General features: G+C 39.4%; 8 protein-coding genes and 3 pseudogenes across 11 annotated transcripts; 4 read left to right on the top strand and 7 right to left on the bottom strand.

Annotated features, from left to right (window-relative positions):
- The first annotated feature begins 5,355 nt into the window (after positions 1 to 5,355).
- Positions 5,356 to 68,483, top strand: bmp1a (bone morphogenetic protein 1a). Its single transcript, XM_088336450.1, has 21 exons — positions 5,356 to 5,460; positions 5,612 to 5,763; positions 30,043 to 30,156; positions 32,516 to 32,632; positions 32,834 to 32,951; positions 36,388 to 36,566; positions 37,585 to 37,690; positions 50,309 to 50,433; positions 55,833 to 55,948; positions 56,082 to 56,184; positions 58,007 to 58,123; positions 58,428 to 58,573; positions 58,645 to 58,840; positions 60,265 to 60,390; positions 60,984 to 61,144; positions 61,279 to 61,459; positions 63,007 to 63,132; positions 63,218 to 63,345; positions 63,413 to 63,626; positions 64,634 to 64,884; positions 67,513 to 68,483. Exons 2-21 carry the CDS (start codon positions 5,619 to 5,621, stop codon positions 67,645 to 67,647), a joined length of 2,904 nt encoding a protein of 967 aa, XP_088192576.1. The 5' UTR covers positions 5,356 to 5,460; positions 5,612 to 5,618; the 3' UTR covers positions 67,648 to 68,483.
- On the top strand, positions 8,486 to 8,572 carry LOC148366040 (U2 spliceosomal RNA; annotated as a pseudogene).
- Positions 68,484 to 76,794: 8,311 nt separating the features above from the next.
- Positions 76,795 to 105,115, bottom strand: disp3 (dispatched RND transporter family member 3). The gene is made up of 21 exons (XM_088334990.1): positions 104,850 to 105,115; positions 102,355 to 103,066; positions 99,611 to 99,830; positions 99,409 to 99,545; positions 97,221 to 97,355; positions 95,308 to 95,468; positions 95,097 to 95,236; positions 93,927 to 94,003; positions 93,683 to 93,844; positions 91,580 to 91,741; positions 91,386 to 91,511; positions 91,064 to 91,200; positions 89,391 to 89,560; positions 89,194 to 89,324; positions 87,642 to 87,826; positions 87,433 to 87,559; positions 83,660 to 83,805; positions 81,602 to 81,761; positions 79,931 to 80,044; positions 79,694 to 79,866; positions 76,795 to 77,465 (listed from the first exon to the last, which is right to left on the bottom strand). The coding sequence occupies exons 2-21, from the start codon at positions 103,055 to 103,057 to the stop codon at positions 77,112 to 77,114; spliced, it is 3,720 nt and encodes a 1,239-aa protein (XP_088191116.1). The 5' UTR covers positions 103,058 to 103,066; positions 104,850 to 105,115; the 3' UTR covers positions 76,795 to 77,111.
- LOC148366038 (5.8S ribosomal RNA) lies at positions 85,729 to 85,875 on the bottom strand (annotated as a pseudogene).
- Positions 105,116 to 108,241: 3,126 nt separating the features above from the next.
- LOC148366036 (dynamin-1-like protein) lies at positions 108,242 to 130,108 on the bottom strand. Of its 3 annotated transcripts, none has more exons than XM_088336447.1 (18): positions 129,955 to 130,108; positions 129,480 to 129,606; positions 128,443 to 128,584; positions 128,258 to 128,296; positions 127,055 to 127,101; positions 126,909 to 126,980; positions 126,434 to 126,520; positions 125,208 to 125,370; positions 124,747 to 124,867; positions 123,139 to 123,477; positions 119,675 to 119,795; positions 119,440 to 119,595; positions 117,410 to 117,499; positions 117,238 to 117,336; positions 115,590 to 115,706; positions 114,407 to 114,516; positions 112,864 to 113,023; positions 108,242 to 112,781 (listed from the first exon to the last, which is right to left on the bottom strand). In XM_088336447.1, exons 2-18 carry the CDS (start codon positions 129,579 to 129,581, stop codon positions 112,725 to 112,727), a joined length of 2,022 nt encoding a protein of 673 aa, XP_088192573.1. In that variant the 5' UTR covers positions 129,582 to 129,606; positions 129,955 to 130,108; the 3' UTR covers positions 108,242 to 112,724. The 3 variants fall into 3 exon arrangements, with proteins under 3 accessions (XP_088192573.1, XP_088192574.1, XP_088192575.1); XM_088336448.1 differs by lacking the exon at positions 129,955 to 130,108 and adding an exon at positions 129,772 to 129,916; XM_088336449.1 differs by lacking the exon at positions 128,258 to 128,296.
- Positions 130,109 to 130,689: 581 nt separating this feature from the next.
- On the bottom strand, positions 130,690 to 135,901 carry ubl4a (ubiquitin like 4A). The gene is made up of 4 exons (XM_088335150.1): positions 135,724 to 135,901; positions 133,596 to 133,701; positions 132,693 to 132,907; positions 130,690 to 131,181 (listed from the first exon to the last, which is right to left on the bottom strand). Exons 1-4 carry the CDS (start codon positions 135,769 to 135,771, stop codon positions 131,071 to 131,073), a joined length of 480 nt encoding a protein of 159 aa, XP_088191276.1. The 5' UTR covers positions 135,772 to 135,901; the 3' UTR covers positions 130,690 to 131,070.
- Positions 135,902 to 139,801: 3,900 nt separating this feature from the next.
- prkg1l (protein kinase cGMP-dependent 1, like) lies at positions 139,802 to 170,316 on the top strand. The gene is made up of 20 exons (XM_088336446.1): positions 139,802 to 139,951; positions 141,203 to 141,398; positions 141,466 to 141,577; positions 143,593 to 143,759; positions 144,441 to 144,554; positions 150,944 to 151,049; positions 152,981 to 153,044; positions 153,208 to 153,285; positions 153,398 to 153,489; positions 156,722 to 156,787; positions 156,869 to 156,946; positions 161,578 to 161,677; positions 161,743 to 161,882; positions 163,389 to 163,478; positions 163,559 to 163,700; positions 163,973 to 164,136; positions 167,029 to 167,151; positions 167,239 to 167,301; positions 170,029 to 170,095; positions 170,187 to 170,316. Exons 2-20 carry the CDS (start codon positions 141,209 to 141,211, stop codon positions 170,271 to 170,273), a joined length of 2,043 nt encoding a protein of 680 aa, XP_088192572.1. The 5' UTR covers positions 139,802 to 139,951; positions 141,203 to 141,208; the 3' UTR covers positions 170,274 to 170,316.
- On the bottom strand, positions 147,396 to 147,485 carry LOC148366034 (U2 spliceosomal RNA; annotated as a pseudogene).
- Positions 170,317 to 171,729: 1,413 nt separating the features above from the next.
- acsl2 (acyl-CoA synthetase long chain family member 2) lies at positions 171,730 to 196,296 on the top strand. The gene is made up of 20 exons (XM_088335149.1): positions 171,730 to 171,836; positions 180,357 to 180,586; positions 180,649 to 180,763; positions 181,645 to 181,709; positions 181,789 to 181,890; positions 181,988 to 182,087; positions 182,187 to 182,365; positions 182,446 to 182,478; positions 182,857 to 182,908; positions 182,969 to 183,042; positions 183,263 to 183,340; positions 185,107 to 185,241; positions 185,319 to 185,456; positions 187,683 to 187,851; positions 189,083 to 189,171; positions 190,416 to 190,532; positions 190,608 to 190,751; positions 193,519 to 193,620; positions 195,865 to 195,936; positions 196,007 to 196,296. The coding sequence occupies exons 2-20, from the start codon at positions 180,359 to 180,361 to the stop codon at positions 196,145 to 196,147; spliced, it is 2,133 nt and encodes a 710-aa protein (XP_088191275.1). The 5' UTR covers positions 171,730 to 171,836; positions 180,357 to 180,358; the 3' UTR covers positions 196,148 to 196,296.
- Positions 196,297 to 197,597: 1,301 nt separating this feature from the next.
- On the bottom strand, positions 197,598 to 259,194 carry bin3 (bridging integrator 3). Its single transcript, XM_088336445.1, has 9 exons — positions 259,094 to 259,194; positions 245,717 to 245,765; positions 245,419 to 245,459; positions 239,581 to 239,642; positions 234,658 to 234,794; positions 228,012 to 228,052; positions 211,241 to 211,382; positions 202,503 to 202,637; positions 197,598 to 200,285 (listed from the first exon to the last, which is right to left on the bottom strand). The coding sequence occupies exons 1-9, from the start codon at positions 259,099 to 259,101 to the stop codon at positions 200,139 to 200,141; spliced, it is 762 nt and encodes a 253-aa protein (XP_088192571.1). The 5' UTR covers positions 259,102 to 259,194; the 3' UTR covers positions 197,598 to 200,138.
- A 3,644-nt stretch (positions 259,195 to 262,838) lies between these two features.
- Positions 262,839 to 275,653, bottom strand: egr3 (early growth response 3). 2 transcript variants are annotated; one of them, XM_088336443.1, is made up of 3 exons: positions 275,230 to 275,653; positions 274,779 to 275,159; positions 262,839 to 272,564 (listed from the first exon to the last, which is right to left on the bottom strand). In XM_088336443.1, exons 2-3 carry the CDS (start codon positions 274,930 to 274,932, stop codon positions 271,486 to 271,488), a joined length of 1,233 nt encoding a protein of 410 aa, XP_088192569.1. In that variant the 5' UTR covers positions 274,933 to 275,159; positions 275,230 to 275,653; the 3' UTR covers positions 262,839 to 271,485. The 2 variants fall into 2 exon arrangements, with proteins under 2 accessions (XP_088192569.1, XP_088192570.1); XM_088336444.1 differs by having other exon boundaries at positions 262,839 to 272,546; positions 274,779 to 275,653.
- Between the last annotated feature and the right edge of the window lie 7,726 nt (positions 275,654 to 283,379).

Below are 283,379 nucleotides of genomic sequence, written 5' to 3'. Positions count from 1 at the left end.
TCATTTTGGGTTGTCCTAAAAATCACCCCGAGTGGTGAGTAAGAAATACCCAATTTAAGGGGCAGGGGTGTAATTTTGAACAAATATACATCTTTTTACCAAATTCTCCTGAACCAAAAAACTGAAAACATGAAGCAATTTTGTGTTGTTGGGTAAAGTCAACCAAAGTACTGGGTTGGTCCATTTTTGACTCTAACTTGTATTATTTTTTATCCAAATGTATTTAGAAAGTGGATTATTTTGTCCAGAACAACCAAAACAATTTGTTTGGTGTAAAACTGTCGAATCGACCCAAGCGTTGGGTTGGTCCTATTATTGACCCAAGGGAATTTAAGTCATGTTTATTTGTGACACCCTTAATCACAAGGAATCTCAAAGGACTGCACAGATCACAGATTATTACAAACTACAGACTATTATTACACCATCCCCTGATTTAGTGCAGACCATCAAGCAATTTGGGTGAGGTTTAAAAATGTATACTATTTCCAGAATTGTTTGGTGAAAATAATTTAACAAAATATTACAAATGTATTTCTGCAAAACAAAGTTTGTTGGGATTAAATCAACCCGAGTTGGTCCATTTTTCACCCAAACTTGGATTGATTTTGACCCAAACTTTTTAAGAGTGTAAAACTCCTTAAATGTCGCCCTGAAGGCCCAATTGAACACTCAAAAGGCGTGTTTACAGCAGCAGCGTAAATACAGCACTCTCATCTTGAGCAGACATCCTGTCTTAAATTGTGCACACAGATAAGGCGAGGAAGATTGTCCGCCTCTCCTCCGTACATAAGGAACGCTTTGTTTGTCTCTGCTGGCAAACTTGCAGGCGCTTGGGTCCGATTCCTCTTTTTAATTCAAAGCATCTTTGTTTTCTCTTGTAGTTAATCCTATGGAGGCCTAAATGCTACAGTGTGTACTGTGCTGAGCTTTTACAAAGCAAACAGTGTTCTTTAAAAACAGATAAGCTGATGTATAGATGGGTTCCAATCTAGCTTTTAAAAGGGGATATAGTTAGATGAAAAGGAACCTATCAATTACCCACATTCAATTTTTATAAATAGATAGAAAAGGAACACATCTAGTTATTACCAATTAAAAAAATATAGATAAGTGTCACGGGGCGGGGTGGCGTGGAAGGTGACCGGACCAGAACGGAGGCAGGAGGCATGAAGGGAGAACTCAAATGCTTTGACGATCCATAAGTTTTATTTAATAAAATAAAAGTCGCCCAATACTCCGGGGCAAAACAGAACAATACAGAGTTCCTCCGGCACGAACTCAACAGGACATGGCATAACAGACTAAAACATGACAAGGCATAACAGACTAAAACAGGATAAGCATAACAGACTAAAACAGGATAAGCATAACAGACCGGGATTGTGTATAAGAGTAATGAACCCGCAGCCGCAGAGCCCACAATGCAGCCTTAAATAGCAGATACACAATTAGTGGATCTGCTTCAGCTGTTGCCCAGAGGGCGGGGCAGACTGGTCACCAAGGCGACCGTGACAGAGCCCCCCTCTTAAGGGACAGCTCCCGAGGTCCCAAAAAGAAAAAATTACAACCTCACGCCCCGGAATGTTTACGCTCGCGATTGGGGCAACCCTGCTCCCTCCTCCGAACACGCAGGAACGGGGAGAGGCAGGCGCCATCTGCGTCGGGCGGATCGGAATCGGCGCTCGGCAGGGAGGGGGTTCAGGCATGAGAGAGTCAAAATCAGAACCGGCAAAACAGGAGCAGCGGAGTCGGACTGGCACGCAGGCAGCGGAGTCAGACTGGCACGCAGCGGAGTCGGACTGGCACGCAGCGGAGTCGGACTGGCACGCAGCGGAGTCGGACTGGCAGGCAGCGGAGTCGGACTGGCAGGCAGCGGAGTCGGACTGGCACGCAGGCAGCGGAGTCGGACTGGCACGCAGGCAGCGGAGTCGGACTGGCAGGCAGGCAGCGGAGTCGGACTGGCAGGCAGCGGAGTCGGACTGGCAGGCAGCGGAGTCGGACTGGCACGCAGGGGAGACTGAGTAGCAGGCAGTCGGCACGGGAGTCGGGCAGGCAGGCATCAGAGTCGGCCCGACGGGCAGCGGAGTCGGAGTCGGCCCGACGGGCAGCGGAGTCGGAGTCGGCCTGACGGGCAGCGGAGTCGGAGTCGGACTTGCACGCAGGGGAGAGGGAATAGCAGGCAATCGGCACGGGAGTCGGGCAGGCAGGCGTCAATTCTTCCTGGGACCCCATTCGAGGCACAGCAAGGGCCACGACGGGCGGGGCCGTGGTTCGAACGGGCAGGGAAGGCCAACTCAGTAGGCGCCTGCCAAACTGCGCTCTCCAGCTCTCCCCAAGTCGCGCTGGGATCGTTCGCTGAGTTCAATTGTTGGCGGGTTCATTCTGTCACGGGGCGGGGTGGCGTGGAAGGTGACCGGACCAGAACGGAGGCAGGAGGCATGAAGGGAGAACTCAAATGCGTTGACGATCCATAAGTTTTATTTAATAAAATAAAAGTCGCCCAATACTCCGGGGCAAAACAGAACAATACAGAGTTCCTCCGGCACGAACTCAACAGGACATGGCATAACAGACTAAAACATGACAAGGCATAACAGACTAAAACAGGACAAGCATAACAGACCGGGATTGTGTATAAGAGTAATGAACCCGCAGCCGCAGAGCCCACAATGCAGCCTTAAATAGCAGATACACAATTAGTGGATCTGCTTCAGCTGTTGCCCAGAGGGCGGGGCAGACTGGTCACCAAGGCGACCGTGACAGATAAGTTCCTTTTTATCCTAAATATCCTCAAAATGGGTGAAGGTAGATCCATAGTTTATGTATTTTTTTATCTCATCTTTCTGGGGTCTAATTAGTACCTGCCGATAATAATATTTAAATAAAAATGTTTTTCCTGTGAGGGCAGTATACAAAAAAGGGTATTGAGCCTACTTTGATTTTTGTTTTACTTCACAACAACAGAAAGTCAAGTCATGTTTATTTGTGTAGCCCTTAATCACAAGGGGTCTCAATGGGCTGCACAGACTATTGCAAACCACAGACTATTATTACACCATCCCCTGATCTAAAACCTACATGAGGGCCAGGAAAAATTCAAAAACCTCAACATGAGGAAAATGAAGAAACCTTGAGAAGGGACCGCACATGAGGTAACCCCCCTTCCAGGATGACCAGGCTGCAATGGAGGTTGTAATAACAATTAATACACAGATATCGTCAACAGGAAATACAGGTCATTCATAAGGTATAGAATAGAAGTGAGGTTGAAGATCGAATCTCAGGGGGCAGAGAATTCCACAAGAGAACGCTCTTGAACCTGCGGATTTCTTCTTGGCTCTTGGGATCAATAGTAGACATTCATTTTCAGAGTGAAGGTTCTGGACAAGAACATGGGGGGAATAAATTTGAAAGATATGAGGGAGCAAGTCCATGCATGATTTTGTATAATACCAACAGACCCTTTTTAAAGAAGACCATAAAGTCACGGGCTAAATTTATACTCTCTGGAATGATCTTTTGCCTCATTAGCAATGCTACATTTACAAAGAGGATTTTGGGGTTATTCTTTGAAAAATTGGTTGGGGGAAAAAAATTGTCTTCTTCTCTAGATACCCTAATAGCTGTCTTTGTTGTTGGTTTAGAATTTTACAAAATTGATTGATTTATGGAACAAAATCTTATAACGTCGGACATTGCAACTAGTTAATTAGGTTCTTTGGATTTTTTTTGAAAAGCTGTATAGTGTATTTTTTAGGATCAAATATTATGTGGCTGGATAGGTGGATGGAAGTAATACCTGAAAAATAAATAACAACCAACAAAAATTAAATACAAGAAGTTTCTCCTCAGTTTTGTTCTTTACATATTGATCACTGCTCTTTTAACCCTCTTGACATGCGGTTATTTGTGATGCAATGCATGTCAGTGTGCATAATTGGGACATGAACCTTAAGAATGATAACTTGTTTATTAATGTTTTTGACTTGCAACCACCCAAAATATTCAGTGGCATTAGATCTTTCCATGCACATATAGTTTTTCATTTATTTGAACAACTACGTTTTCAACACCAGGGGAATCTAAGCTCCCAAAGTGTTTACTTTTTAATGTTCTCTCTTTGATTGAAAACATACAAAAAAGCTGATAGTGTTTATAGTTTGTTCCTGCATGCCACGATGGTGAAATAAATTTAATTGAATACCATACTCGTCAACCTGTACCTTTTTGCCGTACAAAGTATGTTTATTATGCATTTTAAGACATGTACGATGTACAAGAAAATCTGTACGGAAAAACGCAAATTTGTCAATGATGGGTACCATCCGGTATACACCGGCTATCACGAATCGGCAAATCAATCAAGTCAAACGAGTTCGCCACGGTATCGTTTTTTTTCTTTGCAAACTAAGCGAGCGTTTGATGCTACTGTATGCATGCGTCTGCCGCTGTAGTGCCTAATTTTTACTCCCCTGCAAAATCCCCCCCCCCCCCAATACGATTGCTATTGTCGGAAGCGCAGCAGAATGCGCGTTCACGCGAGGGGGCAGGATTTTGCAGGGGAGTCGAAATTAGGCACTACACATCAATGGTTGATATTGACGTTTGGTTTACAAAATAGAAATGCCAAGTAATTTTTTTCTCCAAAAATATCTTTATTTACACATTTAAATTTAAAGTGTTATTAATGGATATTTTAGTTACGCTGATTACAATTGTTCTTGATTTGAAAAAGAATTAAAAAAAAATATTAAGAATATGTACAGAATGATATACCGAAACACATGTAAGATATAACATGTTAAACTACATAAATAAACACGTTTGGGGGAAAAAAAATATGGTGTAAGATTTACTTGTATTTTGTAAGGGAAAATACGACAATTTGTAAGGGTATGGAGCCCAGTATTTGAAAAGGTCATTTATGTACATCGCCACCAGGTGGCGGTAAAGGAACTCATTGAAACCTTTCGTTGTTGTACGCTTGCGTGCGTGCGCGCCATCGTTCCACGTTAATTTATTTCCTCTTGAAAATGACTAAAAGAAGTAAAAGTATGTTCGTATATTTGTGTTTCTACTGGCTTAACTTTGAACATAAACAAATTTTAGCTTGTTATGTTGTTTAACCTTAACACTGTTTTGAGCTTTTTATATTGATATTAGCTATGGCTAATTGTTCTGACTGCTCAGCTAGCTAGCTAAGAAACAACAATGTCAGCTGGTGGTCACTCATTCGTTGAATTATTTCCCCTTATGTGCGATAGTAGGGACAATGGAGCGTTTAGGTGCCGTAAAAATGCACCCAGGGTGAAAAGCAGAATTAAAAGGGGGAGGGGGCGTACTTTGGCTACAGCCATATCATCAAAGTTTCCCGAAGCAGTTGATGGCAATCGCCCGGAGCTCCAGTTGAAGGGGAGCACTCACTCCCTCCACCCCCCAAGAAGACACCGGAGAGAGGTTGGAATTAAACCCGCCCTCCGGAGGGATCTCATCCCCCTCCACCTCCAATCCTCCCATTTCTCACTCTCTCTTTCTCTCTTGCCTCTTTCTGCCCCCCTCTCTCCCTTTCACCTTTATCGCTCGCATTTGGCCGCGTGTCCCCCCCAAGCACGATCATGGATCTCGCGGCGAGATGTTTGCTTCTCTTCCCCTTCCTCGGTGCGATCCTGGCCATCGATTTGGAAGCGATCGACCCCAGCTACTTTGTGGATCCCGTTGCCACATCAGATCCAATCGACTACAAAGATCCCTGCAAAGCTGGTGAGTTGAGATTTCCACGCGATCTCTCCTTTTTGTTTCTTGTTTGTTTTGGGGAAGCTGAGATTTGCCTGGTTTGCGTGGCGTGCCACGATTGTGTTTGTCGGGAGAGAGATCGGAGATGACAGTAATCGAAGACTCCAAGGGACATCTTGTGCATTTGTTTTGATTCGTGGGAAAGAGTTTGAAATGTGTTAAGTTGTGAAGTTGTTTTTTTTTAACCAGAAAGTTTCTGCGGGTTGAAAAGTTGCAGACGATGTCTGCGCGCACTCCCTCCCTTTACCTGTGAATGGGAGCTGTTTATTTTGGATGATGGTTAAAAAATATTTAAAGGGACAGTGTATTAGCGCTTCCCAATGGTAAATATAGATAGAAAAATAATATTGATGTCAAATGATAAGAACAAATACATGAACCATTACATAAAGGTGCATTTTTACAACCCGTAGTTTGGAAAAGTTCAATTTTTTTGACATAACATGAGCCTCACCTATAGAGAGAGCTGACAGGATTGCTGCTTCGGGTACCCGCAAAGTCCTGACTAAATTTTTTTGGTGCAGTTTGGTCACTTTGAGTTTCTGTAGTTTATAGTCTTCTTTGTGCTTTTAATCACTTGTTTTCAGTTGCACTACGCAATACAGGGATATCTATTGGTCAAATAATACATTCTCTCCGTTTAACTGTACCTAGCATTTCGTCTAAAATACGTTTTAATTCACTGATCTTGGTCTATCACACACTTAAAACTTAATGCTTTTTAGTCATCTAAATTTCATACCTGACAAATTGTACGGTTTTGCAGTACAAAGTACGTTTTTTATGCATTTTATGCACAATTACCTAGCACTGGGTAGCTATTTTCAGAAAAGGACACCTCCGGCACCTCAGCTGATCATTGCGGGCATTGCATCAGAGACCCCTGTTCTAGACCCAAACCTTTATGTAAAATTGACACACAACAAAATGTACTGAGCATGTTTTTTTTAAATCTACAAGACGTCCAATAGATGGCACTGAGACGTTTACGCTACAATTAGTCAACCACAACAAATGAAATAATTTTGAACGTAAAATTGACGTGCATAATAATGACACATCTAATCTTGCACAATGAAAGGTTTTTTGAAGTCTACAAAATGGATTTTTAGTTCAATTTCATTTTGGACGGTTGGAAACTAGATTATTTCGCTCCAGTTGGCCTATAGCTTCATTTAAAATGTCTAACCCTCAAACCAGCTAACAATGTTGTTGCTGCTATTCCCAAAAGATCGATACTTTGATTTTTTGTTTTGTTTTTTGCATGAATAGAAAATTTACAACAAGTGCAAGAAGCTAAAAATATAACATGCTCATAAATGGAGATACATTTTTTGGATATCAGCACCGATATATGCAACCATTTACCTAAATGAAGTAAATTTAACTTTTTAAAGTGTAATTCAACATTGGCTGAAAAATAGTCTGTGTAATATAGTGTAATAATCTGTGAAGCCCTTTGAGACTCTTCCTGATTTAGGGCTATACAAATAAAGATGACTTGACTTGACTTGACTAAAGTTAATCATCTAAGACTCAGTGGAGTAGAAAAAATATTTTTTGTTGGACTGTTCTTCATTCTGTTTCACCTCAGAAATATGGCTGAGGTGCATGCACGAGTTGTCATGATAATCTTTTTCCTGCACTCTTGATTCCCACGTGTTGCAAAAATCCCTCTTAGGGATTGTATTTTTTTCTTTTTTTCCATCTGCTGGAAAGTATTATTGTCACACCGACCCCTGACGTCCTCAATGCGTGCGCTTTTTACGCTCATGACCTTTTCCGATGTGGCATCTGGCTCGAATGTTCAGCTTTTTTCAGCCCATCAATCTTACGTCTTCATTTTTGACCCAGTGGCCCCCACACAAGCCACGAAAAGGCTGCGTTGTAGCTTTGTATAAACACAAACGGTATAGGCTGCAGTTGTTCACAGCTGGTTGGGAGGCAACTTCCTCTTGCTTCACTCTTTGTTACTGTTTTTCTTTTGAAGTGTGGATATGTACAAATATTGATTTGCAGGACATCATGTCCTGTTCTGAGTTAAGTGATGCTGTGATTGACGTATTTGTGTCAGACTAGTGTGTGGATTTTATTTTGATTGACGGCATCTCTTTGGAATGCCTCTAGAGCAGTGGTCTGATAGCTCCCTAAGAACACCTAAGAAACTGTGAACTGGTTCTGAAAATAGCTCACTCGTGATTGGTCATAGTGATTTTCATAGGAATTTGATTTCTCACCGGCATGATGTTTTAGTGCTGCTTTACCCAAACCACAGTGTAAATAAAGATGACGAATAAAAGGCATTTGGTTTTATTATCTCTCTGTCTTTAGTCAGTTCCAGAGACAATTTATGTTGTGCATTGAACATGTTACAATGTCAATACATTTGTCACTTAGTATCCTTGGAATAAACTACAATGCTAAGAATAGAATAATATATATATCTTTTTTTGTTATTGCAACATGTGAATCGCACAACGAACATTTGTTTCTGATACCATGACTAAAAATAGTGTGATATTGAGATAAAATACACTGCCTTATTGCAAATCCTCCATACTACTGGCGTTCCAGAGCCGTGACAACTAAGCTGAGCCGATCATAAGTTACTAAGAGTATCGGCATGTGTTGGACAATCTGAATTATTTGAAGAATTAGAGCGTCGGCATGTGATGGTCAATTGTGGCTCTATTTTTGCTATCGGGAGATGGAAAAAGAGCTTGCTCTGTCCACTCCACGCATCGGCCCGGTATTGCAGTACCTCCGGGAACGGTGCATTCGCTCTGATCGCTGCATGGCTCTGTGGCTAGGACCTTGACTCGGCCTCTTGGCTGAGAGCAAGTGTCTCGGCCCCTTCGCTTTGTAGCGTATTATGATTTGACCGATAATGGATAATTGATAAAGAATATAGAACAATAAACCTTACAAAATCCATCCCCCGATCTTGGATCTGTTAAGAATGTGCACAGCACAACAGAAGGTCTATGTTCCATGAACTTTTTTTGTGAATAATGCTCAGTTTTATTTGGTCATTATTATTACATAATACGTCTTGTTATTTATTTTGTGTGAATAATCCAGAAGGAATATTTGATTGTGTCTTTCTGGAAAAGGATACTTTATTACTTTTAGGCACTCCTGCAATTGTCACACTTTTTATGTTACAAACTGACCTCGGACAAGTTATGTTGCCCTCACAAGAAAAAGACCCCTGTTTTAGTGGTTGACCTAGCCTATTTCAACCACGTCAAGTCACATTAATTTGTATAGCCCTTGATTACAAAATATCTCAAAGGACTGCAGAGGTTACAATTTCATCATCCCATGATTTGAAACCAACATACAGGCAAGGAAAAACTCAAAAACCTTAGCATGAGGAAAATAAAAAACCTTGAGAAGGGGGCTCACAATTGGTAATCCCCCTTCCAGGACGATCAGGGTTCAATAGATATAGCATTGGGTAACAGTACACAAAACATAGTGAACATCAATAAAAACAAAAACAAAGGTAATATGTAGAAATTTGTCCAGAAAGTGCATGGCAGCAATGAAACCTTGAGCCTGTAAATTCTTTCCCCAAAATGTCCTTGACAGAAACCAAACTCTTCTTTCAATAATTGTAAACTGGTAATAACATGCTGCCGGTAACTACATAGTAATAACATGATAAGTTGTTATTTCAGAACTGCATATCTTTTTGAAGATGATGGCGGCGTGCACGGACGGAGCGGCTCACAGCTCTTCAGATAATGTTGTATTTATTACCGTTCTCTTGTCTTTTTTGCTTTCTTTTCTGGACACATGCGTGGCCAATAATACCTACAGTCGGGAGGATCTTATACAATTGGGTCTGCGTCTAAATTTCGACGTTTTGGGCACTTTTTATACCACCTTTGATATCCCGCAAAAGATACAAAGGGATGCGGCATCTCCGTGAGTGGCCAACTTACTTACAAAAAGCCCTTTGAGACTCTTTGTGATTAAGGGCTATACAAATAAACATGACTTGACTTGACATATCGAATCGGTATCGTGTTAATTTGTAACAAAAAAGTAGCTTTCAGCTTCAAATAGTTTAATGATCCCTCAGATACAGATATAAATGGGCCATGTCTTTCACCTGCTGTCTCCATTTCCCTGTGAAAAACAACAGAGGAAATCTGGGGTTTAATTTTTACCTTTGTGTGATGTTTTATTGTCTTATAAAATATTTGATATTGTCTGATTTCTCAGATAATTATTGTGATCCATACATATATGTTAATCTAATTGATGAGGCATCAATCGATGAAGTGTTGTGTTTCTTCATAAACCTGATACATTAGTCAATCACACATTGCTTGTGATTTCTTTTCATTGCTTTTCAATACCCCCCTTTTTTCCTACTTTAGTATTTCTGTAGTGATGCACGAATCAAAAAAAAATTACACCTTTAGAAGAATTATTTTCTTTTTTCAAGTGTTTTTATTCTGATTTAAAGATAATTTTCCTTATTCTTTTGCCAGAAAATAAGAAAATGTAGAAAATGTATGCTTGAGATGAGCAAAATTGTCTCATCCCATTTTGATATTTATTGTCTCCAAACTCTTTCAAGCTGTCTGTTACATTTTGTTATTTATTAGCGCAAATGGCTCACAGTTCGATATGCATTTCTAAAATAACTTATGATATTACTCTGTTGTTACGATGTTATTACCTGGTTAAATTATTGGAAGTAGGATTAAATAGACTCAGTCTAGCACTAAAACAAATAATTTCCTTGAAAATCACAATGATTCAGCACTGGTGAGCTATTTTCAGAACACTTTTCTAGCTACCACTTCTGTCCGTGGGGGGCATTCTGGTACCCGAGGGAACCACCTTGGAGACCTCAAGTCCAAACTAGGTAGAAATATTTCTTTTAAATGAACAAGTGTATCTACTATTTATTAGTTAAGATGATTTTGGTCAATGATTTTGCCGAATTAGCTAAACTATCTGTTATTAAGATTCTTCTGCTAATTTTAAGGATGTCTTTTTTATTCTATAAAATAAACAAGAATAAGAAAACTTTTTAAATCTTATTTTAAGTTTTTTTTAACTATTTATAAAATATTCTTTGAAATGAGTAAATATATCTAATATTGGTTAAGATAAGATATCTACTATTAATTGAAATAAATTTGTTTATGTTAAGGATTTTTTTAAATGAACTTATTCAATAATCAAGAAAAAAATATTAAAATAAGCCAAAACATTTTTTAAGCAAGCAAACTTTTCCTATCTTAAAGTATTTCATTTTTTTGGCCTAGGTAGAAAATATTTCCTAAAATAATTTAACGTCTATTAGATAATTTTGCTCATTTTGGGAATGATTTTACTGATTTGGTTTGCAAAAACCTTTTTAAAATAATGCAATATTCGGCCAATGGGGGTAAGAATTTATTTTTAGGAGTGTGCCCAGTGTGCATTTGAAAAATAATTGATCAAACACTAGCAACGTGGGGGGTTTTGGGGTTTTTAAGGGTTATTGATCTATCTTCGTTATTCATTATCCATTATCCGTTATCGGTCAGTTCATAATACGCTACAAAGCCTAGGAGCCGGGACACTTACTCTCAGCCAAAAGGCCAAGCTAAGGTCCTAGCCCTAAAGCCTTGCTGCGATCATTGCGAATGCACCGTTCCTGCAATACCGGGCCGATGCGTGGAGTGGACAGAGCAAGCTCATATTCCATCTCCGAAATGCAAAAATCAAAGATAGTGACTTCATAGAAAGTACACAAAAGGCCAAGCTAAGGACCTAGCATCAAAGCCTTGCTACCTCGTCGTTCGCCTCTTCTTCAAAGCCAAGATAAGGTCCTGGCTAGAGTGGGCACACCTGCCCAACCTCATTTTGGCTTGAGCAAATTTTTGTGCAACAAAATATATCCTTTTCCTTAAGTAGTTACTCCTACTTATTGTACTGACATCATGTCTTCTTAACTCTGGGAAGCACTTTGTGACTATGTGTCTATGAATAGCGCTATTCAAATAAGCTTACTTACTCATTTACTAAACCGCATTTCCTTTAAAAAAAGTCCTGAAGTTTCCTTTGGTTTGGCATAACTTCAGTGCCACCGTTGCCTTCTCGGTTTCTAAAAGGTCAAGGCGTTCAAGACGGAGCTACAGTGCCGTTTCTTTTCTATTGAAATAGTAATCTTTGATTCCCTGTTTAAAAAACTATATATATATATATACATACATACATACATACATACATACATACACTAACTCCAAAAAATACAGCATTGTTTTTTTTTCTGATTTGGGAAAGATAAGGTGAAATTGTCATTTGGCAACAAGATATGAATTAAATAATCCGTCTAGGTCATTAAGCGATAATTATTGGAGAATCCAAGTTTACACTCTGGAAAATGTAGAACATGTTTTCCCAGAGTTGCATTTTATATTCAGCGTCACTACAAACCTAAAGCTCGGATTTGAGTAAACTTTATATTCACAATCCATTCGAGTGCAACTCTTGTAGACATAAAGGACGAGATGACATGACACTGACTAAAATTGATTGGCCCACCGCGGCGCAATAACAACAACGTAACATCATCCCTTTGGGAAGCCGATGTGCGGAAGTCCCACTTGGCAGGATCCCAAAGAGACATGTGAGACTGTGAAGAGGTTATTGTGAGCTTCTTCTCTAAATGAAAAATAGATGAGAGGCTGTCGTGTTCTGCCCACTGATAATTTGAATGGACATGACAGATAACTTGTAAGAATGTCAAAGTCACATGCAAAAAAAATGAGGAAAAATGCTGTCATAATGCTATGAAATAATAAGGTGATCCAAAAAAATGGGAGAACTATAAAAGGATGCAATAATAAAGCACTCATGTTTTAATGTGACTCTGAATAAAATATATATTTCTATATTTCATTACTTTTAATTGTTAAATGCCCATTTAAAAAAATAAGTAAAATATATAACCTTTCAAGGTAGATTTTATTGTTGCACTAGCAGATTATTTAAAATATTTGTATTATTATCTCACAATCTATTTACCGGTAATATGATTTTAGCCAAATGGAACATAATTCATTTGCACCATTTGTAAGACTATTATTTAATTTATTCCATGTAATGTCTTACTTTGGTGAAATGAAAACATACTTTAAAGCCCCAGTGTTTAATATTTGACCAGTAGATGGCTTTGCATTGTCTAATGCAGGGGTGTCAAACTCATTTTAACTCCGGGGCCACACAGTAAAACAAACATTCTCTCGGGGGCAAACTAGTAGATTAAAGAGAATGAAAAAAAAGAAATAAAGAAATAAGAGAAAGAGAGGGAGAGAAAAGTAGAGAGGGTGGGACAAAGAAAGGGAGAAAAAGAGAGGGAGTGTGTGAGAAACAAAAGAGATTAAATGGTGAGAGAGGGGGAAATAAAGAACAAAATCCGAAAGACAAATAGAAAGAGAGAAGGGGAGGAAGAGAGAAGGGTAAAGCAAGTGAGAGAGAGAGAGAGAGAGAGAGAGAGAAAGGGAAAAGAGAGAAGGGTAAAGCAAGCGAGAGAGAGAGAAAACAGAGAAAGGGAAAAAAGGAAGAGAGCAAGAAAAGGCAAAAAGACAGTAAGAAAAAGAAAAAGACAATGACAGTGAAAGAGAGAGAGATAGAGAGTGAGAGAGTGAGAGAGTGAGAGAGTGAGAGAGAGAGAGAGAGAAATACAAGTACAGCATTAGTGAGAGGCACCTGGCTTTGGCAACATCAAGTGGATATATTTCAACCTGCAGATTGTTTTTCTCATGCGCTTCTCTCAGCGTTGTCTCGCGGGCAGGATTCAATCCCTCAGCGGGCCTGATCCGGCCTGCGGGCCGCCTGTTTGACACCCCAGGTCTAATGCAAACCGAAACCTGTGCCACAGAGACAAACATGGCGGAAACCTTAGCTCGGGATTCCATTAAGTAAAAGAAATACACATTTCTCAACCTATGATTTTTTTTAAATAAAAATTAAAATCAATAATGCTCTTCAATGTTTTTTCTTTTTTCCTGAAAGTTTTTTTGTACCACTTGGAGGCACTAATTATGACACACTTCCCCTTACACCAATTTATTTTCCTATTCTTTGATAGATATAATTTTATATATATATAATATATGTTGTTGTATGTTAAAGTGTTCTTAAAGTAAGAAAATAACGGGCACAGTTTAAATAATAAATTGATATTATTAATAATTTGAGCAATATTAACTTGTAACTCACCTTCAAACTGCAAAATGCCCAGTCAGGAAAAATGCAGTAAAACAAACTAAATGTTTATTTTTTTTTTTTTGTGTGTGTCACTTGCAGATTATTACAAATGTTATCAGCCCTATCTTACAATTGATTTTACAGTATTTTTAGTGAAACAGAAAAAGTACAAGTGAAATTTTTATTTTTGCAAATTTTTAATATTTTCTTCAAGATTATTTGTGATTCAATGAAAACATTGGATTAATGAATGAATATCTTGTATGTGCATTATGTTAATAGATTAAGCAAAATCATCTTGCATCTGGCCTTTTTTGTTTTTTAAAAAATTAGCCCGTTAAATTTTTTTTCTATTTTATTTTGGTTAGCCATCCATCCATCCATCCATCTATTATCTGCACTGCTTATCCTCAGTAGGGTCGCGGGGGTGCTGGAGCTAATCCCAGCTACCTTCAGGCAGTGGGCAGGGGACACCTTGAACTGGTTGCCAGACAGTCACAGGGCACACAGAGACTCACTCGCTCAATTCGGACCAGCCAATCAACCTGACATGCATGTTTTTGGATTGTGAGAGGAAACTGGAGTGCCCAGAGGAATCCCACGGAAGCACAGGGTGAACATGCAAACTCCACACAGGAGGTTCAATCTCATGACATCAGAACTGTGTTGCACATGTGCTAACTTGTGCGCCGCCGTGCTGCTCTGTTTTGGTTATTTTACCTAGAAAAACGTTAAAACATAAGAACCACTACATTAAATAAATTGATCAAATTAACTCACCATCTTCCTTATTGGACATTTGGGTTAAGAGTTTTTTTTTGTTTTGTTTTTCTTATTTTACCTGAAATGGTAAAATACATACGCAAAATAAAATAATTAAAAACTTGCTTGTTGTTTTATATTATAACAATATAGAAATACTACTTATTAGACTTAACATATTTTTTCCCTATTTGACACTGATGCCAATACAGAAATACAAAGACCGATTTTCAACTGGTCCAGTTGTTATGTCTTTTAAATTTAACTTTACACTGGCATTACAGAGGTCATTTATTAATTATGAATAAAATACTATTCCTTCTTTCTTTCCTTCCCCTTTACAACTTGCATGCAGCCCAAGTCTTTCCTGGACCAAAGCATTTATACTATTTTCTTTGTGTTTATGTGTTGCTTTTGGCTTCTGCAGGCTTTTAACCTTGACTGCAGACATTTTGCCCCTGCAACCCCCCTCCTCTTTTTCCTCATTTTCTGATACGCGGTTTTCTGGCCTCTCGTAGTCCCCTCGCACTCGCCTTTTCCTCCCCTTCCTCTCGTTCACTGACTGCTGGTCATTCACCTTGTGCCAAGGGAAAGCAGGGCTGCAAGGTGGAGGCCAGACAAACAACAACTTATGTCATTCCTCTTGTGGTCAGCGCACGACCTGCTTTGGTCTGTTGAAATACAACAGCTGCATTTTTCTACGTTTGGGGTGTATTTGAAGAAATAACGGCTGTCGTGAGTCACTATGTTTAATGTCACCTATTAAAAACTTCCTTTTTTGTGACCCCATCCATTTTTGTCGGTTATTTAATCACATCTGGCAGAATGACATCATGGACCGATTGGACCTTTTGAGCTTAATGCTGGCGTAAATTTGCTCAATAAACCTCCAAGCCCCAGAAAGAATTAAACGCAATGAATTAGTATTAGAAATAGCGTGCAGCCTTTAATTTTGCAATGCTTCTGGCTTCTCAGAAAAGCTTTTCTAGTGACATTTTGAGTGGCCAGCAATGATTTTTTTTTCACTACTATAATAAAAATGTTTCTACAGGAGCCTTCCTATATGTACTGCTTCTCTGAGCATATAGAAAGCAGGAAAATATTATTAGCCTTAGCCAGGTGCAGACACCTCTTTCATCCATAATGACTAACTACAGTATTACGCTACCACATGTAGAGAACAAAGCCATGTGCAAAGATGCTCCATTTTATCTATTTATCTTTCCTGATGTATAGTATCTCAGGTAAGCATTGTGAGTTAAATCAATTATTTCACTACCAGCTTAGTATTTTTGATGTAGAAAATATTCCCTAGATTGTCACGGTAAATCTGTTTCATAACCCCCTGTATTAACTGCAGGAATCATATAGATCTATCATAGAATTTCACAATTTATCGGTTTACTTGTGCGCATTAGTGCACATATGTAGTTTCCCTCATCTGAGATACTATTATGCCGCACAGCACTTTGGACTTGTCATACAGAGATGGTAAAAATATACTGTATTTGTTGCAGATGACTCCTTTTCTTAACGTTGCTCTTGTAACACGATCAGCCCTTCAAATGTGATGCCTTCAAGCAGATTCTTTTTCTTTTATCATGGAACACAGACCCCACAGAGGGTGTTGTTTTTTTTTTACCCCACAGGACCCCTGCCACTTCTTTCTCAGCAGGGTTCACGTGATTAGGGGCCTCTTCTATTGGCACGGTCCCAATGGCGTTAGTTTGAACAATATGTTTGTCGTCAGAGCCAAGTAATAACCAACCTCGCATTACATTAGTCGTGAGTTTCCGTGCGGAGCCAGAGCGGCCACGAATGCATTGGATTGTTTGCCGTAGGGGGTTTGTTTAAGTGGCTCAATAGCTGCGTAATTAGCTTACTCTAATGATGAGCTTAAGAGTCTTTTCTTCATTATTCACTGTTGAGTTCATTCGAGGTATTTACTGTGGGGCGATAAGAACAGATGAGAGCCGTCAAATTGATTCATCTTAAAATGATTAAAAGTCTGTTGAGGTTCTAAATAGCAAAAATGCAGCTGAGAAGTCATTAAAGGGGGTTGTTCAGGCAATGAGTTGTAACAGTTGTCAAAGTCCGATCTGCTAATAAGCTCGATGTCGTGTAAAACCTTAAAGATATTCCCAATTGTTTTAAACATTGAAAATCTGAGAAAAAAAGTACAGACGCTGCCCTACTTACGAACAAGACCGGATTATCGTTCGTAAGTCGAATTTTTTCGTAAGTTGCTTCCGTGCTATATTTTGTATGGAATGTATGTTTGAGGTTTATACAAGTATGTTTAGAGCTTGTATAAGTAACCTGTATTGTTTTGTATTCAAAATAAACATTTCATAAAATAATATTCTCTATAAAGAATAATCAAGTTAACTTTAACTTACTTTTGGAAGATGTGCTTCAAGGGGTCCTCCTCTGTAGTAAAAAGTGGCAGAAAAGAAGCGTTCCGACCATTTTCTCAACTGCATCAAGCTTATTCCACTTTCACTTACTTTTGGAAGATGAACTTCAACACTACTTAGGTGACTTTCTCTTCCGTGCTAAAAAGTGGCTGAAAAAAACTTCCATATTCTACTTTTATTTTAAATGAAGTGGCTCGCCGCTTCTTTAAACTTTACACCAACCATATTGAATAGATGGACGAGATATTAAACAATAAAATGTCAAAGTTCTTAGTGCTCTGAAGATACAATATGGAATATTTACGAACTAGGAAGAAGAAGCCGGATTTCTTCGGATGGATGCTGGGTGAGCTCTCACAGCGCCACACGCCGGAATGAAGCACTACAGCAGTGGTGTCAAACTCATTTTGACTCTGGGGCCACATGACAGAACAAATATTCTGTCAGGGGGCCGGACTAGTAGATTCAAGAGAAAGAAAAAGAGAGACAAAGAAATAAGAGAAAAAGGGAGGGAAAAGGAGAGAGGGCGGGACAAAGAAAGAGAGAGAGGGAGAGAGAGAGCGTGAGAAACAAAAGAGATAAAAAGAGAAGTTATGAGAGAGGGGGAAAGAAAATGAGAGGAAGAAGGAAATCCAAAGAGAAATAGAAAGACAGAAGGAGAGAAAAGAGAAAAGAAAATGCGAAGAGAGAAAGAGAAAAGAGAGAAAAGGAAATTAGAGCAAAAGAGGTAAAAGACACAGAGAGAAAATGAGACAAAGAGCAACAAAGAGAAAAAGAGAGACACAGAGAGTGAAGAGACAGAGTGGGAGAAAAGGGGTGGAAAAGAAAGAGAGAGAGAGAGACAGAAAGAGAAATAAATACAAGTACAGTGTCTTTGTTCGAGGCACCTGGCTTTGGAAACATCAAGTTGACCTATTTCAACCTGCAGCTTGTTTTTCTCCTGCGCTTCTCTGAGTGTTGTCTCGCGGGCCGGATTCAATCCCATAGCGGGCCTGATGTGGCCCGCGGGCCGCCTGTTTGACACCTGTGCACTACAGTAATGAAATGAAATGAATGAAATGATTTGCATTTATATAGCGCTTTACAAGTGAATGACTTCCCAAAGCGCTTTACAGTGTGCTTCACATTTCCCAATAGCGGCCTTGTATTGCAGCCATGTAAGACGCTAACCTGCTTATTGGGGGTATTAGGGGTTCAGTGTCTTACCCAAGGACACTTCGACATGTAACACGGACAAGCCAGGATTCGAACTGGGATCCCTAGATCCCAAGACGAGCGCTCTACCTCCTGAGCTACTGCTCCCCCAGTGCTGTCCTGTACTCGGAAAAAGATGCAGAATCTAACTTACAGCAATGTCCGGATATTTTTCGACATCCCGAAAAAAAATATCGTATCTACAGTTTTTCATAAGTCAAATGGTCGTAAGTAGGGGAGCGTACGTACATGTTTTTTGCATAAAAGATCTAATATGTATATATATATATATATATATATATATATATATATATATATATAAATATATATATACAGTATATATATATAATCTCTATATTCTAATAATTTTCCTAGGTAAAGCAATTTGAAGACAGCATCTTTTGTCTTTGTCAACCGTAGCTATGGCGTCATTGTAGGAACACCAACACCCTAGCGAGCCAACAAGTGTTTTAAGACACGTTTTGGTCGTTTTTGTGTCATAGGTAAATGCAGTAATAGTACGACAAACTGCGAGCAGCCAAAAAGAAGCTAACAGGTAAAAAATAAACACACAGAGAGCAGTCAACAGGCAGTTAACCGATCATCGGAAGGCAACCAAAGCCTCAGCGGATAAACGCAAAGCTGACCAACCCAAAAACACATGGTGAGCAGTCAGGCTAACCGTGAACGAACAAAAAAAAAACTGCAACAAAAGCAAGGCCAGCCAGAAATAAACCAAGGGAAACAACAAAACCGACGCTAACGCCAGGCTAGCCTGTCAAACCACACACGGTGGGCATCCATCAAGCCCCAACTGGGAGCAAACAAAACAGGAAAACCCTCTGCAGCCCCGAAGCTAACGCGGACCGAACCGGACAAAATCATGACAGCCGTGACACACGCTGCAAAAACCTCAAAGGAAAAGTCTCAATTGAGTGGGTCCAAGCAGAAATGAGCAGTATGCAATCTCTGTTTGCTACAAATGCTGTTCGTTTTGGGCCTGGCCTCACATCTTGTGTTAATGGGATTCTCCATGTTGAAAGCGTTGAGTTCCTTCAATAATTCGCAGCTCTACAGCAAACAAGCCAGTCAACTTTGAGACTAAATGTCTCAAATCCCCTGGTTTGTGATTTATTTTGCAACATATTTGCATAATTCTGGTGAGGAATACTACATGTTCTGTGGCTAGTTGAAAAGAAAAAGCAATCCTGTTTAGAAATACCTTTAAAGGAGTTTGCTCGGCCAATGAGGTGTTTCAGTAGTCAAAGTCCGATTCGCTAATGAGCTTGAGCTAGCGTGAACCGTTAAAGTGGTTGCTCGTCAATCGCCCTTCGCAGCTTCAGTCCATCAAACGAAAACAGCCTTCATCTGTTCAGCCGTGGCGAACGAAGACTGCAGGTATTTGCAAAAGATAATGACTCCAATCTCCAGCTGTGGCGGATGAGACTCCAGTCAGAGCCTTTTTCCCTAATTATACCTTGTGTACTTTTCGCAAATGAGCAGATAAGCAAATTGGCTTGCTTCTCCCACCTGGCGCTCCAAAATTGCCTTGTTAGGGAACGTCAAGCAGAGAAGTTGCAGAGGAAATCACAGCTGTTGGTTTTACAAAGTGGGAAGACACATTTGCATGATTGTCAACTCGGCTGTATTTATAGAGTAACCCTGACTGAAGCAAAAGCGATGTATAAAATGAAAAACACGTGATGAGATGTAGAAACAAAAGATATAGTTAAGGCTTTTAATGTACTCAGATTTTATTTTATCAGATTCTGATTCGAGTTATGTTTGCGGCCAGATAAAGTCTGGTCCATTTTAGACATGATTTACTACAAAAATTTACATCTAAAAAGGGTTGACTTTAGCCCAAAATTTAGTCCAAAAATAGGAGTGTGTGTGTGTTTACCTTCTCTAACGTTGTCCAACTTGAACCCTCAGTAAGTCACCTTTTCAAAACCTCGGAAAAGCCGTTTTTTTCCCCAACTTTCACTTCCAAACCAAATGTTTATTTTCATCATCTCGGCATCATAGAGCTAAGTGGTTAACCGGTCAGGCTGTAATGGAAACAAAAAAAACTAATTAAGGTATCAGACCGAATTTAGAACCAATAGTTTTGAATTAGTTAAAAACATTTTTTGCATTTCTTCTGAACTTTTGAAAAGTCCCACAGCACCTTTAGAAGTAGATTGTCATTTTATCACAAGGCAAGATGAGAGAAAAGAGCAAAACATATATCTATAAATGATCTTAAACGTTCACTAGCAGCCAGAAGAGAGAGGACAGAATTACATTTATGTGCTCCAGCCAAGAGGCATGTTACTTTGTGCCAGCAGGAAATGTTTGAGGTCAGAATGTTGACTCTTGAATCTACTGCAATCCATTTGAGAATATTACATTTTTTTGAAAAAGTTAGGGTCCTTCAAGATAGTTCAACTCCTGCGCAATTAATTTAAATTTCAAAACCATCTTAGGTCAAGCCAAGTCATGTTTATTTGTGTAGCCCTTAATCACAAGGGGTCTCAAAGGGCTGCACAGACCACAGATTATTGAAAACCACAGACTACTATTACACCATCTCCTGATCTAATACAGTAGACCCCCAGGATACGACAAATCAATTTTGAAGTGGGGATTGTAAAGAGAAATTGTAAGTGGTAAATGGTCTGCATTTATATAGCGCTTTTCAAGTCAATGAAGGCCTCCCAAGAAAGTGAGGGAGAAAGACCTCAAGAGAGGAAGAAAGGGAGAGAGGGAAGAGAGAGGCAATTTAAAATTATATTTCCTGCGCTTTATGTCTGAAATAGTACCAGTGATATATGTGAATAATCTAAATATCATCAAAACTATGTTTGATCATTATCACACATGTGGTTTCTCTTTGAATGACCACTCAGATTTCTTCTTGTAGTAAGTTCGTGAGCTCTAAATCACCAGCAGGTTGCTTCCACTTGCAGCACCTGCTACAAAATAGTAGCTAAAAAGCGATCCTTACACTGTCATCAAATGGTAATCACCTTAATGCAATACACAGCTGGCTTCCATTGGGATTCAAACACAGCGTTTGTTACCAAACACTGTCTGTGAAAGGCGGTGGCAAGGCATTGTGATGTATTCTTGCCTTAAATACAGTTCTGGTCTTCTCCATCAGTCTTGTGCAGCGAAAGATTACGAAGAGTCACGGAGCACTTTTCGTCAAATATAATCTGCAGCTCGTGTCTGCATCTGTTTAGAATCTTATGTTTGTGGCAGATGTCACGGTCTGGTATTCCAGCGAAGGGATTCATTTGGAACCCTGGTGTGTTTGACACCGCTGAGGTCGAGGCCTGGGCATTGCATCAATCAATGGGATTAATTTGATTGAGATCTGCAATGCAATCTGACTGGATATGATGAAAACTGAGAGGAAGAAGAGAAATGTGAGATGATAGTCATTATTAAAAGAAAAAAATGGTGAAATATGTATTGTTTCTTTACAATTTAATAACGACTCCCTTTTGATTAACAGACTATTCACCTAATTTTCCAAAACTTTATGATTATTTGTTTAGATAGCTTTTAAAGACACTTAGCAAATCCTAAAGAAAATTTGTTTTAAAATTTTAAATAGTCTCCAAATTGCACTTCAACTGTCATCCAACTGGAAATATTTGTGTTTGGACTAAAAAACACTATTGAGCATTCTCCTTAGCTTGAATGGTGAATGGTGTATTTCAGTTTTCTTTATTTCACTTTTTAAAAGAAAGGACGGGTAAACTTACCTCACGCAGCTTTTCATGATCAAAGCACGCAACTCGGACAAAACAATCAGAAGTCCCCCAGGAGTCTCAAAGGGCTGCACAGACCATATACTATTGCAAACTACAGAATATTATTAAACCATCCCCTGATCTAAAACCTACATGAGGGCAAGGGAAAACTCAAAAACCTCAACATGAAGAAAATGAAGAAACCTTGAGAAGGGACCAGACATGAGACAATCCCCCTTCCAGGATGACCAGGTTGTAATGGATGTTGCAACAACAAACCATAGACAGTTATTGTCAACATGAAATATAGGTCTTTCATAAACTGTAGGCAGGGCACCTGTATGATGCGGCAGGGGTAAACCAGTGAAAGATGTCGGGCCCTGCTGTTAAACAGAAGAGTGTGTTGTGTCACCCTGACCCGAGTGACACGACCGCTTTCTTGTGTCCTGTTTCATCTGGAGGGACGAAAGCATGGCCAACTTGGGTGCCGAGGTGCTTAACTTGTTTGGGCATTTCGGTTGGCCATGGTCCAAAAATTTGTGTGTGTGTTTTTTTGCTACTTTTTCCCTTTTTTATTTTCTTTGTGTTTGTCCTACTGTCGGTCACCCCTCTCGAGGAATATGACCAGGGTAGATAGATAGATAGATAGATAGATAGATAGATAGATAGATAGATAGATAAACTATAGAATATACGTGTGTTTAAAGCCTAAATTTAAACATTTCTACTGAGGTTGCAGATCGAATCTCAGGGGGAAGAGCATTCCACAGCACCGGGACCTGAATGAGGAACGCTCTCAAACCTACGGATTTCTTCTTGGCTCTTGGGATCACTTGTAGACCAGCATTTTCAGAGTAAAGGCTCTGGATTGAATATAGGGGGAAATTAAATCTGAAAGATATGAGGGAGCATATGTCTGCGTTTACTCATAATTACAATACGCTTTACTAATTTGGATCATACGCCATTTACATTGGGTCTCAAGCTAATATCCTGTCTAATCATCTCTCCAAGAAACTTCCTACAATCACTGTCTGTTTTCAATGGGACCATTGTTATGAGTCTTTGTTTTTATTTGGTGACATCACAGAGGATATTTGGCAAATATGTCAACATTACTAATACATTTCTAAAGTCCCCCGGCACGTTGAACATTTTGCAAGGTATCTGCATGATTGTAAGGAAAAATACTACATGGGCTCTACCTTATTGGAAAATAGGTATTTCATTATCCCTTTAAATGGTTCTGGAGACATTCGAAAATTGACTTTGGAAGTCCTTAAAAAGTGCTTGAAATTGGTCATGAAAAGGGTGTACGAACCCTGTACACAGAATCACAAAAACATTTTCCTAAATTGGAGTGCCATCCTGTTTGGTCATAACTTAAGTTTGTTACTATTTGATGATGCAAAGGAGGTTTAATGGGATGCAGGTTCCCTATTTGGACACACTGGTGTTTGTTCATCAGAGTTTTGCATCATTATCGCTATCGGCCAATCATGTTGCTGTTCTTTGATTTTTCACACCCTTTGGGGCTGATCTGTTTTTTGTAAACTTGAAGATTTTATATAAGGGGAGAGCTTTAGGAAGGATGGGTTTATTCTTATCCTGATATTCTTTTTTCTTATTTTTCTCTTTTAAATCTTTATTACACGTTTTATCCCAAAGTGCCAACTCTAATCGGGCTGTAAAATACTATGTTGTCATAAATGACAATGAAGACCATTCTAATTCTACTTCTATGACAGTTGATTTGTCACAAGTCCAGTGAAACGATCACGTTAACGTCCACTTATTTACCCCGCAATGAATATCAGACATTTTCATGAATCCATAGAACCTCCTGGATGGGATGTTTAAAATTGGACATAGCGACGCAAACTAGGACATCTGTTCACCGTAAAATAACCTGCAAGAATCCCGCCAATCTGTACTGATATCGGTATTATCACCATACAGCTGTTGTCATTTAAGTAATGAGTAATGTGAGGGACGCCATCTGTGCCCAGCTCTAATCTACAGCAGCACACACGACTATTCCACCATGTTTACATTCGGCATCACCGGGTGGCTTTGTGTCGCTACGGCTTTATCACCTTGCCCCGTCATTTGTCCTCAATCCCAGGTCCGTGTTGTGTACAAAAGATGCCTAAAATCTATCTGTGGATAATTAAAACCGTGAGACAAGGGGATTAATTTCAAATCCCTTCCTATAAACCTGCAACTGCGTCTCCAGTACGACTGCCATGCCCGGGGGGAGATGAGCTCTAACTCGGTTCTTTTGCTCACTTCAGTCCTCACTGTTGTCTGAGAACAATGCAACAACGGATTAGGGAGCTCGTCCCCCAGCTGTGCCGGATTTTTGGTCCTCGGCCATGTCGGATCGTGCACAGCATGTCTGGCATGGTGCAAATTGACCTTACCCATAACAGGATATGTCCTTTTTTGCAGTGCAATTATAAAACGTCAGCAGATGGTTCTGTTTTGTTCTTCTGTTGAAAGTAAGAAACACTCTTTTCAACTCATTCAATGCCAGTCATTTCTCTCGAATCGGAAGTGCCCGCCAATTTTTGCCATTTTGACTCATTCTTGAACGCCTCCAGAAGCCTATAGACGTAGGACATATTAAAAGGAAGGAAGGAAGGATGTTAGGTAAATTACAGTTGAACATTGTTAAGTTTCTTGAAAATACTCCCCAAAAAATTCTGATAAAACTGCTTTTTGGGAAAGGATGCATTTCAAGCAAAACTTTCACTTAGGTGCTTTTTTTGCTTTTGTAATACCTCCAATATCTAAACAATGCTTTCCATAAACACAAGGGAGCTTTGCAAAAGAATATTTGATTGCAAGAACACTGAACTTATGCATGAACCATGCATGCACTTTACAATGTTTTCGGTGACTTGATTACACGATTCCGGTCACCATGTCAATCGTGTTCCTGTAGATGTGCATAGGACGTCATCCCTCCCTGCCCCGAAGATGACAAAGGAAGAATGCTTGAAGAATTAACTCTCTGTATTTGTCTATATCTTCGCTACTCTGACCACACTGCCTTACTACGCCTATACTCGCCATACGGGGCCGCCTATACATCTCAATCACTGAATACAGGAAGCAAGACTGGGAAGTGGGGGCTTCCTCGATCTGTGGACAAAGACCTGATAAAAGCCACATCTACTACTTCCTTTTCATATTGAAATAATTCCCAGAGGCTTGATACTTACTGATAAGCTGCGCAAAACCCTTTATAATAGTTTATTTTTTATTTTTTTATTTTTATTCAAGTAAAATAAACAAAAAACGTATTTCTGCGTTTTGGCACTCAGGGGCAACGATTGCACTGAACATCTATATTTTACAACAGTAAATATATTAATTCGTCGGTCTTAAGTATGGCCTGATCCTAACAGTGTGCACTTCATAACGGAAAATTGCAAAATTACCTCTGAAATAGCCTAAACGCAACCTTCCAATTAGTGTTGAGGAATTGATCACTCCTCTCCTTTTCATCGAAAATGTCCTAATCACTTGCCTCAACTACTGGTTCCATGTGTTACGGCTGTATATCTAATTCTCTGGCACGATTACTATTATTTTCTCTAGACATGTCTACCAAGGACTTTCTATCATCATAATCAGCCATATAATCTGTGTCTTAAAAACGGTTCACTACCACCGCAGTCTGTTTGGGAGCTGGCTTAACGTGATGTGTTAATGGGTTTGGCCATTTCTAAATTGTGTTCTTTCAATGACGTCACTGCGCAACAGCAAACAGGCCAAATAGGTCAACTTTGAGTCCCCCCAGCACGAGGAATAATTTGTGACATATTTTCCAAATTGTGGGGAATAACACCTCACGTTCTGCACCTAGCTGAAAAAAATATATGTCTGGGAATACCTTTTAACAGCTGTACGAATCGACTTACTCATGTGAAATATGGTATTATGACCTCTGGAATTCAAACTTGCCCTACACATGCCCTGTCTTGTCATCAGCCTCTACGCCTCTGCTTATTGCTGTCGTTAACTCTCATTCCAAACGTTGTCATCCAGCCACGTGCATCCTCAATCATTTGTATTTACTCCTAAGTGTCAAAGCATGTAAGCACTACACCCTTAGGCCATCGTTTTTTTTGTTTTTCCGCCTCCCGATTGTTCTGCAAGGGAAGAAAAACATAATTATTTTTTTAACGAGGAGAAAACTTAACAAGTCTTTTGTGAGCCTGGTTTGTGCTCATTTGCACATTGTTGTGTTTTGGAGTTATCTTCTGCATTAAAAATAAGTTTAAAGGAGAAATAATCAGCTGAATCAACTTTTTAGTTGTTCCAAATCATGGAAACGGCTTGGTTGATTTTATATGTACAATCCTAAAACCCATCACTGAGATTTTGTGTTTGTAGCCATGCTCACAGGATAGTGATATGATTATGGTTAATCGTGTAAAGCTCATTTGAACGTACGTGATTTCAATATTGTACCTATACGTCGACCATTTATACCAAAACCAGAAAAAAGAAACACTGACAATAGAGTTTTTTTTTTTAATATTTGAAAGTTCCAACTGCATGTCTGGTCTTTGAACGCATGACAAGTCTAGCCTCTTGCGAGTGGCCTGGTTTTTGTGAACAAAGTGCATGAGAATCATCGTTGTTAACCTATTCAGTGCCATAGACCGGGAAAGACCTTTGCATGTCATCTGTCTTTGGTGCCAAGGACCTGAAAAGACACAGTAAAACACTTAGCCCAGTACTTCAGGGTGTCTAGCCAATTGCACAGCAAGTTGGCTTACTAACAGGCAGAGTAGACAAAACGTAAGCAGTATAGGGACGGTCCAAGGATTTACCTACTTAGCAGTACTAGCAGAAAATGTCCCAAAATCTTTAAATCAATATAAAAATGAATGCATCACTGCATCATTATCATTCAAGCTAAGGAGAATGCTCAATGAACAACTATAGTTTATTGCGAAAGGGCTTGAAATCACAAAATATGTGTTCTATGCTACTAAAACAAGCAACAATCCTAATGATACTACCTTGAGTACTTTTAAACCGGCGTAGTTACTTCACATAACACATGATAATCAATGGTAACAAAATGAGCTGGCCATAATTATTTGTATTCATACCGACGTCTTGATGTTTGAAGTTAGATGGTGGACCCAGAAAATCTGTTTTCAGCATATGATCAGAAACATTGTGATCAAAAAAGAAACAAAACAAGAATTATTTAACTTCAAGTTAAAACAAACAATTCCTTTTATTAAACACAGGATGGATCAAATTGCCTGAAACAAAACACAAAAAGAGCGCCACTTCCACCTACTGTAGAGGATATTATATATGTTTATTGTAATGCAACAATAGAGAAAAGTAAAATGCGTACCTGCATTTTCTAAAACCGGAAGTGTCAAGCTTTTACCAAAACATAAATCTAATGCGATTGTCTAAGCAGTTTATTTATGCAAGATAAAGCAGCCACAGACTAAGATACAAGTCTAGAGTCAAAAAGTTTTTTTTGTTGTCCAAATTTGGAAAAACACAAAACGGGATATTTTTATTACGGATCTGTAGGTGTTTTTAAGGGGAAGGAAAGTGGTAGTCTCACTCATATAACTAGTGTTGGTACGTATGGAATCGATGTAGCAACCTCTTTTTGTTATTAATAGCAAGTATTAAGCAAATGTTCTCCTGTTTTGTTTTTTCTTTCAACCATGTTTCTTTCCATGCTGTAAAGAACCCTCTCTCATCTGACATTTCTGGCTTACATCTCGTGATATATATAGTTCTATTTATCAGTGATGACACATCTAAGTTAAAAATAAAACCCACGATAAATAACCGGTTGTCTATTTAATGGCTCTTTGGTCCACTTCAAGAGCTTGGAAGCGCTCGTAAGTAGGGCTGTCATTTTCTTTTTCACCCCACATCTGCCCATTCTATTCACAGTGCGGGTACCATGCCATCTTTCTCTCCTTCCTCTCTCTCTAATACTTATCTCCGGTTCAGTGGCGGACCTCAGAGGAAAGACGTTGCCTTCTCAAACACGCCACCTTCCCCCCTCTGGGTCCTGCTTACAAGTCGGGCCGTAAATTGTGAAAACGTGCCGGTGTTAAAAGCTAGTTAAAGCAAGCGCCTTGTCTCAGCGGAGAGAACCCTGAGCCCTTCCTGCATAGAAATGGGGCATTTAGTAAGGAATCCCATGAAGCACATTCCTCATAAAGTGGGACCGTTTGATTATTTTTCCTCTCTCCTTGGCCTCATTAAAAGGTAATACGTGTTCAAGGTGCCCTATATTACTTCATGGAGGCAGTGTCAATGTGTCATATCGTATTTGATGGCTCTCATTAAGTGCGTAGTCGCATAGTACATCTGGTCTGCACTCCTTGGCGTTAATTTTGTGGGCAGCCAGGTTTCTGAGTTCATACTTTATTTTCATTCCATGAAGTCGTACCAGTTGGCCCTCACACCCCTCATAGTCCGCAATCTCTTGCTTACATTTCTATGCTATAATTTGGGGCCCAGACAAGCCGGGCTTCCTGCAAAACAAACACCCACATTTCAATTTTTGTGTCGCTAACTACGTTTACATGCAGGCAATAATCTGATTTATAACGGAACATTGGATTCTTAGAGCAATCTAAATGAATCGTTTACATGCCCAGGGACAAACAAATAACCTCGTAAAGATGGGGTTTGTGAAGGGCAAAGTGGGAGTGGTCATTAGACATTGTTACTGAATTTAACTTTTGACATTAAACGAAGGACAATTGCTTGTTTGCTATAAAAGTGAGCTTAATTGTCTGTTACAAGATCTGTTCGTAGGTAGCTTGCCAAAAGCATTGACTCACACTATATCAAGATGGACACAACTGTGACATCCACTATATATATAAATATATATATATATATGGATACACTTGTAGGATTTTTACCATGGGAGCAGATAGGTCTGTCGCGAGGATAAAATATTGGTCTAATTGCAAATATATTTCGCATTTGCAAAGATATTTTTCATATTAGGAATACAGTCTTTTTTCTCTCCACCCGCTTTTGTGATCACCATTGACTGAAATGAATAAACACACACACTGAAGCAGACACCTCGGCACACTGTCCGTGGTCATCATGGCAGATCAATTTTTAAAACCACGCACCAATTCAGTATTTCGTATACATTTTGGGTTTACACCAAGCGACAGTTGTAAGCCCAAATATACCAAGCGGTGTGTTGTTTTAATAATAGGAGCAGAATGCTAAGTTATTAATGATTTCTTGATTATTTTTTTACTTGATTTCTTGACCATTGAATTGCCCTTTTCTATTAAGGAGTATAGGATATAATATTAAGCTTATATTATCATAGTTGCATATAATGAGACAGATTTTTTTTTACAATACATTAGTCAATTGTGATTATTTATATGATAACTGACCGTCTTCAAAAATTCCTAATCCTGACAGCCCTAGGGCCAGAAAATAGAATGGAAATGTTCTACAGAACTCAACCTGATGCACATGAGGCTTTTTTAGCCTCATGCAGGATTTTGTGTGGATTATTTATCTCTGTAGTACGTGTTCCACAGTAGTTTTCAGCCTAAGATGAAGGAAACTGTGCTGGCGCAGTAATGCTGCCTACTCGAATGCTTATACATGCAGAGGTAATCGGAAAATGAAAGGGTTAAACCAAATATTGCCATCAAAATATTTGTGGTCGGACTAAGACCTTAAACAGATTATTGTGACCGTTTACATGGCTTTACGTAATTGGTAGACTGGCATTAGTCTATAACCAATCGGATTATTGCCTGCATGTAAACATACCCAATGATTTTTTATTCATTCTGGTCTGTTGACATTTATCAACGCAGTTGCCGACCTGTGCTGTTTTTCTTTCATTTCAGCTGCCTTTCTGGGAGACATCGCCCTTGACGAGGAAGACCTACGATCCTTTAAAGTGGATCGCATAATAGATTTGGCCAGCAGAACAGTTCGGTCTGTTAATCGCACAAACACAGGTAAAAAAAAAATAGAAACAGGCATTCAGTTTCTGTGTGACTTCTCCTGCATGACAGTTCTCGTTATTGGCGTATACATTCAAGTAAAAAAGGTAAAACACCGCCAGTGGACGTACTGGTCTTTAACAAAAACTGTCAATGGAGGCTCTACATTTTCAAGCTTATAAACATCACAAATAAACAGGCATGTTCAGCAGTAAATAATTGGGCTTGTTTGGTAAATAGTATTCCTTAATGGATGACGTGTTTAAACAACAAGCGGGGGATTTTATAAACAGCTGTGGCGAGTGTCCCAACAAGTACATTCATGTAAAGGGAGCCACTAAGGTATTTTAAAAAATGCTGATGTACACGAAGGATTAGTAATACAGTTCAAAAAGCATGAAGAGACTTGATTTCAATTTTGTTTTGGTTTTAACAGATAGCTTATGAATGCTATGACATTTTCAAGTGTACCATTCAAAATAAGGTTGCACAATGAGAGTGGGATAATTCAAATTGGTGTTATTTCATAATTTTTGTGTCTCTAGTGTCCAACTTTTTATTTGAGTTACTCAGAACACACAAAAAAAGTGAAGGTTTTGCCCCCGCGGCTAAAGTTCCTCAACATTTAATTGTTTTAGAATACTTTAGAATCATCTGTTCCAACCTAGCAAAAATGTGTTCAAAAACATTTTGAAATGCCACGATTCTACCCATAAGACATTATTCATTCTACCCATAAGACATTATTCTTTTGTTAAAAAAGTGAAGTGGGAAAACCCACACGTTGAAAAGGCTGCTTTTTCTATCTAGACCATTTTATATGAAGTGTACACGCACACATTGGGGAAAAAACACTAAAAAGGATGGCAAGACGTCTAAAATATGTCTTTATTTGGTAGAGAAGTGTAAGATGAAAACAACGTCTTTTTCAAGACGTTAAAAAGATGGCCTTGTTGGGGGATGAATTTGGACCTTTTTAAACAATGTGAACACAAACACAAGTATTTTGGGGAAAGATTTGTCCCAGGTATATCGGCCCAATATTTAAACATTCAATTTTGGATCAAATCATGTCTAAAACGGTCCAGACAAGTTTTGGCCCAATATCTACCTACAAAAGACGACCTAGGGGGATGGCTTTAGCATTCAAATCAGATGACACCATACCTTTATTTTTACTCATATGAGATCTAAAATGAAGAAAATACAAAATTAAATGAAATAAAGTAAACCATTGCTGTAACATCTTTTATTTTTCCCTGTTCTTTTACTTCAATGATTTGCATAGTCCCCGCGACCCTACTGAGGATAAGCGGTGCAGCTAATGAGATGAGATGAGATTTGCATAGTGTTGTGGATTCTGATTGGCCAAACAGTCTTTCTGCTTCTTCTCTGTGCAGAAATAACATTGTGGTTTAACATGTACACATTACGTAAAACTGCATTTGAATTTATGCTACGTACGTGTATGCCCCACTCACAATTGACGGTGCGACAGTGGATAAGGTGAGCAATACCAAGTTTCTTGGTTTTCATATCAGCAAGGACCTGTCCCGGAGCCATAACATCACATGCCTGTCAAAAAAAGCTCATCAATGCCTATACTGTCCGCGAAATCAGGAGAGCAAGTGCCCCGACCCCCATCAGGCTCTCACTCTACAGAGGCACCATGTATCCTTACCCGCTGCATCACCATGTGTTCCTCCACTGTGTCCTGCCGAAAGACCTTGCAGCGCATTGTGAGAACAGCGGGAAATGTTATTGGTGTCCCCCTCACTCCCCTTCTGGACATCTACAACTCCCGCCTCGACCGCAAAGCCACAAGGATTGCAGGTGACCTGACCCACCCATCTCACAGCCTCTTCAACCAGCTGCCATCATGGGAAAAGATCCCTCAGAGCAAGAACCAGCAGGCTCAAGGACAGCTTCTTCCATCAGGACTCTGAATTCTCCCCGTGCCTTTTCCCCTCCCACTTCTATGCCTTCTGCCAAATAAATACAAAACTGTCCTATTTAGATTCTAGCGATACTTTGCACATTTATCTATTCAAAACCTGTATTTTTCAAATGGATCCTTTTTCTTTTTCTTTTTTACAGAAAAGATGAAATAACACTACTACTATTAGTTCTTGCTGCTTTTGTTTATATGTATTGTGCCTTATTATCAAATGTTTGCATGTGAAGTAATTTCATCTGTGCTGTGTATTTGTCAATAAAGTTTCTGCACAAAAGCATTTAATTTAAAATAAAGTTTGTACTTTATGGATTTCGCCTACCACAGATCTTTTGGGAATGTAACCCCCGTGATAAATTAAATAGCATTTCTACGTTTAACTTTTTGCGATCTTTCTTTCAATCCTATATACTTTTTCAGGATCGAGTAATCGAAACAGACTAGGCTCTCGCCGCGGAAAGCGTGCTGCCACCTCCAGACCCGAGCGTGTATGGCCTGAAGGTGTTATCCCATATGTCATCAGCGGTAATTTCAGTGGTAAGATTTTCCTTCCTACAAAAATAATCACGCATGCGTTCAATTATCTGCAGACATTTGTATATGGGCAGTTGTAATTTCATTTCACATTGATTAAAGGGAACGATATGCACCAAAACGTTTAATTCTCCTCAAACTCCACAACCCAGCAACGTGTGTGTCCGACTCCCATGATCTCACGCTGTTTTTCGTCCCATTCAGGAAGTCAGCGAGCTATATTCCGCCAAGCCATGCGGCACTGGGAGAAGCACACCTGTGTGACCTTTATTGAAAGGACGCAGGAGGAGAGCTACATTGTCTTCACCTACCGACCATGTGGGTGAGTCAGTAGAATCCCTCCATCCGCAAATTCCTGCTGACCCTTCCTAATGATTTACCGCTTTCTTTCGCCCCTGCTCGGCAGCCTTTTTACCGTTGTCCCGATGTTCCCCGTCTTTGTGTAAGCTGTTATTTTAGAGTTCTACGAGCCCTCGGAGAAATGGCCCATTCAGTGCTTAGGAATGTTTCCTGTATGTCTTTATCACAGGGCATCCGTCACAGAGCTGTGGTGTCTTAACACCATTGCACCCGGCAGGGAGACTTCCGCAGCCTCCCCTCGCCTCTGTTTGCTTCATTTAATCGACCTTCACACTCTCCACACAGCGTTTTCCTTTTCGACAGAATGAGAAAAAGTTAGTCATTGAAAGGGGGGTTTCTTTTTTTTTTTTTTTCTTTGCTAATTTTCCTGTTACAATTCTATTTCAGGGAAAATAAAAAGTAATCAAATAGGGTTGAACAATTTTGACAAATTATCTACTCCAGGAGTGAATCAACCATTTCGAATCTCAGAGCTGGTAGCTTTTCTAAAATAAGAACTTAACATGTTATTACTCTGCTATTACTATGCTATCATGTTATAAACTATCTATCTATCTACCCTGGTCTTATCCCTCGAGAGGGGTGACCGACAGCAAGACAAACACAAACAAAAACGGAAAGTAAAAAAAGGGAAAAGTAGCAAAAAACACACACAAAATATTTTGGACCATGGCCAACCCAAATGCCCAAACACCCTAACAAGTTAACCACCTCGGCACCCAAGTTGGTCCTGCTTTCGTCCCTCCAAAAGAATCGGGACACAAGAAAGCATAATAATCTTCTGTTCAACAGCAGGGCCCGACAGCTTTTACTGGTTTACCCCTGCCGCATCATACAGGTGCCCTGCCCATCCCTTAGAACATGGCTAAACATCCCACTATCTTTTTACAACACCTCTCCACTCATTCCTATCACCAACAAGAGGTCTGGCTTCTACTATATTTAGACCTCTGTTATAACCAAGTCAAGTCAAGTCAAATTTATTTATATAGCCCTTAATCACAAAAATGTCTCAAAGGACTGCACAGGATTACAGTTACAAAATTACACAATTACCTGATCTTAAACCAGGTTGCAATTATTAGAAGTTTGGTTTAAATAGGCTCGGTCAACCTTGTATAAGGGCGCTTGGCGAATAACATATGTAGATATAAGGCAATTTTGTTATAATTTTCTGGATGAATTGATCACGTATTGAAAGACGCTGATATTGTATAGAAATCCTTCCTCTTAGGTGGCCCCCTGATCTATTGTAGTACCAATAGTTGCGATATCCGTTATTATTTTGAACGAGGAATTACACATTCGAATAATAATTCTATGCAAGAAAAATAATATTACAAGTATAAGTCTTTGCAATTTTCTGTGCAGGTGGAGGTGGTTCTTGGTTTTATATCCTAGCGCAAATTGAGCATACAAAAATAGTAATATAGCTGAGATATGTATGTATGTATGGAAGCTTTGGTGTCACGCGAGGTGCATTTCTATGGAATCTTCTCTTGTCAACATAGGTAGTCCAAATGACTAGTAGTTGTCTGTAGTTACAGTTGTAACTGTTTTACCAAATCTAAATAACTTGAGCTGGATATGGAAGGGCTTTTATTAGATAACAATTATGATGCAAACAAATCTTTGGGCCCACCTTTAAAGGAGACCGGACACATTTTTATCAGACAGAATATGCTTCCTGTCAACTGTGGCTTGAAATTTTTAGCTTGGTAGCCAACCCCGGGCGTTACCGGGATGGCATTATCCACGCGGGCGGTGACGGTTAGCTACGGGAATTCCTGATGCTTGATGCATATTAAGCAGGCCCCCTCATGTCTTTGGCAAAGTTCAAGGTGTGTCTCAGGAGAGCTTGGTCGGCCTTGTGGTAATTAGAGAGCAGTGTCTGGCTCGCAGGGGCCACCATGTGTGCAAAAGTACAGCCTGACCAAACGTTCCAATTCCCATTGAAATGAATAAATGTTGATGCACTATTCAATTATTTCCTGTCATGCTCCCCCTTGGAAGAAGAAAACATCTCTCCCCTCTCCCAAATACCTCCCAACAAACTCTCCCACCACGCGACTAAATAATATACTTTATCTATAAAATTGTTATAATTACACCTATGCATAACACTATATCCTTTTTATTTACATATATGTATATAGGAGATTAAAAAAGAAATATGGACCAATTTATAACAAATGATTGTTTTATTAACTGTTATTGCAAATATTTTAAGTGATTTTGAAATTCAAAAATACAATTTAATCCTTAAACTGTAAACATTTTTGACTAACCATAAACTCACCAAAATTAAATCAGGAGCACAATATTAAACAATACTTAATTTATATGTCTAGCAACCGTGTCATTGGACAAAGGGACAGTTTTTATTTTTGCTGACCAGCGGCCTTGTCTAATACTGCAGGCAATATTAGCTTCTCTGCTATGGTGAGGTAGTTTTTGGACTGAGCAATTTGGTATGCCCCTTTATATGATGCCAACAACACACACTGGTTTACTGACGTAGCGTTTACAATGCAGCAAGATTGTTGGAAATATTCGCTGTAAAAATCCAACCGGCTTATAGCGTCATTGAGGCCGGCAGTAGCTCAGGAGGTAGAGCGATCGTTTTAGGATTAAGGGATCCCAGTTCGAATCCCGGCTTGTCCGTGTTACTTGTCGAAGTGTCCTTGGGTAAGACACTAAACCCCCCAATAAGCAGGTTAGCGCCTTACATGGCTGCACAGATCACGGCCGCTATTGGGAAATGTGAAGCACAATGTAAAGCGCTTTGGGAAGTCATTGACTTGAAAAGCGCTATATAAATGCAAATCATTTCATTTCATTTCATTTCATTGGGGTTTCCAACATTTTGGTGGTGCCTTGGCTTCATACTGTCCACTACCAACATTTCTAAACACAGCAAGCACACCCGTCTTTCTTCATCTTCCACCGTAGCCACTGAAAAGCCGAGCGCTACTTATGCTAAGTGAGATTTCCTTGTCTTGGCTTTCGGAAGAAATTGATTTTTCTCTTTATCCCTTTTGTTTTTATCTTTATCTTTTTATCTTTTTATTCCTTTTAAACGATTTTTCATGGGACATGAGAAGCCGCTACCCTTCGTGTCTATACCTGTTGTGTGCAAATGACACATGCTCAGTACACACTTTGGTAATGAGAGCGCCACTGCCCCTAAGATAGTGGAGGTGAAACTGCGCCCCACGATTTAAAAATCACTGCTTTATATATATACACAGATTCTCCTCATAGACCCCCTTCTGTTGCGTTGAGGAAATGTTGCGGAGTGCATATAATTCAATTTTTCATTTTTATTGCTATTACTGTCGTTTGATTTATGAATTTGGCAAATCTACTTTTAACTCTGTTTGTCTTTTGATTGGCAGGTGCTGCTCTTATGTGGGCCGGCGAGGAGGAGGCCCCCAGGCCATATCCATTGGAAAGAACTGTGACAAGTTTGGCATCGTGGTGCACGAGTTGGGTCATGTGATCGGATTCTGGCACGAGCACACACGGCCCGATCGAGATGAGCACGTCAGCATTATAAGAGATAATATTCAGCCAGGTACATATCAGGATTTTGGCTAGGACATTGGGGAACGTTTTCTGTTTCGTTTTTTTTTTCTGTTCTGCAGGAATGCGTTAATACAAAAATAGAAAAAGTCAAGATCATTGTCTTTGGCTGTGTTTCTTGACCTTTTTTGTGGCAAGCTATACTTTGTTCCACTAAAATCTCGAGGCAAAAGAATAATAACAAATCATTTATTACATTTAATTAAAGGTTTCCTTTTCAAAAGTATTTATAGACTTTAGATTGTCATTATATACCGTATTTACTCATGTATAATGCACACTTGTTTAGCTCAAGCTAAGCATGGTAAATGACAAACGTTGTAGAATTCGTGCAGCCATGATGAAAATATTTAATTGTCTACATAAACTATGAACACAATACCTACATAAAATTTACAATGTATTTATTTAATGTCCTTTAAAAAAATCTTGATTTCTTGTTCTTATTTATGTCTTTTAGGACGACTTTCTGTCTTCTAATCTTCATCTTTGATTCCTTGAATAAATATTGTGTTCTTATACGATAAAATCGTATGTCTAATCACTGGTGTTCTAGTGGTTAGGGTTCGGTGCTCTCAACACCGTGACACGGGTTTGTTTCCCGTCTCAGCCAATGTTTTGCAAGTCAAATATAATGCAAGCCAAAAATATACAAAAACAAATGACAATATAGCTAAATTATTTGATCGTGAAACGTTTATTTATTTTCATTTTTTACAGTTCAAACACCATTTCCAAAAATGAATACTTTTCAAAATTATTTGCCTGTAAAACCCACTGAGACAATAATTGAATAATAATACATGGTAAATAAAACCTATCAATGCAGCAGTTATTGAGCAACACCGACAGGTAGATAATTCAGCAAATTTTAAGTAATATTTATTGTGATGGGGCACACAGTTTAAGAAACACAGCCTGCTATTTAGGTTGGACAAGTTCACCCAACGTTTTGGCCAGTGAATCTGCATTTCAAAGTCTAAACCAAGCTTGTTCTCTTTCGTTTACAGGGCAGGAGTATAACTTTTTAAAAATGGAGCCCGGAGAGGTGGATTCCTTAGGAGAAGTTTACGATTTTGACAGTATCATGCACTACGCCCGGAATACATTCTCCAGGTATGAGCCAAACCGTGTTGGACTCTGTTCTACAATACATGAAAACTCATTTTTGGTCAAGCCGCCCAGTCAAAAACTGCTTTAACCCATCATCTTGTTTTACATTCTTGCACAAAGCATTTTCTGGTTGCATTTCTGCAAAAACATTGGAGTTTTCTCCCTTGTACGTGGCAGTATGTTTCAGGTCCAAAGCAGCCACACACTAAAAGTAATACCCACCCTGATGATACCACGTTTTTACATTTCTTAGATTCCCTGTCCAACCGATTATTTTCTTAGTGCTTGTGAATTAGTTTAAAAAGCTTTTCAAACAGTATTTGGGTTGTTTTTATAAATGTTTCGCATTTCAGCGCCATTCAGCACAGCACTTAAGTCATGTGATTTGTGTGATATTTGGACAGCTGCACATTTAACAGAATCTGACTTTGGTAATACTCTATTTAAAGAACAAATTACAGGGTTCCTACGGCCGCTTGAAATCCAGAAATTTTAATATTGTGTTTTCAAGGTTTGAAAAGTGCTTAATATTTGGTTAGAGTGCTTGTAAATGATTGAGATTTTTGCAAGTCTGCTTAAAAATGACGCTAGCACTGCTATTTGGTGGCTTTGTTTTGCCATTGCATTTTTTCTTCCCTCGTGATTAACAGCAGCTGGCATTAGTTTGAATGGTAAAGGATTATCACACCTTTGCGTTGCCCCCAAGAGGACAAGTAAAAAGACCAAGATACTGGGAGCCTGCCGTTTTAATGAAAGATGGCTAGAAAACTAAAAAAAAAACAATGGCTAAAACGTGGAACAAATCCACGCACACCACGCTGCAAAGTATGCAAGAAAAACGATACAGTTCTTAACAATGTGAGAGTTTGCTTTCCTCGGTTATATGAAAGGTGATTTACAGAGATAACTAGCTTAACTATAATTTTTTTTGTTAACCGTTTTCTATATGCTACACCTAAACACTGCACTATGAAAATTGTATTTGGAAAAGCAATACATATCTATTATGGACATTTACTATGAACTTTTATTATGTAAAAAATATAGGTTGTGTATCCCTGTGGTAAATTTCTTCTTTTAATTGTGCAGTAGAAATTGAAAAACTGGATTTGAAAGTCCTTAAAAGTGCTGAATTTGCCGCTTAAAAAGGTTTATGAACCCTGAATTTATTCGATTTTCTCCAAGAACGAGAGAAGCCAACTACAATGCATTATCACGCTCCATATGCCGCACACCAGGCAGTTGTCACACTGCTGTGTCAGTGACAAAACACTAACACCATCATTATTTTACCACCTGGGGTATAAGCTGTTTTGGAGCAGTGAAGAGCGTAACATTTTGTGAAAAAGCCAGAGAAACTTGTCCCCGAGCCAGCAAACCATGAGGAGAGCTAACGTCAAACCGTGTCAACAAAAAGAAATCTGAGCATGATGAGCGACGGTTCCCTTTCAAGTAAAAGCCAAGTTTGCCTAGCTATATATTAAGTGTTTGGGATGTGCAAGCCACTTCCCACAGCTTGCTCAAATTAAAGCCACTCTTCCACTTTTATGGTTGCTTTTGTGGCGGCAGACCTCGTAAAACGACATCAGCCCCACGCGGCAACAGCGGCCTCGCTTGATGGCAGCAAAATGCCGACGAATCACTTTCGGGGCTACGTGCAGTCGCTCGTAAAAGTTTTGGTCTTCCACCTCGTTATCCAGTCAGAGGCTTTTTAAAGAGGGTTGTAATGAACAGTAACATAATAAAAGGGCTAAGATGGCGGGCTCATTTTCAGGATGTTTTAAGGTCCTTACGTACCCAATTACGGGGATATTGAATGAAAAAGGGATACTTATACCAGCCATTTGATGCATTTAATTTGAAAGTTTATGCCACACACAAAAGGGCAGCATTTTGTATCATATATTACATGTATTAACAACATGACATTTGGTCCTCATAAAAAACGTAGTACAGGCATTATCTACCAAAAAAAAACACATCAGTTTTTATGTTTGATTGACAGTTGAACAAGAAAGACATTGCCCAATACAAGCAAAAGGGATGCCTTACAATAGAGAACCAAACATAATCTTAAAGAAATATACACAAAATACATACATGCTCTTCTTGCTATAATGACCAGAAAGTTTATCAATCGTAATAATAATTAATTATATTTATTTAAATAAAGTTTTGAGGGATTGCGATAAAATAGATCTTTTTTTCTATTGTATTTCGGCAAAATTAACCCTTAACTTTTGGATTCTAAAGAGCTGGATTGTATAGGATAGGCTTACAGTATTACCTCGATTTTTGTGGTTTACCTGTTCCATAGCTCTTTACCTGTACAGAAACTGTTCCGTCTTTGCTGATATCTACAGGACATTTCCATTTCCATTGCCACCATGGCTTAAATGGCACTGTTCATATACAGTGGATGTCACTATTGATTTCAGCCATATATAGTGTAAGTCTATACTTCTGAAAACCTTTGTATAGACAGGACGCAGATTTGACATTTTGACTGTTGTCATTGTTTGGCAAGAGTCATAAATCATCTTTACCTGACATTTAAACATGTATGTTTAGACTTTTCGTGCAAACATAAAAAAACACTACAAACTGGCCTTTCGTATATTCTACCAGAGGAAACGGCAGCTAGCGTTAAGTACCCTTCCGAACGATATGGTTTCTACCTAACCCAAAAAGACTTTGACATGTTGCAGCCAGAGCAAATGTAATTCAATATCTGCTCAGGCACAACTCAAAATGGGAAAAACGAGAGCGCCTGGACTATGATCATCATAACCTCTGATATAAGAACCAGCTGTATGCTGCACTTTTGGTCTCCAAGAACTACACCCTCTTGCGTCGGTCTGCCGGTCTACTCAAATCAGCTGCTCTGTGCAACCCGAGCAATTCCAGGAAGCGGAGAGAGAAGCTTTGTCCAAACACACTCAGCAGCTGGGCGCAAGCCAGTGCGCAGAGCTGCGCTTTCTGTCCGTGGGTATAGGTCAGGAATGCAATCAACCTAGATGAGAAATAAAATTCACTTCACTTGCTTCGAGAAATACTGGAAAATCGTGCAGCGTTGAAGAGCGCCTGGTACTGTGGGGGAAAAAACTTAAGCCAACCACCAATTGTGCCAGTCCCACTCAAAAAAGAAGAGGAAGGCTTTCAATCTCCATCAAAGGTGTACTTCAGCTAGGAAAGAGAGAATGAGATGAAGAAAATGCTAAAAAAGTGCAAATAAGTTCAATATTAAAAATCAAACTTAATATTTTATGAGACTGTTTTCCCTCGCCATTGCATGACTTTCGCGTCCTCTCTGCAGCACATATTTTTTTCTGTTAATTGGTTTCACGTATAAGTATGCACTTTGCGGAATTACGGCGTCACTATGCAAATAAACATGAATTGACTTGACAAGCGCCTTTACACTCAAACTAATCGGAGAATTGCCTTCTGTTTCCTGGGCTCTGATTGGAGCAACAAATTAATAGTTTCCAAGGCTAATGACAATCAAATTATATGTGCTTTTTGTGAGCAAACTTCTGACATTATCTATAAAAGTGTGCCTAATTTCTTTGATCAGTGGCATTTTTCTCAGTGAGGGCAGATAATGATAGGAAAATGTCCCGGAGGAATCAACCTATGCATATGAGACCTTTTTACCATCTAAGGCAGTGTTTCGGTGGATCATTCGTCTCTTTACTACAAGTCATGAGTTCTTTGCGGCATTAAAAAGTGGGAAACTTCGTGTGTGCAGCAGTGCGCACAGTAAAAGGATAAATTCACAGGGTTTTCACACACTGTTGTTGGTATTTTGCCCCATTCCTCAATGCAGATCTTCTCTAGAGCAGTGATGTTTTGGAGCTGTCGTTGGGCAACGGCAACTGTCATTTCCTTCCAAGAGGTTGAGATCTGGAGATGTGTTAAGCAACTCCAGGAGCTTTAAATTCTTCTTACTAAGCCAATCCTTTGTTGCCTCGGCAGTGTGTTTGGCATGGTTGTCATGGAAGAACGTTTCCATATCTCATGGAATAGGACTCTTTTTAATCTCCTTTGCAAAAAAAAAAAACAGCCCCAAAGAGTGATGTTTTATAGCTCCATGCCTCACAGTATTTTTTTTTTTCAATCCATTATTCTTTCTCATCCAAACACAATGAATTATGTTCCCACCGAAATGCATATTTTGGTTTTTAACTGACCGTTGGACATTCTCACTCTTATCTTCTGGATTATCTAAGTGCTCTTAAGCAAACTTCAGATGGGCCTTTATTTGTATAGTGTACCAAAGGGGAATTGCAGGCTTCTTTCATCTTTTTTTGTAGAATTGTCTTTCTAGTCATGGATTGCAATGTTATTGTACATTGTTTAAAAAGAGATTGGATGTAGCACTCCAGGTTAAACGTGTATTGAAGATCTAAAATGTACATGGTAGTAAAATAAATGGAAAACATTGATAAAACCTGTACCTAAACATCAATCATTATTTAATCATGTAGTCAATACAGATTAATATACTTTTAAAGAGCGTAAACTGTAACATTTTTAAACAATTTGTTGAGCAGCAGCACTCCAATGGCAGAATTTCGTAGACCGTTTTCATATTTCGCAATTGTTTTAATTGTTGTTACTGTGTACCACTTCTTCCCCCATCACTAACTGTCTTGGTACCCATTATTATGGGAAGAAAAAAGGAAATTAAACCAACAAAATCACAATAAAATGAGATGTGGGCACTCTCAAACATGCCGATTGACTGAAAAGGTATAAAAGATCAAGAAGAGCATTGTTGCCATCTACTGTTAAAAGGTGTCAATGACCCTCTGTTTTTTCTTCCTCTTAACATTATTTTGCCAAGGCAAAGGCCCCAACCCATTTGAAATGGGCCAGCGCCCCACTGAAAATGGGTCTGTGACCCACCAGTTGAGAAACACCATGCTAAAAGACCTGTAGCATCTGCCAGGGGGCAGACAGTTAAAGAGGTGGTGGCTGGGGCGGGATGAGATCTCTGTAATGGTTTTGGCCCGCTGTGGTACCAAGAGCCGTCAATGTCCTCCTGACTTGATGACACACTGTAAGGTTATCCTGTCTGCTAGCGAGCACCTGTATGCCAGAATGTTCTCCACTGAGGCATATAGGATAACTTGCATGACATCCTCAATTTTAAAAAAATGTAGTCTCCTGTGATGAGTTCTACTTAATCATAAAAAAGAGCAGATATGATCAGTATTTAACCTTGTAAAATCAGACCCTATAAATCAAGATGTCAACCATGTGAATGGTGAGCTGCCACCATGGCATCCTGTCTGTGTCAAAATTGGCCATTACTTTTCAGACTGGACGCAGACTAAAGTGTGACAGCCAAAATATCCTGCCGGCAGGCCAAAAACCGACGTGCCAACTTGTGGCGCTTGCCCACTCTTTTAGACTGTCTGTGCCGCAGAGCACCTCATGAAAGGAACTGCTAAACTTCTGCCAGGTTCAAAGGAAGCAATTTAAAAACAGAAAAGTGCCGTGGATTAAGACAAATTATACATGAATAAAATGGGTGCTATACAAAAGGCTGCAAATGAACAGGCCAGAGAATATTCATTTTCATTATTTTCAATATATTTTCTTTTTTTTCACAATTTTCTGTTCAACCCCCCACCGCCCTTTTTTTTCCTTTTTTCTTTGTTTCCTAGAAATACGAAAAAAATATTCATTTTTTTTAAACGAGTGGGAAATGGGCTAAAATGTGTTTGCCACTCGTAGTGGATGTTTTTTTTTCTTCACATGATTAAACTATGACAACTAACAACAGTTTTTCTTCACAAATGTCCCAATTAGTATTAGTTAATTAAATTAGAATTAGGTTTATCATTCTATCAATTGCTTGCACGATTATTACAACTTAGGCGAGTCTTTGACTTTCTTTTATCCTATTTTCTCTATTCAGTCTTTATTACTTGTTTTATTCTGGAGTGCCACGTCTAATCTTGTTGCAAACAATTATCAATACATTGCTATCGATCACTGTCCATTTCAATAGTCACAAAAAAAATATTTTTTGTTAAAATAAATTCCAACTACAAAACCAAAGTCTTGTAATGGAAGTCACATGTTCTACCTGGAATTTAAACCATGAGTTAACATAAAAAAGCTTTTTATTTATCTATATTTATATTATATCAGTCAAGTAAATGTAAATGTGTGCAAATTGTCTGCATTTATATAGTGCTTTACAAGTCAATGAAGACCTCCTAAACGCTTTACAATGTGATTCATATATCCGCAATGCAAGGAAACTACCTTCTTATCAGGGACATTTCGATATACAGTATAACACAGAGGAGCCGGGAATTGAACGGAAGACCTCTTGATCCCTAGACAAGCGCTGAGTTACTGCTGCCCAATATATCCTCATCACACTATTTTCTTCTCTCTGTGCCACGTTATACAACATTGTAATGTAACATATGGGAAAGAGTTTAGCCAACGCCAACAACGTTGAATAAAAGTAGTGTGGTAATGAGATTATATCTAATGCAGGAGTTTGTACAGGTGCTTAAAATCCTTAAAAATGCTTGAATTTTAGTATCCGGTTTTCAAGAATCGAAAAAAAGTGTTTTAATTTGGGTAAAGTTTTTGTAAAGGCTTGAAATTGTTGCCATGTTTCTTGACAAGTCTGTTTAAAAACAACACTGATGCCGCTCTCTGGTGGCTTATTTTTGCCATTCTATTTCTTTTTCTCTTGTGATTAACGGCAGGTGGTATTAGTTTGTTTGCGGGTCACGTTCAATAGGACAGGTCTATGCTACACCTAAACAGGGCAACATGAAATATGTATCAGTGCATGTATTACATATCATTTAGAGACATTTATCATGGGCCATGCCATAAAGGTAGCATTTCCTATTGGTAAATTATCTTGGGAAGAACTTACTGCAGCTGAATATGTAAGCTATGTATAACCGTCATTTTAACACCTATTTACGCTCGTATATTTCATATCCACAAATATATTTGCAATTTACTCTAGATCTAAAAATCACATGTCCATATAAATGCACACGCAAGATTTAAAATCGTATGTGTAAATTGCAGATATAGTTGTGGATCTGCAAAAGTTTAACACCGTATTTCTTCTTCTAATGGTAATAATTTTTTTATTGGCCCAGGCCGTGAAAAGATAGTCAGACACTAATAGTACAGAAAAGTTTGTTTGCCCACTGCTCTAAAGTACATTTTTTAAAATGTTTTACCCACTTTAGCCATTGAACGTTCAACTAGTTCACCATGAGAAATGAAGTCGCATCAACTCCCAGTTAACTTTGAGCCACCAGACCTTTTCCTAAACTGAAGAAACTCCTTTGCAGCTTCTTAGTCAGTAAGACATTTGTCAGAAGATTTGATCCCCCCTCTTTTCGCTCGAGTTGTGGATTTAACCTCATAATCTCCAACGGCAATTTTCGACACAATGGCCCCCGAGTACGTTCAGTGGATAATCTCTCATGGTCTGGTTTCACTTGGGCGCCGGCTCAGTCCCAATTTGTGGATTTTTGTCGGACTTGAGAGGAATGGCTGGCGCTTTGAAGGAATGTTTCCCACAATTCTATTAGAAGGTTGTTAGCTTTTCACGAGTCCCTCCAAGCTCTTTGTTTGTATGTCATTAGGCTCTTGTACAGTAAATTGCTTGTTGCGATTGTTTTCTTATACTGGAGAAATAAAACAACATGCAGTAAAATAAGTTTATATTTTCCCTATTTTCCTTGAGAAACTACTTAATTAGAATGAAAGTTTACACAAACAGACTTATGCAACAAAATAACTAACTAGAGAAATAAGTTTAATAGATAGTGATGTTGAAAAAAAAAAGGTACAGTATAATTGATATATTGCTAATTTTTGCTGGCCCAGAATGGAGGCAGCGGGATTTGATCCGCCAACAACGTTGCGATAGACAGATGCAGAAACCAGAAAATCTTTCAACAAAATACTATACAGACGCTGCCCTACTTACAAATGAGATCGTAACGAGACCGTTCCGGACTATCGTTCGTAAGTTGAATTTGTTCGTATGTTGCTTCAGTGCTATACTTTGTATGGAATGTATGTTTAAGGTTTATATAAGTATGTTTAAGCCTTTAACCTGTATTGTTTTGTTTTAAAAAATAAACATTTCAATAAATGATATGCTCTATAAAGATAAAGGAAGTTAAGTTTAACTTACTTTTGGAAGATGAGCTTCAAGAGTAATGCGACTTCATCCTCCGTAGTAAAAAGTGGCCGAAAAAAAGCGATCAAACTATTTTTCAACCCCATCAAGCTTCCTTATTCCATTTTAATTTCAAATGAAACAGGTCGCCTCTTCTTGACTCTTTACACCAACCATGTTAAATGGATGCACGAGATATTAACGAATAAAAATGTCAAAGTTCTTAGCTCGCTGAAGATACAGTATAGAATGTTTACACAAGAACTAGGAAGAGGAAGCCGGATTTTTTCTTTGGGGTAGATGCTGGGTGACCTCTCACAGCGCCACGCGGCGGAAAGAAGCACTACAGAACTGTCCTCTACTCTGAAAAAAATGCACACAATACAAAATCTAACGGATATTTTTTCGTAAGTCAAATGGTCATAAGTAGGGGAGCGTCTCTATAAGTTTTTTTACGTACATGTACATATTAAACCAAGAGGTTATTGACACACAGGTAAAGAAGTGGCGAGACTGTTTAACCTATGCACTTTGCACTGAGAGTAAACATAGTGTGATAATGAGATGAGCCCTAATGCCCTTTTGAATGTCATCTGTACCACTGATGGTCTTGTGGTAAAGTGTGGGCGCCCTCACCAATGCGATCCGAATTCGATTTTTATTGGAACCAATGTTTTGCGGTTTTAATCATTGCAACATTAAATGCCATAAGTGTTATACACAAACACGGGAGCTCTGAGTGTAGTCTTATGTATGAAAAATATATGACAAAAGAATATTTCTTGGATGCGCCTTTTAAATCAGTGCGGCTTACAGTGCGGAAAATACGGTAATTGCAATGAGCAAAACTAAACCAAATTAAGAAAAAACAACATTAAAATAACTATAGAAAAAAAACAGACTACAGAAATAAGTACAAATCATTGTAAAATAACATAAATCATGTATAAAACATTTTCAAAAAACATTGTCAAAATAATCAATATAAGCAAAAATATTTGACGAAAGAAATGATTTAAACAATGTATTAAAGTCACAATGCGAGACTTCTTTTCAGAAAGTTTCTCCGAACCAACTCATTTGTTTGTGACAAAAATTCCTAGCTTACTCATCATTAACCTGAATCGACATGCAATCCCACGCCCACACTGATTATAATCAATTGAGGACTTCAAAAGTGAGTCGGAAAGCAAACACCTGCGGGACTTTCCTCACATTTAGTTTTTTTATTTACCCGTGGGACTAGAGGTAAGATCTTCGGCCTGAGTCTGAGCCAGATCCAAATTTCAGTCACGGTATCTTAGAGTAAAAACATTTTTCTTTTCAGTTTTCCAAGGCTTAAACTAAGCATTGTAAGTGACAATATGTGCTGCCATACCTTTATCTATACCTTTTAGGACAACCAAATTTCTCCCCTAATGCATTTCTCATTTTTCACTTCAGAACAACCAAAATACTTCTCACAAAAACCTTGATCTTTATTCATTTCAGAATTTTGTTCACTTCGTCGGTGATACAATGCTGTATTTCAGGTTTAATTTCCGACAATATTCGCAACATCAACAAAATGTCAATCATTAAGTTTGGGTTGGGTCGGGGTTCTTTCTAGACGACTTAAAAAAACACAACTATATATATATATATATATATATATATATATATATATATATATATATGTATGTATAAAATGCATACTAAAATGCCAGTGGCTACTAAACTAAACAAAAGACAAAGACATTTGACTGGCCATCACTGTTCTTCTTTCTCTCTCTCTTAGAGTGCAGTGATAAACATACATACTGCTGCGGTTTATGGCCTAATTTTCTACCTGTCAAAATGATGCACGACCTTAACATTTTCCCGTCAACTCTTTAAAGGAAATAAATCAATGTTAGAAAATTGTCGGTTTATGTAACCTTTGCAGATGCAGAAATGTAAACGAGTTAAATGTTTTACAGTCTTGTTAAACTTACAGGGTTCGTACCAGTTCTTGAAATCCTTTAAAATGCTTAAATTTGGATGTTGTGTTTTCAAAGATTGAAGATTGCTTGAATTTTGGGTAAAGTGCTTGTAAATACTTGAAATTGTTGCATCACTCTCAACAATTCTGATTACAAATGATGCCGAGACTGCTCTCTGGTGGCTTCGCTTTCTTTTTCCCTCTTGAGTAACTGCAGCTGGCAGTGGGTTCTACAGCATTTTCCTATTGAGCGTCATCGCCCCCTATGGGTCCCGCCAAAGAGGCTGGATGCATGCCACACCTAAACAGGCCACTATGAAATGTGTATTAGTGAATTGAGTATAAATTATGGACATTTATTATGGGCCATGCAAAAAAATAAGATGTTTTGGAGTGCTAAACTGTAACACCTACTGTATATGGGGAGAGTTGTCTCCAAATACAAATATATTTGTTATTTACTAAAAAAATGGTTTTGTATATATTTATTATATAAATTATTTGTCGCTCTGCAAACTACATGATTCATAGCAGACTTTTTCTTTCAACGATGCTAAAGAAATTACAAAAGGTTTAAACTTTTGAAAGTCAATTAAAAGTTCTTGGCCATGAGAAAACGTTTAGAATCCCTAACTGAATCACAAATATAATATGAAATTTTGGGTTTGCTTCGGGCTCGGTCCTGGAAATGGAAGTCAATTTGTCGGGCTGGGTTTGGCTTTAATACCCCCTGGCCTGGGCTGCGTTGGGCTGGATTATTTTAGACCTGACGTTATACATATACCAGCTGTGGACTCCACCCCATTTTTGGCCAAACTGAAAAAATGACACAAAATTATTACCAGAAGGACAGGTGCAGCAAATTTTTTTTTTTTACAAAAAAGCCAGGAGAGAACAGCAAGTCTTTAAAGACTCTTTTCACACTGCTGTCTTATTTGACACCTCGCTAGTTTCTCATCTCCATTTTTCTTGTGAGCATTGGCGAGCAGCGGCCCGGTTCTCCCTGCTGGTTCCCATGGTGATGTGCCTATCAATGGCGGGCATGTGCAAACACTGCAGCTTGAGCTAACAGTTAAGACTCTGCCTTCTTGTTTGTGTCTCTTTGAGCCTTCACAAACCTGTATGTCGGAGAGAAGGGGAGGAAAAAATCCACTCTCGCCGGTGATGGAGGAGACAAAGGGCAAAACTGGCAGGTCTCTATTTGAGTTGGCATACGTCCACGGGCTGATCTGTAAAAAACATTTTGGAGGATAAAAGTCCATTTTGGGCCTGATAAACCATGGCAAGGATTCTCACTTCTCTCACGAAAACAAGACATTAGGATGAAACAGTTTTGCCGAATGTAAACATTATTTTTACTTTTTAATGCTTATTTCTCAAGTGAAATCCTTTTGCTCAATTTAATTTTGATTTATTTTATTTAAAAGTAAAAGATTTACTTATTTCCTTCGACAAATAGTTTAGCTCATCTTAACACATTCAATGCCATAGCATATGTGTACGTTTTCATAAGCATTGTCCCAGAGTTCCAAAACGTAAAAATATGTTTTTCTTGTTTTATTTTGTTTGGTGCTGCTCCTTGGTAAGTATCAAGCCGCTAAGAATGGTTTCAGTATGATAAATCGCCATTAGATGGCAGGAGTGGCTTTGATCAAATTTTTGTCCACGCATTGAGGGAGCCTCCACTTCCTGTGTGTTGCTTCCTACATCAGGCAACGTATTTAAATAAATAACCCTAACGAGATAGATTAAAAAAATGAAAGGGTTGCTTCAAAAATAAAAAATAACTGATCTCCATTAAGATACCTCAAAACCAAAATACGTAATTCAATAAAATTGTTCACTTCCAAATACACAAATAAATAATCAAATGAAATTGTTCAATTCGCAATACATCGATAAATAAATATACGAATATCTATATAATTAGATAGAAGGGCTATGTAGTACAGTTTTGTATATATACTGTATGTATATGCATGTAGTAGAGGAGTTAATGTCTTTATCCTGGATATTGTTCCTACTTTGCGCAAATTCCCTTAATTTGGGTGGTTTAGAAAGGGATTCACAGCAAAAATTAGGGAAATAATTTCATGAAAAAAAAACATTTTTGGCTACACCCAAAGGAATGCTGAGGAGGTGGGACAAAAACTTTACTTTTTTTCCAAGAGTATTACTTTATGTACTACCTTGCTCAGCTACTTCGCTACCTGGTGCTCGTTGGAGACCCCTGATCCAGAGCATCTGCACAAAAATAATGGAATCAGGTCAGCAGGTTCACCCAACAATTCTGCAGAAGTTAAGTCCGCTTACGTTGAAACTGGATTAGAGCGCTGCATTTCTGAGCAGGCTTTGTTCTCACTCGTTCATAAATCGGAAAAGGCCAGTACAGTCTGTTCATCCCGGAATCTGCGTCCCTGTTGGAACGGGCTCCCAAGGGTCACGCGGTACTAACGTCTCCCTCTCTTTGCAGGGGCATCTTCCTGGACACCATCTTACCACGCTATGATGTGAACGGCGTTCGACCACCCATTGGCCAGCGAACCAGACTCAGCAAAGGGGATATCGCACAGGCACGCAAACTCTACAAATGCTCCAGTAAGACCAAAATGGCACATCCAGTCTGCTCCGGGCTCTTTACCCCCCCCCCACCCCTCCTCCCCACTGTCTATTTTTGCACATGTGTGAAAGATCTGCAGTTGTCCCGCTTTCTCCTACTGGTTGGGAAAAGCCAATCCTCCACGTCTTGATGTGGTGCGGGTTCTTGGATACAACAACCCAGACTCCCAAGTGGGGAGGAGTCTAAACACAGGAAGTCATGGCAGATACATGCTGGTCATGAGAGGACAATGGCTTAACAAAGTGGAGTGGGTTACGTAAGATCGCCGGCTTTGCAGAGCGCTTTGTTTACGCTGCCATGTAAACAGAATTGATAGTGTCAGCGATCGTACATGGGGAACAGACGTCCGCCGGGTAGATCTGATGCAGTTAATTACAGGTCAGGTCAGGATAGCCGAGCTGTCAAACAACGGCGATGGCTCTCAAAGTCGAAACAGCTGGCGGAGGCGGTTAGAACCTTATATGGAGATATATAAATATATGGATGAGTGTACAATATATACATCTGTGTTTGCTCGACGTCAGCTACCTCAATAACGGTCTTTAGGGAAGAACATCACGCACCCCTTTCGATCCATTCCTGGAAATCAACAAACCTTTCACAGTCATGGTTCTCCTATTCATGTTGCATTCCTGGAAATAATTGTCATCCCCTGCGTGTGCCCCAATTGTAATTTTAACCGTTATTACCCACGAAGGAGTTCTTGTTTTCCCACTTACACAACCCTTAGATTTTTTATTTTCCCTCTTTTAAGTGAAGCAGTTAAAACGGCAATGGATGCAAACATTTAAGAGATTTAGATGCGAATCTAAAATCTATAATTTTACCTAAACAAATGCATCATAAGCAGTGTTCATTTTACCTCTGAAAAGTGATGGGTCCCGGGGACTCGCATGCTAAAAATCTATGGGTCCCAACAGAGATCTATGGGTCCCCAAAATTTAGAGTTTTCGGGGTTGAAATTGTAAATCGGCAACAAACAACAATAAACAACAATAAATATATAAATCTATATATTCATTCAGTTTTAATCATCACAGTTAATTGGTAATACAAAGCTGTTATCACTTCAGATTTTTCAGTTCACAAAAATATTGTACATTATACAAAATAATATTGCTGAAATATTAGTCTATATATTCATGCAGTTTTAATCACTTTTTTCAGTTCATATATTCTTCGTGGTTTGCTGTCCCGCCACAGTTGTAATGCCTTCTCAATGTCCAATTGCAGCAACGGAATTTCCATAGCTAATTTGTGGTTTTCATGTCGTTGTGCCGATCCAATGTGCTTTTCTGAAAGTTCGTATTGCGAAATTATTTATGCAATCCAGTTTTTTTTTGTCACGCTGGGTGCACGCATCACAGAACATGTAGCCTCCATTATCATCCTCCTCATAGCGTAACCAGGAATATAATAGAGTCCATTTTGGCCGAAAAGTCCTTTTCTTGTTAGGAGTATTCTTTTGTTTATCTTTCGTCGAATCGTTCGCTTCAAAACACGTGTTTTCCTTGCCTTCGCGGTCTTCTGAAGAATTTCTTTGCTGTTTTTTCGTGCCGGAATTATTGCCGTTGTTACCACTTTCTGTATTATGTTTCGACTTATTATCGACACTGAAGAAATTACCAATTTTTTGTTGATTTGCACTTAATACCAACTGTTTTTTCGGAGGCATACTTCTCTTTCACTCGACAACCACCAAAACAATGACATCATCTCGAAGCAACGAGATCTCGTTTGCCGAGATCGGCGCGAGACCATAACAACAATGGCGGATCTGCCTGACGAAAAGTTTGGAGTGCGGTAAATCTTTGTTAAAAAAAAAAAGTAATCGGGTAATAATGACAATTTTGTGTCAAAAAAGTTGCGTCCCGGAGACGCACGTTGATTTGACACAATGCGTCCCCAGCAAAAATTATGCGTCTAGGACGCAGGGTCGCGGGCAAACGAGAACACTGCATAAGCCTGCTGTTTTTGCCTCCTAGAGCCTGAAAGAACATTTGCCAGTTTGACAACGGCCATCACGTACATAATGTATCACATACTCTGGAGAGTTGGTTATTTATAGAAGGCTAGGTTTATTTTTGAGGATGCTTAAGATAAAGCATCTCAATGGTGAACTCGTGGATTTATCACAGGAGGTTCCAGATACGAAATTGTTGGTTTATGTTCACAGGGACGTACGGTTAAGTAATCTAGGGCCACACTTCAGATTGCGCAATCCCACACTAAGAGCCTTTGAATTGACAAGTGCATATGATGTTACCACAGTCGGACATTTGATATTTGTTTCTCGATTGAAGTCTTTAAGTGCAGCCAAGTACCTTTTATTATGTCACTGTGCCGTGAAATTGATTTGCCATCTCTGTTGAAAAAATCAAGCCAGTCAAATACTATACTGACTAACTCCAGACACCAGTTGGCAATGCTGCTTCTCAAAAGCCAACCAACTTGAGCAAAAAGCAGAAGAGAATAGCTCAATTTAACGAAGGAGTACTCTCAAGTCGTGGTTGAAACGATTTAATCATGAAGGCTTGAATTTGAACAGCGATTAGATCAGCCCTTAAAATTTAAATGAGATAAGCAATAGCTTTCAAGTAATACATCACAAACCCCTTTGTTTTCTTTGATTTGTGCTCTCAAACCAGCCTATATTTACAAAAAAACAAATAAGTTAGGAACAATTGTTTCACATGTGATGTATGAGGCCCTGATCTTTCATTTGGTAGCCCAAATTCACAATTTTTTGAAAAAATCACGACAGCCGATTTTATTGGGTTTCCTTCAGGATGAAGCAATTATTAGTGTTGCATCGATTTTTGCATCCTTGGTGCATCGCAATTTTTTCCTCTCAAATAACTTTGCGGATATTTGCATACATCGCAGAACTCTGGTGTCCCTTTAAGACTGCCAGTACTTTGAGAACTGTATTCGGTTTACTGGGCACTGATTCGAGCAATCTGAATGAATTGCTTACATGACATACAAAAAAACTCTTATACAAACATTAATCAAAGGATACTTTAGTTCATGTCTATTTATCTACCCTGGTCATATCCCTCGAGAGGGGTGACCTACAGCAAGACAAACACATATACAAAACAGGGAAAAGAAAAAAGGGAAAAAGTAGCAAAAAACACACAAATTTGTTTTGGGACCATGGCCAACCCAAATGCCCAAACACCCTAACAAGTTAAGCACCTCGGCACCCAAGTTGGTCATGCTATCGTCCCTCCAGATGAAACGGCACGCAAGAAAGCGGCCGTGTCACTCGGGTCAGGTTGACACAACACACTCTTTCTGTTCAACAGCAGGGCCTGACAGCTTTCACTGGTTTACCCCTGCTGCATCATACTGGTGCCCTGTCCATCCTTTAGAACTGTGATTTTCAACCACTGTGCCGCGACACACTAGTGTGGCGTGAGAGATCGTCAGGTGTGCCGTGAGAAATTATCCAATGTCACTTTTTAAAATTCAATAAAACATTTATGAATCGTTTTCTGCAAATATTATGTCATTGACAAGAGTCTGTGCTGTAAAAACTGGGGTTATTATAAATTACATTGTAATTCAACATACTGTTCAGTGTCATTTTAATGTGAATGAAATGAAATGAAATGAAATGATCTGCATTTATATAGCGCTTTTCAAGTCAATGACTTCCCAAAGCGCTTTACATTGTGCTTCACATTTCCCAATAGCGGCCGTGATCTGTGCAGCCATGTAAGGCGCTAACCTGCTTATTGGGGGTACTGGGGGTTCAGTGTCTTACCCAAGGACACTTCGACATGTAACACGGACAAGCCGGGATTCGAACTGGGATCCCTTAATCCTAAAACGATCGCTTTACCTCCTGAGCTACTGCCGCCCCGATTTTATAACATTTTGGTTAGTGGTGTGCTGCAAAATTTTTCCAATGTAAAAAAACATGCCCTGGCTCAAAAAGGTTGAAAAACACTGGCGAGGAAAGCGAGCTCTGTTGTGGGCACAGAGCTCGACAGCTTGACAGCAGTAGCAGAGAGACGGGCACTGAAAAAGCTGCGGTCAATCATGGACAATTCATCACATCCACTACACAGCATTATATCCAGACAGAAGAGCAGCTTCAGCGACAGACTGCTGTCACTGTCTTGTACCACGGACAGACTGAAGAGATCTTTTCTTCCTCGTGCCATGAGGCTCTTTAACTCCACCCGGCAGAGTAAAGGCCCACATTAAACCACACCCCCTACATTGCATATTACCGTACTTTTATTGCAGTGTGTATTTTATGTAGCACTATTTAAATACTCTATACAACACACTACAGTGGGTATTAGCACGTCACAATGGGTATTTGTATATTGTATTCCTTTTGCTTTATTATTGTAATGTTCTCAGCGAAGGGATGCTGCTGGAAATGTGAATTTCCCTGTGGGGATGAATAAAGTATCTATCTATCTCTATCTATCTATCTAGAACACGTCTAAAGAGTTCATGTCATTTTTCAGAATCATCAAAGTACCATGCTTGTTTGCTCTTGCTCAAAAAGTGAGCAGCATTGCTGTGTCCCGCCTGTTTACACAGTGTGTTGTATGTGACTTAACAGCAGCATAGACTTACACTACATATTGATGGATACAACTGTATCATCCACTATATCTGGACTGTAGCATTTTCGCCATGAGAACAGAAACTAAAACTGAAATGTCCCGGAGAAATCAACAAATACATAACTAGGATTTTTTTTTAGGTAGTTTTTCATGATCCATCATTTTTTTACTATGGGTCCCATAGTGGTTTGTGGCATTAAAATATCATGCATGAAGGAAACTGGCTATGTGCCAAATAAACAAATACCCTGTCTTCCGCTGTAGTATTTATATAGATAAATAGATAGATAGATACTTTATTCATCCCTGCAGGGAAATTCACATTTCCAGCAGCATCCCTTCGCTGAGAACAATACAATAATAAAGCAAAAGGAATATGTATAGGTCCTTATACTTAATTACTTAATATTCTTGGTTTTATAAGGAATAATCAAGGGAATACTGTATTACTTAGTCCAAATCACACGATAACATACTCTTCATGAGTCTTAGTCCTGGCTTCTGCCTCCCTTCTCTTGCAATGGACTATTCCATCTTGTTTCAGAGAAAAAGGCATACTTGCTGGCTTTGTTATCAAAACAAATCTCTAAATCAAAGCCAAATGTGAACGCTTGCGAGCCAATTGTTCGCTCCCTTACGTGCCATGAACCTCACCGCACGTGACTTTTAAAATGTTATGATTGAAACATCTCGATTTGTGTGAGCCTGGGGACGATTTTTAGTTCCACGTGGTCATGACTAAAGTCTTAACGTGCTGAACATGGTGTGTTTGTGCCTGCGTACAGGATGTGGGGACAGCCTCCAGGAGAGCAATGGGAATTTTTCCTCCCCTGGTTTCCCCAACGGATACTCGGCCTACATGCACTGCATCTGGAGAATATCTGTCACGCCAGGAGAAAAGGTGAGCTGACGTTAAAAGTCAAGCGCGGTCGTGTCTGTTTATGTACCATCGCTGTCTCTCTTCCGAGCTTTTATCACTATGTGACCTTTGTCCCGTTTAGTTTAAATAATCCCCCCTCTCTTGGTTTTCCAAGATCATTCTGAACTTCACCTCCATGGATCTATACAGGAGTCACCTGTGCTGGTATGACCATGTGGAAATCAGGGACGGATATTGGAGAAAGGCGCCGCTCAAAGGTCTTTTTTATTTTGTTGGTTTTGTTTCAAGTCCGCCTATGATAAGGTTTCCACATGAATCCCCATCAACTACACTTGACATGTGTCATTTAATCACAATCAAATTTACTTCCAAGCACTTTCCATATGGAATTCAAGCACCTTATTCACTATTTAGGAGTTGAACTCCCGCATGAGCTCTAGCAGTGGAAAAAAGCCATAGAATGGTTATGATCTATTTAGAAAAGAATGAGAAAGCGTGAGGGAGAGAGGAAAATAGTGAGTCAGGTTTAGTGCTGTTGACGGCTAAACATGTCAAACTGTTGGAAGTAAAGTGACTTCATAACATTTTTAATGTAAGGTCAGAAATTGTTTTCTTGGTGTGAAATCAAAAAATGTTTGATTTTTTTTTCTACAAGAATGAAAAACAGTATTATTTCCCCAAACATTCATTTCAAAGTTCTGTGTGTTTTATTTTCATGAAAGCCAGAATCCATTTAATATTGTCAGGTTTAGATAACAATCACTCTTTGAAAAATCTCTAGTATGACATTGATGGACGAATGGGAACAAGGGTGACCTAACCTTTTGAACCTGAGAGCTATTTTTTGTTACAGATTATGGCAAAGGGCTAACAGTATGATATGCATTTCTAAAATAGAAACTTAACATGTTATTATTTTGTTGTCTATGTTTTTACTAGGTAATAATTATTAAAATTAGAGTCAAAATGGACTCGGTCAACCACATCATCTTCTGGGCACTGAGTGATATAGATATATGTACGGCGGCACAGTGGTTAGCGCATGTGCAGCACAGATCAAACCTTCCTGTGTGGAGTTTGCATGTTCTCCCTGTGCCTGCGTGGGTTTCCTCCGGGCACTCCGGTTTCTTCCCACATTCCAAAAACATGCATGTCAAGTTAATTGGCCGGTCCAAATTGTGAACGGACGAGTGAGTTGTCTGTCTCTGTGTGGCGTGCGACTAGCTGGCACCCAGTTCAGGGTGTCCCCTGCCCACTGCCCGAAGATAGCTGGGATGGGCTCCAGCACCCCCGCAACCCTATTGCGGACAAGCGGTGCAGATAATGGATGGCATATATATGTGATATATATATATATATATATATATATATATATATATATATATATTGTTTCTAGGCTATGCTTGGAAATAATTTGGGAAACATTGATCATATCTTTAATATATTATATTATATATATATTTTCCTAGAAAATTGCAATGACCCATCACTGTTGAGCTATTTTCACAAAAGGTCCGCAGGCTACTCAAGTGTACTTTCCGATGTCAATAGGCATTACGTTGGTGACCCGAGATTTAAATTTAAAAAGACATTCGGAGAGGTTTTTTTTTTTCAAGTGTAAACAACAATTTTTTCTTTTTTAAATGAGAGGAGACTTAAAGCGACACTTAACAACAAGAAAATGTACACAAACCGTCATGTCATGAGAAAAGCACCATTAAACTGGTTGTCACTTCGTCTCTTCTTTAGTTGTTAATTGAAATATTACACAATTATATAATTTGTTATAACTAGTTTGTTTTTATTTTTGTCATCCACAATGTTTTATTGCACTATTTAACTGATGCTCTTACAACTTTGACCAGTTTATAGGCACGGTAAATATTTATTTTTATAATATTCTTTTAATTTTTTAAAAACATTTTTTTAGTACGTTTCTACTCATGTGCCACTGATAATCTGGTTTTAAACAATGTACCGGTACACTAGATCGTTTAATCAATAACAACAGACAATTTAGTTTTGTTGTGAATCTTCCTTTCATTAAACATTTTTTGTTGTCATACATTTGCAACCCAGGCCGATTTTGTGGCGACAAACTTCCCGAGCCGATCATCTCCACCGACAGCCGACTGTGGATCGAGTTCCGCAGCAGCAGCAACTGGGTCGGCAAAGGTTTCTCCGCCGTTTACGAGGGTGAGCGCCAACCTCTCCACTTCAACCTTGGCGATATCTCCCCCAAGCTGCTGTAATATCCTCCTTTTCTTGGCACCCGTGCAGCTGATGTGTCAGCCATTTTATACCGCTTTAATCAGATTTTGGCCGGCCCTCAGAATCGACTATTGTTCCCTGACCACGCTGAACCTTGTGTGTGTGTGTTTTACAAAGTGCTTTAATTAATCCCATTGCAAAAACCAGATCAGTGTGCACGTTTTATTTTCTCAAGGCACGCGTCGATCCCTTAAGCGAATTTTGATCCATTTCTCCCTCTCACGTGCAGCCATTTGTGGCGGGGAGGTGAAAAAGGACAGCGGCCAGATCCAGTCCCCCAACTACCCCGATGACTACAGACCTAACAAAGGCTGCGTGTGGAAGGTTACTGTAGCTCAAGGCTACCATGTAGGCCTCACCTTCCAGTCCTTTGAAGTAAGGCCCCACCCTAGAAGAGCTCCCAAATTTGCTCTTCCATGCCCGAAAACAAACCTTCTGTTACGCAGATCGAGAGACATGACAGTTGCGCGTACGACTATCTGGAGGTGCGTGACGGCAACTCTGAAAACAGCCCGCTGCTGGGACGTTTCTGCGGCTATGACAAACCAGATGACATAAAAACAAGCTCCAACCAGCTGTGGATGAAATTCGTCTCGGACGGTTCCGTCAACAAGGCAGGATTTGCAGCCAACTTTTTCAAAGGTCAGAGTTGAATAGTTGTGAACGCCCGGGGAAGTAATGTGTTTGACGTTAGCTTGAGAAAACATATCGGAAACTCTGAAAGGTCAAACCTTTTTCCTGGTTGCAAATACTGGAAATTGGAGTACATCGCAAAATATTTTTTCAAATATGCAGACTGGTAAAAATTATTGAGAAATAAGCATATTTGGCTTGATAATTGTACTCGTTTAATCGTTTTTAAATTTAAACTTTTATTTTTTTTGCAGGGGAAAAAAAATGACTAACATAATAATAATAATAATTTTTCATTGCTAGGAAAAAATAACTATTCTACAAAATTGGAAAAAAAAAAAACAATAAAGAGAACAATTGGGTTGGAGGTGACTGTGGTAGCAAAACTTGGAAGTCAAAGAGGGCTGCAATAAACAATTGGTTTTTAATTACTTTATTGATCACATTAATATGAATTAATCATTCTAAAATATTACAACACGTTTAGAATATAACTGTATGCTATTTGTGTCAAAAAATGTTTAAAAATGTCATGTTCTCTGAAAACAATTGGATAGAAAAAAACAACCATTTGGGTGAAAAGAGGTTTTATATACTACATCTTTGAGTGGGTTGTTTTGTTAATCAAAACGCGTCCAAATGTAGTTGTCTTGTACAAATCAAAGATTGGGTAATTTTATTTGGACAAATCCTCCCCAAAGAAACAAAGTTTATTAAAAGTAATACAAAAAAACTTGCTAATAACTATATGCTGCTTTGTCAGGTAAAAAAAATGGTTGGTTTTACCACAACCTTAAAAGTAAGAAGAAGAAAAAATACAAATCAGCCTAAAATATTTTTTTTTTTTAACTTTTAAACGCTTAAAAATAATTTGTTATTACCCAAAATCCTGCTATTTTATTTGAAAACCCTAAGAATTGTATATTTTGTTTAAAACAATCAAAACATTCAGGTAATTTAGTTTCACGCTCCTGAGAATGATGGTTTTTAGAACAACTGAAATAATTGGGTCTTTTGGAACAAAGCAACACAGAAAGTTAGATTGAATTCGAGTAGAGGTCATTTCTTGATCCAATTTGGGTTCATTTTGACGTAAAAAAAAGTAAAAAGAAAAAATTGACAATGAAACTTCAAACTCCAGCTTTTTGCTTTGCTGACTATTCCATACCCTTCGAAGGGACTCTCTTAACACCAATGCTTATTGCTTTTTCCATCTCAAAATCATTAAAAACAATTTTTTTTCTAAAAAAAAAATTTAAAAAAAAATAAATACTGCTTGCCGACTTTTGAAGTGTTCAAGTTTAGAGGTCCCCCCGCATGTTTTTTTCCCCGATTGCGCCACCCTGCTGTGTGTAAACCTCCTTGTGTGGAGGACGCCTCCTGGAATCAGGGGCCCCATCTGAGAAGTTCCCAACATTTTTTTTGTCTTTCAGAGATGGATGAGTGTTCCAAGCCCGACAACGGTCGCTGTGAGCAACGCTGCGTCAACACGCTGGGCAGCTACAAGTGCGCCTGCGATCCAGGATACGAGCTGGCTGCCGACAAGCGCAGCTGCGAGGGTAGGTCTTGTTTATAGGCCAAATTTTCACCTCTGCGTTGATGCCAAATGGCAAGAATGTTGCCGCAGATGCAATATGCCTTTTCAAGCGTCAATTTCCTGAGCTTACACCATATTCGGAGTACAGTAGAACCTCTCCTTACGAATGTCGCTACATACGAAAGTTTCAGGTCCCCAAGTCAAGTCATGTTTATTTGTACAGCCCTTAATCACAAAGAGTTTCAAAGGGCTGCACAGACCAGATTATTTCAAACCATAGACTATTATTACACATTCCTCTGATCTTAAACTTACATGAGGGCAAGGAAACACTCAAAAAGCTCAACATGAGGAAAATGAAGAAGGTAATCCCCCTTTCCAGGATGACCAGGCTGCAATGGGAGAATATTGCCTCTAGTTACAAAGGCAATTCAGGATATGAAGCCGTAAATACGGTGCAGTAGGCGCTGCTATTAGCCGCTCCCTGAGTTTCCCGAACGTAAACAAACTGGCTGCGTGTATTCCAGCCTGGTCTTCGTGTCACCGTCACAGCACATAGTTCAAAGTTTAAAGAAGACGAGGAGTCTTACCAGCATTTTTACCTTTGTTTTTCAGCCGCCTGCGGAGGCTTCATCACCAAGCTGAACGGCTCCATCACCAGCCCTGGCTGGCCCAGAGAATACCCCCCTAATAAGAACTGCATCTGGCAGCTGGTGGCCCCCACGCAATACCGCATCACTCTGCTCTTTGACGTCTTCGAGACTGAGGGCAATGACGTGAGCATGGGGCGTATTTTCTCACGGCGCTGGGTGGGTTTGTTCTGTTTAGCTTTCGTCACCGTCACTTTTGCGCCAGTAAGATCACATCAACGAAAATTCTGCAGCCTCTATAACACATTTCCTGCCTTTAGGTGTGCAAATACGACTACGTGGAGGTGCGCAGCGGACTCTCCGCGGATTCCAGGTTGCACGGGAAGTTTTGCGGCGCAGAGAAACCCGAGGCTATCACCTCCCAGTACAACAACATGCGCATCGAGTTTAAGTCTGATAACACGGTTTCCAAGAAGGGATTTAAAGCGCAGTTCTTCTCTGGTGAGTTGAGTCAAAGGCTTCCTATTCATATGCTGTTGTCATCTTACTATTTTTATTGCACTTTTGCTCTTATGCACTTAGAACTGAGGCCCGTTTCCAATCACTATCTTGTAAACGTGCGCCCATGTATCCTAACATTCTTTCTAGCATCTTATTTTCTCTTTCACTACGTGTTTATTCATATATTGAAATCTGAGGGCTCCTCCTTTTCGAGCAAATAAAACAAATTAAAAAAGGTGAAAATGTGCAGAATTAAATAAAAACGTTAAAAATAAATATATGAATGATATATAATAAATATTTGCATATTCACAGTGACAGTCGCACAGTACATTGTGCTTATGGACATGTAAACAATGTACAATACATTGTTATAAATGAAAATAACAACATTTATAATTCCAGAAAAATGAAGCAACCAATTGGTGCGATATTTTATTAGATTACATTATTCATTATGTTTTGTGATTTCAAATGTTTTTGAAAAAAAATAAGAAATGAGAAAACCTTTACGACCTTACTATTTACTATGAAGGAAAATAAATTATAAAAAATAAAAAATTGAAATGAACCATATTTTTGTTATTTTACTAGGAAAAATAATAATTAAAAATTAAAAATGAGCACCATCATTTGTTGACTGTCAAATCAGATCATTTGGTTTATTTCAAGTATTATTTTTAGCATATAATTTTATTATTATTGTTTTAGTCAAAATAAATGTGTGCTAAAACACCTCTTTGCTATAATGATCAATTTGATCAAATATAAGATAAATTTGATCATTTTAGTCACTATTTAGAATTAAAATGAATAAGCATTATTGTTATTTTCAGTAGGAAGAAATTCAATATAATGAAATTGGCAAAAAAAAAACATTTAAAATGAGCAAAACTACTTCCCACCTAGCAAATCAGATTATTTTGTTTCTTTCGAGTATTATTTTTTTTGTTATTGTTATTTTAGTTAAAATAACCATATTCATTATCTGCACTGCTTATCCTTAGTAGGGTCGCGGGGGGTGCTGGAGCCCATCCCAGCCATCTTCGGGCAGTGGACAGGGGACACCCTTAAAAAAGTTCCAAGCTAAAGTGATCAAAAAATGATCTCATACATGTTACTTCATCTTGCTAATTTTAAATATTAATTTTTTATTTTACAAAAAATATTTCTTGAAATAAATTGCAATGCAAATGAGCAAAATTTTTAAAAAATGTTACTTCACTGTCACAATGATGTTTAATTTCATTAGATCATTGAGAAAACAAAGTAGGCCCCAAAATTAAAAAATCAGTGGCTTGGATCTTTTATATTCAGCAAAACATAAATCCTGTCTTGTTTTCACAAATAAACGATATAGATTTTTGATCTAATTTTGTGATTTCTCATTTTGTTTCTAATAAAATGCTGAGCTGCATTGTGTTTGTTTGCATTTATGTTTTTTACACTCATGTGTGGCTTGTGGAAACGCTCAAAATCATTCCGTACTTTTCTAGTCATAATTCCGCTTATTTTTTTATAAATATGTCTCTGTTGTGCGTCCTCAGACAAAGACGAGTGCTCCAAAGAAAACGGCGGCTGCCAGCACGAGTGCGTCAACACCTTCGGAAGCTACAGTTGCCAGTGCAGGAGTGGCTTTGTGCTACACGAGAACAAGCACGACTGCAAAGAAGGTACGCCCGTCCCAAAATGTCACCCTAAAGAGCTCTTAGTGCCGCCCGTTTGAAGGATTATAGGACTCTTTTTATGTGGTTGCAGCTGGCTGTGACCACACAGTGACCAGCGTGAGCGGCACCCTCACCAGTCCCAACTGGCCGGATAAATATCCCAGCAAGAAAGCGTGCACGTGGGCGCTTACCACCACGCCCGGCCACCGCATCAAAATCGTACGTCATCGTCGACTTGTACCGCCGTCGATAGTCGAGAATCACACGATCGCGATTTTCTGCTCAGGCGTTCAACGAAATCGACATGGAAGCCCACCTGGAGTGCGCGTACGACCACATCGAGGTCTTCGACGGCAAAGACGGCAAAGCGCAGACCATAGGCCGCTTCTGCGGCACTAAAAAGCCGCAGCCCATCACGTCCAGCGGCAATAAGCTTTTCATGCGCTTTTACTCTGACAACTCCGTGCAAAAGAAGGGCTTCGAGGCGACACACAGCGCAGGTATGTCTGTGTCGCTCTTCCAAAACGAACATTTACTTTGGAGTACAAGTTGCACCAGCCAAAAACTGCTTAACGAAGAAGGAAAAAACATGTATAGGTCGCAATTTGGGGGAAATGTATTAGATAAATGGTAAATGGTCTGCATTTATATAGCGCTTCTCAAGCGCTTTACAATGTGCTTCACACTTACCCATTCACACACACACACACTCACACACCAATAGGGAGTCAGCCATGCAAGGTGCCTACCTGCTTATTGGGGGCATTAGGGATTCATTAGGGATTCCAAATATAACATGGAGGAGCCGGGAATCGAACCTGAGACCTCTTGATTCCAAGACAGGCGCTCTACCTCCTGAGCTAATGCATTGAACTAGGGGTAAAATTTTCTGTTTAAAATGTCAATCTTTAGGCCAGGCATCTCTTTTTCTTTTGGGGATGATCTGCACAGCATGCACTTCCTTTTACTCAAGTCATTATTTAAATGATTGCTTTTTCTTCTTCTCGAATAATATTTTTCCAAAGTAATAGTACTTTCCCTTGAGTAACACACTTCTGCAGTCCGGCAGGGGTAAACCAGTGAAAGCTGTCGGGCTCTGCTCTTGAACTGAAGAGTGTGTTGCGTCACCCTGACCCGAGTGACCCTTAGTCCAGTCACTTCTTTTAATGGCCTGCAGACCAATATGGCTCCTATGGTGCTTTTGAAATTTCTGCAAAAAAAAAAAGTGTCACTTAATTCAAAGGGCGCTTCGTGCACCAATACACACAACAGCTGGGCATGTAGTTTTGCTAAATTGCAACTTTAAAAACGCAACTTAACATAAAAATCTTCTCTTGCTCCATTCAAACTCATACTGCTCCTCCCGCTGTCTTGGGTCAACCGTGCGCACTCACCTCGCTGTGATTGGGTTATAACGTAGGTCAGGAAGTGGGTGTTAAAATTTTACTGGTAGAGTTCCAAGAAATATCATCTAACTTTGAATTTGTGTCGTTTCGAACGTGTCAAGAGTGCGGCGGTCGCCTGAAAGCGGAGGTGAAGACCAAGGACCTTTTCTCGCACGCCCAGTTCGGGGACAACAACTACCCGGGCGCTTCGGACTGCCAGTGGCTGATCTCGGCCGAGAAAGGTTACGGCGTGGAGCTCATCTTCCAGACTTTCGAGATCGAAGAGGAAGCCGACTGCGGCTACGACTACATGGAGCTCTTTGACGGCGCCGACACCAAGTCGCCGCGACTCGGGCGCTACTGCGGATCCGGGGTAAGAATGAGGCCGCTCTTTCTCATCTCCATTGTTTTTCCACCACAACTCGTCGGCTGGCACCTAGCAGCTGGCTCAAAACACAGGATAAAAAAGATCCTCACCTGTAATATCTCTCTCTGTAAATGTTTAAGAAAATCACGCACATATAAATAAGGGTGGGACCCCCCAAAAAAACGATTCATGTATATATCGTGATTTTATTTGTGGCGACTTTTAAAATCGACTATTCTCCCCAGAATCTATTTTTCATACCCGGTACGTGAAAATGCGGGGACGGAAATGGAAAAATCTGAACAAGGACTAAGAACGGCACCCATGAATTATATAATTATTACTATTGTGGTATTTATTTTGTATTTTTGTTATGTTACTTTGGCTGTATTCAGCAGCAATTCTGTAGTTTTTTTTTGTATTATAGTATTATGGTAGTGTTATTTTTGTAGATTTATATTTTAAATATTTAGTATTTTACTAGTATTTTGTCCAAGAAGTGTTTAATTTAAGTTGCTTGTTTTTTTAGGAAACAAAATTAAAATCGTTATTGTCAAATATACCGTTAGAATCGAATTTATCGACATACAAATCGAATCGTCACCTTGGTACGGACGCTGCCCTACTTACGAACAAGATAGGTTCCGGACAATCGTTCGTAAGTTAAATTTATTCATAAGTTGCTTCAGTGCTACATTTTCTATGGGATGTATGTTTAAGGTAAGTAACCTGTATTGTTTTGTATTAAAAAAATAAACATTTCGTAAAATAATATGCTCTATAAAGATAAATCAAGTTGAGTTTAACTTACTTTTGGAAGATGCGATTCAAGAGGTCCTCCTCTGTGGTAAAACGTGGCTAAAAAAAGCGATCCGACCATTTTCTCAACCGCATCAAGCCTTCTTTTTCCACTTTCTTTTAGAAGAAGCAATGCACCTCTCCTTTACACTTTAAACCAACTGTATTAAATGGATGCACAAGATATTAAACAATAAAAATGCCAAATTTCTTAGCATGCTGGAGATACAATACAGTATGTTTACACACAAACTAGGAAGAGGAAGCGGATTTATTTTCTTCCGGGTGGATGCTGGGTGACCTCTCACACCGCCACACACCGGTAGCGGCGGAAAGAAGCACTACCGTAATGCCCTGATCTCTGAAAAAGGTGCACACATTACAAAATCTAACTTACAGCAATGTTCGGATATTTTTCGACATCCCGAAAAAATATGTTCGTATCTACCGTTTTTCGTAAGTCGAATGGTCGTAAGTAGGGGAGCGTCTGTATAGTGATACAATCGGATCGTGATCAAGGCATATTGTCTCACCCCTACATACAAATCCACATACAAAACACTGCAGTGACGTCTAGAAACATGTCTTTTTAGTAATGAATCCATGTTTTTGCTGACAATTTTCATATAAATCATAACGGGAGGTTTGGCAGTTAGTTCTTTATTGAATATTTACAATGTACTCTCAATTTAATGACTAATGCAACCACAAATAAAGTCCTTAATTTATAAATCCAAATTAAACAGCAGTAGATCTTACCAATCCAAATCTATCTCTTTATCTATCTCTCTATCATTGCCATCAATATCAGATGGCTGTAGTTTCCTTTAATCCTTGAGCAACAATTACAGGCGAATGCAATTTAGTCCATTATCGCAGCAACCACAAATAACAAAACACCCAGAAAGACAAATCTGTGTGACACAGCTCTCGCTTTTTGTTTTCTTTTTGCGCAATAGTCACCATCATGAATGGTCACATGATTCGAAAAAATTTACCGAGGCAAAATAGACGGGAGTCAAGTCATGTTTATTTGTGACGCCCTTAATCACAAGGAGTCTCAAAGGGCTGTACAGACCACCGACTACTGCAAACGACAGACTCTTACTACACAGATCAACTGAAAACATCAGTCCTGATAAAAAATGTAATTAATAAAAAAAAAGTTTTTGTTTGTTTGATAGAATTGTCAAACAAACATAGGTTGAAACAGAGCAATGGCAAATAAAAAGCAGCAGCAGTGCCCTTTTCCTTGGGCCTTCCAGAACAATAAAGACGACTGACACTCAAGCTTGATTTACGAATGTGGAAGTCGGCATCACGCATTTATACTCTTGCCAATTTGCTGCATTGAAGCGCAGTAACGTGATAGTTCACCCCTTAATCTTCCTGTCGTCTTTGGGTCCGAATGACACACCACTTAGTTGTTAAAAACACAGTAAAATCGCTTAGATCGTTCCCAGGAGAAAAAATGAAACGTTTTTAGTCACATTTCCATGTAAGCTGTATAAAATAGTACAAAGATGTCATTTGAAATAAGGACCGGTTGGATGGTTGGTGTCCTGAACCTCTAGGATTGTAGGGGCACCATTTACTGTGGAGTGTCATGGGCAAGTACAGCCGTGTGGCACCCATTCCTCTCCGGGCCAACATGAGGGTCAATCGAGAATAACAAAGAAAACAGACACTCGAGTGTAATTTACACATGTGGGAGAGGCTGCATCACTCTTTACAATTTGCTGTTCTCCTGCCTGTCGATTGAGAGAGTTTGGGGGACTGATTTATGATGTTTTTCTTTTGTTCCTGCCCCCATTTTTGTCCCCTTCTCCCCTAAAGCCCCCCGAGGAGATCTACTCAGCCGGCGACTCCATCGTGATCAAGTTCCGCTCAGACGACACAATCAACAAGAAAGGTTTCCACCTGCGCTACACCAGCACCAAATTCCAGGACACGCTGCACTCCCGCAAGTGACCAGCGGGGGCCGCAAGGTCCCGCGCGGGGGGCTACAGGGGGCCCGCCCGGAGGGGCCCCAAAAGGAGGCTCCCTCCTACCGCTCGGAAACCTTCGGCCACCACAGCCAACCAAACGCGCCGCAAAACCGCCGCCAAGCGCGCCTCGGCCGCCCCTAGGGGCTCCGGACCCCCTCGGGGACCCCGGCCCCAACCGCAGACTGTGAGGAATTAAGCCGTTCTCCTTTTAACGGACAAGCGGCGCTGGAAGGGGCGGGGCTTAGACACCCCACTCCCCTTTTTTCCCGTTATTTTTTTTCTCTTTCAAGGTGCCTCCTAACACGGCACAACAAGGAAAAGCAGTGGATTCTCAGGACCTGCGGGATGAGGCGAGCATCGTCAGCGCCTCACCCAATCACCTTCGTCATCGGAGGCCATCATGTAATGGGCGACGCCCACTGTTAGCATTAACTAAAGGAACATAAGGAAGCAGGTTTTTTTTCTAATTAAAGGACTAATCAATGAAATGTGGTCCATGGTCTTCTGGTTGGTACCGACATGACGAGGAAAAAGTGCGCGTGTGTGTGAAATCTTTGAAAAGGGAACATGTGTTTTTTTTGTTTTTCCAGCTCAAACCATTTAGCACTTTACAGTGAATTGTTCCAAAATCATTGAGCGTTGGTCTATGAATTTTTGTGAAATGCAATGCCAGTTCACTTCTTTTTTCTTCTTTTTAATGCATTTTTTTTTTTTTAATCGCTTTTATTCCAAATGTGTTTTGCTCAAATTTTAGTTCCTCAGGCATACTTGAAGCTTGTGTGTGCTCGCTCACGTGGGATAATAAAGAGATGACTTATGTGTCCGTGTTTTTACACTTTTGGCGGAAAGAAATCCAGCAGAGTATTTAAGAACCAAATGAGCCTGCTGTTTTATTGTGATAAATATTAAAAGTATTCTCTCGTACAAGCATTTCTCTCTGGATTATACTACTGCTCAGGCAAGCCTTTAATTCTTATTCCAATTTGAAGCTGTAAAACAGAACGCTTATCTTTTTTTCTTTAATTCAAAAAGTTTCTTATATGTTGCCTAATTAACTAAGTTAAAGCGTTAGGAGCCTGGGTTAAGCCAAGGGGTTTGTATATGGTTGTTAGGAGGTGGGATTTGTGTAAAAGGGGGTATTGTTAAGGGTTATTAGGGTTAGGGGTTACATTTAGAGTGTTAGGGATAGGGTCTAGGGTTAGTGCTAGGGTTTGGAGTTAGAGGGTTGGGATTATGGCCAGGGTTTCGGGTTTGGAGTTAGAGTGTTATGGTTAGGGTTAGTGCTAGGGTTTGGGGTTAAAGGGTTAGGATTATGGCCAGGGTTAGGGGTTACATTTAGAGTGTTTGGGATAGGGTCTAGGGTTACTGCTAGGGTTAGGATTATGGCCAGGGTTTTGGGTTTGGAGTTAGACGATTATGGTTAGGGTTAGTGCAAGGGTTTGGAGTTAGAGGGTTAGGACTATGGCCAAGGTTAGGGGTTACATTTAGAGTGTTAGGGAAAGGGTCTAGGGTTAGTGCTAGGGTTTGGGATTAGGATTATGGCCAGGGTTAGTAGTTACTTTTAGAATGTCAGGGATAGGGTTTAGGGTTAGTGCTAGGGTTTGGAGTTAGCGGGTTAGGATTATGGCCAAGGTATGAAATTAGAGGATTATGGCTAGGGTTTAGGTTTAGAGTTAGTAGATTAGGGTTAAGGGCAAGAGTTTAGTGTTTATGCTAGGGTGTAAGGTGGTTTGAAGTTGAAGAGGTAAAGTTATGGCTAGGGTTAGTGTTACAGTTTGGAGTTTGAGGTTTAAGGTTATGCCAAGATTTAGTGTTACTGCTACTATTTGAAGTTAGGGTTTAGGATTAGCATTAAACTTAGAGGTTTAGTGTAAAGCTTTGGCGCTAATGTCAGGGATGGGAGGGTTAGGATAAGGTTAATGGTTCGGGGTCAAGGTTTGGCGCTCAGGTTAGGTTTTAGATTTAGAAGTCTGGTCTTTCTAACATTTATAACAACCCAGTCTAGTCCAGAAGTTAGAGACTTGATCATATGGAAGACCACAGTTCAGATCATGGGCTGGACATTTAGTTGAACAGGTTTTCTGTTTTAGTATCATCCTTCACTCTTAATTTATTTTTACATACCGTATTACAATTTTAGTTCCCACTTTGCTAACACAATTTTCTGCCTTAGAGATAATCAGTTCAATTCGCCAGTCATGCAGAATGAATCCATTTCAATAACTCATTGCATTTATTTGAACCATTTCTGATTTCAAAGGAAAGTGATGTGTCCTTAATGAAATGTGCAGTAAGTTTTGTCCCTCAGCTGGAAAACTCTCCTCCACAATCCATTAGAATTTCACGCTCGGCCTGTGCCTCTTGAATAATAAATGGCCAACTCCACATGTCCATTTCCCACGTGACCAACATAGCACTCTCCCTCCCCTTGTTATATAACACAAAAGCTTATTTTTGTTTTCTTAAGGGTGAGAATGATCTCAATCCTTTGCTAACATGAGCCACGGGAAGGCGTGAAAAGAGGGGTCACTTACGGCGTATGTCAAACTCAGTCTGGCTCTGGGTTCAGGTCCAAATTTTATGACATCAGATCAAATCCCTAGGCTGCACAATATTGTCTTTAACATGTGATCAGACAGGTCAGCTCTTTTACACATTTATTGCCCTCTGGTGGCAGCAAGTAGCACTTGGTTTGTATTTATTGAAAATGATGATAGCTTTTGATAGAAATGATACTTAAAAATACACAGCAAGCCAGATTGAATCATACATTGGGCCGGTCTGTGTGCCGTATGTTTGCCTCACCTAAAGGAACAGTGTGTAATACTTACTAGTGGTACAAAAGAATTCATTGACGTGAATAGTAGGCAAAAATAATAAACTATTATAATTCATTATTATTATTTTATATCATAGGTTGAGAAATTTGCATTCCAAAGAGTGGAATCCTACCTAGACATCATCCATGTTTGGCATCTTGCTGCTACACTGTGCTCTTGGCACTGTTTTTTGTTTGTATCAGATAAGACAGTGACATCTAGTGGTCAAATATCACACACTAGCGATTTACAGCAATGCTTTGAACACATGATTTGCTTTTGGGAAGCCAACAAAATAAAACACGCTTATCACAACAAAAACATACAGTAGAAACCAGAGGTTCCTAGCTTACGTTTTTTTCACGTTACAATGTAGATATAATGTGGGGGGTTTTCGGCACCTCACTACAGCATGTTCCCCACTGTATGACAGTAAAAAAACATTTTTAAGTAACCAATTTTGTACAAAATTTAAGCTCCTCTGCAATTTGTCAACATGAAGAAGATATATTGGCTGAACTTCAATGCCTTTCTCCATCTAGATCAGAATATTTGTTTAGCGATGGGTCCAAAGACTTACAGTGATGCTAAAGGGAGAAGAAGTTGATAACCGTGGACATGAAGCTTGAGATAATGAAGGAATACGGAGAAGCTATGCGCATCGTTATGCTAGCTGAGGAATATGTTCGAGAACAATCAATAATTATTACAAATGAGATTTTTTTCATTTTTACACGACCACAATGGTAATGGTATAAACAAACTGAAAAAGTATGAGACTAACGCAAACGGCCAAATTGAAATTAAATAAACAATACCATTTATTGCACACCATCGTGATGCAATTAAATATTCCATGCAATGACTTTCTGTGCCGATGTTCCTATTCGGTTAACTTTGATTAAAATGTCAATTTAACAAGTCTGGTTTCATGTACTATGCAATAAATTAACTCAACTTTCTAATTAAAAGTAAACATGAGGAAAAAAAAGATTAAATAAAAATTTAAGCGCTACATTGTCATGAAAACTTTGAACATCAGAATGAATATGCAGTTTTTCAAATTGAAATTTACACCATTAAAGAACAAGTTGCTTACCAAAACAAATGTAAGAAAAATGAATACAAAACGAGTGTCAGATAAAAAAATACTTAATAAAAGTTTGTTTTTCATACCAGTGCAAAATGACATCTTCAACATTCCTGGTTCTGGAATTCAAAGTTTTTACAAATACTGCCTCAGAAAAATGTTTGGCCTTTAAATTACGTCAACTCAGTGGTCAGCGAGCCCAGGACCCCCAAAAACTCAAAGCTTTTGGGTGTAGTATATGCTTTACCGTCGTATATTAACGTGTTTGAGCAATGATTGATCAGTCATCAAATACCACTGACTGGAACAATGATAATGCCAAATCCCAACCACTAGACCACTAGGAATGTAGATGACCAAGGAAAAGGCTTTCAATTTGATCTCAACAGCACTATTTTTTTTTACTCAGGTTACAATAATGTAATGGAGCATTATGAGAAAGAGTTAAGCCATAACAATGTTGTACAACTTGGTACCGTGAGTAAAAGCAGTTGATAAGATCAAATGTAATGCTTTCTCTTTTGTGTAACTAATTAAAAAGAGAGTACAAATACATAAAAAAAACATTATAGAGGGTGCCTATAGCCAGTTCTTTGTCATGGTTTGCTGCGGAGACCTGCCATTATCATAGCAACCGTTAAGATATTGCTTAAAATTGGAGAACCAAATTCCACCTTTACTTCATTTTGAGTCCACCCAGTGACGGTTGAAAAACCCGAAGTATATGAGTTTTTCACTCCCAAAGAAAAATACCCGATTCCTTGGACGATTGGAAAGCTCGGTGTCTGAATGGCGAGCTGTCCCAGGCCCAAAATCCGTCAAGGTTCTGATTTATCATAGGGCTTCACATCAACGTCACAGTAGGAATATAATTATTCCTAGCAATACCCTCGGGTTTGGGATTCCCTGAATAAGAGAACATCGGGATTTTCTTTGCTAAGCTGATGAACCTTCTAGTCATTTGCTTGAATAGTCTTTGTGATATTTTGTGACTTTAAATTCTGACAAAAAACAGATTGAGGTTGATGCTAAAATCCTGTCGGTGCGCATAAAATTACATTTTGCAACTCATTAGAGATTTACGAATCGAAATTAAAGTTGATGACTGGTCATTAAACTGAAATAGAACTAAAATAGAGTTATTAAACCTAAGATTTCTCCTTTAACACCTTAAACTACACGTGTTCTTTTACCAGATGTTAAATGTCATCCATTCCGTTATGCTAATTCCTGCATACAAGCCTCTGCTGACCAGAGAAAAACCTACAGTGAAGCAGGTGAGGGTGTGGACTGAGGGGGCAATGGAGGCACTACAGGACTGCTTTGAATGCACAGATTGGGACATGTTTAAATCGGCTGCCACTTACAACAACAAAATAAACATAGATGAGTACGCCATGTCTGTGTCAGCCTACATCAGTAAATGCGCAGAGGACGTCAGCAACACCAAAACCATCTGCACCCGCGCCAATCAGAAGCCCTGGATGACTGCTGAGATACGCAAATTGCTAAAGGCACGGAACCTTGCCTTTAAATCTGGTAATGAGGAGGCACTGAGATCTGCGAGGGCCAACCTGAACCGTGCTATCAGACTAGCAAAGCGATCGCACAGTCAAAAAATCCAGGACCTTTTCCTCAGCACAACCAACACCAGGGATAGGTGGAAAGGCATTCAGGCCATCACCAGCTACAAGCCAACCACCGCCCCAGTGGGGGACACTAGCATGGACTTCCTGAATGACCTCAACAACTTCTTTGGGAGGTTCAAGGCACAAAATGGCACCCCTGCAGTGAAAGCGGTTCCACATTAGGACGAAAGAGCACTCCTCCTGGACTCAACTGAAGTGAGGAAGACCCTGAGAAGGGTCAACACACGGAAGGCTCCAGGTCCTGACAACATTCCAGGGCGGGTCTTAGGGAGTGCGCCGATCAGCTGGCTTGTGTCCTAACAAACATTTTCAACACCTTGCTAGACCAAGCCACGGTACCATCATGTTTCAAGATTGCCACCATCATCTCATCATTGAACGACTACCGGCCCGTTGCACTGACTCCAATCATAATGAAGTGCTTTGAGAGACTGGTTAAAGAGCACATCACCTCCAGTCTCCCCTCCTCACTCGACCTCTTTCAGTTTGCCTACCAGACAAACCGCTCCACCGGGATGCCATCTCCTCTGCTCTTCACCTGAGCCTGACACACCTAGAGAAGAACACCCATGTGCAGATGCTGTTCCTGGACTTCAGTTCAGCATTCAACACAATCATCCCCCAACACCTGGTGCAGGACAAGACTAGGAACCTTCCCGTGGTGTCCTGCGAAGGGCTCTCTCCCAGGGGAGCCTTACGAATCCAACTCAATCCACTCAGACTCGCTCTCTCTTTCTTTCTTGGTCCTCTCTCCTTCTTTGTCTCTCCTTTTCTCTCTTCCCCCTTTACACTCTTGTCTCTCATTTTCTCCATCCCTCTCTTTCCTACTCTCTCCCCACCTCTCTCACTCTCTTTTCCCCCTTTTTGCGTTTTACTCTGTCTGTCTTTCTCTCTTTCTATCTGTCCCTCTCTTTCTCTCTCTTCTACTCTCCTCTCTCTGTTCTTCTTAGGGCGGGCGACATCGAGAGCAACCCTGGCCCCCAGTCCGAATGCCAGTGGTGCTTCCGAACCATTCGCTGCGACCAGACCCCAATCGCCTGTACTACCTGCCCACGGGGCTTCCATAAATCATGCACCGGCCTGTCCGAACGTACTAATGACTTCAGAGGCTTGGTATGCTTGGGTCACACCCCGTCAGGCCTGGCGGCACAGGGCAGTCACAGATCCCTCGCCTTCGGAGAACTACGGAGCCTCCCACAAGCGAGTCTAGCGCTACTAAGGATTACCTTAGGCGCCTTGAGTGACTCAACAACAACAACAACACCTGGTAGACAAACAGACTCCTGGGCTCCAACACCCCCCTGCGGAACTGGCTGCTGGACTTCCTCACTGACAGACCCCAGTCAGTGCGGCTTGGTCAGAACATCTCCGATGTCATCACCCTCCCCCCAAGGCTGTGTCCTGAGCCCCCTGCTGTTCACCCTGATGACACACGACTGCGTCCCTAGGTCAGCCACAAACCACATCGTGAAGTTTGCGGACGACACAACAGTGGTGGACCTCATCAAGGTGGAGCAGTTGGTGGACTGGTGCAAAGTCAACAGCCTGGTCCTGAATGTTGACAAAACTAAAGAGATCATTATCGACTTCAGGAAAAAACAGCCCAACCATGCCCCACTTCTCATCAACAACAAGGCTGTGGGGGTTGTCAGCAGCACCAAGTGGCAGGACAAGGAACGCAACCTCCACGTGGTGTCCTGTGGACGGCCACATGGCCGACGAATGCGTCTCCCACCCGCTACACGAACGCTTCGGTACAACTACCCAAAGCTGAACGCACAGACCTCATCCGCTTTCGGAGCGGCCACCATCAGCTGCTTCGACGCTGGCAATTCCTCCTCCGCAAGTCGGCCACCGACATCTGTCGACTTTGTGGGGAGAGTGAGGAATCGGCCGAACACCTATGGGTCGATTGCCCCGCCTTCATCGTGGACCGTCAACGATGGGCAGTTGGATCCGAATTCGCGGAACTCGTAACACAACCGAAGCGTTCCATGTCATTCCTAAAGATCTTCTTTAGACGACTTGAAGCGATCTAACAACAACAACAACAACAACAACAACAGCAGCACCAAGTTCCCAGGGGTGCACATCACAGACAAACTCACCTGGTTTGTGAACACTGCATCACTGGTGAAGAGGGCACAGCAGCGCCTGTACTACCTGCGGAGGATGAGGAGAGCCCACCTGCCCCCGCCCACCCTTATCACATACTAAAGGGGCACCATAGAGAGCATCCTGACCAGCTGTATCTCTGTGTGGTGTGGAGGCTGCAGTGCCTCTGACTGGGGTAGTGTGAGGAGGGTGATGAGGACAGCAGAGAAAATCATCGGGACTTCTCTCCTCTCCATTCAGGACATTGGCCAGAAGCGCTGCCTATCCCGAGCCAAGAACATCATTAGGGACCCCTCTCACCCCCATCATGAACTGTTCAATCTGCTAGCCTCTGGGAAGAGGTACTGCAGTGTGTGGTGCAGGACCACCAGGTTCTGCAACAGCTTTGTCCCCCTGGCCATTAGACTGTTAAATGGTCAATCACACAAACACACAGTAAGCCTACACAGCTCCAAATCTGTACATCTTATACCTAGCCACTCCTTTGCACATCTGTTCTCCTCTGCACTATGGTACTCCAGTGTTATTGTTATTGTATAATGACTTGTTTACCTGACTGCCCATTTTGCACATCTGGTTAGCTGCTCCTCTTGCACTCTTTGCACTACTGTATAATACTATACATAGCTATGATTATTTAGCATATTATTAGTACTTCAATACTCTAACTCAGTACAACATTTATTTATATCTGTACATTCAAGAAAACTGTGCGGGTCAGATGTATCGACATTTCGTTCTGTATACACGTGTACAATGAATGACAATAAAGTATATCTGAATCTGAATCATTGTCTTGTCGATTGTTTATTAAAATGCCAGCTTTTGTTCAAATTAATCTTGACTCTGGTGTTTCCGCTATGAATTTTACCATTCACAAGACCTAAAACTAGTCCAGTAGCTTCTCTTCCCTCTGCCTAACAGCATATGCTCTACATATGTCATCTACATCCCTAGTGGTCCTATGATTTAGGCTTATCATTTTTTATCGTTAAAACTAATAGATATCCCTCAGTTTTTGAGGTTAATGGGGACCAGAACCAAGTGCAAAAATTGAAAATCCGCCAAACGGTGTGGCACCTTTTTTGGGGGGCACGGCTTCATCAAAGCAGACATACTGACAGAGGGAGAAAACAAATAGAAAAGAGCTAGATTTCAAAGGTAAACAGTACGTTTTAAACTAGTCGATGCTTTGTTTTTCTTGGATGCACCTTATTTAAAGCTGACTTACTGACAAAGCGAGAGAGAATAGAAAACAGCTAAATGTTAAGGGTAAAATGTACATATTTTAAATGAGTCAATGTTTTTCTTTTAAGAGTGAGAGAGGGAAAACAGAAAACTGGTTAGATTTTAAAGGTAAACATTACTTTTTAAATGGGTCAATGTTTTTTTTTGGGGTGCACTTTCATTAAAGTCGCCTTACCGACAAAGAGAAAGAGAGAACAAATGGAAAATTTTAGATTTGAAAGGCAAACAGTACATACTTTAAATTATGGTTTGAGAAAGAGAGAGAACGAATAAAAGGGTACGGTAGATGCATTATTTAGGTGGTATAACGAACCAATGATAACGGATACGCGAAATACCGAGGGGTCTCTGTATTATTGGGCAGGACCACCAGTCGGTGTTACAGAAAAGCTTGCGGACCACTGCTTTGACTAAAAAAACACAGAATAATTGACCATAACTAAGTTAAATAAAATCGAATTGTATAGGCCTAGAAAATAAATATGAACCGCAAATACAATCATGTTCTCTCATCACAGTCTGAACCCTAAACAGACAGCCAGGCCGCTGACACCCCGGCCCGGGCCCCCACCCACCAGGCGGCTCCCCCCGCGCCTGCGAGTCCCAGCACGACAACGGCAGTCTTAAAGATGCTAGCGGGAGTCCTGCTAAAGTGGGAGGGCGCGGCGCTGGCTAGCATAGCTAGCGTCACAGTGAGGGTGAAGAAAATGGAGACGGCGGTGTTTACGGCCACGATGCGGCCGAATTTGGCAAACGGTTCGATGACGCAGAAGAAAAGCGGCAGCGCCGAGATCACCGTGGTAACGGCGCTGGACACTATAGCAACGCCCACGTGCTTGACCGCCTCCACGCTGCGATGCTGCCTCAGAGTAGCGTCCTCCTGCTGGCGAAAAGGTGACATATAATCTGGGTGCGCGATTAACCGAAATCTAATCCACATTGCGAAGTGAGATTGTGTAATCACATAACACTGCGTTTTTTTTAAGGATCAATTGACAGCAACGCTAACAAAACTTGCCAGAAGAGGGCGCTGTTTACTTCAATTTAACATTTTAATAATCCTGTAAAGTTCACCTAAAATCTCCATCCCAGATATACCCAAAGTAAATTGGATGCTGTTGTGGAACAGTTTGGATAATCTGGACAGTTTTGGTTTCTTTTGAAAGGTAACACTCTGAAGTTTTGTCCCCAACTGAATAAATCACTACAAGTGCTACTAACATTGAGCACTCTAGGTTGGAACACACAGAAATGGTAAACTTGTATTCTCTATTTTTGCAATCACCTGCCAGATGAGTTTAGCATGGGCATTTTAGCTGGAAAACAGCAGGAACAAATGCATGAAGCCTGAACTGGTCCCAGGTCAAATGTGATCACAACCTGATTAACTAAACGGTATTTTGCACATTTTTTCTAAGGGTATGTCTAGGCTTTTCCAAAAGTGGCCATTTGGAGACTCCAAAAAGACCTTGGGACTGGTGACAGTATACAGTCTTTGCTTCTCAACAGTCTGGTGTAGGTACTTTATGTAATGAAAATAAAGGAAAGATGGTAACAAGAAAAGTATTGAATTAGACGGATACATTTTTTGCTAGACAGGTATAAAGGTGAGTAAGAAAGCACTGCAAATACTGTAATGTAAACTTTGGTTGTAGATACACAATGCGCAAATACGCAATGTATTTAGCAAGATACTCAAGCTGATCAATACGACAGATGAACTGTCTATTACAATGGAAAATGTTTCATAAGCAGGGAAGATGGTAATTAGAGAGCAGTAGTGACATATTTAGAAACTTTGTGGTGAGTATCCATCTGGATGGGCATGTGAATGGAAAGACGGAACCTAAAAAGGTATGGAGAGTATAAATAATGGATTTTTTTAGCTACATTTCTTGGTCTAGGGCAGATATTAGTTAGCTATAGAGATACAGAACGAAAATTAAAAAAAATATTGGGGTTAATTTTAGCTTACTGGGTATCTATGTAGGTGAAGAGAAAGGATTTAGTAGATTTACTAAAGATGCATGTAAATACAAGGGAAATAAATTATCCCAGATGGGCATGAGGGATATGTAATCAACAAGGGTAAACAGATTTCAACCAGAGGGGCATCAGTGGCTGAGTGGCTAAATAAATGAATTACAGACTCTCCCCTACTTACGACCATTCGACTTACGAAAAACGGTAGATACGAACATTTTTTGCGAGATATTGAAAAACATCCGGACATTGCTGTAAGTTAGATTTTGTATTGTGTGCACCTTTTTCCGAGTAAAGGTCATTACTCTAGTACTTCTTTCCGCCGATACTCACCAGCATCCACCCCGAAGAAGAAAATCGCTTCTTCTTCCTAGTTCGTGTGTAAACATTCTATACTGTATTTTCAGCGCACTAAGAACTCCGACATTTTTATTATTTAATATCTCGTGCATCCATTCAATATGGTTGGTGTAAAGTGTAAAGAAGAGGCAAGCCGTTTGGTTTAAAATGAAAGTGGAATAAAAAATCTTGATGCGGTTGAGAAAATGGTCAGGTTGCTTTTTTTCAGCCACATTTTTTTTACCACGGAGAAGGAAGTTGCCTAGCTCTTGAAGCTCATCTTCCAAAAGTAAATTAAACTTAACTTTATTTATCTTTACAGAGCATATTATTTAATTAAATGTTTATTTTTTAGTACAAAAAAAAACAGGTTACTTATACAAGCCTTAAACATACTTATCTAAACCTTAAACATTCCATACAAAATATAGAAGTAACTTACGAACAAATTCAACTTACGAACGATCGTCCAGAACCAGAACTTGTTCGTAAGTAGGGCAGCGTCTGTATTGCAAGATAGGTTTGTACTATTAAGATCAGTTGATGCCAACAATTTAGTCCAAAAGGAAAAAATGTAGCTGGATGGAACGATAGGTGGATGAAATGATGATAGCCATACTTATGAAAAGGATCGTACTCGTAGCTCAAATCATAGAATAAATAGATAACCCTTCATTTGGGATTGGAATGCAGGATCAGAGCAAGTTATACACACTAGAAGGTTTGTAAGGATGATCATTACAATAAATGATGAAACACAGCTAGACTGGTATGATAGAGTCTTACGCTGTCGAGTCCGGCGTTAGACGACGACGTTTCCCCTGCTAGCATGTATCCCTCCACAAGGTGCAGACAGTAATCCACCGATGAGCCTACCAGGATTGACAGAGAAATGGCCTCCACGGCTCCCAGCTCCCAACCCATCCAGTACATGAGCGCCCCCACCACGCAGATCACCCCTGAGAAAAACAAAACAGCAGCCTAAACGGGCCTGAAAAGTGTGGAATTGAATCACAACCGTACCGAGGATGGTGACGAGGACGGGAAGCAGCAGGAAAAGATGCGCGGTGAAAACCCATACGGCCGCCACGCAGATCGTCAAGGACATCAGCAGACTCCAAAGGGCGCTCTCCACACCTACCACCAAATATAGGAAAGATCTTAAACCCAAGCTAGATTTCAAGTCTGACCTGAATTTCTGCCCGGGTCAGGCTTAAAATAGTCAATCATTACGTTCGGGTTGAGCCAGGCTTCTCTCTAGCCGACTTTTTTTGGGAAATAAATATCGCTTTTGGGAAATAAAACTTTTTCATAAATCCAGATGTGTGTGTGTGTATTTGTATGTGGCTTATAGGCTCCAAAACGTCTGAGCCCATTTTACACAGTTGTACTTGAGGTTTCTGGGAGTGTTTTTAGCTAGGTTTTGTGTCGAGGAACCCGCAATAAATACAAACAAAATTGATAAACATGTGCCCTTGTTGTGGCAACCCAAAGTCCCACCTTACAAGGCAGGCTTACACACACTTTCCTATTGGGCGAGGTTGTAAACCACTGTTACCTCCCCGTACACACCCTGCAATCAATTTGCTCCTGGGAATGATCAGACCTGAGGCCTATCTGCTATTTCCCCAGGAAGCTGTTCATAAAAACAGAAAAGAGGGGATCACCAAATTGGGAAAGAGAAACCACCAGTCCCTTCAAAACTCTGGGGTAAGCGGCCTCTTTTTTGGGGAAAGTAAGAAAGGGAATTTCGTTTTGTTTGGAGTGACGAGAAGTCAGGACTGGACGGAACCTTGACCTTTCGGGGAGCGCTGGAGAGCAGGCCTGATTTGATTTTAACTATTTTCTCCTTTGGCCACCTACTACAGGAAGCCTACCTCCGATCGGAAAAGAACCTTTATTTATTTGCACCTCATCCCTTATTTCCTTGAACCGTTTTGTAAGTCAACAACCCTTCTTTTGTTCAAATATTTTTGTTTCAAAGTCTAAAACCTGCCTTCTATTCCGCGGCTCTGGAGGTGCACATGGCTTTTTGGCACTCCTATGTGGCTCCCTGGCACTTTACCAACAAACCCCATCCCAACAACCTCGTTCAAGGAAAATGCCCGACATCGCTGTGCCATTCTGCGGGTATGTTTAATAAAATGTATACTGAAACAATGTGTGTATACTAAAAACTGTATTTCACTAAAAATGTGTCAATTCTTAAAACTGCTTTCTCTGTTATCTACTCAGCGTTGTTCTAATTTGTCGATCTGCATCTCTCACTACCAGGAGGCACTAAATAATACACACACATACACTGTACCCTTAAGGAGGTACTGCTGTTGAGGTAAATGTTATTGTAAATTCTTAAAAAAAAATCAATAAATGATTACAAATTGTCAGGAAATGTAACCTATGCAGACACAGAAATATAAATATTCATACATTCTTATTTAACCTATATTTAGTTATAAAATAAAGGCTTTATTTATGTTAGAAATAAGTCACCTATCCTCCTCCATAGTAAAATATGATTTTTCGGTTTACTCCGGGCTTGGTCCTGCAAATCAAGTTATTTGTTCAGGCTCGAGTTGAGTCGGGCTTTAATACCCGAGGGACTGGGTCAGGTCGAGTCAGGCTGGATTTGTTAGGCCCGACTTTATCGCTCCACCACCAAACCCGATTACAGCCTCCACCTCCCGTCCCTACCGATAATCTCCATGAAGATCTTCTTCCAGTGCTCACACGTCTGAAACCCTCTCCGTGATGCTGAAGTGGGCGGGAGAGCCGCGAGCTGCTCCTGGATGAATGTTTCCCACCGCAGGAAGTCGCTATAAGTCTGGAACGAGGACTTGCCCTTGTACGTAGTCTGCAAGTGAAGGATTTTGTGATGTAGGAGGGAGGGGACAGAAAAAGGGGGCGTCGCCACTACGGCTGCAACAATTAGTTGACATGGATGAAAAACATAAATAGTCCACACTAAATTCCATTGTAGAATATTGACGCCAGACACATGGTTCCATCAGAGTGAGGCATTTTACACGCGCAACATCGTTTTTGTCTCGAGTGCTAACGTCCAGAAACGACGGCGTCAACAAGTACATGTAACAACATTTCTAAAGTTTGGAGCATTGTAGCCTGCAAACGGGCCAATAAAAACAATACGTGGTATCTCTTCTTATGAGCTTAATTCGTTCTAGGATCATACTTGAAACTCTAATTGCTCGTGTAAATAGCACATTTTTCTGATATCCCCAGGTGTGACTGAGCGAGTGAGTTGTCTGTCCTCGTGTGCCCTGCGATTGGCTGGCAACCAGTTAGGGGTGTCCCCTGCCCACTGCCCGATGATTGCTGGGATGGGCTCCAGCACCCCCGCGATAAGCGGTGCAGCAGATGAGATGAATCGTTAAAAACTAATTATTCCGCTCCCGTCCTCCGAAAAGCATACACGTGAACTCTAATAGCTATAAAATACATCTTTCTGATCCCTAAAAACAACAGGAATTAAACAAAGATACAGTAATAAGATAAATAAGATGATTCAAATTCTGTATGCCGTAAAACAATTTTCATACGGGACCGATCTTGTCTTGCCTATTTTGGCTTTAATCCTGACTGTCTCTGTCGCCGATAGCAGACAACAATGTCATCGTAGATTGTAGAATATCGCGTTAATGTTTGTCTTTCTGTGAGTAAAAAGGTGCTGCGTTGTGTTTGTAAGGTTTATTATCGATTAATGAGGAGGATTTCGATCATTATTAAGCGGAGGAATTGGCAGGTTGACAGGTATGAGATCAAGAGACTTATGATGATACTTAAGCACTCACTGTACACTTAAAATTAAAGTTACTGTAACTTTAAATGAACATAAACACAAAAATATTTTACAGCACAATATTTGTATTGTTTTAGCTTGTAGTAGTTTGCATACGCAAACCGGACGAGCTGATGCTAGCAGTAAGCAGTCCAGAGTGGTGAGCAGTCTCCAGCAAGATTTTTGAGAATAAAAAACAACTTGTGTACAGAAATTTTCTTGTTTAGAGGTACTCGCATTAAGAGGTACCACTGTACTAGCAAAGTTTGCAAAGAAGATCTTGCGAGTAGCAAACACAAACATTTAAAGTGAAAACACGGAGGGCTGAATGACTCGCTTCTGTAAGATTTAAGTAACATTCAAGCCAGTTTTGAAGACATGTACTTCATATGTTAGACACGTACAGTATATTTTATATAAAAGAGAGCTTGAGCGTTATTCCAGACGAAACGTATTTGAAATCAATAGCGTGCAGTATGAAGAAGAGAGTCACCACGGACCCCTTTCTGCAAAAAAATCATAGATTTCTTTTGTAAGACACTTTACAGTTCACCACTGAATGTTCTTAGCAAATGCACATAATTTTTGTTTTATGTACTGCTCTACTGTTGCCAATGAGCTTGCTCATGGTTAACAGGGATAAACATGTTGACTTGATTTTAATTTATTGCTGCATTGATTTTCCCGTCTCTAAAAAATGGACAGAGGTTTATTTATGGGTTTATGCTGACCAAGCACTGTGCGTAATTGGTTTTAGATTTTTATTTATTTATTGTACAAATACAGGGTATGTTCAACAAAAGATGTATTTTTCATTGTACCCATATTTCTTGTGTTCTTTATAATTTGCCAGATAATTAAATCAAGTTCATGCAAAATTTACAAGAAAATATGAATAATTATTCGAATACTCGATGAATCGTTTCAATAGTTGGTGACTAGTCACCACTCACCGACTCAAAGGCCATGGAAATCCATCTGACTTTCCCCCCGTGCATCCCTACTGCGCCGTGGGACAGTTGGCCCGGGAGTAGGTTAGGCTCAGGCAGGTTGCGGCACTCTCGATTCAGCATGGGCACCAGCGAGGAAAGCTTAGACCCTCAAAAACACACGCAAAGACACCATTACACGTCAAAAAGTTTTTTCTATTGTTTCTTTATTACAGTAGTTACGGCGTCCCCAACGTAAAATATTTTCACAGAATGATGTGGAATACAGTGTTTTTCTGGCCCCTCAAAGAGTTTTCTCCACTATAGAAACTCTTCGAGTTACAGTACAGTAAGACCTCGGTTATCGCGGTTAATGGGGACCAAAACCACTCGTGATAAGTGAAAATCCGCGAAGTAGCGGCGCACTTTCAAAAAAAATAAAAATAAAAAAAATATATTACCGTATTTTCCGCACTATATGGCGCACCATGTTATAAGGCGCACCTTCAATGAATGATATATTTTAAAACTTATGCCATACATAAGACGCACCCCATTATAAGGCGCTATAAGTGCATGCTGGTTTAAGATCAGGTAATTGTGCAATTTTGTAATTGTAATCCTGTGCAGTCCTTCGAGACATTTTTGGGATTAAGGGCTATTTACGGTAAATAAATGTGACGACTTGACTACAGTAGAGAATGTAGTTACTTTATGCAACCTCTAGATGTTGCCACGCTCAAGGGAATGTCAACAAAATATTCAAAAAGGTCAAACTTTATTAACAAACAAGCTTTCCACAACTCCATTCACTCCCAAAATAAATAAACAGCTGTTTTATTATTTTCTCTGAGGTAAAGCATTTTCGTGACACATCTTTGAACAACATCGACATATCATTTTATTTTTTGTCCATTTAGTCAACACGCAAAGAAAAAAACGTCTGATACTGTTATTTTAAATGAAACGTGCAATCGCAATAAAGTGACACTCGTAATGTGCAAAAACAACGAGTGCAAAGCAATAACATAATAACTGTAAAATGTAAAACGTAAACACACAAAAGAAAAACAAAGATCACTCTATAAGCTCCTCATCGACAAATCCCTCTAATTCTTCTTCTGCTGTGTTCGAATTGACCATATCTCAGTGAATGGGCCATCCAACACGTCCGGTGTTTTTGTGCCAGCGCTGTTGCCTTCATACGTATAGTTATCGTACTGACACTTCTGCTTGCCGCTCTTTGTTGAACGACCCACTGTTCAAGTGTCTCCTCTAACTCTGGCCATCTTGCTTTATTGCCACGGAAACTTTGTTGAGTTTTCCTTACTTGGCGGAGCTTATCTTCATCCTTTCTCCACTTCCGTACCATCGATTCATTTAAGTTTAACTCTCTCGCTGCCGCTCTATTGCCGTGTTGTGCTGCGTGACTGATCGCTTTGAGTTTAAACTCGGCGTTGTACGCGTGTCTCTTAACAGGAGCCATTTTCTTATACAAATGCACGTATGAAAGAGAATCTCGCTCTCTCTCTCTCTCGCTCTCTCTCTCTCTCTCAAACGTGACATTCTGAATAATTCTGCGTTTGTTTAAGGTAAATTGTGCTTTACATCTTCACCAGTCATAACCCTGGATTCAGACAAATACTGTATTTGTTGAATATGAATTAAGCAGTTTAATGGGGTAGCCATTTTGCCACTTAGTAAACAAATACAATACGAGCCCCGGCAACTACGAATCGTTTAATATTTCCCAGTATGCACAGCGCGAAAAATGGAGTCGGCGGCTGTTTCTCGTAGTTGCGAGACCTTGAGAATTTAATATTGAGCCATATATATGGCGCACTGTGTTATAAGGCGCATGGTCAGCTTTTGAAAAAAAACAAGACTTTTAGGTGCGCCTTATAGTGCGGAAAATACGGTATTATAATTTTTTTTTTTTTTTAGACCCGGTTAATGGGGACCAAAACCACCCGCTAAAAGTGAAAATCTGCAAAGTAGCGACGCCCCTTAAAAAAAAAAAAAAAAAAAAAAAATCCCATCTCACCTTATCTCATTATCTGCCCCGCTTATCCTTTTTAGGGTCGCGGGGGGGGTGGAGCTCATCCCAGCCATCTCCGGGCAGTGGGCAGGGGACACCCTGAACTGGTTGCCAGCCAATCGCAGCTGCAAATCACAATAGTTCTCGCAGCTAGCTGCGTTCTTCATCGACGCATGAGCCAAGTGATCCACCGCTAAGAGTCGTACAGCTGGGCGATTTTACGTTCGCCCGGGATGATCGGAGACAAATTCACGACAGGGTGTATACCGCGGGTGCCGTTTGGTCGCTCCCGCGAGCGAGCTCCTAACCCGCGGCGCGGGTACTTTCGGGCGCGATACGCACGACATCGACACAGCCACGGGGGTCCCGCGCACGCCCGCCGCCTTTTCTCGCGACGCGCCGTGTGACGCCGCGTCCGCCGAACTCGCTCCGTCGCGCGGCCCGGGAGTGACCTCCGCCAATTACAGACCGCGAAGCTCTGGGGCCGCGAACGTCGTACCGCGAAGTAGCGAGGTACGACTGTATATTCCTGAGAAGCCTGTCTACTATTGGTCAATGCTGCTCTGCAATTGTTATGCAACAGTTCAGAATCTCCTGTAAAAAACATGACTGTAAAGTGCGCAATAAAGAGCGCACCTAATTAAAAGCCTACTCTTTGAACAACCCACACCAGATTTCAAACTACAGGTCCAAAAATAAATGAATGAATTGAAAGAAAGAAAGAAATCTATTTCTTACATTTTAAGACTGGCCCTCCTCATTTTACACCGTTTTCAGCCTTTTCATTTTCAGTTCTGCTCCAAGATGTTTACGTTACATATTTTTGATGATGGAACCATTCAAGATGGTGATTACAGAGATGAGCACATATTTACCACTGCGCCGAAAGAAAACTCAAATAAGTGCTGCGTCGCAAACAAATGTGAGTTCTATATTTGTAGACGACAGCGCCAGGGCAACTTCACTTTGGAGAATAGTGCCTGATTGCAACATAGACAAGTCTTGTTGTGTTGTCGTCGATGGTGGTTGCCACGGTATTGATGCAAATTGCACTTAACTGTTGTAGTTCTTAGAGGATTAAAAAAATACCTGATATCAACGCCGATGATACAAAAAAGTGCATCGTTTTAAATAGGTTTTTGAAAGAAAATGCCACACCATACTTAAAGCCACAATGTTTAAAATGTAGCAAAAACTCGTCCAGAAAGTATGGTTAATTGTTTATCAATGTGTCCCATTAAATAGAGTGGCGTTAACAGGAGAAGCAAGAAGATGAAAACCATGGAAACGAAGCTTGCGGTTTACAAGAAATACAAACTACCGTCGCTAAGTTGCAAGGCCATAGACATTCGATGATCGGCACTATCATTAAAAATATGGAGGCAATTAACTAAGGGCATGACAATCATTGCAAGTGGAAGGTTTAAAATCAAATTCATTTTTAATCCACCGTCACGTTTAAATTTTTATTAATATGGATTTTAAATGTGATTTAATCATATGTACATAAATTATACACTATTAGCACTGATTATATACAATTTTGTTATTTTAGTGTTTTATCTGTGGTAGTTGGGGTTTTAAAGGAATTAGATAATTAACATAGGTTCCTGTCTCCCGCAATTTCACTCTGCGATCCCAACCTCAGAACGGATTCTACAGGTATGCCTTTGTGGATATTTTCTGGTTGACTAATTTTCTGACCCTTTTTTTAAAGATCCTTTTAAATTTAGTCCGCAATAAACAGTTTAGACGCTACCTGAAGGCAGGCACTGTGCTCCTCCAGGCTTCACCAGTTGTTTATTTGCACTAACAGCTTTGCAGATCTTGCAAAGGTGTCCCATTTCCTGGAAAATGTCAAAGTCGGGATCCAGTATGACGTCGCCCTGTTTGGTGAGGGGAAAAGAGGGGGTGACGTTAAAAGAAATTTCTCTGACAGACATTCAAGTAGAACGCGAGGAGCCTCACAATGTCTCCGATAACGTGATTGTCTCGGCGGACGGTGCGATTAACACCCAAAATGCCAAAGACCACGAAGACCATGGCGCCTGTGTCCACCAGGGGGCGCACTGCCGGCTGCCCACAGCTGCCACCCATGCAAGGGTTAAAGCCGAACATCTTAGAGGTGTTTTTTGGCGGCAGGGATGCTGAATCTTTAATGAGATGTGTGAAATGAAAAATTACAGAAAAAAAGTGGACGATGATATAAGATGATGATAGATTGGGAGCAGTAAATTCCTTTAGTGAATAAAAAACTCAAAATTAAATTAAAAAACTGATATATTAAATATAAAGTTAGAAAGTAAATGCGAAAACTAAAAAAAAGCAATAACGTAATATCACAGATCACAAACAGTGAGGGTCAGAGTTTGTACAAATCTTTCATGGGTCAATTCAAGAATTTTTAAGGAATTTCAAAGCTACTTTTCCAATTTCTCCAGGACTATTTAAAAGAAGAAATCTGATGTGAAACGTGTGTTTTGCAGAGCCACAAATATATCTGCAATTTACATACGGAATTTTAAATTTAGCAGGTGAGTTTATCAAGACATGATTTTTAAATGTTGAATAGATCAAGAATATTTTTTTTTTCCAGTAATATGTAGCTTACATTTTCAGCTGCAGGAAGTTCTTCCCAATTCAAAACACAACTAGGAATCACTACCTTAATTTTTGTCATGGCTCATTATCATGATCCTGTGCACTAATAAACATTTGATAGTGTCCTATTTCGGTGTAGAATTCACCTGTGTTCTTGGGCGTGACCAGGAGGCAATGACACTTCGTAGGACAATGCCGTACAAACTAATGCCAACTTCTGTTAATCACGAGCGAAGAAGACATTTAGTGGCAAAGTAAAGCCCCAAGAGATTTCCAAAAGTTGGAGTGTGGGATTTGAAAATGTTCCTCTCTGGCACCCTTTCCTGGCTTAAAGTCATGATTGCAGCTTAAGACAGCATGTTCATGATTTGCATGCAAGTCCATGCATTTCTTATAGGAGCTTGGATGAAGTATTTTTCATCGTTTTGATTGGCATTAGGACTTCACTAGAAGCAGGCGTTTTCTTTCTTTCACCATTTTTATGCTCCACTGACAAATCGAAACGACATCTCTTGCCAGCACTCCGCTAGCCCCCTTTCTTTAAACCCAATGTTTTTCTCCCTGAACAGGTATATTTAAAGTAAGATAAAGGCAGATAGGCGCAGTGGAAAACAAAGTATAAGGGCTCTTTGAAATCTGTTGGGTATTGTTTACGAATATATAAGTGAAAATATTTTGCTTTTCAACTTTTTGAGGAGACCTAAAACGATGCAACCTACCTTTAAGGAGACTCGTTGAGAAATACTAACAATTTACAACCACTTCTGCCAGAAATAAAGCACTTTTCAATCCTTGCAAACACACATTAAAATTCAGGCATTTTTAAGGATTTCAAGTACCCATATGAACAATGATGTATAAAAATGATCAGAATGATCAGGAACACTGAGCTGCTTTAAAAAAAAAGGTCACTTCTCACCTGTGGGAAAGGGCACGTAAAAGGATCCCCTCGCAGATCCGTCAGGAGAACTATTGACGCCACACCCCGGTGGGCTCACACACACTCGAGTAGGATGGGGCCTCAATTTGTGCTGGGCAAACTGCAGTTTTCTATAACGTCAGAAAAAGTATCACAAAACAATACCAGGAAGTAAAATATAAGTTGACTTTGTGTACCTGCTGTGCTGCTGCGCTGACGCAGCCACGTAAAAGGAGAAATCGGGCATCCAGCTGTGGCGCCCATCGCACAATCCGGATGTGATCATCCAGCTGGGGTACGGATAGTAGTCGTGCGATACGCACACAGTCATCCTTCGAGTGTAGTTGTGCCACGGACGATCAAAGGCCTAACCAAGAACAATTTAGGAGGGAGAAATTTTGGCCTAAAGGTACAGGTATTCATATATTCAATGCAAATACAATAGTCTCCCTGGATACAAAATTAATCTGTTCTGAGGCGGGGATCACAAAGTGATATTGCCATACATTAAATTTATTTGTAAAGCACGTTACAGGCAATAAATTGCCATATCAAGTGCTATCTCAAAACATTTAGTGTACAATAAGACAATAAAGCAATGAAATCCTCTCCATCCAACAATGTGAAACACCAAATAGACAGACACACACAATGATTAAACTACAATAAAAACAAAATAAATAGTAATAGAAATAAAATGAGTATAGTAAGGCACAGACTAACCAAGTGCAGGACAGAAACATAACAATGTAAAATTAAAAGGAAAGTGCGCCACAGTAAAATTTTAGAAGTTAAATAAAACTAAATAAAAATGATCTTGTTAGAGCCAAATTTAAAATACAGGTCTTTTTCATAGAATAAAGACATTTCTGCCAGATAATTTTGTTCATTTAAAATATTTTTCATTTCAGAAAAATTGAAAATGTTCTCATTTTTTTAATCTGTTTTATATATATTTTAAATTTTCTTTCTAGTAAAATGATAATACTTAAAAGTCAGCATTTAATTTTCAAAAACAAGAATATACCTTATTTTGGAAGATCATTATGCTCATTTATAGTTATTATACTGCAATAGATTTGTTTGAATTATTTTACATTATTTTATCGCCTATGCAGGTAAACAGTTCAGTTAAAAAAATGAAAGAAAGAAATATAGTAAACTTACCCATTAGTATTACCCATGTTAGTTATTATTGTTTTTTTATTTTATTCTATTGTATCTCCAAAGGATACAGCTTCACACTTCAAAAAGTTAAAAAAAAAGAAAATAAATATAGTACAAATAGAAAAAGTAAGGGCAGCACGGCACATGTGTGGCACAGTTCTGGGGTCATGGGATCAAACCTTGCTGTATGGAGTTTGCAAGTTCTCCCCGTGCTTGCGTGGGTTTCCTCCGGGCACTCCGGTTTCTCCCACATTCCAAAAACATGCATGTTAGGTTGAATTGGCCTGTCCAAATTTTCCCTAGGGGTGAATGAGCGAGTAAGTTGTCTGTCTAGTGTGCCCTGCGACTGGTTGGCTACTAGTTCAGGGGGGTGTCCCCTGCCCGAAGATAGCTGAGATGGGCTCCAGCACCCCCGCGATCCTACTGAGGATAGGCGGTGGAGACAATGGATGGATAGAAAAAAGTAAAATGTTGTTGAATTTAAAATGGTATTTTTCTTATTGTGCTATTTTGTTTTATTTTTCTAATTTTACTTTATTTTACCTGACGTTTGCAGCTCCACGAGTAAAGAAAAAAAAACAGTAAATGAAAAAAAATAAAAAAAATAAAGTATATATGTATTTATAAATGTACATATATTTCTTTTTTGTGTTTAGGTCTGAATTGTATTTATATTTTTGCAAGGTAGCATACGTGCTCAAACCTGAAAGGAAGGGACTTGCTCGTGCTCCGGGCTGCACAGCGTCCACGGGGAAGGCGTGCTGGTGTTAAGCGAGAAGCGATAAACCCTGGTCGAGCTTATCAGCTCCAATTTTGATACAAACACCGTGAGTAAAAAATCTGAAAATGAATAAATACAAATCACAAGAGGGCAACGTGGTTCGTTTTTCTTACAATATCACAAGGCCTAAAATTTGAGCAAGGGTGTGTAGATTTTCTAAACCGACATGTAAGCTTCCCATAAATCTTTAGTGATGAAAAAAGTATTGTATTTTGGAGTTCTAATGAATATCCTCAGAATGTACCTGTATTGTTGCCGCTTGCATTCCGAAGTGGACCTGAGGTTACATGAGCGCTCCGGGCGTGTTGGTGCACCAGTTTTGATGATGAGGTGCGACTGGAAAAAGGGTGGGGCCTCTCCATGAACAAACCTGAACCCATTTTTAAAAATATTAGTATATTTTTTAGGATTATGTAGCAACCACCTGAAGCGACTCACCTGAGCACATTGGGCAGGAGATACCTTGACTGCTGAGGTTGCTCCTAAGAGCCAGAAGAGTTTGGAGGTTGGTGTCCTGGCGGAAAAGTAAGGGGGCGTGAGAGGCTGGCCTCAGCAAGCAGCAGCATCCCGCAGACACCAGCAAAACCACCAGGAAAATACCTGAGGGGAGGGGGGCACACAAAATATTTATAATAGAACAGAAAAAGCCCCTTTGGGTTTATTGGATTTATGAGCCTCACAAACGTAACTAGGGATCACAAATTCTTCACTTAGGCTCTCTATTATTTGTTTAAGATTGAAAGTAAATGTACAGTGAACTGGTCAGAAGTCACAAATGATTTAGAATGTACACACAGTGTACCATGTTTGATATATGAGGATAGTACCGGAGAAAAGTATAAATCTCTACACCCATACCCATCAAATAGACTAAGGCCTGAAATGTACTCATTTTTACGGCCAGTGCCAATATAGATTTTGGGCAAAATCAAATCCAGATAATACATAAATTTGCAAATTATTCAAACAATTATATGCTGAATAAAATCTATTTTTAGATACTTTAAAATTCATTAGAAACAAAGTAAATTCCAGGTTTAACGCTGGATTGTTTTAGAATAGAATTTATTAATGCATTCTAACCCAGTGGTTCCCAAAGAGGGCAGTACCGCCCCCCAGGGAAAGATCTGGCGGGGCGGTGAAGAAGAAGGCGGTAGGGGGCGAGGCAGTCCCAAGTCAGAAGTTTGAACGTAGTGCGGTTGTGAAACCACAAAAGCACTGCGTTTTTTTTCAAGGTTTTGTAGTGAGTGATTGAGTTTTGGCCAACCACAATTGTTACTGTTTGAGTATTAAAAGCGCAGACCAATCAGAGGCAAATTTTAATAATGGCACAAGCCAATTAAAGTTTTCAAGCACCACAATATGCCACACCCACCGTATGCTTATTGAGTGTCATGGCGGACTCCGTAAACATAGTCAGAGAGTCAACAAACGAGAAGGAAACAAAGCTTACACTGAAGGCTAGTAATACACTGGGGAGCAAAGGGGGCACCAGCCTGCAAAATTTTGGGAACCATTGGTCTAACCGTTTGTACTTGCCTAAAGGGACAGTGGTAATCAGAGCCCTCTGTTGGTCAACTTTAACAATTTTGAAGATGTAGAGTGTCTCAGTGGGAAAACTCTCTAACTATACTGGCAATTACTATTAATAATTATTTGGAGCAAGCATACAAAATACGAAAGTGGCTAACAATAGCGGATAGCGAAAGTTGCTAGAAAGGGCAAAGCAACATGAAATAAGTTGCGGGAGGACAATGCAACTGAATGCTGAGGGTTAAAAGTAACATTTTATCTTTTTCTAGGATGAGTATAAGGTGCTCTAATATTGCCAAATGTGAAACAACAACAAATAAATCTTTTGTCACATTATTTGTTTGGGTCCTAATAACAACCGTTTAATGCATTTTTAAATGAACATTCAACATGAAATTATTTTTCAAGCATCCAAGTAGATTAGTTGAAATTTACTTTTTTTTATCACTATCATCGCAAAATGTGGCAAAAGTATGCATAAAATAAAACAAGCAGACATTTTTTGGTTATACACCAGTGTTGATAAAATTAAAAATTGTGTAGCAATGGCTCAAATTATAGGGTCAAACTAATGGTTTAGCATGCGGCCCCAATGTTATTATGACGGCTCCTAAGCTTGGTGAATGTTCTATATGGAGAAAAAAAAGTCAATTTCGTTTCACACTCTCTCTCCCTCAAATGGATGTCAGGGGATGGTAGAGACTTTCCCAAGCCACTTCGGGCACCTGGGATTGCCGGTCACATACAAACAAGCGACCATTCAAACTTCCATTCACTCAAGTGGAAACATTTTGAACTAACGCACGTTTTGGAATGCAAGGAACAAAAAAAAAAATCACGTCGTGAAAAGGATTTGAGGAAAAAATATTAAACTAATGATGAGTAGTTAAAAAATAAAAACTGCTTTCCTAAACTATATGCCTTGATCAAATATTTGTAATGAAACCATTTATGCAATGTATACAAGGGCTTTATGCTTGTGGACATTTCCTTTCCAGTTTACCGTACCTAAAATAACTTTCCTAAAGTCCACCACTGGCTGGGCCACAAAATGCCTGAGGGCCCACTGGAGCTTGATGCTGACCACTCCTTGATGACTCCCTGTGGGGTTTGCCGGCGTCTCCATCAACAGGGAGAGAAAGCCTGAGTCTCCGTCCTCCTCCAGTGGACCTGGCTCCAGACGGCCAGCACAAATTGCAGACGTGAGCGTGGAAGGATGGTTACACGAGTTGTTTGCAGATCAAAAGCTCACCTGGTTCCATGGAAACGGAAAGCAGTGCCACATCGTCGTCCTCGTCAGAAAGGGGGCCGTGGCTGGATGACTTGCAGCTTGAGAGGGAAGGCACCGTTTAGCGAGAATGACAGAAGAGGAGATTAAATTGTGCACACGGCATTCACAACACTTGTTCTTTTTTCGTTCGTTGTAGATTATTGTGAGACGAAGGAAGGATAAACACACACATTTGTGAATATGTGCATGGGTTAGTGAGAAGGCAGGGAAGGAGGTCATTCACAAGGAAACATTAAAAAAATTGCTTTAATGCAGAGAAGAATAAATACATTGAAAACCAGTAAAAAGTGACCAAATTAGTGGTATGTTACACTTCTCTATATTTCTACCGTTTACTTTTTAAGTTGTGTTGTTTCTCACAAAAATACAAACATAAAATTGGCAAAATGATCCTATCAATTATAAGGAAAATATTTCTGAAAATGAGAAAAACTACCAAGATTGGAAAAAGATACATACAGTTAGCAAATTTAAAATGTATTTTCTGAAGTCTAGCACCTCTTTAGCTTTGGTGGAGTGTTGGTATCATTAGTACTTAGTTATTTCATTATTATTTTTATTATTAGTTTATTTTCTTATAAATCACAATTGTCATTATTATGAATAAAATATTAATTAAAAAGAAAGAGACTGGAAGACGAAAGCAAAATCAACGAAAATGGAATGAAAAACATAAAAAGACAAAGAAAAAAAAGAGCAAGAGAAGAACAAAAAAAGTATAAGAAAAAAGGAGAGAAAAAAGAAGAATGACAAAGGAAAAAAGAACAAGAAGAGTACACAAAACAAAGAAAAAAATAAAGATGAAAAAAAAGAGTAAGAATAGTGAAAGAAGAAAAACAATAGTATTATAGAAGAAAATGAATAAAGTACAAAAATAGAAAGAAAAGGTTACAAAAAAGAACAAAGAAAAGAAAATAGGATGAAAAGCGGCAGAGAAAAAGACAAAAGAACAAGCAAAAAACAAAAAGGAAAAAAAGGGAAAAAAATGAAAGATGGAACAAGTGAGAAAAAGAGAAAAAAATTATAAAAGAACAAGAAATGTTGAAGAAAAGACAAGATGAAATCAAAGAGGAAGAAAAGAGGAAGAAAAGATGACATTTTTAGAGAACAGGAAAAAAAAACCTCTCTCACCAATGCAAGCCACCATTCTCATGGCGCTCCACACGTTGCGTCCATATACACAAGGCAGCCGGCATCAGTACGCAAACCCAAAGCCAGCAGCAGCTGACGATGAGAGCCATGAATAGGCCGAAGTCATGCACGGCTGGAATCTGCAGAAAGAAGACTCAAACAATCACCGTGGGAAACGGACAGAAAAATCGTCCTCTTTCACTGTGATGACCTTAGAAAAGGCATTGGCGGCGTAAGCGGCCGCCGTGGTGAAAGAAGTGAGGAAAGTTGCTCGGCCGGCCGTTTTGACGGTGTAGATCATCCGCTTTTGTGGATCGGCCAGATGGGCCGCCTGTCGGAAGGTGTTGATGAAAACAAACACGTCGTCTACCCCTGAGTGAAAAAGAAAAGACATTTACAGAGACCCTTCGCTACTTCGCGCTTCAGTTATCGCTGGTTCACAACTTTGCAGGGGAAAAAAAAACATAGGTAAAAAAAAGGATTGAATTTAAAAAAACAAAATAAGAACAAGTCTAGGCTTAAAACACACTTATATTCTACAGCATTTCACATTTTGTGATTAAGGGCTATACAAATAAATGCGACTTGACTAGCCTCAACACAAGTGCTAGCCTTCTAACCCTAAACCTTAGCTCTTACCCTAAACCCGAATGGTAAACCTAGCCCTAAACCTCCAAACACGAACCCTAACACCAACCCAAAACCTTTGCCTATTGTGGCCTGTGCAGTCCTTTGAGACATTTCGTGATGAGGGCTATACAAATAAAAGTGATTTGACTGGCCTCAACACTAGCGCTAGCCTTCTAACCCAAACACTATTCGAACCCTAAAACTTCTATTCTATAGCTTATGAATGACCTATATTTCATGTTGACAATATCTGTGTATCATTTGTTATTGCAACATCCATTGTAGCCTGGTCATCCTGGAATGGGGATTACCTCATGTGCGGTCCCTTCTCAAAGTTTCTTCATTTCCCTCATGTTGAGGTTTTTGAGTTTTTCCTTGCCCTCATTTAGGTTTTAGATCAGGGGATGGTGTAAAAAAATCTTGCAATAATCTGTGGTCTGTGCAGCCCTTTGAGACTCCTTGTGATTAAGGGGTATAAGGGGTATATATTAAAGGGCACTGAAAACGTTTGGGCGCGTCAAAATTCAAGCTGATTGGCAATTCAGTTTAAAAAAAAAGATTTGAAAAAAAAAAAAAATCAATAACAATAACAAATGATTCACACACCACGAGGAACATTTTGGACAGCCAAGATTCACGCCAATTGGCCAGCACCCCTTGATCGGAGATCTCTGAGGCCAAATGGTAAATTTGTATCATAGCGTCTTTCATACTGCACTGTGACCTTACACCTGCTCTGCAATTTTTTTCATACATTGGCACTTATACTCCGGTGAGACTTATATGTGAAATCATTAAAACATTATTATATAATTTCGTTTTAATTGATATCATTACCAGTACTGTAAATCACTTCACATGTTATTGTCGAATTACACCGCAAGAGGGCTGTTAATAATTGCAACCTTGACAGCAACGTAAAAGCGGAAAAAGGAAGCTGGCATCGTCTACCTCTGGGACCTACTGGGAGTTGTTGGATTCAGTGATTTGGAGTGAAGATAATAGTTTGGTAAGCATGTTCTTTATGCTAGAGTCATCTGAAAAACTCTACGTTGTGCGGCACGGCAGCTGAGGTCCTGGGATCAAATCCAGCTGTCAGCCCTTCTGTGCGGAGTTTGCATGTTCTCCCTCTGCTTGCGTGGGTTTATCCAGTCACATCCCAAAAATATGCGTGTCAGGTAGATTGGCCCATCTAAATTGTCCTTAGGTGCAACCAGTTGAGGGTGTCTCCTGCCTGAAGATAGCTGGGATGGGCTCCGGCACCCCCGCGGCCCTACTGAGGATAAGTGGTGCAGATAATGGATGGATGGATGGATGCTAAGTTGTTACTGATGAGCGTAGTTAAAATATGAAAAAAAAAAAAGGTGCAACACTACTTTGTGGATTTTCACTTTTTGCAGGTGGCTCCGGTCCCCGATAACCTCTAAAACAGATGGATCTCTGTCCAGTCTTTTTCTCCCCTGCCGCTCACGCACGCTTCATGATTTCCCTTACCGATTCCGATGATGACGAAGGCTGCAACGCCATTGAGAATGCCCAAATATTTCACTCCCAACACAGCGTGGTACAGGAAAAGAGCCATCAGGCAGCTCAGACTGATGCTGGCCAATCCCAAGAACGTCAGGAAAGCTACGAGCAAGACACAGTGGGATTTATGTTGTCGCTTTCCTACAGATACAAAATAATCAATTTTTCCATAGTTCTAAAATGTCCCCCTTATCTTATCATACGTTTACTCCCCAGTAAACTTAAAATTTGTCCCGAGTGTACGAAAGACATTTTTTGCCAAACTCTGCACTCTAATAAATCGGCATGAAAATTAATTTCCTACCAAATGAGTGTCAATATTTTCCCCTTCAAATATTCAAACCATTATTTTCACTATTATTTTTAATTTTGATATTTAACAGAAAAATAAAATATAGTAAAAACAAATATATTTAGGATAACCAATAAAACAACATATTCATGATTAGCCAGAAAAAGTTCAAAATATAATATAGTAATCTATAAGTTTACATTCAAACTATAATTTTTTTATGTGGAGATATAAATTTCATAAATTATTTTTCAGCAATTGTTTTAAATGGGTAGAAATAATTTGAGCATTTAAAACAATCATGGAAAATAAAGCATTTCTTAAATGTAGTGATTAGAACTAAATAATATTTGCTTCATGAAAAAAATATTATTGACAGTCCATGTCAAAATTTATTTTACGAGCTTAGCATCCCAACCCTTTATTTAGTGAACGACGCATACGACTAATATCACTTTTTTTTTCTTTTTTTTTTTAAATTTATATGCTCAATTTTATTGCAATTAAACAACTAAATCCCAACAATTTTCTTTTCATACTACACTAGGGGTGTCAAACTCAACATCCTCTCGGGGGCCGGACTATCAGATTAGGGTTAAAAAGAGAGAAAGAAATAAGAAAAAGAGGGAGAGAAAAGCAGAGAGGGTGGGACAAAGAAAGAGAAAGGGAGAGAGAAAAGAGACAGAGAATATGTGAGAAAGAAAAGAGATAAAAAGGGAAATAGTGAGAGAGGCGGAAAGAAAAAGAAAGAAATCCACAGAAACATAGAAAGAAAGAAAAAGAAGGAGAGAAAAGAGAAGAAGAGAAAGAGAGAGAGAGAGAGAGAGAAAGGGGGAAGAGAGAGAAAGAAAGAGAGAAAGAAAGAGAGAAAGAAAGAGAGAAATAAAATTACAGTGTCTTTGTGAGAGGCACCTGGCTTTATCAACATCAAGTTGACATATTTCAACCTGCAGCTCGTTTTTCTCTTGCGCTTTTCTGAGTGTTGTCTTGCGAGCCGGACTCAATCTCTTAGCGGGCCTGATCCGGCCTGCGGGCCAGCTGTTTGACACCCCCGTACTACACTAATATTCTGCTTATCGGAAATATCTTAGGTTTTAGGTATTGTGTCTACTTTCAGGCCGACTTTAGTTTAAATTGTTCAATTTTGTATAACATTTGTGCAATGTACCATGATGCAATAATGCAAAATATTGCAACCTTAAAACCTTATCGTTATCATTTATAGTTAAAGAGTCTGTGTGTAATATTGAATACCTTTTAGAGGAACAAAAAACTTTAATCTAGTTGAGAAATACATGAACCATCATACCAATGTTGATTTTTATTTAAAAAAAATCATAGGTCTACTAATTTGTATGTCTTTATACACCATGTCTGGCACACTGTGCTGTGTATTAATGACCCTTGTTCATACATGACAAAACAGTGCTATCTACTGGTCAAATATCACACATTGATGTTTTAAGGTTTGTGAACACAGCAAGAGTTGCTTAATTATTTAGCATTCAATTGAATAGAAATTTTTTATTGTGATTGATAACAATGTTGTAAAAGGATGTCTGAAACAAGGGCAAACACATAACAAAGACTTTAAAACAGAAAAGCTAAAACATATTTACGAAAGTGACGCTAGCGGCGAAATAGCAAAGTTACCCATCGAAGCATTAGCATTAGCGTAAACACAAGCAAATTCCACATTGGCGACTGCCGGAACAGAAGAGGATCTAATGATCCTCTATTACTTGGAGATCATGAACTTGCTTAAGTTATCCACAATATAATATCGTCACATCACCCATCATTGCTAATAACAATACATTACTGTAGAACTGTATTCTGTAAGAGTGTGATTATAAAAAATACCTGAAAAAGAAGTCAGGACGAAGACCAGCACAGTAATACAGACCCCGCTGATGACCGCCAGCATCATATCGTTCCTGAAGGTGTGCCTTACTTCATGGTCAAACAGCTCCGTGCCCCCGTACAGAACCTTCACCTGACTGACAACAGCAAGACAGCATGAGAGGAAGAACGTTTGGAGAATCCCGAACCCGCTGTTTCTCACCTGGTGGACTGCTTAGCAAGGATTTCTGCATACTGCACCACAAAATCCTTAAAGCGGCTCCTCTGCTCGTCCGCCCGGTCCTGGACTGAGTAGTAGGACGGTAGAGGGGCGCCGAAGTGGATTTCGCTTCGTAGGAGGGAGGAGGAGAGATGCTCGGGGGAAAGGCCCTCGTCAACGTACCAGTAGAACTGAGGGTGCGTGATGGCCAAACTCAATGAACCTGCAAAAGAAAGGATAGTATAGCACAAGGGGCGTCAAAACTAATGCCAACGTTCCCTCTAATTTTCAACGGGTCTGAGCGTTCACACAAAGTCGGTGAGCAACGCTTGAAACAACAGTGAAGTGTGGCAACTATTCCATTATCAAACATGTCCAAAACTTGACATCAAGTTACATTTTGCTGAGTTTCCGGGAATGCAAAAAAAAAATCACTTTTGAAGGAATTGACTAATGTATTATTGCAAAGGTTGTACGGCCTAAAAACCTCATTTGTTTTTACAACAATTCTTGCACAAGATTTCCATTTCTTTTTTTTCCTGCTATCTTTTGTCGCATAATACTAACATTTTTGGGGGCTTATTTCCCACGATACAATACAGAACTGTATTTAAATCACATTTTTTAGTGGAGGTACAATGTTGGCAACAAGATTGACTTGGTATAATTGGAAATTATTTGAATGCAACACAAACTTTTTCTTGTTTTTCCCTGTTTTTTCCTATTTTTTTTAAATTCCTTTAAAAAAATCTCATTGTGTTTATTTTTTTCCTAGCTGTTATTTTTTTCTTTTTGTTCTCTATTTACTTTTTTTCCTTTGTTTCTTTCTTTTCTGAAATTTTACTTCTTTTTTCTCTTCCTTTTGTTTCTTTTTATCTCAGCTTTTCACTACTTTTTCATTTTGGTATTTTTTTCTTTTTTGTTCTATTTCTTCCCCTTCCTTTAAGTCATTTTGCGCACAATTTTACATAATATTTGGTCGTGTAGGGATTAAAGAAGCAAAAACATCCCGAAGAGCCGTTGGGCCCTGAAAGAGCCGGTTCTTTTTAGTGAGCCGAGCCGAAGAAGCCGGTTCTCGACAAACTCTACTGACTTTACTCAACTTCGTTCTACTTTGACCTTGACTTCCAAATACCGCATTTAGAACACAACGTCAGGGGAACCCGTGTATTTTTACCTTCATGCACTGTAACTTTGACTGAATTCGCTTCTTAATTACCAATTTCGAGCCCTGATGTTTGTGAGCTGGCTAGATTTTCTTGTGCGCAGAAAAGCTGTGGGTAGTGCGCAATAACACACACACGCAGCTTAGAGGGAACATGGATTTGCTCCCTCATATCTTTCAGATTTGATTTCCCCCTATGTTCTGGTCCGAAGCCTTCGTTCTGAAAGCGCTGGCCTACTCGTGATCCCAAGAGCCAAGAAGTTTTCCGCAGGTTCGAGAGTGTTCTCCATCCGGGCACCGGTGCTGTGGAATGCTCTTCCCCCTGAGATCCGATCTGCAACCTCAGTGGAAATGTTTAAATCTAAGCTTAAAACACACTTCTACTCTATAGCATAAGAATAACCTATATTTTTTGTTGACAATATCTCTGTAGTATTTGTAATTGCAACATCCATTGCAGCCTGGTCATCCTAAAGGGGGATTATCACATGTGCGGTCCCTTCTCAAAGTTTCTTCATTTTCCTCATGTTGAGGTTTTTGAGTTTTTCCTTGCCCTAGTGTTGGTTTCAGATCAGGGGATGGTTTACTAATAGTCTGTAATAATAGTCTGTGCAATAACCTGTGTAGCCCTTTGAGACTCTTTGTGATTAAGGGCTATACAAAAAAAAAATGACTTGACTTGACTTAACATTGCGCTGGATAGATTTTCTTGTGCGCTGAGAATGTGCAATCCATCCTATCAAAGCTATTATTAAATCCCTATATTGCAACTTATTTTATCAAGTCCATGTCGTCTGATTTCCTTCATTTTTTGATTGTTGAATGTAAGTTCGTAAGAAAGAAGAACAGCAGCCGCAGCAAAAATAAATCCTCTCTTTTTAGAAAGCTAAGAGTATAAAAAATTCCAAAGGAGTTTTGAAGAAACGACCGTATTCGTGAGACTCCAGAAGGTTTTTGCATGCACTTATCTTCTTGGTGGCGACCCGTAGGGACCAAAGACACTTCATAGGACAACCGCATACAAATTAATGCCAGCTGCCGTTAATCACAAGGGCAAAAGGAAAGGCAGTGGCAAATGGAAGCCACCAGAGAGCAGTGTCGGCATCATTTTTAAGCAGACTGGTTAAGAAACCTTTTTTTCATAACTTAGCAGAATCTTTTCTGCACGGATAGCCAGCATCCTTTTTTCTTCCTTCCAAAAATGAGTGTTTTCTTCTTCGCCAAAAACAAGCATGGTATTCTTCTCATATGCCAAATACTACTTCTAATGCATCAAAGACTAGCATCACCTTTTTTTGCAGAAATTTAGTGGGAAAAACACTGATTTTAACTCTAACTTACCACCTCAAAGCCCCAGTTCTAGTCCAGTCAAAATGTAGCAGTCACTAAAGCAATAAGAGTTAAAAAAAATATATAATGTTTTATTTGTTTTGCCTTGTACAGGTCTGCAGCCCGGTGGTTGCCGACCACTGAACTAACAGATAGGTCATTCGAACTTATTCTGCCAATTAAAACACCTGAACCGGGTCCTTGAATTTGGTTTAGAGGTCCTAACGTGATTGTAATCCTGCCTTGTGCTCACCTTGTATGTCAGCCAGATCCGGACCCATGCCGTCGTAGTAGATCTTCCCTCCTTGCTCGCTGGGGTAGAGATACGACAGCAGCGAGCTTGGCGGCGAGCAGTACGAAGGCCCTAGCGGCAGGTCTCGCAGTGCCTCCACGGGTTTCCAGCAGAACTGAGGGAAACCCGGCTGCTGCATGAGGAGGCGCTCCACCCGGTGGACAGTGCGCAGACGCTCGGGGGTAAACATGTTGCGCTCGCCCTCCCCTTGAGCCACAAACACTAGCTCCATCCGCCATAAAGCTTGACTCTGGAGGTAATGATTACGAAGCGAGCGGGTTGCCCGATGACGAGTGACTGTTCGATTGTAGTTTTCGTCCGAGTCCCGTTTCTGTCTATCCCAGGAGCCGAGCTGGCTCTTCAGCGCCACAGCGAGAGCGTCGAAACGCTCGGCAGAGAAGTGGCTGTGGACCTCGAAGGCACTGTAGGAGAGGTCGATATCCAGTGGTGGGCAGTAGAGGAGCATGAAGGCAAATAAGGTGCAAGGCAGGAGGATCGAGATCCCCATGACCACCCAGCTGGCCCAGGGGCGTGTGTAGATCCAGGCCACAAACCTCCACGGCCCTCGGATGCCCCTCGCATTTCTCGATGCTCCAACAACAGCCACCTCTAATTCTTGGTCTTCTCCTTCTCCTTCCCACAACGGTGCTTCATCATCATCCATATTTGGCACCTGGTAGGGACAAAAAAAACTACAGTAAGAAAATTAAATTATTAGGTTTTGATCATGTGAACACAGTCATATTTGATTAACCTGGAGATTGTTTTAAAATTAAAGACAACCGAAAAAATTATATTCGGGGGGATAAAAATAGAGCTACAAGATACCTGTCAAGCTCCACGGCTCCATGCCCTTACAAACTGCCGTATTTTCCCTTACAAAATACAAAATAATCTTACACCATATTTTTTTTCAAACGTGTTTATTTATGTAGTTTAACATGTTATATTGTACATGTGTTTCGTTATATCATTTATATTGTTAATTAACATTTTGTTGTGAGATACCGAGTTGCTCGACATGAATGAGGTTTATTATAACAAAAGTTCAAAAATGAAGTAGCTTGGACGTTCACTGAAGAAGGAAAAATACATATAATTAAGCAGAATAATACATTTTCTTATTCAAATTATGAATTTATTTTCTGGATTTAATTATTGTTGGTAATATACTGATTAAAGGGATAACCACAAACCTGTCTTTTTTCATTTTCTCCTTCTATACTTCCTTTTTTTCTTAACTTCTTCATACAACATAATAATTCATAAAATAATGCATCAAAGCAAGTGAGCCGTTTGAGAGCCGGCTCTCTTTAATGAGTTGAGCCGAAAAAGCCGGTTCTCTAAAACGAGACTGACTTCCTTTCACTACACAACTCGAACTCGTTTGACTTGATTGATTTGCCGTTTCGTGATAGTCGGTGTATACCGGATGATACCCATAATTGACAAATTTGCGTTTTTCCGTACATATTTTTTTGTACGTCGTACACGTCTTGAAATGCATAATAAACATAATTTGTGCGGCAAAAACGTACAGGTACACAGGTATGGTATAGTATAATGTGTGTTTTAAGGTGTTTTTTGATCATATAAAAAAGAATATAAATACATAGGATAAGTATGTTATGTCCAATCAGCCATTCTTCTGGACCATTTAAAAAGTGGAGACAAGCATAGAGTCACTCTCCAGGCTGGCACACCACTCACCCCTGAAGTCCTCCTACCAATTGTGTTCCACCCCAAACAGCTTTGCTGAGCGTTAGATAAAAGCAGAAAGGCACAGTGGAAAAAATTAAAGGGCTCTTTGCACTCACTTGTGCGAGAAAATATTCTACTTTTTAAGGACACCTCAAACGATGCACCCCACATTTAAAGGAGCTGTACGGAATTTGGAACTATTTAACTCGCTGCCGCCATCTCCTGGCTTGTGTTCGTGCATTTCTTGGACTCATTCAAATAAAGTTTTTTTTTTCTTATTTGGGGTTTGGGTTGGCGTTTAAACCCTCCTTGAAGCAGGCCTTTTTTGTACTTTTACCATTTACACTAAAAGTAACAAAAAAGTAATCGGGGACACATCGCATCTTTTAAGTGATCACATGATTGGTGGGGGCAAAACAATGATTGGGCGATATTGGTGGTGACACATCCCCTCCCCCATGCCAAAACTACGCCCTTGAAGCAGAGGTATCACAATATTCTCTTTCTTTGTCTTCCCATATATTTACATTATATTTTAACAGTATTTTTTTTGTCATATGCAAAAATATCTTCACGGGTTGGACGAACAAAAAAAGTAATTTTCTAGACAGAACACCTGCTAATTAAGACCTCAAAGCGCGCCAAGTGCAGTTAACAGCGTCGGTGACCTTTAACTCCCTTTTCCCTCGTTAACGCGTCAATTTGGCGCCGATTTCCGCTCAGAGAGAGTCGTTCACGTGTTTCGGTGACATTACCTTCCCGTAGCGAGTCGCTTCGGAACTTCCACAAGGCGGCCAAGCAGCGACGGGTGTGGGGGTCTTACCGGGGTCCCTTCAGGCCTTTTGGGTCTACTTCCCGGGTGCCATTTGTGGCATTATGCCCCTCCAGCTGATTCTGAAAGGTGACGGGCGTCACTTTGGACTCAAGACTCTTCTCGTGAGAACAGGGGTTTTGGGGGGCTTCTTTCCGCACTCGAATCTCACCCCACGCTGATCCTGCGAGCCGGTCGTCCAGGCGACAGTGGACATTTCTTCCCTCCTCTCTTCTTCTCTAGTGGCTTTGTTGAGTGGAAGGCAGGCGAGGAACGTACCAAGAACAATTTGCGAAAAGTCTCAATGGATAGCAAAAAAAAGAGGATTAGAGTAAAAAAAAGAATCAGACGTGGTTTCAAACCTAGAATTACTTCGTGGCTCTCTATGGAAAAAAGATAATTAGGATGATCGATGACTGCTCACTCCTATCAATAACGAACCCCTTTTCCCAGGTGAGTTGGTAGCATCCGGTCACGGTTGATGGAGGAGCGTGCTATAAAAAGGGAGATCAGGATGATTGGCTACAAGGAGGAACGAAGTACAAAGCATTTGGCATAATTATGCAGAAAATGAGTTTATTAGCGGGAAGAGAATTTCACAGTGTGCGTTTGGTTGTGTGTACCATATCTTGGGTCATCTTCCAGGTCGCTCATCGAATTTTAAATGTAACGGGTGTAATAATAACTTTTGTTTTATTGAAATTCCTGCTGAAATATGTGTATAGTTTTTGGTAAATGTCCTGCAATGCTGAGTCCAACAGTGCCATCTGCTGGTATGGGGTGGGGTTTGGTTTTGGCTTCTAACATGTGACCAGGAGGCGGGGTTTGTTGTTAGTCTTATCAGAGAGAACTACAGAGGTAAGACCTATCTTTTGGTGCTCCACAAAAGAAGTTAATTTTAAACATTATAACCCCAGCTGACAAATCTCTCACCATGCATAGTAATGTGATTGATATTGTCAAGCTGTTTACGTTTATTTTCGTTTTGTTTCTGTTTTACTAAATATTAATTCCCCTTGTAGAGATCAGACCCAGCAGAAAAAGCTAATGTTGTGACTCATCCATTTGCAGGTAAATTGTACCCATTTTTATACTCATTATTGTTTTTATTCCTATTTTCTCATATACATAAAAAAAGGATGATGTTGGTTAAAATTCAGACTAAAGAAAAACATGTTGAATTCATTGTAAACGTTAAAAATCCACTATACAATCTCTTGTTAAAAGTATCTTGTTAAAATGTAAAGATGTAAAAATGTATTGTGATATTCTAAAATGTATTTTCTGTAAAGTGAAAAGAAAGCTCTTTGATATGCTTTGTTGTTAGTCTTATCAGAGAGAACTACAAAGAGATCAAAGAGATCAGACCCAGCAGAAAAAGCTAATGTTGTGACTCATCCATTTGCAGAAACTGTAATAATAAAAACCTCATCATCCAGTCCAGCGTGAATGTGGATCTTTGGTGGGACAGGTACACCGCGGTTACATAAAGACATCATTAAGCATCATAAAGCACACGATATATCGGCCCATTTCTCAGGAAAGACGTCAAGATCTTGAAATCCCATAATGTTTGAAACATTTACAGGACTCACCAACATTTCTTGAGCTGAGAGCCTGATTAGTTTAGAGGGCTATCAGTTTGGTATGTGTTCCTAAAAAAGCAACATATTACTTAATGTTGGGCAGTCAGGGTCTGCAAGGCCTACCCTGCTGGCCTAAAAAATGTCAGAAACGTGATGTCAATGCCGGGCCGTGCATTTAAGTGTTAGTTCTGAATCAAGCCAACCCTCAATAATTATCCTATGGCTACAAAACATTTACTGCAGCTACTATCACACAGAAGGTCCCCGGTTTGATACCCGGGTGGAAACATATGTTGGCCTTGATATGGATTGGCGCCACCAGGCTGTACTTGCCCGAGACACACCAAAAGAAATGGTGCCCCTACAGCCCTTGTGGTTACCAACAGATGTGACACATATTTAAAAAAAAAAACATAAATAATAACCTCATTAAATATCACTAGTATTTATGAATAAAGAGAAATTTTATTCACCAAAAATCTTTTTCATTTGTGCACAAAATCCATCATCCTTTCTTTCCTTAAAAATTAAAACCGTGCGTTTCGGTTCCATAAAGAATTTTTTTTTTCTATCACCTTCAAAGCTAATGCTGAAAGTTAAGCCTGTCTTGTATTTCTGGCATAAGTTTCCATTTGATTTAGGGCTGAAAAAGGATGTTCGACATAAGCAGTGGACACTGGGACTTTTTTTTTCTTTTCTTTTTTCATTGTGATACTTCTGTTACCACTCCTCCATGACAACGTGACTGAGCTGGGGGATATTCAAGATCTTGTGCTTCTCCACTTTTTGCTTGAGGATGCCCCAAATATATTCTGTTGAATTTAAATCTGGAGACATGCTTGGCCAGTTCTTTACCCTTAACCCCTTAGAAAAGCCTTGGTCATCTTGGAAGTGTATTTGGAGTCACTGTCAGGCTGGAACATTGCCCTGCGACCCAGTTTTTGGAGGGAGGCGATCATTCTCTGTTCCTGTATTCCACAGTACATCCTTGAGCGTGTTTTTCCCAATGCCAGTTGCACTCATGCAACCCCAAACCATGATATTCCCAACACCATGCTTGACTTAAGGCATGATACAAAAACTATCTACATTGTGTACCGTTGTGGTAGGCGCTACAACAAAAAAAATACACTCAGAGACAGCTTCTTCCGAAGAGCTGTCACCATTCTCAACTCCAGTACTAAAAACAGAACCGGAATTAATCATCATTTTGCACTGCCATATGACACCATATTTGCACCTCTTCAGACACTTTATATGTAGCCAACAGTAGCTCAATACCGGTTTTATTGCTCAAATTGTCTTACTTAATTTTATTCTATTTTTAGTGTACATATTTTCTTCTTCCTATTAATGCATGCACTTGTGGTGGAGCTCCAATTTTGTTATACTCGTATAATGACAATAAAGGCATTGATTCAATTCAATAAGTATACTTTTATTAAACATGTATTATGCTCACATTTCAAATGTAAATCTTCTAAAACAGCATTTTTACAATATCGCAGAGAGTAAGAACCCTAACACCACCTTGTGTTGATCTGTGAACGTCACTAATTGTGGCTATCTAGAATGTTTTTTTAATTCGGCTTAATAAAATTTAATATATCTGCATTGTGTACCAAATCCAGCTGTTAAGAGCTCGCTACAAACATAACTCTTTGACTGTTTATGGAGTCATTAATAAATTAATACAAAATCTCAATATTAGACAATGTGAATAAAATATTTTCAACAAAAGAGATAAAAATGAAAACGGAGAAAGCAGTGTATTTGTGTGCATATACAAATCCAACATCAATAAAATACATGTACACGGTCCTTCACTGAAGTTTAATGGCCTCTAGGAGTAAAACATTTATCACAAATATTGGCAGGCAAGAACTCAGAGGCAGTCGAACGCGTCGTGAATAATTTACACTCAGATAATTTAAAACTCACACTCATTCATAACAACCGCCGCTCGTCGCATTCTCCACGCATGCAAAAAAAAAAAGAGGTGTTTACATCGTGTCCTTGATTTAATAGAGGTTGTTTGCTGGATTTCTGTAGCAACATTTTTTTGGGTGGATGATGTATGAACGAGTATCAGGGCTGCAGCTAATTGAAAACTACAAGGAAAAAGTGGCTGTAAGGGAAAAAAATCTTCATTAAAAAAATGTAAAAGTGTGAAGAAAAGATCATAATAGATATATATTTTGTTAAGAGTAAAACTCGAGAAAAAAAACAACAACACAATTTTACAAAAATCAAGAGGAAATGTTTGAAGATAAGTTTCAATAAGAAAGAAGAAAAAAATGACAATTAGGTCTCACATCTCTGAGATGAGCCAAGAAGATAAAAATTCAATAAAACAAGAAAACTAAATAAAACAAACTTAACAAAACAGAATCAAAATAACATCCTTATGATGCGAATTGTACATTTTTACTGTTGCCAGACTAATTTAATTTTTTTTTTTTGAAGAATCGATCATGTATTTAAAGACACTCAATGTTTTCTAATGCAAGTTAGAAATCACATTTCCTAGAAAATCACAACGACCAATCACTGATGAGCTATTCTAGAAACTGGTTCGTGGTGTTTTCAGGGTGCTACTTGGTGCCTGGAGGCTCTAAGTTGGTGACGCCTGATCTTTATTAATAAACTATATTATAAATCCACATTTTTCACATTAACAACTTGATGATACAAAAATAGTATTTTAATACCATTTGAATGCTTTCTTCTCATATAACGAATTTCCTTTATCTTTATTCGCTTTTTTCTTTTATTCCTTTCTTCATTCTTACTATGATTTTAGTTTTGTAACAACATGTCCCCTTCTTAATGCAGCCCTAATAAATGGCACATTGCAGCATCAGCTATGCAAAAACATCGATAAGAAGACATACAACATTCAAGAAAAAGGGAAATCCTTAACATGACTTTTGTTTGACAAATGGAACAACATTAACATATAGTAGTCAAGGAAACATCGCATCACGCTCATTTCCCATTCCCCCTCAGTTTTCGAGACCAAAAAGCTGATGTGGTAAGTAGGAAAAAAAATTACATGCTGGGGTATTTCTGATTACAATGTTTTGATTCGTGCTTTGTAATCATTGGAGAGTCTCTTTTTCCTCTCAGAAGGAATTGAAACCTTTTTTCCCCTCTTTGTGGATGATGGAAAACTGAATAACCTGGGTTCATTTAATCACGAATAAAAATATCTTGAACTGAAAACAAAGTGGCTTAGTATAATAATATGAGTAACGAATAAGTATTTTAGAGGATAATTTAGGAAAGCACAAGGGATTTTTTAGGCTGTAGTTCACAATATATTTTTGTTTGGTGTTTTTAATTATATGCCCATCCATTGCTTATCCTCAGTAGGGTCCCGGGTGTGCTGGAGTCCAACTCAGCCCTCCTCGGGCAGTGGGCAGGGGACACCCTGAACCAGTTGCCAGCCAGTCGCAGGGCACACAGAGAGAGACAACTCACTCGTTCATTCACACCTAGGGACAATTTGGACCGGCCAATTAACCTGACATGCATGTTTTTAGAATCTGGGAAAAAACAGAGTGCCCGGAGGAAACCCACGCAAGCATGGGGAGAACATGCAAACTCCGCACAAGAAGGTTTGATCCCATGACCTAAGAACTGTGCCGCACACGCGCTTACCACTGCTCTACCGTGCTGCCCTAAAAGACATATAACTGTTACTAATTTTGATTGGTAAAAAAAAAAAAAAGATTGTTAAAGGTTAAGGTGTTTTTTGGGAATTGTTTACACTAATTTTGTTCTTAAAAACGCCACCCATATTTTGAGAGGGTTTTATCAGAAAAATATTAAAAATCTAATGTACATATTTTTTTAGGAAAATGCAAAATTTAGTGAGCTTAAAAAAAAAGTAACTAAATTATTTAGGTTTTTTTTCAACAAAGTCATAGCTTTCTAAAGTATGACCTCATTGATTTGATGTCATAAACAAAAAACACAATTTGGGGGGTTTAAACACACAAAATGACATCTTTTTAAAATTGTTATGCACAACAGACAACATTTTTGGGCAATTTTCCACAATTTTGATTGTTACAAACAAAAGACACGATTTTGCAGAGTTAAAAAAAATGACCGAAGCTTTAAGCTTTTATACACATGAGAGTTTTGGGTACAAACTTGTTTTAGTATTTGGCTATTTCAAAACAGTTTTATGGGGTCTCATATGCGCTATATAGGCTTATATGCGAGTATATACGGTAGTCATTTTGGTTTTGCTGGTCATTATGTTTTTTGAAAAAAGTTGAATTAATACTACTATTTTTGCTATTAACTGAACAATCCTTTCATTTGATGAGTTTGAGAAGTGGAATTTTTGAGAGATTTTGGTCGCAGCTTATCATTAAGGTGGAATGGTCAGTTCTCAAGCCAGCCCAGATCAGAACCACTGATCTACGAGGTACTTAATAAGAACATTAAGAAAACTGTATATGGGTAGAAATCAGTTGTGTTTCTGTCTGGCTTCTAAAAAGCACTAAAAGCATAGCCATCAAAACGTACTTTAACATTCAAAAGGTTATGTGCCTAATGAACAAGAAATAAAAACCCTTGAAAAAAAAGTGACTCATTGCTCATTTTGAAAAAGTACAGATCCCGCCTTGGTGAGAATGTAACAAATGATTATACAAAATGACATTTAGCCTTTAACAAAAATGCAAAATGGCTTTAAGATAAAAAATGAGAACCTTACCAAAGCAACAAGCGATCTCTGACTAACAAACCGTACATCTTCCCCTTATTCAGCTGCCTTATATTATTTGGATCCTGTCACACAAAATAAAAAGGATTTTTACCCTGCCGTACAGTCAAGAACATTGCACCTACTTCCAAACACAAATTCAAATATTACACAATGTATCGTACACGTGCGATGACAAAATGACTGAAAATACAATTTTCCAGTGAAGTGACGCAACACTTTTAGGACTTAGTGGAAAAAAAAACCTGAATATTTTGCCTGATGGCAACAGTGAATTGAAATGTTCAATGTTCATTGGTCCTGGAGAAATCTCACAAACACTCTCATATTACACACAGTCGTACAATGACACGGTGCATATTAAGAGGCCTTACACTTCTGTTTAATTGCTACACTGTTGTGTGTGTGTGTTTTCTAGTGAGTTTGACTCTTTTCACCTTTGAAGATACTGTAGACTCTGGGATACGAAATTAATCTGTTCTGAGGTGGGGATTGCTAGGTTAAAATTGTTGTATGGTGGGGGATAGAAACCCATGGGTACTAGGTAATGGGTTCTGAAACCCTAGTACCACAGAGAAAATCATAAACATAACATAATAGTGCTACCTATGTGTGATATGCACGCAAAGAATAAATAAATGTATGTGTAAAGGAAAAATAAAATTGAGTTCACCTTTGGTGCGACGTTGCTTGAGCTAGTCGAGTGGAGTAGTGGGTGAATGCATTAGGGTGTTGGGGGCAGGAGGTGGCAACGGATTTTAAAATTTGCAAAAATTGTCATGCCGTTAGAATGAACATTTTTTTTTTTATCGTCTCAATATTAGTAATAATTGTCCCGATTGTCGATTGGTTACGGCCATGCAACTTTGTGAGGCTAGTGATTTGTGTGCTTTCCCTCATCATTTTTGATATTAAGCTTCGTTCCCATGGTTACGATGTTTTTGCTTTTCCCTTTAGCATCACCGTAAGCCTTGGGACCCATTGCAAGAAAATACAGTACAGAAATTACATTATTGTATTACAAACACCCAAAATCTTTACAAAGCACACAGGTTTCTGAACAAATTAAGACAAAGGCATTGTGGGGAGGCAGTCGACCAATAACGGACATGCATCTTAGAAACGTGCAAACTTGAATTTTGAACGTTGGACATGCAAAATAATTTGTTGTTGATGTATAATGGGGGAAAAAAATCGAAAGAGGGGTCCAAAATCATAATGTGAAACCATCATACGGTAAGACGCAGTAACCCAGGGTCTAATGTACTCAAAAGGTAGAAAAAAAGAGCGGAACTTTATCATGGGTTAATCAGAGGCAACTGAAATTTTGGCAAATGTGTACTGATCCCCATTTAAGAAAATAACATGGGTTGATTCTGAGGAAAACTCTTATTCCAATTGTTTAACCACCCCTTAAAAGTGAGATTTGAACAGGAGTGCATAGCCGCATACCCACAGTATTGTTCTTGTTGAAAAAGTGTGTTTTCTTTAGCTACCACAGATGTGTCTCTCTGATCTCGGAGATGATGTTATTGGCCTTCTTAAGTGCCTGAGAGGAATGAAAATAGAGTTCAATAGATTTAGTTTGGTCAAAGGGAGGAGGGGTGGGGGGTGAAATATTCATGACTCACCTGCAGCATTTGGGCGACCTCCGTCCTCTGCTGCGCCGTGTCCTGAGACTCAATGAGCAAGTCCTGGAGCAGCGTCTGCTTGTACAGCTGACCTACCAGTTCGCTCTGGAGGTGCTCCTTGACAAAATTCACCAGGAAGTGCATGACGGTTTTTGGTACGCTGTGCACACACAGAGAAATTGAAGGCAATTTGCATGGCACCGTGGAAAGGATGAAGCCTAGGGCTGCAACTAACGACTATTATATTAGTTGACTGACTGTGGAAACGATAATAATCAGATAATTATTTTCCTGAATTTAGCATGAAGTTGATTTCATTACATGGAAAATGTTAAAAGACACAACAAAATGGATACTATAAAAAATACATCTTTTACTGAACGTACTGCGGAACTAAATAAAAATGCATCACCAACTACAGGATTCATACATCTTTTTCATGACCAAATTGAAGCAGTTTTAAGGACTTTTAAATCCAATTTTTCAATTTCTCCACTTAAAGAATAAATCTAGTGTGAACGATGTATTTTGCAGAGCCACAAATGTATCCGAGATTTACATGTGAGATTTTTAATTTTCGGTGTGAATTCATCAAGACATGTGATATTTGAGTAAATCGCAAATTTGTTTTGGAGACATATCTCTCTACATATGGCTGTTGGGTAAAAACTACATAAATATTTAGCATACGTTCCTCCCATTACAAAATATAACTAGGAAACGCTACCTTTGTTTTTTGCATGGCCCATATTAAATGTTCATAATTCCTTATACTAATACCCATCTCATATTGGCCTGTTTAGGTGTAACATGCACCTGTCCCGTAGGGGGCGATGACACTTCAAAAGACAACCCCATACATACAAACAGCTGCAGTTGTCTGTCTTCTCCATTCGATTGTTAGTTGGCTGGACCAGCCAATTAACCTGACATGTGTGTTTATGTAATGTGGGAGGAAACCCATGCAAGCACGGGGAGAACATGCAAACTCCACATAGGAAGGTTCGATCACAGGACCTAAGAACTGTGCCGCACACGCTCTAACCACGGCGCTGCTGTGCTGCCCTTCATAGAGCATATTATTTTAATAAATGTTTATTTGTTAGTACAAAACAATACAGGTTACTTATACAAGCCTTAAACATACTTATGTAAACCTTAAACATACAAAATATAGCACTGAAGCAACTTACGAACGGATTCAATTTACGAACGATCGTCTAGAATCTCATTCGTAAGTAAGGCAGCATCTTTAGTTTTTTTATTTGTCGTATACAGGCTAAAATGCTCCAAACAGTTTTTGTATGCATTTATGCCGCAATTTCTGTATGTTCAAGTTACCGCTCCCGACGTTATTGGCTCTAGCGCATGCGCGACAGTCAGCAGAGATTATATTTATGTAGAGATGACTCTCTATTGGAAAAACTTGTTTGGTGACAATTATCGGCAATAGAATTCCATGTTGACTATTTCTATTATAGATTTTTGGAATAAATGTCGACTAATAATTGCAGTCCTAATGAATCCGGACGGATGGTCTGACCTGTCCTGGATGGTCTTGCGGACAATGAGGAAGTAAGACTTGATGAGGCGTTGGATGACCTCGCAGTCCCTTTGCTCCTTGGAACTTAGCTTGCGTGACATGGGTGCTGCCTTCAACAGGAAACACAGTCAATGTCAGGAATCAACAACCTTTTTGAAGCTGGGAGCTACTTTTTGTACTGATTAGCGCAAAGGGCTACCTACAGTTTAATATGAATTTCGAAAAACATTCATCATGTTGTTGCTATCTTATTTAATTTGGACGCATAAATTGACGACTTAAATCGTGGGTGAAAACAATTTAAATATCGTGAATTCGTAGTAATATTGAATAAAGTTCCATTTTGCTCCTGTAATGTATCAGTTAAATAATGTAAGCAAAAATGTCGACACATTTCTCCTCCAGAAGGCCATTATAAATATTTCCAGATATCGCTGTGATGTCTTGTATACCACATTGGTGACATTTTGACTCATGGTCACGTAGTTAATTGCATACGTATAGGAATCAAAAGTGTGAAAATGTAAAAACAGAATAAAACAAATACTGTAAATACAAAAATAAAACTATGTGCATATAAAAATCTTTACAACACATTTTGATTAAAAAAACTCATTTATAAAAATTTATAAAATATAAAAAAACAACTTCTAAAAATAACCTAATATGTAATCACAAATTACTCCTTTTTGTGAATATCAACTTAACAGGGTTTAAAAAATATTAGCAAATTAAAAAAAAACAAATTAAGTACCAATCTATAAATGAAAAACAAATAAATGTAAAAAGTAAAAAAAATGTTAGAAGACGAAGGAAAAGAGAAAAAAAAGGATCAATCTATAAATATAATATATCCATCCACAAAAAACATGCTGAGCACTCACTTTTATTTAGTTCCTATTCACAGAAGTAAGGACCTGAAGCTTACAATAATATCTGTTATTTTATTTGAATTCGATTTATTTTTTTTTCCGTTTATTTGGATTATTTCACTTAGCACCCCCCCACCACCTCCAAACCCCCAACTTCTCCCCCAAAAGCCTAGATTTAGATGGCAAAAGACAACCACCAGAAATTGCATCAGTATTATGACCTTGTGGGTTCCATGCTTACAATTTCTAATTTAATTTAGGAGAGGATATAAAACCAAAGATAAAAAAGTAAAACCATTGCAATCACTCACTGTGTCGAGAAGGTTAATTGGCTGGCCTTTCCCGGGGCTGCCAAATCCTAAAGCCGGTGCTTTCTCCTCTGAGACTTTGTCATTTTTCCAGCGCTTGGACCCTTCCAGTGTGTCTCCCTGATGGACACAGCAAGTCAGGCAGAACTACCACATTTTCCGCATTATAAGGTGCAACCCCCAGAAATAGCCTCTTGTGATATTTTTATAGCATATATGGCACGTCAGACTATAGGGCGTATGGAATTAAAACTACTGTAAAGATTTGGGTTGTGCAAAGAATAAAAAAGTGCCTTTTAAAGAACTTAATACAATTGCATACATTTACATAACTTTGGATACAACAAGAATCTAACCCGGCGGCCTGAAATGCAGCAGATCCTATCCACTAGACCAGTGTGCTGCGGCTCAGAAATTTTCATACTATGCCTTGGGCAATTTTCCAATTTGTGTGCCTGTGCGGTCTAGCAAGAGCTATCTTTTATTTGGATTAACTTTTACCAGAGATGCAACAGCACCGACTGGTGGTGTTCTGCGGGATATTTTTAATTAGAGAAATGTATTTTGGCTCAAAAAAGGTTGAAAAACACTGCACTAGACTACTGGGGATACAGACACAACCGAAAAGACATTACAAGGTTCGTACATATTTTATGTGGCCAAATGTAAACCCTTTTTAAGGGCTTTCAAAGCAAATTTTCCAACACCTCCAGTACCACCAAAATAATAAATCCGGTGTTAATCATGTATAGTGCAAAGCCAGAAATATATCTCCAATTTACATGTATGATTTTTAATCTTGCGTGTGCATTTATCAGGACATGATTTTAAGATTTTGAGTAAACAGCGAATATACACATATTTTTTTAGACAAATCTCTTCTCATATAGGTATTGGGTAAAAACAACAGCAATATGTAGATGACAATTTCAGTTGCAGGAAGTTATTTCCATTACAATTTAGCACTGGAAAAGCTACCTTAATTTTGTAGAATACACCGACTCTTGGATGAAACCTGTAGGAGGCAATGGCGCGTCATAGGACAATGCTGTGCAAACTAATCTCGAGAGAAGAAATGGAAGAGCAAAATAAAGCCAAAAGAGAGAAGTGTCTGCAAGCACCACACCCAAAATTAAAGCCCTTTTCAAGGATTTAAAGTACCCATACAAACCCTGACTTTGTGATTCATCTCACTATTTTTATTCAGGGTGCCAAACTGTTGATGTTATTTTTTGCGGGGGCCGCAAGAATATTGTCAGACATTAAACCAGTCTGTGGCATTGTCTGTATCCCTTCTGGTCTAGTGGTCAGGATCCCGCGCCTTGTCCGTGATTCGGGTTCAACTCCTAATGCAATCAATGATACATGATTACGGACAACCATCAATGTCCCTCACGATGAGCTGGTTGGGATTTGGTGCTAGAACCATTGCTATCCGGTTCCATCCCATTGCCACCATTGTTATGTTGTTGTTGTCAGAGATAACGACTGGTCAATAACTACAAAAGCGTTTTCCAATTTTGGCTTGCACATAAGGCGCACCATAAGGTGCATGTTCAAATTTCTGGCCAGTTCTGGGTTTTTGGGTGTGCCTTATTGTCCGGAAAGTATTGTACTTCTCCAATATTCAAGCATACATTTAATTACCTACCTGCTGACTGTTGACGGATGCAGACACCTGCGCCGCATCCGAGAAATCCGGATGCTTTGTGTTGATGTAGGCCAGCTCGATTGCTACTAAATTATGCACCTGGAAAAAGAGCACAAGTGAAAGGCATTCAAGAGATTTTGATTAATTTTTAATAGAGCTTAAGGATGATTACCATTTCGTTTGCGATTGGCAGACGCTTCCTCAGTAATCCAGTTACTACTTCCACAATGGAATCATGAAGTTTGGGGAACCTCAGAAGCTCCTGGCAAACACAGTAAATAAATAAAATTACTTCACAACAAACCCTTCTCACTTAGCACATCAAATAATATGTTCCCAGTTGTATACCCCAGAGCAGGAGCGGGAATAGAGCAACCTTTTTTACTCCGGATTGCCAAACCAAAATTGTAAAAAATATAGCGTACATCCGAAGGTTACGGTGTCCTTACCTTATGATGTTTTCACATTACAATTTGAAACGACTGCTCCAGGTGCAACTTACCGTATTTTCCGCTCTATAAGGCGCACCAGGTTATAGGGCGCACCCCCAAAAAATAGTTTTTGGTCCTATATTTTCCATAAATAAGGCACACCGGATTATAAGGCGCTACAATGGGAACGTGGACAAAACAGTCAGATAGTTCAGTCAAACTTTTTACCCCCTTAACATTCCCAAAGCTTGCAAAGAAGCAAATACGTGTCTCAGACATGTACGGAAACAGTGTCTGTACGATGTCACCAATCACTCAAATGCATCGTTCCAAATATCATTCGGACGGTTAAAGCCTTGGGATTCAAAAAAATGCCAAATATTTCTTAGTTTCCTTTTTTTTTTGCTGGCAACTGTGTGGACAGCAAAGTAATAATTTTATTGTGCAGGGAAACGGGGTTCTTTACTGTGCAAATGACAATAAACACTTTGAATTGAATTTAGTTTAAAAATAGACTCATCACAGAAACATCAAGATCGTTCTAAAACAAGATACCGGGAAAATATAAAGCCGCATAGCTCACCTAAGTTCTCTTGCAGCCATCACGTTCAATAATGATACATAACCATGGTCTTCTTACAACCGTGAGTGTAGTAAATCCAGGAGAGTAAAATATTTACAAATACAGAATAGTAAAAAATGTTTTTTCTATGCCGTCGTGCAACTCAACGTGTGATTCACATTCATCTTTTTCGGCCAACTGCAGGCTTTGTTTCGCCCCTTTAGCCTATGTGAGCCTGTAAATGATAAAAAGGATCCGCCCCCTTTACCTCCGAATAACTTTAGCCAATAGTGACTGATTCAAATGATGATTGACACATTGGTTAGGAAATGAAACGCCGGTATTTAAATCCCAGCATACACCGCGGACTACTACGCCTTCGGGGCAAAATCTAGTCGGCGGCTGCTTGCCTTAATTGCAAGACTTTGCGACTTAATATTGATCCATATATAAGGCGCATGGTCAGCTTTTGAAAAAAATAAAGGCTTTTAGGTGCGCCTTATAGTGCGGAAAATACGGTATAATTGTTTTTTCCTTCTTAATTATCTATTTTTTTGTCTGGTGCGACTTATAATCGGTTTATAGTCCGAAAATTAAGAGACAAATATTCCCTCAATTAGGTGTTGTTTAAAAAATACAGTATTATGTAGCTTACATTTTCAGATGCAGGAAGTTCTACCTACCTTAATTTTTCGCATTGCCCATAATAAATGTTCAGATTTGATACTTATTCCTTGCACTGATACACATTTCATAGTGCCCTGTTTAGGTGTAGAATGCACGTGTCCTCATGGGTCTGACCCGTAGGGGGCGATGACACTTCAAAGGACAATGCCATACAAACTAATGCCATCTGCTGTTAGTCACAAGAGAAGAAGAAATCTGATGGCAAAGTTAAGCCACCAGAGAGCAATGTCGGCGTCATTCTTAAGCAGACTTGTGAAGCAACAATTTCAAGCATTTACGGGCACTTCACCCAAGAGTCAAGCACTTTTCAATTCTTGAAAACACAAGATTAAAAATGAAGCATTTTCAAGGATTAAGCACCTGTACAAACCCTGATAATAATATAGTAACGACAGCAATAAAAGTCCCAAGGTCAAAAATATATATCAAATTGGTATTCCTTTGTGCCAATAGGTTACAAAAATGCCTCTCAGCTTTAAAAAAGGTTGTAGGAATCTGCCAGAGACTAAAAGATTATATCACCTGCGTGCTAAAAGAGGAGCAGTGCTGGATGATCCTCTGCATTTCTTCGTGGACCAGTTCCACACAGCGCAGACTGGGCTCCTCCAGACGCTTGATTTGACGCTTAACCAGTAACTCAAATGAGACCTCTGGGACAAAGAGTGCCGGACGTGGACCCTGGAGTGAAAACACACGCACATATTTCATTATTTAACCCTTTATTACTTTGACACTACAATAGCTAGAGGCAATTTACAGTTGCATTGCGGATGGCAGTGAGGATATCCAGTTCTGTCAGGCCTCCAAGTGGGTCAATAGACTGCAGAGTGCGACCGAAGGTTTCATGGAAGATGTAACAGATGCGAGCTCCGCCACACCTGCAGAGGAGACATTTACGTTATGTAACAATCTTCATTGGAAAAATGTAAATGAATCTTTAACCCTATGTTTTGCAACCATATTCTCATAATGTATACATATACACCCAGGTGAAATATGTATTTTTATTTTTTATTAATTCATTATTATGTTATTAATTCATGTTTTAGTTTTATGTTGCTGATCTTAAATTATTTTTGTTCCTATTTAACTCTTAAACAAGTTTAATATTATAGAAAATATGAGAAATAAAGTAATCTTTAAAAAGAAAATTGTAACATATTGTTAATATTATAAAGTTATAAAAATACCCGATAGTTTAAGATTCTTTTTTTTAATTTTGTCTAGGAAAAATGACTGGAATTTAGTTTTATCATTATTTCATTATCAGAATGTTGTTAGTTTTCTTATTTCTATGTTGCTCATTTTAAAGGATTTTTGTTCCATTTGTCCAAGACCAGAGAGATGGTGGTGGACTTCAGGAGAACCAGAGCACACCCGGTTCCTGTAACCATCAAGGGAGAATGTGTAGAATTTGTCCAGACCTACAAATACCTGGGTGTGCAGCTGGACAACAAACTGGACTGGACTGCCAACACAGAAGCTCTATGTAGGAAAGGGCAAAGCCGACTTTACTTCCTCAGAAGGCTGGCCTCCTTCAACATCTGCAAAAAGCTCCTGAAAATATTCTATGAGACAGTAGTGGCAAGCGCCCTCTTCTATGCGGCAGCGTGTTGGGGAGGCAGCGTCAAGAAGAAGGATGCCTCTCGTCTCAATAAACTGGCTAGGAAAGCGAGCTCTGTTGTGGGCAAAGAGCTGGACAGCCTAACAACAGTAGCTGAGAGACGAGCACTGAAAAAGCTGAGGTCAATCATGGACAATCCATCGCATCCACTACACAGCATTATCTCCAGACAGAAGAGCAGTTTCAGCGACAGACTGCTGTCACTGTCTTGTACTACGGACAGACTGAAGAGATCTTTTCTTCCTCATGCCATGAGGCTCTTTAACTCCACCCGGCAGAGTAAAGGCCCACATTAAACCACACCACCTACATTGGATATTACCGAATCTTACTGCAATATGTATTCTGTGTAGCACTATTTAGTTACTCTATATAACACGCTACAGTGGGCATTTGCACGTCACACTGGGTATTTGTATATTGCATTCTTTTGGCTTTATTATTGTACTGTTCTCAGCTCAGGGATGCTGCTGGAAATGTGAATTTCCCTTCGGGGATGAATAAAGTATCTATCTATCTACACTAAAAATAAGTTTAACATTATAATAAAATACAAAAAAATACAGTAATCCTTAAAAAGACAAGTGTATCATACTTAGCTTTTTATAAAATTCCCATCATTTTGGATTTTTGGAGATGTTCCAGAAAAAGGACATAAAAATATATCGTAATTAGATTTTATTAAGTGCATGGTATTATTTTTCTTGTAAAGTAAGATAAAATAGAGACAATAAAAATAAGAAGAGCAAAATATGACTAAATTATCTGTGATTTGGAACAAAACACATCCCCCTGAAAAAAGGAAGACGGGAAAAAAACAAGTAATGCTCAATGTATCTCTGGATGTGTTTGCTTTTTGTGTTTTACAATCATAATTTGCAGAATCATTTGGCAGTTTTAATGACACAAACAAAACCTCCTTATCTTTTCCTGAGTGCAAGGAATAAAACTGATTTCTAGGAGAGGCGGTCCAATTCCCCAAACATTGTATGCGACGGGATTCAATCCCAGGTCGTAATGGTGAGAGCATCGACACTTTACCACAAAACCTCGAATGGTCCAAGTGACATGATAAAAGAAATAGAGCTCCTTTACTCACTATTTTTACTCATGGTGCCAGAAACACCGATTTGCATTCAGATAGGTAAAACTGTCTCTCCACGTCCTCATCTGTACGTTATCAATTTTGAGACAGACAGAAACAGGAAGACTTTCACCAAATTACTATACAAACTCTTTTATGTATGTACTGTATACATATAAGTCTGGGGCAGCACGGCAGCGCAGTGGTTAGCGCGTGTGCCTCACAGTTCTAAGGCCATGAGATTGAACCTTCCTGTGTGGAGTTTGCATGCTCTCCCCGTGCTTGTGTGCGTTTCCTCTGGGCACTCCAGTTTCCTCCCACATTCCAAAAACATGCATGTCAGGGTAATTGGACGGTCAAAATTGTCCCTAGGTGTGCATGAGCGAGTGAGTTGTCCTTCTCCGTGTGCCCTGCGACTGGCTGGTAACCAGTTCAGGGTGTCCCCTGCCCACTGCCCGAAGATAGCTGGGATGGGCTCCAGCACCCCTGCGACCCTACTGAGGATAAGCGGTGCAGATAATGAATGAATGAATGAATGAATATAAGACTGATACACAGGTGAAGTGGAAACTAGAATGGACTATGCAAATCAGAATTTCTGGCACTGTGCGTAAAAATTGTGTGATGATAAGCTCTAATGCCTTTTCGTAAATCATTTGTACCACTAGTGGCAACGTGTCGGAATCCGTTTGCAAACAACGTTGTGCCACTTTAATAAGCGACATTTAGCAACTGATTAATCAATGAACTAATCTTATTATTAGTTTTCCTCGCCTCATCCCTGATCAATCAGGGCTCCGCTTCCATACAAACACGTGCGACTGTGCACAGTACATAAAGCGACAATAGTTAAACCCGCCAAGCAGGGAGCCAACGGGTACCAATTTTGTCTTAGGTATGACACGGCCAAAGCACGAACCAGCAACCTCCCACTCTCGGGACGGGCGCCCTACCACAGGGACACTGTGCCAATAATGTATAAAAAACAGGTGTACAAAAATAAACACATTAGCTCTTATTGTAGTCTCAATTTGTGATAGTCTGATGGGCCTTGTGTATGAAAAATAGACGACAAAAGACTATATTTTGGTGGTGCAATGTGATCGCAGAACACAGCGTTTTTTTTCCAAAGATTCATATTTCCATGTTTTTGTTTTTTTGACTAACCAGGATTGTTACGGATCAGGTTTTAATGGCACTACCCAATAAAGGCGGGGCAAAGTTTGCAAGCAGTACGCTAGGCCACACACCCACGTTTTAGCCTCGTGTGAGCAGATCGCAACCCTGACAAAGCTCCCCAGAAAAGGGCGCCATTTTCTTGAGGTTAACGCATGTCACTATGATTAACATACAAAAAAACAAAAAAGCACAGAAAATGCACTTTTAAAATATAATATCGCATCGAAATTGCAAATACTGATTAGGTTTTCTCCAAAATCGGTCCATTATAAACATTAAGGAGTTAAATGCTAACGGCAGGGATTAATGAAAGCATCGAAACCATCACACTCACAGCTCCGAAGTTTGAATGTATCGCCCCGTTCCCTCGATGGTGTTGCAGTAATCACTGGCAAACTTTGTAACAATTTGCAGCAAGGTGGCGCTGTGGTCCTCCACGGGCTGGCCATAGCTATTGAGGCGTGTCTGATACTGAGAGCTGAGCACCGTTACTCTGGTCTTCAGGTCCGGCAGGCAGTCTCGGATGTGGTGCATTAGAAGCCTGCTTAGCGTTTTGGCAAGGTAACGTGAGCCGGCCCGCGAGGCCAACGAGGGATAATGGCGCTGCAAGAAGGTTTGCTCATCTTTGGTGCTGTCCTCCAGGCTTTTCTGTGTGTTGATGTCATGCTGGCTCCTGGGAGTGGCAAATCACGAGTTTATGGGCTAATGTGAGAAAACGAGGAATATTACAGTAGACTCCAGGGATAGAGTGTACCTGCCATATGACGCTTTCACTTTACTCTGTAAGATTTTTTTTGCCCGACATTAACAACAAGTTAGTTCCAGTGCCCCCAAACTAACAAACTTCAACTTTGCGGTGTTTGTCAGTATGACAGGCAATTTATAAACCTTAATGTGTTCACATTTTTAAGACTTTCAAAAACTGGATTTAAAACATCTTAATGTCGATTGAGGCTGTATTTTTACAATAATTAATTAAATGCCTTTTAAGACTTGCTATGGTTCAACATCAAATAAATGCTAGTCTAAAATTGGTTTTCGTCACGGAACCATGAAAATCACAATATGCTTTTGGCTAAAATACCTCCCACAAAGGAGTTCACATTCTTCATTCGGTTCATTATCTTGTGAGCTACATACATATTTTTTGTTCTGTATTTGCTATGGGTCCCGAGGATTGCATTGATGAAAGTAAGCGCACAAATGCCTACCCTTTCTAAATTGCATGTCAGTAACCAATTAGCAATCAGGATTATCATATAAAAACGGGTTATTAGAGCAATGAAATAATCTAAGTGCATAACAATCCTTGCAAATATAAATTAGATCAAATCTGTTACATTTTTAATCAGCTGTCGCCGTCCCCCCACCTTTTGCATCCACCCGCTACTCCTCTCAACCAGCTGAAGTCATTTTACACCAAGAGTATATAAAATTTGTATTTTTGTTTGAATGCATATTTTTTTATATTATTATTCAACAAAACACTAACCCCTCGCAGTTTACTTTTCACGGTTTGGCTACTTCACAGATTTGCATTGAACATTGTTCGGCATTCCAATTGCAGTCTCCCCGCTTATACAGTACTTCAATTTGTTGTTCTTTGGTTTCAGTTTGGAATAGTGTTTTTTGTATTACAATAATATCAAAAAAAGGTTTCCTCCAAGGATTTTTCCTATCACAGGTTATTTTTGTAACGTAACCCTGCAATAAACCATGGATTGCTATACGTATAGATAAGCAGATGAGCAGTTCTTGCCATACATTTTTGTTATTGTAATGCTTTTATCTGGAGTACAGTAAGGTCAGAAGGCAGTTACTTAGTATTACCATAGGTTTCCATCTCCTACTATACACAAATTTCACTTTGCTATCCCCAGCTCAGAACAGATTAATGTTAAATCCCGGGGGACTACAGTACATATTGATCAATAATTCAAACCTGTTAACTACGCCAATGATTCCAAGCCTGACTGGAATGACTCGACCAAGAAGAACCTCCAAAGCATCTGTACCCGCATCCATTAAATCCAGCTTGCTAACCACAAGCAGAGTTCGTCGACCTAATGGAAATAAGAAATGAAGCAAGTCAGGAGTGTAAAAATATGGCCCGGACGAACATTTGTGATCCAGTATTGAATTTTTGTTGCAGCTAATTTATCTGAAAAGGTTTTACATGGCCAAAATGTAAAGAAAGTGAAGTAAATGTGAACAATTGTTAGTTTTTGGGCATGGGTTTGCCACCTCCACAGCTTAAGGACCACAGCAGAGACCGTTGAGCTAATGAAAACTTGGTCTCACTGCCTAAAGTAACTTGAGCCCTATTTCAGATTATTTCATAACACACACACAAAAATCTATAGGTGAAAACGTGAGTGGCTGCCATGTGTCATAATATCTCACCATCCGGATCTACCTCACGAGCCAATTTCAAAGCATCCGAGGTGGCCAAGTCAGAGTTGGCAGCAGACACGGAGAGGATGAGGGAGTTGGGATTGGAGATGAAGGATAAGATCATCTCCTGCACTTGGGACTCGATGTCCTCAGGCTGATCTCCAACAGGAACCTGCAGCCATGGTGAGGGAAGAATCAGGGTCCGCACACCTTTTTCATGGCCAAATTTAAGTACTTTTTAGGGACTTTCAAAGTCAGTTTTTCAGTTTCTCCAGTACCGTTAAAAGAATAAACCTGATGTGAATCATGTATTTTGCAGAGCCACAATTTTATTCTTGTGTATGCATTTATCAAGACATATTATTCTTAGATCTTGAGTAAATAGCGAATATATTTGTGGATCTAAAAAATCTGGGTGTAAATATTTTTAAGACAAATCTCTTCCCGTACAAGTGTTGGGTAAAATGTTTAATGTGTAGCTCACATTGTCAGCTGCAGGAAGTTCTATTTTCTCATCTCATCTCATTAGCTGCACCGCTTATCCTGAGTAGGGTCGCGGGGGTGCTGGAGCCCATCCCAGCAATCATCGGGCAGTGGGCAGGGGACACCCTGAACTGGTTGCCAGCCAATCGCGGGGCTCGCTCATTCACAACTAGGAGAACATACAAACTCCGCAAAGGAAGTCCGGTAGCTGGATTTGAACCCACACAGGAGGTTCCCAAGACCTGAGAACTGTGCTGCACACGCGCTAACCACTGCGCCGCCGTGCTGCCAAAGTTCTATTTTACATTACAATTTACCACTAGTAAAAGCTACCTTAAGTTTTTGCTTGGCCTATAATAAATGTCCATAGATCATACATAATCCTTGCATTAAAAAACGTTTCCTTGTGCCCTCTATAGGTGTCGCGTGCACCTGTCTTCTTGGGTGTGACCCATAGGGGGTGATGATGCTAAATAAGAAATGCCATGCAAACTAATGCCATCTGCTGTGAATCCCGAGGGAGGAAGAAATGCAATGGCAAAGTGAAGCCACCAGAGAGCAACATCGGTGTCGTTTTTCAAGCAGATTGTTGAGAATCATAACAATTTCAACCACTTCACCCTAAATTCAAGCACTCCCCAATACTTGAAAACGCAACATTAAAACTGAAGCTTTTTCAAAGATTTCAAGCACCTGTACGAACGTTCAAGACAGTGGGATATGGATGCAAACGTATGAAATCGTTATTTTACCTTGGTGATGCCAGGTAAATCGACGAGGGTTAGATTGAGCACTTTGGGGGAGAAAATCTTCAAATGTATCGGCTCAGGAGTTATTCCCTGGTGGAAATGGAAAAAGAATACAAAGTTAGGGATGCACAGAAATGAAAACGTGAAACACTTGGCCGAAAGACCAAAAAAGCAACACCGAAACAAATTACTGATAAGTCTATAGTTAAGTTGACAGTCAAAATAAGGAGAATAGACATCAATTAATTTTGAACTTGCAAAGGAAAACAGGAGAAGACTGCACGATGCCACAGTTGTATTTCTTTCTTTCTTTCAACCAAAACTGAAAACGCGCTTTTTCTCATTTTTGGCACAAAATTCGCCACATCCATTTTAAAAGCAATTGATGAGATATTTGAAGCAAATAAAGGCAATAAACAACTTAAAGCTTGATACAGTGATAATCGACAAAATGCACATTTATGACATTCGTCCTTACTTTGTTGTTGCCTGAAGACCGTTCCGTTTCCTCTTCAATTTCCCGCCGGATTTCTCCAAAATCCGTGAAAATCTTTTTCAAAAATAAACAATAAAGTGTTAAAAAAACACACACAAAGAAGAGCAGCCGTTATATTGTTGGTATACCTGATTCTTGCAGTGCAAGAAGGTTCCCCATTCTTCTGCTTTGACACCTTATCAAAGAAATATTATTGAGCCATTAGGAATTGGGCAACAACAACAAAAATATGCATTATACAAACGTCTGCTAACAACTGGTTAACTATTTTAATTTAACGGATTATGTTCTCATTTAAACTGATCCTTCAATGTTCAGAAAGTTGAAGCTCATCTGGTTCTCAAATTGATAAGTTTTTTGTACACAAAAGCTTCCAAAAGGTCAGTAAAAAACTAGCGTACATCTGTAAATTGACATTGAATGTTTTTTAGATGCAGTTCTTGTATTTAATTTCAATGATTGAGCAAAAGTAGTCCAATGTACTAACGCAACTCAGTATATTTAAACCATCAAATATTTCAGTAGTTTCATTCAGATAGAGAAAGCCCATAATTATTTGAAATACATTATTTTTAAATAGTGTGATTGATTGAAATGGATCAATTTGTTGCACTGCGGCCCACAAATGACATTGAGCATTGAGTAAGCCCAAGCGCAAAAGTTCTGAAAATAGCTAACCACTGATGGGTCATTGTAATTTTCTGGCATATTTGATTTCTAACTGGCATGACAAATCATTGACATGATCAGTGTAAATACATGATCAGTCCTTCCTAAATTCTTTTTACAACGAGCCTATAACTTATATATGTAAATCACTTGTACTTTTATATATATTAAAATTTCTATTTTTATATATTTGTTTTTTATATAATTTAGTAGGTTGCTTATTTTTAGATGTATATAGTTATAATTTCATGTGTATTAATGTATTTTCACACTTTTTTACCTGAGTCAAGACCACGTATCTCCTTAATCACAAGTGATGGGTCATTCTTGTTTTCCAAGAAATTGGATTTTGAATTTGAATTTAATTTAAAATGAAACTATAATTTCGGTATATCAGTATAAATCAAACGGTGCCCTTATACAAGGTAGATGTTTTTTGTGAGTTTGACAAAGGTTACTACAACCCTACTTTTAATAATTACAACCTGGTAATAAAATGATAATAACATAGTAAATGCATGTTACTTTAAATGGTATTATTTTAGAAAAGCCCTTCATGCTAATCAGTAATGAAAAAAGAAGCTCTTAGTTTCAAAAGGTTGATGACCCCTGCCAAATAGAGATAGAAACAAGTAAGAGAAGAGTAAGGAATTTGAAGAAACCTGCATAGCTGTTTTGTGTTGTTTGTTTAACCCCGTTTCCTGGAAAGTGTGATGAGAAATTAGGAAAAGGAGCGTGTGTTAGTACGAAAAGATTAATGCTTAGAAAAGACTTGATAAGAACTATGAAAAGGTGAAACAATACAAATATAGAACAAGATCTATGATTTGAGTGATACAATATAGACCATTTTCAGTCTTCAGCCGCTCCTCCAAGGGCGCAACGTTGACAAGCTGCAGCACAAGCGGTCGTCTAGTGACGATCCCTGAGCCCCGGGGCAGGAAATCACGTCCGACCAGGCTTTCCAACACAGAGCTCTTTCCACTACTCTAGAGAGGACGAATCAACATACCGTAGTGACACTTGTACCTGCACCACCCTTTGAGTCATTACAGTAAAGCATTTGCGTCACGCAGTCACAAACGTAGAGAACATGCATACAAAAAAATGCCAGAACATTTTCATTTATGCATGAAAATTTGATTATTGAAAATACTTCAATTTCAATACTTCACCCAAAAATGTCTAAGGGAATATATCAGTCAATTCAAAATCTCCTGTGCTTTATAATGACTATACAAGTCGGCTTTAAAATACTGTATTTTTTTTACTTTATTCATTTGCCATCGGTCCAGGGTTTTCAGTGATGCTACAGGGAGAAGCATGATAACTATGGAAACAAAGCTTGCAAAGGCTACCTAAGTTGCATGGCCGTAACAAATCGACAATTGGGACTATTATTAAAAATAAGGATATGATCGTCAAGTACACATTGCAATCCCCCACCCAAAACGGAATACGGTCGTACCCCGCGGGTCAACTACGTATGATTATTAGAACATGAACCTCATATTGCAGATATTGTGACTTAATTCTCAGCTGAAGCAATCGGATGGTAAGTTTGCATGTTGGCATATGGGATGTTAATTCGAACAATTGGTTAGGTAATGCAATATTAATGTGGACTAGAATATATCGTTTAGGAACCCATACGCTCTGAACGAAAAGTGTAGAATTGTGGCCTCCTATGAATTGCACTAAGGCGTGCATGGACACAAAGTACTATACAAACTCAATTCAAATCTAAATGTTTGTTTGCAAATAAATGGTGAGTAGCAAATAAACTAAATTACAGTAAATCCCTAGGCCATTTCAACTGCTACCATGAAAAATTTGTAGTATTTCTAAATTGAATTATTTCCCAAAACGATTGAAGCATCTCACCTGAGAGCCAACCACGACGATTTGAGGCAAATGAATGATCTCTGCACCCACAGTGAGGAAAACCTCTTGCAAGCGATTGATGGTAGGAATCAAAGTCTCCATTCTGCGTGAACTTAGTCAAGTAAAGCTGGAAATGGAAAGCAAAACATGCACAAGTGTGTATATTGATAATAATTTCACGCAACTGCGAGGAGTGGTGCTGATGAGAGAGCTCGGCAGCCCTGCAGGGCAAACCCAGACATTTAACGCATGAAATTATACGGAATCAATCAATTGCACTTTGCATACTTACAACGGCACTACGTCAATAGAACATATTGTACAAACGATGAACAGTAAAATAATCGTTCCGACGGGGTTGTTATACACATCATCATATGTAAGCTAGCTACAACGCGAGCAGGAAGTGACAGGCTATGCTAACCTTAACATTGCGGTTAGCAAGGTTAGCACCACGGGCTAATTTTATACATACCGGCTTACGACGTCAATATTGCGTCTTGTCCGACGTGTCCCTGTGTCATACTTCGTACATAAACGGGAAAAGAGTTAAATAATTCGTTTTTTGTTCCAAAGCGTCATCCAAAGTCGGCTTTCAAGCGGTGATTCTATACAACGTCCATGGGCGTTTCCAGGAGCCCGCGCCGTCAATCTTATTGGTCGTTAAATATAAATGTGAGGAGTAGGCGACGACCGATTGACTGATAAAACAGAAGAAACCCCGCCTTTGAACGTGCGTTCGTCAACGGAGTTTACCAACTTAGACACAAAAATAAGATGTAGCAATTTTAATATCGGAATATAAACATATTTACAATTGTTACAATAAGCAATGCGTTTTCGAGAATGTAGTGCCTTGTGATATTTTGTAGTTGCTTTTATTTGTAAAGCCCTTAATCACCAAGTCTCAAAGGGCTGAACAGACACGATTTACAACATCCCCTGATCTAAACCCTACATGAGAGCAAGGGAAGAACTTAAAAAAAAAAAAAAAAAAAAAAAAAAAAAACATCATTAGGAAAATGAAGAAACCTCGAGAAGGGGTTGCACATAAGATATTCCCCGTTCCGAGATGACTAGGTGTAATGGATGTTGGAATTGCATTACCAGTAAATACACAGTCAACCAAACATAAATATCCCAAAAGACAAGTTGTGTCCCACAGGAGGTATAAAACAATTGAAAAAAATACAAAAGATTGTTCTATATTTGAATCTTGGTGGCAATGGAAAAACTCAAAAAATCTAATCAACAGGAAATTGAAACCTTGAGAAGGGGTCACACATAAAGGGCCACAAGAGACAACACACACTCACTCAAACATTAAAATAAATATATTCAAAGAACAGTTGTATTCCATGGTAGCTATAAAAAAAAGAGAGACCAACATCTAGAAAGATTGTTTTATATTTGAATCTTGTGATGGGGTCTCTTGGCAATTTTAATAATATTCTCTGCGCAAACTTGATTTTTGCATCATAAATTACAAGCTGACACACACACGAAACGAGAACAAGCTGCGCTCTCCGAGTCGTGTTTTCTGAGAGTCCAAGCATTTGTGGTCTGTATTTTTTTCTAGCACGGCTATCGATCAGTCCATGTACGCCGTTGTGTCCATGTCGTCCACTTCCGGGTGGAGGAGTCTGCCGGCCAATCGCTCGATGTCGTCCAGACTGAGTTGTCGTAGCGAGCGCTCATAATCCTTCGAAAAAGGACATAAACAACATCATGAGAGGAACGACCTATTCAATTATCCCTTTTGTTTAGTCAAGTCATGTTTATTTGTATAGCCTCTAATCACAGAGTCTCAAAGGGCTGCAGGGACCACAGATTATTACAAACTACAGACTATGATTACATGAGTCATGTTGATCTGTTTTTTAGGATGTCACTGAATTTTTAGGAGTGAAGAAACTGTTACTTAAAGAATTTTGTGAGACACTGGTGGGTGGAGAGTCTAGTGGGGACTTACGGTATGCGCCCCCTGAATAATATTTTGTACATTTGAAATCCAAAAGCACCAATCTGGTGCATTTCTAGAGCAAAATCAAGAAGCTACAGCTATGATGAATATGTGCCCATGTTAACTATATAATCATAAATACACTGGCTATGAAAGGCAATGACACAAAAAAGCATGGTAAATAAGACAGCAATTTAATGCAAAAAAATATTCAGCTTGTCATTTAATTAGACTAAAAAATTACTTGTGTTGTTCCGACGCTGATACTGTACCATTTCAAGGTATTGTATTAGCTCGTTAACAGACCAAATAACCGATAAGAGTTTTAAAATATTTTTTTACTCATATTGATGATTTGGTAGGGAATTAAATATCAATACTGCTGCTTTTATGATTGCTCCTATGAAAGGATGTCCGTTCTCCTTTGATGGTTTAGAGCAAGGTCGTCACGCAGGCCGGATCAGGCCCACTAAGAGATTGGATCCGGCCCGCGAGACAACGCTGAGGGAAGCGCAAGAAAAAAACGAGATGCAGGTCGAAATATGTCCCCTTGATGTTCGCGAAGCCAGGTGCCTCTCACAAACGGTGTACTTGCATTTCTCTTTCTCTCTCGCTCTCTTTTTCCTTTTCTCTCTCTTCTCTCTTTCTGTCATTCTCCCTCTCCATTTCTCTTTGGATTTCTTTCTTTATCTCTCTTTCTCCCTCTCTCACCATTTCTCTTTTTATCACTTTTGTTGCTCACATTCTCTCTCCCACCTTTTCCCTTTCTTTGTCCTATCTTCTCACATTTTCTCTCCCGCTCTTTCTCTTATTTCTTTCTCTCTATTCTACTAGTCCAGTCCCTGAGAGAATGTTTGTTCTATCATGTTTTCTCACAAGTATGTGTGTCCCTCTGCTTCCATGTTTTGGTTGGCCGATAGGTGGGCTTTGGCTTATGTTTACATGCTAATACTACAGAGCTATCTTGCTACAGTTGAGTCTTAAATCCGTAAAAACATGCTGTGTGTGTGGCATTCAGTCCGTTCATCACTAAAGTTGATTGGCTGACTCAAAGCTATTTACGACAAGGGTTTCATTGAACTATTATTTTGGCAAATACTGTATACGAGTGTGACTCATTGGTTGCATTGGACTGATGACTACCACGCAATCATCAATTTCATCCTACTCTCGTTTTCTTTTCACTCGTCATTCCCCTGTCCATTAAAAGCTAAAATGCCACCAATATATGTTGGCTGTTCCTATCTCACCTTAATCAGCTGTTCATGGACCTTTGCAGCATCCGCAGGAGTGAAATGTTTTGCAAGAATAGTCGACACAGTCTGCCATACTCCTATTTTAGTTGTGCAGCCATTGCTGCTGCAGGTGGCCGTCCCTGCACCTGCCGTCCGCTCCCCCACTGGGCGGATGACCAGATTTAATTTTGCATCTGGCCCTATGGAGTAGTCACTAAGTTTATGTTCATCTAAGAAAAAAAGAAAATCAGAGCAAGATGAAAAAATTACAATTCAATTACAATTTCAACTGTGAATTAATAAAAATGTATCTACAGTGGATATATAGAAAATAGACATAAAATAATCATATACACATAAACAACATGCAAGTAATTCTTACTATAGACTACTCAGTTACTAATGCTTAAGATGTATATACAACTCAGATGTTTACCTGGGGTACCCACGGTTTGGAACACGTTAGCTAATAACCATAGTTTCCACCACATGACAATTTTACCCTTTCGATCCCCACCTACGGACGGGTTGATGTCATATCTCAGGGGTCTAGTGTAGTTGGAATTTAACTCGCAACCTCTGAATTGTAAGGCAGACATGCTTACCACTCATTGACAATGTTGCATATTCTGTACAAGTCGTACAAAAACTTTTCACAGCGAAGAGAGGTTTGTATATTTTAGAACCCCCCCCCCAAAAAAAACAAAGATTTGTTGACTGTAATCATCGTACAATCGTACCATCCAGTAAAATCCCACACCCATTTTATCTCAAGATAAAATTCAATCAGTTGCTTCATCTTGGTCTAATTTTTTTCAGTAGCACTAAAAAGGGCATTTGAATAGTGGCATGCAGTCCATTTCTATTCATATCATCGCTTGTGGAGCAATCAAATTACTGCTGTAGACAAAAGGTTACCTGCAAGTGCTTTGCCTTTATAAAGCAATCGCTGCCGATTGACAGGGATGTTTAGACGTTCCGACACCAGCTCTTTCACTGTGGAAACGTTATCGTCTTCGTTCACCTAGAAGATAACACACGAAAGTCAAAGATTACACACAACATTGTCCAATTGTCTAAAGGTATGTGAAACTCCTTGGTTAAATGTGTCTTTTTTTAATCTTTATTCATTTGTGGACTGAAATTGAATTTTTGTCCAACACTGTACTGTGATCAACATTTCTTCTTACTTCAAATTCATGAAAAAGGTGTAATCAGTTCATTCACAGACTATAGTTTTTTTTAAGACATTTACAATCCTTCACTTCAGAGTCTTCTCTGGCAACGCTTGTAAATTTATTTTTCGTCTGGTTATCCAATTTGCATTATCTCTCTTATGATATACCCACTGACAACCAGCACGCCTCCCTGGTATGCAAACACCAGAGCTATGGTAGGGAAGGCACAGAAGTGGCTCAAATTGATCGACGTTTTTATGTTTTTTCCCTCTGTTTATCAGAAAACTGAAGCAGCAAAAAGGGCTGATAGGGAAAATCCAGAGCTTATCCTGGTCACTTGACAATCAAAACATTTTTTTACATCAAGCAAATCATGCGATTAATTTATATGAAAAATCCTGATATAGTCAGGAAAACCCATCTTTAACAAAAGCAGCTGACTTCCTTTTACAGAGCTAGAGTGGGGAGCATCACGGTGTGGGTATGCTGAGAATATTGCAGCAGACAGGAGAACCTTACAGAGAGTCATCGAAACAACCAAGAAAATTAACAGCTTTCCTCTCTCCAGACAGGATGACTTTCCTGGCTCGTCCTACAACAGCGGGGTCGAAAACATTATTAAGGACTCCTATCATAACGTCCACAACCTGTTTGACCCACTGCCCTCTGGTAGATTCAACAGAATTCTTAAAACAAAGACTAGGAGGCTCAAAGACGGTATCTTCTTCAGAGCATTTAATGCTCTAAACAAGCACACAAAACAAAAATTATATATCCTATGTATGGAAGAAATTCAATTAATATTCTCTCTCTATTCTTATATTTGCACAATGCTGCTGCGAATCTCATAGAGCTATTTCCATTACATTGTTTTGCGATGCACTTACAACTTAGGCCAGTCTACAAGATCTACCTTGTAATTATTTCCCATCATTCTTTTCAAAAGTATTTAATTACATGCTTATACTAGAGTGCCACATATGTTACTGTACTGTTTACTGTTACCCAATGCTGAATCTATTCCACCCTGGTCAACATGGAAGGGGAGATTACCACTTGTGATGGCTTTTTCAAGGTTTCTTATTTTCCTCGTGCTGAGTTTTTCCCCGCCTGCATAAAGTTCTTCGAGAAATTTTGTGATTAAAGGTTAGACGAATAAATGTGACTTGACTTTAAACCTAATCTCGTTGTAAACAATGTGTGCTATGTTGTCTAATCGATGACCAAAAAGACGATTCTATTCTAAACTATCACCTGACTGTGTGTTATACAATATCAATGTTTGTCCATTTAATGTTTATAGGTCAATTTAACGAGTTGTTTTGCTATTTCGTCAGCATTTTAACTTGATCCCAAGAAGCTAAACAATGGGCGCTTTAGGAGTAGTCACAACTGCAAGACATATTTCAAAATTCGGATTTATAAATCTTGCGCAATGTACAGGAACCGTGTCATGGTAAAATACGTATTTTGTGATATACAACAAGAAACAAAACCTAGGAAAACCATCACAACACAAGTAAGCACTCTGAAACTATTTTATTTAAAAATAATAATAATAAAATTACCAAACTAACATAACTAGATGATTAAGCAGCAACGTTAGCCTGCCTTTGTCTAGTTGTCGCTAGGAACCCATAAGTTTTTTCTGTAAAGTCAAGAAAGAAATAATACTTCACCGGTACAAACGTTTACTCTAATACAAATAAATAGTAATACTTTAGTAATGTAATGTCGCAGTTATTTTTAAGAAAAGTTTCTCAACGTGTGACATGCATAATGCTAAACTATTAGCAGCTAGGTTATTGCACCGGTTAGAAGCATTAGCTTCACTTAGTTTGTCAGCGGTAAAATAGTCATTAACTTACTTGGACGGTGCATTCTTTTCCCTGTAACGGCTTCACAGTCAGAATCATTTTGGGTTCGATGTATTAAAAATATTATTAATTCCTTCTCGGTCTGGTTTGCGACAAATGTTTTAGGCGAGCTAGCTCAGGAAGACTCGGGCTTCTTCTTCGTTTGTGGAGCTTTTTCGAATTACGCTTTAGTGCACCCCTGGCTGGCCGGGTGTGTAATAACGTCTTCTTGGAGCTTCTTGCATACCTGTCAACCTCTACGGTTTTGCGTTTTTTTATGCATTTTAAGACGAGTACGACGTACAAGGAAATTTGTACGGAAAAACGCAAATTTGTCAATGATGGGTACCATCCAGTATACACCGACTATCGCGAAACGGCAAATCAAACAAGCCTCTATCTCAGTATCATTTTTTTTCGTTGCAAACGAAGCAAGCGGTTTGATGCTACTGTGCGCATGCGTCTGCCGCCTGGGGATTTCCCATCATGCATCATTCCGAAAAAAAAAATGTGGTGTACGATTATTTTGTATTTTGTACGGGAAAATACGACAGTTTGTAGGGGCATGGAGCCGTGGAGGTTGACAGCTGTGTTCTTGTGTCCCAAGAAAGAGGGACCCTATGACTTTAAAGCCCCAGAGTGTAATATTTGACCTTTAGTGGTCACCTTTGTATAATGCAAAAAAAACAGCACCACAGCAGGCAGCAAGACGCCAGACAAACATGGTACCAAGCTGCCGATTTTAGGTATGGATTCCACTATGTAAAAGAAATTCAAATTTCTCGACTTACAGTTTTTTAATAAAAAATAAGATTGGTTTGATAATTCATGCCTTGTTCATGTTTTCCTTAGTATTAAAATCAATGTTTATTTTAGAAATGTTTTTCACTGAATGGAAAATTTGGGTTCCTGACCCTTGATATAAATAAATACTAAATCTGTTTTATCAAACAGGTACACAAGGAGTTATTTCCCTCGTTGTGTGTATTTGCTTTTATTTCTTTCATGAAGCTATTCTGTTTTTACGATTCTCTTGCATTCGTTTCGGGCACTGTGAGTAGAAGTTGCGCGATAATGAGATAAAAAGTAATGCCTTGTAGCGTGACATCGGTATAAGGTGGTTAGGTTTCAGCACAATCATTGATCAAATCCTGTTGCATGCAATGTTTTGCGATCTTGGTCAGCGAAAACTGATCAGTCATTGCACTAATTTACACCTAGCGCTATATGAACGCAGACCATTTACATTTGTACCACTAGGAGGCACTAAATATTACACACTGTCCCATTATTTCAATCCGTCCGAACAAAAATGATGCATTTCAAAACAACCATATTATTATTATTATTATGATTTTGTCTTTAGTCCATGAGGGGCCACCGACATGGGCCTCCTGGGCAGCGGGTAGCACCCTAAATTACCCGAGTACCATGGATATAAGAATAGCTCACGACAGTGAAGGGTCTTTGTGAATTTCTAGGAAATTTGATTTATAACTGGCATCAGAAATCATTGAGATGTAAAGTGTCTTTAAATGCATAATCAATTCCTTCATACTGGGCCTATTTCATCCCTCCATTCCAATAATATTTAAAACCTAGTAATAACAAAATACTAACTTGGTAATAGAAATACATATTTAACTGGTAACCTCTCCATGCTAACAGAACAGTAACGGAATTAGATTTCTTTAAAAATCTGGTATTCCTCAATGACTAAAGTTATTTTCTAAATATCTGCTGGTGAGTATTTTGCACGATAATGTCAATCTCTTCTAAATTTAAATAATATGAATTTTTGACATGTATATTGTAAAATTTGCCCACCAGCCACCATCCAGTAAGATATCCTTGTAAGTGCATGATACATACCATGTATTAATATGTATTATGATACGTAAAATGCACTAGCTTTATGAATAAAATGAATAGTTACATTTTTATTGATCAATATATTTCCACTGCCTTTGTTGATATAGATTGCTGTTATATAATATAGAAAATACTGTATTTAATATAGAATATTAAATGTAGATGCACTATATTGCCCGAATATAGCTGGGATGGGCGACCCTACTGAGGATAAGCGGTGCAGATAATAGATGAATGGATGAATGAATGCTAATTATCACCCAACGTAACACATTTTTCAAATTTAAACAACCACAAATAAATTTTGGCTCTAGACTAGTATTTTAGTCTGCAGCCGATTTATTTTTAAGCAAGTTTTTGTGCATGAATAAACCTTAGCAATGATCGCATGAGATTTCTGTTTCGGTAAAAGTTAACCACTTCAAGTTTTAAACAAGCAAATGTTTTTTTGTTTTGTTTTGTTTTCAAATATTTTGAAGATGGATTGTGTTTAGTGTGTAAAAGCACAGTGCACAATAAAGTCTATTGCTTTTTAATGTTAAAAGTTTGGCATGTAGTGTATGCTTTTTTATGCATGCTTCTGGTGCATAAATAGGGGTGATACTGGAAATTTTGGTATTGATCCAATACCAAATAAACACAGGGTAGTATCGACAGATATTGATATGATACCGATACTTTATTCTTGGAAATATCATGATCATTAAATATTTAAATATTTGATCATTATTAAAAACACTGAGCATAAATTCTAGGTAATATAAATGTTTTTATTATTAAATATCTCCAATGTAAACTTTACATTATGAACTGATTTGTAACAAAAGTCAAGAGATTAAAAAAAAAAAAGCAGCAATAGAATGGAAAAGCAACAGAGTGTCAGGACCAGAACAGAGACAGGACCCACTTGCGTTGCGTTTCTCACAAGTTTTATCGGAAGAAAGAGAAAAGGTTGCGCCCACGATCCGGTGAATGCTGGACGCGGGAAGCAGGTCGCTCTGAAGCAATGGCGGTGTCGGGAACGGAAAAACGGGTCAGTAGCCGGGACAGGAGAGCAAAAACGTGGTTGGGGTCGAAAGCGAGTCGCAAGCCAGGAAAGGAGAGTAAACATGGTCGGGGACAAAAAGAGGTCGAAAGCCGGGACAGGAGTGTAGACGTGGTCAGGATCAAAAACGGGTTGAAGCCAGGGGACAGACGGGAGCAAAAAACAGGTGGGAGTCAGGGTAGAAAAAGGCTTGCCTAGTGTTAACTGAGGTTCGCAGACAGACTGACAAAAAGGGACAGATAGAAGTGGGTTTGAATAGGGACAGGGAGCCAATCAGAGTCCGAGGCAGTTGGCGCCAAAGGAGCGGGCACAGGTGATTCACATCGGGAATCAACAGAGTATATATAAATAACAATGTCAACCAGACAACTAAAATACCTTCCATTGCACAGTATTTTGAAAATAAAGTCAGAAAGTAAAATAGCGTAAACAATACAAAGTAAAAATAACCTTCAACACAATAAAAAATAGTTCTACAAAACAATAGTGTCAGAAGAAAAATCAAAAGAGTCAAACCAAAAAAAATGGTGTAGTATAGATCCAGCCTCCCGTGATTGCTGGAAAGTATCTAGGTTGCTAACTGCCTGAAAGTCAGCTGGAAAAACAACTGGCAAGATTTCGTGATTGACTTAGCCCATCTTAACTGTCTAGCAGTTACAACCTGGTAATAACACAATAAATACAAGATAAGTTGTTATTTCAAAAATGTATATAAGAACTGGTAGCCCTTTGCACTAATTAGTAGTTAAAAAAGTATTTTTCAGCTTCAAAAATGTTGGTAACCTCTGAGATAGAGTATGTCTGTATTCCCTAAATGACTGACTAAAAATAAATGAGCCATTCAATCCAAAGTTTTCAAGCAAATAAATCCAAAGTACTTCTCTCCCCAGTCCTTCCCAGACAAAGATACAATTCCCATCCCTAATTTCGACTCATAAAGAAACGTTTACCACCCATAACCCGCAGTCCCATAACAATACAACAGTGCAAACGAAGCAATAAGCAAGATTGAATTTTACTGTTTTTATTTCACAATAACCAAGAACCAATTACACAAAGTGTTCCTTTAGGATAATATCACTCGTCTCTTTTCTAATTTCAAGTCTTGTGTTGTCGCCACTCTCCGGATTCCTTCTGATGCATCCCAAAAAGAAAATGTGACCCGTTCCCCTCTGATATCATCTCATCCTTCGGGGCTGGCTCTTTGCTCACGTGATTGGATGCAGACCCCCCCTCTCAGAACCGGAGAGGAGGGAGCTTCATCCTTTTCTTCACTTGCAGAGGACGTCTGAGAGCACCTGTCGGATGGACTGTCTGCACAGTGTGAGTGCTATCTATCTATCTATCTATCTATTTATCTAGCTCAATAGAGAAGATAGGAAGGGAGAGAGGGTGACAGAGGGATAGAAATATAGAGGAACAGAAAGGGGAAGAGAGAGAGAGAGGGATGGAAAAAACAGAGAAGGATAGATAAAGGATGAAGAGAGAGAGAGAGAGAGAGAGAGAGAGAGAGAGAGAGAGAGAGAGAGAGAGAGAAAGTAATAGAGGGATATATATAGACAGACAGACAGACAGACAGACAAGCGGGCAGACAGAGGGACAGAGAGACAAAGGGACGGAGGGACAGACAGACAGGCAGACAGACAAATAGAAAAGGAGATAAAAAAGGTAATAGAAAGATAGAGTAAGAGAGGGGGTATGGAGAGAGGGACAGAGAGGGATAGAGAGAGTAGAGAGTGACATAGAGACAGACAGACAGGTAGGCAGACAGAGGGACTAATGGATGGACGGACAGACAGACAAATAGAAAAGGAGATAGAAAAGGAGAAAGAAAAGTAGATAGAAAAGGAGATGGACATATAGAGATAGATAGAGAGATTGAGGGTATAGAGAGAGGCATAGAGACAGAGAGCAACTTAGAGATGAACAGGCAGGCGGACAGAGGGACGACGAGACAGAGGGAAGGACGGACAGAAAAATAGAAAAGGAGATAAAAAATGAGATAGAAAAGGAGATAGACATATAGAGATCAACAGAGAGATAGAGTGCAAGAGAGAGATAGAGAACGATTTAGAGACAGACATACAGGCAGACAGACGGATGGTGGGATGGAGGGACGGACGGACGGACAGACAGAAAAATAGAAAAGGAGATAGAAAAGGAAATAGAAAATTAGATAGACATATAGAGATAGACCGAGGGGTAGATTCTGAGAAAGGAGGTACGGAGAGATGGATAGAGGGAGATAAAGAGCAACTTAGAGACAGACATATAGAGCTAGATACTGAGATAGAGATAAAGAGAGGGGGCTATGGAGAGAGGGATAGAGAGAGACAGGGAGCGACATAGATAGACAGACAGCATTTTTTTTATTTGTCTAATGTATCAGTTAAAAAATCAAAAAGGGGGTTACAGGTGAAAAAAAAGAACATATCTGTAACCCAATGATTTTAAAACATAATTAGTTAGATCTTATTAGTTATTGAGTGACTCATGTATTCACTTTTGATGGACTGCGTCCTCCTTTGAGTGGCATTTTGCACTACTTATTAACTTGTGTCGGCCGGTTAAAAGTAGGTCATGGGCACGCTTCGGGACCTTCAGTTCGCTCTGCAGCTCAAGATCGAGGAGCTCCGTCAGAGGGACACGCTGATTGATGAGCTGGAACTGGAACTGGACACCAAGGACGAACTCATACGAAGACTTCAGGAGGAGCTAGATCGCTACAGAGCTTCTGTGGTCCTTCCTGGACCTTCTGCAGCCAACACTGGTCAGTGTATGGTACTCAGTTTTGGAGTGATTTTGATTTGACTTTTTCTTTTTTTTTTTTTGCGCAGCATCCCCTGTAAATGATTATGACCAGCGAGCTGAAAACAGGAAGACTGTCATTTCGGAATCGCTCACTCTGGATTCTGCAGATGTATTCACCTTGTGTGATAAAACCCAGGAGTGAGCAAACAATATTCTTTTTAGCACTTGACAGTAAAATGACAATGACAAGAAAATATTAAAGAGGCAGCCATAGACTAGGAAGGAAATATTCTTTTTTCAACTGGCAATCGTGCTCACTTTAAGTAATATCATACGTGTCAATTTACAATTTTCCCCTAATTAATACATTTTTGGATCATTTCAAATCGTGTACCCCGTATAGAATGTTTTTTTTGTTCGAGAGGTGTTCAGATCTTAGCCACCTTAGATGAAATGCATGTTTGTGGCTGCGACCCGTTTTTTCTATGTTCAGGCCACTGAAGCATGCATTGTATTTTGCCTGAAATGATCTGCACTGTGTGGCCCCAATCCAATATCCCCGGTCGACTATTGCTGCGAGCGGGGATGACAGAGCAAATTTGCAGATTTTTGTATATCACAGGTGGTTTGGGTGCCCATTAACCGCAATACACAAGATATTAAAATATAGCAATATTTGTATTTTTACTTTTTCTGGTCAAATAAAAAACAAGTAAAACAACAACTTCAAATATGCCGTTTTGAATTTTGCCAGTTTTATTTTTCATTTTACGTATAAAACAAGTTTAAAACAAATATTATGATTGTTTTTGTTAACAGGAAAATAAACCTTACAATTGTAAGTCATTTAAAGTATTATTTTCTTCCTTTGTACTAGAAAACCAAGTCAAAAAAAATTGCACTAATATTCATATTTTTACTTGTCATAGTAAAGGGACAAGAAAACCAAGTAAAAACATATTGCAATACTATGTATGTTTTCTACTTAATCTGCTAAAATATAAAAAATAAACAGAATTCCTTTTTTTGAAAAAGTGCTATGCTGGCCCCTGCTCTCAGCAATAGTCAACAGGTAACAATGGATCGCGCCCACAACCGTGCATTTCCATTTTATTGTAGACAGGCCAGAACGACACACTACATGAGAAAAGTGATTTCCGACAGTCCTTGCTCACAACAATATGCAGTCAGGTATAATCAATCATGGCCAGAAGAGTGCAGTTCATTTTAGGTGGAGATACAGGCAAAAAATTAGCCACAAGGCTTGAAAACATGCCCTCTGGCAGCCCCCACTGCAGCACTATGTGATCAGTGATAACGGATCACAGCCACATGAGTGAAGCTTTATTTTGGTGGACAGAATGTCAAAAAAGAGCAGCTAGGCCCAACAAATATGTGCACTGCCAGCCCTCGCTCGCACCAATAGTCAACGGGAGATAATGGAACTCGGCCACAATTGTGCATTTCGTTTTAGGTAGGCCAGAACGACACACCTCGCTAGAAAAGTCAAGTCAAGTCACGTTTATTTGTATAGCCCCAAATCACAAGAACTCTCGAAGGGCTGTACAGTGTACAGACTACCATTACACCATCCCCTGGTCTGAAACCTAAATGAGGGCAAGGAAAAACTCAAAAACCTTGAGAAAGGGCCGCACATGAGGTAAAAAGTGTTTTCTGACAGTCCTTGCTTGCAGCAGTATGCGATCGGGACAATGGATCGCAGCCGCAAGAGTGCAGTTGATTGTAGGTTAAAATACTAGCAAAAAATGAGCCACCAGGCTCGACAAAGATGTCCACTGGCAGTCCATAATTGCAGCATTATGCGATCTCTGATAATGGATCATGGCCACATAAGTGCAGTTCACTTATTAGTGGAGAGAATGGCAAAAAAAGAGCAGCCAGGCCCGAAAAAATGTGCTCTGACAGCTTTTACCCATAGCAATATGCGATCAGGGAGTGTATGTATCAAACTGTATTTTAAAAAGTTGCGATGCACTAAGGCTGGAAAGTACAAAGTGCGAAGAAGCGAGGGATTGCAGTACTCTAAAACGATAAAAACACAGAGTGTGAAAATATTACTACATGGACAGCGGATTTATCACACCTTGAGAATTAACACTTGGAATGATGTAATCACAGCTTTAATTCCTCACTATAATTCTCCACTCAATCTCACATGAATTACCCAAATCTGCCTCTTTCCTTCTTTGCAGATGTCTGAAGTTGATCCGGGCGGCTTTTTCGAAGAGCAACCTGTTGAGGAACCTCAATGAAGACGAAACCAGAGCTGTGGCAGCCCGCATGCAGCTCACGGCCGTCCATCACGGCCGCTGCGTGATCCAAGAGGGAAGTGGCGGCTCACAGGCTTATGTTGTACAGGGTAAAGTCATGCCCATCACGCACCGATAATCACCTCCGAGGAGCTGCAAGGTTCTCGAGTGTTACAAGGATTAGTAATCGGAGCAAGCAGCGTACTAAGGTCTCGTGGTACTGGATGTAACGGCAGCTCCTAATTTCTTCCTGTTGCGTTCACATTTGAAACTTGTGCCGCTGAAAATCACCTGCCTCAAGCTCCCTTCTAAGCTACAAAGACCTTGAGTATTGAAATGTTTTAAACTGTCACTTTAATAAGTACAAAAGTAACAGTTTTTTGAATCTAGAAAACACCAATACTTAACTCTTAATCATTCACCAATGCTAATTGCAGGTGCTCTATTTGTATTTTTGATATTTAAACATTCTTCTGAAAGGGAATACCTTTACAGTATATCTGATTAAAAGAAAACTCTTTCAGAATTACATTAAATTAAAAGGTAATTTGGAAATACTTTTACGGTCTATTTATAAATGATACTGTGTAGAGAGAACACAGTGGAATTTTTAAACAAATAATAATAACTACTTCTTAGTAATGCATGCTTAAATTTCCTGCCATAAAGGGCGCTGCCAGTACAATGATGGATTGTTGATTGATGTAAAGGATGATTTTTTTTCTATTCTGTTATACTTTTGATGTGATGCACATTGCACATCCTTACATCCTTAACAATTGTGTTCACAGAGGGAAGGCTGGAAGTAACGAGAGATGGGCAGAAATTGCTCACAATCGAAGCAGGGGACGTATTCGGGGAGGTGGCGCTGCTCTACGACTGCTCTCAAACCTACACGGTCACAGGTATCGATACGCATGTTTTTTTTTTTGTTTTTTTTTTTTTAATATTCAGTCAGAATCCTTTGACCACATTAGCGTAAAGGCAATAGTCCAACTGACATAAGAAATACGATTTTTGGAGCAATCAAATGAATCGGTTACATCAGGGGTCGGGAACCTTTTCGACTAAAAGAGCCATAATAGCAAAAATATTTTAAAAAATGTTTTGAAAGAGCCACACCATTTTTTTAAAGACAAAATTCAACCAAACTGCCAAACCCGCTTTCTAGTCAAAAGTTATTTCTTAACCACATTTTATTTCACTGTGTGTCATATGAGGATTTAATCAAATCTATGAAATAATAATCATAATACCAAAGCCTATGTCCCATATCATTATAGATATACCACTTAAAATGTGTCTCTCTCCTTCAATTACTTAAGAGTGTTGAGGCTCATTTTGATCATCATTTTTGTCCTAAATAATGGTTGCAATAATGGTGCAAGCAAAGTTCTTTTGTAAAAATGTCCCAAAATACTGCAAACGAAAAGGATATCATCGTATTTACCTTGAGTGCAGACTGCACTGAGCAAGAAAGAGAAGGGAATGCCTTGCGCTGTGTGCAGGGATTCACCAACCCTTACTGTTCACCCAGTCAAATTGCTTTAAGGGTTTGATGGCAATTTCAGGTCATTGCAGTTTGCTATGTAAGTATCTCAACAGTGAAAGTACATAATTTAATGAGCTTCCATTTAAAAGGGTTTCTTAGCGACCTAGTGCCAAAACAGTGTATGCTAGTGCAGGGGTCGGGAACCTTTTTGACTCAAAGAGCCATAAAACAAAAAATATTAATTTTATTTTGGGAAAGAGCCACACCATATATTATGAGACAAATTTACAAAATTGCTAAACCCGCACCCCAGACAAAAGCTTAGTCTTCAGCACATTTATTTTTGATGATTTGATAAAAAATATGAAAAGAGAATAATGCCAGAGCCCCTGTCCCAAAATCAATAAACATACCACTTTAAACTTGTCTCTTTCTTGCAATTAGTCAAGATCGGTTAAACTCCTTTTGACCCTTTTTTTTATACATATTGGTTTCAAAACCAGATGCAAGCAGTTATTGTGTAAAAACGTCACAACATTCTGCAAATAGGGAGCCTGATGAGCTCACTTTTGGCGCAGACGGCGTAGGGCGAGAGATGGGAGGGAGTGCTTGCGCTTTTTGCATGGCTCCACCCATCCCTCCCACTCACCCAATCAAAAGACTAAGTTCTCTTCCGGTGTTTTGGCGTATTTACAGTGTGTTCTGTGGATTCATCATAAGGTATCTGAACACTGAACACAGATTATATAGTGAACTTTTATATAAAGGATTCTTTAGCGTTGTACAGCCAAAACGAGTTTCCCCCCCTTTTTTGTGTGACAACTTGACTGTAAATTGTAGTGAAAAACGTGCCCTATATATACTGCGAAGTATCATCGGACTCTTAGCTTTGGATTGGATTTGCGTGTACCTGAATAGGATGAAGAACTCAAATATCGAACAAGATGGAGAAATTTTGCATGCAATCAAATTTGTCTCTGAGCCATAGATATTCATAGAAAGAGCCATATATGGCTCGCGAGCCATAGGTTCCCGACCCCTGTGCTAGTGTGACAATCTGACAGTAAACTGTAGTTGAAAATGTGCCCTATACATACTGGACTGAGCCATGTGACATATCAGTGTTGCCCGGCTTCACATGTACCAAAATCAGGTATAAACCAACCGAACTCTGAACCGCCGCAGAGAAATGCACAAAAGACAATTATTTTCTTTGATATTCAAGAATTTTGAAAATATGAAAACAAAAACTTCCTAGATGTGCATCCAAGGGAACCCAGTTGCAAGGTTGGCTATGTTGTGGACTTTTTCATAAAAAAAAATCATAACGTCTGATAATGAATACAATTTTATTTAATTGTACTTTTGTACAATATTTCTCGATAGCCTTAAATCTGATACCTTGGCAATACATCAGAAAAAAATGAATGTAGGCCTATACAATTTTTCTCATGTTATCACTGCCATTTCAAAAACACATCCCTCTATTTTTTGCCATTTTCTTTTATTTTTGGTACATTCTTATCCCCGAAGATTAAAAGATGGCAAGAAAATGAAGATACATTTTTAGAATAGCAGCGGCACTATGAATAAACAGTATGCAGACATTTAGAAATACATGTTATTTGTTTTTTTGTCCGTACTGTTTCATTAAATTGATTTTAAATCGCTCTCTATTAAATAAGTGTAATAAAGTATGTTCCTTTTAAATCACTACATTTACGGTAATAATATGCAACAAAGAAACTCAAAATGCAATATGGCTAGATTAGAATTTTCTTTTCATTTAATTTGATAAATATCTTGACAGATAAGATTAAAAACTGATAAAAAAAAATGTAGCCAGTTATTTTATTGTTTTATTTTAAAATACCATTGTATACATCATCATATATCTAACATTTTTGTTTGGCGGGCCGGATGAAAAAGCCATGTTGCCCGTGGGCCGTAGTTTTCCCACCACTGTTCTATATTATATTAAAAAACATTTGTCTAGGAGTCAGATATATCCTTTAATTTCTGTCTGCTACTTTTTTAGCCTTGATGCATGAAAACTGCATGCAAAATATGAGTAGGAGCCTTGAATGGGGGGGGGTTTTAAGGGTTATTGATCTATCTTCGTTATTCATTATCCATTATCCGTTATCGGTCAGTTCATAATACGCTACAAAGCCTAGGAGCCGGGACACTTACTCTCAGCCAAAAGGCCAAGCTAAGGTCCTAGCCCTAAAGCCTTGCTGCGATCATTGCGAATGCACCGTTCCCGGAGGTACTGCAATACCGGGCCGATGCGTGGAGTGGACAGAGCAAGCTCTTATTCCATCTCCGGAATGCAAAAATCAAAGATCATGGGGGTACTGTAGTCCAAGTGACTTCATAGAAAGTACACAAAAGGCCAAGTTGATTATTACGATGAAAATTGCACAGGAAGATCAAACAACCAATAACCATGGGAACATATTTGTGAGTAAGCCAGTTTGAACTACAAGTCTCGCAGTGCTTTGTAGCACACAAAGGAAAAAGGACTTTATCATTGCAATTGTAATACCCGCAGTCGGACATTAATCAGATTTTTGTGCTGGTTTACGTTGCTTCGCATCTTTGGAATACAAGTAATTGTTTGTTTCCAATTGAAATGTCGCCTGCATATAAAATACCCAATGTTTGTACCAGGCACGAGTTTAATTTCCAAAAACAGTGATTTTTACCAACAGGGTTTTTACTGAATGCTCTCCTCACATATTCGATGAGTGGAATTCAAAACCGCTCAGCCGAAGTCAGAGAAAAAAGAATATTTGGGCTTGTTAGCGAATTTCACCACATCCAGAGGAAATGATGGGTTATCAGAATGAAGCTCTGGAATGTGACCCTCCTACAAGTAGATAGCATACGGATCATCTCAAAATTGAAAAATAACTTTGTTTGCCCTCTTAATCTGGCCGCCAGACGCTATGACAACACGGCGTCCTTTGTAGCACGTCCTTCTCTAATAGCTTTTCTTTTTTATCAGCATTCAAATGCTCTATTTGCCATCTGCGATCTTGACAGATGGAACAAGATGTCACCTTTGGGAAGATCACATTAGCATAGCACTACAATTTAATCTGAACGTTGGCCGACAAGGCCCCTATAGATATTCTGTGAACGTTATAATTTATATTTTCTGGGAGGTTTAAAGTCCCAGTGTCTATCATGTAGAGACTAGTGGTGTAAATAGTTTAAATAAATATTAATTTAAATAATAAGCAAAAACACATGAACAATGTCATGAACATGATTTTTTTCCCCCTTAGGATTATAAACGGGTAATTATCATACATAACCCTGAAAAGCGGACATGTTTGCCCACCATCTTACTGCTACAGAAGCCCGGATGACAATTTTTGCAAAGTTAGCTTGCTTTAGCACTAAACGACAATTTACCTTCCACACCTTCTGCATTTTATAGTAGCCAAGTTCGTGATCAGGGTTGGGTAGGGTTACTTTAACTTGATTACTTTCAATTACTTTTGGATTACTCCAATACCAAATATGCTAATAAAAGACAAAAGAAACTAAATATGAATAAAATTACTAAATTTTGTGCAGGCTTGGGGAGTAACAGAATACATGGAACAGCAAAAATGATGTTGGCAAGCTGTTTGGATTTATTTTCATTTTGTTTCTGTCGCATTTTATGTTAGTTTTGCCGGAGATCAAAGAGATCAAAGCCAGGAGATAAAGTTTACCATGTGTTGTGAGTCATAATTTTATTCACATTTAGTTTATTTTGTCTTTTATTAGCATATTTGGTATTGGAGTAATCCAAAAGTAATTGAAAGTAATCAAGTTAAAGTAACCCTACCCAACCCTGTTCGTGATTCAGGCATTTGACACATTTTATTCCACAGTTTTCTTCCCCAGCCACTTATGTCAGCCACTAGGCTTCAGATTAAGGCTCAACGTTTTCCGGTATTTTTATTGTTAGCATGATCATGCAAATTTAACTTGCTTCGGCATTCTTTGTGTACCTGTTTTACTGGCCTTTTTATCATCTTCTGACGTTAGCTGCTAGCGTTAGCCACTTGCACCAGATCTGACCAACTCCAGATATTTACTCGTTTTGGCCGCTCCTGGTGATTTCAGCTTGATCTCGCTCATTAAAATGAATCGTAATGATAAACAAAAAACGTAGCCATTGCACACAACATCATATTGTGTTAAAACAGGTGACTTTTCAATACTTTCTTATGGTGGGCTGGATTTAAAATCAGGCTTAATGTGGCCCGCGGGCCGTAATTTGCCCACCCCTAAACTAGATCGTATTCTATTGGTGAAGAAAAAGCGAGGACCGAGAGGGTATCTCAATCTTCCTTTATCTTAATTCCAAAGATAGAAATCCAAGGAAAAATAAATGAATTTCATATGTCAGCTGAGACGAATGCCCATTTACCTCCGCTTGCTAGAATGGGCACTAAGCAGAACGGGAGATGTCAGCTGTCAGGATTTCGTCCTGCAGGAAATTAATCTATCGTGCACAGCTTTCTCGATAATTGTGTTAAGATATCGAGCGCTGCCGTCTATCTGATGCCGGACGTAATTCCACAGTTCAAACATTCGAGGTTTGCTGGCCTCGCTCACAGACAGACTACAGTGAGCCCCTTTGAATATCATTATTAATTTAGACGTTTGGTTCTATTATTAAGAGATTTTAATTATAGCTTGGGGAATAAGAGTTATAATAGAAGTCTTATCAAGTATTAATAGAATTAATCATTGAAAACAACATAGTGTACGTTGTTTACAACAAGATTAGATGTGGCACTCTGGGATAAACATGTAAAAAATACTAAAAAATAGGCAATATTTACAAGGTAGTGCTTGTAGACTGTCTTAAGTAGTAAGTGAATCGTAAATATACTGCACTGCTCAGAAAATACTGTAATTCCTTGCTACTTTGTACTTCATGACCTCAGTGTATTAAAAATAATTCATTGAAAAATGTAAAAGATATTATACAAAAATGTAAGCCTTGCTGCCTGTAAACTAGATCGCGCATTTTTTTCAGTTTGGGATGCTTAATCATGCAATTTAGCCAGCCTAAAAATTAACTGCACTTGTGTGGCTGCCATCCATTATTGCTGAAAGTTGGGGATGGCAGAGCATACATTTGTTTATATTTCTTTTACACGGTGGATTTTGCTCTTAAGTCAGTGCCATTTTTGTCCGCCACACTGTGCTGTGCATCACTGGTCGTCTCTCATACCAGACAACACAGTGCCATCTAGTGGTCAAGTATTAAACATTGCGGCTTTAAAGTGTTACATTTAAGTACCCCAAAATAAAGTGTTAAACCTATAATTAAAGAGTAAACCTTTAACACTACTTCAGTTAATATACGGTCCTTATTTGCAAATGGTAAATTAAAGATTTTTAACTGTGTATACATAGAAAATATGTACCATACATAATATTTCCACAGTTTTTTTTGTGCTTGATGAGGGCGATGGTGGCTCTCTGGGGAAGAAAGGAAGCTGTCTCTGGGCCTGTAGAATCTGCCAGAGGGCTGAAAGTAGAAATGGTGGTGGCCAGGGTGAGAGGAATCTGCAATCATGTCTGCAATGTTCTTCAGATGAGGAATAGAGTAGCCAATGATTTTTTGAGCTCTGTTGATGACCCTGTGTAAGGTTTTCTTGTCTGCTGCCGTGCTCCAGAATAATAAGTGGTCACATTTTCGGATGCCCTTGACAAAAGTATGTCTGACGGGAGACAACTGCTGAATTGTCCTTGGTGTTTCTTTTTTGTGTGTCTTTTCCGCTTCAGCACAGTGGGACAGCAAGCTGTGGGTGCTGGAGCGCAAGAGTTACCAAACTGTGCTCATGCAGAGCGGCCGTGAAAGCCTCGCACGCACGTCCGAGCTGCTCAGCAGGTCAATGTCAACAATGGATATCACGTTCGATGCCCTCCCACTAAGTGACAAACAGTTTAAGGGGAAATGTAAAATTTTCAGGTATCAAACATATACGTTTGCTCTTTTTAAAAGTTATCTATTGCATTTAACCATTAACTTTTAGAATGCTTTTACTAAAAGGCCCAAAAAAAATATTAAACATAAAAGAACATGTTCAACCCCCCTTCCCACGGTATACTGTTTGCAAGAACTGGAAGGTGACAAATAGTTTTAAGGCAATATGTACAACTTTCAGGTATCGACCTTATCATGTTGGCCATTTTAAACTTCATATCTTGTATTTTATGATGTACTTCTAGGATTTTTTTTTTAAAAATGTGATCAAAAAATATTGGTCATAACAATATATATTCGACCCCCATCCCACTATACACACTGAGTAAATGTTTCTAACTACTGGGAAGTGACAAACAGTTTTAAGGGGAAATTTTTCAGTTATCGGTCATATCATTTTACTAATTTTAATTATTACCTATTTAGTATTTCATTATTTTTATGATTAATCTTAAGTAATATGTGAAAAAAATGATAAAAATAGTTATACTAAAAAAATTAATTATCATAGTTGTAGTAAAATCATATTACTAGTATTATTACTATTAATATTTGACAAATAAACAATAAAAATATATGTTCTTATCATGATTTGACATTCTTTTGCTCATTTCAAATACTATTTGCATCTGATTCTACAACTTATTTAAATGTTATGATAGTCAATAATAATATTTTCATAACAATAAAGGTAAATTGTAGTAACAAAATATTATTGTTATTAGTATTAATTACTTTTATTGAAGTGCTCTTCGATATTGCTGGTAAGTATGTTTTTAAAAAATCTTGTTTAACCATTTGTTTTTATATTTTGCAAGAATTTTTTTAATTTTGAAAACATTTTTAAGAAACTGACAAAAATAACTCCCCCACCCTAAAAATAGGCTAAAATAACTTGAACTAGGCAATGTTATTTTTCCGTACCCAACAAGTCAGGACAGGACATCCTTTTACATATATTTCCAGTGCCCTCATCCAACCAGACCACCTTGTTCCACATGTTATTTGCCCATGTGGCCTTTTGCAAACGCCATATGGGCCTTTTCTAAGCTTTCTTTGAGAAAGGGCTTTCTTTTTGCTACTATTCCACAAAGGTAAGACTGATGCAGAGTGCGACGACCTTCAGCTGTGCATGCCCGCAGGTCATCCAACATGATAATTAGCCGATTGGTTGCTTCTATGATTAGTTTTTTTCCTTGTTTGTTCTGAGGGACAGACAGGTCTTAGAAAGTTTGCTGTGGTTTTATGCTCTCTCTATTTTGATATTATTGCTCGCACCGTGCTCCGAAAGACGTGTAAATGTTGTGAAATCTTGTATCCCATTCCTGCTTTGAAATTTTCCATAACTTTGGTATTTACAATGCTGTCATTATGCTTTATAATGCTGCCTGTTCAAGTAAATTTGAATTGAGACTTAATGACACACTGGTGCACCCTGTTTGCAGTTGTTGATTTACACCAACATTTGATCATTCAGAAGTCATCAAGAAACTTCTAGTCAATTGGCTGAGCTGAAAGAACAGGGTATCGATATTTTTGCAACACCTAATTTTAGTTTTTTTGTTGTAAATATCATAAAAATATGGAAATAATTTGGTTCCGCTTCACAATTGTATTTCACATGTTGTTGATTCTTAGAAAATATCCGTTTTTTTAACTTTAAGTTCGAAGCCTGAAATTTGGCAACATGTCAAAAGGTTCTTGAGGGGTCAATACTTTTGCATGGCACTCCATATTTCAGGTCATTTTCAGCAAAAAGCAGGCGTACTAGATTCAAGTGTTGTCTCACAGTTATTTTTTCCTGTGGCTTAACTAATCCCGACTTGTCCCCGCAGTGTTCCGTCCCTTCTGTCCTTGCCAAAGAATGCCATCATGAAGATGTGTGATCTCATGGAGGAGGTCTGTTCTGTATACTAAACACGAACCCTGTCACTTTCCCTGCCCGCCGCCTCGCCCATCGATCATCATTTCTTTCTTTTGGCTCTTCATTCCGATTTCAATGCCGTCCTCTCTTATGTTGGGTTTGATTGTTTTTCTCTTATGTCTTTCCTTGCTTGCACAGGCTCACTACACTCAGGGCGACCACATCATTTGCCAAGGCGCCTCGGGAGACACCTTTTATATCATTAACAAAGGCCAGGTAAAGCCGGGACCAAATGTCATCGGGCTTTAGAAAGATCTCGACAACAGCGACAATTGAATTTGTCACCTTTCTTCTTTGATCTTCTGGCAACTCTATTTGGGATGTGGAGGTGAGGATTACAGAAAGGAAATCAGGAGATGAAGAGCAAGTCCTCGCCAAGCTTTCGGAAAAGCAGTGGTTTGGAGAAAAAGCTTTGTGGGGGTGAGACAGAATTCTTGTAATTCTAGCACCTGTGCCAGGGTTGTCAAACTCAGTTTAGCTCTGGGACTGGATCCAGACTTTCTGTTCTCAGGCGGGCCCGATCGGTTAAAGAATGTCAACTACAAATGTTTAGCTTTGTTTTTTCAGTATTATGGTTTACAAGTAAGCCTACATTAATACCTATAACGTATTTTATTTATTCATAACTCATTTTTTGTAGAGGGGGTAACATCTTTCCCTCCTTTTGTAATGTACATCCTCATTAATATTTAGACGGTTTCAAAATTGTACCAAAGGTAGATATGCAAAAGTATAAACAGTGCTTAATTTCTCAATAAGAATAGAATAGAATAGAATAGAATATACCTTTATTATCATTGTTACAAAATGGGTTAACAAATTGTGACAACGAAATTGGGCATGAGACTCCAGTTTCACACATTCACAGTGAGGTAAAAATCCCAAGAAGATAAAGGAACAGAGAAGATAAGGTTATAAAACAAGGAAGATAAGGTTATAGTTATAATTTACACAAAATGTACACAAGAAATGTCGGCATGTAGGCATGTAGTTACATACAGTTTGGTATCGTAAGGGTTTGTGCAATATGCACAATAAGGTAAACTGTTTTGGGTTTGCGTTTTGATGAGTCTATATGGCAGTAAGTCAGAAAGTAATTTGTCAGCCATGCTTTGCCTATATTCCAGATTGACTTGTTTGCCGGTGTTTGGATCAATAGTCTTGATAAATCCATAGTGTTGAGCAAGTCTAAAAGCTCCACTCAGTATCAGAGAAACAGATGCAAACTCACTAAAACTTGTCTAGGTCGGGTTTTTTATTCGTCCTTTGTAAATCACACCATCACCGGGTGGAGTCAAAACAAAGGTTTTGTTTGAAAAGGAGAGATTTTGTCTTCAAAGCATTGTTTTGCTAACGATTGCTATTGGTAATTGGAAGTCCTATGTGTCGTCTACGCTGGCGAGGGTGTTGTGCCCTCAGCGAGCATTGACAAAATACTGGCTATTGGAACTGGCTATCATGTCTATGATGTCTTTTTTACAAAAGTTTATTGAGACGGGGAATGACAAATCATTGTTCGCTGATTAAAATATATTTTTTCCATACGGTAATTTAGTTATATGATTACATATTTATTAGTTTGTTCTGTATCCAATTTTAATATTTTATGTACGTTTTGAATTATCCTCTTACTTATTTTTTTTAACTCTTTCAATGCTATGCGTTTTTCTCAAATTGGAAGAGCCAGCCATTTTTTGACATTTTGACTCATTTTTGAAGGCCTACAAAAATGTTGTTTTATAGCTATATAGGCATGTGACTAATCAAAAGAAAGCTTAAACGCTCATCTTTCATTAGGAAAAGTATGTTTCTAGCTTTTACCATTGTTTAGTGAACGGCAGTTGAACACTGCTAAGTTTCTTGAAAATACTCTCCCACAAAACTTCTGAAAAAACAGTTTTTTGGGAAAGGACGCATTCAATTTATGATACCCTCAATATCTAAAGAATGTTTTCCATTCACACAAGGGCTCTTTGCTTGCAAAACTACTTATTTTGCAAGAACACTGTACTGATGCATGAACAATGCAAGAAATTTTCAGTGCCCCATGTTTCCGGTAAAGTGATCACACGAGTTCACTCACAATGGCAATCGCTTTCCCTCGGACGACCTGACATGCACGAAACGTCACCCCTCTCTGACCAGACAATGACAATGGGACCATTTCATCTTATTTTGAGAGGAATAGGCTATGTTAAAAAGTTAACTGCCTATTATTTGTCCATATCTTACGACTAACTTCACTGCTTCAAAACTACTAATCACCATATCACCGACACACACTGATTTGCCGGATATAGGAAGCGACACTAAGAAGTTGGGCTTTCTCTGTGTGGACAAAGGTCTGATCAAAGCCACTCCTGTCATTTTTAGGGGGGAATTGCTTTAGACTGTAGTTAATAGGGTTAATAGGGATTAGAATCTAATTCAATTAACAAACTAAGAAAAACTAACATGGCAACGAAAATTAAATCAGTAAACAAAAGAAATTAAGATTTAAACTTGCGGTAGTAATGAGGAGGAAAAGGGAGGGGGAGAAATTAGGAAGGGGTTGAAAGTACAAATCAATTAGCCTGATTTGAAGATAATCAACTCATTTCAAATGTTCAGGAATTATTTCATAGCGTGTCAGAAGGATATTATTTATGCACAGCACCAAACGGTTCGTTATCTTTTTGTCGCGTTACCTTTTGGTCAGACAAAGCATCACGTGAGAGCAGGGCCCGATGCGGACTCCATCGGCTGCTGATTTCAGCCAATCGAAAGGGAGAGAAAGATCCACGGGAAATCCAAGCCTCATGGTTGGAGTGCTGCAGGCTTCCTCGCCAAGGGGCAAATGCCCTAGGCTTCGGCCTTCTTTGTCCCCATTGTGAAAGGGGGCAAAGGCCAGATTGTGCCCCTTCCACCACCCTTACCCCCTTTTGTCTGCTATCCTGGAAGAAAGAGAGAAAGCCGGTGTTCGCACGTGCCCTTTTAAATGGCAATGAGTTCATCGGAAGCCAGAGGCGTGTCTTGTGACTAGTCAAAGTTTCCTGTTGACGCTTTGCAGAATAAAGTTCTCCAATTGACTGATTCATAGGCAACTTTTGTTTGGACAAGCAATAAAATAATTCTCTGGCATGAATCATGATGATAGGCACATAATTAATCTCCTGATAATAAATGAACGCTCAGGGGCTTTAAAACTGTATTATGCAGCTAGAGAGTCTGGTCACTTCTTGTAAATGAAGGAAATGTGAGCCCTGGTGTGCAGTTCAGGGTGGTTAATGTAATCCAATACTCCCTGTGGAAACCAAATTAAGAAAAAGAAAGGTGGTTTGTGTGACAGATTGTGAGACTTTCCTTGTGTTGGCAGAGTCAGTGTTGGAAAAGGCCAAGGGAAATGTATTTGTGGCAGTTTAGTCTCCTACACATCTAATGGTTATTTATCATACGGAAATCATTCTCAGGGTCTTAACACTGATGATCAGCGCCAAATTCTTTATGATGGTTTTTTTCTAAATAAAACAAGAAAAACACATTTTTATGTTTTGGCACTCGAGGACAATGCTTCTGAAAATGTTATCATAAGTTGTGGCATTAAATATATTGACAGGGTCTTATTGTCACAATCGTTTCACAGATTTTCATCCAACCTCTTCTTGTATTTCAGGGAAGACGTCCGTGCTGTGAATGTAGTCGCTGCCAGTGATGTCGTCTGCCTGCTCATTGATAGAGAGTAAGATACCGAGGATGGTTACCTTTCTTAGAGTTATTTCTATTAAGCGTTTAATGATGGACATTTTTTTCTATTTTCTAGGACATTCAGAGATATCATTGGAGGAATGGTGTTTGATAGCAGTCCTGAGTTGCAACAAAACGCCGGATGCAACGATGAGTAAGGAGAGTGTATTTCACCAAAGACATTGCTGCAATGGTCGTAAGATTTTATGTGCGAGATGAACAATAAAAGTCGAAGCGATAACGACCAAAAATGACATCACAATTACAGTGCTGTCAGCTTCAATAAGACATTTTCATACAAAAAATACCCCCAAAAAGGGCCACCATAATTTGCAGCCGCAACTTTGGTCACATAAAATCCTGTGGCTTATCAAATCTAGTTAAATGTATTTGTAAAGCACTTTTCAGGCAGTAAGCTGCCACTTAAAGTGCTTTATAAAAAACATTTAATATACAATAAGATAATAACATCCCCTCCTTCATCCCCACCCAACAACGCGAAACACCTTATACACAGACACAAACAATGGCTAAAACACAATAAGAACAAAATAGGAATAGAAATAAAATGTGATAATGGCCAGGCAAAGACTAACCGTGCGAGGAAAAGGACCTGAGAGAGGCTTATCCACACTGATAGGAATGGCAGCAGAGATGCTGTCGTTATATCCATGGTCTCGAAATAGATGCAAGTCCTAAACGACAATAAACAACATAGAAGAAGTTTAAAATGCAGTAACACACATTCTACTTAAGTAAAATTATCATAAGATGAGCCTCATCAGACGGCACAGCAGCTGAGTGGTTAGCGTATCCGCTACACAGTTCTGAGGTCACAGGTTCAAATCCAGCTACCAGCCATCCTGTGCAGGGTTTGCATGTTCTCCCCGTGCTTGCGTGGGTTTCCTTTGGGCACTCTGGTTTCCTCCCACATTCCCAAAATATGCATGTCAGGGTAATTGGCCAGTCCAAATCGTCACTAGGTCTGAATCAGCGAGTGAGTTGTTTGTTTCTGTGTGCCCTGCGACTGGCTGGCAACCGGTTCAGGGTGTCCCCTGCCCACTGCCCGAAGATAGCTGGGATGGGCTCCAGCACCCCCACGACCCTACTGAGGATAAGTGGTGTGGATAATGGATGGATGGATGGATGGATGACCCTCATTAAGTGCGGATTATGTATGTACAAAACGTTTTTGGCTTTAAAAATTAATTGGGTGTGGCCTATAGTTTGGAAATTACAATTAGTTTCCATCTGCCCAATTTCGTTGTCACAATATGTTAACCCATTTTGTAACAATGACAATAAAGGTATATTCTATTCTATTCTATTCTATTCTATCTGGGAGAAACTGAGAAACAACCACACGTTGAAACTTGCTTGTCAACTTCTGGTATACCTCAGCCCCCACAAACATTTTATTATTCATCTGAAGGGTCATTCGTTACATTGGCGTCTTTAAGATACGGAAAGGGTACGAAACACAGAACTACAGGACACAGGACACTTTTTTTGTACAGTATCTTAAAAACGCAAAAGATCATCCCACACAAAACCGTTATGTAAACATCTTATCATTGCTACTAGACTGTGATGCAAAAATTGCAGACGCTATGAGAATGGTAATAGTAAGGGAATGCGTGATAACTATGTGTTAGGTTTTCCCACAGGCGCTATAGAAAAAATAGAGCTGATAATTAGTCACCTAACGCGATAATATGATATTCAATCAGGCGACACCCTTCAAAAGATTTTAAGCATGTATGTTCCTAAATTAGATAAAAAGAGATTTTCTATAGAAGTAGTAGCTTAGCCGTGTCTCGTCTCTAATGTGTCATGCTGCGCTCAAGGCACTGGATACATTTTCCATAATTTGTCGCCTAGCTCAATATTCTAAGACGATTTTAAACATTTATGTTTCTCATTCGAATATGTCTTTATTATCTAAAGAAGTCGAAGCACAAAATGGTCGTGTCTCCTCTGTGCCTTCTTCGTAATGTGGCCGAGGCACTCGAGACCTCGGCCATGATTAGTCACATTCTAAGCCGATTCTAAGCTTTTGTGCTCCTCATTATAATATGTTCTGAATCTCTATTGAAATATTAGCATAATATGGTCGTGTCCTCTTAATCATTCTTCATAATCTGTGCAAGGCACCAGAGACCAGGACTATAACCATTCACATCCTGCAGGATTCTAAGATGATTCTTAGCATTTATATTCCCCATAAAATTAATTTGTATTTTCTATAGAAGAAGCAGCACAATTTGGTTGTGTCTCCTCTCTACTTTTCTTTCATGTGCATGAGGCACTGAAGAGTTTAGCAAGAATCACTCGCTTGTATCAGGGTGTCTACAGGCTCTTGTGAATGCTTCCAAACTTTAGCAAATACATTTAGGTTTTTTTTTCCCGCATTCCTGCGTGTCTTGGTCCATGAACACCGATTTAATTAAGATTGGCAACTCATTGATAAGGTTGCTTGACCAATTCCATAAATACCCGTCTAAATCCTGACACAAAGTTTTTTACTTTTTTGTACAAGACATCTACAAGTGTAGCGTACATACATATTCTATTGTATTTTATTCCTTTAGCATATCATCCCATGCCATAAAATTGCGTCACTAAACCGCAATTACAGATTTTGACAGCCGTAACTGAACAAACCTTATATGCATCACTACTAATGTACACAGCTAAGATAATGTAACTTGATAAGAATACGTCATGTATTTTTCTTAGCCAAGGCATGTTTGGCAAAGATAATGCCACTTGATAATAATCCATCCATCCATTATCTGCACCGCTTATCCTCAGTAGGGTCGCGGGGGTGCTGGAGCCCATCCCAGCTATCTTCGGGCGGTGGGCAGGGGACACCCTGAACTGGTTGCCAGGCAGTCAAAGGGCACACAGAGACAGACAACTACCTTGCTCATTCACACCCAGGGACAATTAGATAGATAGATAGATAGATAGATAGATAGATAGATAGATAGATAGATAGATAGATAGATAGATAGATAGATAGATAGATAGATAGATAGATAGATAGATAGATAGATAGATAGATAGATAGATAGATAGATAGATAGATAGATAGATAGATAGATAGATAGATAGATAGATAGATAATTCACATTTCCAGCAGCATCCCTTCGCTGAGAACAATACAATAATAAAGCAAAAGGAATACAATATACAAATACCCAATGTGACGTGCTAATACCCACTGTAGCGTGTTGTATAGAGTATTTAAATAGTGCTACATAAAATACACACTGCAATAAAAGTAAGGTAATATGCAATGTAGGTGGTGTGGTTTAATGTGGGCCTTTACTCCGCCGGGTGGAGTTAAAGAGCCTCATGGCATGAGGAAGAAAAGATGTCTTCAGTCTGTCCGTGGTACAAAACAGTGACAGCATGACAGCAGTGACATGCATGTTTTTGGAATGTGGGAGGAAACCGGAGTGCCCGGAGGAAACCAAGCACGGGGAGAACATGCAAACTCCACACGGGAAGTTCGATCTCATGACCTTAGAACTGTGCCGTACACGCGCTAACCACTGCGCCGCAGTGCTGCCCCACTTGATGATAAGGAATGATATAAAAATTTATAACCAGGGTATGTGTGACATTGAGTGACGAGTGACATCTTTTAACATAATCAACACACGAAAATTCTTCGGCTCTTTCTGCAATATCTACATGTCAGTGTCATGGTGCTCCTCACATATTAAGTTAATATTGTTATAGTTACTGACAAAAAAGGTAGGTATTGATTGAGTGATAAAGTCAAGCTCTCGTCTCTCCAACACTACTTTATAGAGACACGCTTATAGATTTATTGTGTTCTAGAAATTGGAAAATTCAAGAGATTTCATAGGATGCCAGTTCTTTATTTTGACAATTAATGTCCATTGTTGTTCAAATCATATTGCTGTTATTTGATGTACAAATCCTTTAGAGCTGATTTGTTTTCTGTAACCTACAACATTCAATAAAAAGAGGGGTCTCCGAGGATGGCTTAAGGGAAGAATGGAATACGCTTATCTGAAAGCTCTGCTCTTGGTCATCTTGCAAGTTCAAAACCAATTGACGTCTTCTCCCCTTATTTTAGAATAGAATAGAATAGAATAGAATAGAATAGAATAGAATAGAATAGAATAGAATAGAATAGAATAGAATATACCTTTATTGTCATTGTTACAAAATGGGTTAACATATTGTGACAACGAAATTGGGCATGACACTCCAGTTTCACACATTCACAGTGAGGTAAAAAAAACAAAAAGATAAAGGAACAGAGAAGATAAGGTTATAAAACAAGGAATGTCTACTTAAGTTTAAACTTAACACATGCTTCCTGAAGTCTTAAAATGTTACTTTTCCCAAAGGTATAGACACGCGTACAGATAAATTGATTTTGCCTAAATGTTTTCTTAATATAGCAGGCAGTCAAAAAAGAAAACCCAAATGTTATCGATTATCGGTCTCCAGAAGCAAGATTTTATCAACGTTCTTTCACACATAATCTATCTACCTATATTTTGGGGAAATTCACCAATATTGCCTCAGAGCACCTGAGGCAAAATGGATTATCTAAAGTCTCAGCAGCACAAAAACTGACGTCAATAAAACCGCAGCGTATAAATCCACTAACACGGTTCAAATATTTTAACTGTGTTCTTAAATTAGTGAGCCTAGAACCTTTAAGGCACCACTTTACTGTCTACAGTCGCATCCATTCAGTCTAGGTGCAGTAGCTCAATTATTTTCCCTTGTGAGCAGGTCAGAAGTCAAGAACGTTACCTCCCTCGTATCCTCCACCTTAAGTGATTTCCAGATAATCAGCACTCTAGCAGCAGGGGACTTTGGTCACACAGACCTGGTGAGAATCCGTCTCCATGCTTCCTGCACTGTTCCTCTCTTGGTTTTCATTATTGCCTCTCCTAGGTGCAATACAAGAGCAATGTCAAGGATCTATTCTCCATGAAGGTCCTTGACAAGAAGGCTATTATCCACAACGGTCTGCGAGAGCAGATTCTTGGAGAACGGGACATCCTAATGGAGGCTGTGTGTCCATTTCTAGTCAGGTGTTGTTGTATTTACTTTTGATGTTATCTGTTCATGCAGTGTTCATCCAAAGCATATCTATAGTTGACCCCCGGGATACTGCAACCCAGCTTTAAAATGTTTTTACTTTAAGGCAGGGGTGTCAAACTCCTTTTAGCTCGAGGGCCATACGGTAGAAAAAACTCTCCCGATTGACGGACTGGTAAATTAAAAAGAAAGAAAGGAAATGATGAATAGAGAAAGGGGGGAGAGAGAAAGAAAGACAGAGAAAGGGAAAACCAAAGAGAAAGAAAGGAGAGAGAAAAGTAAAGGGAGAGAGAGAAGTAAAAGAGAAAAAGAACGATAACAAAAGAAAAAAAAGTGTGTGTGAGAGAGGGAGAGAGAGATAGAGAGATAGAGACAGAGAAACAGAGAGACAGGCAAACAGACAGACACCCAGACAGTGCGAGAAAGAAAGAGAAAAAGAGAGCAAGAAAAAGACAAAGCGAGAAAGAAAAAAAACAGAAAGCTTTGATCATTTTCTCTGCCGTTCTTTGGGTCGATTTTCATTTAAAGGTTCGGTCATTCTGCGATTGATTTTTGGGTTGGATTTTTTTGGTGTAATTTTTGTTCGCTTCTCTGGCAGCAAGAAGTAAGCCGGGTTCAGAACATTTCATATTCACTGTTCCATTCATGTTTAGAAAGTCACAAGTTTAAAAACTGATAAATACACGCAATATGTATTTATCCCTGATCGATTGTTTGACTGATTTTCTTTATAAATTGTAATATGTTTATATATATATATATATATATATATATATATATATATATATATATATATTATTTTTTTTTTAAATCTTATTTTGTGTTAAAAATAAATGGAAATAAATTGAATGTTGGCATGGTGGCTAAGACGTTAGCTCATCCAGCCAACAGCCTCCCTGTGTGGAGTTTGCATGTTCTCCCCATGTTTGCGTGGGTTTCCTCCGTACATACATACATTCCAGGTAAATGGGCCGGTCCAAATTGCCCCTAGGTGTGAATGAGCGAGTGATTTGTCTGTCTCTGTGTGCCCTGCGACTGGCTGGCAACCAGTTGAGGTGTCCCCTGCCCACTGCCTGAGGATAGCTGGGATGGGCTCCAGAACCTCCGCGACCCTACTGAAGATAGGCGGTGCAGATAATAAATGGATGGATGAATGGAAAGTTTTTATTAGACGTTGCCCAACCTCACCCAGACCTTGGCTCAGGTAGCCCACAGGTATATAGAGTTTGAGACCCCTGATTTAAATCAATATTGTTTTTCTGAATGAATAAAGGTTTTTTTTACCACTAGGAGGCGCTTTATAAAACATACTGTCCCTTTACCAAATTTTAATGAGACTGCGCCATATCAGGTTACAATAATGCTTATTTTTCATTATTTATTATTCTAGAGCTGCCAATTAGCAATAGAAGCTGTTTTGTGTCATGTTGGAGGTACAAAAAAAGTGTGTACCATATAAAAGCGCCAATCTAAAAAGGACGTTCTCTTGTTAATTCGAGGTTGCACAAAACCTTTCAAGACGTAGAGTGCCTCTATATCTTATCCGAAGCCTGTCTCCATGGCGATCTCTACAACTTGCTGAAAGACAAGTAAATGCTTTTTTTTTCTTTTTCTCAACCCAAGGTTATAAAGAGATTCAAACGTCTGAATAAAAGCTTGTATTCCGCAGAGGCTGCCTGGATGAGAACAGCACAAAGTTCTACACTGCTTGCGTGACGCAGGCCTTGACCTATCTTCACGCTCGAAATGTCGGCTACAGAGACGTCAAGCCGGAAAATGTTGTTTTGGATGAGCGAGGATTTGCCAAACTGGTAAATGAAAATATACTTCTTTTGAACCCGGGGATTCACAGCAACTTCAATGTCCTGTTGCTGGCTGAAATTGATCGTTGTTTACACAAGAAAATATAAAAGTTGGCTTCCGGAGTTTACCAACTTGTATCCTTCGGATTTCCATAGTGTGTTTTCTATAAATGCACTCGTTTCAGCTACATTCTAAGCTGCAACGACCTATAGTGGTGAATTATTACACATTTCACTATAAAAGTCTTTTGGAAGTGATTGTTGTAATTTGGCAAATTTAGGTTGGCTCCCCATGTTTGAAGAAAATTGAAGCGGGTAAGAAGACGTACACCTTCTGTGGCACTCCAGGCTACATGGCCCCTGAGGTCATCTTCAACAGAGGCCACAGTGTTGCCGCAGACTTCTGGTCTTTGGGTATTTTTGTCTTTGAGCTCCTGACTGGTGGGTGAGTTTTCGTACATGTGTCTCAACTTCCCTTTTTTTGATTTCTATCCGTAGTATAAATGTCACTACACCTTGGTCAATCCTCCATACTCTGTCAAGCATTTTATCCATCTATGTCATAAAATGTTGAGTCACACAGTGAAAAAAAAACGGAAAATAAATAAAATCAGTATTAGTAAAGCTTATTCTTATTAACAAGCACACGATTGAAAGATAGTCTTTCATATACATTGCACACAATGACAGAAATTTTGTCAATATTACCCAAATGATCTATAACATGTTGCCACATTCTTTGTGGTGCTCTAGCACTTGCTGTCAGGACCAGAATGGAGACAGGACCCAATTGCGTTACGTTTCTCACAAGTTTTATTGGAGGACAGAGAAAGGGCTGCGCCCACAATCCGGTGTTCGCTGGACGTGGGAAGCAAGTTGCTCTCGTACTCGGACTGTGCTCCGAACGCGGAATTGGATCTTCCGTAGCGAGCAATGGTGGTGTCAGGGACGGAAAAGGCGGGTCGGTAGCCGGACTGGAGAGCAAGGCGTGGTCGGGGTCGGAAGCAAGTCATAACGCCAGAACGAGAGCGTAGACATAGTCGGGACAAAAAGAGCTTGCAGGGGAGAACAGACGTGGTCAGGAGCAAAACAGGTTGTAGCCAGAGACAGGCGGGAGCAAAAACGGGACAGGTGGGAGTCAGGGTCAAAAAAGGCTTTCCTTGTGTAAACTGAGGTTCGCAGACGGACTGACAACAGGGGACAGACAGGACTGGGTTCAAATACTGACAGGGAGCCAATCAGAACCCGCGGCAGTTGGCGCCAAAAGAGCGGGCACAGCTGAGTAATCATGACACTTGCTAGATTGCTAATAACTAAATGCAAGCTAGTTAGCTTGTTTAACAATCCTAGAAAACGTCCTAACTTTTTTTTTTTTTTTTTTTTTTTTTTTACAAATTGGCTTTGCCTTTCTGAAATTAAAACATTATTTGTGGTGCTCATTAGGCATCTAGTGTTAATACAGCACTTACTAATTTGATAATAACTAAATGTCGGCTAGCTTAACAATGCTTGAACATGTTTCAACTTTTATTAATTTAGAAAGACAAAAAAGATTAAAGAAAAAAGCAAAAAGAGAAAAATCACAAGACAAAAAGTGGAACTCAAGAGAAAAAAAGAAAAGAAAAATGAAGGAAAAAATAATTTATTATCGTTTTCCTTTTTCAGCGACCCCCAACTCAATTGAGTTTGAGATATCTGTTGTACATCATCTTTTTCTACTTGTCCGTTTGATTTCGATAAGTGAGACGGTAGGTTATCAAAATAAAGGTTGAAGAGAGGAGCAGATTTCGAAGGTTTTGTTTACACAATATTCCGCACAAATGAGTCTCTAACGATTGCTGTAAACAGTTCCTGAGTGCAGAGACTAAAATAATTTAACATCACTCATGTACTAAAGGGTGGTCAATCAGATAATTGTAAATCTACTATGCTGCAAAGTTAAACATTAAAGGGATCCCACAGTTGAATAGAAAACCATGTTACTGAAGATCGGGGCGTGGGGTTGTAGTCTTGCTCCACCTTTGCCCGAGATTGTATTTACCGGAGGGATAGAAGTTGGAGTTTGCTTGATGTCATCTTCAATCCCCACACAGGCATTCAGGAATTTGCCCATTTACACACCCTATTTCTGATTGTGTCCTTATGAAGTGTTAGAGACCCTGTTCCCCTGACTGTATCTGAATTGTTTGTAATCATTAATGGGATGTATTGTAAAGCTAAGCATATTAGGTTCAGAACTTGTGCTGATCACATCTCCTCATGAGCTGAAATAGTTGTTTATTGTCTCTGGTAGTGAATTGTTTTCAAATAATTAAGGTGATAGACCTAACAATGGCGCCAAATGCCTCTTCTGGCTAAAAAATAAATACAACTGGAGTTACATGATCACGACTAAATAAATAAAGAAGTAACAAGATAGGAAACTATTTTAGCATGACAAAATATAGGCAGTAACATATTTCAATACAGACGCTCCCCCACTTACAACCATTCGACCTATGCAAAACAGTAGATACGAACATTTTTTGGGGAATGTCAAAAAATATCCGGACATTGCTGTAAGTTGGATTTTGTATTGTGTGCTTCTTTCCGTCGCTACTGGCGCTGTGAGAGGTAACCCAGCATCCACCCCGAAGAAGAAATCCGGCTTCTACTTCCTAGTTCGTGTATAAACACACTGCACTTTATCTCTAGTGCGCTAAGAACTTTGACATTACGATTGTTTAATATCTCGCGCATTCATTCGATAGAGTTGATGTAAAGTGTAGAGAAAAGGCGAACCATTTCTTTTGAAATTAAAGTGGAATAAGAAAGCTTGATGCGGTTGAGAAAATGGTTGGATCGCTATTTTTCGGCTACTCTCTAACACAGAGGGGGAACTCTTGAAGCCTATTTTCCAAAAGTAAGTTAAACTTAACTTTCTTTATCTTTATAGTCAAGTCAAGTCATATACTGTATATGTGTCTAGCTCTTAATCACAAGGAGTCTCAAAGGGCTTCACGGACCACAGAATTTCAACGCCAAATGTGTAACTTTGTTTTTCAGTACTATGCTCTATCATTCAGCCTGTTTTGTAACGTTATAGAGCATATTATTTTATCAAACGTTTATTCTTCAGTTTCAAAACAATACAGGTTACTTATACAAGCCTTAAACATACTTATATAAACCTTAAACATACAAAATATAGCACTGAAGAAACTTACGAACAAATTCAACTTACTCGTTCGTAAGTAGGGCAGCGTTTGTAATACAACAATACTTATAACTTAAATTCGAACATTTTTGACTAGTGATCCCTACTTTAAAATCTGACTAAATGCTCATGTAACCGCAGGCTTCCGTACAGCGCCTTGGACCCGATGAAGCTCCTCAGCGAGACCGTGTGCGGCATTGATAACATCGACTTCCCTAAAGCAATCAGCAAAAGTGCCTCCAGTCTTATAAAGAAGCTGTGCAGGTGTTGAAAGCATAAGGGATGTGGACACGGATCTCCACTGACACAATCACTGATTTTTTTATGTCCTCTCTCGGCTCTGTTGCCAAGGCACAATCCCTCCGAGAGAATCGGCAGTCGGAGAAACGGGGCCAAGGACATTCGGAAGCACAAGTAAGACTGTGGGTTTTATTGCGCGTAGTACTGGATGCCTCGAGATGAGAATACAAAATCAATTTGGGTTTCCGAAGCACTATTTTGGACTGTATTTAATACGGCAAAAATTCCGTTACAATAAAAAAACAAAATAAAAACACTGCATCTCATCTCCAGGCCACCTGGGGGCAGTACGATACAGTGCAGAATATGCCATACAGTAGACCCCAGGATACCAAATTAATCCATTCTGAGGTAGTGATCATAAAGGGCAATGGTCATATGGGGGGGATAGAAATTTATGATAATTAGCTAATGTGTTCCGAACCTCCAGATAAAAACATAAAAATAACATAAATGGTCTGTTATAAATAGTCTCATCTCATCTCATTAGCCGTACCGCTTACCCTCATTAGGGTCGCGGGGGGGCTGGAGCCCCATCCCAGCCATCTGCGGGCATTGGGCAGGGGACACCCTCAACTGGTTGTCAGCCAATCGCAGGGCACACAGGGACAGACGACTCATTCGCTCATTCACACCTAGGGACAATTTGGAGCGGCCAATTCACCTGAAATGCATATTTTTGGAACGTGGGAAGAAACCGGAGTGCCTGGAGGAAACCCACGCAAGCACGGGGAGAACATACAAACTCCACACAGAAAGTCTGGAGCTGGATTTGAACCCTCACAGGAGGTTCCCATGACATGAACTGTGCTGCACAAGTGCTAATGTACTATTATTTAATATCTATGTTATGTTGAAACTAAATTATAAACAAGTAAAGGAAAAGTAACATTTTATTTTCCTTTATCACTAGTTGAAATTCAATCTGCGCTAATCGCTAGGCTAACAATCCTAAAGCAACAGGCGTGTGAGTTTACAATTACGTTTGCACATATGATTTCACCCTTATTCGATAGAAGTCCAAGAGTGCCAAATTGAAATAAGGAAAAACATGAAAAAATATATATATATATATAAAAAACGTTTTCTGCTGTGCAGTGGTTAGCACATTCACCTAACACGTGAAAGGTCTCCCCGGTTAGAGACCGGGTGGAATAATTTGTTGGCCCGGAGAGTGATGGGCGCCACCAGGCTGTACTCACCTAAGACACACCACAGGAAATGGTGCCCTAAAGACCCTAGTGATTCAGGGATCCCCAAACATACATAATTGTCAGAAACCGATCAGGCGTGTACGTTTTCACACATGCTTTGTTTTACGAGAATGGGGCAGTCTTGCACGTGAACAAAAACGCCAGTGATGCGGCGATCGCTGGGCAGAAGAAGTGAGACAGAGAAGTCAGAGGCAGACAAGATCGAAACCTTCAGGACAGTTGAGATTGATACAGGACACACGAGCAAGATACCGGACAGGACGGCACAGACGGGGCCGATACTGGATACTGGAGCAAGATACCGTATACTGGAGCAAGATACCAGACAGGACAATAAAGACTGTATCGATACCGGAGACTGGAGCATGATACCAGACAGGACAGGACAGGCGGGATCGATACCGGATACTGGAGACTGGAGCAAGATACGGGACAGGACGAGACAGACGGGTTCAATACCGGATAATGGGGATTGGAGCAAGATACCGGATAGGGCGAGACAGGATACTGGATGTACAAGCAGGGTACCGGACAGAGTCAAAATACACGCCTAGCTAGTGCAGAGGTTCGTTGACAGACTAACAAGCAGTAAATGAGAGCACTGAGTTTAAATAGGAGGGAAGCCAATCAGGCAACGAGGCGCAGCTGGCCGCAGCTGGCCCCAAACTGGCGGGGCCAAGTGAGGGCAATGGGCAACTGTGACAATAATGCCTTTTACCTCAATTTCAATGGGTTAACTCCAAAGAAAATGTATGTTTTTGTTTCAAAATATATTTTTCCCAACAATAGCTATTTATTCCGGAATGCCATTTACAGGAGAATGATGTCAATCACATCACAGGAGGCGTGGCTAACAATGTCATTGGATGATTCTTTCAAACAGACATGAGTAGCAGATTTTGCAAAAGCACGCCCTCAAAAGTGTTATTCTTTATAAATGTCCCTATCGTTGATGGTTTTCATCCATACTTCTGGGCGAGGGTAACGATGGGTGTGCCTTCTTCGTATTGCTTGATAACTGCAAGCTTTGTTTCCATCGTTATCACATTCTCGCTTCTCCCTTTAGCATCACTGCAATTACAGGATTCATAGCCAAACAATACGGTGCCAAATTATACAGTATTTCATAACACTAGTTCATAAAGCCTTTACCAATCGCACAAGATTCTGAACTAAATGAAAAGACATAAAGGGATACCAATAGCGGATGAAATTTTTACAAGACGTTGACCGATAATTGACAGGCATCTCAGAGACGTGAATCGTCATATACACAAACACTGCAAAAGGTTGAATTTTCTAGGTTTTGGACTAGCAAAATACTTTATTGTTAATGTCGTATAGTAAGGGAAACGCCGTAATGTCACTAGGGAATGAAAAATAATGTTAATCCACATTGTCACATGAAAACATAATAAAACAGGAATGCCGTAACCCGGGGTCCACTGAATGTCGAAAAATCTAAACTCCTGTATGACTTATCAGTACAGCACTTATAAGCGTGTATAATTCTTTTTACCTTTACTCTTTATGTTCCTTATCTATTGAATGTCATGCTTCAAACACTGATTGTTATCAAGTATTATCTGCTGTTCCACAAAATAAACAGAATCCTGTCTTTCATTAGATGGTTTGAAGGATTCAACTGGGAAGGATTAACTAAAGGAACAATAAATCCACCACTCAGCCCCAAAGTAAGCTTAATACTATTTCGTAGGGTGCGTACTAAATTCTATTGTGGAATACATTGTTCTCACTTATTGTTATGTGTGTTTTTTTAATAAGGTTCAACACAATTGGAACAGCAGTGGATCATGTGCTCACTATAGTGGAGATGCAGCTGGGCCTAGTACATTTTGGGAGGATTTCTAATGGAAAATATATATTTTTTTGTGAGTTAATGGTCAAACAATGTTGCCAGTATTAATATTGTATTTTATATTATTTGCAGTTTGTAATAAAGAGGGCATGTTTGCCACCAATTTCTCTGTTTTTGTTTTGTTTTTGTTTTTAGTAGATGTATTTTCTATAGTGTCAGTATTGCATCGCTTCAATTCTCAGTTTTTGGCTTAAATCGATGCACAATTAATTGTATATTTAATGACTTGATCACTATTACATACGTTTGGAATACAAAGAATTATAAAAAGATTGTATCAAGATCACAAGAGTTTATATGGAAAAAGTCACATTTTTTTTATAATTCCCAAGGGTCAAAATTAACTGATCTAACCTATTGTTGATGGATACATACAGCATCTGGAAACTGCATTTAATTACAATAAATAAAACGAGGATGGATTTTCAATTCAGTGTATTGTTGTACACGCAGACCCTCTTGTGGCGAAACAAAACAATTACAACCCTTGTGATGTGGAGTTACTCTGTATGAGATGCATCTATCCACCCATTATCTACACTGGTATGGGTCGCGGGGGTGCTGGAGCCCATCCCAGTTATCTTCGGGCAGTGGGCAGGGGACACCCTGAACTGGTTGCCAGCCAGTCGCAGGGCACACAAAGACGGACAATTCACTCTCTCATTCACACCTAGGGACAATTTGGAGTCACCAATAACCAACCACCCGGAGGAAACCTGTGTGGGGAGAACATGCAAACCCCGCACAGAAAGTCTAGTAGTAGCTGGTTTTGAATTCCTGACCTCATAAACTGAGATGCATGAAATATAAAAAAATATAAAACATGTATTTGGTTATTTTATGATTTATATTTGCATCACTATCATTCTTAAATCAAAATATATAAAAATCTGGGAATAATGTTAAGGCATCTTGACAAATAATTGTACACATTTTTAAAATATGATAATTGTGTTAACTTTTTTTAAATCAATGATTTAGTTTATAGTATCTGGTTTAAGGTTAAAAAATAGTTCCATTATTAGACTATATTTTCCATGAACAGAACTAAAGTAGGTTTTCGTTTTCATAAAATGAAATAATTGCAAAAAATTCTCAATATATTCAGAGTTTTATATGGTCCCTTCTTTAGGTTAATTCATTTTACTCATGCTGAGGTTTTGAGTTTTTCCTTGCCCTCATGTAGGTTTTAGATCAAGGCAGGATCAGGGGACGGGGTAATAATAGTCTGACGTCTGTAATAGTCTGTATTCTGTACAACCCTTTGAGACTTCTTGTGTTTGAGCTATACACTAAACATGACATGCTTATATGAAGGTATATGCATATGTAGACTTTCGTTTGTATCTTGTATTGTCTCTCATTCAATTTATGTTAATATATATTCTAAATTTTCCCAATAATACCAATAATCCCGCGAGTTAATCAAGCTTTTATTTTGAAAGTATTTACAGGAAACAGTTTCTCATCACTAACATGTTTAGAGATTCCGAAGGATGAGCGGAAAGTAGTTTTGGACCGTCTAAGTCATCAAACACAGAGCTTGCAACCTTCAGGTGACTTGTATTTTGCTCTTTATTAGTTTTTTTGTATTATCAATTGTTGTTAAAGTCTTTTATGACCACAGAAATGTCGTATTTCCCAGAATGTTTTGAAAAGTTTGACAAGTTTAGGTTTTGTGGCCGTCGTCCTCGCATGACGTCACATGGAACGATGGGCGAATTTATCAATATCAATACTGATAGTGAGCTTCTTTTTAAACGCAATTTAACTTTTAATCAACATTTTCCTTCAAATGCTCTAAATTAAGACGTTTAACTTTTTGCCTCGCAGTGTAAGCGGTCACTATATGAGGTACACCTGCGCTAACCAATGGCCTCCATCAATCCTGAAATTCTGCCATTTTGACTGCTTAGAAATGAATCATTATTTGGTCAATAATTTTTCATTTACGCTTTGTAAGGAATACAGGCTATTTGGTTGTATTTGAATTATCACTTTTATTAAGTTTTATTTTCCAGAAAATCTCTAGTACAGTAGACTCGCGGGATATGACACGAATCTGTAGAATCTGTAGAAGCATATGATAATGAGTTTACCCCAATACATGAAATAAAAACATTAAAATAACAAAATAGTCCATAGATAGATAAAGTTATCTATCGATCTGATTACATATTATAAATAAATACACATACAAAGAAAAAATAACATTTTATTTAACTTTTGTGTTCTGAGATTTGAGCTGGTTGAGTGAACTAGCAGGTGGATGCAAATAAAACAGATTAGTCTGCATCCACTTGCGAGGATTGTCATGTCCTCAGAAAAGCGTTTCTAAATAGCTGGGTCAGGACCCAAAAGTGTGTTGCTCTTTGCCTTGGAAAAAATAATGATGAGATGAAGAAAAACAGAGGGACAGTTGCGCTCCTTACCAGTAGATAGTGATAATGCCCTACTCAATCTCGTCTTCCTGTTGGGTCAATCGGCGCTATCCCGATTGTGTTTAAGAGGGACAACGTTTCATTTTATTGCGATTCTTGTTGGATGTATTTCCTTTTTCTGCCCATAGTAAAGGGTCCAAGGAAAGTTAGTGATAAGGGGAAGGAAAAGTGGAAAACAGTGACAACAACGATGGAGTCGGAGAAGTAAACCATTGCGAAATACACAAATGTACGAGTGTCTGCCCGTTGAAGTGCTGCTGGAAGCTACAGTAAATGGTTTTAAAAAATTATATTTTCCGTTTTTCACCATAATATTAATCTTTATTGACTACATAATTATATAATTATTGATGTTTAGGTATATACTTAATTAATATTTGGATTTGTTTTTTAGTATTTGGCTATTTCAAAGCAGTTTAAGGGGTCGCTTGTATGCAATGTAGGCTTATAAGCTTAGTTTACAGGCTTGAGGCATCGTTGCTGTCATGCACTTTCCGGACAGATTTCAACATACCTAGTGTTTTCTTTTATTGATGTTTATTATGTTTGTGTACTGTGACTCAATGCTAAATCTATTCCACCCTGGCCATCCTGGATGGGGGATTACCACTTGTGAGGCCCCTTCTCAAGGTTTCTCTTTTCCTCACGCTGAGGTTTTGAGTTTTTCCTTGCCTGCATGTTGGTTTAAGATCAGGCAATGGTGTAATTGTAATCCTGTGCAGTCCTTCGAGACATTTTTGTGATTAAGGGCTATACCAATAAATGTGACTTGACTTATAAGCGGGTATACATCACACTTGGAAGTGAATTTGGTGTTGCTGATATTTATCTTCTGGGATAAAAGGTGAATTAACTCTACTATCTTTGCTTTAAACTACACAATGATTTCATTTGATACATTTAAGAAATGAAAATAGCGTCTCAATTTGGGTCGCAGCTTAGGGAGGAATGGTTGGTCCTGAAGTCAGACCAGTAAGGAACCAGTGGTTTAGCTTAAGCCAAGAAAGTGAATGGACAGGGGATATTCTTTTTTTTTTTTTACCTTATGTATCCGTTTTCTAAGATTAATTTGGATTATGCAGTTAAAAAAACATGATTGTTTTTGCCATTATTATTTCATTATTATCCTTGTGGTACCCAGTAACCGGCTACCGAGTTGCAAGTTTTCTCTTCCAGCCGTTTTTTTTTCCGCTCGCCTCTGATTTTCCCCCCGCCCCTTTCGCTGTCACCTCCTGCAGTTTTCTGGGTCAGGGGGAGGAATTCCCTTAGACCGCTCTCATTGTCTGTCAGCTACTATGCAGAGTTTAGTATTCATCTCAGGCTGCCGTTTATTGCCTCCTGTTTCAGCAGACTTGACACAACATAATTCAACGTGTGTTCAAAAGTTTCCCTTTTTTTAAAGGTACAGTGTTTATTATTTGACCTCTAGATGTTGCCGTATGGTGCAGTGCAATCCAAACGGGGTGATAAAAGTGCCAGGAAGAACTACGGAGACTCAAAGTGACCAAACCACACCATAGTTTGATTTTTTTGCTACAAGTAAAGCAGCAAGATAACGAACAATGTTGTAATTTAGCTACCTTTAGGTCAGGATTATGTTATGTACGCTAATTTCTTGATTTATGAGTATTTTAAAAAATGCACGTTTATATGACATTTCATGCAATTGTTGCTTATTATTTAAATCTATGTACCGTATTTTTCGCACTATAAGGCGCACCTAAAAGTCTTATTTTTTTTAAAAAGCTGACCATGCGCCTTATAATACAGTGCGCCTTATTTATGGATCAATATTAAGTCGCAAAGTCTTGCAACTAATAAAAGCAGCCGCCGACTAGATTTTCCCCCGAACGCGAAGAAGTCCGCGGTGTATGCTGGGATTTATATACCGGCGTTTCATTGGCTAACCAATGTGTCAATCATCATTTGAATCCATCACTATTGGCTAAAGTTATTCGGATTTAAGGGGGCGGATCCTTTTTATCATTTACAGGCTCGCATAGGCTAAAGGAGCAAAACAAACCCTGCAATTGGCCGAAAAAGATGTGTCAATCATTAGTTGAATCAATCACTATTGGCTAAAGTTATTCGGGGGTAAAGAGGGCGGATCCTTTTTATCATTTACAGGCTGGCATAGGCTAAAGGGGCAAAACAAAGCCTGCAATTGGCCGAAAAAGATGAATGTGAATAGCATGTTGGGTTGACAGCATAGAGAAAACAGTATTTTACTTTTCTGTTCTGTATTTGTAAATATTTTACTCTCCTGGATTTACTACACTCACGGATATAAGAGGACCATGGTTGCACATTATTTTTGAACACAACGACTTTGGTGAGCTACTCCGGCTATATATTTTCCCAGTTTCTTGTTTCAGAGTTATATCGATGTTTCTGTAATGGGTCTTTTTTTAAATTAAACTCAATTCCAAGTGTTTATTGTCATATGCACAAAAAAGTTGCGAGCGAAAAAGAAAATAGAAACTATGGAATGGTTGGCATTTCTTGAATCCCAAGACTTTAACCTTCCGAATGATATTTGGAACGATGCATTTGAGTGACATCGTACAGACACCGCATCCGCACGTGTCTACGACACATATTTGCTTCTTTGCAAGCTTTCAGGATGTTAAGGGGGTAATAAGTTTGACTGAACTATCTGACTGTTTTATCGACGTTCCCATTGTAGCGGCTTATAATCCGGTGCGCCTTATGTATGGATGATATAGGACCAAAAACTATTTTTTGGGGGTGCGCCTTATAACCCAGTGCGCACTATAGTTTTATTTTAATAAATTAAGTTGTTTTGTTTTTTAAACTCACAGGAGGCGCTAAATAAGTATCTTTAAAGGACAAAGCTAAGCAAAAAAATAATAAGAAAATCTGTGTGGCTTGGTCACTTTGTGTTTTTGTACTTTGTATCAGTCATTGTACTTTTTAGCACTCGTTTTCGGTTGCAAAAAGCGTCATATATCGGTCGAATAATACATGCTGTCCCTTTAAGGTTGAGAAAGGTAGATAGTAGAGCTAGCTTTGCAATAAGATTTTGGGGGTTTATTTAAATGTTTTTCTTGTTACTTTAATTGTAAAGTATTACCTAAAAGGACAGTGTGTATTATTTAGCACCTCCTAGTGGTAAAGAAAAACGTAATTCATTTTAAGAACAAAACCAATTTTGATTTAAATTATAAGCCAAAAAACACAAACTATCATATAAACGTGCATTTCTTTTAAATACTCATAGGTGGAGAAATTTGCATTCATTTGACAGAAGAGGCTCACCAAAGGTAGCTGTCTTAATTGTCGACCTTATTCTCGATTGTTTGTTCTCAGCTCAGGGATGCTGCTGGAAATGTGAATTTCCCTTCGGGGATGAACAAAGTATCTATCTATCTATCTATCTATCTATTGCCGCTACGGGTACCTAGAAACCAAAAACTTATTGGTAGGCTTGGCAAAAAAAGATCAGAAAAACGGTGTGGTTTGGTCACTTTGAGTCTCCATAGTTTGTCTTCTTTTTTGTGCTTTTTAACCCTTGTTTGCACGACACAATACAGCGACGTCTAGAGGTCAAATAATACACGCTGTCCCTGGATATGGCGCATTAAAAAGTTTACTTGCAAAGTTTAGGAAGAAAATCTTGCATATCATGGCGGTACCTCGGTGATGCATGAACATTGATTAAGAACAGTTGGACTCGGTAAGATTTAATCCCATACGGTTATGATGGCATACATTGTTTCTTTTATACACTTATATTTCGCTATAAAAGAGAGCTTGAGGGTCAATTTTTTCACCTAAACAAACTGACATAATCGTCGGCCATCTTGCTGCCCTGGGTACCTGAAAACCAAAAACCTCTTGAAAGGCTGAGCACAAATGGGTTGGTTTGGTCACTTTGTTTCTCCGTAGTTTGGATTCTTTCTTGTCCTTTTTAACATTAGTTCTCCAATGCACGACACAATACTGCGACATCTAGTGATCAAAAAATACATGCTGTCCCTTTAAGTCCAAAGAAAAAAAATGTAATCATGATCTACGTATAATACCGTTATAAAATAAAGAAAACCGCCCAACCTTTGAGACCCTTGAAGAAATAATCCAGGGTCTTACTTTAGTTGTGATTTCAAATTTGTCTGTGGCATGTGTGGATGTGCAAAAACCTGCAAATTGCCTCGAGCTCTTACACGTCTTCCTGGAAAGCTGCAATCTTTGCTTGGATTGCGTTGCTCCGTGCTCAGGCAGGATGTCGTCGGTGAGTTTTCTTGGCTTTTGCGTCATTTTCAAGGTGGCCGCCGTTAGTCGAGTTCCACGAGGTCTCGGATGAAAGGTAAACCTGCTAATTAGCACAAGGAAGACATACAATTACTCTTAAGTCTCTAAGATATGTTATGGAGCTTCGTTTGTGTCACGTTGTACAAATACATGCATTTACAGTGTGTATTTTATGGTCGTATTCAATGAATATGCTAAAATTTTGAAATGTCAATCAGGTACAGTAGAGCCCCGGGATACGCTATTAATCCGTTTTGAGATATGGATCCTAAGGTGAAATTATTGTATGGCTTGGGAATAAAACCTGGTAAGTAGCTAATGCGTTACAAACCCCTGGTACCACAGATAAAAACTAAAAAAATAATGAAATAGAATATGGTAGAGCTGCGCGATTTTGAGAAAAAAACTAATTGCGATTATTCAGATCAGTATTGCAATTTTGATGCGATTTTAGATTTTAAAAGAAAGGTAGTTTTGTTATTTTTGTAAGAATTTAACCATTGGACGCATGACCTACCAGTACATACATTCCTCCATGAGCGGAGTCATGTAATAAACACGTTTTATGAGGAAAACATGAAATATAAACAACTGGGCAGCTTTGTTAGTTTTGCTTTCTATAAACCTTTGAAAAAACTGAGGTGACATAGGATTACACAATCACTCTACGTCACATCGCAATATCGATTAGATTTCGGTTAATTGTGCAGCCCAAGGATAAAGCAGGTACCAGTTCAAATTTTATGTTATATATATTGTACTATGATTGAATACCATTATAAATAATCATAGATGTAAAATAAAAATTCAATTCAAATTACCTCTGGTGTGATGTGACTGGAGCTGGAATATTGGAGTTAGTGGGTGGATGCAGAGGTGGGAGAAGATAGTAGGTACAAAAACATATCAATGCTACCCATACAACACTTTCTTGTTTTAATCGCCTCCTTATTCTTAAAAATTATCCCCACCGTCGATAGGTTACTGCCATGGAATTTAGCGAGGTAGCAATTTGTGTGCCTCCTTCGTATTCCTTATTACAAGCTTTGTTTCCATGGTTGTCATGTTTTGCTTCTACCTTTAATATCCCTGCAAGTCTGGGGACCCAGAGCTAAATAAGGAACCGGATGACTGCATATAAATTCAAAATTCTTCACTGTCATATGAAAATAATCTTATTTTCCCCAAATTATTTTTTTACATGAAAGCAATGATACATTTAATACTGATATATTTGGAAAAGCACTTGAGGCAAAACAGATAAATTTGTGATAAGCTCAATTGATATACTCAACTACTTTGTTGCCTCTTATCAACACGGTACTTGTGGAAATAATCTCTTTGAAAGTATTGGAATAATCAATAATCAACAACATTAAACATTTTTTTTCTGTTATGAGGGTTCCATTTTTTTCTAAAACTTTCTGGTTGAGGAATGGGCTATACAGTACAACGCATTCACTTATAAATCTGTTAATACATTTCTCTTTGTATTGTTTTTCTGGAAGATGATCTTCAATATGTGGCTTCTAGGTTATTTCCAGCCCTCTTTCCATTTCTTGAATTGACCAGTCCTCATCCCAAAAATTGTTGGAGTATCATTGTATCCTTCTAAAATGCAACGCCCCTTTAAAATCAACTAAGAAGCCAATACTTCTTTCCAGACTAAGACTGTTTTTTTAGTGATCACAATTTTTGTTTTTCTCCAAAATATACGATTCCAAAAGTACTCTATTATTGCTCCTAGGATGCTCAATTGTTCGTCATCTTCAGCCAGCTTTGCTTTCGTTAATGACATCAGAACATTTTACCTTTCCCAAGTTGCTGTGTCAAACATATAAGCTAGGTATGGCAACAGAAATCATATGCTGTGTATCTTATGTAACTCAATATGTATATAGACTCATTACAATAAACCTCGCTAGGTACGAATGGTGATTATACAAAACAAAGGAAGCTTGACCCAAACTGGCTTGAAAATGTTTGAGTGTACGGAGGAAGGACATTGGCTTAGAATTGGATAGAAAAGTGGCACAAAGTGGCGGAGTAAAAGGAGGGGGGACGTTTCTGCTTTGTCCTACTTTGTTTTTTAGGGAACGTGCAGTCCCAGAAGTGTGTTGTCCTATCTAGGGCTGCAACAAATCATCCATAAAACCGTTAGAAATCGATGATTGAAAACGTTGGCAACAAATTGGATCATCGATTCGTTGTATAATGTGATTTATGAGCCACCAAGTACGTTAATTCAATGCAAATAAGTGTGCTCTCTCTTCCGTTGTGACGCTCTGAGTAGTAGTACCGCTTTGGTCCTGCAGAGAGTGCCAAGGCCGTTTTTATAAGAAAGTGATCTTACATTTATTAAAATCCTAAATATTTAACATTGCATCATTATAAACAAAATTGGCATGAAAGTTTCAAATTTGTATGGTTTGATAGTTTTATCATGAAACAAAGTTAACAATTTTCAAGGGAATAGATGGTGGTGCAAAAACACAGAGGAAAACAAACAGAAATAGGTAAATAAGGTATAAAGAATACAAACAAAAACAATAATAATAATGACATGTTTAACTCTACACAAGGGGCAGAATCTTGAGCTGATATAATTTTCATATTGGGAATGTTTATCATATTCCAAGACTCAACAAAAAACATTTGTTGAGAAATTTTGAAAAGTGGGTTTATTTAAATTTTGGATATATTTTTTGGGGATGAAAAGATTTGCAACACATAATATAAAATGTATACTCTTTTTTGTTTTGTATAAGTCACTCTGATGGTCACGTCTAAATTACTTAGCGAGGGAAACGATACATTTTTATTTTCCATATTTCCTTATTACTTCTAGCTTTGATCCATTGTTATCTTCTTGCTTCTTTCTTTAGCATAACTGCGAGTCTTGGGACTCCTAGGTAAACAACATAGTCTGTTACACAACATTCTGAACCGAACAAAGAGAGAGGAATCGAGCATTGTAAAAGGGAGTTCAGACAATACAATATCAGCATTTTCATGAAGCAGAGATTATCTGCATTTTCATTAAACAGTAATGGATGGATGGATAGATGGATGACAAGCTAATTGCAGACCAGCATCTTATTTAACGTCGACCAATAGCAGAAAGGTATTTTAGAGCTGTATGAAGCACGTAACTTGCACAGTCGTAAGCACAAACACCATAAAGTTTGAACTTGGTACGGTGAAACAAATGCCGTAACGAGGGGCCGAAAAACATCTTAATCCAAATCGTAACGTGAAAACTTAAGCTAGGGACGCCGTAATCCAGCGTCTACTGTATTTTGCAGGGATTTCATTACAGGAGAAGAAAGAATACTAAACAGATTTTTCTGTCCTATTATTCAGCGATGCAATTTCAGGAGTGGTTACAGTCGGTTCGAACCAGCTTGGCCCTGAAACTTTCCGAATCTGATCAGGCTGCAGAATGGAGTCTCCTGCCCTCGTCCTTCCCGCTGTCCTCCTTGTCTCTCGTCGGTCTCGGAGCCTTGGCCTCCCTCACAGCTTATTGGCTGGTGACCCGCCCACGCCCCATGCTCCCCCCTTGTGACCTTCAGGCCCAGTCCGTAGCTGTCCATGTGCGTTGCTGCGTTCCACGCTGGTGAGTTTTCAGATCTTACGGGCTCGTGTTTGGCTTTAGGGGGATCCCAGTTGCAGGAGATCAGCTCTTCTTCCTGATGATTCGCTTCTGGAGTTCTACCATGACGACACCAAGACCGCTTATGACATGTTCCAGAGAGGCTTGAGGATTGCAGGTGGGACATTGATCAGTGTAGGGTTTGTATGGGTGTTTGAAATCCTTGAAAATGCTTGAACTTTAATGTTGCATCATCAAGCTTAGAAAAGTGCTTGGATTTTTGGTGAATGCTTGTAAATGCCGTTTGTGCTGTTATTTTGTACAAAACTACCATTTATTTTTAAAAGAATGACAACACTTGGAATAAAATGCTAAGGATTTTGGAGTTCTTTTAACCCCATTTTTCTTTAAAAACCAAACTGAGGTGAATCAATTAATTAATTAATTAAAATAAGTGGACCAATTTTAATTATTTAAAACAAAAAAAACAAAAAATCAATTTTCTGTGTTGTTGCCTACAAAAAGCCGATTTTTTTGTTTTTGTTCAATTGACAAAAAAATATGGGTGCAACGTAGAAAGGAAAAACACACCACATCACAGCTCTTATTTTGTGCCAAAATATTCCTGGGGCGGGAGTAGGAGTGGATGTGTGGGGGGCTTTTAATGAATTCTCTGCCAGTTCACCACAATGGCAACTGGAAGCTGTTGTAACAGCAAAGCAGCGTTTTTTTTCTCGAGACCCTCCGAGTCAAACGAAAATCCTACGAGGTTGCAACGCTGATGGGCAAGCATTGCAAACCTTTCACAGAAGGTGAAATTTTTAAAAGAACGCATGTTTGAATAGTCTGTTCTCAGACATTCGCAGCTTACCAAATCCTGCCCGCTTTCTGAAAAGTTTGCACACCCCTGTAATAAGTTATATGACATACTGTATCTTTCCGTCAATGGCAGGCTATCAATAAAAAGGAACCACTAATCTTTGGATTCGATATGACCCAAATCTCTTTTTACAAAACCACCCAACTTGGTATGAGTTAATTCAAGCACATCTCTTTCAGGAAATGCACCATGTCTTGGCTCCAGGAAGCCAGGCCAACCCTACGAGTGGATATCCTACACGGAGGTATGATAAATTTATTTTTAACCCTGAACATCACAGTTGTATTGTTGCCCTTACTGACCCCCTTTTTTGGATCCTTCAGGTGGCCGAAAAAGCACAGATGATGGGCTCTGGTCTCCTCGCCAAAGGCTGCCAGCCCAACCCAGAGCAATTCATTGGTATTTTTGCACAGAACAGACCAGACGTAACTTCCTTTTACTTCCTTGCGTTATCTCACCGACGGCTCGAGAAAGGCAATGTCAGTCCAAAAATGCTGCTTTGTCTCCCTCTGTTGGTGACAGTGGACTATTACAGAACTGGCCTGCTACACCTACTCCATGGCCCTTGTTCCTCTGTACGACACACTTGGGCTGGAGGCTATGATCCACATTCTTAACCTGGGTAAGACAAATACAAAACACAAGCTTAGAATGATATAAATTGATAAAGATACCGTCGATAACACAAAATCACATTTTATTGGTTGGCGGTGGACTAAAGCCGAGATCTCCTTGGTGGTGTGTGACCGAGAGGAGAAGGCCATCTCTCTTTTGAAGAATAAAGAGAAAGGAGAGACGCCAAAACTCTCCTGTTTGGTTCTCTTCGACGACTTTAGTGATGCCTTCGCGGAGAGAGCGAGGAGTTGCCGGGTGGAGGTCCTTAAATTGACACAGCTCATGGTGAGCAGGCAGTGTACTCACAAAGGTTTTTTATCTATTTATCATCAAATGCACACTCATACCCCTTCTTCTTAATGCAGGATGAGGGAAGGAAACATCTCAAAGATCCTTTGGTGAGTTTTGAGTTAAGATTTGTCTGTGAAAAAAAGTCTCGTTTGACTGAAGGAAACCATATTTTCTGGACTATAAGGTATGTGTTTGTGAGGCGGACCTTCAAAACGTTTTTGGGGCCGAATATTTTTTCATTAATAGGTCAACTTTGAGACTAAATTGAAGGGAAAAACACTACACTTTATGTGTCTAATTAAAAAAAATGTTCGGGAATACCTTGTACAGTGGCAAAAGCCCCCTCAAAAAAACAATACAAAACTAAGAGTCCCATAACAGATTCAGGCAATAAATCCGAACAGGGCATTGTAAATCCTCCTTAATGCTTTAGGAGTTAGTGGAGGTAGTCTGTATTGATCTTCTTTTATTCCCTGGTGCTTCAGCCCCCCCAACCCCAAGATCTGGCTGTGGTTTGCTTCACCAGCGGGACCACAGGTACCGTCCTTTCATCCCCCGCCACCGGGACGTGGTGCTAATGTCTTTGTTTACGCGCAGGCAAGCCCAAGGGAGCCATGATCACCCACGGTAACATCGCCTCCAACACTTCCTCCGTCATTAAGATCCTGGAGGTGTGTCTTTATGATTTCCTCCCTGCTGTGTGTAATGCTATGATTAACTGAGTGTTTGATTGGCCCTGTGGCTGCGAGCTGCTTAAACTAATTGCCTCTTGCCGTCTATAAATGCTGGTGGGGGGAAAAAAACGAAACATACGAGACGTTTGATTGCCTCGACGGCTTCATTTCTCCCCGGAGGACTGAGACACTTGTGTCGTTATTTTACCTCTGCCAGGGAAACTTCATCCTCCGGCAGGAAGACGTTTCCATCTCTTACCTGCCGCTGGCGCACATGTTTGAGAGGATGATTCAGGTGGGATACACACAAAACTCATCATTAATAAATTGATCATTTGTTGAGATCTTAAAGGGACAGTATGTATTACATACAGTAGCTACCCTTAGTGGTGTAGAAATATTTCATTCTTTTAAATAAAACGGTATTGATTCAAATAATAAGCAAAAACGCATGGACAATCTCATCAAAGGATTTCTGTCATTTAGACTCGCAGGTCTGGAAACGTGTAATTATACGGTACAACTTGAAATAATTGAGTTGTATGACCGCCATCTTACTACTACGGAAGCCCCCATGACCATTTTGAAAAGATAACTTGTCCTGGGTAGTGCTTTTAGGACTTAACGGCCTCCAGTGTTGGCCGCATAACTGAAATAAAGTCATTAGTTACAGTTACTAGTTGATTTATTTAAAAAGTAATTGCATTGACTACCTAATTACAAACTACAAGGTGCACAGAACAGACCAGACGTAACTTACGTACTGTATATCAAATTGAAGCCAACCCCTAAAACAGCTTAAAAACGGCCACAAAATAAATTAAATAGAAGAAAAGGTGTACACCAATCGTTGGAAGCATATTTCTTGGTTTTATGCAATCTTCAGAGCTTGCTTACTAACACATCCAAGACACTCCATATCCATTTTGTCTTTAAAACTCCAATTCCTTTTAGATTTCTGGGTAATAATTTTGTTTTACTTTTCATCTAGGCGTGGTGCATCTCAAAGACAATTTCATAGATAAAAAGACAAAAAAAAAATCAGGACACTTTTACTGTAAATTCTGTACTTACATTTGCCCCATTGGTTTCATTGTTCATATATAAGCCACGCCCCCCTCCCCACTCCCTACCAGTGCTACTGGTGAGACACAACCCAATATGCCCGTATAAATTGGGACATCAGAATATAACTAGGGAGAGACTACACTTTCTCGTGATCTGTGCTTTAAACGGCGCGACAGTAACTTTATTCAGTAGTATTTTGTAGGTACATGCAAACAAGCCCACCATTCTCGGATGTTGTATTGCTGGCAGAGTGAGGGTTGTGACATTCCACTTCATGTTTGACTTTTAAAAATAAGCGGAGTAACTCACCATGTTGTAACGACAGTCAAGTTACAAAATTCTCCTAATAACGCATTGCTGTACTCGTGACCAAGAAAATTAATTGCGTTCCAGGAATGCATTCCTTTGTAACATGTGACTTCCAACACTGACGGCTATTTAAACGTCCAGAGTTGAGACCTGTATATATTGGTCACCGAGCCTTGTAATTCAGGCATCTTTGACTTTTTCCCCCGTTTCCTTCTCTAGCCACTCATGTTAGCCACAGGCTATGGCTTGCTGTCAGCTGCTACTGTTAGCTCCTCCATGATTCAGGGGTCTTGAAGTTTGACACATTATTTTACTAGCTTTTTACTTCCTAACCAACTCCAGCTATTTGTTCTTTTCCAGATGTAAATAAAACATGCTTCGTCTTTGCATGGCCCCTAATAAATATCCATAATTGATGTGTAATCCTACACAAATACAATAGAGGGCAATGCTGTACAAATGAAACGCCAGCTGTATTTAATTAGAGGGAAGAAAAAATGATATAGAAAAACAAAGTCACCAAAGAGCAGTGTCAGCATCAAATTTAAGCAGACTTGTTGAGAAACATGGCAACAATGACAAGCATTTACAAGCACTTTTCAGTCCTTGAAAACGCAACATTAGAATTCCAGCATTTTCAAGTACAAACTCTTTACTAATTACTGAATCCATTTCTTTCGGCAGTTGTCCATGTTCTGCCATGGCGCTCGAGTGGGCTTCTACCAAGGGGACATTTCCCTCCTGATGGACGACATCAAAACCCTCAAAGCCACCGTCTTCCCCGTCGTACCACGAGTGCTCAACCGCATTTATGACAAGGTAAGCTTAAAGGCGAGGGGGTCCGAACGCCGGGCGTTTTTTTTTTTTTTATTGCTGAAGTGGGATTTTGTGTCCAGATCCTTGCCTCGGTCACGTCAAACCCGCTCAGGCGAGCTTTGCTCCATTACGCCGTGAGGAGGAAGCAAGCCGAGCTCAGGAGCGGTGTGGTGCGCAACAACAGTCTTTGGGATAAACTGGTCTTCAACAGGATTCAGGTCAGGGGATTTTAATGTTTTTCATAGAAAAAGACCTCTAATAAATGGAAAGGTCACAAATATTTACTATATCTCGATTTTAACTCAGCCAATGACAGACGTTGTTCTCAAATTGGAGAGTAGTGCCAGCTAATCTTTCCCATTTTCACTCATATTTAAAGGCCTATCCAAAATTCAGTTCTGTAGCTAAATGTGCATTGGACATATCAAAAGAAAGCTTGAACCCTTAGCTTTCAATAGAAAAAAAACATGTTTCTTGCTTTAACCATTGTTTAGTCAACAGTTGAACATTGGTAAGTTTCTTGGAAATACCGAATTTTCCGGACTATGAGTCGCTTTGGATTATAAATTGCACGAGCCAAAAAATGCTTAATTAAGAAAGTAAACATATATAAGTTTCACCCCCGACCAAACTATGAAAAATACTGCAACTTATAGTCTAGGAAACACGGTAGTCACTTGAGTGCTATTTCTTGCCTGTGTGAAAACTAAGATGCTTTCCATAAACAAAAAGGGCGCTTTGCTTGCAAAGTAACGTTTGATTGCAAAAACCCCAAACTGATACATGAACCATGCATGAACGATCCATTACCTTTTCAGCGCCGATGTTTCCGGCGACGTGATCACACAAATTCCGTCACCATGGTGATCATCTTCTTGCAGACGTGCACGAAACGTCATTCCTCTTTGCATTGGGAATGACAAAAGGACTGTCATTCTTCTAGAAAGAGATAAAGCTCGAAGCGTTAACTGTCTACTTATCTATATCTTAGCTAATCTGACCACACTGCTTCACTATGCCTACCCGCCATATGAGGCAGTCTACACATCTCAATCGTTGGATACAGAAAGCAAGAATATGAAGAAGGGGCTTCTTTGATGTGTGGATAAAGATCTGATTAAAACCACTTCTGCCATCTAATGGTGATTTATCATAGTAAAATCATTCCAAGAGGCCTGATGAGCGGCACCAAACCTTTTATAATAGTTTTTTTAAAATTTGTATTTGACTTAATTTTCTTTAAGTTTTGTTATTCAGGGACAATGCTTCTGAAAACGTACAGGATCTTTCCGTTATAGCACTGAATGAGTTTATATCTTGGTTTGGAATGCAAGCTAGGTCAGTGAAGTGCAAAAAATATAGTCTTGATCTATAGACAGATTTGCTCATTTTAGGTGTTTAAGTTTGTATGTTAAACGTTTTCTTTCTTCTGGTAATACAAATAATACTGACACATTATTTTATAGATCAGTGTTTCTCAACTAGTGGGTTGAGACCCAAAAGTGGGTCGCAGGCTCGTTTTTAGTGGGCCGTAGGCCTTTGCCCTGGCAAAAAAATGCTAAGAGAAGAAACAACAGGTTGAAGGATAAAAAAAATGGACAATTATGCCCTGCTCAATATTTCTCCTGTTTAGTCAATCGGCGTCAATTGTGTTTGAGAGTGACACCATCTCATTTGATTGTTATTTTGTTTGATATATTTCCTTTTTCCGCAGATAAGTGGGTTCCAAGAGAGTTAGTGACAAGGGGAAGGAAACGTGGAACAATGAATGGTTGAAAAAGGAAAAAAATACGAAAATATTGTACAATGTCTGCCGTTGATACATGTTGAATTTTTATCTGTTTTGCCAGTATGTTGATCTTTATCATCTCCATAAATATGTAATTATCGTTGTTTAGGAACGCTTCTTCAAATATGGGACTATGATAAATCAGTTTTCACTTACATGCGATGTCGGCTTATATAGGAGTACCATATTTTCGAGACCGAGTTGCAGTTTTTTTTTTCAAAGTTTGGCCAGGGGTGCGACTTATATGTGAAATTATTACCGGGCGTATCATTTCACATGTTATTTTCACACTTAACTGCAAGAGGGCGCTCCAGGCTTGTGTAATAATGTCAACCTTGCAGGTCGAGCCAAAATATGCCACTTAAATTTCACGTTTTCCATGCGGTCTTCGAGCATCTTCCCCGACAAAACGATTCCCTGAAAGCGCATGTTTCCAAGTTAGTGGTAGAAGCCGCGCTCTCCTAGCGAGCGTTGCCAAAAGCCACCTCGGCATATTGCGTCTGTGGGAGTGTATTGGAGACACACGCGGGCTGGCAAATGTTTTGGCTCCGTGGAGATCGATGGAAGAAAATATGCTCTGTCTTTCTGTTAAAGTGAGATTTTTGTGGTGGTTACTGTGGGCTGGAAAAAAAGAATCCTTTTTTTTTTTTTTCAGGCTAACTTGGGCGGCAACCTGCGTTTCGCCCTGACAGCATCGGCTCCCATTTGCCCCACCGTGCTTTCCTTCCTTCGAGCCGCGATGGGCTGCCTCATTTTCGAAGGATACGGACAGACCGAGTGCACAGCCGGGTGCACCTTCTCCATGCCGGGAGACTGGACTGCAGGTTGGGATGGTGCTCTGTACTTATTAAAAACTTTCATATTCTGTACTTTGTATGGTCATGCATTTTGGTGCTTTCACTGGAATTTATATAGAGGCACTGAAAACTTTCACAGCTTTGTTGCACACCTGTTATTTTTCTATCCACATGTGTGGATATGTCCTTTGTTGTCTTCCTTTCATGTTTTGTTTATTTAAGAGCAAGTTAGTGTTCCAACAAATTCCGCTTCGACTTATTAATATTTCATGGTCCCATCATCATGGCACTCCCACTGTTGTTCTGTCCATGTCTTGGGTCGTCTATGTCTACTTTCCCGTTATGCTCATTTAGAGCTAGCGTCCGATCATATCTGGTGTCGTCTTTCTTTCATGCTTTTGTTCAGTTAGTTAATTTGTTAGCATGAGACTCTTGTTTTTTTTAGTCTCAGTTTGAGAATGTTTCCTGTGTCGTCCCCTTTAGTGTGCCCGCATTATATTTGATGGTCTCGTCATCATGGCAGTCTCGTTGTTCTATGTTTGAGGATGTTTCTTGTGGTATCTTACTTTCATGTCTTGTTCAGTTAGAGCTAGTTAGTGTCCCAACAAATCCTGGGTTGTTTTCGTTTCATGTTTTTTGTTCAATTAGTTATAGTGTGCCTGAATTTTATATTATTGTCTTGACATCCCGGCACTCACCTTGTTGGTCTGTCCATGTTTGGGAATATTTCTTGTAATCTTATTTTTGTGTTTGGTTCTGGTAGATCTAGGTAGTTTACAATCATATCCTACGTAGTCTTCCTTTCATGTTTTTGTTCTGTTGCAGCTGGTTAGTTTGCTTGCATTGTATTTCTTGGTTTCATTGTCATGACACTCTTGTTGTAGTTATGTCCATATTTTGGAATGTTTTTTTTCTTTGTGTAGTCCTATTTAATGTTTTGTTCGGTTACAGTTGATTCTCAACATATCCTGTGTTTCATTTCTTTTATGCTTTTGTTCTGTTACAGCTGATTAGTGGCTATGCATTATACATTGTGGTTTCGTCATTCTGGCATTTTTATTGTTGTATTGCTTATGTTTGCAAATTAATGTGTGTTGTTTTACTTTCATGATTTTTCAGTGTTTTTTCATATTTCATGGTCGAACCATCATGTCACTCTCGTTCTGTCAATGTTGATTACTGTTTGTAGTGTCAGCTGACTTTCATGTATTGTTCAGTTAAAGCTTAACCGGATCGTCGGTTTTTTGGTGTCTGACAGGACATGTCGGTGCTCCTCTGCCCTGTGCGACCGTTAAGGTGGTGGACATCCCTGAAATGAACTACTACGCAAAAAATGGAGAGGGGGAGGTGAGGTGACTCACTAACATTTTAACGTAGAGATACATATTATTTTTCAACTTTTATTGAATGTAAATGAACTCATGTTGTACAAAACAACCCCAAAATTCAGGTAATTCTGCCCCAAAATTGTGCTATAAACATACAGTTATAGCAAATCTCAATTCTTGATTTATATTTATAGGATTTATTTTAAGGAGAGGGATAAAAAAAATGTTAAACAAACAAGCAATGGGTTTATTTTTTTACCAAACTTCTATCCATTAGGGGAAACAAAATACAGTAGAAAAAACAAGATAAAGTTTCCGGTTTTTAAGCGTTTTAAAATAAGATTTATTACATGTCCTATAAATAGGCTTCAGTTCAGTGGAACAATCATAGCCGTTAAGTTTGTTGACTAAAGCATTAACAAATACATGAGAAATTTGATCAATTAAATTATAGTTAAAAAAAAAAAACGGCCAACAGGTGTCATATTAATTACATTTTAAATTGTTTTTAATAGCAGGTATATAATACACTAAACATTAAGACAATATATGCTGTCTTCAACTTAAGTCAGGTCGTTTTGAAGGCGAGAACAAAATAAGAGCAGACCCTAACTATTAATGTTTGTATAATATTAGGTTAAATAAGGTTTATTTTGAAACTGTATTTTTTTTTTTTTTTTACATCGGCCTGCTACTTAATGACGGTGTATAATAATTTAAAATCTTGTGGTTAGCAGGTCTGAGAGATTTTGTCATTTTGTTCCCATGAGATCTCTTCCCATACCTAGTTTTGGCTATAAAGAATATCTAAGATGGATCGGCAAATTTTTCTGTGTCATTGCTATGCGGAAAAAAGTAGTTTCAGATCTACTGTACAAAACAGAGGCCCTGGCTGATTCTCCTTGAAGGCTGTTAGAAATTACCTCGAAGACTTGAGCTGACCTCCCTTGCCTTGGCGTATTCCTATCTAAAAAAGCCCTCTTGCAGACATTATTCAGTAAAGACCATTGAGTCTCGTATGGGCACATAGAAGGGGCTGAGTCGCCACCCCTGCGTGGGTGGGTGGCTAAGACTTTGCACTACCTTAGCTGAGTCTTCTTTTGCGTCATGCTGAAAAAGGCTTCACAGCGGTGTATTTGGTCTTTCTGGCATCCTGTAAATATTCAAGAGAATATGAAGTCTCCTGGTTCTTATTTTGAATATAGTGAGCATCCAAGATAAAGGAACCGGGCTGAGGTTCAGGCAAACTTTCCCAAATTTCAGATTTGCATCCGTGGCCCCAGCGTGTTCCGAGGTTACCTGAAGGACCCCGAAAGGACGGCAGAAGCTCTGGACAGCGACGGTTGGCTGCATAGCGGTGACGTGGGTCAATGGCTTCCGGTAAAGATAAGGTTTTTGTCCCTCTGTCGTGTAGCCTCGTTCGTTTTTGACCCTTTTTTTGTTGGACACCCTCAGAACGGGACAATGCGAATCATTGACAGAAAGAAGCACATCTTCAAGTTGTCACAGGGAGAGTATATCGCGCCCGAGAAGATTGAAAACGTGTATACGCACTGCACGCCCGTGCTGCAGGTTTTTGTGCACGGGGACAGTCTACAGGTAAGGTACCGTTCTGTTCTTCCCCGAAGTCTGTTTGCTAGCGCTATGCTATGTGCAAGATTTTAATGGAATCTTTTCATTATTTTACTTGGACTAATAAGTGCAACTCATTTGTTGCATTAGATTGCTCAGGCACCATCATCACCAATTCACTCCTACTCCTGTTTGCTTGTTACTAGTCACCATTTTTGGCGGTGCCCTAACCCAAATTCAACCAAAGCACCCCCAAAAATATAGTATTTTAAAAACATATTGTCCTTAAGGGCAGCACGGCGGCGCAGTGGTTAGCGCATGTGCGGCAAGTCATGGGAACCTCCTGCGTGGGTTCAAATCCAGCTCCAGACTTACTGTGCGGAGTTTGTATGTTCTCCCCGTGCTTGCGTGGGTTTCCTCCGGGCACTCCGGTTTCCTCCCACGTTCCCAAGACATACATTTCAGGCGGATTGGTCCAAATTGTCCCTAGGTGTGACTGAGCGAGTGAGTTGGGATGGGCTCCAGCACCCCCGCGAACCTACTGAGGATAAGCGGTGCAGCTAATGAGATGAGAGATGTTGTCCTTAATAAAGGACAGGATAGGCTTAAATATGATGAAACTCTAGGTTGAAATAAAAGAACAAAACAAAAATGTGAACAATGCCGCATCAGAAATAACCTACTGACTTGAAATGGTTTAGTCCATTTCATTCTCTAGCATCACTCTCTTTAAAATATCCCTTTCAGAATAAAATTTGACATGTATTCTGAGAATTAAGATTTACTCCTTATCAGTTGACCACATCATTATCACATTTTGATGGATTATTCTATAAACCATCCTTCCATCCATTATCTGCACCGCTTATCCTCAGTAGGGTCGCGGGGGTGCTGGAGCCCATCCCAGCTGTCCTCGGGCAGTGGGCAGGGGAGACCCCGAACTGGTTGCCAGCCAGTCGTAGGGCACTCAGAGACAGACAACTCACTCGCTTATTCACACCTAGGGAACCGACCAATTAACCTGAAATGCAAGTTTTTTAATGTTGGAGGAAACCCACAAAAGCATGGGGAGAACATGCAAACTCCACACAGGCAGGTTTGATCCCATGATCTCAGAACTGTGCCGCACACGCGCTAACCACTGCGTTGCTGTACTACTATCTATAAACCATTTACCATTAAAAAATGTTGAATTGATAGATTTTTCTGATACTGAATCCTTTTTAGTAATAAAAAGCTTGTGTTTGAGAAAACAGAGGTAGATTATTCATTTAATGTTTTATCATTTATAACTTAATTTACTCAGCCAGACACTTGGTGCTCAGCACCCCCCAAAGCTCTGAATCATTTCTATTACAAGCTAAAATGCCCGAAAAATATGTACTTACAGCAAAAAGCTATTTGTGTTTGATTATAACCAGCCAATGTATTCAAAGTACAATGAACTCTCTTGTGTTTTTCTCTCTTTGGTTTTACAGCTTCTGGATCACCTTGTTGTCAGAATAGATTTTTTTCCAAACTCACAAATGTGTTTTTTGTCGTTTTATGACAACTTAATAAACGCCTAAAATTAGCAGCTCGTAATATACCAGTCAATCATTTAACATTTTATATTGTAACTGTATTAGCAAGTCTAATAAAGATGTATTATTTTGTTGATAGGGCGTTTCGTATTATTGGTTTTGGGTTTCGGTTAAAGATGTTCATTTTGGTGCATCCCTCAAGGGACACTGTGTAATAATAACTGTTTTGTCAAGTCAAGTCCATTTTTATTTGTATAGCCCTTAATCACAAAGTCTCAAAGGGCTGCACAGGTTATTACACAGACTATTATTACAGACTATTATTACACCATCCCCTGATCTGAAACCAACATGAGGGCAAGGATAAACTCAAAGACCTCAACATGAGGAAAATGAAGAAACCTTGAGAAGGGACTGCACATGTGGTAATCCCCCTTTCAGGATGACCAGGCTGCAATGGATGTTGCAATAACAAATAATACACGGATATTGTCAACAAAAAATATGTTATTCATATGCTATGGAGTAGAATAGTAGTTGTGAACAACAAGTCTTACAAAGCACAAGGAAGAATATAGACGATAAAGACTCAAGGTGACCGAAATTGTACGATGTATTGATTTCCCAAATAGTTTTAACACCGTCAAACTTTTGATAAACAAATGTGTCCGTATAATGACACCAGTCTCTGAAAGATCTCGTGCCATATATCATGGTAAACTCTTGGGATTCAAGATATGAATTACAAAATATACTCGTCAAAGAAACATCACGATCAAATGTATGCAAACGTGAAATTGTTACTTCAGTGAATCCAATCCTGTAAAACATTTACCTCAAACCACCCGATAATCCAGACGGATTAAAAAAAAAGACACCCCTAAAGCATTTCTACATCATAGGACGTTCCTTCTTGTTATCTGTTAGTCTAGCCACATAACTTTTAAAAACAAACAGACTTGTAAAATGATTCCTAATATGGCCATTTGACTCTGTCTTTTTGATTGACACCACTCTTGGCCAATAGCAGACTTTTTCACAAACCACAGCCCGCATTAGCCTACAGGGGGTCTGTATTGATGAAAACAAGATTCCCTTTTTTAGCGTTGTCCTGTTCATAACTACCTTATAAAAGTTATTAAACATCAAACACTGTCCAATGAAAATTTACCTGCCTGGATGCAGGGAGACAGTCATATTCTGATGATGCTTTGTCCTCTCTTCATACTGGAGCTAGAAAAATCAAATCTCACACCTTTCTCTGTGTTCAGTCTTACCTGGTCGGCATCGTCGTCCCCGACAGAGACGTTTTCGTGGCCTGGGCTAGGGAGCGAGGGTTTGTGGACTCCTGTGAAGAACTGTGTCAAAATCCTGTAAGTCATTAAAGAACTATCGTACAAACCTTGCAAAAGTTTTGCCCCCTAAGAACCTTTTGCTATATTTCAGGCTTCAAATATTTTCTAAGAATCAACAACATGTGGGACACAACTGTGAAGAGAAACCAAATGTATTCAACATTGTATATTGTGCTAATAGATAAAAGTGTAGAAAAGTAGGTGTTGCAAAAATATTGGCCCCCTTTGAGGTACTATTTTGTACAACCTCCGTTTGCTGCGATCACAGCCACAAGTATTTTGGGGTAAGTCTCTAAGTTTTGCACATCTTGAAAGAGAACTATTTGCCCATTTTTCCTTACAAAACAGCTCAAGTTTCTTAGTGTTTGATGGTGATTGTTTGTTCGCAGCATTTTTCAGATCTTTCCACAAATATAACGGGGGCCAGGAACCTTTTTGACCCAGATGGGCATAAAAGCAAAAAATAATTTGTTTTTTTTAGAGGGAGCCACACCATATATTTTAAGACAAATTTCCCAAACACGCTCACGAGACAAAATCAAACTTTTCAGCGCGCTTTATTTCACTGTGTGACATTCGACCATTTGATCAAATGTATGAAATAAGAATCATGCAGGGGCCTGTGTACCATGTCAACAAATATACCACTTAAAACTAGTCTCCCTCCCACAATTACTGGTACTTAAAACTGTTGAGCCTCATTTGGACATTTTTTTCATTAATAACGATTTTGCCACAAGGTGCAAGAGTTATTTTGTGAAAAATGTCACCAAAAATTGCAAAAGACGATACTGACAGATTTTCCTTCAGTGGAGTCAGCGCTGGGCAGAGAAGTACTCTGTGTGCTCCGCCCACCTCTACCGCTCACCCAATTAAATTGTTCGTGTGCTTGGCTGGTGTTTTTGGTTGTTTAAGGTTTTTCTGTGGGTTTTTATCATTAAGTGTCTCAACATTGAACCTAAATTGTTTAATGAGGTTCCATATAAAGGATTCCTTAGCAAAATACAGCCAAATAAGGGTTTGTTGGTCTGACACCATGACTGTTTAATGTAGTAGGGATTATGCTCTTTATATACTAGACTGAACCATTCATATTATAGCGCTACATCTGCAATGCCGACTTGACTCCACGCTGGTCAGAATAAGCGCTATAAATGAAATTTGGATTATTAATTTCTACAAGCCATATGTACTCATGTGAAGAGCAATGTATGGCCTGTGAGTCATAGGTTCCAGACCCTTGCGCTATAGAATTAAGGTCTGGACTTGGCCATTTTTACACTTTTATGTTGTTAGGGTCCTGTTGGAAAGGGAACCTGCGCTGAATTCTCATGTCTCTTGCAGAATTCAACAGAGTTTCTGCCAGAATTGCCCTGTATACAGCTCCATCCATCTTCCCATTAACTTTAACCATCTTCCCACAGTCCCTGCTGAAAAAGGAAATATCAAAATATGATGCTCTCACCACAACGTTTGACATTGGGGGATGGTGTTTTCAGGGTGATGTCCAGTGTTACAATTACGCCAAACGTAATGCTTTTACATTCAGCCCAAAAGGTTTCATTTTGGTCTTGTCTGACCAGAGAACCTTATTCCACGTTATTTGAGTCTCCCATGTGACTTTTTTATGTTATTTTTTTCAGAAAGGGGTCTCTTTCTGTCATTCTTCCATAAAGGACAGATTTATGCCGCTTACAACTCATAGTTATCTTATGCAGATTGTCCGACCTCAGCTATACCTGCAGGTCATGTAATGTGATCATGGGCCTCTTGGTTGCTTCTCTGATTAGTTTAAATCTTGTTTGGGCCAAACATTTAAAGGCACAGCTAGGTCTTGGTAAGTTTTCAGTGGTTTTATGCTCTTTCCATTTTGATATCATTGCTCGCACAGTGCTCCAGGATATGTGTAAATGTTGGGAAATCTTATTTCTTTACTCCCTTTTTGAACGTTTCCACAACTTTATCACGGTCATGCCTGGTGTGGTCTTTGGTCTTCATCATCACAGAGCAGGTGCATTTAAACTGGGACATTAGGGACAGGGGGTAAGCATATTGCAACACCTACTTTTTTTTTTTTTACGTTGTAAATATAACATGTTAAAATAGTTTGGTTTCACCTTAATGTTTAAGTTTCACATGTTGTTGATTCTTAGAAAAGTTTGATGCCTGACATGCGGCAATAGGACACAAGATTTTTAGGTGGCCAATACTTTCCCAGGGCCTTCACGGTATTCAATCAGTTTTCACAAAAATATCCATCAGGATGTGAAGACGGCAGTGTTGGAGGACATGAGAGCAGTTGGGAAGGAGGCAGGCCTCAAATCCTTTGAACAAGTGAGGGACCACTCACCTTGTTTGAAAGATCTCTACGTGGCGGATAAAGAATATATTTTTCGCGTTCCAGGTGAAGGCCGTCTATTTGCACCCGGAGACGTTCAGCGTGGCCAACGGTCTCCTCACGCCGACGCTCAAAAGCAGACGTGGCGACATCCGACGGCGTTTCCAGGAACAAATAGCTGATATGTACCCCAAAATGACCGCGTGAAGGTCATAAATCAACACGTTCAAGACGCTAATTCACACACATGCTTATTCAACATTTCATGTGCACAGTACATCCCCAGAGTACGACATTTATAAATTACCTATGGTAATCTGTTCCGAACTCCAGCTAAAAAAACTGTTAAATAAGAGAATAATATAAAGTGCTACTTACTTGTGATATGTGAGAATGATTTAATAACATTATAAATAAACATTTGAAGAAAAAATTGTATTTTATTTACCCTTGGTGTGACTTGAGCTGGTTAAGTGGGGTATCAGGTGGATGTAGTAGGGGGAGGCCCTTAGAAGACTTTTTTAATCTTCTTTTAATCTTTCTTAAGAATTGACCTGATCGTTGATTGGTAACGGACATATTCTTGAGCAAAGGTAACAATGCGTGGGCCTTCTTTGTATTTCTTGATAATTGAAAGCTTTTTCCATGGTTATCATGTTTGTGCTTCTTCCTTTAGACCATAGTTGATAAAAACAGTGCAAATAAATGGTAAAGTATTGCTAAGTCTTTTTAAAACACACGAGATTATGAACTAAATAAAAAGACAGAAGGGCATTGTGGGAAGGAGTTCATCCAATAATAGCATATGATAACCAATAGCAGTCCAGGATATTGTCAGCCGATAACAGAGGCATCTTAGACGTAACTAGCAGTCATATGCACAAACACCCCCCCAAAAATTGAGCTTTTTGGTAAAATACTGTATTTTCATCACCATGTTTTCACATACAAGGCGCACTAGACTATAGGGCACATGGAATAAAGACTCCACAAAAAGATAAATACATTTACATTAAAATTGATTTCATAGAACATAAATTGACTTGATGAGATCTGATATTACCACTAAAATTGCTTTGAGCAACAATTAACATTTTAACCACACAGGGGCACTCATAGACAACTATGTTTCTCAAAGGCGGAACAGTTACAGTATGCAGTATAATTTAATTGTATCTACGCATTTACAATTTGATCTATGTTTTTAGGCATGTAAGGTGACCAATTTGGAGTTTTTAGGTACCCTTTAGTCTGTAAAATACGGTAAATTAGCGGTTCATATTGTACAGTGGGGGAAATTTCGTATGTAGGAGCCTAAAACACATCTTACTCAGATTTGTAACCTGAAAGAACACTGTAACCTGGAGGGAAGGTCTACTGTTCATTGCTTCGTCTCTTATCTAACAGGACCAAAAGTGGGATCTTATACTTGTCCCGCCCCTTTCCAGGTCTCACTTGCAATTTCCTCCTCTCCCATTTTTTGTGAATTTCCCAGAACTCAAATCAAGCTTTGTAAATAATTTTACTTCTAGTGCAAACACTACCAAATCCTTTCGTTCGATAAACACAAGTAAGACATTTCTCCCTATGTTTTTTACTTTGTGTAACAAAAGCAGGAAGAAGAAAATAACTGAAAACCATCCCCCAAGAGAGCAAATTCGGCTTTTGTGAATCATTTATTTTCTGATTGTACGCACAAAAACAGTTCTATTGCTGAACAAACGAGTATTACCTCACTAGAGTAATGGAAAAAAGCCACGATTAAAAACAAAAAGAATCTTGCTACTGTACATGAGAATTTTGTTGTTTTCCTCGTTGCCCTAATAACTAATAAACAAACCCTTCATTTAGCTCCAAAGACACCGGTTTAAGTTAAAAAACAAAAGACGAGGCAACCGAAGGACACAATAAGTTAACAAAGTAAGAGCACCAAGTGTGCATCTACCCCTTTTTTAGAGGAGCGATACCATTAGATTGCAACGACACTAGAGGGCGCCCTTGTCCGCGTTGTGACAGCGTGGCCCCGTCCCCGTGAGATTTATTGCAGATTTCTACTTCATGAAGCACCAACACGGAAAAGAATCATTTAGTAAGAAAATATTTTGAGATTATTGCTGAAATTACGATGTGCTACAATCATTGTCACGTAATCTGGAATAATAAAACAAGATGATCACATAAACACAAGAGATGAACCAAGCTTCTGCTGCTTTGGGTAGCAATTGAGCTGGAATGGCCACACAACTCCTCTGCGTGAGAACAAAAGCATCCCATCATTTGATCATTGTGAGATCTGCGTGGGAATTCATGAAAATAGTTTTTTTTCTAAACAGAATTATCGGAAATGTCTAAATGAACTCCAGGACAGTAAATCCTTACCCCGAGTTTGATTAAGCTTTAACTTTGATATAGATCATTTCATTTTTAATGTAGAGTAAAAAATATAAATTTCAAACTCAATAGGTGATATTTTTTTATAAATAAATGTGACAGTAATCTAAAATTAACATCCTTGACTCGAGTTTAATCCTTACCCTCAGTTAAAGCTTTAACTTTGACATATATAAATATGTTTGATCTCAAGTTAACCACCGGGAACATGCCTGGGGAAAAAATTTAAACTCAACTTGTGTTTTTGTTTGTACATAAATATGAGAAAACATTAAACTTGAATCTAAAACCAGAGTCTTTAACCAATGTTAAATCCTTATCCTGAGTTAAAGCTTTAACTTTGACATCACTCATTAAACTCAAACTAAAACAACCCGATTAAGCAGAGAATTTGTTTTTAACTGGGCATGTGTTTTTGTTATCAAGCAGTTGTGATGGAACAATCAACCTTAATATCAAACAAACAACTTTAACTTGAGGTAAATCCTTACTGAGTTAAAGCTTTAACTCTGAAATTCCTTTTTCTTTTAAAAATCAAGATTAAAACCAACTAGATTGTGCCTGGAAATTATTTTGAGCTCAACACGTTTATAAATTATAAGATCTAAGTTGTGATTACACCTCGATGTAAATTTTAAATCTTTAGCTTGAGTTAAAGCATTAACTTTAATACTTATATTAGTTTTATATCTAATCCAGACTCAACCAGATCAAGCCTGAAATGAAATTAAAATTCAACATGTGTTTCTGTTAAAATGTTTTAAAATATTACAACTTAATCTAAAAAATATATCTTTAACTCTATTTGAATTCCTAACCAGAGTTAAAGCTTTAACTGTGACATCACTCATTTTCTTTTTTTTTTTAATCCAAATTAATCCAACCGAATCGTGCCTGGAAATAATCAGCAATTTAACAAGTGTTTTTGTTAATAGATGCGACAAACATTAAATCTTGATCTAAAACTTAAAGCTAACGTTAAAGCTAAAGTTAACTTTAGTTAAAGCTTTAACTGCGTACGGAGTTGACATCATTTTCTTTCTTTTTTTTCCCCTTTTTTTTTGACTAAAACAACTAGATCGTGCCAGGGGAAAAAAAAAGGAAATAAAAACTTGAATCTTTAACCAAAGTCAAATCCTCACTTGGAGCTAAAGCTCTAACTTTACTCATGTTCTTGTTTTTTCAATCCAGATTCAGATCATTACATTGATCTTGGAAAAAATCTGTCTTTTATCATGTGTTTTTGTAATTGAAAGTATGAAAAATATGAATCTTAAATCTTTAACTCAGGTCGAATCCTTATCCTGAGTTAAAGCTTTAACTTTGACCTCACTCATGTTGTTTTGTAATAAATCCACATATTAACATCAGCACTTTAACATACGTTTGAGTTAGTACATGTGATAAAACATTCATCTAAAATATATAACATTAGTCACATCTGTACCCCTAGAGTTAAAGCTTTAACTTTGATGACTCATTTTTTTACTTCTAATGAATTAAAAAAAAACAGATTATGACTGGATAATTTTTGAAACTCAACATGTGGTTTTGTTAACAAATATGTGATAAAACATGAAACTATCCCTGCTTAAATCCGATATACATAGTTGCTGCTGGTTTGGTTAGCAACAGACATCTTAAATGAGCTCCGTAGCCCTCATCTTTACGCGGTGACTTAACAATAGAATCAAGAGTTGAGTTTTCTGGACTCGGCAAATGGCTTTGTGAACGTCGCGTCGGATAAAACGAGTAAACGGGAGGGACCGACCGACCGGGTGACTCGAACGGGCGGCGGAGGTGGGCTTCAGTCGTCGGCCACGATGGAGAGAGAGCGAAGTTGGTTGAGCTTGGCGTCGTTCTCCCTCTGCCGCTGCTCGTCCGTCAGGCCGGCCTGCTCCATCTGATCCGTCAGATCGCTGAAGACTTTGTACATTTCCGTGAAGTACACCACCTGAGCCGGGGTAAGACCTCACTTTTCAAACTTTTACATGCTGAACGTTTCGAAGGTGACACATGCGCTGTGACCCTTGCAGTTTTGTCCACCAAAACTGAGCTCATGCGACTGAGATCCGTTATCCCTGATTGCGTGTTATGGCCAGGGTTGGGTTACTTTAACTGGATTACTTTCAATTACTTTTGGATTACTCCAATACCAAATTTGCTAGTAAAAGACAAAAGAAACTAAATATGAATAAAATGACTTAATTTTGTGCAGGCTTGGGGAGTAACGGAATACATGGAACGGCAAAAATGATGTTGGCAAGCTGTTTGGATTTATTTTCATTTTGTTTCTGTCGCATATTATGTTAGTTTTGCCAGAGATCAAAGAGATCAAAGCCAGGAGAGAAAGCTTACCACGTGTTGTGAGTCATTATTTTATTCATATTTAGTTTCTTTTGTCTTTTATTAGCATATTTGGTATTGAAGTAATCCAAAAGTAATTGAAAGTAATCAAGTTAAAGTAACCCTACCCAACCCTGGTTATGGCAAGCAGGGACCGTTAGAGCAGTGTTCCTCAACACGGGCCTTTCCCGTGGCAAAATAATCACGAGAAGAAGAAAAACGGACGCTTAATTACACTCCTTAACAGAAGATGACAATAATGCCCTGCCCGATCTCTTCTTCCAGTTCAATCAATCATCCCTTTCCCAATTGTGTTTGAGAGGGACATTGTCTCATTTTATTGCGATTCTGTTGGTTTTATTTCCTTTTTCTGTCCATAATAATGGGTCCCAAAAAAAGTTTGTGATAAGGGGAAGGAAAAGTGTAAAATAAAATGATTTAAATGATTGCAAAATACGATAATGGTGTACGAGTGTCTACCTTTGAAGCACAGCTGGAAGGTACAGTCATTGCTTTAAAAGTGTTATATTTTTTTCATTTTTTACCAGTGTATTATTGTTTGTTATCTACATAATAATTAAAGTTGTTTATGTAGACATTTGATACATATTTTGGGTACAGTTTTTTATTCTGTAAATATTTTGAAGTTTTCATGTGGGCTTCTGAGCCCATATAACAGTACCATACTGCAAGTCACGTGGATAAGCGAGAGAGCGAGAGAGAGAGAGAGAGAAACAGAGAGAGAAAAAGAGAGAGAGAGAGAGAGTGGGATAAAGAGAGTGAGAGAAAGAGAGAGAGAGTGAAAGAGAGAAAGAGAGAGAGTGAGTGTCAGAGAGAGAGAGAGAGTCAGAGAGAGAGAGAGCCAGACAGAGAGAGAGAGACCACAATTCTGGGGCGGTTTTGGCATAAGATCTTACCTCTTATTAATCATAGTCAAGTCCCATTTAGTATAGCTCTTAATCACAAAATGTCTAAAAGGACTGCACAGGTTACAATACCGGAAAGAAAAATTTAGAACCTCAGCATGAGGAAAATAGGAAACCTTGAAAAGGGGCCTCACAAGTGATAATCCCCCTTCTGGAATGACCAGGCTGCAATAGATGTTACAGAATGACTGGCAGATAGACAAAGAAGGCAGCGAGAGAGAAGCCCGGCCCGAATGTGATGATTGACATCGAAATTAGGCTCGGGTTGGGCTTAAGATCTTATCTCTGTTACATTATCATACCAGTGTTGCTAAAACAACAAATTTAAGAGAGCCTCCCATTTTGAGGCGTGTTGTAATCTGCAATCACGAGGGAGAAAGACAAACAATCATCTTCTGTATCGTTTTAATGGAACGCACGTGTGGAAGTGGGAAGCAAAAGCTGTAGATAGTGAGGCGTCCACCCAAGCCGGACGGGACGGAACCGAGCGAGCTTTCTGACCAGAACAAAAGTGGTCTTTGTAGTAAGGGAGTCAAGCGAAGGAGGAAACCGAGGGACAACCGCCGGGCACCCACAAGCGCTTATTCGCGGGACGCAAAGGGTCATTTACGTCATTTCCCTCGCTTTCATCTTCGAACCTTTAGGACAAATTAAAAGATCGGATTGTCCTCACGACGCCAAGTTCAGAGTGCAGATTGAGATAATCTGATTAACTAATCAGGAGTGTGCCACGGAGGAAATGACACAACTCGGGGGGGCAGCTGCCTTAAAAGAAAGCTTCGGGGTTCTGGCCGGTGCCAGACAGACGAGGGCGGCCCGTCTCAGTGTGGGCCGCCATCAGGAGGTAATTGCATTATGATGCTCCACTAAACCGGGAGGAGGCGGGTCCGCTAACTCACCTGTGCCCGGATGAGAGCCTCGAAGCTGGGTTGGAAGTAATCGATGCGACTGTGGTAGAACTTGGGCATCTCGTCGAGCAGCTGCTTGTTCTTGGCCTCGAAGTCTTCCCGGACCGGTCGCAGCTCCTCTCTCGCCTACAGAAGACGACAGGAGGAATTTGTTGTATTGAATTTAGCATACCATCCAAATTGGCAAAAGACATTGCAGCCAAGAGTAGATTCAGACGTGTATTTGACCGGAAAACATACAAACAAAAGTATTACAGAATCATTTATTCAATTACTGAAAAAGTACTGGGAATGTGGATGAAGCTGGACAAACATATCAATAAAAGTCAAGTCATGTTTATTTGTGATGCCCTTAATCAAAAGGAGTCTCAAAGGGCTGCACAGACTATTGCAGACTACAGTAATCCCTTGGTTATCGCGGTTAATGGGGACCAAAACCACCTGCGAAAAGTGAAAATCCGCCAAGTAGCGACGCCCCTTCAAAAATGCTTTTTTTTTTTTTTTTAAATGAAATTATTTTAGTTTATTATTATTATTTCTTAGACCCGGTTAATGGGGTGTAAAACCACCCGCGAAAAGTGAAAATCCGCGAAGTAGCGACGCCCCTTAAAAAATACTTTAAAAAAAATAAAAAATAAATAAATCATTTTGTTTTATTATTATTATTTTTTTATACCCGGTTAATGGGGACCAAAACAACCCGCGAAAAGTGAAAATCAGCAGTGCATCTGTAGTGACGCCCCTTCAAAAATGCTAAAAAAAAATATATATATATATATTTTTTTAAAATTTTATTTTATTATTATTTTTTAGACCCGCGAAGCTCTGAACCCGCGAACGTGGAACCGCGAAGTCCCACTGTACATACTATTATTACACCATCTCCTGATCTAAAACCTACACGAGGGCAAGGAAAAACTCAAAAACCTCAACATGAGGAAAATGAAGAAACCTTGAGAAGGGACCGCACATGAGGTCATCCCCCTTCCAAGATGACCAGGCTTCAATGGATGTTGAAAGATACAGACATCGTCAACATGAAACATTCTTAAGCTAAAGAATTCAGGGTGTCTCAAAAAAATGTACTCACTCTTAGAATGACGAGAAAACCTTTATTTATGAACATAGAGTGAAGTGAAATAGCATCGAATACATGAGACAAATGTAATTGAAGAATCATGTTCGCAAATGTTCAAAGTGATGACCATTATTGTCCAGACAACGCTGATAACGCGCAAACATCGCGAAACACATCAAAAAAGTGAGTACATTTTTTGAGACACCCTGTAGAAATGTGTTTTAAACCTCGATTTAAACAGTTCCACTGAGGTTGCAGATCGAATCTCAGAGTGCAGAGGATTCCACAGATCTGACATATTAAGATTTAAAGATATAATGCAATTTAAATCCCTATTATTAGTACAGACGGGGAGCGTCCATTTGACTTACGTAAAACGGAGGCTACGAACATTTTTCGGAATGTCAAAAAATATCCGGACATTGCTGTTAGATTTTGTATTATGTGCACCTTTTTCCGAGTACAGGACAGTAGTGCTTCTTTCCGCCGCTACCGGCGTGTGGTGGCGCTGTGAGGTGTCAACCCAGTATCCACCCCAAAGAAGAAATTCGCTTCCTCTTCCTAGTTCGTGTGTAAACATTCTATCCTGTCTCAAGCGCGCTAAGAACTTTGACGTTTTTATTGTTGTTTAATATCTCATGCATCCATTCAATATGGTTGGTGTGAAGTGTAATGAAGAGGTGAGCCGTTTCCTTTGAAATTATGATGGAATAAGAAAGCTTGATGCGGTTGAGAAAATTGTCGGATGACTTTTTTTCGGCCACCTTTTAACACAGAGGAGGACCTCTTGAAGCGCATCTTCCAGAAGTAAGTTAAACTGAAGTTTATTTATCTTTATAGAGCATATTATTTTATGAAATGTTTTTTTTTTTGTACAAAACAATACATGTTACTTATACAAACCTTAAACATACAAAATATAGCTTTGAAGCAACTTACGAACAATTTCAACTTACTAACGATCGTTCGGAACCGTTGGTAAGTAAGGCAGCAACTGTATACCCTACATGTATTTTGTATAAATATAAAAAAAGAAGAGTATTAAATCAAGTTTTTTTGGGTATCACGTGCTATACGAGTTACTTTCTGTATTATAAATATGAAATATTTTTAAAAGTTTTTTTCTTTTTTCAAAAGATTTGGGTTGGGCATCACGTGATATACGGGGCATAAGCGACAATATTCTCAGTTTGAAATGTTATGTCCTTGTTCTGGAATTTTCCTTTGTGGGGTAAAGTTCTGTTTTCTTGTTTTGGTTTTGATTATTCTCTTATTTGCTCTTGTTTGCGCCCCGAAAGAATCTTTAAATAATTGCACAAATATGTGGGAAAAATAAAATAAATACACACACAAAATTAGCAACGTTTTTTATCATATTTTAAGACCATTCTCGGCATAAAAACATAATTATGTTTGTTCGCATTCAGAATCGTAAATGGACGTTGAAAAAAAAGACGAGATTGTTTTTTCTCATTTTCAAAAAAAATTAATCCAGAAAATAAATTGTGAAAAAATATTTAAATTAAGAAAAATGTTCGGCCAACAGAAAAAGAACATTAGTCTTAAGAAAATAAAATGTAAACAATGTGAAATGAGCAGAATTGTGTTTTTCATGTTAATATAATCTCTAAATTAAAGAAGAAATGCATTTTCCTTTTAAATGGTACAAAAAAGGGAAAGTAATATTTCAAGTGAGAAAATCAGCCTACATTATTCCTAACATATAATACACAATTTAAGAAATGGTTTGTCAAACGGGCACAATTATTTTTCTCATTTTACGATAGTTATTAAATTATATTGGCAAAAAAGGGCATTTAAAAAAAGCCCAAATGTTTTATTTTGATAAAAATCTTCTCCCAAAAAATTGGAAAAAAGGAAAGAAAATTGATATTTATAAAGAGCTATATTATTTTTCAATAGAAGCAAATATTTTACTTGGAAACGTCCCCACTTTGTTTTTTGGCCTGTTTTGTATCTTGGACTTGAGCCCTTCCGGTGAACAAAATATGTCTTAAAACCGTTATTCATTTCTTTTACCATTACGAATTGATATCGGGCAGCGACCTCGTGGAAGCCATATTCAATCGTCACCAAAGTCACCGCGTGCGAGGTGTGTTTTTCGGGAGGGGGAGAGATATTTGCCTAATTCCCACGAAGAAGAGCTGCAAAAAAGGCTGTAATCACGACAAAGAGTGAGGAGGAGTGGGTAATGTGGGTAGACTTGGCTGCGAGTGGACTCCCGGTGCCACAAAACTCGAGTGTGTGAAAATGTTTTAGTGGACCGACTCTGCAGCAGACACACCACGAATATGCAAAATGCTGAGACTTTGTATTTTAAAAAAGGAGCATATTGTCGCTTTTTACCGTGTTGACTTCGCATTCCTACGGTGTGTTTTCTTCGCCTCGGCGAGTGGGTTTGAAAAATGGAAAGGCCGGGCTTGTCTTTTGAAATGCACGGGGATCCAAAGGGCGGGAGGGGGGCCGGTTGGGGGCCTCTTTGCGTCTTTGTTCCCCTGACGGTGCTTTTCTCGACATGTGGGCGGATCTCTCCATGCGAGGATGTGTTAGCGGCGATGGAGCAGGAAATGTTAGCTGCGCTTCGGTAATGGCCTTGCGTGTGCTTGTATGTATCTCTGGTTCTCAATTTCTCGCGCACGCATTTCAAACTCTTTCACCTATGCTAGCTCGGCTATTTCGTTTTTTCTATCCGGCCTTCTACAGCGTTCGTACACTTTTTTCATGGCCAAATTTAAGCACTCTTTGGGGACTTTTAAAGCCAATTTTCCATTTTTTTCCAGTACCATTAAAAGAAAGAATAACACATTATTAGGTTTTAAATAATCATTATTGGGGCTGCATTAGCTCAAGAAGTAGAGAGTTTGTCTTGGTATCAGGTGGTCGCAAGTTCAGTTCCCGGCTCATCCGTGTTATATGCCGAAGTGTCCTTGGGCAAGGCACTGAATCCCTTAAGCCCCCGATAGCAGGTAGTTGCCTTGCATGGCTGCCATCGGTTAGTTAGTGTGTAAAAGAGAAAACTGCACATTATAAAGCGCTTCATTGACTTGAAAAGTGCTATTAAATGCAGACCATATAATATTGATTGTGTTTATCCATTTATCCATCCATTATCTGGACTGCTTATCCTCAGTAGAGTCGTCGGGGTGCCGGAGCCCATCCCAGTTATCTTCGGGCAGTGGGCAGGGGACAGCCTGAACTGGTTTCCAGCCAGTCGCAGGGCACACAGAGACAGACAACTCACTCGCTCATTCACACCTAGAGACAATTTGGTCAGGTGAAATTTATGGAATTAAATATATTGAAATGTAGCGTTTACCAAATTGTTCGAATTAGTTATCTGACTCCATTAACCAAACACAACCTACATTCTCCTAACAATGTATGCTTGTTTCTTGATGGGAAAAGATGGACAACAATAGCTGACATTTTCACACGGGGGCAGAATTAATTTCTTAAATAATTTAGCTCAGTGAACTCCATCAAATATATGGCCAAATTAGCTAAATTAATATCGCTCGAGTCTCCGTCAAGCCTCCTCTCTCGATCTTTTGCTCCTCTTTTCGACCCACGTCTCTCCACAAGCTGGTCTGCTGGCTCCTCCCATGGGCGTGCCAATGAAACCCCCCACGTGGGGTCCATGAATTGAGTCCATTTGACTTTCAAAAACATGCAGGAAACCGGAGTGCCCGGAAAAACCCCACGCAAGCACGGGGGAAAACATGCAAACTCCACACAGGAAGATTTGATCCTATGACCTCAGAACTGTGCCGCTGACGCGCTAACCACTCATCCTCCATGCCGCCTAATTGTGGTTAGCATTATTATTATTGTTGATCTCACCAAGACTAACGAAGTATCTAAGGTGGGTTCAAACAAGAGGGAAGATCGGGCCTAAACATTCAGGCCGGACCCGAACTAGCCCAGCTTGAAAAATTAATATGATTTAAGCGACTAGGCCCGAAGAAAACCCAAATTTGCATATTTTATTTAGGAGCAATCCGGAATGGTGATTTTGGCCGAATAGGTGCACATGGACGCGCACGCGCGCTTGGGAATAGGAACGGTGATTACTGTCTACGATCTTTTTTCAGTCAAAGGGCCGGTGTAAATTGAAATGAATTCAATTGTTCTGCCTCAACAATTACCACGCAGCGTCACACTTGTTAACGAACAAGGAAAGTGGGTCTATATCCCCGATTTACCCACTAATGCCAGCTGGTGTTCATCGTGAGGGAAGACGAAATGCATAACAAAGACAAAAGACCACTTTTAAGCATTTTTTTTCTTTATGCGATGCACGGTCTATCGCAGGATTTGGGAACCTATGGCTGGCGAGCGATGTATGACTCTTTTCATGAGTACATGTGGCTTGGAGTTAAAATAGCATTTGTGTTATTCTTAATAAATTACTTCATGCAGAGCCTATTTCACTATTTCACATGGGAAACTGAGACAATAGTGATGTACAAAGGGTTGAGTTCAGTATATAGGACACAATTTTAACAGTCAAGGTGACACACCAACAGACCCCGTGGCTGTAAATTGTAAATAAATCTTTATATTGAAGCTTATTAAACAATCTATGCTCATTGTTGAGACACTTTATGATGAAAAGCCGCAGAACAAACTTTACACAGAACAAAAGTTTTACCCAGAAGCTCTAGAAAAGCACCGAGAGCAATTTGATTGGGTGAGCGGTAGGAATGGACGGAGCTATACACAGAGCGCACACACTCTTTTCAACTATAACCAGCGCCGTCTGCGCCAAAGGTAAATAGTTGGTATGGGGCCGGTCACACAGCCGTTTGCGGCTGAATCACGGCTAAAATTTTGCGTTTTTTTTTTTGCCCGTGGTTGCCCGCGATGGAAAATGCGCAAAATTGGCCAACCCGCTGTTCATCGGTGGTATGCCCGCAAAACAGACGCCGGCGACTGTTCCGCTTCCTCATCGCGTAATTTCTGCGTCATTTTCTCGTGTGGACCACGGGTATAAAAGCTCCCGAGCCGGTGTTGTGCCCAAATCCGACTCCAACGCAAAAGTGGTTTTGGTTATATCTTCGCCATTACGTTCCCTAAAAGTGAGATAAAACGAGGTAAAAGTGGTTGTAGTAGCGAGGGGATGCAAATCTCGGCAGGGATGTATTTCTCGGCATAACACCGGGCTGTAGAAATCATAACCGCTCAAGACACAGTCCCGTGAAGATCAAGATTTCAAGCTATGGCATCATTTTTATTTTATTATCTTGAAAAGAAATGTCAAGAAATACAAATGGATTAAGACGAGGTCACTACGCTGACGGGGATCCATGTTCACCCCCTTGACGTCTCGAGCACAACTGACGTGTGCTCGGCAGATCGCGCTGTATATACGCGGAGAAAGGCGTTTGACTATCACACGCGTAACACGCTAATTTCACGTAATAACACCGCGATACAGGCGCAGAACATGCTATTACCATGCTACACCCACGATTACCCGCTGAAATTTCCCGTCCTACCCATGTGTAACCACGCCCTGGCCGCGGCCAGAGCACGTCGTTCCGCGTCATTTCCGCGTCATTACCTCGTGTTGACCACGTGTTGACCACGTGTGCGGCACGCGGTTCAACACGTGCTCAAACTTTTGAGCAGCTCAAAACTTTTTCGCGCGGCCAACCGCGTGTGAATTTCCGACCGCGAGTAAAGCACTGCTGTATCTCGTCTATATGGCGGTCTCAAAACGTCCAACAGCGCCCAACAGCGTCTGCTTCATGGCCAGAAATTTCTGGCCGTGGTTCAGCCTCGATACGCTCGTGAAAGGCTGTGTACCCGCGCTCTGAAGAATTGAGCAGCGCAAAACTTTTTCGCGCTGCCACCCGCGTGCGAATTTCCGACCGCGTGTTAAGCACTGCTGTATCTCGTCTGAATGGCGATCTCAAAGCGCCCAATACCGTCCGCCTCACAGGCAGAAATTTCTGGCCGTGATTCAGCCGCAAATGTCTGTGTGACCGGCCCCTATCCTCAGTTGCAGTATTTTCTGACATTCTTCCAAAATAACTTTGCTTGCACCTTGTTTTGAAACCATTATTTGGAATAAAAAATGAGCCTCAACACTGTTTGTACTTGCGGGAGGGAGAGGGATTTTAAGTGGTATATTTATATTGATATTGGACACAGAATCTGGCATTACTATTATTTCATAGAGTTTATCAAATCATCTAGCGTCACGCAGTGAAATAACATTTGCTGAAGAATTAGCTTTTGTCTGGAGAGTGGGTTTGGCAATTTTGTTGAATTTGTTCTAAAATATATGGTGTGGCTCTCCCAAAGAAAAAAATAAATAGTTTTGCTTTTACGGCTCTTTGGGTCAAAAAGGTTCCCAACCCCTGGTCTATCAAGCCAGACTGCCGAGAAACTTGGCAACAATTTAAAGCACTTCACCCAGCGTTCAAGCACTTTTCAAACCATGAAAAAACAACATTTAAATTTCAAGCATATAAGGAAATTCAACACCCGTATGAAACCCTACCTCCAACATGGTGTTTCTATACCAGTATGCCAGGGTAAACTAATGTCAATTTTTTTGCCCAATTTTAACTTTGCCAAAAATAATAATGAGAAAAAAATTTGTATGTTTGCAGTTTCATTGACCAATCAAGTGATATTCATCCATATCTGTAGGTGGCAGCAGATTTTTTTCTTCTTCTTATATTTAGTAAGTATCTGCGCATGAGGTAGAACTCAACTGGTGGGTCGGGACCCAAAAATTGGCCGCGGACCTGTTTTTAGTGGGTTTGGGCCTTTTCTAAGAAAAAACGGACAGTCCATTACACTTCTTAACAGTAGGTGACGATAAAGCTCTGCCTGAGCTCTTCTACCTATTCAGTCAATCGATAGGAACCATAACTAATTTTATAGTCATTTTGTTGGTTTTATTTTCTTTTTCTGCCCATAAAAATGGGTCCCGAGAATATTAGTTATGAGGGTAAGGAAAAGAGGAAAACGATTGAGTAGAAGAAGGAACTACATAATTAAATAATATTTAATGTTTAGGTGCACACAGTATTAAAGTTTTGAATTTCATTTAGTATGTGGCGGTTTTAAAACAGTTTTAGGGGGTTGCTTCTATGCGATGTAGGCTTCTATGAGATTATAAACTGTACTCAGTCGTTTTGGTTTTGCTGATCAATTTGTTTTTATTTAATATAAAAGATGAACATATTCTACCACCTCTGCTTGAAAGTGCACAATCCTTTTACTGGATACATTTGAGAAGTGGAATTTTTTCTTGATTTGGGTCGCAGCTTGTCATTAGGGTGCAATGGTGAATCCTGAAGTCAGACCAATTGAGAACCACTGACCAAGATATCTAGTGGTCTACTGATTATACAGCGGATTTGGGCCTTATACCTTTTTTATTAGTGTTACTTTTACTATTGTGATATTTGGGCCGGGCCGCGAGAATATAGACATACATTTAACCGTCCTGTGGTACGGATAAGTTTGCAGACCATCGGTGTAACGCGCAAAGCAGCGCTGTTAGTAGGTATGGGAGTGTTTGAGATTTTTCTATGAAAGAGTTGTCTTCATTCAAAAAAGGTGAACAAAAAACATTCCGCAGCAAGCAAACACTGCCGCAGTATCATCATACCTGGTGCAGCTTGACCATGACGGGCCCAGTTTTCTCTTTCTCTTCGTACTTCTCCACTTTGGACTGCAGGCGCTTGTAGTCCTGCAAAGTCTGCTCCCGACGTTTCACAGCCATGTTGAGGCTGGGGAAGACGGCGCCGTACCTGTGAAAATAAAGCAGCCGTGATCAATCCGGGAAATTACCGCTCCGTAAAATGCACCGAGGGACTTCTTACCGCAAACAATGTTAATAAAAGTCGTTATGAATAAATACCATTCCTCGCGGAGGTACTTGCAAACCCCGGAGGACGGCTCGGCATCAGGCTTCCTCTATTATCTCGTTATTGTAGTTTAAAAAGGCATGACTCTCGTCATTTGGAGACAATTATCGTTCTTTCTAATGATAATGAAAGTATATTCTTACGACGAGAAGCGAAATCTCGGCCACTAAAAATAGGAGAACTCAGGTCTTGCTGTAACTTAGCAACAGAGCTTCGTTGCGGGACTTGTTGAAGTGCGTTAGAATGGCCGCTTACATGCAACACAAAATATTGAGCAACCCAAGTAACCTGCAAAGGGTCAAATGAGGTGTTCGGTTTTATATCGGGATTTGTTTATCCGATACTGGCCTTATTATATAACAGTTGTTTTTATTTTTCTCATCAGGCATGTTCCAAAACATCACAAAATGACCACATCACCCGAAAAGAAAACAGAGATGACGGGTTGAAGGCTAATAACAGAGACCCTAAATAACTTTGGACGCTTCTCTATCAATCATTTCAAATCATAATTGGATACATTTATTTATTAATATTTGTTTCATTTTTGTTTTGTTTTAACCATTGTTTGGGTCTACTCTGCGTCATATTGTCCATTGAATGTCTAAATACAGCACCTTGAGTTGCAGTTTGTTGCTGAAATATGGGTTATACAAATACATCTCTGAATTGATTTGATCATCGTGTTTTACATTATTATTACAGTTATTTGGTAATCAATTTTGAAACGATCAAATGGTTTAAATCACAATATCCTGGACTGTCTCAGAAAATTAGAATATTGTGATAAAGTTCTTTATTTTCTGTAATGCAATTAAAAAAACAAAAATGTCATACATTCTGGATTCATTACACATCAACTGAACTATTTCAAGCCTTTTATTATTTGAATATTGCTGATTTTGGCTTACAGCTGAAAAAAACTCAAAAATCCTATCTCAAAATATTAGAATACTTCCTCAGACCAAGTAAAAAAATAATTTTATAACAGCAAAACTAAATCAAACATTTGAAAATGTCCATTGATGCACTCAGTACTTGGTTGGGAATCCTTTTGCACGGATTACTGCATCTATCCGGCGTGGCATGGAGGCAATCAGCCTGTGGCATTGCTGAGGTGTTATTGATGCCCAGGATGCTTCGATAGCGGCCTTCAGCTCATTTGCATTTGTAGGTCTGGTGTCTTTCATCTTCTTCTTAACTATACCCCACAAATTCTCAATGGGGTTCAGGTCAGGGGAATTAGCAGGCCAATCAAGGACAGTGATGCCATGGTCAGTGCACCAGTTACTGGTGGTTTTGGCACTGTGGGCAGGTGCCAGATCATGCTGGAAAATGAAATCCTCATCTCCATAGAGCTTTTCAGCAGATGGAAGCATGTAGTGCTCTAAAATCTCTTGGTACACAGTTGCATTTACTCTGGACTTGATGAAACACAGTGGACCAACACCAGCAGCTGACATGGCTCCCCAAACCATTGCTGACTGTGGGAACTTCACACTGGATTTCAAGCAACTTGGATTTTGCTCCTCTCCAGCCTTTCTCCAGACTCTGGCGCCTTGACTTCCAAATGAAATGCAAAACTTGCTTTCGTCTGAAAAGAGGACTTTGGACCACTCTGCAACTGTCCAGTGCTTCTTCTCCATAGCCCAAGTCAGACGCTTCTTCCGTTGTCTTGAGTTCAGAAGTGGCTTGACCATGGGAATACGGCTATTGTAGCCCATTTCCCGGACACGTCTGTGAACTGTGGCTTTTGATACCTGGACTCCAGCTTCAGCCCACTGTCTTTGAACCTCCCCCAAATTCTGGAAGCGGCTCTTCTTCACAATTTTGTTAAGGCTGCGGTCATCTCTCTTGGTTGTGCAGCGTTTCCGGCCACATTTTTCCCTTCCAACAGACTTTTTGTGGATATGCTTTAAAACTGCACTCTGTGAACAGCCTGCTCTTTGAGAAATTTCTTTTTGTGTCTTACCCTCCTGATGGAGGGTATCAATGATGGTCCTCTGGACAGCAGACAGATCAGCAGTCTTCCCCATACTTGTGATTTAGTTTACTGAACCAAGCTGAGTGTTTTTAAGGCTCAGGAAACCCTCGCAAGGTGTTTCGAGTTAATTAGATGATTCAGGTGATTAGTTAAATAGCCTACTTGTATACTTTTTCATGATATTCTAATATTTTGAGATAGGATTTTTGAATTTTCTTAAGCTGTAAGCCAAATTCAGCAATATTAAAATAATAAAAGGCTTGAAATAGTTCAGTTGATGTGTAATGAATCCAGAATGTATGACATTTTTGTTTTTTTAATTGCATTACAGAAAATAAAGAACTTTATCACAATATTCTAATTTTCTGAGACAGTCCAGTACATATTACAGTTTCTGAGGTTCGTTTTTCCCTTGCTTTTCCTTTCATTCTCCTCTGTACTCAAACAAGACAGTCCATAAAACCTGAGACAAATAGTTAATTCCAAATAAATAGGAATTATGCAACCAACTCATTTCATAAATTTACAAGTTGAATGAGAGAAAAAAAACAAGACAGAAGTCCCGTAAACAGCAGATTACTTTGATAAATCATTGTGTGAGATATGGAAATAAATGACCTCAAAAATAATAAAAACAGCACTTAAATAATATAATTTATATTCAGTAATAAAACCACATATCAGCTATTTTAATACAGGGAGTGCAGAATTATTAGGCAAGTTGTATTTTTGAGGATTAATTTTATTATTGAACAACAACCATGTTCTTAATGAACCCAAAAGTCTCATTAATATCAAAACTGAATATTTTGGAAGTTGGAGTGGGGCTTTTTTAGTTTTAGCTATTTTAGGAGGATATCTGTGTGTGCAGGTGACTATTACTGTGCATAATTATTAGGCAACTTAACAAAAGACAAATGTATACCCATTTCAATTATTTATTTTCATCAGGGAAACCAATATAACAGCTCAACATTCACAAATATACATTTCTGACATTCAAAAACAAAACAAAAACAAATCAGTGACCAATATAGCCACCTTTCTTTGCAAGGACACTCAAAAGCCTGCCATCCATGGATTCTGTCAGTGCTTTGATCTGTTCACGATCAACATTGTGTGCAGCAGCAACCACAGCCTCCCAGACACTGTTCAGAGAGGTGTACTGTTTTCCCTCCTTGTAAATCTCACATTTGATGAGGGACCACAGGTTCTCTATGGGGTTCAGATCAGGTGAACAAGGAGGCCATGTCATTAGTTTTTCTTCTTTTAGACCCTTTCTTGCCAGCCACGCTGTGGAGTACTTGGATGCGTGTGATGGAGCGTTGTCCTGCATGAAAATCATGTTTTTCTTGAAGGATGCGGACATCTTCCTGTACCACTGCTTGAAGAAGGTGTCTTCCCGAAACTGGCAGTAGGACTGGGAGTTGAGCTTGAGTCCATCCTCAGCCCGAAAAGGCCCCACAAGCTCATCTTTGATGATACCAGCCCATACCAGTACCCCACCTCCACCTTGCTGGCGTCTGAGGCGGACTGGAGCTCTCTGCCCTTTACCGATCCAGCCACGGGCCCATCCATCTGGCCCATCAAGACTCACTCTCATTTCATCAGTCCATAAAACCTTAGAAAAATCCGTCTTGAGATTTTTCTTGGCCCAGTCTTGACGTTTCAGCTTGTGTGTCTTGTTCAGTGGTGGTCGTTTTTCAGCCTTTCTTACCTTGGCCATGTCTCTGAGTATTGCACACCTTGTGCTTTTGGGCACTCCAGTGATGTTGCAGCTCTGAAATATGGCAAAACTGGTGGCAAGTGGCATCTTGGCAGCTGTACGCTTGACTTTTCTCAGTTCACGGGCAGTTATTTTGCGCCTTGGTTTTTCTACACGCTTCTTGCGACCCTGTTGACTATTTTGAATGTAACGCTTGATTGTTCGATGATCACGCTTCAGAAGCTTGGCAATTTTAAGAGTGCTGCATCCCTCTGCAAGATATCTCACTATTTTTGACTTTTCAGAGCCTGTCAAGTCCCTCTTCTGACCCATTTTGCCAAAGGAAAGGAAGTTGCCTAATAATTATGCACACCTGATATAGGGTGTTGATGTCATTAGACCACACCCCTTCTCATTACAGAGATGCACATCACCTGATATGCTTAATTGGTAGTAGGCTTTCGAGCCTATACAGCTTGGAGTAAGACAACATGCATAAAGAGGATGATGTGGTCAAAATACTCATTTGCCTTATAATTCTGCACTCCCTGTATGTTCTTACAGAAAGTTTGTGAAACATGTGATAGCTAAAGGTCTTTGGGCGGTATTTTGCAATTTTTATTTAGTTGTTTTTTTACTGTTCATAGGAATTTTAAAGGAAGTACTTTTAAGACGATTCATAACTGTACCAATTTGAAATTCTGTTAAGTATTTATTTAAAATTAAAAATGGCATCCATAATAATGAAATCATTTACCTGGTTATTGCCTCCACAAAACACAATTCTAAATTGAAAATATATGTATAAAATTCAATATTAAATATAAAGGAATATGGAGAAAAAAAACCATCAAAATATCAAAAATATTGTTATTTAGTTTCATGCCACAATGAATTCATTAATTGAGAGTTACCAAAATATGCAACTTTTTGTTATCGTTAATTTACGGTTTCTAAAATTTTCACAATTTTACCTTTTTAAAGTGACAGTGTATATTATTGAACATTATGCATTAAAAAAAGATTTAAATAATTAGTAAAAATACATAAACTATCATACTTGCTGGTCTAGAAATTAATATTTATTATTTACACAACATGAGCCACACCTAAAGGTAGCTGACATAAGTGTCTGCCGTCTTGCTGCTACGGGTACCCAAGAACCCCATTTTGTTGGCCTGCAGCCTCTGTCATAAAATTAATAATATGTTGCCCGCTACTAATGTTGACCGCAGTATAAAATAGTTTGTACCAAAAAATATATATCACCATTTCACCAGATGATGGCAGTCGCCCATAGGCCACCTTGCCATTCTGTGAGAATTTTAGCCCACCCCATTTACGACATTGCAAGATTTAAAAAAGAAAAAAAAAAAGAAAAAGAAAAGAAAGTCGACTGTGAGGACCACCACTTCCAGGACAAGTGACATTTAGAGTATTTTTTCACAGACATCAGAAAGATCGGAGTCTGCCTAATTTGTTAAGAGACTGTAGCTGTTTTCAAAGAAGATAACATCAAGAGGCACTGCAGGACTAAAAATGCTAACTACAAAGTGTAAACGATTGCAGTAAAAAGGTGAAGCAACTGGAAGCTGTTTTAACGGCAAAGCAGCACTTTTTCACGAGACCCTGCGAGTTAAATAAAAATTATACAAAGGCGCTGATCGCCCAGGAAAGCACACCTTTCACGCAGGTTGAATTTATGAAAGACTGTTTAAAGAATGACAAGCTGAAAGGTCGACCCTTACATATTTTCAGCTGACCAAATCCGGCACGCATTCTGAAAAGTTTGGACACCCAGGAGATAGATGCTCGATTAGAGTAGGAGTATAAACTCATCACAAGGTGACAGTAAATAGGGCACAAAATGATTCATGAGGTGTTTACAATAAATGAGTCACCAAAACACACTTTTTTTCTTCTTTTTGGGTATTTATTCTCGGAACGGCTCATTTAAAGCATTTTAGCAACCAAACTCTCACTCTTCTCCCAGTGTGCTGCCCCCGGAGTTATTATCCGCTCAACCCGACTGACGTTTCCATTAAGGGCGGGCGGATTGATACAATATCGATATTATTGATAATGAGATAGTACTTGGATTGAATCGATACAATTCACTTGTGTTACAATTACAACTATTACTGTGATACAGGTTGTTAGTGGATTGTAAGGTTATCCATGCATGAAAGTCAAATTTTAAGTTGTGTTTATAATTTATTTGCACAATATAGTTTATTTTTAAAATATTGTGCAATGGAAGGCATTCTGAAGGTCTTGTTAACATTGTTATACAGTGTTTGTATTTTTGTTATGTTAATGCTTTTTTGGGGGTTTGACTCTTGACTTTTGTTCTGAAACAGTTGTCGTAGAATTATTTCACTTTATACTGTTGTACAACTTTAATATAGTATTGTTCACACAATTTTAGTTTGAAAGGTATTATAGATGTCATGTTAACTTTGTTAAAGTTGTATTTTTGTGGCCACTTTATTCTTGTTTGAGCATCTTTACTTTGTTTCTTAAACATATGTACTAGAAATGATAAAATTTTTCATTGTAGTTATTAAAAAACAATTTGACTGTTTCTACAATCATTATAAACTAATTCAAGGGGGTGACAGTTCAGTTATTTAAAGATCAAGAAATTTGAGAAAAAAGTATCTGATTTTTTTATTGATATTACCCTGAATTTACTGGTATCAAATTGATACCAAAACTAATCCAGTAACGCTTCGCTACCTTGCTGTTGCATCAGTATTTAAAAAAATGAAATGCGTAAACAAACCGTTGCAATTAGAATACTTCCAATTGGATTATAGTGCCCGTTTACATAATTGGAACACAGAGACCCCTCGCTACTGAGCTCAACGGTTATCGCTGATTAGCTGCTTTGCGGATTTTGCATTTAACCGAATTGTCTTTTTGTCATTGATTTCAACATACTGTGCATTGTGTTCTGCGGCAGACAACAGACATTGAACACAATAATGAGGGAAGGCCTCTGTGCACGACTGTGATAGCCCGGTGCATGCCGTCATACAGCGGGGCGGGCGCACAAGTCAATGTGGCCACCAAAAAAAACTGTGAAGCATAAAAACAGCCAGCCGGCCTGTGACTTTGAAAATAAGTTCAACAATTATATCGGACTCTGAAAAAGTCAGAATAGCGCAAAGAAAGGGTAAACCAGTGGGTGCTCCGTGGATTATTATCAGGTTCAGGAAACGACACAGGCGGTGTTGGGAGGGAAGGCTATAGCAGTGCTGCAGGTCCAGCCTACTGCTAAAGCTAGGCTACGTAACAACTCCTACAAGCGACCCCTGCCAAGCCTGCAACTCAGCAACGGCAGATCTATTACCCATTAAACAGATGTCCTTGAACTACAATTCGTGGGAAACCGCAACATCCAAGACGGTTGTACTTTTTTCATCGCGGAGACCTGGGTCAAACCGAGGATACCCAATGCTAGCGTGTAGATAGCTAGACGCTCTCCAAATCACTTTCTTACACTGAAAGGAGAAGCCCTCCCATTTTGTTTTACTTTTGCATGACAATAAAGAGCATTCATTCAAATGCATTTTTGTGTTCTGTGTTTTATCTGTAGATCTATAGTTATTAATTTGTTACAGTTGTAAACTCTCAGACGTCATCTTGAGGTAAGTTGCGTCCTTGGGGGCTTATATGAAGGGGCGTCGCTACTTCATGGATTTTCTCGTTTCACGGGGGTACTGGTCCTCATTAATCGTGATAACCGAGGGATTACTGTTATTCTGAGTTTCGGAGTTGCTGGTTATACTTGCTTGGGAAAAAAAATGCTGTCAGATCAGCCTGCAGTAGGACGTATTGACCGGGTAGGGTGTTTCGGCAGAACACCGGCCCTCAGCTCTGATGTAGGAAACCGCCACCTACCCCATATTGCCAAATCGCCTATCTGCCTTCTGCATGTGACTTAAGGGCGAGTGAAAAGTTACGCATGCCGGCGCTCGGCTCTCATACAAGCGTGAATTGTTTCCGACAGGAAGCTGAGCAAGGAGTGGCCTTGGGAGTGACATCATGGAGCTGGGCCCGGCCCGGCCTACGCTCTGCTGCTATTTATAAACAACCACTTTGACCTAGTTCATGGCGGGGTTCCACGCATAGCCTCAAGTCTACTATCTGAGCTCTCATGTGTGTGCATGCTAGCAGCGCCAGGGTGTTACGTAACCGCCCCCTATACGTGACGGCTCCTTTACAGTGGCCGGTTCATGACACAGCGAGAAAATTTTGATGTCTGAGGGCCATATTCTTACGTGCATAAAACACCTGTCGGCCCGGAGCAATTTTGTCATGACACACAGCACTGCCTGTTGTCCGTGTTGCTTTGTTAGCGTGTGAAATGATTTTCAAGTGGCTTCTTTCTTGAATGCTGACGTCTCGCTTCTATGTTTAAAGCTCTTTGTGTGACTCAGCTTTAGAGAAGAGGTCGCGCATAGTGAAAGTTAACCATGTGACCTATTACGTTTATGTGGCCTACCTACTTTTACGTGGTAAAACTGTAACATTTTTTATTTGGTTGCAGCGGTTTCTGAAAGGACGATACAGATTGCGACAAACTGCAGAAGGAATTCGCTTTAGAAACTGATTATATATCATCATGCACTCCAAATTTGGCCGCATTTGAGAGTACATTGCTGTTAGTTAGATTCCGTTTTCTGTGCACCTTTATCAGGGTAGTGGACAGTGCTGTAGTGCTTTTTACCCTCGGTGGCGCTGTGAGAGGTCACCCAGCATCCACCCTGAGGAAGAAATCTAGCTTCGACTTCCTGGTTTGTGTGTCTACACACTGCACTTTATCTCTAGCACGCTAAGAACTTCGACGTTTTTATTGTTTAATATCTAGTGCATCCATTCAATATGGTGTGAAGTGTAAAGAAGAAGCGAAGCATTTCTTTTGAAATGAAAGTGGAATAAGAAAGAATGATGCGGTTGAGAAAATGGTTGGATCACTTTTTTTCCGCCACTTTTTACCACGGAGGAGGATGTCGCCGAAATCTTCTAAAAGTAAGTTAAACCTAACTATTTATCCTCATAGTCAAGTCAAGTCATGTTTATTTGTGACGGCCTTAATCACAAGGAGTCTTAAAGGGCTTCACAGACCACAGAATGTGTAGCTTTGTTTTTCAGTACAATGCTTCATCATTCAGCCTGCTTTGTAACATTATAGAGCATGTTATCTTTTGAAATAAATATTTCTTAGTACAAAACAATACAGGTTACTTAAACTTACTTAAACATACTAATATAAACCTCAAACATACAAAATATAGCTCTGAAGCAACTTACGAACAAATTCAACTTACGAACCCATCTCGTTTTTAAGAAGGGCAGAGTCTGTAATTTGGTTACATTTGAGTGTATTTGAATATTAAAAAAACTGTAATCCGTCATTTATTGGGGACCAGAAGCCCCGCGATTTGCGAAAATAAGCGAAGTAAAGCAATGCTGCCTCAATGGTTAACAGGGGTTCTGCCGAACCCCGCTCGCACCCATAATCGACCGGGCAAGTAGAGCGCAGCCGCAAAAATATTGTTATTTTAGGTGGAAAGAACAGAATAGTTGACTGGGAATAATGGATCACGGGCATAAGAGAAATTTCATTTTAAGTAGACCAGCACGGCATGCTTCAGCTGACTGAACTGAGAAGAGAAAAAAAAAAGCCGGGCACCGTTTGTCTCAATAGTCCACTGCAGATAATGGATCGAGGTTGCACAGCTGCTGTACATTTAAGGGGAAAAAAATGGAAAAAGGAGGTGTCAAGCATGACACAAATCTGCTCTCCCTGCCCCGTGCTCTACAATATTCAACTTTGGATAATGGATCCAAACCAAAAACAGTGCAGTTCATTCTGTAGAGCCCACCATGGGCTTCAGTGGCCTGAACTGAAGAGTCAATTTTTTTTTTTGCCTCCATTGCCGGAAAAAAAAATAACATTTTTTATTTTAGATGTCCTTTTCAGGTAAGGGTAAATGTTTTGAAAAGGCTGCTTGACTCATTTTCACACAAGTCACAGTTGTCGGTTGATTGTGTCATAAACCTTTCTGTAATATTTATCGTTTACATTGTTCTCTAAACCAGGGGTCTCCAACCTTTTTCAAGCAGAGAGCTACTAATTGTTACTATTTAGCACAAAGGACACCCAGTTCGATATGCATTTCTAAGAAAACAATTTATCAGTGAATTTGTACAAACACGCAAAAATATTTGTACGAACCAAAATTTGTTGATTTTTTAACTCAAAACTGAGCCACTGGTTGTATTCAGATTCATGTTTTAATGGCATTTTTCAAAAACACTAAGGCTGTAATGGTACTTTCAATATAAAAATTGCAGATGCAGTATACAGCAATTAAAAAACTGATAACGGTTTAGGTAGTCTTCAGCACAATATTGTAATTTTATTAATGTCCAGGGGAATGTTATATATGGTTGGTTGATTGGATCCCTTAACCATTCGGGTCCTAGGGGCACCATTTCCTAAGGTGCGTCTGGGGCAAGACCAGCCTGGTGGCGCCCGTCCCTCCCTGGGCTAACAGATGTTTAGCTGAAAGAGTTTTGGGTACAAATTTGATTACAGAACAAATTCATTATTATTCATAATTATACAGCTAAGCACAAGCTCAAAAAAATAATAGCCGGTATATGACTCCCGGGCTATAATTCGTCAAAACCCGGCAAAAAAAGTACAGAGGTGCTACGCTAGTTCACTGAAGGTTAAGCTGGTGACGGTCTTCAATATGTTGTCGGCTGTGTGGAAATGAGGAGGGACGGGAGCGCAAACATGCCAACGTCCATGTGACAGGTCTGGGTGTGTAGAGCAAAACGTCTAAAATAGCATCTGGGAACGGGTGTTTACAAAGCGGGGCGGTCGGACCGACCGGCCAACACAAAGTCTGGAACAACCACCCTCTGTCTAGGGATCTGTTCAGTCCTTTACATAGTTCACAAGGGCAAAAAATACACACCAAACCAAGGGCGGATGGAAGTAGGGTTTATGTGCTTGCCCTCAAAAAAGGGGGAAGTCGGAAAAAACGTGAGGAACTTGTGCATGCAAAACGGCTTCCACCTGCTGCAGGAGCAGTTGGCTTCTGGAGCGTGAGTTCTTGCAAATGTGTGTGACAAACATGAGTGTGGGAGTTTGATCTGCTTTAACTTGCCTTATGCTTTGTTGATCAAAACTGGCTGCTTTGGAAAGAAAGCAAAAGCAAACACCCTTAGGTCCAAAACATTGTAGCAGCTAAACTTCGATGTTTGTAAACCAACGGAAAAAAATCTGTACCAAATGTATACATACATAAATATATACATACATATATACTATATATATACATACACATATATACAGTAAAGAATATTTGAAGACCCTGAAACGGTTAGCGGTGGAAAGTAAACAATTCCAGTAATTACACAATTACCTGATCTTAAACCAAAAAACAGCACATGTCAAGGTCCGTCTTAAGTTTGTATATGACCATTTGGATGATACAGAGGAGTCATGGGAGAAAGATTTGTGGTCATAATTCCACTAAGTGTGTTTGGAGGAAAAAGAATGAAGAGTACAATCCGAAGAACACCATCCCTACTCTGAAGCATGGGGGTGGTAGCATCATGCTTTGGGGGTGTTCTTCTGCACAGGGGACAAGACGAGTGCACTACATTAAAGAGAGGATGACTGGCACCCTGTATTGTGAGATTTTGGGGAACAACCTCCTTCCATCAGCCAGAGCATTGAAGATGGGTCGTGGCTGGGTCTTCCAACATGACAACAACCCGAAGCACACAGCCAGGAAAACCAAGGAGTGGCTCTAGAAGAAGTAAGAAGCATAAAAAGGTTCTGGCATGGCGCAGCCAGTCTCAAGACCTGAACCCAATTGAAAATCTTTGGAGGGAGCTCAAACTCTGCGTTTCCCAGAAACCTGACTGATCTTGAGAAGATATGTGTGGAGGAGTGGGCCAAGATCCCTCCTTCAGTGTGTGCAAACCTGATGAAAGACTACAGGAAACATTTATAAGTTTAAAAAAAGACAAACAAATCAAAATAGTATATTTTCTGCATTAAAAAAAGTGTTCCAGCATATAGAATGACCAGAATCAGAACTCAGAAAAACTGTAAATGCTGTCTCAATACCATCATGAAAGTAGAAAATTCCGGTCTGTTGTGGGGCTAAACCAGGGGCTATCCCAACCCAACTTGAAGCACAAATCTCCAAACGCACTTGACTTTACCACAAAAGTGCGCAACGTGCAAGGTTAGGAGGCGTAAGATAAGACAAATGCTCAGTGCCCACGCACTCATGTCCCCTCCCCTCAAATAAACATTGTGATGTCATTCAGGGCCCCTGCTGAATGGCTTAAGAGCACATCTGGGCTACAAGGTAGAAAAGACGGGAGGCCCAGAGGAATATCGGCGTGGATACTATGCACAGGGTTCGTACACCCTTCTAATGGCCAAATTCAAGCACTTAGAAAGCCAATTTTACAAGTACCATTGTTAGAAAAATACAGTGTGAATTGTTAATTTTGCAGATCCACAGATATATCTGCGATTTACGTATATGATGTTTAATCTTGCTTATGCATTTATCAAGACATATAATATATACTGTAAAATTAGGACTATAAGCTGCAATTTTTCTCCCCAAGCTTTCAACCCTGCGGCTTATGCAATAATGTGGCCAATTTATGCATTTTTTTCTAACGGCTGCCAGGGGCGCCTGAGCAGTAGAGGTAAGAATGAGACACGTGGAATATATCAGTCGAGGAACACGCAAGTTTAAAGTAAAAAAAATAGCATTAAAAGACCCTCATCATTGAAAAGGTGTCAATCAAAAGGGTGAGAGCTAACTACAATATTTGGAATAATTTTAGGAATCCATCTATTTGTAAACAGAACTTATATGGCGATACGAACAGATTACAAGAAGCAACGTCCAAAGAAGCAGACATGTTTAAGGTGGCTAGCTATTTCTCTGTCAGGATTATCGTGTGGTTTGAAGTAAATAGTTTACATGGTTGGATTCTATGGATGTCACAAAGCCATTTTCACGGACGTTCAAAGAAGTTGAGGATGGCCATGGGATGTAATGGTGAGTTATGCTGGCTTTATAGTTTTCGGGTATTTGGTTTTAGACTGATCGTTGTTTCTCTAAAATGTATATTATATAATGGTCATCATATCTTGAATCCCGAGCTTTCCAATGATATGTGGCATGACGTATTTCAATGACACGTGACATGCATTTGGTTATCAAAAGTCCGGCAGCCCACCGGCGGGCAGGCAGAATGTTAAGGGGTTAAGGTACCGTACATTATTAGAACTATTTCTGTTTACCGTCTTTCTTTTTGATTATCTCATGTTTTAATTTGGGCACATCCGGTCAGGTTCATCTTATGCATGTAAAAAAAAAAAAATTCTTTGAAAATATATTGGGAGTGCCTTATAATCAGGTACCGAATTTTACGGTAGATCTTGATTAGATTGTGAATTTATATGTGTGGATCTGAAAAATAGAATAAATAGAATATCAGAAAAATCTTTCCCAATATAGGTGTTGTTTAAACTGACTGTAATATGTAGTGTACATTTTCAGTTGCAGTAAGTTCTTCCCATTACAATTTACTACTGAGAAACACTACCTTAATATTTTTGCATGTCCCTTAATAAATGTCCATAATTGATACGTAATCCTGGCACTAATACATATATCATACTGTCCTGTTTGGGTGTAGCACACACCTGTCCTCTTAGGCGATGATGCTTCATAGCACAATGCCATACAATCTAATGCCAGCTGCCGTTGATCGCGAGGGAACAAATGCAATGGTAAAGTGGAGCCATTAGAGAGCCGTGTCAGCGGCATTTTCAATCAGACTTGTTATGAAACATGAAAAATATTTTAAGCATTTGCAATAGTGCTACACCAACAAATCGACCAAATCGATTAAAATCGATGATTAAAAGCGATTCTTTGTATCACGTGATTTATGAGCCACCAAGAGCGTTAAATCAATACAAATTAGAGTGCACACCATTTTGTAGTGACACTGGGGATTGTAGTACCGCTTGGGTCCAGCAGAAGGCGCCAAGTCAGTTTTTATAGAAAAAAAAAAACAATGTTAAATTCTTTATACTGTATACTACATTTTGAACATTACATCATGAACAAAATTGACATGAAAGTTTTAACTTTGTAGTGTTTGACTGTTTCATCATGAAATAAACTAAATAAAGTAAAAAGAAAAAAAATAAGAATGACATGTTTAACTCGTGAGCATATATCATTTTCATATATATGCCAAAATTTAACCTCCAAAACAAATTTGGTGACATCATTTTGAAAAGTGGGTTTGTTTACATTTTTATTAAAAAAAAAAAAATTTAAAATCTATTGCTTTTTCTTTTTGGTTTTGTATAAGTCCAAATTTAATATGATCTGTGGACAAGGTGTAGGAATAGAGTAACATATTTGCAGGTGTATAGCATACATTTATATGCATTTTTTTAAATTATCAATTGACACTTATATTTTTTTATTGTTTGACATCATAGAATATATTTTCATCTATCTGTCTAAAACTTAAATATTTGAATGAATAAGAGGGAAATTATAAAGCCGATTCATCGATTTATTGAAAAAATAATCGACGAAGCCCTAATTCGCAAGGACCTAAACCCAAAAATCAAGCATTTTTCAATTATTGAAAACACAACATAAATACTCAAGCGCTTATTTTCACGGATTTTAAGCACCCATATAACCCTTTATATATTTCATTACCGGAAACCAACATATTCAAGCAGTTACCGCACGACTAATTCCGCATATGCTCGTTTGTTGTCGAAGGCTTTCCATTAAAATTAAGTAAAAATGCACTAATAGTGCCGAGGTGCCAAGCAAACAATGGGCAAATATTCATTAGTGAGGGACTAATGGAATCTTAATGGAAACTCTAAAAACACAGTCGCTTTTAGACAAACTGGACCGTTGGTTAAACTAATAAGACATACTGGAGTAATGTTTACAAATCGGCTAATGAATAAAAGAAATGGCGTTAAAAGTTACGGACTGGCAATTCTTGAGTATGCTCGCCGCGCGTCTTGTGATGCTTTTCTTTGTGGAGCGGACCTGCGTTTTGGGCCCAGGAAGCCGGGCCCTCTGCCATATTCGGAGCCTGCCCACACGTCCGCCTGCCGCCCACTAGGAAGAGGAAATTAAAACCATTCCTTCCTGTCATTTCTCCACCGCTGGAGCACAAGAAGGTCTTACGCGCTAAAGCTGACCTGCATGTCTTCAAAAGCATTTGTGTATGCTTTGTTGAGTTGATGTTTTTTAATGTGGTGGAAAATGTTTCATCTTTTAATAAATGGTTGAGAGAATTGGGGGAAAAATGTGTTAAAAGGCCTCTCCATACGCTTCACGTCCTGGGAGGAGCCACGGGAGGAAGCAAAACCTTAACAAGCCCTCCGGAAGATGAGTGGGAGCATCCAACCACTCCCTTAAGTACTTCTGCTTTGCATGCCTGGCTGTGTGTGTGTTTATGAAAAAAAAAGCTAGAGAAAGGAATGGAATAGCAGTCGCTGCCTGCTCGGATGGGGGCGACGTTTAGGAACAAGAAGCGTATAAACTGTCTTCCAGACGCACGTCCACCACCGCGGGACTGCTCCGACCCTTGTTCTCGTTCCCAAAGAGCACATGGCCGTTCTTCCGGTCCTTGAGCGCTTATCTCATTGGGAAGCAATTTTTCGGATAGTAAAATGCTATTGCAACCACGTGGCATTGAACGCTTCCGCTACACTAAATAAAAAAAATATAAGATACCATTTCAGCGGGCAGATAATTATGCACAGTTAAAAATCATTTTTCCAATATGCAAACTATTTTAAGAAATATTCTATATATGAGATTTGTTATATCAGATTGGAAACCTTATTCAAAAATAAAAAACAAAACTATTTCATTAGAATAAGTTCAACTTTTAGTAAAATTAGAAATATTTGAACAAGCGAAAGTCTCTGCCAATAGAAAAATATATTTTTAAATTGCGGGGATTGAGAAGGAAATTAAATGTTTTGTGTTTAAGGAGTATGTTAGGAGTGACAAGATTGGATAGATTGAGAAATGAAATTGTGAGAGACAGAACTGGAGTAGTACCGGAACTGAGCAAGCGTGTGGTTGAGAGAGTACTCTGTTGGTTTGGACACATGGAGAGGATGGATGAGGAGCGAATGTTGAAGATGATCTACAGAGCAGAAGTAAATGGAAGAAGACCAAGAGGAAGGCCGTGATTGACGTGGATGGATGGTGTTGAGTGCACTGAAAGAAAGAGGTCTTAACGTAGTGGAAGATAGAGGTCTTGTTTGTGATAAGAGAGGTGTTGTAAAAGGATAGTGGGATGTTTAGACGTGTTCTAAGGGATGCGCAGGGCACCCGTATGATGCGGCAGGGGTAAACCAGTGAAAGCTGTCGGGCCCTGCTGTTGAACAGAAGAGTGTGTTGTGTCACAATGACCCGAGTGACATGGCCGCTTTCTTGTGACCCGTTTTATCTGGAGGGACAAAAGCATGACCAACTTGGATGCTTAGGTGCTTAACTTGTTTGGGTGTTCGGGCATTTGGGTAGGCCATGGTCCAAACATTTTTGTGTGGTTTTTTTTCTTACTTTTTCCCTTTTCTTCTTTTCTTTTTTTGTGTGTATGCGTTTGTCTTGCTGTCGGTCACCCCTCTCGATGGACATGACCAGGGTAGAAAGACAGATAGAAATTACGGGGATGGATAGAAGGATGAACTTACTTTTTCAGTGGGTCGATGACAGTCTTTTGAATCTGGTTGACCTGGAGTGTAAAGAAAAACAAAAACAAAAAAACACATCAGCATCAAAAGGTGGCGAAATTACAAATTGTCAAATTGAGTTACACTCAAACTAAATACCTGTAACATTTCTCACTCATTAGCAACAATGTTGCTCTGCAAATGACAATATAAATTTCGAACAGGAGACTCAGATAAAGGGGGGAGGGTGTATGAGCAGGAGAATCAGTTGAGCATAGCTCACAAAAATCACAAACTTTGCTGATGATTTTATTGCATACAGAACCCCGAGGTGAAAGCCGTGAATATTCATCAAGCTTGATATACAAAAGGATGCAACTGTCAAGGGACGGACATGAAAGCAAAGCCCCGCTGATTTCAAATCCTGTGGAAGGTGGGCCGCCATACAAGATGAAAGTTCTTTGCAAACAAACAATTTAAACAATAACGGTTTATCTTTTTGTTTTTGGGATAAATTTTCCTTCTGGGTGCTAGAGTGAACCGTCAGGCGGAAAGGAGGGAGGGTAAATTTGGGGGTGTGAACGAACAATCTAATTTCAAGACCTTGGGCCTCTGCGCAAGTTTCTTCAGGACCCTAAATTATATTTGAAGCACCATTAACTAACACCGATGGGATCATTGAATAGAGCAGACATGAAGAAGACTATGAAGATAAAGATGATGCAGTCTTAAACATGAGTAAATATAACAAGTTGGACCATTTTAACATTTGGGTTCATTTGATCCAACTTTCTTTGCCGACTTAGTTTGTGTAAATCTATATATATTTTTTTGTTTTAGAGAAAAGGCCACTTTTTTACACCCATAAAAGCAAGTACCTCTCTTTTTGACAACCATAAAAAGGTCATATGTGAACAAATCAACCTTTATTCGTCATTTTATGTTTGAAAAATAACCCCCAAAAATATTCCATTAAAAAGCAAAAAATAGGAGTTTATTTTATTTATTTTTAAAAAATGAGGAATTTCCCTTTGAAGAGCAGAGAAATGGGTTGTTTGTTTATAACAAGCTAAATAATTGGGACACATTGGACAAACCAACACCAAATAACTGAGTCATTTTGTTTAAAACAACCCCCCCAAAAATCGTCTGTGTTTCTTTTTAAACACAAAACAATTGTGTGGTTTGTGGAGAAGAACCTTGAAAGTGAGTCATATTAGACAAACCATCTCTTAAAACTGGCTCGTTTTATTTCAAACAACCTTAACTTATTCGTTGCCATTGAAGGGTGTAGACGTCATTGGCAATTGCCATTTGCGGCCATGGATAGCAATGGCAGTGAGTTAATCAGTGGGTAATTTTGTGTTAAACCACCATAGACTTAAGTTGTTCTTGTATATCTATGGTTCCCAAACTATGGCCTGCAAGACAGATAATGCCCACCTCCACATACCAAACAGCATTTTGACGCGCCTTTTTTTCAACCAGAGAAAGGATTCAAAGTCTTAAGTGCAAGTTTGTGGTTGGAATTGGATAAAAACTAGGGTTGCCGCAGTGAGAGTGCTGAACTCGGACCAATATAACACATTACACTAGTTTTACGATCAGTGCATTGGCTCCACGTGCATATCAGGATCAATTTTGAGGTGCTTTTACTATTTTTATTTGGGCCATCCGATCTGTCTTATTTCCTTTTATTTCTTTCAGCCGTCACAATTCCTGAGGTCCTCTCGCAGCAGTTTGTTGACTGTTTCTAGGGTAAAGACCAAAACCTAAGATGAAGCCACTTTGGTCCTCACAGAAATTTAGATCCATTTTGACCTAATTTGAGTTATTTTTGACCCAATGTATTTTTTTGAGGGGGGGGTGAGCAATGATCTGTTTTCTGCCGCTATCGTAGGAAGGACAGCTGAAACGGCAATCTAACGAAACAAAGCGAGGTCGCAGCTGTGCGATGTGAAAATGCCCCGACCGCCTATGAGAAACCACGGGAACGCCGAGACACATTTCCATGCGCTTGATTGTGGTTGGAGGGGAGGAAAAAAAGAAAAGAAACAGCAACAACAAACTGAGTGTATGGGAATTCACATTCTCTTTTGTTTTACATATTCGCTGCTGCTTCTGAAAGGTGAGCGCAAGCGGCGAGGAGGGAGAAGAAGATCAGCGGCGGATTTGCTTAAGCATGCCGGTGCCCTCTACCCTCTCCCCCTTCCCACAGTAAGGAGGGGCGAAACTATTCCTCTGAGGCCCAAGCCGAGCCTGAGGCCGGCTCTACAGCACTGTCTCTATCAGTGAGTCACGGGGCAGAGGCCATCCCGACACGCAGGCCTGCCCAAAAATACAACGCGGATCGCAGAGGAAATCAATATCCCCTCCAAACGCCGCATCTCCACCGCGCCGCAGCCATCTACGCCGGGGCTCGGCTTTGGCAGCGGTGCGCCGGCGGGGCTGCGCGCCCTTCTTCAGCCCCAGAAATAAACACACAGACCTGGGCCGCCGCTGCCTTCATTATTGCGCCGCAATCGGCGCGCTCTCTTCTCGCTCGCGGGGCCCGCGGCGACGCATCTCGTCTCAGTGCTGAGCCAAGGGTGGCTTGCTTTTGTGTGTTTTTTTCGCTGTAGGTTCCGACAGAATCGGCGGCCGGCTTCGTGCCCGGTGCTCAAGAACACCTAGCCGAGGTGATTCGGCGCAGCTTTCTTGCCTTGAGCTCATGTTTAGCCACTTTACCAAAAGTCAAAATGGAATGAAGGTGAGGAAGTTTATTTAGCGAGTGAGGGAATTTCAATTGCGACGAGCTGTCGATTCCTCTTTAGTAGAAGGCTGTCCATCATCAGATGTGGGCTGCAACGATTAGTTAATCTTGTCAACAAAAATCGATAATAGAATTCCATTGTCGACTGTTGTCGCCAGACACGTTTTTACAACAGACGGAGGCATTTTGACATCAATATAATCCGTGCTGAGAGTCGCTTATTCATTTGATAGCGTCTGTTTCGAGCGGTGACATAAACCTACAAAAATTGTGGCGTCAACATCTAGTACGTGTACCAAAACTTGTAAAGGTCTGGGAACATTTTAGCCTGGATACGGCAAATAAAAGGACCAATCGCTGCTTAGCGCTTTGGTTATCTCTGGTGCACTGCTTCACGGATTTTGTATTGTCTTTATTGATAAACACATCGGGCATTGTGTTCTGCAGCAGAGAGCAAATGCTAGCATGGGGCAAGTTTGGTGTGTGTTGTTGGATGCCCACGTGCGCAACTGTGTTAGGCTGGTGTATGCTTTTAGCAGCTTCTCACATTGAAAAGAAATTCATCAATTTGATCAGACTCTTAGAAAAGTCAGAAGAGAGCAAAAAAAGCGGGTGCTTTGCAGATTATTATCGGCTTCGGGAAGCGACTGAGGTGCCGTCGGAAGAGAAGGCAATAACGTTGCTGCAGGTCCGGCCTACTGCTATGTAACAGCTTTCACGAACTACCCCTGCCGAGCCTGTGTCTTATCCTTACCAGATTCATTACCCGAGGAACGGATGACTAAAAGTCGTGGAAAACATTCAGGACGGTTGTATTTTAAATCATTGCTGAGACCTGGCTCATTTCGAGGATACCAGATGTTTGCATGCAACTAGCGCCGCTCTCTAACGCACTGTCCAACACTGAAGCGAGAAGCCCTCTAATTTTGTTAAACTTTTTATGAACATAAAGACCATTCATTCTACTGCAATTCTGAATTTGATATTTTTATTTCTGTAAATCTATGGTTTTTATTTTGTCACAGTTGTATACTCTCAGTCGGTAAAGACGTCATCTTGAGGTAAGTTTGACCCTAGGGGGGTTTTATAAAGGGGTGTTGCTTATTTGCGGATTTTCACTTTTCGCAGGGGCTCTGGTCCCCATTAACCGCGTTAACTGAGGGTTAACTGTACGTGCAAAGCTGGCAAAGCAGGGGTTGTGTTTCATGGCAGTAGCTCAGTGATGCAGGGACATTTAAAAAGCAAGGCAGACAGTCGTACGAAACCTATTTTGACTCCCCGTGGTAGGATTTAAATAACGTTGAAGCCAATATGGTTTTGATGATATGTACATTTTATACAGGTTTATGTAGCTATAAAATTGAGCTAGAGCGTTATGCCAGACTGAGTCTAAAACGTATTTGAAATTAAATGCAGGCAGTCTGAAAAACAAACGTCAGTTGTTAAAACATAAAAAATGACAAAGGTCAGTTGTTAAAACCGTTTGATTTCAAATTGTTGTATTGTTTGGTTTATTTGTAACAGACTTTGCAGTAGATCGCTGATTGCACTTTTGTTTCATTTACTGTTCTAATACTGCTAATGAGCCTGTTGTTAGTTTACAGGGATAAAAATGTTAACTTGATTTCAATTTTACATTTGTTTGCCTGTCCCAAAAAATGGACAGAGGTTTATTTATAGTTTTATGTCTCTCCTGACCGAGCACTGCGCTTAATTGGTATTTGATTTTTACTCAATTTTTTCATATGAATTTCCAGTATGTTCAATAAAAGATGTTTTTTTTCTTTGTATCTATTTTTCTTGTGTTTGTCATAATTTTCCACATAATTTAATCAATTCATGCTAAACTTAAGAAAAGGTCACCCTAACATCAGTAATTACTTTTGTTTTGAATAGATAGATAGATAGATACTTTATTCATCCCCGAAGGGAAATTCACATTTCCAGCAGCATCCCTGAGCTGAGAACAGTACAATAATAAAGCCAAAAGAATACAATATACAAATACCCAGTGTGACGTGCAAATGCCCACTGTAGCGTGTTATATAGAGTAACTAAATAGTGCTACACAGAATACATATTGCAGTAAGATTCGGTAATATCCAATGTAGGTGGTGTGGTTTTATAATAATAATAATAATAATTTCCTTGTATTGTCATTCTGTGTAACAATGTACACAGAACGAAATGTCGGTTGCACCTGACCCGTTGTAGCGAGCCGATGCAGCCGCAGCCAACAGAGGGCGCCGCCGACCACTTTTTAAGTCTTAGGAATGACTCGGCCGGGGCGCGAACCACCGACCTCCCAGTCTCAAAGCGGGCGCCTTACCATCTAGGCTACTGAGTGGGCCTTTACTCTGCCGGGTGGAGTTAAAGAGCCTCATGGCATGAGGAAGAAAAGATCTATTCAGTCTGTCCGTAGTACAAGACAGTGAATAATAATGATTAAAGCGATGTCATTGCATTGTTCTTAAAAGCAAACAATGGATGAATTCAAATCATTTCCGTCACAATTATCACCTCTGGGCCTCTTTTATACGTGCTAGTGAGCTAATGCTCGACCACCCCTGCTCCCACCTGTATTTGGGATTTATTTTTGCCTGTTCGGAACAAGTTTGAACCAGGCAATCAATGCATAGGACATGTCACTTAAAGCTGGCTAGTGGTCCTGATCGGTTGTGCTGGGGTTTTTTTCTGGGTTCCTGTTGTCTTTCGATTTATTTTGGTCAATACTTTCTGATTTTTTTTTGAGTCCAGTGTACACTGATGTGCGTTTACTATGGTGGAACATCTGAGAATTGTATTTCAATCCACTTCCAAACACATTTTTTGAAAGATATGTTTTCTTTCATAATCAATGCCATCACAAGTTCAAATCATGTGATCGCCAGACAAAATTATTGACAACATTCCCATGCTATTTAGAATAACAAGTAACTTCAAGATTACAATGTGAAAAAATAATTGAAAGGCAACAAAACCAAAATGCAATAGAGCACAGCAATGACGCATTAACTCCTTGATCCAAAAAAAGAAAACTGTTCTAAATCTCCGGTATTACATGCTGTCAACAGAGTTGTGCACATTGTGCAACCATGATTCACACCGTACCTACCATTGGCCGGGATTCCCCTCTAAAGCTCACCAACATTCAGAAAAGTAAAAAAAGGTCATTATGAAAACAAAGAACTTTTCTTAATGGGAATCAAGCAAGCGAAATTTTGAACCCTCGTCTTTCGTGAAAAAAAATTATCTTTCTAACTTTTATCATTGTTTAGCAAACAACACTTGTACATTACCAAATTTCTCTGACATACTCCTTCCATGAAAACTTCTGAGAAAAAGTGTTTTGTGAAATTATGCAGTTCAAGCAGAAATTTCTGTGTGGTTATTTTTTTTGTTGCATTTATGATACCTTTATCTAAAAAATGCTTTTCATAGACACAAGGACACTTTGCTTTCAGACTAACTTTTTATGTCAGGAACACCGATGCCTGAACAACTCAGGCCTTTAGGAAGAACTTTCACCACGGCAATCGCGTTCCCTCGGAGGTTCGCGTTCATGCGGACGTGCATTTAACGTCATCCCTCTCTGACCTCTCTCATCTTTTTTGAAAGGAATAAGCTCTGTTAAAGCGTTAGCTGTCTGTGCGTATCCATATATTTGCTACTCTGACCAAACTACTTCACTACGCCTACTCGCCATATGGAGCCACCAACACGCTCATTTACCGGATACAGGACGCAACACTAGGAAGTTGAGCCTTCTAATAAGTAGTAGCAGATGATTGAATATTATCGTGACTTTTTTTTCTCTACCGGGATGATAATTGTGACATCATATTTTGCCAATAATTTTCTTGCATCCCTACATTTTTTATTATTTAAGAGAGTGTGATCAAATGTGATTCTAACCTTCTCCTGGTTGAAGGAGTCCATTGTCTTCATGGCTGTGTCCAAAGCTGTTATGGACTCTAAAAAGGCCTGGTCCTGCTCACAAAGTGGGTTACTCAGGAGGTCTGCGGAGATTTTCACTCCTGCTTTTGACATGGCTGTGGAACACATGTAAAGACATTTTTCAATATACACTCACTGGTCGCAACTTTAAAGAATGAAGAATGTAAAATTAATATTTGCCCAACTTAAGTGACACCTGCATCTAATGGCTGATTTTGTTAATGGGACATTCTAATATTCATCAAGGTAAACACACATAAAAAATCCCTGATGGCAAATGACAGCTCACTTTAAGGATTAATTTTCTCATTTAGAATTATTTAACTTAGTTTACTAGCATTGTGCATTGTATTATACTATATTTTTAACTATGATAAAATGAATTGTTTTTCTTGGGAAATTATTTTAATTGAAAAGGAAGTTTAAGAAATTGTCAAAATATTTTCTTAATGTAAAACAAAATTAAAAAAAGGAACAAGAAATTTTTAGAGACGGGTTGGATAGTTTGTGTCCTTAAAAGATTTAGAATGAAATGTTTTCTCTGTTAATCACAAGTTAACCCTTTAACGTTCCTGTAAAATTCGCCTAAAATCCTCATCCTTGCTGGCAGTTTATTTTATGCATCCATCCATTTTCTGTCCCGCTTATCCTAACTAGGGTCGTGGGGCTGCTGAAGCCCATCCCAGCACACTTCTCGCAGTGGGCAGGTTGCCAGCCAGTCGCAGGGCAATCGCTCATTTACACCTGGGGACAATTTGGACCGGTCAATTGACCAAACATGCAAGTTTTATTGTAACAAGGGAAAAAACTGGAGCGCCCGGAGGAAACCCACGCAGACACGCAGAGAACATGCAAACTCCCTACAGGGTGCCCGCGGGGTAGCTGGAATTGAACCATGGACTTTCGCAACATGGGGCTGCCTGCTAACCACCCAGCCGCCGTGCAACCTGTTTCCTATATCCCAGGATAAAAATGGTGGAAGTAAGAAAAGAACCTTTTCAAATACAATCCAAAGGCCAACCAAAACCCCCAAAAACATAAAAAAGGAAGATTTTATTCGAGCAATGTTAAACTATTTTGAAAAGGTACTCATGAAAAGGGTCATAAATGGCTCACGATCTACATAAAATGAGCAAAATTATGTTATTTATTTTTAACTATATGATATTTACCATTATATGTTCAAGTTATTTTTCTTGGAAAATGGTTTTAATAGGATTTTTTAATAAAAAGTTTAGATATCTTTAAAATAATTGTTTGCATTAAAATAAGTTAAAAACAGTAAAATAAGAACAATACTAAATGAGCAAAATTGTTTTTCAGTGCAATGTTACAAAAATCAATGAGTTAAATCAATACAGTTCAACTAGGAGGAGATACATTCTGAGTGAATGTAAGGTTGGGCCTAAAAAAAAAAAAAAAAAAAAAAATTATATATATATATCCAGTCTAACCTGACCTGGGCCTGCGGGTATTAAAGCCTGACTCAGCTCAAGCCTGACAAATTACCTTGGTTTGAGAGACCGAGTCCGAAGCAAACCCATAATTTTATGTTTTATTATCAAGGACTATGGAGGAAGTGGGATGATTTTGGCCACCCATAAGCCCCACCTCGAACCCCCCTATTCCACCAACTGAGTGCCCCTTTCTCTGGGTCATTTGGTACCACCGCCGATCGGGCCAATGTGCGCGGCAAGGCGGGCTGCGCGACAGGGGGACGGATTGATCTTGCGGATCCTCCACAAAAAAACAGTCAAAGAACAATGGCGGGTGGATGATGTCAAAAAAATAATACATGAATCAGGGAAAGCCCGAACTGGAACACAACGATCAACATTCCAGGTCCGATCAGACCCAATTTTCGGTTCACGCTCGGTTTAGGCTCTGGCTTAGGATCCCACCTCAAATAGTTAGGTAAGCTTGGATTCAAACAACATAATGAAGCCTGCACAAGGCAAATGACATAAATAACTTGCTCTTCAATTTGTCACATGTGAAACGAATTATCAGAACATAAAATACTTCACAGGGGTCACTTGTCATGTTGGATTTTCGCATAGGCAACATGAATCGTGGAATTGACAGCACCAATTATTACAACGGGAACTTTGTTTCGACGTGGAGTGTACGTGGCGTTGCATTATGGCTCGGGCGTCAAAACTAATGAGCTGTGTTACGGGAGACGTGAGATGACAGGAAGGTCTTTTGGTGAAAATGGCCTACATCAAAATGAGGAAGAGTCACTGCCCTGCTTTCACACTTTCCTCTGGGGGCCCACTTCCACCAATTAATTAAACCGGTGCGGTCTTCTTTCTTTTCTCACCAGCTGAAAAGGTGCTGGGTACTATTGAGATCTTGTATCAATTGATGTAGCACAAGCTGTAGGTTATAACTGCCTTGTGATGATTGGGGCGATTACTTATTAAGATTAAGTGTTGGTAAAAGCTACTCAAACACACGTATTTAACCTATATTATCGTGCAGTAGAGCAGGGGTTGGAAACTTTTTGACTAAAAAAGCCAGACAAAATACCTGTGTATTTACTTTCCGTGCAGACGGCACTGGGCGAGGGGGAAAAGGAGCGTGCACGCTGTGTGGATAGCTCAACCCATTACTACGGCTCAGCCAATCAACTTGTTCTGGCTGCTTTGCATGAGTTTTAGGGCATTTACAGTTTGTTCTGTTGGTTTTCTAGATTGTTTGATGACCTTCCATATAAAACATTATTTTGCAATGTACAGCCAAACCAGGATCTTTGTGCGACGCCTTGACTGTAAATTGTAGTTGATACACTGGATCGAAACATCTATATTCAATGTCTTCCCGGCTTTGCACATGCTAAAATCGTCCAGGCATGTAACAATGCAGTGAATAATTGCCCATGTTTAATTTTACCTCCAAGTCAGTACAGTACTCATGAAAAGGGCCATGGATGGCTCGCGATCCACAGGGCTCCGACCCCTGCAATAGAGCCTTGTTCTCATTGGATTAACAGGTAGGTGGAGTCATTCCATTTTGGGTGAATGACATCCAATTTATACGCTGTTTTCAAATTTTGACAATCTTGATTGCAGCATATTTTCTTACCTTTCCAATAACATTTTATCAATAAAATTTGAACAATATCAATGAAGCAATGAAACTTTTTTTTAAACAAGGGATTGTTCTCTTGAATAACAATTACCATATTTTCCACACTTTAAAACCCCAAATTGTCTAGAATTTTGAAAGTGTGCCTTATTATCCAGTGCCCCTTATAGACAGCAAAGTACGTTGGAAAAGCATACAGTATTTAAACATGTGCGTTACTACATGATGTTTTATGATATACTACCGTTTTTGTGCAATGATTGAACAATAAAAAAACATTGAAAAGCATTGTATGCACCAAGAATCCAACCAAGGTCGCAGCTGTAAGAGTTAACCGCTAGCCCAACAGTAATTCAGATGACATACAAAAAGGCATTCAATTTTATCTTATTATCACACTATTCTTACTTAAGGTGCCAGAAACGAATGATAGGGAATGGAGAAAACTGAAAGTTCACCATGAAAGATATAAATTAACAAAAAGTCTGATTTATTATCAGATACTCCAAAGCTCGTCATGCTTTTTAGCGTTTATTTTATATCTTTCACAACGACTTTCTTCATTCTCTAACATTTGTTTCTGGTACAGTCAGCAAAATAGTGTGAAATGAGATAAAATCAAATGCCTTTCGTGTCTCATCTGTATCGCTCGTGGTATAGTGGTCAAGTTTCGGCGTCGTCACTACCGCAACTTGGGTTTGATCAATGCTGCTTGTGCATAAATTGTGTGATTTTGGTCAGAAACATTTTTCGATTGCTTCAATCAATGCACTAATATATAACTACAATACTATACTGTACTATACTGTAGTGTTAGCGCTTAATATGAATAATTTTAACAGAATAAGAAGTTGATCGAGGAAGAAATTTGATTATTTGAGAAGGGATCAGCCAATCCTACAAAATTTAGGAAATCAGGGCTGATGGGGGAAGTCAAGAAACCAGTGAATCACTTGTTTTATGAGCAACAAATGCATAAATGAAAGAATAAATGAAAAAAGAAATGCAAAGACAAGCGTTGATGTATTGAAGTCTGGTTTTGGGAGTGACCAAAACTGGTTTTCTTTCATGCTTCTATCATGTCATTGAAGCCCATGCAGAAACCAATCCACTAATAGCAAACGAAAAATTAACATTGTTTTCTTCTGCACAGGAATCTACCTTCATCTTTTTCAACACTGAGAACTATCTTTGTCTTTTTAGCCAAAAAAATCGCTTCTATGCAGAAATCTAACATTGTTTTCCTTTACATGGTAAGCTAGCATCTTTTACACTGAAAATAAGCATTTTCTTAGTGGTAAGCTAACGTTGGCTATTAAAACTAAAAATTGACAAAGGGTAGCAACATTTGTTTTTGATGATTAGCTGGATCATTGCATTTGCTGAAAAAACGTGACATGTAGTCCATAGGGACTTATGTAGGTCTAGATTTTTTTCTACCCAATCATGCTTTTTGTGACTAGTCTGACTTATGCTCAACAAAACAGTATTTCCCAATTAAAATTATTCTACAAACCCGATCAATGTCCTATTTTTCTCTCTTTTAGATAAACCAACAAAAGAAACAGTTAAAAAAAATCTACCAATGACACACTGTTGCAGCCATTCTAAAATGTGTTCGTATGCAGTATAACAGCAGATGATCTGCAGCTCTACAATCTTTTTATCTCGTTTGTTGAGTGGTTCCAAAACCTGGCACATGAGCAAACAAACTGAAACAAGAAAAATATCCCTATAGCCCTTGAAAAACCTGCCAATCAACAAATGGCGATCAACTGTGGCAGAACAAACCTAAATCAGCCTCAGTACTTTTCTTCATGTCCTTGTGAAGCTTTTTTGTCTGATCCTCTAGCCTGTGTGACAAGAAGAATGATTATCAGCAACAATATCTGCTATGGTGATGCATGCAGCAAATATGAGCCAATGGCTTTTTATACGCATATAAGAGTTTATTCTCAACAATAGAAACGAGCTGTCGGAAAAAAGTTCAACAAAGGAAAAATAAATTACACATACCACTGATTTCATATACAGTCTTGATAGCATTTTTTTCCGAGATAATTAACAAAACAGTTAAGTGTTCTTGTTAACATCGACCATATTTTCTCTGAAAGCATTAATGTCTTCCGTCGTTTCACTGTACATATTCCATTGATGGGTGTTAAAAACGGCAATTACCAAACTAAGGAGGCTTAAAACACGCCACGTTCATTATGTCAATTGAAGCAAATGAGGGGTTTACAATTTCCCCTGAGGCCACTGTCACATCTTTCCTCTTGGTTTGATGAACCAGGAAATCAATGAGGTTTTATTTCTAAATTTACAGGATTTTTGCTTCAACCAACCCAGGAAAGCAGGCCTTTTTGTACATAACCTAGAAAGTTGGATCACATTGATCCATGTATTTGGATTGTAAACCCACTCCAAAAAATACTCAAACATCCGATTATTTTGAACATGGAAAAAGGAAATTCCCCTAAGAAAACTGACGATGGGTTATTTTGTCCAATGCAACCCCCCAAAACTGTTTTTCCTTCCAAAAAAATCCAGAAAATTGAGAATTTGTTATATGACCCAGAAATCTGAATCCTATTGATCCACATTGCTGGATTGCAAACCTGCCCCAAAACACTCAAGTATCATATTTTTTTTTTTTACATAGACCCCGTCCCCCAAAAAAACAGAAATACGTTCATACCGTCGAAAGTAACCTAAATCATATTTTTTTCATCAAACACAGAAAATTGGATGTTTAGCACATAACCCAAAACGTTGGATTATAATGATTCATGTAGTTGGTGTACCCTCAAATACTGTATCATTTTATATAGTCAAGTCAAGTCATTATTATTTGTATACCCATCCCCACACGAAAAACTGAAATCAGCTTATGCTGTACAAAGTAACCTCAAACAATATGAATTTTGCTTCAGACAATCAAGAAAATGGACCTTTCGTACATAACCCAGAAAGTTGAATCATATTGTTTTTTGCACTCTCATTGCACTATTGTTATGATGCACTTTTCTTTTTCATTCATAAACATTGCAATATTATTATAACTTGGGCCAGTCTCCAAGCACTACGATGAAAATATAGTTTCTCTTTTTTTTCCTCTTCTATGTCTTTATTACATGTATACCCTGGAGTGCGAGGTCTAATCTCGTTGCATAGAATGTTTTCATAACGTTGATATCAAGGACAATGAAGAAAAATGCAGTTCATATTTATCCATGGAATTGATCAACTCTTTTTTGACTTAACTTGTCCAATTCATTTATTTAGTTATTCATTGAGAGAGCGACACATACTTATTTTAAGCTAAGAGCTTTATTTAGCATTTTGGTCACTTTTAAGTATGTGTTACTTTTTGTTTTTACTTTTAAGTTTCCTCTCTCCCCCATCATTTCCGTAACAATGTGAGGCACACGTAACAATAATAGTTATTAATAATCTCGTCATGCAGCAGACTGGACTGCCTTTTTTTTTTTAAATTCTTGACAGCGTGGGCAAGACGTGTTCCGCAGGCCATCTGTTTGACACATGTGGACTCCGGGCGAACGAGTATTCATTAATTAATACCTATCACAACACGCTTTGGAGCGTCTTGAGGTTTTTTTTCCAGGATTTGACGGAGAATCGCCAGCGACCAGATGGAGGTTTGTTCCAAAAATGTCACGGACGGAGAATGATGCAACGCGGTCCTTTATTGTTGGCGGCACGGCTCTGTCAGAACAATCTCCACAGCAACTTCTTATATCACTCTCACCAATGAGATGTAAGTGGGTCTCGCGGGCTGCATCAGATGTCCTCTGAAGCAATCACAAGCTTCATTTTCTCATAGTCACAAATGTTTTTTTTTTTTGTCTTGTTATTCTCGACAAAATGCTACAGACAACGATATTAGCGATACTTTTAGCGGGATTTAATCAGTGTCTGGTCATTGCACAGTGGCTTCCTGTGTGTGCTATGAAAATTGGATACACCACATTACCCCTTTATTGTTGCCTTTTTAAAATTAAAAATATACAACGGCACCCAGAATATGAAAGGGAAATAATCCAGGGAAAGAGACTTTCTGGTCATCATGCAAACATGTTTTTGTAGCCCAAAATCCCTGCCCGTTGCACTTGATGGATTCATGTTTGACGTACTTGACAATCTGTGTTTTTGCAGATTTGCCGCTCTCAGAGAGCAAGCGAGTGCGGGTGAGGAGAGTCAGGTGAGGCTTGAAGCGCTTTCCAAAAGGTGCTAATAGGCTCGCCTCATGTAACAGCTGCTGCTCCCTGACCCACTGCCCTGATGTCACCTCAGCCGAGCCGCAACTTTGCCGTTAAAATCACATTTTAAAAAACAAAAAGGAGTCCACACAATCCTTGAGACCACTAAAGTAGAAAAATAAACATTTTTTAGAAACATAGTGGCTAAATCAGGGGTCTGAAACTCAATTCACTTCGGGGGCCGCTGGACCTAGGGTCTGGGTGAAGTTGGGCCAAACAAACAAAAAAGCTAATTAGAAAATACATTAAAAACAACTGTTCTTAAATATCTTTCAAAAATGTATATACAACATAAGATCTAAAAAATGGAAAACATTCAAAATGAATTTGAAAATCAGTCAATAAATAATATTTTTCCATAATCTAAGTGAGTTGTATTTTTAGAAGTGAGTATTATTTGGTGCCTCCTATTGGTACAAAAAGTACATTTGATTTAAAAAATAAGCAAAACATACATTAAATATCATAAAAACATGCATTTTTTTTTCAAATTGTAGGTTGAGAAATTTGTATTCAGTTCACATTTTATGATCGTCACATAAAGAGAGCGGACATGGTTTGCTACAGGTACCCAAAAACCTGAAAAAGGCTGGGCAAGAAATGAGTAGGAAAATGGAACGTTTTAGTCACTTTGAAACTCTGAGGTTTGCTTTCTTCCTTCTGCTTTTTAGCACTTGTTTTCGGTTGCACGGCACAGCACAGCTACAATGAATGTCAAAACATTTGGTAATTTTACCAAATCTTTAACAGTTATTTCAATATTTAATTTACATCTCAATGATTATGTTGATAAGTCTATTAACTGCATGAAGTAACATTCCTGTGTTGTATATGTACTTATTTAAAATGTTAATTTATTATATGCATTAGTAGTACCAACTGTTTAGCATTTTGTTATCTTAACATTTTGATCTGGTGTACCAGGGGTTCAGAACGCATTATCATTTGTTTCCATCCCCCCCTATACGTCACTTTGCAATCCGCATGCACGTCTGAACGAATTAATGTTGTAACCCAGGAGTCTACTGTACGTCCGTGTGCAAGTGGCCAAGCAACAATATGCAATTAATTTAAATAACAGATAGTAGGTACAGTAGTTTACTTCAACAGCCAATACCACCATTCAGAGTAGGTTTGTCAGGATTTTCAGGAACACAACAGGTGTTTAACTAAATAGAAAATATGCTTAACAATAGAGTGTGGCTCAAAATCTTGAATAAACCAAACACCTAACAGGTACCACTGCTTTTTGTCAGAAATGTGCCCGGGTGCACCGATAAAATCTGTTGGGTGGAGCACCGAGATGCCAGTACAAGCTTGCTCCTCTGACTCATGTGTGTGGTCCATTGTCACCACACCTTACTGATGAAGGGTTCACCTACTCACTCCCTTTTCCATTCCACTAGTCTCTTGGAGAGTTTCTGCTTCCAATGAGCTCTCGGGCACAAATTATTTCCACTAAAAATTAACACTGCATTGTCAATGTTTTGCTGTACAATAGTGCAGTGGTTTTCAATCAAGCATCTTCTAAAACTTAGAAAGACAAACAGGTGACTATAAGAGCCATCTCAATTAATTATGACAAATAAAAGTGAGAAATTAGTTGTCACATTTATTGTTAGAGCTTTAGATCACTAAAAAGCCTCAAAGGCTTCAGATACCGAAGGTTGAATTAAAAACATACCAATCGCCCTAACCCAAATTCAACCGAAGCACCCCCAAAAATATAGTATTTTAAAAACATGTTGTCCTTAATAAAGGACAGGATAGGCTTAAATATGATAAAACTCTAGGTTGAAATAAAAGGAAAACAAAACAAAAATGTGAACAATGCCGCGTCAGAAATAACCCACTGACTTGAAATGGTTCAGTCCATTTCATTCCCTAGCACCACTCTCTTTAAAATATCCCTTTCAGAATAAAGTTTGACATGTATTCTCAGAATTAAGATTTACTCCTTATCAGTTGACCACAACATTATCACATTTTGATGGATTATCTATAAACCATCCTTCCATCCATTATCTGCACCGCTTATCCTCGGTAGGGTCGCGGGGGTGCTGGAGCTTATCCCAGTTATCTTCGGGCAGTGGGCAGGGTACACCCTGAACTTGTTGCCAGCCACTCGCAAGGCACACAGAGACAGAAAACTCACTCGCTCATTCACACTTATGGACAATTTGGACAACATGCATGTTTTTTTAAATGTGGGAGGCAAACGGAGTGCCCGGAGGAAACCCACGCAAGCACAGGGAGAACATGCAAACCCTGCACAGGAAGGCTGGTAGTTGGATTTGATCCCATGACCTCAGAACTGTGCCACGGGCGCGCTAACCACTCGGCCGCCGTGCTACTAAACATACCCTAGTCTTGAATCAAAAAAGGCTTGACTAATAAATTATAATCAATTAAGTCCAGTCAAGCTTTGCAGATCCTCGACTACAAAAGCCAAAAAGTACTAAGATTTGAAAAAGACCATGATGTGGTCCCAGTTCTTTTCAGATGCCAGGTTAATCAAATTCTTCAAAATTCGTTAAAATAACGGCTCTTTGACACCACTATTTTTAAGACTTCTGCTACTGGAAAACATGTTTCATGTTGGGAAGCAAACCCCTATCCAAAAGCCCGGGGAGGGATGGGTGCCGCCAGGCTGCACTTGACTATGACACACCACAGGAAGTTTTGCCCCATTGACCCTAGTGGTTAAAGAATCAGTCAAGCGTGAACCAGGTACTAAAGTTAGTTCTGTTCAATTTTACGATCATTAATACTTTTTAATGCATAACATTTCACCTAAACAAAGACCTACAAAATATTTTGAGAAATTGATACTAAAAAGAGAACGTTTTGAAATATCTTGAGTGCTGATCGAGTTAACTACTCTCTGAATTTAGATTTCCAAACCCTAATTATCTATAGTTGTAAGTATGTAAACCTTTTGGATTTTTCTATCATTTCTGTATAAAATTAGCTTCAAATGTGCCATGATCTTTGTCAAAATCACAGTTGAAAAAAATGTGTCAACTTTAACTAGAACCACCCAAACACCGTTTCCCATATTGGATAGTATGCTAACAAAGGGAAGCTGGGGAGGAATAAGTGACTAAACCTTCTGCTCAAAGAGCAATGGAAACCAATATTTACCATATATTTCAAGTTGAGCGACATAAATACTTAAATAATTGTCTTATACGAAACTTTGAAAAGTGAGAAATTCTAAGAGGTTCAGATACTTTTCCATACCACATATTTTTAATTTAAATGTGTAAACTTTAAAGCAGTTCAACGCAAAAAAGTGCATCTATCTTAAATGGGAAAAAAAATGAGCTACATGTTCAAGGATACTTACTTTTGTAGCTTTTCATATTCTCGCTCAAAGTCTCTTTCCACCTGTAAAGAAATGTATAAAAAAGTGACTAATTTTTCAGGCGGATTGAATGATACAATCACAGTGTATGTAATCTTTAACATTTGTATGGACAAAGGTGCCCATCATTGAGTAAAAGAGCCATTTTGTTTATATTCTTACTAAAGTAGAGTGGTCACAGTCACTTTAAGATACATAACTTACTAGGTCTTTTCCATTTAGAACAGCAAGCCTATTGACCTTATTATTTTTTATAGTTACAGGTAGATACATTTCTTACAGTCTTGGAGACAATCTGCTTCTTGGGTTGCCCAATCTTGAAGGGGATCCTAAAACGACAACAAAATCGCCTTTAGTCCTATTCATATCAGACCCACCCACATATAGGGTTTGTAGACCCTTTTCAATGCCAAATTCAAACACTTTTAAAATATTTTCAAAGCCAATTTATCCAGTACCACTAAAAGAAGTAATCTGGCGTGAATCAATCCATAGCCCTGTATTTGAGGTCAATGAGTGCTGCATGTAGGAGAAAGAACCAGAAAATTTGAGAAATCCTAACCCTAATACTAACCAGCAGCATAATTAACTAAACTGGACATAGAAAATGTAAATTAAACTGATTTTCATTAGTGTTTTAGCAGTCTCCGTCTGATCTCTGTTGAACTTTTGTGTGAACTAAGCTTTTGTAAATATAAACTCATTAGAGGCAGTATTTTTCTCCATTTAATTTGATAGCATAGAAATAAGTTGTACTCATTTCTTACCCAATATCTACAGTTGTGGTCAAAAGTTTACATACACTTGTGAAGAACATAATGTCATGGCTCTCTTGAGTTTCTGGTTATTCCTACAACTCTGATTTTTCTCTGATAGAGTGATTGGAACAGTTTTTTGTCACAAAAAAACATTCATGAGGTTTAGTTCTTTGATTACTTTATTATGGGTGAACAGAAAAAGTGATCAAATCTGCTAAGTCATAAATATACATATAGCAACACGAATTAGCAATTTTGTTGACTTAGAAAGTAGTGTTAGTGGAATGGGCTTCATAGCATGGACTCTAAACTTCTTGTGAGTACTTATGAGTGACGAAAACTGGTGACTTCTCTTAGGCCATTTAAATAGGGCTCATTGGATGCAAACGCCTACAAACGCTACAATGGGAAAGTCATAGGAGCTCAGCATGGATCTGAAAGAGCGAATCATTATGACTTGAACAAGTCGGGAAAGTCACTTGGAGCCATTTCAAAGCAGCTTTAAGTCCCAAGACCAAAATTGCAAACAATTGTTTGTCAGTATAAAGTGCATGGCACTGTTTTGTCACTGCCACAATCAGGAAGAAAATGCAAGCTATCACCTGCTCCTGAGAGAAAACTGGTCAGGAGGGTAAAGATTCAACCGAGAATCACAAAAAAGCAGATCTGCCAAGAATTAAAAGCTACTGGAACACAGGTGTCAGTGTCCACAGTCAAGCGTGTTTTGCATCTCCATGGACCGATAGGCTGCCGTGCAAGAAGGAAGCCCTTACTCCAAAAGGCTGGACTGAAGTTTGCTGCTGATCACATGGACAAAGATAAGACCTTCTGGAGGAAAGTTCTGTGGTCAGACGTAACAAGAATCAAGCTATTTGGCCACAATACCCAGCAACAGGTTTGGAGGAGAAAAGGTGAGGCCTTTCAACCCCAAGTACACCATGCCTATCGTTAAGCACAGTACAGTGGTGGTATTATATTATGCTGTGGGGCTGTTTTGCTGCCAATGGAACTGGTGCTTTATAGAGAGTAAATTGGATAATGAAGAAGGAGGATTAGCTTCAAATTCTTCAAGACAATCTTAAGTCATCAAGCCCGAAGATTGGGTCTTAGGGTAGCTGGGAGTTCTAACAGGACAATGATCCCAAACACATATCAAAAGTGGTAATGGAATGGCTAAAACTGGTTAGAATTAAGGTTTTAGAATGGCCTTCCCCAAGTCCTGACGTAAACCCCACTGAGAACTTGTGGTCAATGCTGAAGAAACAAGTTCATGTCAGAAAGCCATCAAATTTAACTGAACTGCACCAATTCTGTCAAGAGGAGTGGTCAAAGATTCAACCAGAAGCTTGTCAGATGCTAGTGGATGGCTACCAAAAGCGCCCAATTGAAGTAAAAATGGCCAAGGGACATGTTACCAAATATTAGCGCAAAGGTATAAAAGAAGAAAACCTCATGAATGTTTTTGGTGACAAAGAACTTTCTGTTCCAATCCCTCTATCAGAAAAAAATACGAGTGGTAGAAATAACTGGAAACTCAAAAGAGCCATGACATTATGTTTTTCACAAGTGTATGTAAACTTTTGACCAGAACTGTATGTGTAGTGAGAATCAAAAACAACATTTTCTTTGTTGTTGATGACTTTGATCCCTGAAAATAAAGTTGTTATCTTACTTCTTGCAATCTTTTGTTGGAGATATTACCGTCTAGGATTTTTAATGTCAACATTTGTATTTTTTTTTGCTGATGTTGACTTTGAACACTGATATTAAGTTGATATCTTGCTTCTTGCAAATAAATTTTTTGAGACTTTGCAATCTACGATTCACAATCCCTTTCTATTAATCGTCTGGTACAAATTGACAGGAATTCCACCAATATGCCACAACAATGCGCGCGCAGCTTGGCTACTTCACACTTTTAAGAGGTGGGGAGCGAAGCGGGCAATGCCACTTCACATGACAAGGCCATACTAACTAATAGCAGCTGGCGTTAATTAAGAAGCAAGAAAAAATGCAATGGAAAATCGAAGCCATCAGAGAGCAGTGCCAGCATCATTTTTGAGCAGACTCGTTTTATTTTTCTCCATTTAATACGTGGTCGTTGATTCAGACTGCAGAGAACACTTCACCGACAATTCAAGCACTTTTCGAACCTTGAAAAAGCAACATTAAAATTCAAACATTTTCAGGGATTTCAAGCACCCTTACGAACCCTGCACATTGAATGCTAATCATTACATGGTCTTTTGAGAAATGCCATTTTAACCATAGGAGTAGTAAATGCAGTTGTGGGTGTGGACATCGTCTGATTAACTCTTAACAAATGCTCGTTGTTCTGAGCTGTTGAGCAAATAAAATGTCAACCAAAACTTTTGGAAAAAGTCAGAGCGCTCAATTGGAGTTTTGACAAAAGAACACCGTGCGTCCCTAGTTAAAACACACACTCTTTTATTCCCATTTCAAAACCTGAGCTTTAAAAAAAAAATCTCGCTGCATCAGAGTGCTGTGTGAAGCCAACAGCGCCTTACCAAAACGATGAATTGCTGGATTGTCATTGTTACAGCCGCTAATGGGCTGAAATCTAAGCGATATGATGGACAGTTGCGCCTGACAGGTAGGGTAAGGCGGCAGCTGCGTCAAAAGAAAGGTGTGTAGTCTAATGAGATGGAAAAGAGAGGGTGTGAGGTAGGGCGGATTGCAGGAACCAGGAAGGAATGCAATAGCACGTGTGATGTAGATCTCCAATTCATCATGTCTATATATATATATATATATATATGATAAAAAAATATTTTTAGAAGCACAGTACAAATGAGACTGTGCCAAATGATTAGCTTGGTAATTTTATTTTGGCACAAAATATTTCCGTAAGGGAGCCAACAAGGTATTTATTCTAAAATTATTATACAAACACTTTGGACTTTAATGAGTGTGTTTTGTTAGTCATTACTGCGGATCCATGGAATAACCGAAGCACAAAGCATAATTCATGTTTAACACAAACAAAGAATAATAATACATTTTTTTAAATTGCGATCGGTTTCCTACTTTCTGATAATGAAAGAAACCTTTACTGAAACATGCCTCTCAAAGCCAAAAAGTAAGTGTACCATGTTTCCATTATGTTAATTTTCTATTTGCCTCTGTTTGTTATAAATATACATTTTGCAAAATACTGTTGAAAAGTGCTGTCAACGTACGATATAGTTAGAAAACATATATATTTTTTTGCAGTTTGCAGGCTCATATTACCGTAAATTCCGGGCTATAAGCTGCTACTTTTTTCCCAAATGTTCAGCCCTGCGGCTTATTCAGTGAAGCAGCTAATTTATGGAATTTTTCTAATGGCCACTAGCGGCGCAGGAGTTTAACAGGTAAGATTGAGATCAGTAAAATATGTGCGCCAAGAAAGACTGCAATCTCTAAGTTTTAGCATATATTTTCTGTAAAGTTAAGGTACGCTCCGATACTGAGGAAGATGCCCCTGATGGCAATAGTTATGAGAAGGAAGTTGTAGACGATCTACCGTGAATTTCACATTTGCGGGATGCTTTTTCTTCACAGGTATGTTTGATACATTGCGAGCGTGATCCTACTAGCGTGTTGGTACCTTTCAAAGGCACGGTTTGGGATGAAAGTTATATTATTATTATTAAAGCTTTGAAAACTCAGTGTACCGTCTTTCTTCGTAAATATGTGTAACCATGTATAATATGTATTTGCAACTGTATATTTTTGTAATGTATTTATTTTAGAGATTTATTCTGTTATGTGTTCTACGGACGAATCAAAAATAAGGGGCGGAGCAAACGCGGGCTGATGGGAAATGTGGTAAAGCTGAGTTACCGGTAAATCTGTCTGTTGTCACAGCGGACAATAGTGGATATATATTTTTCCCACCCTTAACTTTGGAAATATACATTTTGTTTCCTTGGATTACTTTCAACGAAACCCTGACTTACAAGTCTGCATCATATCTTAAGTACGGGTATCATTTTCTATTAGTGATGTCAACTGTAGTTATGGGATTGTGTACTATCTATGAAGTTACAATTGTGGAACTTACAGTCTAGCCCAGGTTAAACCTGTGAATGTGTTGCAATCTTTACTGTGGGCGCCCGCGGCTCATACACGGGTGCGGCTTGTGTAGGTACAAAATTGTCAAACCACTCAGAAAGTGGTGGGTGCGGCTAATAATCAAGTGCGCTCTGTGGTCAGGAATTTACGGTAAATTACCTAGCATCATACAATTAGTAATATTTCTCATTGAAAGAATCTTGGTCATGAAACTGAGGATGCAAGGATGAAAAGTTGGTGTGTGCCTCTGCTGCCACGGTTTCGGACTTTGACTAATGTTTACATGGAAACGCCACATAGCTAACTTTCTCTACCTAGCACTACCATATATATATTTTTCCTTATTTATCCTGACATAATTTCATCCATTTTTTCCGATAATTGTAACATGTTTATCTTGGAGTGCCATGTCTAATTTTGTTTCAAACCATGCTCATAACTGTATTTTGTTATCAATGTCAATAAAAACTATTCTACTCTATAGTATTTTTTTCTATTCTATTAATGCAGTTGAGCTGTTTTAATTCATAAACACGTACTTTGCAGGTGACATTCAATGCGTTTGTCCCTGGGGTTTAATGACTGACACTAAGATATGTGCAAGAAAAATGTAATTTACAATCATTTTAATTATACTATTATCAATATGCGATTGTGGCTTGTTTTGTTACATTAGCCTACGCCGACTACGGCACTGTCATCATCAGTTATCGGCATTCACTCTCCTGTTTCTTGAAAGCTCCAAAAAATGTACAGCACTCAAAAAAGGATAGATTGTTTAGTGAAACATTTCAAGCTATTTATTTTTCATTACAGCCTGCAACTATGCTCAGAGCACAATAAACTTGATAGTGTTATTTGCATTGTAGATCTTTCAAGCGATTTGTTTCATCTGTTGCACTTTTTCGTCCGACGGAAATTTTTTAAAAGCTCTCAAATGCCTTTTTTGTTTTACGAGACTTTAAAATATGCACCTTGTGATAGGCCAGTCAGTTGTGAATATTGTTTTTAGGCAAGTCAGTGCAAAGTAAAGTGTTTTTGCGTTTGACACAAATGTCATTATTTTGGTGTTGCCGTTTCAGTTTTGAGCAGAGGGTTCCACATTTTCACTTTTTGTTTTCGCTCCCTAATTTTTATTTTGAGGCATCCCTATAAGAAAAATGGTCATCCCAGAAGATTTGTCCATACAGACGCTCCCCTAATCACAACATTCGACTTACTAAAAATGGTAGGTACGAACACTTTTTTCAGGATGTCGAAAAACATCCGGACATTGTTGTAGGTTAGATTTTGTATTGTGTGCACCTTTTTCCAAGTAGAGGACCGTACTGTAGTGCTTCTTTCCGCTGCATGGCGCTGTAAGAGATAACCCAGCATCCACCCCGAAGAAGAAATCCAGCATCTACTTTCTAGTTCGTGTGTAAACATACTACACGTACTTTGACGTTTTTATCGTTAAATATTTCGTACATCCATTGAATGTGGTTGATGTAAATTGTAAAGAAGAGGCGAGACGTTTCTTTTGAAATCAAAGTGGAATATTAAAGCTTGACGCGGTTGCGAAAATGGTTGGATGGCTTTTTTTCGCCCACTTTCTACCACGGAGGAGGTAGTAGCCTAACTCTTGAAGCACACCTTCCACAAGTGTGTTAAACTCAACTTTATTCATCTTTATAGAGCATATTATTTTATTAAATGTTTATTAGTACAAAACAATACAGGTTACTTATACAAGCCTTAAACATGCAAAATACCACACTGAACTGACAATCGATCGTAAGGAACCTATCTCGTTCATAAGTAAGGCAGCGTCTGTATTTTATTGTTGATGTGGGAAAACATGACCAATTTTACTATTGTAGTTGTGATTACAGCAACAATAAAGTTTAACAGGATTACACTCAGTCCTTTAACTGAGCTGTCAATGTGTTCAAAGTGCGCACTCAACATTTACTGAAACAGGCGTGACGTCACCTCTACCCAAAAGCACGTAAGCATGAACAAAGACATAACAGTTTTCGGGGCCATAATGCACGGGATGCAAGAGCTAGTTCCGACCTCGCCTCTTGCAAGCAGCACAGAGCGCTGGTTGAAGATGCTGGGAAGCGGAATTGTTCCGCCGGTGACCCCAAAGTCAAAGCTGTCACGTCATAGGAGCAAGTTTGCAGTCTGTGCTGGAATGTGGCCCTCAGCAGAAGCCATAAAGAGCTCTTTTCAGGGCCGTTGGACCCCACTCTTGACCTTGTGTTTGGCCGTGCGTGCTGGCCAGAGTGCCGCTTGCCAGCCATTGAGCCAGGAGACCTGAATGACGCCATGACACTCGATTGCTCGATGGCCGTCGTCCTTCTTCCGTTTTACGCTGACAATGTGCCAAGTGTCATAACCATCTGATAAGTGTGCATCCATTCAAAGATGTAAAGGGTTATAATGTTGCTCCCATAGTTTCTTTCAGCTGTATGAAATGTGCTAAAATTTGCTTGGCTTATTTTTGTTATTTAATATATTCTAATGGTTGGATTTTTGGTCTTATTTTGCGCATAATTTTATCCAATAAAATAAAGTAAAATAACAAAAAGGCCCAACCCAACTTGGGCTCGCAGTTAACGTAAAATTTGGATTATAAGCCACGACTTTAGCCCCCAAGTTTTAACCGTGCGGCTTGTGCAATGATGCAGCTAGTTTATGTATTTTTTCAAAAGGGGCACCCGAGCAGTAAAGATGAGTGAGACAGGTGGAATACATGAGTCGAGGAAGACAAAACTCTAATGTAACTGCGCATTGTGCATGAATAAAACTAGAGTAAACAGAAGCTTAACATCGAAAAGGTGTCAATCGCTAACTACCATATCGGAAATCATTTTACGAGTCTATTTAGAAACAGTAATAATTGGGCGAATCGAACGGATTACAAGAAACAACTTCCAACGAAGCAGAAATATTTTAGGCGGATTTCTATTCATGCGTTCACATTATCGTGTGTTTTGTCGTAAATATTTGACACAGTTGGACTCTATGGATAGTCCTTGATGTAATGAAGCAATTTTCACAGACATTCAAAGAAGTTGAGGACGGCCAGGCGACATAATGGTGAGTTACGCCGGCTTTATAGTTTTCGGGTATCTTGTTTCAGACTGATCATGATGTTTCTTTGAGGAGCATATTTTGAAATGGTCATCATATCTTGAAAGTCAAGAGTTGCATGGTACGGACACGTATTTTTTTATCAAAAGTGCAGCGGCCCACCGGCAGGCCGTTGGAACGTTAAAGGATTAAGGAACCTAAAATAAATTACAACTTTTTCTGTGTACTGTATTTCATTTTAAATATGTGGGAACATGCGGCTTATCTTCAGGTGTGGCTTATCTATGTACAAAATATTTTTTTCCTTTAAAAATGTACTGGGCACGGGTTATAACCATGTGCGCTTTATAGTCTGAATTTTACAGTATTATAGCCCGACCCCGTCAATTAACATGATTTGCAGGACCGATCCTGTCTTTCGTCATGGAATCCAATTTAAAAAAAGACTTAATATTTATATCTTTTATATTTCTGTATCTGCAGAGGTAACATTAACCAACACTTTTCCATCATGGACAGATTTGATGGCAAAGTTTTGAAGGCCCGTAGGTCATTTTGAAAGGTTGAACATTTTTTACGCCCTTAAGAATCGCGGCACATTAACAGAGAGAGAGCCAGAAAGACATACTTTTAAAAAATGGCCAACACGAACGTAATGATTGACATTTTAGGCCGGGGCTTAAGCTTCTACCTTTGCAACTGATGGGAAAAAGGAAGTACCTAATTACAACTAACTGCCAATGAATATGTTTGCATGCAAGCAATAATCCGAATAAAAATTGAATATTGGATTTCTGGAGCTATTTGAATTAATTGTTTACCTGTCTCGCTGACTAGTAACAGACTATTGAAATAATTAGTCGAATAATCAGATAATTATTTATCTAATGAAACAAATGTGTCCATTTTATATAGTTTCGTTACAGTCTGTAACAAAAGTACTTAACGATTCTCAAATGTTTGATATCAAACAGTGTTAACAACTGACATTTGCCATTTTTGATGTTTTAACAACTGACGTTTGTTTCTCGGATGCATTTTGTTTGTCAGAAACGGCTCTCTTTTTCATGCATAAAAATGTAAAATACATGTCATCAAAACCATATTGGCCTGAATGTTACTTGAATCTGACCAAGGCCTTTCGTTCAACTGTCCAGTCTGCTTCCTCTTTAAATGAATCACTGAGGTATGCCGTGATACGCAAAGTCTGCTTTGCAAACTTTGCAAGTTGTCTTTTTAGGTTAAATGTTCCTAAACTTACGAAGTTTTGATACGCGAAATTTACGTTGACGCCACCATTTCTGTATGTTACCGCTCGAAACAGAGCAAATATCAGCAGAGTTTACAATCCCGTAAAATGTTTCACGCGGTTGGAAACACGTGTCTGGTGACAGTGGTCAACAATGGAATTAATTGTCGATCATTACTACTAGCGATTTTTGGGGACAACATCGACTTATCATTGCAGCCATAGTCTAGAGACAAACTGATAAACCTGTAGACATGGCATTTCCAAATATTCCAAACACAAGGGCAAAGTTGGACCGGCGTCATTACACGAATAGACGGTGTTTCCAATATTTAACATTTGACAATAAACAGACGGTGATATCATTTGAAACACATACCAAATCACACGAAGTTCTGTGCTATGCACTTCAAAGTGTGCTCCATTGCTGCGTCTCGTTTATTTCCGATGTGTGTTTGTCTAGCCACAAGCGTGGATTTACAGTATATATAGGAAGATGCACCTTTAGCCTTTCCATTGTGGGGGTAGGAAATATCCCAGAGAAATAAATCAATTCACATGAAGCTTGATTCTTGAGTAAGCCAGAGTTTTTGTGGTTCATTCATCTAAGTACGAAAAGTCCCAAAGTGCTTTGGGGCATAAAAATATCAAGTAATAGGTAAACAGTGTGTACGCACAAGAAATCAGGCTACTCACTACGTATAAATGCAAGAATGATATTAAAATAAAAGAACTAACCCAACGATTGCAAACGGAAAATTGCAGTCGGACTAAAACATGAATCGGATTCTTGTGCGTGTTTACATTGATTTACATAATTGTAATATTGGAAATATTCCAATTCCAATCATATTATTGCCTGCATGTAAAAAAATCAAATGACAGCAGATAATGCATATAATCCACAGCTCTCTCACCATGATTTTCTTTTGAACACTAGGGATGTCAACGTGATGGTTTTCTGACCTTAAGTGAGGCTTTTCTCCGTCAAATTCGAAGTAAATTGTGGAAGCAACATTTAACCCATTAACGTTATTGTAAAATTCCACTAAAATACCACTTTGCAGACTACTAAAATCCGGATAAATTTGATGCTGTTCTCGAACCATTTGTAGAATATGGAAGGTTATTGGTTTATTTTGAAAGGAAAGACTCTTGATGTTTTGTCCCAAACTGAAATAATCACTTTATGTTCTACTAACATTGCATTATATGAGTTGGAACACACAGAAATAGAACGTATTTTTTTTCGCATTATTTTTTTTTTCTCTTTTGCAATCAAATGCCTGCAGAAGAGCGCAACATGAACATCTTAGCTGGAAAAAAGTAAGACAATAGCTTGAAGGATTACCTGGTAACTTGTCAAATTTGAAAAACTAAACATTGTATTTTACAAAGTTTCTATGAGTAGGTTTAGGCGTTTCCAAAAGTGGCGATTTTGGGGACGACCGGTTAACAGTGCTACAAGTTTTTAACTCTGTATTTTACTTTGGCCAATTATTTAGACACTGTGAAAGAGTTGTAAATGTTTGACTTCTCTTTCCAGAAGCTAATCAATGATTGTGCACATGCGTAATAATGGTGCATAAAAATGAATTACGAGTGACGTTGTGCATTCTGATTTTGGGGTCTAATTTGAATACACAGTGAATATCATCCTTCTGTTCAGAACTTCATTGGCTAATTAATTTGTCATTCATCATTCGAGTCAGTTACTACTGATTGAAGATATTCAGAACTAAAGTAGGCAATCTTAGTTTTATCAAACAAGCCCTTATTGGCTATTGCCGGCTGTGGACCGTGAAAATAAGCGTTTTGTTGTCTGAGAGTGGTGTCAATCAAAAGATCAGAGGCTAAGGGGCCATATTGAAAATAATTTTACAAGTCTGTTTATCTGTAAACAGAAATTATATGGCGATATGAACGGATTACAACAAGGAACGTCCAATGATGCAGAGATGATTTTAGGCGGATACTTTTTGTCTGTTGGCATTATCTTTTGGAGTAAATATTTTACACAGTTGGATTCACTGGACAGTCCTGGATGGAATAACTCCATGTTTGCAGAATATCAACTCATCAACTGACTTCCCAGGAGACTTATTGGTGAGCTAGACTGGGTAAAAAAAGTTTTTGGCTTTGAGAGGCATGGACGCCACCAGGCTGAACTTGCCCAAGACACACCACAGGAAATAGTGTCCCTACGACCGTAGTGGTTAAGGGATCCAACCAATCAATCTGTTAATACAGACACTTCCCTACTTACGACCACTCGACTTACGAAACACGGTAGATACAAACCTTTTTTTCGGGTGTTGAAAAATATCCGGACATTGCTGTAAGTAAGAGTTTGTATTGCATGCGCCACGTGGCACTGTGAAAGGTACCCAGCATCCACACCGAAGAAAAAAACCCGGCTTCTACTTCCTAGTTCGTGTGTAATCATAAAAATGTATACTGTATCGCTAGCGTGCTAAGAACTTTGACGTTTTTATTGTTTTATATCTCATGCATGCATTCAATATGGTTGGTGAAAAGTGTAACGAAGAGGTCAGCTGTTTCTTTTGAAATGAAAGTGGAATAAGAAAGACTGATTGCAGTTGAGACAATGGTTGGATTTTTTTTTTTTCGGCCACTTTTGACCACAGAGGAGGAAGTCGTCTAACTGTTGAAGCTCATCTTCCAAAAGTAAGTCAAACTTAATTTTATCTTTATAGAGCATATTATTTTATGAAATGTTTACTTTTTACAGGGATCAGAATGGAGATTTTCATTTTCAGCTGAAATAGCCAGGGTCCAGGAATAAAGCAGGGCGAAACAATGCGGCCAATTTTTCTAACGGCCGCCAGGGTGCGCCAGAGCAATAAAGGAAAGAGTGAGACAGTCGGATTTTGAATTTGTTTGCTACGCAAGAGAAAAAGTGAAAAAGTCGGAATGCCTTTGGGGTTCAAAAACAGCGGAAATCCGCGGAAAATTCTGATCCCTGTTTTTAGTACAAAACAATACAGGTTACTTTTACAAGCCTTAAACATACTTATATAAACCTTAAACATACAAAATATACCAACTTACGAACAAATTCAACTTACAAACGATCGTCCGGAATCTCGATCCTAAGTAGGGCAGCGCCTGTACAGTAATCCCTTATTATAACACAGTTCACCTTTACGTCAATACATTATGTTCTGCAATCTGATTGGCTAAGAGATCAAATACTGGTAGAAACCAAAACCCTTTACAGGTACAGTATACTGTACTTGTATTTTTGGACAATTGGACCATTAAAAGAGTTTATTCTTTCATTTTAATTTATAAGCGAGTATGGCCTCGAGAGGGATGGGGTCCACCAGGCTATACTTGCCCAAGACACACCACAGGAAATGGTGCACCTATGACCCTAGTGGTGAAGGGATACAACCTACTAACCACGTAACTGTTAAATTGTAAAAATAAAACAAAAGCTTTCCATTTCACCAATGTCGATTATCACGGTTTTGGGCAGCACGGCGGCGCAGGGGTTTGCGCGTGTGCGGCACAGTTCTGAGGTCATGCGATCGAAACTCCTGTGAGGAGTTTGCATGTTCTCCCCATGCTTGCGTGTGTTTCCTCCGGGCGCTCCGGTTTCCTCCCACATTCCAAAAATATGCATGTCAAGTTAATTGGCCGGTCCAAATTGTCCCTAGGAGTTGTCTGTCTCCGTGTGCCCTGCGACTGGCTGACAACCAGTTCAGGTTGTCCCCTGCCCACTGCCCGAATATAGCTGGGATGGGCTCCAGCGCCCCCGCGACCCTACTGAGGATAAGCGGTGCAGATAATGGATGGATGGATTATCACGTTTTTTTTTTGGGTGGGGAAGCGATATATCGGATCCCTTAACTTTAAATTGTTTTTATATTGCTTTAAAAATATTTTCAGTCAATTAAGTCTCATAACCCCAACTTGATTGCAAATTTTACCGAGTGTGAACATAGTTTAGTAGAAATTTTCATAAAAAATACAACTAGTCACCAAACAAACAAGCAACAGTTGCACCACTGTAAACAAATGCGGGCTGAGTAGTCTGTTAACTCGTTTATTCGGTTTACTTGTGACATTTGGCCCAGAATAACACCCCCATGAAGCATAAACATAAAATAGAAGTCAAAATATGCTCTATAAAATATTATTACAGCATTACTCCTTGGTTTCTCTCTCGAAACTGTTAGCTTAGCCACCTTAACCCTAACTTGTTTACACATATAATGCAAATGTTAAAAAAATGGCGTGGTTTGACTCAAGACACAAAGATTTGAATAAAATATACACGCAAAGCCATAAAATAATGGAGACTTATCCGAAGTATTTTATACAAGCTAGCGCTAACTTAGCATGGAAGTTGTAAATGCTAATAGGAAATACTAATACTGATTTCGGCTTATTTTAACGCGTTGTTTCAGGTTTAAAAACAACCATAGCTGAACTGTTTGCATTAAATAGAGGTAAAGTCACTCACCAGCTCATATTTGCTTGAATTTGTAATCCAGTTTCATTGAATCGCTGTGTTTTCTTCCGGGGAGCGAATCCCTTTCGGCCAAACTACGAACAGGAAGCCGGGGGATCAACAGCTTGAGTTTCCTCCGGGCGACACAAACTTTGGTTCATACATTTAAATAAATGTACGTCTTAATTACTTAATACTTGTATGAAACTAAGACGAATAAATGTAGATTTTTGTTTTGTTTTGAAATTGGCAGTACAAAAAATAAATTCCGATTTGATATACAGTGAACCCTCGCTATAACGCGGTTTCACTTTTCACGGCTTCTTCACTCATTTGTATTGTGTTTTCTGTTCTGCCGTCTGATTCGCTAAAAATGTTCCCACTTCCTATTATTAGACAGTAGAGTAGCTATTTGTGTTTAAGAATAAAAGCAAAACACGCTTGAACAGTACTTTTGTCAAAGCAATGGTTGAATCTCTAAAAAATCGGTTTGCTCAGTGGTGTCAGTGTAAAATGTACCGTATTCTTTTGACCATGTTTCCATAGTGCAGTGGTTATCACATTTCCCAAGATGCCCGGTTCGAGACCGGGTGGAAACATATGTTGGCCTGAAGCGGTAGGTGCGCCACCAGGTTGTGCTCGCCGAAGACACACCACTGGAAATGGTGCCCCTATGACCCTCGTGGTTAGGGGATCCAATCATTCTTACAACCATATACGGACCATGGTAGCCTCAGATATTCTCCAAATTGTGGGGTGCACCCTATCCTGTAGTATGCCCTGTGTCTTATGTAAAGCGATGGACAGAGACCAGCTCGGTGGTATTAGGATTGGCCGCCACCGCTGAGACCGGTAGATCACAAGTTTGAGCCTTGCCCAAGTCAAGACTTGAAACATTTTTGGGTGAATCCAATTTTTATGAGATTGTTCATATTTCCAGTTAAATGCGACACGTACGTAATCTCCTGTGACTTTTATGCCTTCTCCTGTGTGACACTACAAGTTTCCTCCAAGCGGAAGAGCACACGTGACATCACACGCAATGCGTTGTTTGCGTAAGCTCTCATGGATGCAAACGGTGTAGTTTATCTAGCAATTGAAACGTCTTTATTATTGTCTTGGTGCTTTCCTTTCATTAAACTGTCATTCTTCCATCCGGACCAGGACTACGGTGGCGCAGAAATTTACAGCAGAATATAATGAAAACAATGGATCATCGACGCTTGGGCGGGACTGTTGTTAAGAGTTTTCAGAAAGTGACTCTGAACGTGACTGTCAAAGTGAAAAAAAGTGAACTTTTTAATTGAGATTTAGCAGAGCCGATCTGGTCGAAAGCATAGGATGAAGATCTTGATGGCATGTAATAGATTACCGGTAAAAAAAAAAACATAAGTGCCAAACTATTTTTCACCAGCTCTTTAAAAAAAAATAAAAAATTTATCCGTGTGTTTTACTTTGTAATCAATACTTAAATAAACCACAACCAAACTTAGTTTTCCTTCCGTTGTATTTATAAATATGCATTGTCTGTGTTGTTGTAACACGGCCACAATGCAGAGGACCCGTGCCCTATCGCGGGGTGCGCCTTGTGTTTGTTTTAAATTAAAAAACAGAACCAGCTACGGAGACTGCGCCTTTTAACACGTTTGGTAGTGAAAATAGGGTAGTATTTTTTTGCATTATAATTGTGATAAAAAGATTAAGCTTTTTACTTTACTGATTTTGCCCATCTTCTTTTTGAAATGTAAACCTTGTAATAAACCAGGGTACATTCGTTGACTTGATTTCAGTAAAACTAAAGAAGCAACTACTTTTTGTTATCCTATTCTCTACTCTACTCTACTCTACTCTACTCTACTCTACTCTACTCTACTCTACTCTACTCTACTCCTTTTTATTGTAAATGATGATAACATGGTGAACATTGACCACAAAAAAATTAAACATGGCACTCTGGGATAAACATGGAATAAAGACTTAAAAAAGAAAAATATGATAAAGAGAATGGTCAGGTTATTAAAAGGAGAAAAAAAATCTCATGTGAATAGAGTCACAGAATAGGAAAAGTCAAGTTAAGTCATGTTTATTTGTGACGCCCTTAAACACGAAGAGTCTCAAAGGGCTGCATAGACCACTGATTATTGCAAACCACAGACTAGTATTGCACCATCCCCTGATCTAAAACCAACATGAGGGCAAGGGAAAACTCAAAAAATGAATAAACCTTGAGAAGGGACCGCACATGAGGTTATCCCTCTTCCAGGATGACCAGGCTGCAATGGATTTTGCAATAACAAAAATGCACAGATATTGTCAACAGGAAATATAGGTCATTCATATACTGTAGAATAGAAGTGTGTTTTAAGCTTAGATTTAAAAATTTCCACTAAGGTTGCAGATCGAATCTCAGGCGGAAGAGCAGTCAACAGCACCGGGGCCCGAATGGAGAAAGGTTTCGAACCTGCGGATCTCTTCTTGGCTCTTGGCATCACTAGTAGACCAGTGTTTTCAGAGCGAAGGCTCCAGACCGGAACATAGGGGGAAACTAAATCTGAAAGATATGAGCTAGCAAGTTCATGCAAAAAAAAAAAAAAAACTGTAGTTGGGATTAAAAAGAGCTAAAACAATTAAATAAAAATATTACATCTCGAAATAATTTTATAAAAATATACATTTTGTAAAATAAATGTTCCTAATTTTCCACAGAAAGATAAAATTCCACCCTAAAAAAAAATCAAACATTTTTCATTAAAGCTTTCAGGGTCCTCTTGGCCCATACCCTCCAAACTGTACGAAGTGATTGATTTACCTGATTCATTCATTGTTAATATTATTTCATTTTAAAGGAAACACTTCAATTTGCAAAATATTTTTGGGAGGAAGTGTGAAACACATTGCAAAGTGCTTTCGAAGGTCTTCGGTGACTTGAAAAGCGCTACATAAATGCAGAACATTTACATTTTACATTTAAATTTAACATGGACAGTAGAAAATCCAACTACGATTTGACATATGTGTTTTGACAAGTCCAGCAAAAAAGAGTTTTTCTTTGCCCTCGTGAAGGTTTTAGGTCAGGGAATGGTGTAATTAACAGTGTCAGAACCAGAACAGACGGTAGACCCAAACGCGTAACGTTTCACACCAAGCTTTGCATAGGCGGAGAAGTCAGGCGCAGGAAAACAAACGCCAGCGATTTGGCGGTTTCTGGGCAGGAGAAGCAGGGAGCCCACAGAATCGGAGTATGGTCGGAGGGCGGAAACGAGTCGAGCAGCCGGGACGGGGGGTCGGAGCGTGGTCGGTGGGCAGAAACAAGTCGGGCAGCCAGGACGGGAGGTCGGAGCGTGGTCGGTGGGCAGAAACAAGTCGGGCAGCCTGGACGGGAGATTGGAGCGTGGTCGGAGGAAAGAATCAAGTCAGGTAGCCAGAGACGATCGGGAAGCCAGGGGCAGACGAGTGGGATACAGAAAAGGACGGGACAGATGGGAGGCAGAGTCAAAAAGTGCTTGCCTTGCATGCGCGTAGGGTCACTGACAGACTGACAAGGAGTGAATGAGAGTGTTGAGTTTAAATAGAAGGGGAACCAATCAGGAAACGAGCAGCAGCTGGAGCCAAACAAGCGGGCACAGGTGAGGGCAATGGGCAAATCATGACAACTAGTCTGTACAGCTCTTTGAGACTTCTTGAGATGATACAAATAAACATGACTTGACTTGACAGGACCAAAGAAAGGCAAGCAGTTGTGCGGTGAAGCAAAATATTCAGTATGTGGTATCTTTCTTTATTCAAGTACGTACATAGAAATGACAAAACGTTTGCATGACAAGTAAACAAGAATAGAGTAAAATTCATTTTCAATAATCAGCTCGTCATTAAAGGACCTTATTGTAAGGTAATAAAAACATGAAAATAGTCCAAGGACATCCACAACATTTCAGAACAAGACCCTTGTTTTTCTTAAAAAAAAAAAAAAGGAACTGTTATCCCATTGTGCATTTTAAATCGTCCATTCTGAAATGGTTCCCATTATTCCCACCCGTTGTATTTTCATGCATAATAAAGAAATAAACGCCACCCACCGCAATCGGGAGGGTAGCGCTCTGGAACATCTCCGTGCACATGCAAACGTGAGGATATACTGCCATGGAAAAGAAAAAACACAACACAGGGGGAAAACAATGCACGTGTGTTGCCCTAGATCAGAGTTTCTCAAACGTTTTGTCTGCCCCCCATCAACAGGAAATTCACAGGTATCTCTTTTTCTCTGTATCTGTAGTTGCGCAGGTTTAAAATTGGTCCTTATACTCAGCAACACTCCCGCTTTACGGGTTAGACAACAGATTTCTTCCCCTAAAAACGCCTCCGATTTTTATCAAAAATCTATCACTTTTTCAAATTTGAGGTTGAAGCTTTAGTATTTGAGTCTACCGCTGCTTTATTTTGAAGGGAGACTATGTCGGATAAGATTTTCGTTTTGGTAAAAGTTTACCACTTCTGGTTATAAACAAGCACATATTGTTGCTTTTTTAATCTTCTGGAGAAGGTTGGTGTTTTGCGTGTAACATCTACTGCTTTTTATTGTCATGAGGTTGATATGTTTGGAAATATTTCATGAAAGAAAAAAAAAACAATCAACTTCATTCTATTTTGGTGCTTTGAGTGAAGTCACTGGTCATCACTTACCCACTACATCAATACTTCATCCCACTATCATCAGAGCACAGATATGGAACAATGAGATTTAGGAGAGCCCGCCTCGGGAAAAGCCTGATCTCCTCGGCCATCACCCTTCTAAACAACAGGCCCCACTGACTCATTCACTCAGTCTGTTCAGTGTGCGAAAACTTCTACTGCTTTTTAATTTCATTAGGTTTGGACTATAGGTTTGGAAGTAACTGGTCATCACTTACCCACTACATAAATACTTCATCCCACTACTGTCAAAGAACAGATACGGGGCAATGAGATTTAGGAGGGCCCGCCTTGGGAAAAGCCTGATCCCCTCTGCCCCGGTCTGCCCTCATAGTCCCACTGACATATATGTTTGTCATTCTGCTGTTTTCTAGAGTGAGGGTTGTTGTTTTCCCGCGGTAAAATCAGTGGAAGTGAATTTCCCAAAGGAGACCAATAATTTTATCCAAGTATCCAGTGCAATGTCTGAACTTCAGTTGAGTAGGTTTGAAATCCTTAAGTGTTCATACTCACACTACCGTATTACACGTTAAAACAGTGTTTCTCACCTTGTGGGTCGGGACCCGAAAGTGGGTCTGTCTGTATTCAGTCTGTTGCAGGCATTTGCCTTAGCAAAACAATACTAAGAAAACAAATAGCCCAAGATCCATTACATTCCTTAACAGAAGATGGTATAATTGCCATGGAAATGTGAGCTGACCATGGCCAGAGGACAAATAAAGACTTCAATTTTTTTTTTTTGCCCAGCCTTTTGCTGATAAAGAAATAGAGGAGGAAAGAAAAAGAATAAGAGAAAAAAAAAAAAGAAAAAAGGGACAAAATAGATGAATAATAATAATAATTAAAAAATGAAAATAAGAAAAAGTAAGGAATATAGAAAGAAACAAAAGGAGAAAGAAAGAATAAAGAGGGAAGAAGGCTTGAAGGGGTTTTAAGCTCTCTCCACTTTGATATCATTTCTCCCACAAAGCTCTGCAAAATGTATAAATGTTTCCAAATCTTCTAGTATCCCATTCCTGCTTTGAACCTTTCCACAACTTTATCCCAGTTCTGCCCGATGTGTTCTTTGGCGTTCATAATGGTGTCATAATGCTGCCTGTTCAGGTGCATTTAAACCGCGGCTTAATAACACACTGTTGCACTGTCATTGTTAGTCATTTAAGTCAACATTGGAACATTCGGAAGTCATCAGGGAACTCATCAGGGGGCTAATATTTTTGCAACACCTACTTTTCAATTCTTTTTATTCATTAGCACAATACCGCACATTTGGTTTCTTTTCACGACTGAGTCTTACATGTTGTTAATTCTTGGAAAATATTTTCAGTGTTTTAGCTTTAAGTTTGAAATAAACTCCCGCTAGGCACCGTATGAGTGCTACAAAAATGAATAATTTGAAGGGGGGTTAGCACACTTTTGAGAAACACTGCCCTGGATAGCCACCCCGAACTATCTACACACAAGCCCGGTCAGACAATTAAAAGCAAACCGGCTAACTTCTGGGATTCAGAGTTTTCCTCACGCATTGTTTTGGGTCATCCAACCCTGCAACCCAGTTTGGCACCAAAATGGCTGCTGATGTTGGAACACGTCCAATGTAGAGATGAAGCCTATTCCAAACCCCTTTTTTTGTAAAAAAAATATTGTTCTCGGAGAAGGGGCTTTTTTTAATATTCTGTAAACAAATCTATAAGAGTCCTACAGGAGGATTCTTTTCTCCCGCTACTACCAAACTGGAAAGTGAGGGGGTGGGAATGAGGAGAACGTGAATCCATCTGTTCGTAGCACGAAAAAACCCAGAAACATACAGTCAGGAAGATGTGACCGATGACATATTAAATATGTGAGGTTGTAATTACGTGGCTTCATTTAGGGAAATAAATCCAAATCAAAACAGCGTCCTCCAACTTTCGCGAAGAAAGTGTCAAATAAAGAATATAAATAGAATAGAATAGAATAGAAAATCCAGTATATAACCAGGGGGGGACACTAAGGATCTCATTTGAAAGAGGGAAATCCTTTGCAACTTAAAGAAAAACAGCAATCGCCTTTAAAAAATAAATAAAAGTTGAATTAAATCCACATAGCTTGGAATACAATACACTACAGTAGACCCCTGGGGTACAGCGACCCAGTCTTATTGGGTTTTCACTTTACTTTATTTGAGATGTTCCAGCATTATAAGTCTCTGTCTAAAACTTGTCTCTAAGCAGCCTGCGTGAAATGAGTCAATGTCATATAAAATCTGCTCTGCTATTGTTCTGCAACACGGCATCTTAAAAAAAACACATATGCTATTGGCTGAACTACCTCCCACTATGCCCTTTTCCTTCAGTTCCGAATTTCAGGTGCTTTATAAAGTACTTTTTTGCACTGTATTTATTCGCTATGAGTAGCAGTGATGCTAAAGGGGGAAGAAAAACATGAAAACCATGGAAACGAAGCGTGCCATTTTCAAGAAATACGGTAAGAGCACACAGATCGCTACCTTAGCTAAGTTACATGTCTATAAGCAATAATTGATTGGTTCTATTTAAAATAAGGAGGTAATTCAAGCTATGAAATGTTCGAAGGACAGGAAAATCCTTGCAAGTGGAAATGTAAAATCAGTTTTAATTGTAATTTCCTATCTCCTCCCCCTTTTGCATCCATCTGCTACTCTAACCAACCAGCTCACGTCACGTCACACCAAAAAACAAATAAAAAGTGAATACACTATTTTTTTCCCTTTCCATTTACTCTACCATTCCAAAGTTTCGGGCTCACCAAGAGTTTTTTTTCCATGAAAAGTCACACTTTTTTTTTTATAGAAAGAGTCACTAATTAAAAAGAAAAATATAGTCGAGACATTAAGCTTAGAAATAATAATTTCTATGTAAAGAAAATATTTTATCCTTTAAACCTTTGTGAAAGAATGGAATTTTTCAAGCGACCACAAATTTTTGAATGGTAGTGTATCATGTTGTTTAATCATATGCACGTACATTACTCATAAGTAGTACTCACTGTATACTATTTGGTTATTTTAATGTTTTTTTGGGCTACCTGGGGTTTGGGAGACAATAGCTAAGTACTGTAGGGTTTTGTATCCCTCGCTATACGACAGTTTCGCTTTATGACCCCCCCACCTCAGCCTGGATCAATGCCGTATCCAGGGGGTCTACTGCATACCCTTTTTTGTACGTATTTTCCTCTGTCCTCTGTCGAAAAACAACTCCCCCGCCTTTGCTGTATCACTCACTATGACATTTAAAATAAAGTTTCTCTTTCTGTATTGCTTTGTGCTTACTGCATGGGATTAGTTGCTACATTTCCAGGACGTTTCCAAGGACAATTCCGAGCCATCCGTCCCTCCGTTTGCCGTACGGTCGGATTCTTTCGTTTTCATCTATCCGCGCCGAGCTGAGGAAAAAAGCCCGCGAGGCCAAAATCATTGGCAAAGTCAGTGGACGCCTGCCAGGAAGCTAACAAAAAAACGAGTGACGCTTCTCCTCTACAACGCCTTCTCTGTTCACATTTCATCCCACCAAGTCGCTCTATCTGATGAAAAGTCTCGCTCTTGTTCGAAAAAGCAGTGGTTTGACGTGCGCAATTGATTCCTGCAAAGAAATCTCGGATACATCGTTGAAATGAATTATTTAAGTCAAATAATACCAACAGAATGTTTAGCAGACAGGGAGCCAATGCAGGTTGGATACAATAATTTGGTTTCTCTTCTGGATGAAAGTCAAATCAAAATGAGAAAGAGCCTTGCCGTATTTCTCATTAGTCCCCAAATGCACATTATAGGGAATGAAATCATCTCGTGCTAAAAATGAGCTGACATCTAGTGTTTTTTTGAGAAGCGAATTCAAACTATACTCTTCTTTTCCGAATGTGTCCTGTTGGTTGAATTGTTTCGTAAGAAAGGCAGGAAGGGTCAGCCTTTTGATGACTGGTGATATACAGTGCCTTGCAGAAGTATTGCCTCCACTCCTAAAACGTTTTGACATTTTGGGAAGATCATTAGAGTTTTTTAATTTAATTCCCCCCTATGTTCCGTTCCGGAGCCTTTGCTCTGAAAATGCTGGTCTACCAGTGATCCCAAGAGCCAAGAATAAATCTGCAGGTTCTACAGCGTGGAATGCTCTACCCTCTGAGATTCGATCTGCAACCTCAGTGGAACTGTTTAATTCTAGGCTTAAAACACACTTATATTCTTGTGAATGACCTATATTTCTTGTTGACTACATCTGTGTAATACTTGTTGCTACATCCAATGCAGCCTGGTCATACTGGAAGGGGGGATTACCTCATGTGCAGTCCCTTCTCAAGGTTTTTTTTTTTCATTTTCCTCATGTTGAGGTTTTGAGTTTTTCTTTGCCCTCATTTAGGTTTTAGATCAGGGGATGGTGTAATAATAGTATGTAGTTTGTAATAAGCTGTGGTCTGTGCAGCCCTTTGAGACTCACTTTGAGCCAAATAGAGGGTGAGTCTGGCAGAAAATCTGTTGGGAGTCTACAAAAGACCTGAGAATAGAGTGCAGGTTCGCCTTCCAACAGGACAATGACAAAAAAAATTACAATCGAATGGCTTAAAACTAACAATAGAAATGTTTTAGAATGGCCAAACCAAAGCCCAGACCTCAATCTTATAGATGATTTATGGTAAGATTTAAAAAATGCTGTTCACAAACGATCTCCATCAAACTTTAAGGGACTTAAGCTGTTTAGTGAGGAAGAACAGGCCAATATTTCTGTTTTTCAAAAGGTGCAAAACTTAAAGAGACAGACCCCCAAAAAACGTGAAGCTGTGATGGCAGCAAAGGAGGTTGCACCGAGTTTTAACTCAAAGGGGGGCAATATTTTTGCAACACCTTCTTTTCAATTTATTTGTTAGCAAGATATAAATTGAATAAATGTAATTTATTTTCAAGATTGTGTTTCAAATGTTGTTGAAAAATGTTTCAAGTTTTTGTCTCCATATGTGGCAATATGACAAAATGTTCTTAGGGGGCTAATACTTTCGCTAGGCACTGTAAGTAATGAGATAATCTGAAAATCATGGGATAAAATACTTTTCTTTTCCGAGTATGTTCTGTTGAGTGAATCGTTTCGTACGAAAGGCAAAAAGTGTCAGCCAGTTTTTAATGACTTGTGATATAAACCAGTGTTTCGGGACCCAAAATTGGGTTCGTGCACCTACTTTCAGTGGGTCACAAGCCTTTGCCTTGGCAAGAACGGTAAAAAGGAATTGACTCAAATTTCCCTTCTCGGCACCTGCTCTCAGCCATAGTCTGCTGGGAAAAGTGGATTATGGCCAAAATTGTGCGGTTGATTTTTGAGCAGGTTAGAACATTACACTACTCGACAGAAGTGCCATATGCTCGCATCAATACGGGATTGGGGATAATAGATTATGGCTGCACGGGTGAAGTTTATTTTAGACGGATATCCAATAATAAGCAAAACACAAGCAAAAAAAAAAAAAAATAGCTGCCAAGCCCGGCAAAAGTGTTCTCTGTCAACCCTGCTCATGGAAATATACAATCGGGAATAATGGATCGTAACCGTAGAGTAAAAAACCGCACTTTTAATTTCATATTTTTGGCTTGTTAAAAATGTCCGAAGCTACTGAAATGTTATTTTGTTTTTTTCCTGATCATTTTGTTATTTCTCAAAAGAAACGTGAATATATCCTATTACCTCTAGTTTAAACTGCCTTGAATTCAATACATTTGAAAAGTGGAATTTTTTCTACTTAATTTTGGTGACAGCTTGAGGTTAGGGTGGAATCGTCAAGCCAAATCAGTTGAGAATTTATGATATTAACCATCTTTTGTGCAAAGGATGAATATAATTTAGAGAAAACCTTCTTTCAGCACCTTGATCAACAGAAAACCACTGCACAGTCCTTTCTTGAGTTTGAAACATTATAGATGGTGAAATTTTGTATATGATGGGCATCACCAGGCTGTACTTGCCCAAGACACACCACAGGAAATAGTGCCCATATATATATATCCATATATAATGTTTCCTGTCAAATATATTCTCCACAAGCATTCAGTCCAAATCAGATTTGTGCATTTTGTGGCATGCACGTATGTATAATACTTTGTAATAATTAACGTACTGTTGCCACTTGCAAATAAATACAATTCTGTACAAAAATGAAAGAAATGCAGTCTTCACTTTAAAAAAAGAGATTTGGATTTTGGATTTCCTGATTCTACTAGCTGCACTTATTTGGATTCTCTAGTGCAAAGGTGCTCGTTAAGTAGTTCACGATCTACTGGTAGATCATGGAAACTGTGCTTTGCCATTTAGCAGGCATTTGCAGCATCTTAGCATTTCAGTGTTAGTTATTATTTCTTGACTTTTAAAAAAGACCGACTTGATACTTTTTACTATTAGACTGTCGTTTTATTTGGTGTAAATACGTTTGATTTTTTTCAGGCTTGTGTTAATATTGTCAGCATTCAATTACACACATTGGGAATTTAATATTCAGTGCTCCTGAATCTTGATTTATTTTAGAATGTAAATGGAGCCCTCGAAGAAATCCTAAATTCTAAAATGTTTTTCAGTTTCCGTGATGGGTAGAACATTTGGACTTGCTCATTTTTAAGTAGCTCGTAAAAGTGTGAGCACCCCTAGACTAGTGCTTCGAAGAGGATGCCAATAGTGTATGTCCTGCCGAGTAATCAGTGTAAGGGAGAGAAAGCTATTATTTTAAATAATAATGAATGCCTTCTAGTAGAAAATAATCACGTTTCCACATGAGACTGCCGTTTTTAACTCACAATTCGGAGCAACGGGCTGGCTGGGAGCCAGGTTACGCGCCATCCGTGAACCGTGTTTGGATTTGGCGAAACTTGAATGTGAGATAGTTTGCAGGCTGGCGTTTTTTGGGGTTGGGGACCCTGCGCAGGGGCAGATCTCACTCTTGTAGTTTGGCAAATATCGGCGGAAAGAAAACAAAGAACAACAAGGTTGTCCACGTTACCACGATACATTTGGCACATTCATCGGAGAAAACAACATTGGAATATCATAAAAAAAACACCACATTGTAAAACAACAACGAAAAAGACGAGTGCCACCAAAAATTGGTCCATGACAGTACACGAAAACACAACCAATTGCACTTTTTAACAGCCTAGTAAAACAAATGCGTACATCTCAGCTGCCCCCTTCTTATTTACTTTGCCTGTTGTGATAGCTGTAATGCATACCTGTCAATTTATAGGGATCAGCGGTACTTTTAAGATTTCAAATTGGGTATAACAATTTTTGCACAGGATATAAAGATGATACCCGATTAACCTGATATCGTTTGGCCTGCTTTGACTTGAAAACTGAGCGCCTCGGTCACTGTCATTGTAAATTGCTTACGGTCTTTACATTGTCTTGCTGTGAGAAAATAGGTGCCGCATTGTGTTTGGAAGGCTTATTATAGCTTAATAAGGGGAATTGCAAACATTGATAAGCTTTTGGCTGAGGTTGACAGGTATGGTGATGGATTCTGGATTGTTCACTAGAGTGGAACTAGGGCTTACCAGGATGCACAACAACAAGGCAATTTTTTTGTCTTTGTTTTTTTTTTTTTGAGGTGGAATGTATTGATTTTGAGAGGCAGAATCCATTTCCCCCACTTGTTTTTAGCTTTAGGAAAGAACATGTCACCTGTTGCTTTCCCTCCAAAAGTCCCGAGTCTGATCTAGGTAGCTGCGGTCACGAGGGCCCCATGTTGGGGCAAGAGCCGGGCGGCGAAACGTGTCCCCCTACCACCCCGCCGTTGCCCTTGTCGGCCGTTTTCTTGTCCTTCTGCTTGAGGTGAACCTTGGCGTGTCTCTTGCGCTCGTCGCTCCGTGCAAACTTGCGTCCGCAGAACTCGCACGAGAAAGGTTTCTCGCCGGTGTGCGTGCGGATGTGCGTGGTCAGGTGGTCGCTGCGGCTGAAGGAGCGCATGCAAATCCTGCACTGGAAAGGTTTGTGGCCCGTGTGAATGCGCAAGTGGCGCGTGAGCTCGTCCGAGCGCGAGAAGCGACGGTCGCAGTTCTCGGCCGGGCAGGCGTGGGGCCGCTCGTGAACCGGAGTTTTGCTAGGTCTGTTGGGATATTTGCGCGGGCGGATGGGTTTGAGGGTTAAGGTTTGTTGGGGTTGGTGGTGCGAGGGGACGTGCTGCTGACCCCCGCCCATGAAACCGGGGTGGATCTGCTGCTTGTCTTTGAACGCCCGGATGGTTTCCAAGGGGGTGATCGGGGGAGGGTTTACCCGGATGGGGTCCATGGTTTGAAACGGCTTGTGCTCCATTACCCCTACCTCGCCCTGGTGATGAAACAAGTTGTAGTCTGGGATCATGGAGAAGAGACCGCCATCCATTGGGGCTTTGGAGGTGGAATGGTAGTCATTGGTGGGGTATGCCAGCGCCGTGCTGGTGGCGGGACTGTGGTGAAAGGAGACCTGGTCCTGGTAGAGCTCGCCACAGGTGGAGTAGGCGGGCAGCGGGGGGCCGTAAACCTGTTCCATGTCCGAGTTCTGACCCCCCATACTCGCCCCCGAGGACGGCGTTTGTGCGCCTACCGTGCCGGGAGACGGAGAAACACCGAGGATGCCGGCGCTAACCAGGCTGATGATGTTGTTATCGGAGCACCAGCCCGAACCGCCGATCCCGCCCGAGGGAGGCGCGTCGAAGGCGAACTTGCCCAGGTAGGTGACGGTCTGCCCGCTCCGGTTGGACTGGAAGCTGGACCCGTACTGGATCTCGGCCCCGGATTTCTCGCTCCCCATGCCTATATCCATGAGATTTTCTAGATTAGAGTAAAACAAAGGAGGTAGTCATCCAAACTGTTCCTCGGGCGCTCTGTGAAAATCTACATCCATTTACTGTACATCAAAAGTTCTTGAAGTTAAAGTGATCCCTCTTCAACAAAAACTCCGTACATCATCGTAACAGTCAATTTATGCGAGTTGTGCGTCCAAGCAACAGTGACTGTCCCTCTGCGATCCCACAAAACCTCATAAATCACAACCTTAACACCCCCTTTGATCCAGCTATCGTGTCCCTCGGGTGGGCGGCCAAACTCAATGGCAACATAATCTGACTTCCTCACAAGGGGGAGGACACCCCCGCACTATGCATACACACATCTTTTATGGGCGAGTTTCAGTACTTTTCTACAAATTTTGGACCTTACGCTCGATTTTACACCTCAAGACTCATTTATAAAATAAAGAATTAATTTAACACACAGACTGCATATGGGTAGTCACAGTTTCAGGTCATTTTGTGTGACGAAATCATTTTGTTCAAAACCCTACATTTCTCTATATTTTAAACCGATGATACATTTTTTAATTTACCATGTTTTTTAAGCAAGTTTGCTTATTTCAATTTAAGATATTTTTTAAACAGGAGCGTAGAATGCATTCGTTTAAGAAAATATATGAGGGGAAATTAAATAGAAAAAAATAAATACTGCCTAAGAGATATTACCACCCTCAACTCCCATTTACAGCGTCCATGAGAACAAAAAGCTGTCCACCCGCCTCTGTGAATATGGAAATTATTTAATATGTATCATCAATATAGTGTATTTTAACGTGTTTTATTGTTTTTCGCATTTCTACTTTCAATTTTTTTACATGCACTGAAAAGAGAAGGCCTCTAATTTCCTTATACTTGTATAATGACAGTAAAGGCCATTCATCGTTCATGAGGAGGACAAGTCAAATTCTAATTTTACATATTTTAAATAAAAATCTGTCTGAAGTCTTTCTGCTGTCCTCCTCAATTTACCATAATTGTGTAGGCGTAAAAGTGTGTTTTTATATTTCCCCCCACATGCTTTTAATTTTACACACAATTGACGGTGGGAGTAAATATCCAAATCTTGCGCAGAGCAGAGAATAAGATCCACACGCACGCACGCAATTGTCGCAGATTGATTTCCTGCCAATGTGCAGCGACGGAATTAATAGAATAAACATCTTAATCTGGATTATATTGCAAACGGGGCCTCCGCAGTTGTCGCGCACAGAATAAAAGATTTCGCGCGGGCCTGCGTGCATGCAGTCTTTTTGGATGTTTTTCTTTAGGTAGCACTAAAAAGTCAATGTCGGTAATAATTTTAATTTGCAGGTGAGTGTTTCAGTCTTTTACAGAGTTAATTTAACGTTGCGTGGGATGGATCTAGCGCGTAAGCGTGTGTGTGTGTATATATTTTTCTGTCTGTTTAGAAACTAGCCATAAAAATATCTTATTGAGAAAAACGTATAATTATCAAATCAGACAGAATTATAAAATAGGACGCCGTGGAAGTTTTAGTCGTGCAAGTGTTGATTTCAGCATCCGAAACGCATACCTGTCAATCAGCCAATTGCAATTCCTCTTATTAGGCGATGATAAACCTTACAAACACAACGCAGCGCCTATTTACTCATAGTAAGTTGAAGAATAGCAAATACCAATCGTTGATTTTCTATATACCAAATCAGCCACACAATCGATTATTTCAGCATCTTTCTTAGTTCTTTCCACACTTGCAGTAAATAATAGTGTTCCTTATTTATCCTTACAGGAGATGATTTTGCCACTATATGTAGTTTAATTTGCAACAAGATTTCAAGGTATCAGTTTCCATTGTTTTCCATTACTCTACTTTTCTCACGTGGCTGGAAACTCTCTCCCTGTAGAGTGAAAAAGGAGAGCGATACACGCCAAAAATAAACTCTTAATCAAGGATAACATTCTATGATGACGTTGTATATTCTGCTAACAGAGATCGAGACGATCCGGATTAGAGCCAAATTGGAGAAGATCGGTTGCCGATCACCGCCGAATAAAAAGTGATATACGGCGTTTAAAGGTTGAAATGAGAGAAAATGTAAAAAAGATGCGGGAAGAGTATAAGTTGACAGGTAGGCTATGAGGGTGCCGCGGTGCGCGCGTGCTGCTAACAGGTGCTCCCTGCAACTTCTCGCTTTCCCGTTTATTTTAAAAAAAAAAGTGCCCTGTTCCTTACCCGTGTTCATCTGCGAGTAGTGGTTTATGGACTCGGCGCTGGTGAAAATGTTCATGGAGGTGGGCACGTCCTCTTCGGGGTACAGGCTCTCGGGGATGCTGTTGATTAAACTGCTCATGGTAAGAGGGAGCTTTTCCGCCACTTTCCCGGTCATCACTCCGGCATGGATGCGAAGGGAGGGCCGGCGGGCGCCTGATTTCCTTCTCCCCGCTCCGGGAGTCAGGTGCAGTCCGGGCAGCAGGACAAGCAGAGGTAGCCGGTACCGGTACCGGCACCTGACGCGTCCCGAACTTTACCTAGCTGTCTGTTTGAGTGGATCTCCCTCCCGAATCGGGACCGGCGTGGATGCCTTTTGTGGGCTGTCTATGGCTCCAGCGTGGACTGCACATTAAAAAAGAAAAGAAAAACAGTGTGGGGAAAGAAGAAAAACCGCGAGTGGCGGCGGTTGTACTTTCTCTATTGGAGCTGGCTCCGAGCGGGAGTGAGGTTGCATTAATAGTGGGCTGGAACCTTGGCGTGACGTAGATGCCCATATAAGGACAGGGAGTGCTGAGGCAACCCCCCCGCCCCGACCTGTGGAAACTGCGAGAGGAAAAAGGAAATCAAATGGTATCGAGAGATAACCGGGGCGGCTGGCACGATGGCTTACCGAGGCACCGCCAAGATTTTCACTCCTTCCTTATGGCGAAACGACTAGACCCCACACTTTGTGATGGAATATTTTTCGGGGTGCAGTCTGTAAGTAAATATCTTGAGTGTCCTACACCAGCGGTCCCCAACTTTTTCTGTCCCATGGACTGGTGTGATAAATGTCTGTCCCATAATAACAGTAATAATAATATTATTTATCATAAAAACTAGCCCAAATCCACTGAGTAATCGCTAGACTACAGGAGGACGTAGATAACATCGGAAAAGGCATTCGATTTGATCTCATTACGACACTATTTTTAGTCAGGGTACTTTAGATAGTTATGCGTTTTTAATAGAGTCATTTTATTAAATTATTTATATATTAAAGAAACTCTTTAAAAATCATCGATTCCTCTATTTTTTCAACTGAATAATTTTCTTTATTTTTATATATGTGGGGCTTATGTTTCAATTTAATGCTCTATTATACATGGAAACCAAAGAACAAACCCTTTCTTATAGGCTCAAGCATTATACTGTGTCTGTAAACATGTATTTATTAGCAATAGCTACTCTCTTAGGGACTGTTTAGCCAATCAGAATGCAAAATACTATGACATTTTGTCAAGTTAAAGTTTTGTTGCACACAACTTTATCTAAGTAGTATTAATCTCGATTTTACTTCATAAACAACACTAAAAATATTCATGTAAAACAATTAACATTAACAAATTTATACAATAAAATAAAATAGTTGAGTTATTTGTACAAAAAAAAAAAAGTTATATAATTTAATAAAAATGTTGTTTTTGGGGATCTTTTTTATATAATATATATAATAGTATGTAGTTTGTAATAATCTGTGGTCTGTGCAGCCCTTTGAGACTCCTTGTGATTAAGGGCGTCACAAATAAACATGACTTGACTATTATTTTAAATACGTATATCATTTAAATATAGAGATAAAATACAAATATTTATAAAACAAAGAGCCTTTTATGTGCCACAAAAGCTATAAAGTTTGTTTTTCAACCAAAATATGAAAGCCAAAAGTCATGCAATGAGAATGTACGATGTAATACTCAAAATTTTGGAACAAATGTTGTCCCTAGTTATTCACAATCTAGTACAAATATCGTCACAAGGCCCTTCCCATCAGTGCAGAGGTCAGGCTCATCTCTGAAGACCAAAAGGACACATTTCATGGAAAAACGGGGACCAGATGATGGAGGTGCTGTATCTGAGTCAGAACAGGAGAAGCCTCATGTTCTTGGTAAACATGGAAGCCAGTACTATCAGTCTCACGTAGCCTGGGGAGGGATGGGTGCCGCCAGGCTGTACTTGCTGAAGACACACAACAGGAAGTCGTGCCCTGATGACCCAGGTGGTTAAGGGATCTGTGAACTGCATTCCTAAAGATTCTGAAACATACGATTAATGCATTTTTTCATTAAGTTATTTACATGACCCATTTCGATAACATACAGGGGTGTCAAAGTAATTTAAGGTGGAGGCCACATGTTAGAAAGTAAAATCTCACGGGGGCCGGACTAGTAGGATTAAGAGAGGGAAAGAGAAGAAAGAGAGAAAGAAAGAGAGATAAACAGTGAAGGGGAGAGAGAACAAGGGAGAGAGTATAAGAGAGATAGAAGACAGAGTAGGAAAGAGAGAGAGACAGGTAAAGGGATTAAGAGTGAGAGAAATAGAGAGCATATTAGGGAGAATACAATACAGAGAAAGGTAGAAAAAAAATGAAAGTGAGAGAAAGAAAGAGAAAGAAAAAGAGAGAGTAAGAATTTAAGAGAGAAATAAAGGGAGAAATGTAAAGAGAAGGATGGAAAGAATTAGAAAAGAGAAAGACAAAGAGAAGAGAAGTGAGCATAAGAATGAGAGAGGAAGAAAAGGAAGTCAGAGAGAGAAAGTGAGAAAAAAGAAGGAAAGTGACAAAGAGAAAAAAATAGAAAAATAAAGGAAGAGAGTTAGAGAAAGAAAGAAAAAGAAAGCGAGAGAGACAGAAAAAGAGAGCAAAAAATAGATAAAATAAGTCATAAAAAGATAGAAAGAAAAAAATACTACTACAGTTTCTTTCCAATTCAAACTGCAGCTCATTTTTCTCTCACAGTCATTTTGCGGGCCAGATTACAACCCTTGTCGGGCCCAATTTGGCCTGCAGGCCACCCGTTTAACATGTGTGGTAAAACAAGACATTTCCCTCTTTTGTTTAAAAGTAAACCGTAACACAAATGCGTAAAATATTTCATACAGACCCGTTTCACCGGATGCGTGTTCATTGCCGACCCAAAACAACATTAGAAGCAGTTTGAGTTTGAATCGAGCAAGAAAGGATATGTATGTTGAGTTTTGATTAACGCAATTTACAAAAACAAAATACCTAGCTGTTGTGTGTACAGGTAAACAATTGTCTTGTGAGGAACAGATTTTTGATTCCAATTTCCTGAGGGAACAGGCTTTTTCAAGAGCACGGTAGGAAGCTGTGGCTATAAGCTTTTTAAATAACTGAATGCACCGAGGACATCATCAGCCATATTTGCATTTTTTTTCAAATTTGGTAAAAAAAAAAAGAAAAAGGGTGGTGATCTGGTTTTGATTTACCTGAATGTGGAATGCCTCAGTAAGTCTAAGTAGGATAAATGTCAGGGAATTTCATTTGTTTGCATTCTTGATTCTTCTATCCATCCATTATCTGCACCGCTTATTCTCAGTAGGGTCGCGGGGGTGCTGGAGCCCATCCCAGCTATCTTCGGTCAGTGGGCAGGGGACACCCTGAACTGATTGCCAGCCAGTCACACAGAGGCACACAGAGACAGACAACTCACTCACTTATTCACACCTAAGGACAATTTGGACCAGCCAGTTCACCTGACATGCATGTTTTTGGAATGTGGGAGGAAACCGGAGTGCCTGGAGGAAACCCACGCAAGCATGGGGAGAACATGCAAACTCCACACTGGGAGGCTTCGGTAGCTGGACTTGAACCCTGGACTTCCGCACCGTGGGGCTGCGCACTGACCACCTATCTGTCGTATCGCAGCCTCCCCGTGCTTGCGTGGGTTTTCTTCGGGCACTCCAGTTTCCTCCCACATTCCAAAAACATGCATGTCCGGTTAATTGGCCAGTCCAAATTGTCCCTTGGTGTGAATTAGCGTGCAAATTGTCTGTCCCTGTGTGCCCTGCGACTGGCTGGCAACCAGTTCAGAGTATCCCCTGCCCACTGCCTGAATATAGCTGGGATAGGCTCCTGCACCACCACGACCCTATAATAGGATAATGTGTTAACAACTGAGTTAGACTTTTAGCATTGCTGTTTTGGGGCGCGTAACACACTAGGAGGCCTGAAAGGGGGCAGGTTAGGAGGGGAACTTGGAGTGACTTTAAACATCGCGTTTTTTTTTGTTAGTGTAGCATGAATCTGGTAAACGTGGGGAAAAAGCCCATTTCAAATACAGTCCAAGTGCAAAACCACCACCCCTCCCCCCAAAAAGGAAGATGAGTAAAAGAGTTTATTTGAGCGCATCTGAGATATTAACATTCTTGATCAATAAGCTGACTGAGGCTGCAATCATGATTGAGCCAGGAGATGGCGACAGAGAGTAACAAAGTGGCAAACACCGGATAACACATTATCCATCCATTATCTGCACCGCTTAGCCTCAGTAGGGTCGCGGGGGTGCTAGAGCCAACCCCAGCCATCTTCGGGCAGTGGGCAGGGGACACCCTCAACTGGTTGCCAGGGATAATACATTATATTGTGAATAATTATTATTGACCCTGTGATTGGCTGGCAACCAGTTCAGGGCGTCCCCTGCCCACTGCCCAATGATTGCTGGGATGGGGTCCAGCATCCCCGCGACCCTACTGAGGATAAGCGGTGCAGCTAATGAAATGAGATTATTATTGATTAGTTGTCGTTATTATTATTATTCCCACCAACACAAACGATGGATTTGTGGTGGGGCGCGAGCAAATTCTTCTAAAGTTTTACTTCTGAGTGAACTAACCTACAGTAAATATGAACTGGTTATTTAACTTACTGGTATAAAAATGGATTTGACTGGATTTGGAACTGCGTTGTATACTAGGCAAAAAAGACATAAGTCGCTTGAACAATTTATGCAACGGACCAATCAAAACAACTGTTTTTTGTTGTTGTTGACTGATCTTGCCCATTCTTTGTGCTTAATTTGAGATATTACTATCTACCAGACATGGGGACTTGAGACTTAGTGACTTGGACTCGAGTCGACTCGAGTCGCTGTTTTTATGACTTGTGACTTGACTTGGACTTGGCAATCTAAGACTCGGGACTTGACTTGTGACTTGACTTGCCCAAGAAAAAAATACTTGGGACTTACTTGGGACTTGAAGGTGAAGACTTGAGACTTACTTGAGACTTGCACATGTGTGACTTGGTCCCATGTCTGCTATCTACAAAACTACCATCTTTTTCTGTTTATCAGATGGTATAAACTGACATTCTGCCTCATCAATGCGCACGCAGCTAGGCTGCGTCACACTTGTTCCCAAACACGGAAAGCGGTCTATGCTTTCTTATTTTACTAACCAGACTTATCGCGACAAAAAGCAGACTACATACACGGACTGCACCGCCCGACGCACTTCGTTTGGTCGACATTTTTGCAGGACGCTCCTCTTGGGGCTGCCCCCGGTCTCGGTTGAAACCACGTGATAACCACAACGTGGAAACTCCAAATAAGGAGGCGTCCGGGCGCGCCCCCTCTCCACTTCCCGCCTTTTTTGACCCTATATGGGCAAGTTCCGGGCGAAGCGGTAGTTGTGGAAAAGTGATCTTAAGCCGCAGACGAGATGACTGTTAGGCAAAATCGTCGCCGTGACGTTTTGTCTACACGAAGTTGTGGGAAGGAAACACAAGTTAAAATATCACCATAACTTCTCGTTTTATGACTCCGTGTATAGTTTATAAACAAATGACACAATAAGAACTGAAATTAATGGCGTCTCAATGAGTGAGTAAAGAGCGTGTGTAGATTGTCTGAATCATGCTCTGTGTTTTGGGGACATTGACATAAGTGGTCATTTTGTGTGAGTCTCTTTAATAGGCTAGCAACAGCAAATTCAATACCTAAAGTGTTGTGCACATTACTTAAAAAGAGTAAGTAGTTACAGTTCTTCACTTTCTTTCAAAAAGTAACGGAGTTAGGAACTGAATTACTCAATGGCATGGGTGTCAAACTCATTTTAACTGCTAAAAAGGACAATCTCATGGAGGCCGGACTAGCAGGTTTAAGAAGAAGAGAGGGAGAGAGAAATATAAAAAAAGGAGGGAATGGGAGAGGGTGAGAAAGAAAGACAAAACACATAAAAAGAATGAAAGAGTTAGAGTTGGCAAGAGAAAGAAAAAAAATAGAAAAAGGGACAAGGTAGAGAGAAAGAGATAGAAAAAGAGACTAAAAATAGGTATAGAAACAGAGTAAGGAGGGCAGGAAAGAAAGCGCACAAGAAAGAGAAAGAAGACAGAGAGCAAGAAAGATTAAAGTAGTAAAAAAAGTAAAGTAAAAAAGAGAAATACTATGCCAAGTTGCTTTGCTTTTAAAACTGCAGCTCATTTTTCTATCGCGCTTCCCTCAGTGTTAACTTGTGTGTCATGATTACCCATTACCCTCACCTGTGTCCGCTCGTTTGGCGCCAGCTGTTGCTCGTTGCCCGATTGGGTCCCCTTCTACTTCAACACAGTACTCCATTCACTCCTGGTCAGTTCATCAACAAACCTCTGCACTTGCAAGGCAAGCATTTTGATCCTGTCCTGTGTCTTGCTCGTGTGTCCTGTATCCGGTATCAATCCCACCTGTCTCCTGCATCCAGTATCGATTCCGTCTGTCCAGTATTCTGCTTGTGGATCCTGTATCTGGTATCGATCCCATGTGTCCCGTCGTGTTCGGTATTCTGCTCGTCTGCCCCTGGCTTCCTGTTTTCCCGTGCCAGATTTCTCTGCCCCGCTTCTTCTGCCCAGCGATCGCCGAATCGCTGGCGTTTGTGTTCCCGCGCATGACTGCCCCGCTTCCGTAAATAAAGCTTGGTGTAAAAATGTTATGCGTTTGGGTCTACCGTCTGTTCAGGTTCTGACATTGCGGGCCAGATTAAAACCCTTAGCGGGCCATCTTTGTAAAAGGAACTTGTTACCAGGGAAAGTAGCTATTTTGATGACTTTAAAAAGAAGTTGTATGTCAAAGAACTTAAAATTTTCTGATCAGTATTTGAGTCAGTTGAATAGAGAACAACAGACACAAAGTTGTGTTCTATTTATTGCACCTCAGTATCAACAGATTTATCCTACACTTAAAGTGCAACAAATAAAATCAACAAACAATATAATAAAATGGCAATCAGCATTTACATAAACATGGACAAAAATGCACATAAACACACACACAAAAAAACATATAAACACACAAATGTACATTGCACACAGTTTTTGACCATCAGTAACGGTAACTGAGTTTTAACAGTGGAAAAATAATTACAGTGGAACCTCGGTTTTCGAACGCCTATCAGTTCGTAGAAATCGGAGTCCGACCAAAAATTTCGAGAAATTCTTGCTTCGCTGTTCGGTCAAAAACGTTCGAACACCGGTTATGCATGAGTGCGTACGCTAGGATGCGATGCTGAGCGGCGTACGGGTGTAGATCGCTCTTTTCGTGACCAACTGTTATCGCGTGCGCACGTGCTTCGTTTTGCTTTCACTTTTAATATAGGTGTGCGAAGTGTTTTAGCACTTTTTTTTTTTTTTTTACATGCTCACTTTCGTACGGAAAATTACGATAACGCGAACGTACGATTAGCCTGGGTTAGCTTTATGTTTACGTAAAACATTCAAGGTAAATATTCAGGGTGTTGGAACGGATTAAAACGATTTACATTATTTTTAATGGGAAAAATGATTTCGGTGATCCAACAAATCGGTTTTCGAACAGGGTTCTGGAACGGATTATGGTCGAGAACCGAGGTGCCACTGTAGTTGGTTTACCCCGTTACTGTCAGGACCAGAACGGAAACTGGACCAACTTGTGTTGCGTTTCTCATAAGTTTTTTATAGGAAAGAGGAAGGGATGCGCCCACGATCCGGTGTTTGCTAGGCGCGGGAAGCAAGTCGCGCTCTTACTCGGATTGTGATCCGTACACGGAAGCGGATCTTCCGTAGCGAGCGATGGCCGTGTCAAGGACGGAAAAACAGGTCGATAGGCGGGACAGGAGAGCAAAACCGAGGTCGGGGTCAGCAACGGGTCGTAAGCCGGGACGGGAGAGTAGACGTTGTCGAGATCAAAAACGGGTCATAAGTCAGGACGGGAGAGCAGACGTGGTCAGGATCAAAATGGGTCGTAGCCTGAGACAGGTGGGAGCAAAAACGGGACAGGTGGGAGTCAGGGTCGAAAAAGGCTTGCCTGGTATACACTGAGGTTCGCTGACGGACTGACAACAGGGGAGAGACAGAACTGGGTTCAAATACTGACAGGGAGCCAATCAGAACCCGCGGCGGTTGGCGCCAAATGAGCAGGCACAGGTGCTTCGCATCAGTAATCATGACAGTCACTGATAAAATAACGTGGTAAAGTAACGGTGTCTTTTATAACAGTGTTATTCCCAACACTGATCACCAAGCTATCAATAAACAGCAGCTCGCACACCCCGACGGAGCTTTTATCGTCGCCGGCGACTTTAATCAGGCATGCTTAAGGACTGTACTTTCCAAATTCATTCAATTCGTGGACTGAGCAATTAGGGAAAAAAACACTGGACCATGTGTACAGTAAGATCAAACATCTAGTTGTATCCGGCCATCTCTGTCTGTCCCTCACCCCCTCATACACCCCCCTCCGGAGGAAAAAAAAGCCAATGCAACAAGGACAGTACAAACATCTTCTTTGTACCTTTATCTCTTTGTCCTCACTGTAAAATGTGGACCTGGAGTGC

The sequence above is a fragment of the Urocampus carinirostris genome, chromosome 5, assembly GCF_059441175.1.
Source record: "Urocampus carinirostris isolate Australia breed hairy pipefish chromosome 5, RoL_Ucar_1.0, whole genome shotgun sequence".
In the NCBI taxonomy this organism is placed as follows: domain Eukaryota; kingdom Metazoa; phylum Chordata; class Actinopteri; order Syngnathiformes; family Syngnathidae; genus Urocampus; species Urocampus carinirostris.
The sequence above is the reverse complement of the archived record's forward strand: the minus strand, read 5'-3'. Positions and strand labels throughout refer to the sequence as shown.

Coding starts and splice junctions, on each gene's coding strand:
- bmp1a (XM_088336450.1), top strand. CDS start 5,619: ATGGATCTCGCGGCGAGATGTTTGCTTCTCTTCCCCTTCCTCGGTGCG. Junction 50,434..55,832: donor CAAACTCTACAAATGCTCCA/GTAAGACCAAAA, acceptor GCCTGCGTACAG/GATGTGGGGACAGCCTCCAG. Junction 61,145..61,278: donor TCGAGACTGAGGGCAATGAC/GTGAGCATGGGG, acceptor TCCTGCCTTTAG/GTGTGCAAATACGACTACGT.
- disp3 (XM_088334990.1), bottom strand. CDS start 103,057: ATGGATGATGATGAAGCACCGTTGTGGGAAGGAGAAGGAGAAGACCAA. Junction 95,237..95,307: donor CCGCCAATGCCTTTTCTAAG/GTCATCACAGTG, acceptor TTCTTTCTGCAG/ATTCCAGCCGTGCATGACTT. Junction 91,201..91,385: donor TGCAAGCGGCAACAATACAG/GTACATTCTGAG, acceptor ATTCATTTTCAG/ATTTTTTACTCACGGTGTTT.
- LOC148366036 (XM_088336447.1), bottom strand. CDS start 129,581: ATGGAGACTTTGATTCCTACCATCAATCGCTTGCAAGAGGTTTTCCTC. Junction 124,868..125,207: donor TCGTGAGGTAGATCCGGATG/GTGAGATATTAT, acceptor TATTTCCATTAG/GTCGACGAACTCTGCTTGTG. Junction 117,337..117,409: donor TGCCAATCGCAAACGAAATG/GTAATCATCCTT, acceptor CTCTTTTTCCAG/GTGCATAATTTAGTAGCAAT.
- ubl4a (XM_088335150.1), bottom strand. CDS start 135,771: ATGATTCTGACTGTGAAGCCGTTACAGGGAAAAGAATGCACCGTCCAA. Junction 133,702..135,723: donor GAAAAGAATGCACCGTCCAA/GTAAGTTAATGA, acceptor GTTATCTTCTAG/GTGAACGAAGACGATAACGT. Junction 131,182..132,692: donor TCCATGAACAGCTGATTAAG/GTGAGATAGGAA, acceptor CCTTTTTCGAAG/GATTATGAGCGCTCGCTACG.
- prkg1l (XM_088336446.1), top strand. CDS start 141,209: ATGGGCACGCTTCGGGACCTTCAGTTCGCTCTGCAGCTCAAGATCGAG. Junction 141,578..143,592: donor TTGTGTGATAAAACCCAGGA/GTGAGCAAACAA, acceptor CCTTCTTTGCAG/ATGTCTGAAGTTGATCCGGG. Junction 161,678..161,742: donor ACTTTGGTCACACAGACCTG/GTGAGAATCCGT, acceptor TGCCTCTCCTAG/GTGCAATACAAGAGCAATGT.
- acsl2 (XM_088335149.1), top strand. CDS start 180,359: ATGCAATTTCAGGAGTGGTTACAGTCGGTTCGAACCAGCTTGGCCCTG. Junction 182,909..182,968: donor CTTCACCAGCGGGACCACAG/GTACCGTCCTTT, acceptor GTTTACGCGCAG/GCAAGCCCAAGGGAGCCATG. Junction 190,752..193,518: donor TGCACGGGGACAGTCTACAG/GTAAGGTACCGT, acceptor CTCTGTGTTCAG/TCTTACCTGGTCGGCATCGT.
- bin3 (XM_088336445.1), bottom strand. Junction 228,053..234,657: donor ACTCCTTCAACCAGGAGAAG/GTTAGAATCACA, acceptor TTTACACTCCAG/GTCAACCAGATTCAAAAGAC. Junction 202,638..211,240: donor TCATGGTCAAGCTGCACCAG/GTATGATGATAC, acceptor CGTCTTCTGTAG/GCGAGAGAGGAGCTGCGACC.
- egr3 (XM_088336443.1), bottom strand. CDS start 274,932: ATGACCGGGAAAGTGGCGGAAAAGCTCCCTCTTACCATGAGCAGTTTA. Junction 272,565..274,778: donor CTACTCGCAGATGAACACGG/GTAAGGAACAGG, acceptor ACTCTAATCTAG/AAAATCTCATGGATATAGGC.